General features: G+C 43.1%; 9 protein-coding genes across 17 annotated transcripts; 4 read left to right on the forward strand and 5 right to left on the reverse strand.

Annotated features, from left to right (window-relative positions):
- Positions 1-20,572: 20,572 nt before the first annotated feature.
- LOC134491036 (queuine tRNA-ribosyltransferase catalytic subunit 1-like) lies at positions 20,573-31,502 on the reverse strand. Its single transcript, XM_063294511.1, has 6 exons — positions 30,604-31,502; positions 30,160-30,298; positions 29,985-30,060; positions 29,648-29,757; positions 28,777-28,861; positions 20,573-20,732 (listed from the first exon to the last, which is right to left on the reverse strand). The coding sequence occupies exons 2-6, from the start codon at positions 30,294-30,296 to the stop codon at positions 20,580-20,582; spliced, it is 561 nt and encodes a 186-aa protein (XP_063150581.1). The 5' UTR covers positions 30,297-30,298; positions 30,604-31,502; the 3' UTR covers positions 20,573-20,579.
- Positions 31,503-45,113: 13,611 nt separating this feature from the next.
- LOC134492479 (beta-1,3-galactosyltransferase 2-like) lies at positions 45,114-46,239 on the reverse strand. Its single transcript, XM_063296650.1, has one exon. It carries the CDS (start codon positions 46,185-46,187, stop codon positions 45,114-45,116), a length of 1,074 nt encoding a protein of 357 aa, XP_063152720.1. The 5' UTR covers positions 46,188-46,239.
- Positions 46,240-66,364: 20,125 nt separating this feature from the next.
- QTRT1 (queuine tRNA-ribosyltransferase catalytic subunit 1) lies at positions 66,365-87,806 on the reverse strand. The gene is made up of 11 exons (XM_063294512.1): positions 87,554-87,806; positions 85,784-85,852; positions 83,345-83,483; positions 81,907-81,985; positions 70,088-70,203; positions 69,644-69,782; positions 69,469-69,544; positions 69,132-69,241; positions 68,254-68,338; positions 66,699-66,866; positions 66,365-66,637 (listed from the first exon to the last, which is right to left on the reverse strand). The coding sequence occupies exons 1-10, from the start codon at positions 87,773-87,775 to the stop codon at positions 66,714-66,716; spliced, it is 1,188 nt and encodes a 395-aa protein (XP_063150582.1). The 5' UTR covers positions 87,776-87,806; the 3' UTR covers positions 66,365-66,637; positions 66,699-66,713.
- A 7,711-nt stretch (positions 87,807-95,517) lies between these two features.
- Positions 95,518-178,162, forward strand: DNM2 (dynamin 2). 4 transcript variants are annotated; one of them, XM_063294515.1, is made up of 20 exons: positions 95,518-95,796; positions 120,614-120,687; positions 120,939-121,088; positions 123,520-123,723; positions 124,845-124,943; positions 128,841-129,001; positions 130,145-130,287; positions 131,736-131,871; positions 134,547-134,614; positions 138,099-138,237; positions 139,381-139,467; positions 141,051-141,121; positions 148,049-148,100; positions 156,144-156,257; positions 166,126-166,235; positions 166,985-167,096; positions 169,468-169,632; positions 172,647-172,882; positions 173,093-173,347; positions 174,507-178,162. In XM_063294515.1, the coding sequence occupies exons 1-20, from the start codon at positions 95,636-95,638 to the stop codon at positions 174,571-174,573; spliced, it is 2,604 nt and encodes an 867-aa protein (XP_063150585.1). In that variant the 5' UTR covers positions 95,518-95,635; the 3' UTR covers positions 174,574-178,162. The 4 variants fall into 4 exon arrangements, with proteins under 4 accessions (XP_063150585.1, XP_063150586.1, XP_063150584.1 ...); XM_063294516.1 differs by lacking the exon at positions 138,099-138,237 and adding an exon at positions 135,718-135,856 and having other exon boundaries at positions 95,519-95,796; XM_063294514.1 differs by having other exon boundaries at positions 95,519-95,796; positions 174,504-178,162.
- A 9,300-nt stretch (positions 178,163-187,462) lies between these two features.
- Positions 187,463-193,615, reverse strand: TMED1 (transmembrane p24 trafficking protein 1). The gene is made up of 4 exons (XM_063294517.1): positions 193,366-193,615; positions 192,898-192,995; positions 189,285-189,468; positions 187,463-188,529 (listed from the first exon to the last, which is right to left on the reverse strand). Exons 1-4 carry the CDS (start codon positions 193,573-193,575, stop codon positions 188,311-188,313), a joined length of 711 nt encoding a protein of 236 aa, XP_063150587.1. The 5' UTR covers positions 193,576-193,615; the 3' UTR covers positions 187,463-188,310.
- Positions 193,616-204,849: 11,234 nt separating this feature from the next.
- On the forward strand, positions 204,850-213,018 carry C2H19orf38 (chromosome 2 C19orf38 homolog). The gene is made up of 8 exons (XM_063293033.1): positions 204,850-204,870; positions 205,441-205,621; positions 207,325-207,375; positions 207,961-208,053; positions 209,327-209,351; positions 209,763-209,806; positions 210,825-210,862; positions 212,674-213,018. Exons 1-8 carry the CDS (start codon positions 204,850-204,852, stop codon positions 212,797-212,799), a joined length of 579 nt encoding a protein of 192 aa, XP_063149103.1. The 3' UTR covers positions 212,800-213,018.
- An 11,320-nt stretch (positions 213,019-224,338) lies between these two features.
- CARM1 (coactivator associated arginine methyltransferase 1) lies at positions 224,339-263,738 on the forward strand. 3 transcript variants are annotated; one of them, XM_063294518.1, is made up of 16 exons: positions 224,339-224,557; positions 237,753-237,878; positions 239,452-239,558; positions 239,973-240,077; positions 241,146-241,256; positions 243,843-244,020; positions 246,807-246,897; positions 247,314-247,395; positions 248,521-248,606; positions 249,829-249,918; positions 250,379-250,516; positions 251,187-251,276; positions 254,845-254,957; positions 258,656-258,733; positions 261,557-261,628; positions 262,311-263,738. In XM_063294518.1, exons 1-16 carry the CDS (start codon positions 224,407-224,409, stop codon positions 262,445-262,447), a joined length of 1,755 nt encoding a protein of 584 aa, XP_063150588.1. In that variant the 5' UTR covers positions 224,339-224,406; the 3' UTR covers positions 262,448-263,738. The 3 variants fall into 3 exon arrangements, with proteins under 3 accessions (XP_063150588.1, XP_063150589.1, XP_063150590.1); XM_063294519.1 differs by having other exon boundaries at positions 261,560-261,628; XM_063294520.1 differs by lacking the exon at positions 261,557-261,628.
- Positions 263,739-264,118: 380 nt separating this feature from the next.
- Positions 264,119-277,101, reverse strand: YIPF2 (Yip1 domain family member 2). 4 transcript variants are annotated; one of them, XM_063294525.1, is made up of 10 exons: positions 276,968-277,101; positions 276,694-276,741; positions 275,007-275,152; positions 269,956-270,036; positions 267,608-267,695; positions 266,802-266,918; positions 265,889-266,055; positions 265,550-265,732; positions 264,827-264,945; positions 264,119-264,648 (listed from the first exon to the last, which is right to left on the reverse strand). In XM_063294525.1, coding segments are annotated over exons 2-10 (933 nt in total). In that variant the 5' UTR covers positions 276,725-276,741; positions 276,968-277,101; the 3' UTR covers positions 264,119-264,647. The 4 variants fall into 4 exon arrangements, with proteins under 4 accessions (XP_063150595.1, XP_063150592.1, XP_063150594.1 ...); XM_063294522.1 differs by having other exon boundaries at positions 264,827-264,960; XM_063294524.1 differs by having other exon boundaries at positions 264,119-264,945.
- Positions 277,102-277,662: 561 nt separating this feature from the next.
- TIMM29 (translocase of inner mitochondrial membrane 29) lies at positions 277,663-278,725 on the forward strand. Its single transcript, XM_063296651.1, has 2 exons — positions 277,663-277,824; positions 277,942-278,725. Exons 1-2 carry the CDS (start codon positions 277,746-277,748, stop codon positions 278,568-278,570), a joined length of 708 nt encoding a protein of 235 aa, XP_063152721.1. The 5' UTR covers positions 277,663-277,745; the 3' UTR covers positions 278,571-278,725.
- The last annotated feature ends 9,633 nt before the right edge of the window (positions 278,726-288,358 follow it).

Here is a 288,358-nt window from a genome sequence, read left to right on the forward strand (position 1 = left end):
GTATGCGACTTCGGCGAACGGGAGCAGTTCGGCCCAGTCGTCTTGATGGTAGTTGGTGTATGAGCGTATGAATTGTTCTAGGGTGGCATTGAGGACCTCTGTGGCTCCGTCCGTCTGGGGGTGCCAGGCAGTGGATAGGGCCTGTTGGGTCCCCGTCAGCTTTAGGAAGGCCCACCAGAATTTAGAAGTGAATTGTGTGCCCCTGTCGGTCACCACACGTGCGGGACATCCGTGTAACCTGTACACGTGGATGAGGAAGAGTTTGGCTAGTTGTTGTGCGGACGGGACCGATGTGCAGGGGATGAAGTGGGCTTGTTTCGAAAAATAGTCTTTCACCACCCAAATGGCCGTTTTCTTCTGGCTGGGTGGGAGGTCCACTATAAAATCCATGGAGATTTCCTCCCATGGGCGGGAGGGTTCTGCCACCTGTTGTAGAAGCCCCGCGGGTTTGCCTGGTGCCCGTTTGGCTCTGGCGCACGTTGGGCAGGACACTACATAAGCTTTCACGTCCCGTCTTAGCGCGGGCCACCAGAATTGACGCCTTGTTAGGTGCAGGGTCTTAAGGAACCCAAAGTGTCCCGCTTGCTTGGTGTCGTGGGATCTATGTAAGATCGCTTGGCGTTGCGAGTCCGGGACATATATTCTGCCTTCCCCCCATGCCAGGTCCTGTGCCATCGTTACCTTGTCGGGGTTTGCCAGGAACCAGGGGTCGGTTTTGAGGGCGGCGGCGAGGTCCGTGCGTATCCCCCCTGGTAGTTGCGGTTGGCGTCGTCTGGTCACAGGTTGTCCCGCCGTTGGTTGCGCCGTAGAGTCGAGCTGCCTCCGAGCGCCGCTCCGGGTGGTCACGGCCATCCCCAGTTGAGAAGCGGATAGGACCGTCCCAGTGGTGTCTGGGGCGGGCTCTTCGTCTTGGGGCAGTCGGGAAAGGGCGTCAGCCAGGAAGTTCTTTTTACCCGGCATGAACTTCAGCTGGAAGTTGAAGCGGCTGAAGAATTGGGCCCATCGGACCTGTTTTGGGCTGAGGCGTCTGGGCGTTCGGAGGGCCTCGAGGTTCCGGTGGTCGGTCCAGACCTCGAATGGTTGGGCGGCTCCTTCGAGTAGGTGTCGCCATGTTTCCAGCGCCGATTTTACCGCGAAGGCTTCCTTCTCCCAGACGTGCCATCGCCTTTCTGTCTCGGAGAATTTCCTCGACAGGTAGGCGCATGGTTTCAGGAGTCCTGTGGGGTCCTTTTGGAGTAGGATGGCCCCCAGGGAGAAGTCTGAGATGTCGGCTTGGACCACGAACGGCCGTTCTGGGTCCGGGTGCGCTAGGGTTGGCTCTGTGGTGAACAGCGCTTTCAGCTTATTGAATGCGGTCTGGCACGCGGGAGTCCAATTCAATACTGTGCCCGGGTTCTTGGCGCGTCAGGTGTCCCCCACCCCTTTGGTTTTGAGGAGGTCCGTTAGGGGGAGGGCTATCTCTGCGAACCCCCGGGCGAATGATCTGTAAAAATTCGCGAAGCCGAGGAAGCTCTGGAGTTGGCATCTGTTGCGGGGGCGTTCCCAGTTCAGCACCACCTCGACTTTTGCGGGGTCCATTTCTATGCCGTCTCCGGAGATTCGGTACCCCAGGTAGTCTAGGCGCGCTTTATGGAATTCGCACTTTGCGGGTTTGGCATAGAGCTGCGCCCTTCTGAGCTTATCGAGGACTTGTCTGACTAGGGTCACATGTTCCTCGTGCGTTTTAGTGTAGATAACGACGTCGTCTATGTAGACGAGGACTCCTTTGAACAGGTGTTCATGCAGGACCTCATTGATGAGCTGCATAAACACCCCCGGGGCCCCCGCAAGTCCGAACGGCAGCACTTTGTACTGGAAGGCGCCTAGGGGGCAGTTGAACGCAGTCTTCCATTCGTCCCCCTCCCTGATTCGGATGCGGTAGTACGCCTCGCGAAGGTCCAGCTTGGAGAAGACCTTGCCCGTGGACAGGTGGGCGAGCATATCTTTCACCAGGGGTAAGGGGTATTTGTTGGACAGGGAAGCCGTGTTTAGGCCCCGGTAGTCGGTGCAGAGCCGTAGGGTGCTGTCTTTCTTCTCCCGGAATAAGACGGGGGCTCCGACCGGTGAGCATGCTGGCTCTATGAATCCCCTCTCTAGGTTTTTATCGATGAACTCCCGGAGGGTTGCCATCTCCTTCGGGGTCATCGAGTAGATCTTTGGTCTAGGTAAGGGGACGTCGGGCAGCAGGTCAATCCGGCAGTCCGTCTTGCAGTGGGGGGGTAGTTGGTCAGCTTCCGCCTCTCCGAAGACCTCGGAGAAGTCGGCGTATTGTTCCGGTAGGTCTGCTGTGGTAGCTGCGTTGTCCTGTGTAGTCGCCTCTGCTCGTCCCACAGTGGGGTTGGTTCTGCCCGCCGGAACTGGCGCCCGGTACTCGCCGTCGCCAAATGTGAAGGTGCGGGTCTCCCAGTCGATGCGCGGGTTGTTTGTCGCGAGCCATGGCATTCCCAAGACTGCAATGGGTCGTCCGATGTGGGTGACAACGAACGATGTGCGTTCGGTGTGAGTGCCCATTTGCAGGGTGACCGGCTCGGTCTGCATCGTGGCTGGTTTCCCTCCCGCTGTTGAGCCGTCCAGCTGGTGGAATGCCAGCGGCGTGGGGAGGGGGGAGCAGCGGAGGTCGAGTTTGGCGACTAAGTCGGGGTGGATGAGGTTTTTCGAGCACCCCGAGTCCACTAGTGCCACGGCCGTGGTGGCTCCGTTGCCGGCAGAGAGTTTGATTGCCGCCATTATAACGGAGCTTTCGCCGTTCCGTCGAGGTGGTCCGCGCTGCTGTCCCACCGCCTGCCTCGCGACGCGTTTCAGGGCAGGCGGGGAGCGTTTCCCGCCGGCTGGTCTGGGTCTACGGCGTCCTCTTCCCCCCAGTAGGCGTCCCAGCCTTCCTCTGGTGTCGCTGTGGCTCCGGTCATTCGGCGGTGAGGGGGCGGTGGCGGTTTAGGTGGTTTAATGCTAGTTTTCGGGGCGGGTTTAAGCACACTGGCCGGTGGTCGGTTGGCGAAGCAGTCTGCCGTCTTGTGCCCCAGTTTTCCACACCTCCCGCAGGGCCCGCGATTAAATTTCTTCCTAGGGTATGTGGGACCGGCCGTCCCCACGTGTGGTGCGGGTACCTTTTGCCAGGTGTTGGTCGTGTCTTCCGTAGTTGTCATGAGGAAGGTGCGGTGCGCGTGTTCTGCTTTCCCCGCGAGGTGGATCCACCCGTGTAGAGTCTCTGGGTCGTCGCGGTAGAGGGCCCATTGAAGTACGTCGTGGTTGAGCCCCCTTTTGAACATTTCCAGCAGGGTGGTCTCGGACCAGTCGTTGACCTTCCTCGCGAGGGCTTTGAACTCGAGGGCGTAGTCCGGGACAGTGCGTGCGCCCTGTTTAAGTCTTTGGAGTGCGCTTTTCGCCCTCACTTTGGCTAGTGGGTCCTCAAAGTAGCTCCTCATCTCGTTGATGAAGGCGGGGAAGTTGGCAAGGGCGGGGGAGCTGGACCCGTACAGTTGGACGTACCAGTCCGCCACCCGGTCTTGTAGTTTGATCGCCACGGCTGCGATCTTGTCCGCTTCGGAGTCATAGGAGTGTCCGTGCCTCCCCATGAACTCCCTGGCGTTCGTGATGAAGAACGACAGTTTCGCGGGGTTCCCATCAAAGAAAATGGGGAAGTCCTTTGGGGCCCGGGCGTTTTGTGAGCCCCTTCCTCTCACTTCCCGGCCTGCGGCGGCGTCCGCCTGGGCCGTTTGTTGACCGTCATCTGGCCCGTGGGAGTTCGGTGCCTCGCTCGGGGTGTGGACCTGTGCGGGGACGTCGTTGGGCGGCGCGGGGGACATCAACGACTGAAGCATGGTCCGGAGTTCCTTCAGTTGGGTCTCCATGGCCGCGAGTCTAGCTTGTGCGTCCTCGTCCACGATCCGCGCCGCCGCTGGGGCCGGTTCCATCGGTGTGTCGGCGGGGGTGGGTTGCCGGTGGGGTTCAGGCCCTCCCGACCGTTGGTCCGCTTCCTCCGCCGTCGGCTGGGTTGCTTCTTCGTCCTCCCCCGTGCTTACCGCCGTTGGGCTGCCGCTCCACGCCCGTGGCTGGGGTGCGATGTGGGGCGCGGGGTTCTCCGCTGGTTTCGGGAGGTATGTTGCTCCCTCCCGTGGCCGGGTTGCCTCCGTCGCCATCTCCCCTTGGGGTTGGAGCTGAGGCTCGGGTTGGGCCGGGTGGGCGTCCATGGCTCCGGGAGTCCGCGGTGCCTCTGGCCTCAATCGGTCCTCCTCTGCTTCTTGCCGTGCGGCTCGCCCCCCTTGTCCGCGTCGCGCCGGCCTCATCGTTCCTGGTCTTCTCGCCGTCTACTCCTCCCGCGGATCGTTGTCGTCCGGTGGGGCTCGGCGAGGCTGAGTTTATGACTCTCAGCTTTATGTCATGCGCTGCCTACCTCCGAGTAACACACAGACACTGATTCCGTTGAAGCAGGCTCTGGTTTATTCGTAGTGTAGATACAGTGGTAGAAAAAAGCTGAGAGTGACAGGAGTGCGCCGGTGCGGGGTTTAAATACCCCGCGCCGGTCAGCGCCCCCTCACTCGCGGTTATGTCACCCCCCTTTGTCCAACATGCTGTCTTGCCGGTAGGTGAGGGGTTGCGAGGCCCCGCTGGCGCTCCGGGATTGCCCATCATCGGTTTCCCTATTCCTCCGGTGATTGCTGTCAGCTGGGCGATCTCCGTTGCGCTAGCGCTAACAGCTTGGGTGTGCCTCGCGATCCGCTTAGCCATTGTATCTTGTTCTTTAGTCTTTGTAAGTTGATGGCTACTTATCTTGAGCCCCTTCCCCTGTTTCCTTGTTATTGTCATGTGTGCCATTGCGCTGATGTCTTCAGCTCAACGGCACTCATGACACCTCCCCTCTCCTGGAATAGCCCACCTAGCACCCCAGTTGGATCTGTCCTGGCCCAACAGCAATAGGATATGACAATTGTGTCCACCCCTTCCTTCCTCTGAGCTCCAACCCCACCTAACACAGGAGCTGGCTACCTTCCCTGTCCCTTCCCAACACACCACTGCTCCATCCTTCCCAGGCGGGGCCAGCAATCTGGTAACAAACCCACTCAAGCCAGCCCCTCTTTTATACATTTTGTTGGGTATGTACGTGGTAGCTGAACTTAATCCAAACATTATAAAACAAAAGGACTTTATTTTCCTAACTCCCTGTGTTCATTATGACCTGAGAAAAATTGCGGAAGATAAATTGTATAAATTCCAAAGTACTGAAACACCTGGGCTGAGCTACCATATTAATTTGGAATGCTGCCAAGTATATGCAGAGGCTAAACTATCTCCCAACCAATTATCCTAGTTTAATAGTGTCATTCATTTTTCACACTTACGTATTAATGTAATAAAACAAAAAAGCTGATTGTTCTGTTAAGATCACCTCCACTTTTCATTCTGGGAAAATACATAGTAGCATAACTGTTGACAGAAGTAGCCACCAGATCCTGGAAATCTGACTCAAGTTCCTGGAACACTACTGATAAGGAAGGAAGCAAGACTGTCATTCTGGTGGCTCCCTTCCAGCACTGCACTGAATGCCAGGATGCCCTCCCCTCCTCTTACATGGGTTGATAAAATCCCCTCTCTTGAGTGTGAGAAAATTGAAATAACTTGGTTGGCCTTCATTTCCCACACTAAACTGTGGCCCACCCTAGAGAGAACACAGCAAAAGTCACAGGCATAATCTTCGTCTCACTTTTGAATTGTACCAGTGGGTATAATATTAAACAATTTCAACACAATTACTTATTCAGAACAGCAAACTAGTATCTGACCTTGCCCAGTAGAATCTGAGCACATCTGAACATAAAGGCATGTGGTCTGACCAAAAATAACTTTTCCTACTCCTCATTCAAGGAAAGTATTTCCTCAAAGAAGAAAAAAATCTGAACAAGTCACTAAGACTCCTCAGTGTACTTAGTGTAATGAATAAAGGTGATTTCCTCACAAGTGTTTATTCAAGCAAGATAAAGACATGGGTGAAGCCTTTTCAGTGACAAAATGAATGAAACCACAAGTGCATCACGATTTTACAAGTTTAGCATGACCGTATGTAGGGGCAAAGTAACCTTTACTACACTGTCAAGACAGCACATGTAGAAACAAGGAAATAGACAAACAAACAAACAAAACTATCCTATAAACTTTTTTTTTTTGGTACATTCAAGTCAGTATGGACTCCTGGCAACAGCCTGAATAAGTCCCTGCATTTTCTTGGCAAGATTTCAGAAGTGGTCACAACAACAGCTATCAAGAACTTCAAAACTATCTGCTGTTGCATAAGGTGATGTGGCATCCCTCATACATAAGCACGGGAAGAGCACAAAATTTCTATAACCTACTGTGAAATTGTACTCAAGGAAACTCAGTATGAATCAACAGTGCTTTTCAAATTTGGTTAAGATGGTAGTCAAAATCACCCTTCACACATTCAACCTGAATCATAGAATTATGGAATTGTAGAGCAGAAAGAGATCACAAGGATTATCTAGTCCAACTCTTTGCAAGTGCAGCAAAATCAATTAAGCCATCTTTCAGAGGTGTCCAGCCTCTTCTTAATAACCTCCAGAGATAGAGAAGCCACAAACACTGTAAATAGACCATTCTACTGTTGTACAGATCTTGCCATAATAAGGTTTTTTATGATATTTAAGTGAAATACATGTAAATGCAACTGTTACCCATTATTTCTGGTCCTAGTTTTTGTGGCAACAGAAAATAATTCTTGACTTTTGTCCCCACGTACCCTTTTATGCTCTTGAACCCTGATACCATGTCTCTCCTCAGTCTTTTTTTCTCCAGACTGATCAGCCTGTCCTCACATGGCATGTTCTCTGTATCATCTTTGTCACCCTTCTCTGAAACTATTCTAACCTATTAATATCATTCTGGAAATGCAGTGCCCAGAATCATACACAGTACTCACCAGTGCAGAGTAGAGAAAGTAAGGACTTCACACACTTTTGCTGCAAATGTTTCTTCTAATGCAGCCCAGAACTGCTTTAGTCCTCCTAGCAGGAGTCCTATGTTCAGTTCAGTCTAGGACTATACCCCACAATGAATCAATGATAGTTCTCTGCTTAAGTACGGAGCCTCGTGTGGCGCAGAGTGGCAGGCGGCAGTATTGCAACCAGGTCGACTCAGCCTCCCATCCTTCCGAGGTCAGTATAATGAGTACCCAGCTTTCTGGAGAAGGTGACGACTGGGGAAGGCAATGGCAAACCACCCCGCTCTATAGTCTGCCAAGAAAACGTCGCGAAAGCGGCGTCCCCCCAAAGGGTCAGACATGACTTGGTGCTTGCACAGGGGACCTTTCACCTTTCACACCAAAGTACTTTTAAACCACCCAAATGTTTGCCAGCAAAGGAAGGAAGACTTATAGAATCTTTGCCCACTTTACAATCTTGGTCTCAAACTGCTACAAATGTGGTAGTAATGATGATGGGGGTCCCCAGGTATGGACAGCTTCTAAATAGGTTAATGGTGCCAATTTGAGAAAGGATGGCTTCTCAGTTGGAAGAATATCTCAAAGTTATTGTCTTACTCACTCCTGAGTAAGCAGATCTCAGAATGAGCAGGCCTCCAGTCACTTCTACTGCTTAATGAAGTCCAACTACTTCATCCTTCAGACCGTAGACTGCTTAGACAAATCTCCCCAGCTGAATGTGCTTTTTAAAGAGACAAATAGATAAACTCGAAAATGTGTTCGTTCCTGTGCTATGTGGAAATGAGTCTTAATAAAGGCATTAAACTGTTACTACTTTTGGGCTTTTATCAAATGAACTTACATAGCTGTCCATGTTTTTTAAAATTGCTAGCCTATAGAAGATCAGCATTTTGATCTAAATCAGATTCACAGGGACGAGTCCTATTTTAAGGTAGCTCTCCATTTTACTACAAAGAACAGATAGCCTATTTTATATTGATCAACATGCTGATATTGACAAACTATTCCTTCCTCATTTTGAATTGTCTGGAAGTTTACAATGGGCTTTCTTTCCTTGCAGATTGGCAAGGAAAGTCTACCTTGGCTCCAAAGAAGGAGCCTCACCTCTTTCCTCTTCTGCAAGCATGGCAGCTGGCCAGCCAATCTCTACAACCTCTTTCTTCCTCCAGCAGCTGATTTGCTTTTTTCAGTTGCTCCCTTCTTTTGCTGGAAAAGATCCATGGGGAAATGGTTGTGTGGCTGCTGATTTTTGTTTCAGTTGTGATGGGAAACCTAATTTTCAGGACGGGTCACAGTATGGGGTGGGAAGCCATGTAACAACATCTCAGTGGGGATAATAAAGGAATTGTTGTCTTTTAAGCTAAGAGTCTATTAAAAATGGAAGCTTCCCATGATTTAACACAGTATTAAGAATCCAACCTCTTTTCTAGTTTGCTGCCATGCCTTCCTAGCTCAAGAGCTAGGTAGCTTTGATGTGTTCTTTTAAAGAGCCAATAGTGGATTATAAATCTGTGGGCCAGCTGGCAATAAAATATTAACAGAATACCAAAACTTTCTAGTATTTACAAACCCTATAATGCTCTCCCGACAAGACTTAATCCCATTATAGTCAATCTTTACACTATAAAACAGGGTTTCTTGGCCAGGGTTCCGTGGAACCTCAGGGCTCCTTGAGAGGTCACTAGGGGTTCCCTGGGAGATCACAATGTATTTAAAAAATTATTTCAAATAAGGGGAACCTGTCATTAAAGAGGTAAGTTTCATTCTTTATTTCTAGTTTAAGAATACTGTTAGTGCATATATACAGGCCTACACATGAAACGAATATAAGAATTTCGTAACTTCTGGCCCATATTTGAGCCCAAATGAGCAGGGGTTCCCTGAGGCCTGAAAAATATTTCAAGGCTTCCTCCAGGGTCAGAAGGTTGAGACAGGCTGCTATAAGAGAAAGGCAACTTGAGAAAATACTGGGGTTAAACTTTTTGGAAGATGTTTATAGTGAACACTAGTCAAACGCAGGATCCAGTAACTCTTCCCCTTGATGTGCTGCTCCATTGAAAACCTTGTATTAAAAAATCTAGTGGGCTTCTAGAACACAGGCTCTATTTTAAATTAAGGTGGGTTCAAGCTTTTTGGGAAGAGACACCCAGCAGGCCTTCAGCAGGGCTAAATTCAAAGTTCAGATTAGAGTGAAAGAAAGTAAAATTATGGCAAACCAAGTTTGCAAATATTTTAAAGTTTTTTTGAAGTAAAATGTAGGTAATTTTAAAAAGCAGAACTGGTGCAAAGTTTAAATGGATTTAATCAAGTGGGTTCCTAAGCCTTGGCTGCAGAAAAATAACCTGTTTTAAAAAGGTGAAATTAAAAAGTTGCTCCTACATTAAAGATGACCTCAAAACGCTGTCTATTGCTTAGCTCTACCTCAGTCTTTCAAGCCAAGGGCTTATTTCAAATGAACTACTGTATGGAAATCAAGTCTCTCTTTTGAGCACCCTCGTTCAGAAGAGAGTTATGAAGAATTACAACTCCTGTAAATAGCAGAAACCAGTTTAACTAGAAGAGACCCCCCAAAAGAAGAGGAATTTTTTTCTCCTTTATTTTTATTTTTTGCCTCTTTGGCAAAGCATCCTGTCCATTGAAGGCTCGGTTTCATAGCCTTTTAAATAAGTTCACAAAAATATTGGTTTGCAAAACATTTTACTAGCCTGTTTTTTACTCATAAAAGGGACTATTAGACAGCCTCTATCCCACCTCTGCCCCATCCTCTTGAAAGTAAAACTTATACTATTGCAAGTATCCGGACTGCAGACTTGGTTTCCAAGCTGGGCACAGAAAGGCGAAGCAGAAAATACACGGAGTGACTGATGGAGCGATGGTCTGCTTTGCCTCTCCTCCAGCAGCCCACCACCCTACTCACCAGCATCAAATTCTTTGTTCCCTCTGGTGATCAGCTGACAGCTTCAGTACAAGACTGCTATAGAAAGTGCCATTCGCCGCTTTAGATTGGAATTGTGAACCTTATTCAGAGCCCAACCTCCTTGTTCTCTTCCTGTCTGAAGCAGCTTCTTGATTTCATCTCAACCACTTCTCTGACACACGTATCCAGCCAAGGTCTTACCTGCCTGAGATGCCATTAATCTGAATGTGACTCTCTATATAACAGCTCAGCTTTACACTTTCCTGAAAGAGGGAGTGGCTGGGACTTGCATAAGGTGATGAACCACTGCAGGTATTCTGAAACGGTAACGGCAACATTGCTGTGTTCAGTTGAATGTAATTAAAGTGTCTAAGTCCAAGTATCCAAAAGTGACCAGTCGCTTAAAGTTCAGAGAAGATGGTGAGCCTGCAACCATGCTGCATGGTTTAATGTGCAGGGAGCAAAATATGGCAGTACATGTGTTCTACCTAGCTAAGGTTTATAATTATGTGCCATGTGATCATGGCCTGTAAAACAGTTTTGAAATATACACTTGGGATACACTATACTCCTCAAAGTACTAAAAGCAGAACCCCATCCTCACAACTCACGTACTATGGCATGAATAGGCCTCAGTAACCATTTTTAAGAGACATGTTCTCATGAGGTTGCCTCTGCCTCTCTCTCCTTGGCCACTGTGAAGGTAGCTTAAATAGTCCTACTGTTAAAGTAGTGATTTCCCTCTTCTTCCAACATAAATCTTAAGGACAATCTACGCTGGCTCAGTGACAATGCTAATGACCTTATGGTCAGAGGCTGGGACCTGTCTCGCTCCTATTGATCACTAAGCCTGGTGAGGGCAGACCCATTCCCTCCAGGCACTAGGCCCTGCCTTCCCTTTGGCTTGGGCTGCACAAGAATGTGGACATTTGGCTTGAACAAAGGCATGTGCCTGCTTAAAACCTAAACAGTGCTTTGGAAAGGCATCTGTACGGGGAACTTTTATTGCTGTGCTATTTATAAGTTTCATTATCTGTTGTTTAATCCTTTGTAAAATGCCCAGAGTCTCTTGTGAATGGGTGGTCCTAGAAACTGAACAAATCATAAATAATTAGATAGGTTAGTTCAGGATAGATAGGAAGTGGGAAATTGTGTTAGGGAACTGGAAGATCTCAGACAGTGGATTGGTACCAATTTCCTTGGAGTTTGGTTTTATTTCTCTTAAGCAATGGAAAGAAACACAAATAGCAATTAAGAGTAGGTTTGCTGATGCCTACAATGGCCTTTTGCTCAGCAATATCAAGCTACCTCAACTTTCGCAGTCACGAGCAATGCACATTATGGTCACTGGATGATCAAAACATATTGGCAAAATGTCATAGCTCGACAATATGAAGTTTTGTCCATAGTTTCATTCAAATTTCTAGAACTTTAAATCTGCTGATAATACTGTAAAAGCAACTAATAACGACAGCAGCATTTTAAAGTTTTATAAAATATTTTATGTATGCATAGATGAATGTCAAAATCAAAATCAAAGTAAGACCCAACAGAGTTACATTTACTGCTAGCCTGCAGACTTCATTTCACCCACAAGTTTAACTGTGGGTAAATATCTTCTAAGATGCATTTCATAAAGAGGTAGGATCTTTTTAATGAGAAAAAATAGCAAAGCAATTCCACAAACAGTACTTACACTGTAATTATATTGCTTGCCTGAGTAAGAAAAAAATGCCCAACAGGATGATAACGACACCCTGAGTATACTATATATTGTTTACCTTATTGCGTATAGACAAAATGTGCTATTATCCTCAGTGTTGGACAATAGCAGGTAGTATGGTTTTCTTGGAACTGGTTTACTACCGCCATCTTCTGGGATTTTTTTAAAAACTTCCCAGTCTATTCTATAGTGTTGAGTTTTCCTGATGACTCACATTCAAGTACTAACCAGGCCCAACCCTGCTTAGCTATTTTGAGATTAGCTGGGCTCAGTTACCTGCTATTACCCAACACTGAGGGCCTTCCTGCATTCAGTACTGTGCAAATAGATTTATTGATAACTAAATGGCATAGAACAAGAATGGGGACATTTGGCTTGAACAAAGGCATGTGCCTGCTTAAAACCTAAACAGTGCTTTGGAAAGGGAGCTGTACGGGGAACTTTTATTGCTGTACTATGTTGGGTCTTACTTTGATTTTGATTTTGACATCCATCTATGCATACATAAAATATTTTATAAAACTTTAAAATGTTGCTATCGTTATTTTGTTGTTTATTCATTTAGTCGCTTCCGACTCTTCGTGACTTCATGGACCAGCCCACGCCAGAGCTTCCTGTCGGTCGTCAACACCCCCAGCTCCCCCAGGGACGAGTCCGTCACCTCTAGAATATCATCCATCCATCTTGCCCTTGGTCGGCCCCTCTTCCTTTTGCCCTCCACTCTCCCCAGCATCAGCATCTTCTCCAGGGTGTCCTGTCTTCTCATTATGTGGCCAAAGTATTTCAGTTTTGCCTTTAATACCATTCCCTCAAGTGAGCAGTCTGGCTTTATTTCCTGGAGGATGGACTGGTTTGATCTTCTTGCAGTCCAAGGCACTCTCAGAATTTTCCTCCAACACCACAGTTCAAAAGCATCGATCTTCCTTCGCTCAGCCTTCCTTATGGTCCAGCTCTCACAGCCATATGTTGCTATCGTTATTAGTTGCTTTTATAGTATTATCAGCAGATTTAAATTTCTAGAAATTTGAATGAAACTATGGACAAAACTTCATATTGTCAAGCTATTACATTTTGCCAATATGTTTTGATCATCCAGTGACCATAATGTACATTGCTCATGATTACTGGGCTTTCTTTAGAGAAAGGGTATGAGAGAATCCCACACCAGAGGTCTCACAGAGAGCACAGAGGAAAAAAGCACAGCTAGCTAATATTAAATAAAAATAAAATAAAATTCACACATTCACACTCTACAATAATAAATGAGGAAAAATAAAATATGTAAAAGCTGCCATTCCATCTTTTTAAAATGTCCAACTTACAGAAATGAGAGTATTAGCTCATTGATGAAAAAATATCAGTGCCAATGCCATTAGGGAGGGCATTTCCTAAGTAGAGTCCTTGACTAAGTTGTCTTCCTTGTAGCTACTCACCCAATTTAATCTGATGGGGCTCTGGAAGGAATCCTCCTTGTAGATGGATAGCCTAAGGCTAGCTATCCAAAGTGCCTGTAAGACACCCACACAGAGAGAGGAATAATCTGCCCCTTTTGCATCTGATTTCCTTCTCATCTTACTTCCTATGTTTTTCTCCTCTACAGTTCCCCTAACTCTGTTGAACTTTAATTATTTATCCTTGTTTTGCGAAATAGTTATTAAAAAATATTTTACAGCCTGTGTACTACCTAAGTGTCGTCTCCTGATATAATAGGAATTGACAAGTTTATTTATATTAGCTTAACTTACTATTTTGGGTGGATGCTATTGCTGACACATTACCTATCACTCTGAAGAAACTTCTGTCACAGGCTGCAGTGTAGCAGTGCCTATCCACAATCACCTGACTTGGCTGTAACTGTAATTCAGCCTGCTGACTGTACACAGACCCTGTATAAAGAGAAAAAGACAAAGCCTCCCTCCAGCCCTAGAACAATTTGCATACATCCACTGTGAGCTGTTTTCATCATTTGATGGAGACAAAGGCAATTGACTTCATTTCATCATGGACTCCGGTGTTGGGGTACTTTATAGGGAGGTAATCTTGGCAAGAGCTTCTCCTGTTCACATGGATTCTTTTCATTTGTAGATTTTGAGGACAAAGACAGGTAATGTGGAAAGATGAGAGCTACCACCAGTTCGCTCAAACATTGCCCTCCTGACTGATGAAACTGACTGGGGACAGCATTAGACCCACAGCTGAAGGAGGCAATCAATGCCTCCTTGAACATGGGATGTGTTCCTGCCTATTTAAAGGAGGAAGTTATGTTTTTATTGGAAAAGTCTTCCCTTGACCTGGAAGATCTTTAAATAATAAGTTAGTATCAAAAAATCAATTCTTGAGATAAGGTAAGAAGGTACTGGCACTTCTTGTGATAAGAAGGTACTGGCCTCCCAGCCTTTGACACATTTGGATAAAACTGATTATCTAGACCCATATCAGTTGGGATTCCATCAAGGAAATGGTACTGAAACTGCATTGACAGCCTTGGTGGGTAACCTATGCTGGAATCTAAAAGAAGGTACTGTAACATGACTCAGAGCTCTCCTGGAGCTCAGAGAGATTTCAGTAGTTTTTATCTACTGGATCATCTGGTAGGGTTGGGTCTTGTGGGCACTCTTTTGCAGCAATTTGACCTTTGTGTTGGGCTGTGTCCAGAAGGTGGTGCTGAGGGATTCTTACTCCAGGCTCCTCTCTTGCCCCTAAGCACAAAACCTCTGGAGAAAATCATTCAGAGCTTTGGAACAGGGTGCCATCAACAGCAACAACACATCTCTTTTGCCACATTTTAACTGTTGGTTGTACTTATACTGATTTTAATGTTATGTTTTATATCTTCATTGAAACTGTGGTATGTGCCTTAAGCATTTATATTAATAGAAAGGGGGAGTATACGTTTAGAAAAGATAATAGGATTTATTTAGAAATGGAAATATGATGTATAGTTGTGGCTTCAACAGATCCCCCAAAGTTTAGCTTTCTCTTCATTTTCCTGGCATCGGCTCTGATTTTCTAGCAATATGCTGTATAAAACAGTAGCTTTGTTTGATTGTACCCAACAGAAAAAAGACAAATACTAGATTGTCTTAGTTTAGGCTGTGAAGCTCTTTCTAACTTAGAACCAGTGCAATAGATTTTCTTACTTTGCACCATACCTCACTGAGGTCTAGCAGATTTAGAGATGAAAGTTCTGCTTATGGTAGTCTGTGCTCCACTGTGTAAGGGCTGCCTATTCTGACAGACTCGGTCTCACAAGCAGGCGCTTAAGGAAAACTGGTTTATTGAAAGAATAGTGTGCAAATACAAAGAAAGCTGAGAATGAGCAAAAGCGCGCCAAATACAAACTAAAAACCCTCGCTTCAAACCCGATCCCGCCCTTGCTCCCGCTTAGCAACCACCCCCTCCCAGGTGTTGGCAACCGTCACCCACATCGGCCTGAGAAAGTAACCTTGAACACAGGCAATAACCCAAACATACATTCCACAGTTACAGTAAGGAGATTACAGCCTGGCACGGCTGGAAATCTCCACTCAGCAAACGTGAAACACGGATCAGGAAAGTGACATGCGAAACGTTACGATGTATTCAGAACATTGGAACGATGAACATGACAGTAGGAATGTCAAGGAATCAGCTCAGTAACAAAACTGAAGGTCTATGGATCCGTGGTACTTACTATCCTTCTGTATGCCTGTGAAACATGGACTATGGATTGAAGGCATGCAAGACCATTTCCACATGACTTGTCTTCCCAGGATATTAGGCATCAGAAGGGAAGACAAAGTACCAGACACTGAAGTTTTATCTAGAGCATGTCTACCATGAGTCCACACACTGCTGATTAGAGCACAGACCCGGCAGGTTATGTCACTCGTATGCTGGATAAGCGCATACCCGAGCAGCTCCTCTTTGGGGATGCTGGAAGATGCTTGCATGGAGGGCAGAAGAAATGTTTTAAAGACAAAGGTCCCCCTGAATTTGCTTTATATAGACACAACCATTTGGGAAATGCTGGCACAAAACCGCCCTACCTGGCATGGCTTGATCCACAAGGGCTGTCAAGCTTATGAAGCAAGACGTACTGCAGACGTGCGAGCCGCATAAGACCAGAGCCACGAATGCAACAACTGCAGGGCCTACACATGTCTGTCCAGATGTCCAAGGATGTTCTGTGCTTGAATTGGCCTGATCGGTCGTCTTTGGACACACCACATCTAGTCTTAGCCTGATTTTAAAAAAATGGTGTCAAGGTCTTCATTGACTATGATGGATGAACAACAACAACAACTTTGCACCGTAACTAAGGTCTAGAAGATTTAGGGATGAGGTAAAAAATGTAAATAGCATTGAATTCCTGCCATTTCCTCCTATGAACATGATAAACTTGCCTATTTCATATTCTCTAATACCCCAAATTCAGTTGTTCAACGGCTGGCTGCTTTACCCTTCCACTCTCCATGAGATTATATCCATCTCCTGCCACAGACAAGAGGCTTCCACACAGGTTGATAATCCACTCCTTAACTTAATCAGAAAAAGCTTCAATTAAAATAATAAAAAAAGGTATTCCTGTATTTTGGACTAGGTTCATTATTTGAGCAGCAAACCAAGTGATCTACTGAAGATTAACATTCTGGAATGATTAATAGATACAGTAAGTAATATAAGGCCCATAATGTAGTAATGTGCTCCTCCACATTGCTACATTAAAGTACAATCCACCAGTTCTTGAGCAGGCAGAAAACTAGGTCAGCATACAGTTTGACCCCCTGGGTGGTCAAGCCCTGTTCTGCCTCATTAACAAGGCTGGCAAGTGGGGTTACCCTTACAGATTTAGTGTGGGACAGTTTGGTGTGGTGGTTAAGGCATCAGGCTAGAAACTGGGAGACCATGATTTCTAGTCCACAAAGCCAGCCGGGTGACCTTGGGCCAGTCACTCTCTCTCAGCCCTGGGAAGGAGACAAGGGCAAACGACTTCCAAAAAACCTTGCCAAGAAAACTGCAGTGACTAGTCCAGGCAGTCACTTGGAGTCAACACTGACTCGAAGGACACACACACACACACACACACACACAAAGAAAACCTGTTAATAGATCCCCTGGTTTCATTTCTGAACATTATCAGCCAGGAGGAAAATATCCTTCAATCACCATGGCCTCGTGCTGAGGATGGGGAGGAGGCAAGTTTTGGCAACTGGCTGGACCCATGGGATTAGCCAACTAGAAAAACCTGAGAGTCCTGACGCACAGGATGGCTCCTGATTTGAAAGGTGCTGCTTTCCCGGGGAGCCATCTCCTTCCACCCAGTAATCCATAGGGAGCAGAACTGCCTGGTCCCATCTGCTGCGTTGAAAAGCAGCTGATTAGGGCTTGCACAGAAGTTCAGCAAAGTGGGATAGAGGCCTTTCAGTCTTTCAGAAGACTGCTAACCCTGAGTTTAAAAATAACTCTGAAACGGCTGACAGCAGGGAGGGGCTATTGCCCAATACTCTCTGTCTCTTCACCTTGCAACGAAACCTCCTCACACATATTTGGCTTTGTTAATTCAAGGAAGAGAAGACCACTCAAGGAAAGGATCAGAAAGGGCATCCTTGCCAAGCAGAAGGCATAAACTGCCCAATAGACTTGCAGGCACGTGAATGCAGATTTCTTTGGATGGGCAAGAACATTCCGCAGGACAAAAGTCAAGTTCTGTAATGCCCCACCGCATAGTCACGAAACAACATAATACAGTCAGCAGGCTGAGTCCTCCATTCCTGTGACATCAGCCACAGAGGACAGCTGACTCGGTAGAAGCCAGATTTCTGGTCTCTCCTGCAGCCAAAGCCAAAATGGCCATGAGAAATCATGTCCAGGGATAGGAGTCCGGGAGATCTGCTTGTAGCAGCCCAAAGCGGCCAATAGGAACTGGGCAGATCCCACCCACGACCACTTCATCAGCTGCATAACGGATGAAGGGTCCACAGCAAGAATTTTATCAGGAGAAAAGGGAAGACACTCTTTTACAACCAGAGGAGCTAAAAGTAACTTTAAGCTGCCTCACATGTAGGCGGGGGGTGAGATGAAAGCAACGTCATAAGAACATGTATTTTAAAAATGATTCACAGGACATCTCTGTGCCATGGTTAGCAGGACATGAGGATAAGCCCTAAACCTAACTAGTTTGTGGTTTAAAGCTCCCCACCCCACCCACAGTTAGTGGAGCATAAATGCTATACAATGGCAGAATAGCAGTTAGGCATTGCATTCCATAAAAGAATGAACTTTTCTCTTACAGAAATAATTGCGGGGCTAATCCTATTGACTCCAGTCCTAACTGTCCCTATAACAGAGGGTTGTTTTCTGCATAGCAAAAGTAATGAGTTTGAATTTAATGGGCTCCAATTATCAAGATCCTTAATCAGTAATTTCAAATGGAAACTTTGTTGATGTATGGCAACCTTCTGGTTAACTGTAGTGTCTTGAGAAAATGAGCTCCTAACAGAAGACAAGTGTTCATTGAGTTGCACATCAGCCATGTCCTTCCACCACTGAAGGTTGGCTTCTGTTTAAGACACAATTACAATGTGAGCACAGACCAAAGCCGTCATCTAACTTTCAGTCTCTGCAGACTGACTGTGCCAGATGCTTCGATCTCTCTCAAAGGTTTCTGTTGGGCTTTTCCTAGCAGTCCGGACCGGAACCAGATAAACAGGCAAAGACTCAAGGAAGTTTCATAAGTGGATTTATTGCAGTACTGTAAAGCTGAAGGAGCCATTACGAAATAATTCCAGTTGTAGCAAGATAGTAAACAGAGCGTTGTGATGCAAGCCTTGTCCTTTTGCAGTGCTCTTATCAGTTTGCTGATATTGACACACATTCTGGATGCCACTGGACCTATTTATAGTGAAATCAAGGTTGAGATGCTTGTAATTCTTCCTCCTGTCTCATGACGACATGGGCTGGAAGTCAGCTTCTTTGGGGCAGGAGAGACAGTTCTGGTAATGAACTGGCCTGGTATCTGGTTGCATCATGCTTGGGTCTGGTTCATGCTTGGGTCCCTCTGAGAACTGGCTTTCAGTTTCCCTCGAAAATTCATTTTATACACACACACACACACAGTGTGTGTGTGTGTGTGTGTGTGTGTGTACGCATGCATATATGCAGGGCTCTGGCTCCATTTTCTGTAAGGGACCAAAGACATTTGGACAAGATGCTGGCTCTTACAAGCATAGTGTCCACATAGCTGCTTGTGTGTCTGGTATATGAAATAATACAATTTGTAAAAATAATAATAATACCAATTATTATTGATATTATAAGGCAATATCATATAGATCTTGGTTGGGGGAGATTTTTAGGTGTAAATACTAATATTAGATAATAGCAAAGAAGCAATATGTGTAAGCTAGTGAGTAACACAATGATAAATAATTAAACTAACACGGAGACAGAAAGAGACAGTTAACACAGGTAAAGGTTTACATGTGTAAAAGCCTTGGGCTAATGAGGTGAAAACTGGCAGGCTTACAAGTAAGAACTCTTTCAAAAGAAACAAAGGGAAGCAATTGGTCTCTAACTAATTAGCCTAACACTGACCAACAGAGGAGACATACGAACAAAGGCTCCTCCAGGGTGTGCTAAGCAAGGAGATAGAGTAAATGTAACCATATGAGATATTGTCCTATGAGGATTTCAATGTGTGAAAACCTTGGAATGTTTCAAAGGCTTCAAAATAGGCTTTTACAAGCATAAGCAAAATAAGATAGAGGGGTCCAGGGAATGAGGCGGTCGGAAGATTGTGCGTCTGAGTGCCCAGCCAATGGGTAAACAGGCCAGAAAGGAGAGGGGGGAGGCTGGACAGGGAAAGGTATAAGAAAGTGTGTATTTGTAATTTTGGGTGTGGCATCTTTCCTTTTGATCGGACTCTGCGTAGCCTGGTCAAGGTGCCCACCGCGCTTTGCAAACCGCTTCAAATAAAGTAAGTTCCTTTTCAGAAATCTCTGGTCCAGTTTTCGTGATTTTCATATCTAACATGTGTAAATCATGCTTGCAGCCTGATAGTCAGCTTGAAAACCATTTCAGTGGACTTTGCACATGCCCAGCATCTCTAAGGAAAAAAGGAGGAAGCAGGAGGCAGTGCTGCTACAGCTGAGAATTCTGCTTTGGGTGACAACAGCCATCCTCTTCAGGCTTCGATTCTTCCATGGAAATTCCTTGCTAGTCGATAACAGTGACATCTCTGTACCTCAGTGCTGCTCACCAATGCCATCCCCATATCTGTTTCCCCTCCCCACACCCATGGAAAAAGAAAACTGGAATGTTGACTGGGGACAAGGGACATACAATTAACTAGTGAATTAAAAAAAATTATACTGGAAAAACCCTAAAAGAAAAATCAGCTCAGGATGTGCTGCTGCTTATGTACTCATCTCCCTTCTTCCTTATTTCTGATTCTCTTTCTTCTCTTTCTGTATTTCCTTTTGCCAAATAAATAAAGCTTTTACAAAAGCCCCAGGTCAATGGTGCAACATTAAACTTGCAAAATTTAAACCATACGTACCGAGCTTCTGCCAGTTCTGATGCTTAATTTACACATTCCAACAGACCATTTAGCCAAGGCAAATTATTTTTAGAAAGTTTAATGAGAAGTTTAAAATATAAAGTAGGACTATAAAAGAAGTACACCAAAGAACTTCTAGACATCTCCAGTTTAAACTCTGACCACTGTGATCAAGCCAAGGTGACAGGTTATCAGACAAGGGGCTCAGCTTTTCTCCACCACTCCTTGGAAAGAAAGAGGTCCTCAAGCGTCACCACTGCCCAAGTAATCTGGAAAGCAAGGCTGGGGCAGCCGTGGAAGGGTAACCAAACCCAAGGCACGTCCAGGATCCAGAGCGTTTCTTGATGTCTCTTGTTGCTGTTGTTCAGTTGTTAAGTTGTGTCTGACTCTTCGTGAGTCTTCGTAATGTCTCTTACTCCAGATTAATTCCAACTGAGGCCAGGGCCTCCACAGCCCACTGGGGATAGTTGCTGGAGTTCCCATACAGAGTCTTCATAAAATTCCGAACAAACTGTGGAAATCTTTGCTCAGTTATGCTCTCGCGGATCAAATGCATCAGGTTCATCTGGTGGAAAAAAGAAGCAAGCAGGCACTATCAACTCTACAGAAGGAAATATATTGGGAGGGGTAAGTACAAACAATTATAGACTAAACTAGCTAACCAATGGGTTAGAGACTGTAGAGCAGGGATAAGGATCATCTGCTATATATGGGCAGCCCGTATGGCCTTTGATGCTCATCTGAGGTGCTCTAAATAAATAAAGGCATGTCCTACAACAGTATTTCTCAACCTTGGCAATTTTAAGATGTGTGAACTTCAAGTCCCAGAGTTCCCTAGCTAGTAAGGTTGAGAAACACTGTTCCAGAGGAACTGCTCAAGGAGCCACCCCAACAGCACACTTTCTCTAAGAGGAGACACCCTGGCATGGCTGGTGCCTGCTCATCTGACCTCTACTTTCCCTAATGGGGAAGGTGCACACTGAAGAACTGCTCTGCGTCAAATGAAATACAGAGTAATTGCTTCTCGCTTCATCCTGCACTATGCATTTTTTATTGTGAAATGGGAGACATGGAGCAATGGTTCCTATCACGAGACTCTTGCAGAAAAGTAAGGATGAGAGAGGTCCCCTCCTTGCTTCTTAATATCACCCAGCAACCCAGAGCAAGGGCCTGATCCAGCCCCCAGAACAGATCCAATTCTACATAACTGCTGGGGGAATATCCCACAATCCATCCTAATTATATAAACAAAACTGCCGATTTATACGGCAGAGTCATATAACATGTAAGGTTATAAGGTAGGCACCTAGTCTCAAGGATTTATACCCTACCAGCAGGCACATACAGGTTGATAGACATGATTTGTTTGGGTCAGAGTTTGTATGTTGTACGAATCTAGCTGTTGTGGTTTGTACACTGTGGCTTATGGCTTGGTGAGTTGTATAAATCCAGCCATCTATGGTTTATTCAGTAATACAGTTAAGCAAACCACAGCTTACTGTGATGTGTAAACCTAGTTACAATGTGTATAGAATAAAGTATGTAAACTGGTCACATTTTGCAGAATGTTTATACGTGTCATGAGTGCCGTTGAGCTGAAGACATCAGCACAACGGCACACATGACAATAACGAGGAAGCAGAGGAAGGGACACAAGATAAGCATAGCACGCACAACAACAGACACAGACCCTGGGCAGATGATTCAGCCATCAGGACACACAAGAGAAAGAAGGAAAGACAAAGACAAGGCGGATCACGAGGCACACCCAAGCTGTTAGCAAAAGCGCAACGGAGATCGCCCAGCTGACAGCAATCACCGGCTGAGGGAGGAAACCGATGATGGGCGATCCCGGGGCAACAGCTGGGGCCCCGCAACCCTTCACCTACCGGCACGACAGTATACAGGACAAAGGGGGGATGACGTAACCCAGGGTGAGGGGGCGCTGACCGGCGCAGGGTATTTAAACCCCGCACCGGCGCGCTCCCCTCACTCTCAGCTTTTTTCGCGACTGACACTACGTATGAATAAACCAGAACCTGCTCTCCTATGAATCAGCGTCTGTGTCTTACTCAGCGGTAGGCAGTGCTTGACATAAAGCTGAGAGTCACAAACTCAGCCTCGCCGAGCCCCACCGGACAACAACGAGCCGCGGGAGGAATAGACGGCGAGAAGACCAAGAACGATGAGGCCGACGCGTCGTGGCCAAGGCGGACGAACCGCACGGCAAGAAGCGGAGGAGGACCGATCGAGGCCAGAGGCACCGCGGAACCCAGGAGCCACGGACACCCTCCCGGCCCACCCCGAGCCTCAGCTCCAACCCCAGAGGGAGACGGAGGCGGAGGCGACCCGGCCACGGGAGGGAGCAACATACCTCCCGAGACCAGCGGAGACCCCCCCCGCCCCACATCGCACCCCAGCCACGGGCGTGGAGCATCAGCCCAACTGCGGCAAGCACGGTGGAGGACGGAGAGGCAACCCAGCCGACGCACTCCCAAACGGAGGAAGCTGACCAGCGGACGGGAATGCCTGAACCCCACCGGCGGCTCAACCCTGCAGACACACCGATAGACCCGACCCCAGCTGCGGCGCGGATTTCTGACGGGGAAACACAAGCCAGACTCGCGGCCATGGAGGCCCAGCTAAAGGACCTCAGGACCATGCTGCAATTGCTGATGTCCCCCGCGCCTCACAACGACGTTCCCGTGCAGGTACACACCCCGATCCACACCCCGAGCGGGTCGTCGCACCCCCATGGGCCAAATGCTAACCTACAAGCGTCCCAGGCGGACGAAGCCATGGGTCGGGAAGCGAGAAGAGGGGACTCACCAAACGCCCGGGCCCCAAAGGACTTCCCCATTTTCTTCGACGGGAACCCCGCGAAACTGTCGTTCTTTATCACGAACGCCAGGGAGTTCATGGGGCGGCACGGACACTCCTTTAACTCCGAAGCGGACAAGATCGCAGCCGTGGCGATCAAACTACAAGACCGGGCGGCGGACTGGTACGTCCAAATGTATGAGTCCAACTCCCCCGCCCTCTCTGACTTCCATGGCTTCATCACCGAGATGAAGCGCTACTTTGAGGACCCGCTAGCCAAAGAGAGGGCTAAAAGCGCACTCCAAAGCCTCAAACAGGGCGCACGCACTGTCCCGGACTACGCCCTCGAATTTAAAGCCCTCGCAGGGAAGATCAACGACTGGTCCGAGACCACCCTGCTAGAAATGTTCAAAAGGGGGCTCAACCGCGAAGTACTTCAATGGGCTCTCTACCGGGATGACCCGGAGACTCTGCAAGGCTGGATCCACCTCGCGGGGAGAGCAGAACACGCGCACCGCACCTTCCTAATGGCAACGACGGAAGACAAAACCAACACCTGCCCAAAGGTACCCGCGCCACACGTGGGGACGGCCGGTCCCACATATCCAAGGAAGAAATTTACTTGCGGGCCCTGCGGGAGGTGTGGAAAAATGGGGCACAAAACGGCAGATTGTTTCTCCAACCGAACCCCAGCTAGCGCTCCTAAACCCGCACTGAAACCTAGCCTCAAACCAACTAACCCGCCGCCGCCCCCCCACCGCCGAATGACCGGAGCCACAGCGACACTGGACGAAGGCTGGGACACTTACTGGGGGGGAGAGGACGCCGTAGACCCAGACCAGCCGGCGGGAAACGCTCCCCGCCTGCCTTAAAACGCGCCGCGAGGCAGGTGGTGGGACAGAGGCGCGGATCACTTTGACAGAGCGGTGAAAGCTCCATAATAATGGCGGCAATCAAGCTCTCTGTGGGCAACGGAGCCACCACGGCCGCGGCACTAGTGGACTCGGGGTGCTCGAAAAAACTAATCCAACCCGACATAGTTGCCAAACTCGACCTACGCTGCCTCCCTCTCCCCACGCCGCTGGCATTTCACCAGCTGGACGGCTCAACAGCGGGAGGGAAACCAGCCACGATGCAGACCGAGCCGGTCACCCTACAAATGGGCACTCACACCGAACGAACATCGTTCGTGGTAACCCACATAGGACGGCCCATCGTAGTCTTGGGAATACCATGGCTCGCGACAAACAACCCGCGCATCGACTGGAAGACCCGCACCTTCCGATTCGACGACGGCGAGTACCGGGCGCCAGTTCCGGCGGGCAGGACCAACCCCACTGTGGGACGAGCAGAGGCGGCAACCCAGGACAACACAGCTACCCCAGAAGACCTACCGGAGCAATACGCGGACTTCTCAGAGGTCTTTGGAGAGGCGGAAGCTGATCAACTACCCCCCCACCGCAAAACGGACTGTAGGATTGACCTGCTGCCCGATGTCCCCTTACCTAGGCCGAAGATTTACTTGATGACCCCGAAGGAGATGGCAACCCTTCGGGAGTTCATCGACAAAAACCTAGAGAGGGGATTCATAGAGCCGGCATGCTCACCGGTCGGAGCGCCCGTCTTATTCCGAGAGAAAAAAGACGGCACCCTGCAGCTCTGCACCGACTACCAGGGCCTCAACGCAGCTTCCCTATCCAATAAATACCCCTTACCCCTCGTGAAAGACATGCTCGCCCACCTGTCCATGGGCAGAGTATTCTCCAAGCTGGACCTTCACGAGGCGTACTACCGAATCCGAATCAGGGAGGGGGACGAATGGAAAACTGCGTTCAACTGCCCCCTAGGCGCCTTTCAGTACAAAGTGCTGCCATTCGGACTAGCAGGGGCCCCGGGGGTGTTCATGCAGCTCATCAATGAGGTTCTGCATGAACACCTGTTCAAAGGGGTCCTGGTCTACATAGACGACATCCTTATCTACTCCAAAACGCACGAGGAACACGTGACCCTAGTCAGACAAGTCCTCGACAAACTAAAAAGGGCGAAACTCTATGCCAAACCCTCAAAGTGCGAATTCCATAAAGCACGCCTAGACTACCTGGGGTACTGAATCTCCGGAGAAGGCATAGAGATGGACCCCGCAAAAGTCGAGGCGGTGGTGAATTGGGAACGCCCCCGTAACAGGCGCCAACTCCAGAGCTTCCTCGGCTTTGCGAATTTATACAGGTCATTCGCACGGGGGTTCGCGGAGATAGCCCTCCCCCTAACAGACCTCCTCAAAACTAAAGGGGTGGGGGACACACGACGCGCCAAGAACCCGGGCACAGTACTAAATTGGACTCCCGCGTGCCAAACCGCATTCAACAGGCTGAAAGCGCTGTTCACCACGGAGCCAATCCTTGCGCACCCGGACCCAGAACGGCCATTCGTGGTCCAAGCCGATGCCTCAGACTTCTCCCTGGGGGCCATCCTACTCCAAAAGGACCCCACAGGAGTCCTGAAACCATGCGCCTACCTGTCGAGGAAATTCTCTGAGACAGAAAGGCGTTGGCACGTCTGGGAGAAGGAAGCCTTCGCGGTAAAATCGGCGTTGGAAACATGGAGGCACCTACTGGATGGAGCCACCCAACCATTCGAGGTCTGGACAGACCACCGGAACCTCGAGGCCCTTCGAACGCCCAGACGCCTCAGCCCAAAACAGGTCAGATGGGCCCAATTCTTCAGCCGCTTCAACTTTCAGCTGAAGTTCATGCCGGGCAAAAAGAACTTCCTGGCTGACGCCCTCTCCCGACTGCCCCAAGATGAGGAGCCCGCCCCAGACATGATCGGGACGGTCCTATCCGCTTCCCAGCTGGGGATGGCTGTGACCACCCGGAGCGGCGCTCAGAGGCAGCCCAACCCCATGGTGCAACTGACGGTGGGGCAACCAGTGACCAGACGGCGCCAACCGCAACTGCCAGGGGGGATACGCGCGGACCTCACCGCCGCCCTCAAAACCGACCCTTGGCTCCTAGCAAACCCCGACAAGGTGATGATGGCACAGGACCTGGCATGGGGGGAAGGCAGAATATATGTCCCGGACTCGCAACGCCAGGCGATCTTGCGCCGATCCCACGACACCAAGCAAGCGGGACACTTCGGGTTCCTAAAGACCCTGCACCTAACACGGCGTCAATTCTGGTGGCCCACGCTAAGATGGGACGTGAAAGCCTATGTAGCGTCCTGCCCGACATGCGCCAGGGCTAAACGGGCACCAGGTAAGCCCCCGGGACTTTTACAAAAGGTGGCGGAGCCCTCCCGCCCATGGGAGGAAATCTCCATGGATTTCATAGTAGATCTCCCACCCAGCCAGAAGAAAACGGCCATTTGGGTGGTGAAAGACTACTTTTCGAAACAGGCCCACTTCATCCCCTGCTCATCGGTCCCGTCCGCCCAACAACTAGACAAACTCTTCCTTATACACGTGTACAGGTTACACGGATGTCCCGCACGCGTGGTGACCAACAGGGGCACACAATTCACTTCGAAATTCTGGTGGGCCTTCCTAAAGCTGACGGGGACCCAACAAGCCCTATCCACGGCCTGGCATCCCCAGACGGACGGAGCCACAGAGGTCCTCAATGCCACCCTAGAACAATTCATATGCTCATACACCAACTACCACCAAGACGACTGGGTCGAACTGCTCCCGTTTGCAGAAGTCGCATATAATAACGCCGTCCACACGAGCACGGGGAAAACCCGGTTCGAAGTAGTCTCGGGGCGCGACTTCGTACCCATACCGGAGCTACCGCAACCCCCGGGACCCCAAGTGGACGCTAGTGACTGGGGACGGAAGATAGCGGAATCGTGGCCAATAATCACGGCAGCGCTGAAGGAAGCACAGGCGGCCTACAAAGAGCAGGCCGACAAGCACCGGCACCAGCAACCGACGTTCCAGGCAGGGGATATGGTCTACCTATCCACCAAATTCCTGAAGTCACCGCAACCCTCGAAAAAACTGGGGCCTAAGTATATCGGGCCGCTTCGAGTAACACAGATAGTGAACCCGGTGGCAATACTCCTGGACCTGCCGCACAATCTACGGAGACTCCACCCGGTATTTCACACCAGCCTCCTGAAACCTGCAACCACCTCTCGATGGCACCCGAGCACACCACTGCCCTCCCCAGTGATGATCGACGGCCAACAACATTTTGACGTAAGAGAAATACTCGACTCTCGCCGTCAACGGGGAACATTACACTACCTAGTAAGGTGGAAACACTTCCCCCACCCAGAATGGGTGGCGGCGCAACACGTCAAGGCGCCAGACCTGACCCGGGCATTCCACCGGATGTACCCCGACAAGCCAAAGGGGCGACAAGCCAAACCGGCCCCTGAACACCCTTTTCCCCGCGGGCCCCCCCCCACCTGCCGCGCCCCCAGGGGAAAGGGCCCCCCATGCCCGCGACTTGGGTAGACCTCCCCCCCCCGGGACTCACCCTCCCCCCGCCCCGGGCCCACGAGGGAGTGACAATTGGTCACCAGTGCATGCCTGGGGGCAACGCCCAGGATGCACACATAACAATGATGACGCAATTACAAAAAGATAAGGGCCCTACCTGGAGCTGAAAAGCACCCGACCAGCCACGCCTCTTTCCTCGACGAACTGAGCCAAACAAGCAGGGTGTGGCCGGGGCATGCGCACGCCCAGGGTGTGGTCGGGGCATGCGCACTGGGAACACACCCTAGATGGACACGAGGTAGAAGGTGGAACAAAGGGAGGGGCGAAAACACTCCGGCGGGAAATTTAAAAAAAAACAAAAAAAAAAACCCAATTTTGACAGCTCTCCTGGTGAAAACCCGGAAGGCCGGGGGGGGGGCACTATTCAGACAGGGGGCAGTATGTCATGAGTGCCGTTGAGCTGAAGACATCAGCACAACGGCACACATGACAATAACGAGGAAGCAGAGGAAGGGACACAAGATAAGCATAGCACGCACAACAACAGACACAGACCCTGGGCAGATGATTCAGCCATCAGGACACAAAAGAGAAAGAAGGAAAGACAAAGACAAGGCGGATCACGAGGCACACCCAAGCTGTTAGCAAAAGCGCAACGGAGATCGCCCAGCTGACAGTAATCACCGGCTGAGGGAGGAAACCAATGATGGGCGATCCCGGGGCAACAGCTGGGGCCCCGCAACCCTTCACCTACCGGCACGACAGTATACAGGACAAAGGGGGGATGACGTAACCCAGGGTGAGGGGGCGCTGACCGGCGCGGGGTATTTAAACCCCGCAACGGCGCGCTCCCCTCACTCTCAGCTTTTTTCGCGACTGACACTACGTATGAATAAACCAGAACCTGCTCTCCTATGAATCAGCGTCTGTGTCTTACTCAGCGGTAGGCAGTGCTTGACAATACGTTCCCTTTCATTGTAAACAATGATTTGCAAAGCACAGAAAAGAATTAATAAGCAAAAGAAAGGATTAGGTAAGGAAGAAAGAAAGAAAACATAGCTAAATTAAATTTCCCAGAATTTAGTTAAGAAAATTGGGACTATGATTCTATAGGCAGAAGTCATGGAAGGTAAGAGAACAGAGACTGGAGGGAAACAGGGGAACAAGAGAAGAAAGCTTTGTGCCCACTTTGATAAAGTGATGGCAAAAGAGAGAAAAGTCAACCGCACCTCCTTTCCTATCCCTACTTCACAGCCAGCATGTTGCAAGTCCCTGCTCTGAAGCGCATTAGCTTTACTGCTACCCAGTTAGCAGAGATCTTGAGACCTCTGAAGAGACTGACCTGGTAGGCAATATTGTGGACGGTAATGTGATGCTTGGCAGCTGAATCAACAGGGTAGAGAGCATTCAAGAAAGCTCGACTATATCTGTTAAGAGACAAATAAACAAGGGAATCCTCTTGTGACCTGAGGTTTAAGGTAGGCTTTTGATACTCCAGGGCTAAAGAATAGAAGAAGCTTCCTGAAGATGTTCCCTGTGGGACATCTTGCCCCCTGAAGTGAGGTTGGCCCCCACTCTTCTGGCCTTCAGGAAGAGAGTCAAGACCCGGCTCTGCCAACTAGCTTGGGGATCCAAGAGTGGTAGGCAGCCCTGGGGGTGGTTGGTGGCTTAAAGACGCTCTCTCCACCTTTTAGTTTCCCTATTTTATCTTCTATTTTTGTACTTTTTCTATTTTTATAGTGGTTTTTATAACTTTTATTTGTAAGCCACCCAGAGTCACTTTATTATATATATATATATAGTATAGTATAGTATATAGTATATAAATTTAATAATAAAAAAGGAGAAAATGTTTTTGTTCCTTTACAACACAAAATAAAATACAGAAAATTAAACCTAGTATCAGCTGAATGAAGTTACACAAGACAATTCAAGCAACAGCAGGGACTTACTTTTCCATGCTCGCTGATCTAAATTAAACATTGTACTGCATTTTTATCCCACTCAGTATGATGTCACCACATTTTATCCTCACAAACACTGGGTGAAATTAACTGGTTTGAGAAAAAGCATGCAACTGATAAAGATTATGTACTGAGTTCTGTGACTAAATGAGGGTCTGAATTTAATTTTTCCTGGGTCTTAGTTCTAAATAAGAGCTCTTTTTTCCATTTCTATTTTTAAAAAATCCACTCCAACCCAGGCACACAGACCTCTGGCAGGTGGAGCACGTGCAGTTCTCATCGATGGGCCGGAAATCCTTGGCATATTGCTTGTTCTTCAGCTGTAGGGAGCCCCAAGGGACCAAAGCTGAACCAAAGCGCTGGAAATGGAAAGAGGTCTGCATATTTCAGGAGACACTACCAAAAACAACACTGCTTCCCTAGGGGCGGGGTATTTCAAATCCCTGCATAACCCCCCCATCCCCCACTTTTATTTTATTTTACAGTCTTTCCACGCCAGTTTATGTTTCCTTGCATCAACTGGTAAAACATTCCCCCATGTCCAACCTGCCACTCCATTTCCTCCCCAGCTGACACATGTACTTACTGCTGTCCTTGTGGGATAGACACAGTCAAACATGTCACAGCCCAGGGCTACACACACCACCAGATCAGTAGCATAACTTTGAGCAGAACAGAGACGAGAAACACGCATCAGGTGAGCAGCTGCAAAAGGTGGTTACCCCTTATCCCATGTAATAACACGGTTTGTTTATTCCTACCCGACTCCCATAAGGTAGCGAGGCTTGTTCCTCGGGAGATGTTTTGTGCTGAGGGCCACCATCCTCCAGAAGTGATCTTTGGCTTCACCACCACTCAGGCCTCCAATAGCAAAGCCTGGCACATCTCGTTTAGTCATCTCTAGCAGGGAGGGAGGGGTGGGGTGGGAAGGAAGGGAGATACGGTAGATGAAGGAAGCTAGTGCATCTAAAGCGCATTAGCTATATATTATTATATAATAATAATATAAGTTATATAAGTTTTACAAACTATTTTGGCAAACGAATGGCCAGGAGATGTTTGAAAAGCTTCAGAGGTAGCCTGTATCCTAATCAGAACCACAGACGAGATTCTTAGGTCATCCCAGTTCCCTTTTATTCTGCTCTAAAATATCTGCCAGTTTAAAACAGCTGGAATTGCCAGTTTCAAAAGAAAAGTGACCTCACCTTCCAGACATTTGGTTCGCAAGACAGGATCCAGCCCACCCTGAATAATGGCAAATAAGTTCTGCTGGTTAGGTTTGCTGTGTGCTGCAATACACCTGTCCAACCAGCGAACAGACCTGCAACACACATCCTTTTATTAAAAGACTTGAATTTGTTATTTCATTCTATTTATAGAACTTAAACCCAGTCTGATTTGCAACTGAGTGCTTTACAGCAGTGTGTTTAAATAGAGTTTACTTAACTTTCTGATCTGAATGCTGTTGCTATACCTGAAATTCCATACCCAGTAACATTTTTAAAGTACTGAGATTCCTACACCAGGAACTTATATTTATAAATAAGTTGAAAGGAAGTAGATAAAACTGGCATATTTACCCAATAATTAGAAGACTGTGCTTTAATATCATTTTTGTGGACAAATACCAGGTTGTTTTAAAACTAGGAAGCAAGTATCTTTTGATCTTAAAATCAAAACATCATTTTAATTGTAAATATTTAGCATCTCAGAAAATATTCTGTAACAGAAGGTTAGGATTGCTTTGCCATTGGAGATGCAATTCAGAAGATGGAATCCTAACTCACACTGGGCTTATCCTATTGCTGCCACAACTGAAATTCTGAAATTCATAAAGTTATCTCTATGGATTAAGAGTGATTTCTCCTTCATAAAAAGGTATGTTCCCTTGACTATATCCCAGCAAGCAGACAAATCTTTCTTATATCAAGCTGGACTCTTGGGGGCAGGGCCGCAACTGGGGTCTGTGTCACCCAGGGCAAACACGGATCCCACGCCATTCTGGCACACCCCTACTTGTGGCCCTGTTCGATGGCAAGAACGTGTTCATGTTGTGTTTCTGGCAGCAATATGGAAATGGTTCTAGGATTTTCTGGTCGTCTCCTTGCCCATCTATAATGAGAAAGTCGGCTAGTTGCTTCCACATTTGAAATTAAAGTGTCAAGAATTACGGACGCTTTGCAGATGGGGGGTAAATTGGTAAAATATGTTATTTGAAAACATATGAATTAGTCTTTTTGCAACCATAGGGAAAGGAAGACTTGAACATTCTGGCCAAATTTCCTTGAATTGTTCTATTTCATTAATTTCCAGACATTTTTCTTTTAACTCTCTCCAATTCATATCAAATCCAAGTCTAAGAACTTCCTGAAACTAAATACTTCTTTTACATTCTTCAACTGCAAAATTACTTCTATATTCAACTCCCCGCCAGCCCAGCATAAAATGATAAAGTTGCATACTTTAGCTTGCAACCACAAGTTCTGCTGGATAAATTCCTCTAAACTCCAGCCAGCATAATCAACAATTATTCTGCTGGCTGGGGGACAATGGGAATTGATGTCCAGCATCTCTGGAGGACGCCAGTTTGGATAAAGTGGGTGCAGCAACCCTTTGCAGCCATCAGTTACACCTTTTTGGTGTACTCTTATTCGGTCATGGAGGGTACCAGAGATGTGGCAATAGTGCAGCATTGGCATATTTGTCTCCCTTCTTCCTTATTTTCATGTTGGGGTTTGGGAGATTTTGTTCAGCAAGGGTCCAGCAAGTTCCAAGGCAACACTGCGTAATAGCCATCCTCTAAAATTGCATGAAATATAAATTGTTAACTTTCCCAAGATTTTAGCAATCTAAAAAGATTTAATACCAAGCAAGGTCTTTGGACAATCTTATGCAGAAATATCTAACCTCCAATGGAAACGGCTCTCCAGAGTTGACACAGAAGCTCTTTCCAGCCCTGTTATCTGGGAGATGCTGGGATTGGAGCTGCTGCATTAAATGCATGTTCTTCATGAATATCTCATGGTATATATGGCAATCCTTCTGGCCCTGTGAGCTGAATCACAGAACATGCACAATCTATTGTGCTCACAGGGACCATTAGCAGAGCCTCTTGTTTTCTATTGGCTTGAGTAACAAGATTTTAGTGACACTGAGGAAGGGCTTTAGAATGAGGAATGGAAGTCTTTATTTCCCTCCCCGTGACCTCATTTAAGATTTTGGGTTACACTGCCAATGGGAATGGAACCAAGCTATCTTGCTGGGAAAAGAGGAAACAAAGACTTTCTCCTAACTTTCAATGGCAAATTTGCATGAACCATTTATTTCTTGCTCAACAGTTGGATGAGAAAAACCTCTGGGTCATATGCAGGTCATATGAAATGCAGTCAAAGGCCATGCATGACTCATGGGCTGCCTATCTATGTTATGATAGATTAAGGATCTAAGCATGTAGGCATGACCTTTTATAATTGTCCTATAGCACAGTATAGGTCAATTCAGCCTTTCTGAACTGGGATCCCATGAGAGGTTGCTAAGGGGCTCTGTGTGGCTGAAAAAAGCACCTACAATTTTTTGAACCTTGAGCACTGCACAATTCTAGCACACATAGTGTTGGGAATTTTTATGTGTTGCAACTCAGCTGCCAATTTGCTCCTTTGTTATTGTAAATGTTGTAAAATTTGGACTATGTAGGTTAGAAGTGAATTGTATGGTGAAGTTTTTATATTTTTTGCAATTTTTATGTAGGGATTCCCTGGGACCTGAAAATTATTTCAAGGGTTCCTCCAGGGTAAAAAGGTTAAAAAGGACCGGTTAATTTATAGGTAAACTTGTGAATTTTTCATATTCCCTTTTCTGGATGGCTGGAGTGTTTTCCTTCTTGTTTGCTACTCTGAACTGCACCATCAATACCAGAGGTGGGAACTGAATTAGATTTGACAACTAAATCTCCAACCTATCTTCACAGCACCCTGAGTCAGAACCCGCAGGCAAAAAGCCCTATTCTGTCCCAGACCATCCTCATGGCAGAAAAAGGAAGGGAACAATGTTAGCCGCCTTTTACACAGAAGAAAGAAAATGCTTTTTACTGTGCAGAAGGCAGAGAGCTAGGGCCTCCCCTTGTTCTGCACAGAGACAGAGACAGAGACAAAGACAAAGACAGGGGAGTGGAGAGAGCCATTGCTCTCCCCAGCCCCCTCATTCTGCAGAGAAGGGCCTCCTCCCCAGCAACACTCACTCCAGACCCTTCTGTCTCAGAAAGGCACAGAAGAGCTGAGACAGGCTGGGTGACTGTCGGCATTCGTTGGCATGCACGCAGGGGGAGAAGCCTCCTTTGGAGGGCCTGAGGACTGGATGGGCTGGCCTCCATGATGGCATTCAATCTGCAGGATTGCCACTCCAAGTCCCTGGTACAGACTGTCACATGTACCAGAATCCAAAAGGAAAGAGCAGTGAGCACAGCAAGCTAAGGAACAGCTTATCAGTAAAAAAGAGAAGAGACACCTGGAATTACAGGTAAGCATGGCCTGGGAGAACAAAACGAAGCAGGACATAGGCTGATAGAATTTTGCCAAGACAATTCACTCTGCATAACAAACACTCTCTTCCAACAACCTAAGAGACGGCTTTATACATGGACTTCACCAGATGGACAACACCGAAATCAGATTGACTACATTCTTTGCAGCCAAAGGTGGTGGACATCTATACAGTCGGTAAAAACAAGACCTGGAGCTGACTGTAGTTCCGATCACGAACTTCTTATTACACAATTTAGGATCAGACTAAAGAGATTAGGGAAGACCCACAAATCAGCTAGATATGAGCTCACTAATATTCCTAAGGAATATGCAATGGAGGTGAAGAATAGATTTAAGGAACTGGACTTAGTAGATAGGGTCCCGGAAGAGCTATGGACAGGAGTTCACAACATTGTTCAGGAGGCGTCAACAAAATACATCCCAAAGAAAGAGAAAACCAAGAAGGCAAAACGGCTGTCTGCTGAGACACTAGAAGTAGCCCAAGAAAGAAGGAAAGCAAAAGGCAACAGTGATAGGGGGAGATATGCCCAATTAAATGCAAAATTCCAGAGGTTAGCCAGAAGAGATAAGGAATTATTTTTAAACAGACAATGCGTGGAAGTGGAAGAAGACAATAGAATAGGAAGGACAAGAGACCTCTTCCAGAAAATTAGAAACATGGGAGGTAAATTCCAGGCAAAAATGGGTATGATCAAAAACAAAGATGGCAAGGACCTAACAGAAGAAGAAGAGATCAAGAAAAGGTGGCAAGAATGTACAGAAGACCTGTATAGGAAGGATAACAATATCGGGGATAGCTTTGACGGTGTGGTCAGTGAGCTAGAGCCAGACATCCTGAAGAGTGAGGTTGAGTGGGCCTTAAGAAGCATTGCTAATAACAAGGCAGCAGGAGATGACGGCATCCCAGCGGAACTGTTCAAAATCTTGCAAGATGATGCTGTCAAGGTAATGCATGCTATATGCCAGCAAATTTGGAAAACACAAGAATGGCCATCAGACTGGAAAAAATCAACTTATATCCCCATACCAAAAAAGGGAACACTAAAGAATGTTCAAACTATCAAACAGTGGCACTCATTTCACATGCCAGTAAGGTAATGCTCAAGATTCTGCAAGGTAGACTTCAGCAATTCATGGAGCGAGAATTGCCAGATGCACAAGCTGGGTTTAGAAAAGGCAGAGGAACTAGGGACCAAATTGCCAATATCCGCTGGATCATGGAAAAAGCCAGGGAGTTTCAGAAAAACATCTATTTCTGTTTTATTGACTATTCTAAAGCCTTTGACTGTGTGGACCAGAACAAATTGTGGCAAGTTCTTAGTGGCATTGTAATGATTGCCGACCCCAAACACTCAGACTCACAAGAGGTTGCTAAATGAAATCTGATTTATTTAGGGAACCAAGACAAATACAGAGAAAGCTGAGAATGACAGAAAGCATGCCAAATACAAACTAAAAACCCTTGGCTGCAAACGTAACCCCACCCCCCTACCAGCAGAGTCATCACCCCCGAATCCCAGGTGCTCGTAACCGTCTTCCATCCAGCCTGGGAAAACAACCTTGAATACATGAGATAACCCAAATACATTCCAAGCCTGCAGCCAACAGATAAGCACTCCCCGACCAGGAACCGTCCTCCCTCCGGAGATCAAACACGTATCAGGCTAATGACATGCGAAACGTTATGATGTACCACGCACATTGAAACGGTGAACATGACATACCGCCCTCCCAAAAAAAATGTTAAGGACCCGGCTTAGAGGGGTAAGCAGAATGGAATCGGGTAACAAGGATAGGAGAAGCCACATCATGAGCGGCTACCCACTCAGGATGAGGGAAATGCTTCCAGCGAACTAAATATTGCAGTGTATTTCGAATGCGGCGAGAGTCTAGAATTTCTTTAACTTCAAAGTGTTGTTGCCCGTCAATCATGATGGGAGGCGGAGGTGGAGGTTGATCATGCCAGCGGTCAGAACGCGTAAGGGGTTTGAGCAAACTGCAATGAAAAACAGGATGTAAGCGTTTTAGGTTATGTGGCAAATCAAGTTTAAAAGTCACCGGATTGATTTGAGCAATAATGGGGAAAGGACCCACGAACTTAGGAGCCAATTTCTTAGAAGGTTGAGAGGACTTGATGAACTTAGTAGACAGATATACCATGTCCCCCACTTGAAAGGCAGGGTGAGGGGCACGCTTTTTATCAGCATACTGTTTGTAATCCGACTGTGCATCAGCTAATGCCTGCTGGATGACTGGCCAGGATTCTGCCAACTGCATTGACCACTCAGACGGCGAGGCTGACGCAACGGAAGGTTGTGGCAAGTCAGGGATGGGGACAAAATCCCTGCCATGTACAGTGTGAAAAGGGGTTTGACCTGTGCTTTGATGAACCGCGTTGTTGTAGGCCACCTCAGCAAAAGGGAGGAGGTCAACCCAGTTGTCTTGTTGATAATTCACAAAAGCTTGCAGGTATTGCTCCAACGTGGAATTGAGCGCCTCCGTGGCTCCGTCAGTCTCCGGATGCCACGCCGTGGACAAGGCTTGCTTGGTACCTAAAAGTTTTAGGAATGCCCGCCAAAATTGAGAGGTGAACTGTGTGCCTCTGTCCGAAATCAAACAAGAGGGACATCCATGTAACCTGTACATGTGTACCAGGAAGAGGCGGGCCAATTGTCATGTGGAAGGAATGGACACGCATGGAATAAAGTGGGCTTGTTTAGAGAAATAGTCCTTTACGACCCAAATCACTGTTTTGCGCTGGCTAGGAGGTAACTCCACGATAAAATCCATAGAAACCTCATCCCATGGGCAAGCCGGACTAGCCACCGGTTGCAACAGTCCTTGAGGTTTGCCCACTTTGCGTTTCGACATAGCACACACAGAACAAGAGGCCACATAGTCCTTTACATCTTTGCGCAAGGTGGGCCACCAAAACTGTCGGCGGACCAGATGCAAGGTTTTGACAAACCCAAAATGTCCCGCAACCTTGTCATCGTGTGAACGGAGCAAAACGTCTTTTCGCAAACTCTCAGGGACATAGAGACGGTCGGATTTCCAAGCGAAACCCCGGTCAAACGTAACATTGTCTCTATTGGCTAGCAACCAAGTATCAGTTCGTAGCTCTTTTAGAAACTTTTGTTGCAATTGAGAGGGAATGGACAAGGTGCCTTGCGGCGCCGAATTCCTGCTGACTGGCTGCTGCGCACGGGCTTGGCTGCGGGTCACAGCCTGCATTCCTAGTTGTGGCTGTGTCCACAGCGTGCTGACCACCTCTGGCGCTGAGCAAGAGTCTTGAGGTTGCCGGGACAATGCGTCTGCCAGAAAGTTCTTTTTCCCCGGGATAAACTTCAATTGGAAATTAAATCGATTAAAGAACTGAGCCCAGCGCACTTGTTTCGGGCTCAGCTTGCGGGGGGTGCTGAGGGCTTCCAGATTCTTATGGTCAGTCCACACCTCGAAGGGATGATTAGCCCCCTCAAGCAGGTGGCGCCAAGAGTCCAAAGCCGCTTTCACTGCAAACGCCTCCTTTTCCCACACATGCCAACGTCTTTCAGTTTCAGAGAATTTACGGGACAGGTAGGCACATGGTTTTAAGCACCCCGCCTCATCAGCTTGCATTAATAGGGCTCCAATGGAATAATCAGAGGCATCAACCTGAACCACAAACGGTTTAGAGGGGTCAGGGTGTTGTAAGATTGGTTCCTGGGTAAAGGACTCCTTTAGCTTATCGAACGCCGCCTGACAAGCCGGCGTCCACCTCAGCAGCGCGCCCGGGTTTTTTACTCTGCGAGTGTCCCCCACTCCTTTTGTCCGAAGCAACTCAGTCAGTGGCAAATCTATTTCGGCGAACCCCCTTATGAATAACCTGTAATAATTGCTGAACCCCAGGAAACTTTGAAGTTGCCTGCGGGTGCAGGGTCTTTCCCAGTCCAATATAGCCTGAATTTTAGCAGGATCCATTTCAATGCCCTTATCTGAGATCCTGTACCCCAGATAATCAATTTGTGTTTGATGGAATGCACATTTAGACAGTTTGGCATACAACTCAGCTTTCCTGAGCTTGCTAAGCACCTGCTTAACCAGATATACATGTTCTTCCAGAATTTCGGTATAAATCAGTACATCATCCAAATACATCAATACCCCTTTAAACAGATGTTCATGGAGTACCTCATTGATCAATTGCATAAACACCCCAGGGGCCCCAGCCAAACCAAAGGGTAAAACCTTATACTGAAATGCTCCCAATGGGCAATTGAATGCCGTTTTCCACTCATCCCCCTCCCAGATCCTTACACGGTAATAGGCTTCCCTTAAATCTAGTTTAAGAAGATTTTCCCTTTTGCCAGATGTGATAACATATCTTTTATCAAAGGCAGGGGATATTTATTGGATATTGATACTGCATTGAGCCCACGGAAATCGGTACAGAGTCTTAATGTCCCATCCTTCTTTGGGCGGAAGAGGACCGGTGCTCCCACTGGGGAGTTAGCTGGTTCGATGAACCCCCGTGCCAAATTTTTGTCCACAAATTCTTGTAGCAAAGTTAATTCCTTTTGAGTCATTGAATAGATCTTTGGCTTAGGTAATTGGGTGTTAGGCACCAGCTCAATGGCACAGTCAGTTTTCTGATGAGGGGGCAGTTGATCCGCTTCTTTCTCCCCAAACACATCAGCAAACGCCTGGTATTCTCCCGGCAAACCCTCTAGAGGAGGGGCCGGGTACTGCGGAGTCGCAGCTGCCGCTACCCCCACCACCTCCTCTGGGGCTTCACGTCCCTCTGGTGCTTGATAAAATCCATCCTTAAAGGTGACAGTTCGATAAACCCAGTTTATTTGAGGATTCTGCTGGACCAACCAGGGTACCCCCAGAACCACCAATGGGCCCCCCACTGGAGCCACTACAAACGACAGCCCCTCCTGATGGCTACCCATTTGTAAGGCCACTAGCCCGGTGAAATGCGTAACCGGTTTGCCACCAGCCATGGACCCATCCAATTGAGTAAAAGCGATGGGTCTTTGCAATGGAAAGGTGGGTAGCTCCAGGGCAGCTACCACACTGGGATGCATTAAACACCGTGAGCACCCTGAGTCAATCATGGCCCACACTTCTATGACCGGGATCCCAATTTTAACTTCACCGTGAGAATGCGATAGCTGCCACTCACCGACACAGGCTCGCGCCCTTCTTCCACCACCTTTAGAGCAGGTGGCTGGCGTTTCCCGCCGACTGCAACAATTCAGGTTCCCCCTCGTCCTCATAGAACGGTACGCTTTCCAGCTCACTGTCGGCCACCGCTGCTTTCATTTTCCTCGGCAGGGAAGGAGACTTCGCAGTCGACTTCCCCTGCCGGTCATCACCCTTCGCCCTCGGGCACGCCGCCGCACGGTGCCCCTCCTTACCGCATCGCAGGCACTGCCCCTTCGCATACCGCCGCTCCTTCTCCTCTTCCCAGGACCGTTGTCCGGATCTTCCCACGGAGCCCGGCAGGCGACTGGGTTTTCCGTCTCGCCCCGACTTCGCTGTTCTCCTCTGCGCAAACACCTCATGGGCATGCTCAGCCTTCCCAGCGAGCTGGATCCACTCGTACAAACTGTCAGGGTCATCTCGTCCCAATGACCAGCGCAGGACTTCGGTGTTTAGGCCATCCTTGAACAGCTCGATGACCGTTGCCTGTGACCAGTCGTCCACCTTCCCCGCTAGCGCCTTAAACTCCAGCGCATAGTCAGCCACCGATCTCGATCCCTGCTTGAGTTCTCTCAAGGCACGCTTCGCCCGCTCTTTAGCTAAGGGATCCTCGAAATGATGCTGTAGAGCCCAGAGGAATTCGTCGAATTTCTCCAGTTCGGGAGCCTCCGACTGGCACATCTGTACATACCAGTCCGCTGCCCTCCCTTTAAGCTTGGTAGCAATGGTGATGATTTTCGCTTTTTCCGATCGAAAAAGCGGCCCCCACTCCTCCATGTATGCCTTGGCATTTGTTAGGAAGAATGAGAGTTTTGTTGGGTCCCCGTCGAACTTGACAGAGAAGTCCCTCAATCCACCAGCCGACGGGCTGCGCCCCCCCACTGGGGTTTCGGTTGCTCTGACAGCTCCTGCCTGCCGCCGCTCAGGAGCGGGCGGTGACACTAATTCAACTCGGGCAGCCCGGTCCCTCTCTCTCAGGCGTGCTGCCCTTCTCCGCTCGGGGGACTGCCCCTGGGACAAAGGGGTCGAATGCCGCTGGCTTGACCCCTCCCACGCTTCTTTCAGCGAACTCAGGTCCAGGCTCATTTTCTGCAGGATAAGTTCCAGGGAATCCATTTTCGACTCCAGCACCCGGATACGGTCTGGAGTGGGGGAGTCCCCTTTCGCCGGCACCTGGACTACCATAGGAGATAGCGGGTACCTCTGCCTCCAGGATGGACCCCCCGCCACCGAGACGTCCCCCCTGCTTTCATCCCAAGTGACCAATTCCCCCGGGGTGGTCACCGTGGTCTCTGGCGCGGTTTTCATGCCCGCCACTTCGCCTTCCGACTCCGAACTCGCCTCCTCTTGAATTGCTGAGAGTTCGCCCGGAGGGGGGGGTCTGTCGGGGCGCATCACCGTAGAATCTGGCTCCCCTTCACTCGACCCCTCACTTTCCACCAGTAGTATGTCGGGATCGTTCATCGCCGGTACTCTCCCTCACAGGGTCGGGCAAGCCTGTCTTTTCCTGGAAAGGGGCCAGCGGGATTTTAAGTTTTGGATTCTCAGCTTTATGTAATGATTGCCGACCCCAAACACTCAGACTCACAAGAGGTTGCTAAATGAAATCTGATTTATTTAGGGAACCAAGACAAATACAGAGAAAGCTGAGAATGACAGAAAGCGCGCCAAATACAAACTAAAAACCCTCGGCTGCAAACGTAACCCCACCCCCCTACCAGCAGAGTCATCACCCCCAAATCCCAGGTGCTCATAACCGTCTTCCATCCAGCCTGGGAAAGCAACCTTGAATACATGAGATAACCCAAATACATTCCAAGCCTGTAGCCAACAGATAAGCACTCCCCGACCAGGAACCGTCCTCCCTCCGGAGATCAAACGCGTATCAGGCTAATGACATGCGAAACGTTACGATGTACCACGCACATTGAAACGGTGAACATGACAGGTATGGGGATACCAAGTCATCTTGTCTGCCTCCTGAAGAATCTGTATAACGACCAAGTAGCAACAGTAAGAACAGACCACGGAACAACGGACTGGTTTAAGATTGGGAAAGGAGTATGGCAGGGCTGTATACTCACCCTACCTATTCAACTTGTATGCAGAACACATCATGCGACATGCTGGGCTTGAGGAATCCAAGGCTGGAGTTAAAATCGCTGGAGGAAACATTAACAATCTCAAATATGCAGATGATACCACTTTGATGGCTGAAAGTGAAGAGGAACTGAGCAGCCTTATGATGAAGGTGAAAGAAGAAAGTGCAAAAGCTGGCTTGCAGCTAAACCTCAAAAAAACCAAGATTATGGCAACCAGCTTGATTGATAACTGGCAAATAGAGGGAGAAAATGTAGAAGCAGTGAAAGACTTTGTATTTCTGGGTGCGAAGATTACTGCAGATGCTGACTGCAGTCAGGAAATCAGAAGACGCTTAATCCTTGGGAGAAGAGCAATGACCAATCTCGATAAAATAGTTCAGAGCAGAGACATCACACTGACAACAAAGGTCCGCATAGTTAAAGCAATGGTATTCCCAGTAGTAACATATGGCTGCGAGAGCTGGACCATAAGGAAGGCTGAGCGAAGGAAGATCGATGCTTTTGAACTGTGGTGTTGGAGGAAAATTCTGAGAGTGCCTTGGACTGCAAGAAGCTCAAACCAGTCCATACTCCAGGAAATAAAGCCAGACTGCTCACTTGAGGGAATGATATTGAAGGCAAAACTGAAATACTTTGGCCACATAATGAGAAGACAGGACAGCCTGGAGAAGGTGCTGATGCTAGGGAGAGTGGAGGGCAAAAGGAAGAGGGGCCAACCAAGGGCAAGATGGATGGATGATATTCTAGAGGTGACGGACTCGTCCCTGGGGGAGCTGGGGGTGTTGACGACCGACAGGAAGTTCTGGTGTGGGCTGGTCCATGAAGTCACAAAGAGTTGGAAGCGACTAAACGAATAAAGAAAAATCATTTCTTGTCTATAAAATGCTTCTTGTGCTGAAAGCCACAAAGGTGCTTTTGGGCAAAACCTGAATTTAAATGTATTCTGTACTGTATAGCCCATCTGACATAATGGTTTTTAGAGTCTACATTCAGTTTACCTTTGTTATACCATAAATATCCATGCCATCCAAATCTCAGATCATAACCTTCTAAATCGAAAAGTCGGTTTCTTAACAACACCCACTCTTTCATCCAAACTAAACAGCAGGCAGCAAAATATAGTTTCAAATTTGGTAAGGTCAGTCCTCTTTCCTTCACATCTTGTAAGACCTTATATTTAACTCGTGGCTTTTCCCTTGCCATGCAAATTTAGACATATCCTTCTGTCATTGTTTAGATGGTACATCAATTGTCAAAACAGCATTGTTTGAAAGAAAAATAAAGTTCTAGATAAAACGTCTTAATCACAGGAATTCTACCCAATTGTAGTTTCTCCCATCTTGATGTCTGCCTGGTTAGCAAGATGACACCACCTGTAGGTTTAAATGCTACCCTTTGAAGGTGGTTTTTTCCTAATGTTCTGCCTCAAAATGCTGTGTGGGGGCAATGTAGGGTGTGTTGATGTGCACTGGGGAAGAGGCCTGAAATGACATGTTCCATGCAACAGTCTTGTGATTCCAATGGGTTCCTGGGGGACCCACCCCATTCAGTTTGGTCCCTGACACCTTCACCCACCCCCTTGGGTCCTCTTCTGGATGCACAGGAGACCGGAACTCCAACTTTCACAGGTACTTTTTTTCTACATTTTTATTGTATTATTTGAATTCATAAGTAGGTTGAAAATTGACCAGCCTTGCCTGTAAATAAAGGTATTAATTAAAAGGACTTGGCTGTTCTATTTTCGAAATCTGCCTGCAGGGAATTCCTTCTTGGTGATCTCGACTCCCATGGAAGGGCTGGTTCCTCACTTCCTCTGCTCACATTATGTTCTTAGGGTACTTTACAGCTCCTGCACCAAACCTCACAGCTAAACCCCTTTCTCACACTCCAGCAGTGTGTCTTTGCATCGTGACAAACCTGAATGACCACAAGATGGCAGCCAAGATTGCCACCAAGTTGATCCATAGTTTCAAAGATTTAAAAAATGCTACTGGTTAATAATCTCATGGGAAGAGGGGGAAAATGCATTGCATGAAGGGCTGGGTATGCCAACTGGAGGAGGCTGTTCATGTGCTAGACGACCTTGCACAGAGCAGGAAATTCAGCTGAGGGAACCACCAATCCTGCCCCTCAGAATGTTGTGCATTAAAACTATGGACTGCATGTAGCACAGCCCCACTTTGCACGCATGGCAATGGCAATGTGTAATGTCCTGTGCATCTGTGTGGGAGCAGCGAGTGTTAGGGTGGCACAATTTCATGGCAGACGTACTATGGAACACAAACACAACAAAGCAGCTGGGTGGATGTGCCTTAGATTCCCAGCAGATGTCAGGATAATCAAAAGATCTTGTTATCGCTCTTGCATGCCTCTTTGAAAGATTGGTCATCTGATGCAGAAAAACCTCATCTATACCTTCTGACTGGCCTGGAAGTTTATAATAAACTCCCACAACAGTATGACTTTTTATTGTTTCTCCTTTTGATCTTACCCAAATACTTTCTACAGGATTTTCATGTTCTGATTCCTGAATTTCTGTGCATGTGTGTGCGTGAGTGTGTGTGTGTTATTTCTTGGCAGTGCAATGCCCTCACTCTTTCCATTGGGTGTGTGACTTTTGAATAAATTGTACTCTTCCACTGCTGTGTGCCAATTATGAATATCATCCCACCAAATTTCAGTGATGCCTACCACATCATATTTGTTTTCCTGACTTAGGAAATTAGGAGTTAGGTTTTAGTACCACCTCCTAGTGTCTCTGTTGTAACGTCCCGTGCATCTCCTGCACACAGAGAGCCAGTTTGGTCTAGTGGTTAAGGCACCGGGCTAGAATCCAGGGGACTGAGAGTTCTAGTTCGCCTGAGGCCTGAAAGGCGGCTGGGTGACCTTGGGCCGGTCACTTTCTCTCAGCCCAACTCGCCTCACAGGGTGGTTGTTGTGGGGAAAATAGGAGGAGGAAGGAGTGTTAGGTATGTTCGCCACCTTGAGGTATTTAGAAAAATAATAAAGGCAGGATAAGCATTAAATAAACAAACAAAAATGTATCTCCATCCTGGCCTCCTGTGTTTGCTTTCTTGGCCCCAGGCCTTGGCTGCGTGCAGTATTTCTTTTAACATACACTGTCCTTATGAGACTGGGGGAGGTGCAAGCCAAATGCTTCCTTTCCAGTGTTTGCCAGCTCTATCCCATCTCTCCCCAGGAGCCCTTCCTGAACATGTTGTTGTTAGCTGCCGTCGAGTCGTTTACGACTCATGGCGACCCTCTGTATAACTGAATGAAGTGCTGTTCAGGCTTGCGCCATATGCCTGACTGTCTCAGTGTTTGCATCCACTGTTGCTGTATCCTGAACATCGCATAGACCATTGAACATGTAGCCAAATCTGGGATCCTGTTCTCTCTTCTTGCACTAAGGTCCTCAACTGGAAGAACTGAGGAAAAAACAACGCATGCTCCAGGTTCTTCACCCTTGTGCCCTAGGCTTTGTATTTTCCAGAGATTCATTTGAGAGCTCTTCTGTTGGTGTATAAGTGGTAGGGGAAGTTCTCCGAAGCCGATGTCCAAAGCTGGTCAAACAAGTTGCCAGGGGCAGCCTCAGGAATTCAGTGGGAAAGTGGCAGCAGGAATAAAAACAATATTGAGTAAGTGCATATTAACTGGAGAAACTTATTTTTGAGATTACAAAGATGGCAGAATAAAAGTTATACCACCTATTGACAACTCACAGAAGCTTCCCACAGAGACCTTCTCTTTTCAATTATCTGTGTATTCGACTTTGATCATATATGTTTGTCCAATGTAAACAAACAAATCTGCACATGTTGTTCTCCACATCGTTACCCCTCCAAAATGGCAGCATATTTTTTCAAGAGTTAATCTCTTTCATTTTTAATTCTTGCAAATTTTCTTTTGATCCTGGAAGTCAGGCCAAATCTGTAGCAACTCCTGTGGCCCAAAGTGATGCACGAACACTAACTTGGAGAATTTGCACTTCTCATAGCTGATTTTATCCATGTTGAATAGGCCCCAGGGACTGTCTGTCACACTGATGCCCAGTTCATACAAACAGATCCCCATGAAGACATCTTCCATGTTAATTACCCTAATGGTATGAGCAACCTGGTAGATCTTCTGGGCCAGATCTCCAGAAAATACATACCCAGGGCCCGCACAGTAGGGTGGGTAAGTGTCATTGGGGTATACCTCCCAGGGCACATACCATTTATATGCTTTACTGCGGAATGGCTTTGCGTTCCGATAGATGTACCCTGTCATGTAGGCTTTCTTCGGGGACTGGTGGGGCTGTAGCAGCTGTGACACCGTATAGTTCACATTGAGAAAGATGTCAGCGTCTGCCTTTATCACATAGGTGGCATTGGGACAGAATTTGCTTATCCACTCCATGCCCATTAGAGTTTTCAGGGTAAGGTTGTTGTACGTGTCCAGGAAGTCCTGCTGGATAATATCTTTGTGGGTGGAGCTCTCCTCTTCCAAAAGATTTTGGAGCTGGGATCCAAAGACTGGGTGGACACCGGTCAGAAAAAGGCGCAGAATGGAAACACCAGCAACCAAGCTCTCATTGCCCCACGTATGCCTGATGGCTTGTCTTTCAACAAAATCTTGAGGCTTAGTTACTACCAGCAAGACTAAAAAAGGGTTCCTTTTCTGACATTTATCTGGCTCATTGATAAGGAAATTATAATCTTTAGAGTAAACAACTTCCAAGGGATGTCGGGTGGCTGTTAAAGGTGCAAGAGATTGCAGATCCAAAGAGCTGGCTTTCTTTGTCTTCTCACGTCTATCTTCCCATTCAAATTCTGGGCTACTCTGAAATTCCTGCTGGAGATCTGCTGGAGTCTCAGGATGCCATCTTTCAGTCCTCAGAACAAATAGGAACAGAAAGGCGGAACAAAAGAAGAAGAGCACTACAATTGGGAAAGCTTGCGTCTGGGATAGGAACATGGTGACACCCTCAAAGTCCTGAGGAGGAGGAGGAGGTAGGACAATGTCTAAGAGAGAGGTTGTTGTTTACTTTGTCCTACTTTTCAGAGAGAACCTACAAAAGAGAAGAGAAAGGAATAACATTGCATTCAGTTTATAAAAAAAGACTATTTGCTTTCCCACAAATATTTAACAAGCAAGTATCCATCACTCTGTTTTATTTTCAGACTTATCTATAATTAAATATTCCCTTACGTGGTATACATGTTTTAAAATTACATTTTATTTTTAGTTTTTCCACAAATTTCTGAAATTCTTGACATGATAGATATCTTGTACTTACAAGATACTTACAAGGTATTTTTGAGAGCCAGTCTGGTCTAGTGGTTAAAGCTCTAGGTTAGATACCAGAAGACTGTGTGTTCTACTCCAGCTTGAGGCATGAAGCCACCTTTGTGACCTTGGGCCGGTCACTCTCTCTCAGCCGATGACGTTAGGCTCAGGCGACAAGTCGGTTGGTCAATTCCTGTTGTAACCAACGGATCAACATTTGGTTGATCCAAAAAGTGGACTCTGCACCTGCAGGAAAATGCTAGGAAGAAAAAAAAGTAGATATACTAAACAAATAACTTTATTATGGTCATTAAACTGTACATAAGTAGATACTTCGTACTTACATTCTTTAAGAAGGAGATAATTCTTGAGAAAAGTTGCCAAAATACTGACACCACCTCCCTAACTTCTTTGTAATGTTTTCACAGACAGAGTAGCAGAATAGATCATCCATGCTGGTTTAAACCAAGCGTAGTCATAGGACTGAATCAATGCCTCAGTTGCTGGTTTGCTAATCCAACAGCACCATTTGAAAAATTGGGGGAAAAAAAGAGTGTGTGTGTGAGGGTGTCTGGGAAGAATTGGTCCTGCTTCCTAGGCATAGACCAAAGCTAAAGTCTTTTAAATATTTGGGTCATTTACATTTAGAGTGGGATGCCACTCTCCTAAAACTTTGTAGCAAATACTGATGGCCAAGTATGACTAAATAAGGAGTTAATTTTGTAGGGATTGAACTGTGAGTTCCTGGTGATACTTTAAAACCAGCGGATTTTTACATGTTTTGGTTTTAGTAGATAAGTGATTCAGATTACTTGGTTGCTTTCAGTGAAGCATCAACTGACTGATACCACCATTAAGGCTCTTCTATCACAGTTGCTCTAGATGTTCCTCAAATCCTGCGTGCAGGCCAATCTGTGCTTTGCTGTCTCACCAAAAACACGGTAAAAATGCAAACTACAACTGGTGACCTAATCCATCCTGCCACCCTGTTTTCATATGACCCACAAAGTAAGAAAGGACAGGCAGGTAGGTAGGCAGCAGGTTGCCAGACGGGAGCCTCAGCTGAGCTTCTAGGGCAAGGGGCAGGGCTGAAGGCCAGGGGCAGGCTGCCCTAGACCTAATCAGCCTATCAGTGGTCTCCTTGCTGATGGGTAATGCTCTCCAGTGGCTGCTGTGCTCCTTGGTCTGCAAACCTTCCAGCCATGGAGGCTGAGGAGGGGCAGAATCTGCCTCTTTATAAAAAAGGTTTGCCAACACCTGGCTTAGAGAATTAAGATGGAATTTAGTATCCAGTATTATCCCCAAAACAATGGAAGAGTGGAATGGGAAAATGCTGAGATAAAAAGGCAACTTACAAAGTTGTTGGTTAGGAGATTCACAATTTAATAATTTCCCCAATTCAATATAAAAATAATGCTTTATGAAATGTTAGGCACTTCATTATATTATTTCCTCTCCTATCACAACTGAAATCCGCAGAAGAGACCAGTTGTTCATCAAATAGGAACTTTGTTAGGGCATCCTAGATGAAAACCAGCACTTTAAATTGCATTGGAAGCTAGTAGGGAGCCAGTGCTCAGCCTGCAATGCAAGTGTAATATGAGCCCACCAGCAACTGATCGCAGCACCTGTGCCACTGCATTTTGCACCAGCTGAAACTTCCAGATGGTCTTTAAAGGCAACTCCATGTAGACTGTGTTGCAGTAGTCTAAGCAGGTGGTGATAAGTGCATGAGCCACTGTAACACATCCTCACCTCCTGGTAAGGCCACAACTAGTGCACCAGCCAAAGGTGAGCAAAAGCTCCCCTGGCCACCGTTTCTACCTGCTGATCCAGCAGCAGCGACAAGTCCATGAGGATCTGGAGAATAGTGCAACCCCATCGAGAGTCACCACTGGAACCATGGAGATACCCTGATGTATAAATAGTAACTCCATCTTGCTTCAGTGTTAGCCTGTTTTCTCCCCATCTAGACCCACTCTCCAGACATTGAAACAAGACTTTGACCGCATCTTCAATGCAGCCCAGGGTTGTGATATAAAGCTGGGTATCATCAGCATACTGATGACTTCCCCCCTACATGGCTTCATGTAGATGTTAATTAGCAGGGGAGAGATAACTGAGAGGGAAATATCACCATACCAATCTCTCCTCCCTGACTATCACTTACTGCAAGAAGTGGAACCACTGCAAAACAGTGTTTCAAATCCACAACCCCTGCAGATGGTCCAGAAGGATACTATAGTCAAAGGTATCAAAGACCACTAAAAGGTCTAAAAGAACCAGGACACACACTCGTCCCCCATCCAGGTCTCAACAAAGGTCATCCACTAAAGTGGCCAGTGCTGCCTCTGTCCCATACCCATGCCTGGACCCTGATTGATAAGAGTCCAGACAGTCTCCTTCCTCAGTGGTACTCTGCAGGTGGTCCTGAACCACCAACTCAACAACCTCACTAAAAAAGGAAGACTGGTGACCAGGCAGTAATTGTCTAATACTTCTGGATCCAAGGAGGGCCTCTTAGGGAGGGTGGGTGCACTGTTGCCTCTTTAAGGACTGCCAGACTCATCCCCTCCCCCAGAACAGCATTCAGAACTTCCCAAATCCAGAGAACTATCCTCCTTCCAATTCCGCAAAGGAGCCAGAAGGGTCAAGGATCCAGCCCACAGGCGGCAAGGACATCCTAGAGAGCCTATTTCTTCATAGAAATAGAATCGAAAAAGAATCCTAGATAACACAGCAAGATCATGCCCCAGTCACCACACAAGACCCTGTCTAAGTGGAATCCAAATTTGACCTAATTTGAGCAACTTTCATGGAAAAATGTTGTGCCGTTGTCAGCCCTGTAATGTACACCAGACTAGGAAACCAATGCCATATAGGTAGTCCTTGCTTGACTGCTGGCGCAGCAACTGTTCGAAGTTACAACAGTGCTAAACAAATAACTGCAACCAATCCTCACATTTACAACCATCAGTGTCCTGCAGTCATGTGATTGCCATTCGCACGGCACAGAAGGCGGAAGTGAAATCTTGCAAGTACGAATGTGCTTTCCCCTCCTCACTTTACCTTCGTGTGAAGTAGGGAGGGCTTGTCTTAGATGTTTTCTCATGTTATTTTCTTGGCCCAGGCTCAAGCCCCTCTTATCTGACCATTGCCTTGGTAGTGGCTGTTCCTCCTGTCCTTCAAGGCCATTCCCTCTTCCCTATATAGGCTGTGACCCATAATGGAATTAGCTACCTAGCGACAAAACATCAATGCAGTAGGAGAAAATAACACTTCACCTCTCTTATCACCACAGAGTAGGCCCATACTTGAGGAATTACCTGCACTCAGATTCAGTCTTGTTATTCTCCACCTGTGCTGCAAGCATTGCTTCTGCCACTTCACCCTCCAATGGTCCTCAGAAAACCAATGACTGCCTGAGATTGGCTGACAGGGAGAGGCTGCTTGGGAGCAATTTCATCAATGGCCCAAGATGCCATCCCTTGTGAATGGTGGACCAGGTGCTTGACCAGCTCACCCACCAGATGATCAGGGAAATCCCCAAGTGCCTGCCAAAAACCATTCAGAATCATAAGGGATCTGGGCAGGACCATTCCGATGGATCCAGCCCTGCAGAAGGAGTGGGTGGTAGTCAATTGCATCTGGAGCAGAAAGTGATCTGACTGTGAGAAGGATCTCCACCAGCAAGCCAGCAACCAGATCAAGAAACCTGGGAAGGGATCCCAATCAGTGGCAGGGTGTCAAAAGTATATCTTAACTTGTCCCTACAGCCCAACCTCACCTATGAGCATTCGTACCCCACTACCTGAGGAACAGTAACCTTGGATGCTGTCCAGATAGGTTGATGCCACTGAATCGCTCCAGCACTAAGGCTGGTACATGACCAGAAACTTGGCTGGACAAATTTCTGAGGGGGTAACATCCCCAAGAGGTGACAGCCAAGTTGGAAGAGGAGATTGCCATCAGATTGGAGACCTCCCCTCTCCTGGAATAGCCCACCTAGCACCCCAGTTGGATCTGTCCTGGCCCAACAGCAATAGGATATGACAATTGTGTCCACCCCTTCCTTCCTCTGAGCTCCTTCCTGCTGACTGAAGTAGCCACCAAATCCTGGAAATCTGACTCAAGATCCTGGAACACTACTGATAAGGAAGGAAGCAAGACTGTCATTCCTTCCAAGACAGACATCCCTTCCAGCACTGCACTGAATGCCAGGATGCCCTCCCCTCCTCTTACATGGGTTGATAAAATCCCCTCTCTTGAGTGTGAGAAAATTGAAATAACTTGGTTGGCCTTCATTTCCCACACTAAACTGTGGCCCACCCTAGAGAGAACACAGCAAAAGTCACAGGCATAATCTTCGTCTCACTTTTGAATTGTACCAGTGGGTATAATATTAAACAATTTCAACACAATTACTTATTCAGAACAGCAAACTAGTATCTGACCTTGCCCAGTAGAATCTGAGCACATCTGAACATAAAGGCATGTGGTCTGGCCAAAAATAACTTTTCCTACTCCTCACTCAAGGAAAGTATTTCCTCAAAGAAGAAAAAAATCTGAACGAGTCACTAAGACTCCTTAGTGTACTTAGTATAATGAATAAAGGTGATTTCCTCACAAGTGTGTATTCAAGCAAGATAAAGACATGGGTGAAGCCTTTTCAGTGACAAAATGGATGAAACCACAAGTGCATCACGATTTTACAAGTTTAGTATGACCGTGGGAAGGGGCAAAGTAACCTTTACTACACTGTCAAGACAGCACATGTAGAAACAAGGAAATAGACAAACAAACAAACAAAACTATCCTATAAACTTTTTTTTTTGGTACATTCAAGTCAGTATGGACTCCTGGCAACAGCCTGAATAAGTCCCTGCATTTTCTTGGCAAGATTTCAGAAGTGGTCACAACAACAGCTATCAAGAACTTCAAAACTATCTGCTGTTGCATAAGGTGATATGGCATCCCTCATACATAAGCATGGGAAGAGCACATAATTTCTATAACCTACTGTGAAATTGTACTCAAGGAAACTCAGTATGAATCAACAGTGCTTTTCAAATTTGGTTAAGATGGTAGTCAAAATCACCCTTCACACATTCAACCTGAATCATAGAATTATGGAATTGTAGAGTAGAAAGAGATCACAAGGATTATCTAGTCCAACCCTTTGCAAGTGCAGCAAAATCAATTAAGCCATCTTTCAGAGGTGTCCAGCCTCTTCTTAATAACCTCCAGAGATAGAGAAGCCACAAACACTGTAAATAGACCATTCTACTGTTGTACAGATCTTGCCATAATAAGGTTTTTTATGATATTTAAGTGAAATACATGTAAATGCAACTGTTACCCATTATGGGTCACAGTATGGGGTGGGAAGCCATGTAACAACATCTCAGTGGGGATAATAAAGGAATTGTTGCCTTTTAAGCTAAGAGTCTATTAAAAATGGAAGCTTCCCATGATTTAACACAGTATTAAGAATCCAACCTCTTTTCTAGTTTGCTGCCATGCCTTCCTAGCTCAAGAGCTAGGTAGCTTTGATGTGTTCCTTTAAAGAGCCAATAGTGGATTATAAATCTGTGGGCCAGCTGGCAATAAAATATTAACAGAATACCAAAACTTTCTAGTATTTACAAACCCTATAATGCTCTCCCGACAAGACTTAATCCCATTATAGTCAATCTTTACACTATAAAACAGGGTTTCTTGGCCAGGGTTCCGTGGAACCTCAGGGCTCCTTGAGAGGTCACTAGGGGTTCCCTGGGAGATCACAATGTATTTAAAAAATTATTTCAAATAAGGGGAACCTGTCATTAAAGAGGTAAGTTTCATTCTTTATTTCTAGTTTAAGAATACTGTTAGTGCATATATACAGGCCTACACATGAAACGAATATAAGAATTTCGTAACTTCTGGCCCATATTTGAGCCCAAATGAGCAGGGGTTCCCTGAGGCCTGAAAAATATTTCAAGGCTTCCTCCAGGGTCAGAAGGTTGAGACAGGCTGCTATAAGAGAAAGGCAACTTGAGAAAATACTGGGGTTAAACTTTTTGGAAGATGTTTATAGTGAACACTAGTCAAACGCAGGATCCAGTAACTCTTCCCCTTGATGTGCTGCTCCATTGAAAACCTTGTATTAAAAAATCTAGTGGGCTTCTAGAACACAGGCTCTATTTTAAATTAAGGTGGGTTCAAGCTTTTTGGGAAGAGACACCCAGCAGGCCTTCAGCAGGGCTAAATTCAAAGTTCAGATTAGAGTGAAAGAAAGTAAAATTATGGCAAACCAAGTTTGCAAATATTTTAAAGTTTTTTGAAGTAAAATGTAGGTAATTTTAAAAAGCAGAACTGGTGCAAAGTTTAAATGGATTTAATCAAGTGGGTTCCTAAGCCTTGGCTGCAGAAAAATAACCTGTTTTAAAAAGGTGAAATTAAAAAGTTGCTCCTACATTAAAGATGACCTCAAAACGCTGTCTATTGCTTAGCTCTACCTCAGTCTTTCAAGCCAAGGGCTTATTTCAAATGAACTACTGTATGGAAATCAAGTCTCTCTTTTGAGCACCCTCGTTCAGAAGAGAGTTATGAAGAATTACAACTCCTGTAAATAGCAGAAACCAGTTTAACTAGAAGAGACCCCCCAAAAGAAGAGGAATTTTTTTCTCCTTTATTTTTATTTTTTGCCTCTTTGGCAAAGCATCCTGTCCATTGAAGGCTCGGTTTCATAGCCTTTTAAATAAGTTCACAAAAATATTGGTTTGCAAAACATTTTACTAGCCTGTTTTTTACTCATAAAAGGGACTATTAGACAGCCTCTATCCCACCTCTGCCCCATCCTCTTGAAAGTAAAACTTATACTATTGCAAGTATCCGGACTGCAGACTTGGTTTCCAAGCTGGGCACAGAAAGGCGAAGCAGAAAATACACGGAGTGACTGATGGAGCGATGGTCTGCTTTGCCTCTCCTCCAGCAGCCCACCACCCTACTCACCAGCATCAAATTCTTTGTTCCCTCTGGTGATCAGCTGACAGCTTCAGTACAAGACTGCTATAGAAAGTGCCATTCGCCGCTTTAGATTGGAATTGTGAACCTTATTCAGAGCCCAACCTCCTTGTTCTCTTCCTGTCTGAAGCAGCTTCTTGATTTCATCTCAACCACTTCTCTGACACACGTATCCAGCCAAGGTCTTACCTGCCTGAGATGCCATTAATCTGAATGTGACTCTCTATAACAGCTCAGCTTTACACTTTCCTGAAAGAGGGAGTGGCTGGGACTTGCATAAGGTGATAAACCACTGCAGGTATTCTGAAACGGTAACGGCAACATTGCTGTGTTCAGTTGAATGTAATTAAAGTGTCTAAGTCCAAGTATCCAAAAGTGACCAGTCGCTTAAAGTTCAGAGAAGATGGTGAGCCTGCAACCATGCTGCATGGTTTAATGTGCAGGGAGCAAAATATGGCAGTACATGTGTTCTACCTAGCTAAGGTTTATAATTATGTGCCATGTGATCATGGCCTGTAAAACAGTTTTGAAATATACACTTGGGATACACTATACTCCTCAAAGTACTAAAAGCAGAACCCCATCCTCACAACTCACGTACTATGGCATGAATAGGCCTCAGTAACCATTTTTAAGAGACATGTTCTCATGAGGTTGCCTCTGCCTCTCTCTCCTTGGCCACTGTGAAGGTAGCTTAAATAGTCCTACTGTTAAAGTAGTGATTTCCCTCTTCTTCCAACATAAATCTTAAGGACAATCTACGCTGGCTCAGTGACAATGCTAATGACCTTATGGTCAGAGGCTGGGACCTGTCTCACTCCTATTGATCACTAAGCCTGGTGAGGGCAGACCCATTCCCTCTTGGCACTAGGCCCTGCCTTCCCTTTGGCTTGGGCTGCACAAGAATGTGGACATTTGGCTTGAACAAAGGCATGTGCCTGCTTAAAACCTAAACAGTGCTTTGGAAAGGCATCTGTACGGGGAACTTTTATTGCTGTACTATTTTGGGTCTTACTTTTATTTTGATTTTGACATCCATCTATGCATACATAAAATATTTTATAAAACTTTAAAATGTTGCTATCGTTATTAGTTGCTTTTATAGTATTATCAGCAGATTTAAATTTCTAGAAATTTGAATGAAACTATGGACAAAACTTCATATTGTCAAGCTATTACATTTTGCCAATATGTTTTGATCATCCAGTGACCATAATGTACATTGCTCATGATTACTGGGCTTTCTTTAGAGAAAGGGTATGAGACAAAGGCAATTGACTTCATTTCATCATGGACTCCGGTGTTGGGGTACTTTATAGGGAGGTAATCTTGGCAAGAGCTTCTCCTGTTCACATGGATTCTTTTCATTTGTAGATTTTGAGGACAAAGACAGGTAATGTGGAAAGATGAGAGCTACCACCAGTTTGCTCAAACATTGCCCTCCTGACTGATGAAACTGACTGGGGACAGCATTAGACCCACAGCTGAAGGAGGCCATCAATGCCTCCTTGAACATGGGATGTGTTCCTGCCTATTTAAAGGAGGAAGTTATGTTTTTATTGGAAAAGTCTTCCCTTGACCTGGAAGATCTTTAAATAATAAGTTAGTATCAAAAAATCAATTCTTGAGATAAGGTAAGAAGGTACTGGCACTTCTTGTGATAAGAAGGTACTGGCCTCCCAGCCTTTGACACATTTGGATAAAACTGATTATCTAGACCCATATCAGTTGGGATTCTATCAAGGAAATGGTACTGAAACTGCATTGACAGCCTTGGTGGGTAACCTATGTTGTTGTTTATTCGTTTAGTCGCTTCCGACTCTTCGTGACTTCATGGACCAGCCCATGCCAGAGCTTCCTGTCGGTCGTCAACACCCCCAGCTCCCCCAGGGATGAGTCCGTCACCTCTAGAATATCATCCATCCACCTTGCCCTTGGTCGGCCCCTCTTCCTTTTGCCTTCCACTCTCCCTAGCATCAGCATCTTCTCCAGGGTGTCCTGTCTTCTCATTATGTGGCCAAAGTATTTCAGTTTTGCCTTTAATATAATTCCCTCAAGTGAGCAGTCTGGCTTAATTTCCTGGAGGATGGACTGGTTTGATCTTCTTGCAGTCCAAGGCACTCTCAGAATTTTCCTCCAACACCAGGGTAACCTATGCTGGAATCTAAAAGAAGGTACTGTAACATGACTCAGAGCTCTCCTGGAGCTCAGAGAGATTTCAGTAGTTTTTATCTACTGGATCATCTGGTAGGATTGGGTCTTGTGGACACTCTTTTGCAGCAATTTGACCTTTGTGTTGGGCTGTGTCCAGAAGGTGGTGCTGAGGGATTCTTACTCCAGGCTCCTCTCTTGCCCCTAAGCACAAAACCTCTGGAGAAAATCATTCAGAGCTTTGGAACAGGGTGCCATCAACAGCAACAACACATCTCTTTTGCCACATTTTAACTGTTGGTTGTACTTATACTGATTTTAATGTTATGTTTTATATCTTCATTGAAACTGTGGTATGTGCCTTAAGCATTTATATTAATAGAAAGGGGGAGTATACGTTTAGAAAAGATAATAGGATTTATTTAGAAATGGAAATATGATGTATAGTTGTGGCTTCAACAGATCCCCCAAAGTTTAGCTTTCTCTTCATTTTCCTGGCATCGGCTCTGATTTTCTAGCAATATGCTGTATAAAACAGTAGCTTTGTTTGATTGTACCCAACAGAAAAAAGACAAATACTAGATTGTCTTAGTTTAGGCTGTGAAGCTCTTTCTAACTTAGAACCAGTGCAATAGATTTTCTTACTTTGCACCATACCTCACTGAGGTCTAGCAGATTTAGAGATGAAAGTTCTGCTTATGGTAGTCTGTGCTCCACTGTGTAAGGGCTGCCTATTCTGACAGACTCGGTCTCACAAGCAGGCGCTTAAGGAAAACTGGTTTATTGAAAGAATAGTGTGCAAATACAAAGAAAGCTGAGAATGAGCAAAAGCACGCCAAATACAAACTAAAAACCCTCGCTTCAAACCCGATCCCGCCCTTGCTCCCGCTTAGCAACCACCCCCTCCCAGGTGTTGGCAACCGTCACCCACATCAGCCTGAGAAAGTAACCTTGAACACAGGCAATAACCCAAACATACATTCCACAGTTACAGTAAGGAGATTACAGCCTGGCACGGCTGGAAATCTCCACTCAGCAAACGTGAAACACGGATCAGGAAAGTGACATGCGAAACGTTACGATGTATTCAGAACATTGGAACAATGAACATGACATACCGCCCCCCTTAAAAAACCCTAAATTAAGGAGCAGGCTTAGTAGGATAGGCAGCATGAAAACGGGTAACTAAAACAGGGGAGTGAACATTGCGGGCAGCAACCCACTCAGGATGAGGGAAATGTTTCCAACGAACGAGGTATTGCAGAGTTGAACGCAGGCGTCGAGAGTCAAGAATCTCCTTGACTTCGAAGTGTTGCTGACCATCAATCATAATGGGTGCAGGCGGTGATGGTTGTGGGTGCCAGCGATCTGATTGATGGAAAGGTTTGAGCAAGCTGCAATGAAAAACGGGATGCAAACGTTTAAGATTATGAGGCAAGTCTAACTTAAAAGTAACAGGATTAATTTGGGCCACAATAGGAAAGGGACCCACAAACTTAGGTGCCAATTTCTTAGAGGGTTGAGGGGATTTGATAAACTTTGTTGACAGATAAACTTTATCCCCAACTTTGAAGGCTGGCTGAGGTGCACGTTTAGTGTCAGCGTGGCGTTTGTAGGCAGCTTGGGCATCTGCAAGAGCTTGTTGTATTTTGGGCCAGGAAGTAGCCAGATGTGCCACCCAATCCGAAGGGGAGGAAGGCAGAGAGGTTGGTTGAGGCAGCTCAGGAATGGGCACAAAATCTTGACTGAAGACAGTACGAAAAGGCACTTGCCCGTTGCTCTGATGTACTGCATTGTTGTAGGTGACTTCAGCAAAGGGTAGTAGATCAACCCAATTATCCTGTTGATAATTGACAAAAGCACGCAAATATTGCTCCAGTGTGGAATTAAGCGCCTCTGTAGATCCGTCAGTCTCAGGATGCGACACAGTGGACAGCGCTTGTTTAGTGCCAACCAATTTCATAAAAGCCCGCCAAAATTGCAAAGTAAACTGTGTGCCTCTGTCAGTCACCAAACAGGAGGGGCTCCCGTGGAGTCTGTACACATGTACAAGAAAGAGGCAGGCTAGCTGCTGTGCAGAGGGAATAGAAGTGCATGGGATGAAATGGGCTTGTTTTGAGAAATAGTCTTTGACAACCCAAATCACAGTTTTTCTTTGGCTTGGAGGTAAATCCACAATAAAATCCATAGAGATTTCCTCCCAGGGATGAGTGGGACTGGCCACTGGTTGCAGCAACCCTTGGGGCTTACCAACCTTCCATTTGGAGCCAGCGCACACAGGGCAGGATGCAACATAGTTCTTAACATCACGCCTTAGCGTTGGCCACCAGAATTGGCATCTAATCAAATGGAGTGTTTTCACAAACCCAAAATGCCCAGCCAGTTTGTCATCATGGGAACGGACCAAAATGTCTTTGCGCAAAGCATCAGGTATATAGAGACGATTGTGCTTCCAAGCAAAGCCTTGGTCAAAAGTAACCTTGTCTAAATTTGCTTGCAACCAAGTGTCAGATTTCAATTTGGAAAGAAACTGTTGTTGCAAGTCTGAGGGAATTGGCAAGCGTCCCGGACGGGGAGAAAGTGAAGCGTCGGTTTGCTGCGCGCGAGTCTGGCTGCGAGTCACAGCTGCCAGACTCAATTGCAGCTCCGTCCACAGCATGCCTACTATGTCAGGCACAGTGCTGGAATCTTGGGGTCGGCGGGAAAGGGCATCAGCCAGAAAGTTTTTCTTTCCCGGAATGAATTTTAACTTGAAATCAAAACGGCTGAAGAATTGAGCCCATCGGATTTGCTTTGGGTTGAGCTTACGAGGCGCACTGAGCGCTTCGAGGTTCTTGTGATCAGTCCAAACCTTGAAAGGGTGGGTAGCCCCCTCCAATAAGTGGCGCCAAGTGTCTAAAGCAGCTTTAACAGCAAAAGCCTCTTTTTCCCAAATGTGCCACCGCCTTTCTGCCTCAGAGAACTTGCGGGATAGGTAAGCACAAGGCTTTAAGCATCCTGACTCATCTGCTTGTAGCAGGAGCGCTCCAATGGAGAAATCAGAGGCATCCACTTGCACCACAAATGGTTTGCTAGGATCGGGATGCTGTAGAATAGGTTCAGCCGTGAATAGCTTTTTAAGCTTGTCAAAAGCCACCTGGCATGCGGGCATCCATTTAAGCAACGCCCCCAGATTCTTTGCCCTCCGTGTATCCCCTTGCCCTTTTGTTTTGAGTAACTCAATGAGGGGCAAAGCTATCTCCGCGAACCCCTGGATGAACTGGCGATAATAGTTTGCGAATCCAAGGAAACTTTGGAGCTGCCTACATGTGCGTGGCTGCTCCCATGCCAGAATGGCTTCAATCTTAGCTGGATCCATCTCAATACCTTTGTCTGAAATTCGGTAGCCCAAATAGTCAATTTGAGATTTATGAAAAGCACATTTGGACAATTTAGCATACAGTTCAGCCTTTCTCAGCTTGCTGAGCACTTGTCTGACCAGTTCTATATGTCCCTCCATTGTTTCAGTATAGATTAACACATCATCCAAATACACCAAGACCCCCTTGAATAAATGGTCATGCAAGACCTCATTGATTAGTTGCATAAAGACCCCAGGCACTCCCGCCAACCCAAAAGGTAATACTTTATACTGGAAAGATCCCAGAGGGCAATTGAACACAGTTTTCCATTCATCCCCCTCCCGGATGCGAATACGGAAATATGCCTCTCTCGGGTCTAACTTGGAGAATATTTTCCCCCTTGCCAGATGTGCTAACATGTCTTTGATTAACAGTAACGGATATTTATTTAATATTGGTACTGCATTCAGTCCACAGAAATCTGTACAGAGTCTCAAAGTCCCATCCTTTTTTGGTCTAAAGAGCACAGGAGCCCCTACTGGGGAGCTGGCTGGTTCAATGAAACCTCTAGCTAGATTTTTGTCAACAAACTCTCGTAGTGTTGCCAGCTCCTTTTGGGTCATAGCATAGATTTTTGGCTTAGGCAATTTCACATCAGGGATAAATTCTATGGTACAGTCAGTTTTGCGGTGCGGCGGCAGCCGATCAGCCTCCTTTTCGCCAAACACATCTGCAAAATCCTGGTATTGATCTGGTAGCCCATCTAACGTACCGGTGAGGAAATGCGGAGTTGCCGCTGCCGCCCTCCCACTGTGCTGTTGTCCGTATCATCCCCCTCAGGGGCTTTGTAGAACCCATCTGCAAATGTCACAGTTCTGCGCACCCAGTTTATATGGGGGTTTTGTTGGACAAACCAAGGCATTCCCAAAATGACGAACGGACCCCCCACAGGTGCCACCACAAAAGGCAGTTTCTCCCAATGGCTGCCCATCTGCAACGCCACCAACCCTGTGGAAAGAGTCGCCGGCGACCCTCCCGCTGTAGATCCATCCAATTGCGTGAAGATCATAGGACGTTTCAAAGAGAACGTGGGTAGCTCTAACGCAGCCACCACGTCAGGGTGCATTAAACACCTAGAACACCCCGAATCAATCATTGCCCACAATTCCACCGTTCGAGTGCGGGACCCCAATTTCACCTTCACTGTCAGTGTAGGGAAGTTTCCACTCACCGAAGCGTGATCGCGCCCTTCCTCTTCCACCTGCCCAGCGGCGCCCTTTAAAGCAGGTGGCTGGCGTTTCCTGCCGGTTGATTAAGAACAGCCTCCTCCTCATCCCCAAAGAAAGGGACTTCTTCAGGTTCGACCTCCGCCAGCGCCGCCTTCATCTTTCTTGGTAGGGAAGGAGATTTTCCAGACGACTTTCCTGGCCAGTCCTCGGTCTTTCCCTTCAGGCACGCCGCTGCTCGGTGCCCCTCCTTTCCGCACCGCAGGCATTGCCCTCTCGCATAGCGTCGCTCCTTCTCCTCTTCCCAGGTCCATTGGCTGGGTCTCCCTGGAGGAGCCAAGGTGCGGGACCCTTTACTGAATCTCCCATACTTCGTCGATCTTTGGTGGGCAAACGTCTCTAGGGCATGCTCAGCGCTGCCTGCCAGCTGAATCCAGTCACACAGGGTTTTTGGGTCCTCTCGCCCCAGGGACCACTTCAGAACCTCAGTTTCCAGTCCATCCTTGAACATCTCCACCAGCGTGGATTGGGACCAATCCTCCACTTTCCCAGCCAGTGCTTTAAATTCCAGCGCATAATCTGCCACGGATCGTGATCCTTGGTACAGTCCCTTTAATGCCCGCTTCGCTCTTTCCTGAGCTAACGGGTCTTCAAAATGTTGCCGTAACGCCCATAGAAACTCCTCGAAGTCTTCTAACTCCGGAGCGTCCGATTGGCACAGCTGTACATACCAATCGGCTGCCCTCCCCTTGAGCTTGGTGGCAATGGCGTTTATTTTGCCCCGCTCTGACCGGAACCCCTGTTCCCAATCCTCCATATAACTGTTAGCATTAGTTATGAAGAAGGACAATTTGGTAGGGTCCCCATCGAACTTTACCGTGAAGGGTGGGGGTCTCGCCGCTTCTGGTCGCTCAGCCCTTTGCACGGCCCCTAGCGAGCGCCTCTCCGCCGGAGGGGACCTCGAAACTGTCACCATCGGGCCTCTCTCCTCTCCTCGATGCCGGGCCCTGCTTCTCCCTCTGGGGGATGGTAGGGGTGACGGTGAGGTGGAATGCCTGCGGTGGGACCCTTCCCTTCCTTTTTCAGGTGGACCCCAGCCCATTGACAAATTTTTCAGCATGTATTCGACCGAGTCTAATTTTGCCTCCAACACCTTTATACGGTCAGGGGTGGGTGACCCCTCGGGCGCCTCTTTTCTGACCACCTTAGGCGACAGCGGGTACCACCGCTTCCAGGAGGCTTGAGTCGCCCCAGTGACCGAGTCCTCATCCCAAGTGAGGCAGTCACCACCCCAAGTACTGGTCGTTTCTGGTACTTTTTGACGTCCCTCCTTCTCCTTCGTGTGGGGGTTGGGTTATGCCCGACCCTCCGGAGCGTCGCTGCAGGGTACCTTCTCCGCTCTCACCACCGTGGAGTTCAGTTCCCCTTTGCTTGATGCCTCGCTCTCCATCTCCTGCAGTCTCGGTTCATTCATCGCTAGCGCTCCCCTTCACAGACGAATCTGGATAGGGGCTAGCGGAATAAGTTTTTTGGATTCTCAGCTTTATGTAAGGGCTGCCTATTCTGACAGACTCAGTCTCACAAGCAGGCGCTTAAGGAAAACTGATTTATTGAAAGAATAGTGTGCAAATACAAAGAAAGCTGAGAATGAGCAAAAGCGCGCCAAATACAAACTAAAAACCCTCGCTTCAAACCCGATCCCACCCTTGCTCCCGCTTAGCAACCACCCCCTCCCAGGTGTTGGCAACCGTCACCCACATCGGCCTGAGAAAGTAACCTTGAACACAGGCAATAACCCAAACATACATTCCACAGTTACAGTAAGGAGATTACAGCCTGGCACGGCTGGAAATCTCCACTCAGCAAACGTGAAACACGGATCAGGAAAGTGACATGCGAAACGTTACGATGTATTCAGAACATTGGAACGATGAACATGACAGTAGGAATGTCAAGGAATCAGCTCAGTAACAAAACTGAAGGTCTATGGATCCGTGGTACTTACTATCCTTCTGTTTGCCTGTGAAACATGGACTATGGATTGAAGGCATGCAAGACCATTTCCACATGACTTGTCTTCCCAGGATATTAGGCATCAGAAGGGAAGACAAAGTACCAGACAGAAGTTTTATCTAGAGCATGTCTACCATGAGTCCACACACTGCTGATTAGAGCACAGACCCGGCAGGTTATGTCACTCGTATGCTGGATAAGCGCATACCGGAGCAGCTCCTCTTTGGGGATGCTGGAAGGTGCTTGCATGGAGGGCAGAAGAAATGTTTTAAAGACAAAGGTCCCCCTGAATTTGCTTTATATAGACACAACCATTTGGGAAATGCTGGCACAAAACCGCCCTACCTGGCATGGCTTCATCCACAAGGGCTGTCAAGCTTATGAAGCAAGACGCACTGCAGAAGTGCGAGCCGCATAAGACCAGAGCCACTAATGCAACAACTGCAGGGCCTACACATGTCTGTCCAGATGTCCAAGGATGTTCTGTGCTTGAATTGGCCTGATCGGTCGTCTTTGGACACACCACGTCTAGTCTTAGCCTGATTTTTAAAAAATGGTGTCAAGGTCTTCATTGACTATGATGGATGAACAACAACAACAACTTTGCACCGTAACTAAGGTCTAGAAGATTTAGGGATGAGGTAAAAAATGTAAATAGCATTGAATTCCTGCCATTTCCTCCTATGAACATGATAAACTTGCCTATTTCATATTCTCTAATACCCCAAATTCAGTTGTTCAACGGCTGGCTGCTTTACCCTTCCACTCTCCATGAGATTATATCCATCTCCTGCCACAGACAAGAGGCTTCCACACAGGTTGATAATCCACTCCTTAACTTAATCAGAAAAAGCTTCAATTAAAATAATAAAAAAAGGTATTCCTGTATTTTGGACTAGGTTCATTATTTGAGCAGCAAACCAAGTGATCTACTGAAGATTAACATTCTGGAATGATTAATAGATACAGTAAGTAATACAAGGCCCATAATGTAGTAATGTGCTCCTCCACATTGCTACATTAAAGTACAATCCACCAGTTCTTGAGCAGGCAGAAAACTAGGTCAGCATACAGTTTGACCCCCTGGGTGGTCAAGCCCTGTTCTGCCTCATTAACAAGGCTGGCAAGTGGGGTTACCCTTACAGATTTAGTGTGGGACAGTTTGGTGTGGTGGTTAAGGCATCAGGCTAGAAACTGGGAGACCATGATTTCTAGTCCACAAAGCCAGCCGGGTGACCTTGGGCCAGTCACTCTCTCTCAGCCCTGGGAAGGAGACAAGGGCAAACGACTTCCAAAAAACCTTGCCAAGAAAACTGCAGCGACTAGTCCAGGCAGTCACTTGGAGTCAACACTGACTCGAAGGATACACACACACACACACACACGCATGCACGCACAAAGAAAACCTGTTAATAGATCCCCTGGTTTCATTTCTGAACATTATCAGCCAGGAGGAAAATATCCTTCAATCACCATGGCCTCGTGCTGAGGATGGGGAGGAGGCAAGTTTTGGCAACTGGCTGGACCCATGGGATTAGCCAACTAGAAAAACCTAAGAGTCCTGACGCACAGGATAGCTCCTGATTTGAAAGGTGCTGCTTTCCCGGGGAGCCATCTCCTTCCACCCAGTAATCCATAGGGAGCAGAACTGCCTGGTCCCATCTGCTGCGTTGAAAAGCAGCTGATTAGGGCTTGCACAGAAGTACAGCAAAGTGGGATAGAGGCCTTTCAGTCTTTCAGAAGACTGCTAACCCTGAGTTTAAAAATAACTCTGAAACGGCTGACAGCAGGGAGGGGCTATTGCCCAATACTCTCTGTCTCTTCACCTTGCAACGAAACCTCCTCACACATATTTGGCTTTGTTAATTCAAGGAAGAGAAGACCACTCAAGGAAAGGATCAGAAAGGGCATCCTTGCCAAGCAGAAGGCATAAACTGCCCAATAGACTTGCAGGCACGTGAATGCAGACTTCTTTGGTTGGGCAAGAACATTCCGCAGGACAAAAGTCAAGTTCTGTAATGCCCCACCGCATAGTCACAAAACAACATAATACAGTCAGCAGGCTGAGTCCTCCATTCCTGTGACATCAGCCACAGAGGACAGCTGACTTGGTAGAAGCCAGATTTCTGGTCTCTCCTGCAGCCAAAGCCAAAATGGCCATGAGAAATCATGTCCAGGGATAGGAGTCCAGGAGATCTGCTTGTAGCAGCCCAAAGCGGCCAATAGGAACTGGGCAGATCCCACCCACGACCACTTCATCAGCTGCATAACGGATGAAGGGTCCACAGCAAGAATTTTATCAGGAGAAAAGGGAAGACACTCTTTTACAACCAGAGGAGCTAAAAGTAACTTTAAGTTGCCTCACATGTAGGCGGGGGGTGAGATGAAAGCAACGTCATAAGAACATGTATTTTAAAAATGATTCACAGGACATCTCTGTACCATGGTTAGCAGGACATGAGGATAAGCCCTAAACCTAACTAGTTTGTGGTTTAAAGCTCCCCACCCCACCCCCAGTTAGTGGAGCATAAATGCTATAAAATGGCAGAATAGCAGTTAGGCATTGCATTCCGTAAAAGAATGAACTTTTCCCTTACAGAAATAATTGCGGGGCTAATCCTATTGACCCCAGTCCTAACTGTCCCTATTACAGAGGGTTGTTTTCTGCATAGCAAAAGTAATGAGTTTGAATTTAATGGGCTCCAATTATCAAGATCCTTAATCAGTAATTTCAAATGGAAACTTTGTTGATGTATGGCAACCTTCTGGTTAACTGTAGTGTCTTGAGAAAATGAGCTCCTAACAGAAGACAAGTGTTCATTGAGTTGCACATCAGCCATGTCCTTCCACCACTGAAGGTTGGCTTCTGTTTAAGACACAATTACAATGTGAGCACAGATCAAAGCAGTCATCTAAATTTCAGTCTCTGCAGACTGACTGTGCCAGGTGCTTCGATCTCTCTCAAAGGTTTCTGTTGGGCTTTTCCTAGCAGTCCGGACCGGAACCAGATAAACAGGCAAAGACTCAAGGAAATTTCATAAGTGGATTTATTGCAGTACTGTAAAGCTGAAGGAGCCATTACGAAATAATTCGTTGTAGCAAGATAGTAAACAGAGCGTTGTGATGCAAGCCTTGTCCTTTTGCAGTGCTCTTATCAGTTTGCTGATATTGACACACATTCTGGATGCCACTGGACCTATTTATATTGAAATCAAGGTTCAGATGCTTGTAATTCTTCCTCCTGTCTCATGACGACATGGGCTGGAAGTCAGCTTCTTTGGGGCAGGAGAGACAGTTCTGGTAATGAACTGGCCTGGTATCTGGTTGCATCATGCTTGGGTCTGGTTCATGCTTGGGTCCCTCTGAGAACTGGCTTTCAGTTTCCCTCGAAAATTCATTTTATACACACACACAGTGTGTGTGTGTGTGTGTGTGTGTGTGCGCATGCATATATGCAGGGCTCTGGCTCCATTTTCTGTAAGGGACCAAAGACATTTGGACAAGATGCTGGCTCTTACAAGCATAGTGTCCACATAGCTGCTTGTGTGTAAATCACGCTTGCAGCCTGATAGTCAGCTTGAAAACCATTTCAGTGGACTTTGCACATGCCCAGCATCTCTAAGGAAAAAAGGAGGAGGCAGGAGGCAGTGCTGCTACAGCTGAGAATTCTGCTTTAGGTGACAACAACCATCCTCTTCAGGCTTCGATTCTTCCATGGAAATTCCTTGCTAGTCGATAACAGTGACATCTCTGTACCTCAGTGCTGCTCACCAATGCCATCCCCATATCTGTTTCCCCTCCCCACACCCATGGAAAAAGAAAACTGGAATGTTGACTGGGGACAAGGGACATACAATTAACTAGTGAATTAAAAAAAATTATACTGGAAAAACCCTAAAAGAAAAATCAGCTCAGGATGTGCTGCTGCTTATGTACTCATCTCCCTTCTTCCTTATTTCTGATTCTCTTTCTTCTCTTTCTGTATTTCCTTTTGCCAAATAAATAAAGCTTTTACAAAAGCCCCAGGTCAATGGTGTAACATTAAACTTGCAAAATTTAAACCGTATGTACCGAGCTTCTGCCAGTTCTGATGCTTAATTTACACATTCCAACAGACCAAGGCAAATTATTTTTAGAAAGTTTAATGAGAAGTTTAAAATATAAAGTAGGACTATAAAAGAAGTACACCAAAGAACTTCTAGACATCTCCAGTTTAAACTCTGACCACTGTGATCAAGCCAAGGTGACAGGTTATCAGACAAGGGGCTCAGCTTTTCTCCACCACTCCTTGGAAAGAAAGAGATCCTCAAGCGTCACCACTGCCCAAGTAATCTGGAAAGCAAGGCTGGGGCAGCCGTGGAAGGGTAACCAAACCCAAGGCACGTCCAGGATCCAGAGTGTTTCTTGATGTCTCTTGTTGTTGTTGTTCAGTTGTTCAGTTGTGTCTGACTCTTCGTGAGTCTTCGTGATGTCTCTTACTCCAGATTAATTCCAACTGAGGCCAGGGCCTCCACAGCCCACTGGGGATAGTTGCTGGAGTTCCCATACAGAGTCTTCATAAAATTCCGAACAAACTGTGGAAATCTTTGCTCAGTTATGCTCTCGCGGATCAAATGCATCAGGTTCATCTGGTGGAAAAAAGAAGCAAGCAGGCACTATCAACTCTACAGAAGGAAATATATTGGGAGGGGTAAGTACAAACAATTATAGACTAACTAGCTAACCAATGGGTTAGAGACTGTAGAGCAGGGATAAGGATCATCTGCTATATATGGGCAGCCCGTATGGCCTTTGATGCTCACCTGAGGTGCTCTAAATAAATAAAGGCATGTCCTACAACAGTATTTCTCAACCTTGGCAATTTTAAGATGTGTGAACTTCAAGTCCCAGAGTTCCCTAGCTAGTAAGGTTGAGAAACACTGTTCCAGAGGAACTGCTCAAGGAGCCACCCCAACAGCACACTTTCTCTAACAGGAGACACTCTGGCATGGCTGGTGCCTGCTCATCTGACCTCTACCTTCCCTAATGGGGAAGATGCACACTGAAGAACTGCTCTGTGTCAAATGAAATACAGAGTAATTGCTTCTCGCTTCATCCTGCACTATGCATTTTTTATTGTGAAATGGGAGACATGGAGCAATGGTTCCTATCACAAGACTCTTGCAGAAAAGTAAGGATGAGAGAGGTCCCCTCCTTGCTTCTTAATATCACCCAGCAACCCAGGGCAAGGGCCTGATCCAGCCCCCAGAGCAGATCCAATTCTACATAACTGCTGGGGGAATATCCCACAATCTATCCTAATTATATAAACAAAACTGCCGATTTATACGGCAGAGTCATATAACATGTAAGGTTATAAGGTAGGCACCTAGTCTCAAGGATTTATACCCTACCAGCAGGCACATACAGGTTGATAGACATGATTTGTTTGGGTCAGAGTTTGTATGTTGTACGAATCTAGCTGTTGTGGTTTGTACACTGTGGCTTATGGCTTGGTGAGTTGTATAAATCCAGCCATCTATGGTTTATTCAGTAATACAGTTAAGCAAACCACAGCTTACTGTGATGTGTAAACCTAGTTACAATGTGTATAGAATAAAGTATGTAAACTGGTCACATTTTGCAGAATGTTTATACGTTCCCTTTCATTGTAAACAATGATTTGCAAAGCGCAGAAAAGAATTAATAAGCAAAAGAAAGGATTAGGTAAGGAAGAAAGAAAGAAAACATAGCTAAATTAAATTTCCCAGAATTTAGTTAAGAAAATTGGGACTATGATTCTATAGGCAGAAGTCATGGAAGGTAAGAGAACAGAGACTGGAGGGAAACAGGGGAACAAGAGAAGAAAGCTTTGTGCCCATTTTGATAAAGTGATGGCAAAAGAGAGAAAAGTCAACCGCACCTCCTTTCCTATCCCTACTTCACAGCCAGCATGTTGCAAGTCCCTGCTCTGAAGCGCATTAGCTTTACTGCTACCCAGTTAGCAGAGATCTTGAGACCTCTGAAGAGACTGACCTGGTAGGCAATATTGTGGACGGTAATGTGATGCTTGGCAGCTGAATCAACAGGGTAGAGAGCATTCAAGAAAGCTCGACTATATCTGTTAAGAGACAAATAAACAAGGGAATCCTCTTGTGACCTGAGGTTTAAGGTAGGCTTTTGATACTCCAGGGCTAAAGAATAGAAGAAGCTTCCTGAAGATGTTCCCTGTGGGACATCTTGCCCCCTGAAGTGAGGTTGGCCCCCACTCTTCTGGCCTTCAGGAAGAGAGTCAAGACCCGGCTCTGCCAACTAGCTTGGGGATCCAAGAGTGGTAGGCAGCCCTGGGGGTGGTTGGTGGCTTAAAGACGCTCTCTCCACCTTTTAGTTTCCCTATTTTATCTTCTATTTTTGTACTTTTTCTATTTTTATAGTGGTTTTTATAACTTTTATTTGTAAGCCACCCAGAGTCACTTTATTATATATATATATATAGTATAGTATAGTATATAGTATATAGTATATAAATTTAATAATAAAAAAGGAGAAAATGTTTTTGTTCCTTTACAACACAAAATAAAATACAGAAAATTAAACCTAGTATCAGCTGAATGAAGTTACACAAGACAATTCAAGCAACAGCAGGGACTTACTTTTCCATGCTCGCTGATCTAAATTAAACATTGTACTGCATTTTTATCCCACTCAGTATGATGTCACCACATTTTATCCTCACAAACACTGGGTGAAATTAACTGGTTTGAGAAAAAGCATGCAACTGATAAAGATTATGTACTGAGTTCTGTGACTAAATGAGGGTCTGAATTTAATTTTTCCTGGGTCTTAGTTCTAAATAAGAGCTCTTTTTTCCATTTCTATTTTTAAAAAATCCACTCCAACCCAGGCACACAGACCTCTGGCAGGTGGAGCACGTGCAGTTCTCATCGATGGGCCGGAAATCCTTGGCATATTGCTTGTTCTTCAGCTGTAGGGAGCCCCAAGGGACCAAAGCTGAACCAAAGCGCTGGAAATGGAAAGAGGTCTGCATATTTCAGGAGACACTACCAAAAACAACACTGCTTCCCTAGGGGCGGGGTATTTCAAATCCCTGCATAACCCCCCCATCCCCCACTTTTATTTTATTTTACAGTCTTTCCACGCCAGTTTATGTTTCCTTGCATCAACTGGTAAAACATTCCCCCATGTCCAACCTGCCACTCCATTTCCTCCCCAGCTGACACATGTACTTACTGCTGTCCTTGTGGGATAGACACAGTCAAACATGTCACAGCCCAGGGCTACACACACCACCAGATCAGTAGCATAACTTTGAGCAGAACAGAGACGAGAAACACGCATCAGGTGAGCAGCTGCAAAAGGTGGTTACCCCTTATCCCATGTAATAACACGGTTTGTTTATTCCTACCCGACTCCCATAAGGTAGCGAGGCTTGTTCCTCGGGAGATGTTTTGTGCTGAGGGCCACCATCCTCCAGAAGTGATCTTTGGCTTCACCACCACTCAGGCCTCCAATAGCAAAGCCTGGCACATCTCGTTTAGTCATCTCTAGCAGGGAGGGAGGGGTGGGGTGGGAAGGAAGGGAGATACGGTAGATGAAGGAAGCTAGTGCATCTAAAGCGCATTAGCTATATATTATTATATAATAATAATATAAGTTATATAAGTTTTACAAACTATTTTGGCAAACGAATGGCCAGGAGATGTTTGAAAAGCTTCAGAGGTAGCCTGTATCCTAATCAGAACCACAGACGAGATTCTTAGGTCATCCCAGTTCCCTTTTATTCTGCTCTAAAATATCTGCCAGTTTAAAACAGCTGGAATTGCCAGTTTCAAAAGAAAAGTGACCTCACCTTCCAGACATTTGGTTCGCAAGACAGGATCCAGCCCACCCTGAATAATGGCAAATAAGTTCTGCTGGTTAGGTTTGCTGTGTGCTGCAATACACCTGTCCAACCAGCGAACAGACCTGCAACACACATCCTTTTATTAAAAGACTTGAATTTGTTATTTCATTCTATTTATAGAACTTAAACCCAGTCTGATTTGCAACTGAGTGCTTTACAGCAGTGTGTTTAAATAGAGTTTACTTAACTTTCTGATCTGAATGCTGTTGCTATACCTGAAATTCCATACCCAGTAACATTTTTAAAGTACTGAGATTCCTACACCAGGAACTTATATTTATAAATAAGTTGAAAGGAAGTAGATAAAACTGGCATATTTACCCAATAATTAGAAGACTGTGCTTTAATATCATTTTTGTGGACAAATACCAGGTTGTTTTAAAACTAGGAAGCAAGTATCTTTTGATCTTAAAATCAAAACATCATTTTAATTGTAAATATTTAGCATCTCAGAAAATATTCTGTAACAGAAGGTTAGGATTGCTTTGCCATTGGAGATGCAATTCAGAAGATGGAATCCTAACTCACACTGGGCTTATCCTATTGCTGCCACAACTGAAATTCTGAAATTCATAAAGTTATCTCTATGGATTAAGAGTGATTTCTCCTTCATAAAAAGGTATGTTCCCTTGACTATATCCCAGCAAGCAGACAAATCTTTCTTATATCAAGCTGGACTCTTGGGGGCAGGGCCGCAACTGGGGTCTGTGTCACCCAGGGCAAACACGGATCCCACGCCATTCTGGCACACCCCTACTTGTGGCCCTGTTCGATGGCAAGAACGTGTTCATGTTGTGTTTCTGGCAGCAATATGGAAATGGTTCTAGGATTTTCTGGTCGTCTCCTTGCCCATCTGTAATGAGAAAGTCGGCTAGTTGCTTCCACATTTGAAATTAAAGTGTCAAGAATTACGGACGCTTTGCAGATGGGGGGTAAATTGGTAAAATATGTTATTTGAAAACATATGAATTAGTCTTTTTGCAACCATAGGGAAAGGAAGACTTGAACATTCTGGCCAAATTTCCTTGAATTGTTCTATTTCATTAATTTCCAGACATTTTTCTTTTAACTCTCTCCAATTCATATCAAATCCAAGTCTAAGAACTTCCTGAAACTAAATACTTCTTTTACATTCTTCAACTGCAAAATTACTTCTATATTCAACTCCCCGCCAGCCCAGCATAAAATGATAAAGTTGCATACTTTAGCTTGCAACCACAAGTTCTGCTGGATAAATTCCTCTAAACTCCAGCCAGCATAATCAACAATTATTCTGCTGGCTGGGGGACAATGGGAATTGATGTCCAGCATCTCTGGAGGACGCCAGTTTGGATAAAGTGGGTGCAGCAACCCTTTGCAGCCATCAGTTACACCTTTTTGGTGTACTCTTATTCGGTCATGGAGGGTACCAGAGATGTGGCAATAGTGCAGCATTGGCATATTTGTCTCCCTTCTTCCTTATTTTCATGTTGGGGTTTGGGAGATTTTGTTCAGCAAGGGTCCAGCAAGTTCCAAGGCAACACTGCGTAATAGCCATCCTCTAAAATTGCATGAAATATAAATTGTTAACTTTCCCAAGATTTTAGCAATCTAAAAAGATTTAATACCAAGCAAGGTCTTTGGACAATCTTATGCAGAAATATCTAACCTCCAATGGAAACGGCTCTCCAGAGTTGACACAGAAGCTCTTTCCAGCCCTGTTATCTGGGAGATGCTGGGATTGGAGCTGCTGCATTAAATGCATGTTCTTCATGAATATCTCATGGTATATATGGCAATCCTTCTGGCCCTGTGAGCTGAATCACAGAACATGCACAATCTATTGTGCTCACAGGGACCATTAGCAGAGCCTCTTGTTTTCTATTGGCTTGAGTAACAAGATTTTAGTGACACTGAGGAAGGGCTTTAGAATGAGGAATGGAAGTCTTTATTTCCCTCCCCGTGACCTCATTTAAGATTTTGGGTTACACTGCCAATGGGAATGGAACCAAGCTATCTTGCTGGGAAAAGAGGAAACAAAGACTTTCTCCTAACTTTCAATGGCAAATTTGCATGAACCATTTATTTCTTGCTCAACAGTTGGATGAGAAAAACCTCTGGGTCATATGCAGGTCATATGAAATGCAGTCAAAGGCCATGCATGACTCATGGGCTGCCTATCTATGTTATGATAGATTAAGGATCTAAGCATGTAGGCATGACCTTTTATAATTGTCCTATAGCACAGTATAGGTCAATTCAGCCTTTCTGAACTGGGATCCCATGAGAGGTTGCTAAGGGGCTCTGTGTGGCTGAAAAAAGCACCTACAATTTTTTGAACCTTGAGCACTGCACAATTCTAGCACACATAGTGTTGGGAATTTTTATGTGTTGCAACTCAGCTGCCAATTTGCTCCTTTGTTATTGTAAATGTTGTAAAATTTGGACTATGTAGGTTAGAAGTGAATTGTATGGTGAAGTTTTTATATTTTTTGCAATTTTTATGTAGGGATTCCCTGGGACCTGAAAATTATTTCAAGGGTTCCTCCAGGGTAAAAAGGTTAAAAAGGACCGGTTAATTTATAGGTAAACTTGTGAATTTTTCATATTCTCTTTTCTGGATGGCTGGAGTGTTTTCCTTCTTGTTTGCTACTCTGAACTGCACCATCAATACCAGAGGTGGGAACTGAATTAGATTTGACAACTAAATCTCCAACCTATCTTCACAGCACCCTGAGTCAGAACCCGCAGGCAAAAAGCCCTATTCTGTCCCAGACCATCCTCATGGCAGAAAAAGGAAGGGAACAATGTTAGCCGCCTTTTACACAGAAGAAAGAAAATGCTTTTTACTGTGCAGAAGGCAGAGAGCTAGGGCCTCCCCTTGTTCTGCACAGAGACAGAGACAGAGACAGGGGAGTGGAGAGAGCCATTGCTCTCCCCAGCCCCCTCATTCTGCAGAGAAGGGCCTCCTCCCCAGCAACACTCACTCCAGACCCTTCTGTCTCAGAAAGGCACAAAAGAGCTGAGACAGGCTGGGTGACTGTCGGCATTCGTTGGCATGCACGCAGGGGGAGAAGCCTCCTTTGGAGGGCCTGAGGACTGGATGGGCTGGCCTCCATGATGGCATTCAATCTGCAGGATTGCCACTCCAAGTCCCTGGTACAGACTGTCACATGTACCAGAATCCAAAAGGAAAGAGCAGTGAACACAGCAAGCTAAGGAACAGCTTATAATTAAAAAGAGAAGTGCAAATAGAAAAGCACAGAATATGTCATGAGTGCCGTTGAGCTAAAGTCATCAGCGCAATGGCACACATGACAATGACAAGGAAATAAGTGAAGGGGCACAAGTTAAGTAGCCATCAACCCACAACGACTAACGGCTAACAAACAATAGCTAAACGAATCACGGAGCCACCCAAGCCATCAGCGGCAATACAACGGGGATCGCCCAGCTGAAAGCAATCAGCAGAAGAATGGAAACCTGAGGATGGGCGATCCTGGAAACCCTCAACCAATGGCAGGGCAACGCATGGGACAAAGGGGGGTGACGTGACCGTGAGCGAGGGGGCGCTGACCGGCGCGGGGTATTTAAACCCCGCACCGGCGCGCTCCTGTCACTCTCAGCTTTTTTCTACCAACGTTGTACCTGCCCTGAAATAAACCAGAACCTGATTTGCAAACCAGCGTCTGAACGTTATTCAGAGGTAGGCAGCGCATGACATAAAGCTGAGAGTCATAAACTCAGCCTCGCCGAGCCCCACCGGACGACAACGAGCCGCGGGAGGAGTAGACGGCGAGAAGACCAGCAAGATGAGGCCGGAACGGCGCGGGCAAGGAGGGCGAGCCGCGCGGCAAGAGACAGAGGAAGACCGACCGAGGCCAGAGGCACCGCGGACTCCCGGAGCCATGGACGCCCACCCCACCCGACCCGAGCCTCAGCTCCAACCCCAAGGGGAGATGGCGACGGAGGCAACCCGACCGCGGGAGGGAGCAGCACGACTTCCGAAACCAGCGGAGGACCCCGCGCCCCACATCGCACCCCAGCAACGGGCGTGGAGCGACAGCCCCACGGTGCTCAACACGGAGGAGGACGACGGAGACACCCATCAGACGGAGGAGGAAGCGGACCCGCGGCGGAGGGACGATGAACCCCACCGGCAACCCACCCCCGAGGACGCGCCAACGGAACCGGCCCCAGCGGCGGCGCGGGCTGTGGACGAGGAGGCACGAGCTGAACTCGCGGCCATGCGGGCTCAGCTGACGGAACTCCGGACCATGCTCCAGGCGCTTATGCCCCCCGCGCCACCCAACGACGTCCCCGCACAAGCCCACACCCCGAGCGAAGCACCGAACCCACACGGGCCAGCGGAGAGCCAGCAGACGGCACAGGCGGCCGACACCACACCCCGGGAAGCGAGAGGCGGGGCCGCACAAAACGCCCGGGCCCCAAAGGACTTCCCCATCTTCTTCGATGGGACCCCCTCAAAACTCTCGTTTTTCGTTACCAACGCTAGGGAGTTCATGGGGAGGCACGGACACTCCTATGACTCCGAGGCCGACAAGATCGCCGCCGTGGCGATCAAACTCCAAGACAGGGCGGCGGACTGGTACGTCCAACTGTACGAGTCCAGCTCCCCCGCCCTCGCCACCTTCCCTGCTTTCATCAAAGAGATGAAAAACTACTTCGAAGACCCCCTAGCTAAAGTACGGGCGAAAAGCGCACTCCAGAGACTTAAACAGGGCACACGCACGGTCCCTGACTACGCCCTGGAGTTCAAAGCCCTCGCGGGAAAGGTCTGCGACTGGTCTGAGACCACCCTGCTGGAAATCTTCAAAAGGGGGCTCAACCGCGACGTTCTCCAATGGGCCCTCTACCGCGACGACCCAGAAACGTTACACGGGTGGATCCACCTCGCGGGGAAAGCCGAACACGCGCACCGCACCTTCCTTATGACAACCACGGAAGACACAAACTATGTCGGGAAAAAGGTACCCGCACCACACGGGGGGATGGCCGGCCCCATATACCCAAAAAAGAAGTTCAACCGGGAGCCCTGCGGGAGGTGTGGCAAATTAGGGCACAAGACGGCGGATTGCTTCGCCAACCGACCGCCGACCAGCGCGCCCAAGCCCGCCCCGAAAATTAGCCCCAAACCACCCAACCCGGGGCCGCCCCCTCACCGCCGAATGACCGTGGCCACAGCGACACCGGAAGAGGGCTGGGACGCTTACTGGGGGGAAGAGGACAATACCGACCCCGACCAGCCGGCGGGAAATGCTCCCCGCTTGCTCTGAGACGCGTGGCGAGGCAGGCGGTGGGACAGCAACGCGGACCACCTCAACGAAACGACAAAAGCTCCGTAATATTGGCAGCAATCCAACTCTCTGCCGGCAACGGAGCCACCACGGCCGCGGCACTAGTGGACTCGGGGTGCTCAAAAAACCTCATCCACCCCGACCTAGTCGCCAAACTCGACCTCCGCTGCTTCCCCCTCCCCACGCCGCTGGCATTCCACCAGCTGGACGGCTCTACAGCGGGAGGGAAACCAGCCACGCTACAAACCGAGCCGGTCACCCTGCAAATGGGCACTCACACTGAGCGCACATCGTTCGTAGTCACGCCCATCGGACGGCCCATTGCAGTCCTGGGGATGCCATGGCTCGCGAAAAACAACCCGCGGATCAACTGGGCGACCCGCACCTTCACATTCGGCGACGGCGAGTATCGAGCACCAGTACCAGCTGGCAAAAGCAACCCCACGGTAGGACGAGCGGAGGCGACCACACAAGACAACGCCGCTACCACAGCAGACCTACCAGAACAATACGCCGACTTCTCCGAGGTCTTCGGAGAGGCAGAGGCAGACCAACTACCCCCCCACCGCAAGACGGATTGCCGGATCGACCTACTGCCCGACGTCCCCCTACCTAGACCAAAGATCTATTCGATGACCCCGAAGGAGATGGCAACCCTCCGGGAGTTCATCGATAAAAACCTAGACAGGGGATTCATAGAGCCAGCATGCTCACCGGTCGGAGCCCCCGTCTTATTCCGGGAGAAGAAAGACGGGACCCTACGGCTCTGCACCGACTACCGGGGCCTAAACGCGGCTTCCCTGTCCAACAAATACCCCTTACCCCTGGTGAAGGACATGCTCGCCCACCTGTCCACGGGCAAAGTCTTTTCCAAATTGGACCTTCGCGAGGCGTACTATCGCATCCGAATCAGGGAGGGGGACGAATGGAAGACGGCGTTTAACTGCCCCCTAGGCGCCTTCCAGTACAAGGTACTGCCCTTCGGACTCGCGGGGGCCCCTGGGGTGTTCATGCAGCTCATCAATGAGGTACTGCATGAACATCTGTTTAAAGGGGTCCTGGTCTACATCGACGACGTCCTCATTTACACAAAAACACACGAGGAACACGTAACCTTAGTCAGGCAAGTCCTCGACAAGCTCAGAAGGGCGCAGCTCTATGCAAAGCCTACAAAGTGCGAGTTTCACAAAGAGCGCCTAGACTATTTGGGGTATCGAATCTCCGGGGACGGCATCGAAATGGACCCCGCAAAAGTCGAAGCGGTGCTAAACTGGGAGCGGCCCCGCAACAGACGGCAACTACAGAGCTTCCTGGGATTCGCGAATTTCTACAGGTCCTTCGCCCGGGGGTTCGCTGAGATAGCCCTCCCCTTAACGGACCTCCTCAAAACCAAAGGGGTGGGGGACACCCGACGCGCCAAGAACCCAGGCACAGTGCTGAATTGGACTCCCGCGTGCCAGACCGCATTCGACAAGCTGAAAGCGCTGTTCACGACGGAGCCAATCCTCGCGCACCCGGACCCAGAACGGCCGTTCGTGGTCCAAGCCGACGCCTCAGACTTCTCCCTGGGAGCCATCCTGCTACAAAAAGACTCCACGGGGCTCCTGAAACCATGCGCCTACCTGTCAAGGAAGTTCTCCGAGACAGAGAGGCGATGGCACGTCTGGGAGAAAGAAGCCTTCGCGGTGAAATCGGCACTAGAGACATGGCGTCACCTACTCGAGGGAGCCACCCAACCATTCGAGGTCTGGACGGACCACCGGAACCTCGAGGCCCTACGAACGCCTAGACGCCTTAGCCCAAAACAGGTCCGATGGGCCCAATTCTTCAGCCGCTTTGATTTCCAGCTGAAGTTCATGCCGGGCAAGAAGAACTTCCTGGCCGACGCCCTCTCCCGGCTGCCCCAAGACGAAGAGCCCGCCCCAGACACCATTGGGACGGTCCTATCCGCCTCGCAACTGGGGATGGCCGTGACCACCCGAAGCGGCGCACGGAGGCAGCTCGACGCTACGGCGCAGCCGACGGCGGGACAACCGGCGACGGAAAGAAGCCAACCGCAACTACCAGGGGGAATGCGCACGGACCTCGCCGCCGCCCTCAAAACCGACCCCTGGTTCCTGGCAAACCCCGACAAGGTAACGATGGCGCAAGACCTGGCATGGGGGGAAGGCAGAATCTACGTCCCGGACTCGCAACGCCAGGCGATCTTGCATAGGTCACACGACGCCAAGCAAGCGGGACACTTTGGGTTCCTCAAGACCCTACACCTAACACGGCGCCAATTCTGGTGGCCCGCGCTCAGGCGAGACGTAAAAACCTACGTGGCGTCCTGCCCAACGTGCGCTAGGGCCAAACGGGCACCAGGCAAACCCGCGGGGCTATTGCAACGGGTGGCAGAACCCTCCCGCCCATGGGAGGAAATCTCTATGGATTTCATAGTGGACCTCCCACCCAGCCAGAAGAAAACGGCCATTTGGGTGGTGAAGGACTACTTCTCAAAGCAGGCCCACTTCATCCCCTGCACGTCGGTCCCATCCTCACAACAACTAGCCAAACTCTTCCTCATCCACGTGTACAGGCTACACGGATGTCCCGCACGTGTGGTGACCGACAGGGGCACACAGTTCACCTCCAAATTCTGGCGGGCCTTCCTGAAGCTGACGGGGACCCAACAGGCCCTATCTACGGCTTGGCATCCGCAGACGGACGGAGCCACTGAGGTTCTTAATGCCACCTTAGAGCAATTTATACGATCATATACGAACTACCACCAAGACGACTGGGCTGAACTGCTCCCGTTCGCCGAAGTCGCATACAACAACGCCGTCCACACGAGCACGGGGAAAACCCCGTTCGAAGTAGTCTCGGGGCGCGACTTCGTCCCCATACCGGAGCTACCTCAACCCCCGGAACCCCAGGTGGACGCCAGCGACTGGGGACGGAAGATCGCGGAAGCATGGCCAGTAATCACGGCGGCGCTGAAGGAGGCACAGGCTGCTTACAAAGAGCAGGCCGACAAGCACCGGCGCCAACAACCGACGTTCCAGGCGGGGGATATGGCCTATCTCTCCACCAAGTTCCTAAAGTCAACCCAACCCTCGAAAAAACTGGGGCCTAAGTACATCGGGCCGTTCCGAGTCACGCAAATAGTGAACCCGGTAGCAATACGCCTGGACCTGCCACACAACCTCCGGAGACTCCACCCGGTGTTCCATACCAGCCTCCTAAAACCGGCAGCCACCTCCCGATGGCACCCAAGCACGCCACAGCCCACACCGCTAATGATCGACGGGCAACACCACTTCGAGATCAGGGACATCCTCGACTCCCGCAAGCAACGAGGAACTCTACACTATCTGGTCAGGTGGAAACACTTCCCCCACCCGGAATGGGTGGCGGCGCACAACGTTAACGCGCCTGACCTGACCAGAGCATTTCACCGGGCATACCCCGACAAACCGCAATCAAGGTCAGCAAAACCAACCCCCCCCCCGCAAGCCCCCCCCGCCTCCCGTGCCCCAAGGGAAAGGGCCCCCCCCAAGCCCGCGACTTGGGTGGACCTTCCCCCCCCCGGGACTCACTCCCCCCGCCCCGGGCCCACGGGGTGGTGACAAACGATCGCCAGCACCCTCCCCCCGCCCCCCGGCCGCGGGGGAGTGGCAAGCAAGTCAACAGGGCAACCTGGGGGCAACGCCCAGGAGACACAACAAAGGCGACGCACTCTAAATAAGAAAAGAAGGGCCCTACCTGGAGCTGAGCAGCACCCGACCAGCCACGCCTCTCGCCTCGCCGAACTGAGCCAAACAAACAGGGTGTGGTTGGAGCATGCGCAAGCCAGGTCAGAACCCGAGCATGCGCACCATGGACACACCCTGGGAAGGCACGTGGTAGAGGGAGGAGCAAAGGGAGGGGCGACAACTACTCCGGCGGGAACTTTGGAAAAAAAAAAAAAAAAATGTGGCGTTTTGACAGCTCCACGGGGAAAACCAAGAAAACCAGGGGAGAACACTATTCGAAAAGGGGGCAGTATGTCATGAGTGCCGTTGAGCTAAAGTCATCAGCGCAATGGCACACATGACAATGACAAGGAAATAAGTGAAGGGGCACAAGTTAAGTAGCCATCAACCCACAACGACTAACGGCTAACAAACAATAGCTAAACGAATCACGGAGCCACCCAAGCCATCAGCGGCAATACAACGGGGATCGCCCAGCTGAAAGCAATCAGCAGAAGAATGGAAACCTGAGGATGGGCGATCCTGGAAACCCTCAACCAATGGCAGGGCAACGCATGGGACAAAGGGGGGTGACGTGACCGTGAGCGAGGGGGCGCTGACCGGCGCGGGGTATTTAAACCCCGCACCGGCGCGCTCCTGTCACTCTCAGCTTTTTTCTACCAACGTTGTACCTGCCCTGAAATAAACCAGAACCTGATTTGCAAACCAGCGTCTGAACGTTATTCAGAGGTAGGCAGCGCATGACAGAATAAGACCCAGAAAGGTCAAACATATATTAACACAATATGCAAGTAAATAGATACTGGCTGTTACACAGTGTTACAGCACATTCAGCGGAACATATGGTTATGGGTTTTTCAAGGTGAGGCTAATTTTCATAGCTCCAGAGAAAGTAAGAGTTTTGAGAATCCAACGCTGCCACTCTTGCCTCTTTTTTCAGATCTTTTATCCTTTCCAACACAACAGAATGTCGGAAAGAAAATATCTAAAGGGACTCAGAACTATTTTGTCTGTCACCAGGATAGCTCTCCAAAACCTGAACAGACCTGGATCAAATTTGGTACCAGCAAAAGCAAGATTACACTTGAAAATGGGCCAAAACTGGATGTCTTAATAATTAAAGGGGACAAACAAATAATAAATCAGAAGAGTGACTCAGATAACTTCCTTATCCTGGATTTACAAGAAAGACTTGTTAAACTTATGAAGGACTTTCTGAGAAGAGACAAAGAGAACATTGTAAGAAGTAAACTTTTGGGACACTATTTAAAGGGGTTAAAGATCAAGATTCTTCAAAGTAAACAGAAGGAATACAACATTGGTTTATTTTATCAAGGTTAAAATATATGTGTTGTTTCTGGTAGCTCTTAATGGACTTTTTTACTAGAATCAAATGACAAGGCTTTAAAGATTTGTTTATAGATAAGATATGGGAAGTAGAGATTTTTTGTTGTATTTTTAGAGAATAATAAAGGTGATAAAGTTGTGATAAAGGAATATAAAATTGATTTGATTACTGTAAGATTAAAATATATATTATTTCTGGTAACTCTTAATGGACTTTTCCTGATTAGGACTGAATGATGTGGCTTTATAATTTGTTTTTATTTATTGTGTGTCCAGATCAAACTTTGCTCTGCCAAAATGTAGCCACCATCACAGCTTTGTCATTAGCTTGCTGTAGGTCATTGACAGAACAAGGCTCTGGCAATAATTGGCACACCATCACGTATGCCAGATCTTGGATTTCTCCACACTCACATAATATATAATATATATAATATATAATGTGATATATTATATAATGTATAATTTGTTTATAAATAAGAGATGAAATATGGGAAGATCTTTTGCTGAAATATCAGAGAAGGTGATAAGCTACTGAAATTGTTTGTACTTGTCTTGATGGAGGGGGAAGTCATTTCTTTATATATCTTTTTTATTATTTTTTCTCTACACTTTATTTTTTATATTTTCCTTAGTTTGTATTAGTTTTTTTATCTTTGTATCTGTAACCTTCAATAAAAATTATTATAAAAAAAGAAAAAGAAAATGGGCCAAATCCAGTTGGGAGCTGTGGAGAACAATTCTCCAGAAACCCCCCCCCCCAATGCCCCCCAATGAGAGAGGCCACTGGCAAGAGCTGCTGATTGCTCCACTCAAAGCTCCTCTGGACATGTGACTGAGTGTACGCAGCCTGCCCTGTACTTTCCCATGCACACGTACATACAAGCATCGATGGCAGGAGCCCAAAGAGAGAGCAAAAGCACACACAGAGATGCAACACACGCTTTTATTTCACAGAAGAAGAAACAGATGCTTCCTATGGCTACTGCCAATCAAGAGGCTTGAAAGAATTCCAGAAGCCATGCTCTGCACGCTTTCCCTAACTTGTCTGATTCCACAATAACCCGAACATTGTCTCGCAACTGATGAGGTTTTTCTCAAGTCACTTCAGAAAGAACTGTGTGCTTAAAAACAAAATGGGGGGTGGGTGTCATTTAATATGATTAAATGGAGGGGTCATTCAATATGATTAAATGACGTAAAGAGAATTTTATTGCTTAGTACTAAGCAGACTGAGTTTGAAAGCTTCCTGGTAATAAAGTTTACATAGCCAGAGAAGTATACACACTGAAGGACAAGGTGTACAAGCCACACAGAGGCCATGGACTGGGAGAGGCTGAATGGAGCTGACAACACCTTCAGAGTTGACTGACGCAGCACAAACCTTAGCATGGCGTCCTCCACGCGGGGGCCACTGAGAGTGCTGCTGACCACATCATCTAACTGCATTATAATGTCAGAGCCTGGGGGAAAAATACAAGTTAGCAGAGATGGCTGAGATCAATCAATATAGAAATGGAGGATGGAGAAGCCTAGATAGATTTTAACAATATTTAGTTAATATTCTATACTTTTTGACCTATGAGGCACTTACAGGGCCTACAGTGAGAAAGCCGTTAAACAAGTATAAGCCAATAAAATAAATAAAAACTTGATTTGAAAAAGGAAGTGCATAACTGTTCCAGCCAGCGATCACATTTTAGAAAAAAAAAACTTGTTTTGGCTCATTTCCAGAAAGAGTGGAATGAAGAGATATGTTAAAAATCCAAAGGAAGCTTTACCTTTTATTTATGAATTTATTTTATTTATTTTGGAAATTTATATATCACATGGTCCAAATGGATATGCCAGCTCACAGCAGAAAACAAATAGAACTGATAAATATCAAACAGAACAAAAATACAAGTAACACACAATAAGCTATAAACGTTATAAAATTGTCTTACACTATAACGAAGCACCACCAAATAACATCATACCAATAAGTCCAAAGTAGTTAAATCAATACCTCAAGAGAGAATTAAGAATGAAGAGTTATAAAGTACATTTTGAAAGTACATCGTCAACAAATAAAAACCTGGCAATTAAATAGGCATGACTGCAATGAGGGAAAAGCTAACAAATAAAACACCTTTAAAGATCTTTTTAAAGCATAATGAGGAAAAGGCAGAAGGGACAGAGTGGGTGAGAGGACTCTAGTCCGTTGGTGCTGCCACCCCAGATAGCCCTCGGCCCATTCCAAGGGGGCGTCTCTCTCTGACGGCACAAAGAGAAGGCTGCTCTGCGCAGAGAGCCTGCCGGGGAAGCAGTTCCTCCAAGCAGGAGGGGCCTGAGCCATTTAGGGACTGATAGGCAACAAGGAGGGAACTGGGACTGTGGCATGACAGGGACTGGAAGCCAAAGCAGCTTAGCCAAAACAGGTGTTCTGTGTCCCCAGTGGGACACTCCAGGCAGGACATTTTCAATTCATTGTAACTTCTCTACCTCTTTCAAGGACATCCTCACACAGAGCCACTGTGACAGTCTAATTGGGATGAGAGCAGCATATGGATTATCGTAACCAGATTTATCATAGTGGATAAACCATTCACTAACAGGCAAAACAAGAAACAGGGACTAAGTATGCAAATAGGGTCGAGTTGAGCGCTCATGGGCTACTGAACTCTTTTCTGCTATTCTACCTATGTTTTCAGTTCCTACTTAGGTATTTCTGATGTCATGGACAAACAACCCTGGCAGCAGGGAAATAGCACTGCTAGAAAACAGAAGGAACCATCAGCTAGCTTAGCCACTCATATTATTATGCAAAGCAGAGGAGTTACCAAGAGCATTCTGTATTTCGATGGATTTTTCTGGAGTTAGCAGAATCTCCCTGCCATCATAAGGAGAAGAGAAATGCACTCCCTCCTCAGTCACCTTGGAGAACTCGACCAGAGAGACCATCTGAAAACCACCGCTGTCCTGCAGAAAAGACACTTTGAAAAGAACCGAGGAGGAGAGAAACTGGCTGGTGTGGTGGTAAAAAGTACCCCTCCACACACATGTGAGCTGCATTCACTACCAACTCTGTAAGGTGCCCTGCATGTAAGTGAAGTGCTGAAAGTGCCCTTGTAAGGAAACATTCACAGCAAGCTGAATTTGTTTGCTTGCTTGCTTGCTTCTCAAATTTAGTCACTGCCCATCTCACCCAGAGAGCGACTGGGCGGTTGATCCTGAATGGTGACAGGGGGAGGAATCAGACAGGAACCAGTGGCCCAGTAAACCGAATTGCTTATATCCACAGACCATATCTCAGAGATAGTATAGCTGACAGTATGCTGACCTAATAGGAAGGAAATAATAATAATAATAATAATAATATCATCACCCAGATGGCTTTACCAAAAACATTCAAATATCACGCTGTAATTTGCACGGTGTCTGCCTTTTCCTTTTGTCTTGTCTTTGCAAATAGTAGGCCAAAGGTATATAAGCGGTAGTTCTGCTTTTGCTCAGGGCTGCTCAGCAAGCTGCCAAAGCTTTGCTGGGAGCCCAGTGGACACTGTAGTTGTTTGCATGCTTAATACATTTATGTTGTATCTTCAAAATTATTTGGTTGCTTTAGGTGAGCCAGGTTTTGACCACAAGACTGGGTTAACTAGTTTACATTAATGCAAAACTATAAATCAGACGGTTTAAATTTTTGACAACTGGGAAGCCACATTTAACATTGGGAGGCAGGTAGAGACTGCAGGTGGAGGGGGCAATGATAATGATGTAAATGAGCAAAGCCACAACATGCTTGGATAGGACCAACCCTTCCCAAATTTTCTGGTCACTGGGCTTTTTCTTTTTTTCCTTTTGAATTGTGTTAAGCCCAGGACCACTGCAGCAAATAGAACAAGGGTGAGGAGCCCTGCCCTGCAGCAACATTAATAATCAAGCCCCCTTCTTTACGTGTCTGCATTGTGATGCCACTGTAGGGGACTTGTGTCGTGACATTACTGCACATGCTCAGACACCAAGAAAGCACACCCTGTTCCTTGTTTGCCAGCAAAAAACAGGCTAACCAGCCCAGCCTATGGCAGGAAAGGGCATAATTTATCTTTGGCAGTACAGTCAAAGAGGGCTCTGAGGACTGAAAAAAAGGAAGTCAGAGGTTATGTGCAGAATGCCCTCACTTCTTCCATAAGGAGAGCCAGTTTGGTCTAGTGCTTAAGGTTCTAGCCTAGAATCCAGGAGTTCTAGTCCCACCTTAGGCATGAAAGCTGGCTGGGTGACCTTGGGCCAGTTACTCTCTCTCAGCCCAGCTCACCTCACAGGGCTGTTGTTGTGGGAAAAGAGGAGAAGGAAGGAGTATTAGGTATATTTCCCACCAAGAGTTATTTCTAAAAAAAATAATAAAGGTGGGATAAATATATAATTAGTAGTAGTAGTAGTAGTCATGGTTTACAAACAACCACTGCTGGATTCATACAGTGTACCAAATCAAAATCAAGCAAAATGGCTTAATCCAATGTGTTAAACCAGATTCTTCTGCATACTTCCACTTTGCCCTATGTATGCCTATAACATAAAAATGGCAGGATTCATGCATTTTGCAGACCCAAGATTTCTTTTACCAATATTTTTATATGTCACAAATGGCTGTGTTTATAACTGCACTAAACAAACTGTGGTTTATATACACTCATGGCAAAAAAAATCACATTAACAATATGCAGATCCAGGCAATATGTTAAATAGCATCTCACAGAAATCCTTTAACTTTCCAGGAGTGTTAAAACCATTACAAAGAACCAGTAACTCTAAGAAGCTCCACTGAAAGCAATGAGATTTGCCTTTTAGGAAAAACACACAGGATTGGGGTACATACCTAAGACCTTCATTTTTAAAGCAAGTGTATACAAAGTGTATTTATCTGTCAAGCCCTTAATGAATACATAAGCTTGTCATGTGATTGCTATACATGGTGAACAAAATTTTGCCAGTCCTGCTTTCCTGGGGTTTTGACTGGATGCAGAGTGTACTAAAAATCTTCTCACCGCTTGGAAAGACAATGTAACTACCTGGTTCATCAAGCATTTCCATAGTTTAACAGTACAATTCCACATGCAGGTGGATCATCTATGTGCTCCCCATCTCTCTCACACCCCAGTTTTACTTCTATACCTGCCACATAGGCCACTGTTTCCTATTTCTGTCAACAAACAAAGCTCAACTATAGCAAAAGGGTTGATTTTCTGGGTACAGGCAACCTCCTCAGTCATATTCATACTCACTGTGAGTAGGTTTCTTGGCCAGTTCATGAAGCTATGAAGTCCATTAGCTTTTTTGATAAGCTCTGGTCCCTGGAACAGCATGAAAGATCATCATGAGTGCCTATCACATTACTAGTGCCAAACATCCTTAGCATGTTGCATGAACCTACCCACTATTGCTTACAAACTATTAATTATGGTTTAGTATGTTCTCTGAACTCATACAGTTGGACTTTGTTCAATATACCACAGCTAAACTATGCTAGAGGAAAGGCTGAGCCATTTTGCAGACCTTGGCAAGATCACACTAAAGTAACTCCAAAACAGATGCATCATGCATTCAATAATTTCAAGCAAAGCAAAAAGAGTAGAGGAATAGACACAACATCTCTGGTGATTTGTGTCCCTGTAAAACTCCTGTGTATATCTCAGAGGCCAAACATACTCTCAGAAAGACAGACTGTAGTGATATGATACACTAGTTACCAATCTAAGCTAGTAACCGAGAAATCCCTGCTTCTATTTGTTTTCTTTGCTTTATGCTTATTATGAATCCTGGGTAAGCTAGTTAATTCTCAAATGTTCATAATCAGTTGCAATACAGTGCTCCATGTTATAGAGGTGCTGTACAGCACTAGATAATTATGAAGTATTTGAAACTATATAAATGTTAATTATCTCCTTTAACTGAATTACAGTCCATCCATGTATCTGTTATTAGAAACAAAACCCATAAGCAATACAGGGATACATGGCGATGGGATGTACAAACATGCAAGTTAACTTATTAGTCATAATCCAAAGCAAAATTCAAGAACAGGAATCAGATGAAGAGAAAGATATCTTGCTGGCTATATACACTGGATATTGCAGCCACCAGCAATATTTTAACTCAGATAATCTTCTAGACATAAACCCCACAGAAACCAAACCCAAGAGTGAATTAGCACCAAACAGAGGGGTTAGCATTTTTTCTAACTTTTGTTTTCTTGTAATTTACTCAATAGCCTAATATCATTGCATTTCACTAACTTCATATTACAGTGAGAGGGTGGACAGAGAATGGCTGTCTTCATATAATATTCTCATCCTATGATTAACTTCGACACAGTTGATCAAATATCCTGAGTTCTTGCAACACACTGAACCATAAACTAGCTGCAATAGGTGAATTATAAAACAAAGTAACAGCTCAAATAGAGTCAGAATTTGTGGCTTCACTGTATTGTGTAAATACAGCCATTGTAGCTAGTTTATGATTCAGTGTGTTGCAAAACCCCAGGATATTTGATCAGTAACCATCCTGTTGTGACTCAGCATTAATTTCAAACTGACGTTCAGACTAAGACCAAATTGGAACATATGCTGTATCCACAGAACATATTATGCCATGGTTTGTTTAACCATGATTTTAATAAAATATAGTAGAATGATTCCCATAAAATGTAAACCACATAAATGCTACGACATAAATCAGCAGAGCGCAAGTATAGCTTGATGGAGCATGTTGTGAAAATCCAGCCCCAGCTAACGTTAATCTCCGAAGTCAAAGACGTGGCTGGAGGCTGGCTTGGGTTGCCCTCTCCCGGGCATGTATCGCAGATGTCCTGGGGACGTTGTCATCTTACGCTGCTAAAAACTTGTACAAAGTTAACACTTTCTTGTACTAGGTCCCAATAACAAGCTGTCCAAGACAACTGCACTAAAACCGTAGTTTTCTCCCGAAGACTTGGGATGTCTCGTCTAGGACACCCCTAGAGAATTACAAGTCTATGCGGAAGCTCGACTCACGGGACGCATGCCTAGATGGTAGGTGTTGCCTAGGCACAGGCGGCATCCCAGCGCATCCAGCTGCTGGGCGGTGAGCCCTTTCATGGTTCCCTGCGTGCCGACAGGCATGAACACCGGGCAATCCACGAGGCCATGCGGCAGCCGCAGCTCACAAGCACGAGCCCTACTCTGCCCGCATTCGGCTACCACGCGCAGCGAGAGCGCAGCAGAACTTGCCGCCATGACAGCCACGGGACCTTCCGCCAGAAGTCACGTGACGCCACTGCCGGATGCGGGGGGCTGCGGCGGCAAAAGCTGAAAAGCCGCTTCTCCCGCTGTAGGAATAAAAGATGTCTCGCCCTCTTTTCGTGGCCCTTTGGCTTAGCAACGTCATTGGTCGCGTCTAAGCCACGACTATAGAACTATCAAAGAAGAGAGACAGCTTTGAGCGCTGACGACCCGTTCACCAATTAGTACCCGAAACTGCTGACGTTACAAACAAAACCAGTTTCCATGAGAAGAGCCCCGTGCGGTGCTATAGGCTATATAGCATTGGCAATTATATGGGAAATCGGTCCTATTGGTGGTTGGGCTCTGAGAAAGTTTGGGTCATAAAAGGCCCTAAAGTCACCTCCGCCAGTTTGGCGAGTAGGCCTGCTTCTCTGATCCTTTGCGTAGGTTTAGTTGTATTGTTTTTCCTCTCTGAAAACAAAGTTGTGGCTGGTACCTTTGCAGGGTTAGGGTTGCTAAAATCTTAATTTCTGCCTATCTTGTAGCTATCATTAGCCTGGTTTACAAAGAGTAAACCAAGGTTTGAGTAGTTGAGTAGTTATGTTAAATAAATTTCAGTTAGCTATGTTCATATGCTAAACCATAAACATGCTTCACAAATCATAATGGCAGTTTTCATACAACACACTCAGCCAAAAATGATTATAACAGTGTAATGCAATGTATCTGCTAAAGCCTGGGTTTGCACACTACATTCAAGCATAAGGTGCTTCCTTTGACTTAGGGTTTGGGTTAATCTGGCTACTGTGCTTTGTGAATTGCTGTTTATGGGCTAACGATAGATGCAAATCCAGACAATTGCAGTTTATTTAATAAAGCATAGTTAGACAAGTTTTGACCTCTGACTTTTTGTGATTTGTAAACTAGGTCTGAATGAAGAGGATACCAGTAGGGCAACCTTAGCTTTCTGAGACAAAATTAGCATTGTGGAGGACTTGGGGAGGAAGACAGCACTAGTGTACTACATAGTACATAGTCTCCCATATAGACTATTGCAATGTGCTCTACATGGGGCTACCCTTGAAGAGTATCTGGAAGCTTCAGCTGGTCCAGAATGTGGCCGTGTGGGCTATTTTTGGCGCCCCTAAAAGGGCGCACATAACACCTTTGCTATGTGAGCTGCATTGGGTACCAGTTTGCTTCCGGGTCCAATTCAAGGTGTTGGTTATCACCTTTAAAGCCCTACATGGCATGGGGCCAGGCTACCTGAGGGACCATCTCATCCCCGCTTCATCTACCCGCCCCACCCGATCATGCAGAGAGGGCGTGCTACGGACCCCGTCAGTAAGAGAATTCCATTTGGCGGGGTCCAGGAGGCGGGCCTTCTCTGCAGGAGCACCTGCCCTTTGGAACATCTTGCCCCTGGAGGTGAGCTTAGCCTCATTGCTCCTAGCCTTCCAGAGGAATTTGAAGACCTGGCTCTGCCACTGGGCTTGGGGCAGGGAGGAGAATAGTTATACTTGGGGTTGGCTAGTGCCTTGAAGTGCCCCTCCTACGCAATGACTGACCACAGCCATCTGGATTTTATTATATTTGGTAGCTCTGTGAAATTGTTTTATAGCGTGTTTTATATTGAAATTTTATTGTATATTTATTGTTTTATATTATAAACCGCCCAGAGTCCCTCCGGTCGGAGGAGATGGGCGGTGGCAAATTTGATAAATAAATAAATAAAATAGTACCAAACTTGTAGGGAAAGTCAATGGACTGAAGTGTGGGACCACATGGTCCAGAGGGATAACACACTTTATAATATATTCTCAGTACATCCATAGGAACTTGCCATTTTTATAAGAATGATAAAAGCATCATGACATTGCATTGCATGCTCCCCCCTTTTGGGTCATGTGTGTAATATGACAATGTACATACAAAAGGGGCATGCTTGTACAGTATTGTGATTCTGCTGACAACAGTCTGACCCCTTCTTGCCCCTGCCTTGGAGGCCACTGTTTATTATTCTATAGACAGACGAAATTAATTCTGTTCCCTTCCTCTTTAGGGCAGGAACTGTAATTATTGTAAAATAAGTTTAAATGGTTGATGGCTTTATGAAACAAAAATATCTGTTTAGAAACATGTAAAGTATTGATCTTATACCAATGCTTTGTCCTCCTGGATAAGGTAGGCAGGAGAAAATGGAAAGTGCAGAAAACCTGTACGGTGGGCATACTTTTGAACCTCTACTCCCACCGGTAACACCAAGGTTGAGATACTGGGAGAAAAGGGAACCATTTAGAGGTGCAAGAGGAGTGGTTTCTGACAGAATAATGAAACACTTTCTGAATTTTTGTATTGACCATATACAGAGATTTGCTCTTGTTCCAGTATTGGTAGACCTGCTGCTGAAATTCACCTCTTTCCCTTTCTAGCACATACTTTTTGTAGCTATGTTCACAAGCCACACTGAAGCACAATATGTAGGTGTTCTGAATGTAGTCTCCTCACGTGCTAGGAAGGCACAGCTGCTCAATCCACATCAATCTGTACCCATAAGAGAGGCGCTTTCTCATATACACAGTCAGCAGACTTGCTGCTTTTGTCAGAATGACAAAAGTACAGTAAATTTGTGGCGTAAGTGCCATCCCTTTTGGGCATGTGTGTGATGTTTCAAAACACATCGAAAAGAGATACAGCTTGCATTATGATGCTGCAACGTTACTTGCAGAGTTCTGACTCTCCCTTGCCTCCTCCACTGTTGGAGTCAGACCACCTCTGGAAGATACATATATATAAAAAAATGTCATTTAAAATCCTGAGGCACAACGGATGACAAACTATAAACCAAAGCTGCAAAAAGCACAGGGCTAACGATGTTCCCCACCAGCCTGAGATTAAAGTTGGAATTTCCAGGAAAAAGCAAAATCCATATAAAAGAAAGCAGTGGGACTTCGTTTCAAGGGGAAAAAAGGCTATTTGTATAGAAATAGGCACCAATTTTCACTAGAATTTGCATCAGACTGCGCTCATAATTTCTGCATTTAAATATTTATATCAAACATTTTCTGCAAAAAACTGGGGATCTATAGTATCTTGATAGAGAACTCTGTTTGCAGCAGGTCACCACCATCTTGTGGTCTACTGAGGACATTACAGTACATTTATATTTTTATTTTTGTTTCTAACCAAGTGATATGTATCTCCTCCAACACAGAGTATTCTGGATATTGAATGTTAAAGTGGGTGGGGAGTAGAGTGTTTCATTTTCTAATAAAGTTTGATTTTGTTACTCTCCCATGGGTGGAAAGAAAGGCAATATTCTTTTATACAACATTGCCAGGATATCACACTATTGATCACACTTTAGTATAACAGATATCACACTATTGAAATTATTTCTACTTTGTGGTTGTTGTTGTATTTTTTATCTTTCAATTGCCAGAAAAGCAGTATGAGTTTTGGGAGCCTCTTTTCTCTCACACACAGGCCTAGGTTAAGAATTTCAGGTGGGGCATACTTTTGAAGTTTGGTGATGGCTGCTTCCCCGAAGCAAAAAGTAGGGCGTCCCGAACCAGTGAATTTCTAGGAGAGAAACCATCCAAGTACCACCAAAGGATAAGACAGGTCCTGAAGAGCCAGCTCAATGGGAAGAATAAGATCCATGCCATCAACATGCACACCCTGCCGGTCATCAGATACCCTTCCGGTATAGTGAGCTGGCCAAAGGAGGACATGGAGGCATTGATCATGGCAGCAAAAGAACAGGCGCTAAGCACCAGATCCATAGAAGCAGGGGTCTACCACACTAGAGGGGACCCAAGGTGCAGGCTGTGCAGAGAGGCCTCAGAGACAGTCCAACACATAGTGGCAGGGTGTAAGATTCAGGCAGGAACAGCATATACTGAACAGCACAACCAAGTAGCTGGCATTGTGTACAGGAACATCTGTACAGTGTATGACCTAGACCCTCCCAGGTCTAGATGGGAGATGCCACAGAAGGTCATGGAAAATAACAGGGCTAAGATCCTGTGGGATTTCCAGATCCAGACGGACAGGCAGGTACTGGCCAATCAACCAGACATTGTGGTGGTAGACAAGGACCAGAAGACAGCAGTGGTGATATAAGCCAAGTGACAGCAACATCAGGAAGAAGGAGTATGAGAAGCTGGAGAAGTACCAGGGCCTGAAGGAGGAACTAGAGAGGTTGTGGAAAGTGAAGGCCGAAGTGGTCCCAGTAGTGGTAGGAGCGCTAAAGGCTGTGACTCCTAACAGATCCCAGGAACATTAAGTATTAAGTGTGTTTGCTGCCTTGAGTTATATTTATTTATTTATTTTCTATCCAGCCTTTATTATTTTTATAACTAACTCAAGGCAGCAAACATACCTAATACTCCTGCATCCTCCTATTTTCCCCACAACAACAACCCTGTGAGGTGAGTTGGGCTGAGAGAGAGTGACTGGCTCAGGGTCACCCAGCCAACTTTCATATCTAAGGTGGGATTAGAACTCATAGTCTCCTGGTTTCTAGCTCAGCACCTTAACCATTAGACCAAACTGGCTCTATATCTAAAAAAGGTATATCTAAAAAACATAGGATATAACAATAACAATAACATCATCTAGGTTAGACCCTGGCAATAGAGATCAGCACAGGGTGGGGTTAATGATAACGCACACATACTGTTTAACCAATCACCATGCCATAGCATTTAATATGTAAGGAGTAAGAGAAAATATCTAGACATGTACTTTGGCTGTACAGTTTGCTTGACCATGATTTATTGAGTAAATAGTTGGCTAGTTTCACACAATACAAATAAGCACACACTTTTTAAGTACCCATTCCATTTGCATTTAACTTACTTTTATGTTTCTCCCTGACATACAACTTTCACTTTAGTATAACAGTGTATATCTTACATACAGACATTTTAGCTTCTTTTAGCTTCTTCCAACAAACATTCATTTCCTTGCAACTGGCTACTTGCTATCCAGTACCTTCCCACCAGCATTTGTACATCTAAAGATTTCTCCATCCATTTTCACATAATTAGTAAACATTCTACCAAGTATACAAATTTATCTACTTGCAAATTTATCTACTCGCATGTATGGATTGCAACTGTTTCATCCTTTCAGACAAAACTACCTTGGTCTTTGATATATTATTCTTCAAATATGTAGTTCTCTTTGCACCATAGAGTCTAAACGCTTGCTGCAAATTTTTAAAAAACCTTTTTAATGTGACTGTGTTTGACATGCTTATTGTTTTATACTTTTTTTTTTTGCTGTTTGCTGCTCAGAGTCACTTCTTGTGAGATGGTCAGCCATATAAATTTGACAAACAAACAATCTTGCTATATTGAGATCCTGATCTTGCTATATTAACTGGCTCCTTTTGGCCTGTGAACCTGAGGAAGTGGATAGGGTGCTTTCTGCGCTGTCCTCTGCTACCTGAAGCATGGATCCATTCTCCTCCTCACTTCTGTATCTGGGTGTGTATGAGACCACATGGTTCAGAAAATTGTCAACGCCTCATTGTTGCCTGCAGCCTTGAAAAATGCTGTGGTGTACCGCCTCTGATTCTGATAGTTTTAGATAACTATTGCCCAGTTTCCAATCTTCCTTTCTTAGGAAAAGTGATGGCAGATCAGGTACTCATCATCCATGATGAAGTGGATTATCTGGACCCTTTCCAGTCAGGGTTCAGACCTGGATATGGAACAGAAATGACATTGATTGCTCAAGATATACACAGGTCAGAAATGTTGTTTTCTAAATGGCCAGATCCCACCCCTCCTACACTTCCACTGGCGTGGCTGGCAGGTCTGCAGGCCAAGGAGCGAGGCAGCCATTGGATGACCCCAGGTCACCAGCAAGGAGGCTGCTGATAGACCACCACTTTCCAGGGCACCCTACCCCTGCCCCTTACCCTGGCAGCTCAGCTGTGGCTTGGGCCAGGTGATCTGTTGCCCACCAACCCACTCATGGACTGTAGAAAAACAGGAAGCTGGACAGATTTGGCCCACAGGTCATAGTATCCTTCCTGATCACCTATAGGGGTTGGGGATTGGAGACATTCTCTCGCAATGGGTTCAACTCCTTCTTCGGTGAAGAGTTCCAATCTGTAGTGTTAAGGAAGAGATGTCAACTTGGTGACCCCGTCCTGTGAAATGCTGCAGGGGTCAATCCTCTCTCCCCTACTTTTTATTATCTACAAAAAGCCACTAGGAGACGTCACCCAGTGGTTTGGGGAATGATATCATTAACATACTAACGATACCCAGTTTTGCAGCATTACCACAGGCTGCACTAGAAATGCTGTTGATGTAATCTGGAGGTTTGTCTATCAAGACCTCTGTGAACACCAGTGTTGTCTCTTGACAAAGAAGCACTACTCCTGAAGGAGCAAGTCTGTGACTTAGGGGTCCTTCTGGACTCATGACTCCTGCTATAATAACAGGTAGAGGCTGTAGTGAGGGAAGACTTTACCCAATCTTGGCTGGTGTGCCAGTTGCAGCCTTGTCTGATGCAAGAGGACCTAACAGCAGTAACTCATACGTTCATTACTACCTGGTTGTATTACTGCAATGCTCTCTAATGAGTCTCCTTTAAGGACACTTGGAAGCTACAGCTGGTCCAGAATGCAGAGGCTCACACGCTAAGTGGTGTCTGGTGCTGGGAGCATATTGTACCTGTGCTTCCAGCCGGCCCTGGATCCTGATTGGCTTCCACATACAATTTAAAGGGCTGATTTTGAGCTAGAAAGTAATTTGTGGCTGGAGTCCTGTGTAACTTCAGGACTTTTACTCCAGCTAGAATCAGCTTGACCTATAAGGAAACCATGGGAGAAAATTCTATCTATCTAGCTTTAATTGCTTATACTGTAGTCTCCTGCTTCTAGGAAGTATCTAATGAAACTGTCACTGGTAATTCCAGTTTTCTGAATGTTTTGTCATCGTTACTGAAGGCTTGTCCTTTTATTAAGTCAGATGACACAGGATGGATTCCTGAACACTTTAATTATTTATTTTATTTATCATATTTTTATCACCGCCCATCTCCCCCACACGGGGGACTTTCTTCTTTTTCAAATGTTACCGTATAAAATAGTATCCGCTGGTACAGGCAATGGTTCACCCACACACACTGTAACTATGTTGCCAGGCTCCTAAAGACAAGCGTGTGCAGGATTGCGGCTTGAGATATTAATCAATCTACGCTTCCAATGAGGAAATGAATTGCGGGGCAAAGGACAATAATTCGTAATATAAGGAGCAATAAAACAGAACGCTTCAAACGTCATCTCAGGGAACAAATATCCTGTGAAAAATGAATTGGACTGAAGCGGTTGGCCAATTCCTTCATGTGATAGAAATATTGCCCAATAAAGAGCGAATGTGGTTTGATGGATGTGGGTGACCCCTTGTTTTGATAGTTGATTCGTTGTTTTAAGAGATGGATAGGTTGATTACCAAATAGAAAAAACATAAAGAGGCCGACGGCAGGGTTATAATATAGACCGTACTCTTAGAGCTACTATTGGCTGTTTGAGCCGAGGATCTGTCGAATGACACGGAATTCTGACCAATTAGAATGCCGACCGGAAACAGACATAATAGATAAATGCCATCCTATCAGTGTGGGAGCCTGCTAAATCTTCCTTCGCTATTGGCCTTAAGCAGGAAATGACAGCTCCCATTAGCAATAGTACTGGTGATTGACAGACGTAGGGCGGGCCGAAGTGCAAAGCGGGGTGTCGCTGAGGCCGGATGAGGAGAATCCAAAGGGGAAGTTTGCTGGTTGTTGCCTGGGGCTGTGAGAGGAAGGGTTGGCGTGTGGGGGGATTTACCCCCCCCTTAGGACGTTGCTATGGGCAACCGAGGAATGGAAGAGTTGATTCCGCTGGTGAACAAGCTACAGGATGCTTTCAGCTCTATCGGACAAAGCTGCCATCTCGACCTGCCACAGATCGCTGTGGTGGGTGGTCAGAGCGCGGGCAAGAGCTCCGTCCTCGAGAACTTCGTCGGCCGGTAAGTCAAGCTGTCGTTCGGGCGAAGGGAAGGAATCGGGAAAACGGACGGGGGAGGGGGCAAAATGCGGAGGGAGGCTTTGACCGGCCGGCTTGTAGTAGCCGGCGGAGTTTGCGGAAATGCCTTCTGAGAATGTCACGCGCGGCTCCTGCGATGCTTTTGGAAGCAGCATCCGTTAGAGCGGTGGCCTTGGCGTAACCGCCCTCTGTGAATAACTCCCTTCGCCAAAGCGTATCCCCTTCCGTGAACGTTCTGGTTACGCTAGTTGCGTTAGCTGAGCGAGAGACGCAAAGGGACCTCAGTGGCGGTGTCGGACGGGGCGATCTCTGTGGGTTGTCGGGAATGACTTTGTGAATGGCGAGGCGGGTTGATGTTTTCTCGTGGATGGGACACTCCCGTCCTTCTCTCCTAGCCCCGTGGACAGGTTTACGTGGAGGCGGCTCACCGAGCAGTACCCCCGCCTCTCTCGGGGTAAATTGTAGGGCGGTGCTCGAAGCGAGTGGAAGAGCAACCTTTTTGCTCCTTCTACCTTTATCTTGTTCAACAGATGCCGCTTCCACTTTTCCGGGAAATTTTGGCCTGGTTCACACGTTATACGTTCATCGGTAACATTGTGCAGCTCGTTGTGTGAATAAACTATGAAAATTATATTGAAGTGATTTTCATAGACGTTTTAAGTTTCTCTTTTGCAAAATATCTCCTAGTGTATTAACGTTCTTTGTGGTCCCACTTTTTTAGTAGGCTCTGCTGCCTGAGGAAACTTTCCAGTGGCTAATTTGTTTATGAATTATTTTTGTTATTACCTAAACAGAAGGTGTATTCTTAAGACCCTGTCCTAAAGTAGGTTGCATAAATGGAGAAAGAATTACCTGCTTTTCTCTTTTATGTGCAAATGGTACAACTATCTTAGAATAATAAGTTTAAAATCTTATTAACCTGGACTTGTGTAGTATTTTTCTGCCACAGGGAAGAGTTATATAGTTGTGATTGCAAGCCATTGACCCCCATGGTGGTAGAATAAAGGCCCTGTCTTATCTTGTATCTCACAATTCTATTTAAAAGATGATTATGTGCAGGGTAGAATTATTTTGTTATTTTTTTTTCTTTTGGGGAGCAGAGAAATGTATTTTATAAAATACAATTTTCTGTATTTTCTGTATGTAAAATGGTGTTTTCTGTATGACTTGCCTTGCCTCAGTCAAGACTTCTTAATGTATAAAAAGGAAGTCACCTGGTTATCTATAATAAGTAACTTCAGAGGATTACTTGAGTTAGTCTATTATAGGAAAAACAGCAGAGAGATTTATAACAGTTTAAAGATATAAATTATATAGCATTATTGGGATCAGAGTAATCTTCCTTAAATGCATATTCTTGTTTGGAAAATGGATAGGCTAGAGAAAGAATAAATACAGACATTAATATTTAAAAAGTGTAAAAGGAATTAAAATAACAAAGATCTGAAAAGGCTGAGAGGCTAAAAAAAAGTCTTATCTTTCACCAAAAGAAAGCAGTATTGATGAACTTTCCAAAAAAAAATTTTTTTTATAAATGGGGAGCCATTATTGATATGCTGTTTCTCTAATTGCTACCTTCTAACTTTAGAAGAGGGAATATTAAGAGAAAAATCAGACATTGAGGAATGGTCAGGCACGTATTAGTGAAGATATACGGAGGTCCCAAAACCAGCATTTAGAACTGGACTCAAACCAATGTATGATGTGACAAAATGAGGTTTATTTAATCAGAAATGGCCCACTTTTTTTCTAAGTTTATTTTGTGGATGAATGAAATATTTTAAAACTGGTTAAAATTATTGTAAGCATAGAGGTTTTATATTGATGCTATATGCTTGTATATAATACCTTGTACATAATATCTAGGTTATGTGGAATAGTATTCTGTCTCATTTACTGAGAGCATCTTGACCAATTAATTTTGTTATTAACTTCATTTAACATTAAACAAATTAAAACATTAAACAAATAGTAAAGCATATTATTTCTGTTTAGAGACACACCAACACAAGTCATGATGATACCTGTACAAAGTGACTTAAATTTGTTGTGACAAAGAGATCTGTGCTACCTTAAACACTTTGGGCCAGTGGTGTGGGAGAAGCCCCTGAACAATGCTGCCACATCTTCTATATGTCAAACCCTTCAGATACTTGGAGACAACTATCATTTCTCCCTGTAATCTTCACTTCTCCAGGCTAAACTTACCTAGCATCTCAATTCTATAATTTTATAATTGTTCTTCAGAAACTTTTTATTCCAGGCCACCTACTATTTTCATTCCTATTCTTTGACATTCTCCGGTTTGTCAATATTCTACACAATATGGTGCCCAGAACAGAATGCAGTATTCTAGGTTCAGTCTGACCAATATAGAATAGAGAAGAACAGTGATTTCTCCTGATCTTGACATTACACTTCGTAAAATGCCATTTATGATTGCATTTGCTTTTTTTTTTACAGTTGCATCACACTGTTGGCTCATGTTCAGCTTGTGATCCACCAAGACATCCAGATCCTTTTCAAATTACTGCTGCCCCGTACAGTCTTCCCTCCCATCCTATATTTGTGCTTTTAATTTTTCCTTTGTAAGATTTTGTATTTTTCCCTGTTGAAATTCATCTTGTAGTGTCTGCTCGCTGTTCAAGCTCCTGAATCTTTATGCTGGCCCATAAACTGTTTGCTGTTCCCCCATCTTTGTGTTTGGTCTAGTGGTTTAAGGCAACGGGCTAGAAACCAGGAGACCAAGAGTTCTAGTCCCGCCTTAGGCATGAAAGCTGGCTGGGTGACCTTGGGCCAGTCCCTCAGCCCAACCCACCTCACAGGGTGGTTGTTGTGGGGAAAGTAGGAGGAGGAAGGAGTATTAGGTATCTTTGCTGCCTTGAGTTATTTATAAAAATAATAAAGGCAATAATAAAGGTGGGATAGTAAATAAATAATAAATAAATAACTGTAGATTTGATAGCGTATTTTCTATTACCTCATTCAAGTTATTTATAAATATGTAGAAGAGCACAGGGCCCAAAGAGAGGCCCTCTGGTGTGTCACATGACACTTCCTTCCAGCTTGATGAAGAGCCACTGGGTGCAATTATTCAGCCAGCTCTGCATCCATCTAATGGTAGTGATCCAGTTTATTCTTCTCTACTGGGATTTCATGGAGATGTTTGTTTAATGCTTTGCTAAAGTCAGGATAAACCATGCCCATCACATTCCCCTGGTCATTAAACTAGTCACTCTTTCAATACTCTTGGATGTTATTTATCTGCTCTTGGAGACTTAAACTCATTCATGGTTTCTACTTATTTTGGATTGCCACTTCCTTCTTGTTTCAGCTCTGCTTAGGTCCATTTGAACATAATTTTCCTTTCAGGAAAAGACTGAAAGTAGAAGTTGAGGAACTCTGCCCTCTTCCCATCACCTTCTTCCATTTTACTATTCTTTCCAAGTGTCAGTGCCTTCCCTTTTCTTCCATTAAGCCCATCTGAAAGCTCTTTTTGCATCTATAACAGTTTCCTAAGCTGCCCTCCAGTTTTCCTTTTCACTGAAATGGTGTGTGATTGTGCTTCTAAGATCTTGGTTTTTCGGAGGTTCCCAACCTCCCTGTGCTCCGTTTCACTTGTGGATTTCTGTTCATGGGATCCCATCTATACTTCTCTAAGCTTGTTGAAAGTTTGAAATCTAGTGTGCATCTATTTCCTTTTTGGTGGTATGATGAACCTGAAGGCGACGATACCACTTCCTCGCAAGGTTTCCCAGTGCTGTTAGCACTTCACCTACTGTATTGATTAGGATCAAATGTGGAAGAACTTGGCCTTTTGTCTCTTCTTCAACCTTCTGGAAAATGAAACAGATAAGGAAGACCATGAAGGAACTTTTGGACTTTGCTGTCTTGGCTGAGTTGGTTTTGTAAAAGCTATCCTGGTAGTTGAAGTTTCCCATTATTACTGAGTCTCTGCTCCCTGAAAGTTTTGTAATGCGATCCACAAGGGCATTACTCAAATCTTCTGCCTGCTCAGTGTAGTGATTAACATATTCCCACAATATTATAATTGTTGTTTCCGCTTCCTTGTATTTTTATTCAGATGTTCTCTATTGGACTCTTGTGCTCAAATTCTTGGAACTGTACACATACATGCACTTCCTTCACATATACCACTCTTCCTCTTTTGCTTGGCCTTTTGAATATGTTATAGCCTTCAGTCCTTGCATTCCACTTATGTATTTGGTCCCATAGGTTTCAATAATGCCTGCTAAATCCTATTTGCCTTAAGAGTTTTAGTTTTTGCTGTTCCCTATACATTTTACAGAGACATTGGAAACCTTTGATCATATAACTCTGCCCATTCCTTCCTGTATGCCCGTTATTAGATCATATGTATCACTCCCAGACCTGTTCCTTAGTGTCATACTGTTTTCTAGGCTGTGTTTGCACTCCCCCTGCCCCCACACCCCATTCACTTTTAAAGCCCTCTAAATCAAGTTGGCAATGTAGCTTCCAAATGTATTCTTCCTGGCTCTTACGAGGTGCAATCAATCACTTGCTACTTATTATTAATTTGTTAGTTTTATATCTTTCCTCCAAGAGTTCAGTGCAGCTTACATAGGAATCTTCCTTCAGGTCATCCCCACAACAGCCACAACAGTAGACTGGGCTGATTGATTGGTCCAGAGACACCCAGATTATTTCTATGGCTGAGAGTGGATGAACTTGTGTCTCCCCAGTCTATGTTCAACACCTTACATGAAAGTTACTGATTTTGAACCTGTAGTTTTTGGAAAGAGATTTAAAAAACCCGCCTATTTCCATATAGTCCTAACTGGTCTTTCATTTTGAAGGTGTTCTACTGATGCTTGGTGTTATATACCCAGGTCTGGTACAGAAGCAGTTGCTACCAGGACTGGTGCATATTTCACAGAATGAATTTTCAATAGGGAGTAGATGGGCCTAACTGTTGAGGGCTTTGGAGAAAAATTATTTATACTTTGAGGTCTTACAATTGCCATACTGCCTTGATTTTTTTTAGATTTTATTGTAAGCTACAGTATTTTCATATTTTAAAAAGAACAATCCTTTAAACATACTGCGATAAGTTACATGATGTCATTCAGGATCACCATGAAAACACTGAAATATTCCAGTGTATGGAACAGATTTAGATTTTCTAAAATAAAGTGCTTCTTTATAATGGTGATTTGATTTCTTATTTCTCGAGAGCTTCGTAACAGTTCACATCCAAGTAATAAGCAAGCTAAAATGACACTTTCAGGCAGTACTGTATGTGTGATGTGTCTATACACACACACACACACACACTTTTTCCAAGTCCTCTTTTTTTGCAAGCTGCCCTAATAATTGTTTGTTGTTGGCTTGTATTTTATTTATTTCTATATAGTCCAATCATTTTAAAGAGAAATACTTTGCTAGTTTAAAAATGGAAAGTGTTATACAATTTTTTTTAAAAAGTGAGTTTTGTTATCAAATTTTAAAATAGAGTTGCTGTAATTCTCATGATTATATCCACCTTTGGTTGTGCAAAGCCCTGCGATTTTTGATTGTGCAAAGCCCTGCGATTTTTCTGAGCATGGAATTTCACATACAAATTTTATTGCAGTAACATTATACTTTCAGATGAAGGCCTAATCATTATTGATTGGGATTTGTAATGCTTCGCATGTGAAGCAGAAAACAAGCTTCAGAGGTACTATATGCACACAAAACACCCCTCCTTAAAGAAGCTGTATCTTTTTCTAGACTCACATGGTTGTTGCATTATCCCAGGAAAATATGTGGTTGCATACCTATACTTGCTCTGAGACACCTTGTTACACTCTTTTGCTGCCTCCCTACTTCTCTATCTGGCTACTGTGAGAGTCCAGGAAAAGATGCAGATTCTTTAAGAAGCACTAGTAGGTGTGGTGTATGCGCCTGGACCCCCAACAAAGCTCCATTTTTTTGTTTTCATCAGAAGCCTGCACAGCTTTAATTTTAATTATCATTTTATTATTGATTAATAGTTTGTTCTGTAAGCAAGTGATCTGCAGAAAGTAACTGACAACATGCTGAAGGATGACTGGGCCTTATTTGGTGGGCTGGCATGTGTTTCTGATTACCAAATAGTCTTGTGATGCCTCAAGATTGGCAAAACATGGCGGGACCCAGACACTGACTACAAAATGTTTAAGAATGACTACAAAAGACTGTTCTTCCATTCCTATCCCACATTAAGTTGTTGAATTTTCTGATGGATCTTCTGAGAGTTATTTTGGGTGCACCAGGTAGGTAATTAATTGCTCTATTGCTTGATCACATGAAGCTTGATTTAATGGGCTTTGAGTTCTAGTAAAAAAAACTAAAGGTCCTATTGAAGATAAGAATTACCTTAAGATAATCAGCTTCTTTCTTAAAGAGAGTGCCAATTTTTTAATGGTTGGATAAGAACACCAAGCTGTAAAGAGAAAAAGTATTTTTGTTTTCTGCCTTGGTCCTCTTTAGAATAGAAAGGCAGCAGGAGAGGCTGCTTGTGAATTGATTGATTGATTTTATTATTAAATTTATATCACCGCCCATCTCCCCCGATGGGGGACTCTGGGCGGTTTACAATAAAATAACACTAAAAACATAACCACCTAAAATTAGCATTAAAATATACATAAAAACAAATGTAAGATCCAAGTGGAGATGTAACACAATCACTAAAAGGTGCTATGGCGCCAGCCATCCCCAGGTGGAGCTCTCTCTCTCCCCCTCCCAAGCAAGGTGGCAGAACCAGGTCTTCAGTTTCTTCCAGAAGTCTGAGAGCAAGGCAACCTGTCTCAACTCGGGGGGCGGGGCGGAGAGTTCAGCCTTGAGGAAACAGGGGCTATATTTTTAAACTTCAGGACACTTTCCCGAAAGGGAGAGGAACAGCTATTCCACCTGTTGCATTCACAAGCTAGTTTCCTTAAGCCATACTTAGAGGAAAAAGAGACAGAATTGCTAATATACTGCCAACATGACAGAGCGAGCCAGTTTGGTGTACAGTACTGTTTAAGGCATCCGGCTAGAGACCGAGAGTTCTAGTCCTGCCTTAGGCTGAAAGCCAGCTGGGGGACCTCGGGCCAATCACTCTCTCTCAGCCCTGGGAAGCAGGCAGGGGCAAACCAGTTCTGGAAAACCTTGCTGAGAAAACTGCAGGGACTGGCCCAGGCAGTCGCCAGGAATCAACACTGACTCGATGGCACCAAAACAAAAAACAAACCAAGCAAAACAAGACCCCAACATGACAAGCTCCCTTTGTTTTTAAAAAAAGTGGGAGCAACTTACAGAGGTTTTCAGAATATTCTAAATTTGAAATTGCCTGGTTTGTATTTCCTCTACTGGAAGTGTTCCAGTGTGTTTCTGACCATTCTGGAAATATCCTAAGCTTGGTAAGGACTCTTTTGAGGTTGGAACACTTCTGGAATGGTTGGAACCAATGGTTTCAAGACTAAATATTTTGAATTTAAAACATTTTGCACATTTTTGGTAACTTTACACTCTCTTCTGAAATTTCTATTATCCAAGCCACTGTCTTGTTCCCAGAATTAGTACTATGAGTTCTCTGAATGGAAAGGGGAAAACCTCCTTGCATCTAGGTGTTTCAGGCAGACTTTTTATTTTTCCCCACTAAGGAAGGGATGATCATAGCTTTCATAATATTATTTCAGATTACTGCAACAACAGTTTAGTAGTGGATATTGCTAGCAGCATGGCAAAAATTATGGTTGCCCATATGGCTTCCTTCCTTTCATAGAAGACAGAAAACTAATGTGTATAATTAGTATAAGATGTACATAAGTGTACAATGTGTATGTGTAAAGTATATAAAGTGCATGTGTATAACTGATGTCATGAGTAAGGATGGCGAGCAGGGGGCTCCCTTCCAGACTGTTAAGCGCATGCGTAGCACTGAGGAATTGGTGAGCCATTCCAAGAGGCACAGATTGGGACCGCCTTAACCTGCGGGGTTTATATGGCTGGGTTTTTCCCACGCTTGTTCAGTTTGTTAGGATTACTGTTATGTACTAGCAATAAACATTAGAGAACAGTTCCTTGTCTCAGAGTGTTTCCTGGGAGTCAGGACAACTAGTGTGTATAAGTGTATAAGGTGCTTAGTAGAAGACAGGAGAATCAGTGAAGTGTCTAGGTATGCTCTAAAATGTTATTTGCAAAATTTCAGTGAGGTAGAGTTTGAAAAACAGCAATGTGAAACCTTCCTGGTGTTATGCTTATTTGCTTGAAACAGTTTAGTGAAAATAAAATGTTCTTGGGTAGCTGAACCAACCATGATTCATAGGGGTATAGTTTGGCTTTCCCGGTATTGTTGACTCTTAGGGTTGCTTAAGAAGGAGCATGTTTTATGGTTCATTTAGTTAGATGCCATTGTGTTTGGCCCCTGATAATTTTATGGACAAATGCATATTATCCTGTCCCCAGCAATAATTCATACTTCTTCCAAGGACATTCTAATAATCTTTTTAATCAAATCCACCTACTTTTTCTGTTGTTATTTTCTGCTTTTACTTCTTTTAACCTTGCAAAGCGTAATAATATTTTATAGTCCATTATCTGCTTGTATCACACGCCCAAAGTATGTGAGTTTCTGCTTACTGGTTGCGTTAAGGGAAAGGCCAGCCTTTTATTTATTTATTTATTTTTCAATTTTATATCACCGCCCATCTCTCCTGAAAAGGGGACTCTGGGTGGTTTACAATAAGATCAAAATTAAAACATATAAATTACAATATATATAGATCAATAAAAAGGTAAAAGAGATATAAAATATAAAATCCAAGTGGCGCAGATCTTATTTGTTGGGGAGAGATATATGATACTAGCCACCCCCAAGATGAACTGGTGCCCCTCCAACACCAAGCGAGGCGGCAGAACCAGGTTTTCAGGTTCTTCCGGAAGGCTGGGAGCAAAGGGGCCTGCCTCACCTCCAGGGGCAGAATGTTCCAGAGGGCGGGTGCCACTGCAGAGAAGGCCCGCCTCCTGGACCCCGCTAGGTAGAATTCCCTTACCAGTGGGGTTCATAGCACGCCCTCTCTGCATGACCGGGTGGGACGGGTCGATGTTAGGGGGATGAGGCGGTCCCTCAGGTAACCTGGTCCCATGCCATAAAGGGCTTTAAAGGTGATAACCAACACCTTGAATTGGACCCGGAAGCCAACTGGTCCATGACTTAGATTGGTTCTTGCAGTCCATGGCAGTAGATATCTGTAATTATTTTTTATTGTAAAAGAGTAGTGTCATCTTCATATTTCACATTGTTTGTGGTTCTGATTATCGTGAGATGTGGTTTTTTGTCTATACCATTGGTGGGGCTATTGCCTAGTAACAGTATCTTGGTGAGGTGATGACTGCTTAGATAGTCCCTTTATATGGAACGTTTATTGACTGAATGATTGATTGTGCCTTCAAGTCTGCTGAGATGGGCGGCCATACAAAATGAATCAATGAATGAGTGTTGATTCATGGCAACTACCTGGACAAGTCCCTGTATTTTCTTGGCAAGATTTTGGAAGTGGTTTGCCACTGCCTCCTTCCTAGGGCTGAGAGAGAGTGACTGGCCCAAGGTCACCCAGCTGGCTTTGTGCCTAAGGTGGGACTAGAACTCGCAGTCTCCTGGTTTCTAGCCTGTTGACTTAACCACTACACCAAACTGGCTCTCATGTAACCATTAACAGACTGGTAATTATGGACAAAACCTGTTAATCATGTCTGTGTGCGTGCTTTGGTGATTGTTTCACAGCTCTGAGTATTTCCTGTTTAGTCATACTTCAAGCAGGTTTGGGTATCTTGCACAATATTAAGTAAATGTTGTATTTTGGAATGACCTCTGCATACATTTGTTGTTTATTCGTTTAGTCGCTTCTGACTCTTCGTGACTTCATGGACAAGCCCACGCCAGAGCTTCCTGTCGGTCGTCAACACCCCCAGCTCCCCCAGGGACGAGTCCGTCACCTCTAGAATATCATCCATCCACCTTGCCCTTGGTCGGCCCCTCTTCCTTTTGCCCTCCACTCTCCCTAGCATCAGTGTCTTCTCCAGGGTGTCCTGTCTTCTCATTATGTGGCCAAAGGATTTCAGTTTTGCCTTTAATATCATTCCCTCAAGTGAGCAGTCTGGCTTAATTTCCTGGAGTACGGACTGGTTTGATCTTCTTGCAGTCCAAGGCACTCTCAGAATTTTCCTCCAACACCACAGTTCAAATACATAACATCCCATAATTTATCCCAGTATTTCCAGTACAAACATTCTAGCTTAGAAAAATCTCTGTTGGAGATCCCGAAGAGCTTCTGCAACGAATAGACAGTACTCTCTGTATTAAAGTATAGATAAAAATGACCAATTTGCCTAATTTGTTCTGTGCTCCACAAGTCTTTATTTGAAAATCTTACCTCAGGGTTTGCATTTTCAAACCTAACAGAACTCAGTTTGAAGCCCTTCTAATCAAATTCACTTTGCCTTAGCCAAACCAATTTTGACCAATCCTTCTGAGGTACAACTCATTTTATGCCAGCAATCTATCCAAATAATTCCAGTTTATCCCAGAAACTTATCTCCATTTCTGGCATCATTTCTAAAGTCAGCTCACATTTATTTATTTATTCCGTTTATTTATTTATTCCATTCCTTTTTCATCTGCAGGAATGATGAATGAGAGCACTATGTGAGCCCACAAATTCTTAAGCTTTCTTCCTAGATCTTCAGAACTTGTGGTGGTACAGTTGTGGTTGCTCTTAGTAGTATTATTTGTCCCCTTTAAAAGGAGTGGATAATTGTCAGTGGGCTTGAGTCTTAGTAGTTACATTGCATCCTTCCCCTCATTTCTGCTCCTGGCAGATAAACTCCTATGTCAGCACATTTTAGTTTCTGCTCCTTGTAGTTATGTCTCCTTGTAGTTATGTTACTTGTGGTGATCAGTCACCTCTTCCCAATTACATCTACCTATGCCATTAGGTCCAGCAAGAAGGGTATGCTTCTCGTCCCATTGGCCAGGGAGTGTTGTGTGGTGGGGCCCAGAAAGAGAGCCTTTTATGTCATGACTCCTGCCCTTTGGAACATCATCATCCCACCCCCACCCCCGAAATCAGATTGGCCCCAATGCTGATGGCTTTCTCTAAGGCCCTGAAAACATGGTTGTACCAATAGGTGTGGGGATCTGGGAATGTGGTTGAGCCTATGCAGTGGCTGTATTGACTGTTATTGATAGATGATAGACTATCTCAGCTATGAATTTTGTGGTATGGTTTTTATATTTTTATGTTTTTATTCTTAAATTGTTGTATTGTTTGGGTGTCTTTATAGAGGTAGTCCTCGTTTAGCAACCACAGTTAGGAATGGCGACTCCATTGCTAAGCGAAGCGGTCACTAAGTGGGAAATCACATGGCTGTGACTGTGCTTTCCTTTTACCCACTCCCCTGCCCTTTGGGATGTTCACCCCACTTTGCTGGGATAGCCAGCTCAAAACTGACAAGACTAATCAGTTTCACACCTTCCACTTTTGTTTGCATCCTAACCACTTCCCTGCCCTTTGGAATGCTCCTCTGATGCTGGGATAATTAATAAGGGAATTAATGTCTGTATTTCTGTTCATTGGAGAGAAAGGGATTACAAGAGAGTAAGCAGGCACACAATGAGGAGTGCACATAAAAAGCAATGCACTGGCACTGGCAGCTGTAAGCACACTATGTAAATAGCCTGTTGTATTCCCCATTGTATGCCCGTTTATTCTCTTCTAATCCCTTCGCCTCCAATCTCTCCACTCTGCGAGGGGGAGGGGAAACAGGTCAGACACAGTGTAGTGACTGTATTGACTATAATGGCAGTCACATGACTGAGGGATGCTGGGAAGGTGGTAAATGCAGGCATTGGTTGTAAACGTATTTTTTCAGCATCATCGTAACTTCAAACAGTCACTGAATGAGGCAGTTGGTAAATGAGGACTGCCTGTATTGTTTTTTAATTGCCTGTGAGCCACCCCTGTTTGAGATGGGCAGCTATATAAATTGAAATAAAAAAATAAATAAAATAAACTATGGTAATTCTTCTCTTTGTCATCTTGCATGAAGTAGCTGCATTCCTTCTGCTCTGCTGGGATCTGTCCTCCTATTCAGCAGTGTCTCTTCTTCCCCTGAAGGCTTAGAGTCTGTTTTTCTGCAAGGGCCTCAGCTGTTTCTGAGTTCAAGTGGCACAAAATAGATTCTACTGTCTTCTGCTGAGCTTGTTTTTTTGTTCTGAGTCCTTTTCTTATGAGGATTTCATCTTCTGTCCTTGTTGTAGCATCTCATTTGTTTAATAAGTTGTCTTCTCTTAAACTGAAATACAATTACCGAAGATTATGTGTTCTCAAGAAATATGAGAACATCTCTGCCAGGAAGAAGAAACTGCATAGTTAGCAAGATAAGTATTGAGGGCTTTCAGAGAAACTAGCCAATAATACCAGAAGAATACCAATAATTCTTCTGAATGTCTTTGTTAGAGTTCAGTGCCCCTGTCCTTTAGTTATCCCCATGAGATTTTCTCTATATTCATTTATACTGCTTTTATTGCTCAAGTACTGCTCTCTTAATTAGTTTTTATAATATTGAAGTGTATTAGCACCTAATGATCTACATAGCTTTATAAATAGCAATTGGTGAAGCTTGGCTGGTAACTAAATCATAGTATCTTTGAATGTAAGTGTTCGAAAGGAACTTGGAAATCATCTAATCCAATTCTCTACCCAGTGCAGAAATTCACTACTATAGCATCCCCAACAGATGGTCATCCAACTTGTTTAAAGTTGTTTAAATGCCACCAGTGAAGGAAAGCCACTTCCTGAAGTAGTCAAGCATTGTTGAACAGCTTTTACCATTAGGAAATTTTTCCTGATTCCCTGTCAAAACCTGTTATTTAAATCTACAGATAGTCTTCTATGGGAAGCGAGCAGGGAAGGTCGCAAATGGCAATCATATGACTGCGGAGGTGCTTTGACGGCCGGAACTTTGAGGACCAGTTATAAGTACCACTCATTCAGCACTGTCATAACTTCAAATGGTTGCTGAACAAGTGGTTGTTAAGCAAAGACTACCTGTAGATTTAAATTACAGGTTTTGACAGGGAATCCTTGCACCCTTGTGCGACAGGGAATCCTTGCACCTTTGCGTGCCCTCCCCCACCCTGCAGTAGCTACTTACCTGTGGAATGTTGTTGAGAAGTTGGTGGGAAATCAGCTACAGAGGACCCTAAAGGAAATGTATTACAATATCTGGATCATTTTCAGGGTTCAGCTGGGTTATGGGTTGGAAATGGCATTTATCACTCTAATAGATTAACTTTGGGACCTGTATAGAGCATAGAGCAAGTGGGCCCTTCTTAGTCCTTTTAGCAGCATTGATACCACTGTGATATCATTCTGGATTGCTTGCGAGGATTGGGAATTAGAGGCAACTTAGTTATTAACTCCTACCTATATGGGTGGCTCCTGTCAGTAGTTGTAGAAGTAGAGCAACAAACTTGTGTCTGGTGGTTATCAGGGATTGGATTGGGAGAAACAATCTCAGTTAAACCAAAGCAAGATGGGACTGCTGTTTGTTGATAAATGTTTTGGTTTCACTGAAACAGTTGTGGCTCTGGACAATATTGTGGAGAAAATATGAAATTTGGTGATCCTCTTGGACTCACCTGGAATAACAAATGAAAGCTCTGGCAAAAGTGACCTTTGTTGAATTTAGCTGGTGTGCCAAGTTATGGCCCTACATGGATGGAGGCATTGGCAACAATTATTCATGCTGTTATCACCATGTAGTTGGACTAAATACCCCATATCCTGTATATCTGGCTACTGCTGAAGATGACTTAGAAGCTAGTATGGAGTGCAGCAACCAACCTGCTGGCTAGTACATCTCACCATTGCAGGATAACACTTACTTTTTGGTTGCTGCACTGATTCACTGGGCTTTCAGACCCAATTCATAGTCCTGGACATTACTTATAAACCCTTGTGGTGGATTTCAGAGCTGGTGCTCCTTCTCAAGAGGGAGGGGGCACATTCCAGAGAGATAAAAGATTGCACAGTCCGGGTTCTGCTGGTGGGAAAGTAAGGAGGTTCAAGGTAACTCCACTTTAGAGCCATTGCTGAATATTTACCCATAGGTCAGTTAGAATACCTTTAGTCTGGCAAGATTCTGTTTTATGGCAAGAGCAATAAAGAACTAGAGTTGGAAATCTGGCTCAGCATGGTTTTTCGCCTGTTCCCCCGACACCTATACACCATTGTGTCAGGTTACCTTAGGGCTTGGCTTATCTGAAATGAATCTGCCTGTCCTGTTAGGTGATCAAGGAAGGCTCTGCTCAGGGTGCCACCCCCACTGTAGTAAGGGGAATGAATTATAGACCTTTTTAATTGTGTCTCCTGGAAATACGTTTGGGCCCTTCTTTCCTGGCATTTGGGAAGCTTCTGAAAACCCCTCCTCTTAAGCAGGCCTTTGATGTCACAGAGGGCTAATAGTGGGGAGGACTATGGCCATCTTTTACTTTTGATTATTTTTTTTTATCATGCATTACTTATATTTTGTATTGTTCTTTAGGATTCTTCTGCATTGGTCAGAGGCATGAGATTGGGTGGTCTAGAAACTGTATTAATAAATGTATAACAAATAAATGGAAATCAAGCTGACAAATCGGAAATTTCCTGGGTCGTCCTCCTCTCCTTTTTTGAATGTAGGGACGTTTGCTCTCCTCTAGTCTTCTGGGATTCCACCAGTTCTGCAGGAACTCTCAAAGTTTTCAGTTAGTGATTCTGTGATTACTTCTACTAATTCCTTCAGTAATCTACGATATAATTCATCTGACTTTAGAAACTAAGAGGGGGTGAAGAGTTAACAAAATGTTTACACTTGTGATGAAGGCTGGAAGTCACTTCTTTATATATTTATTTAAATTAGCTAAATGTTCTTTTACCTCTTCTTTTTCTCTTTTGAGCTAGGGCTTCATTTCTTTTCTGAGAGAAGACAGACATAAAATATGAATTAAGGCATTCTATCTTATCAACACCAGCTCATCCCTTTCTCCTTAAAACATCTATAGCCTCTTTGCCTTGCCTTTTCTGACATACCTGGAAAAGTCGTCTTTAGGTTTTTTTCTAGCATTTCTTGCAATCCTCAGCTTATTTTGTTGTGCTTTAGTTTTCAAACAAATCCCTATAGTTTCTGGCAACTGCCTTGTATCTATCTTGGTTATACAGCTCTGTATGTACCCACACTTGTCTCCCATGTTTGTGTGTGTGTATGTGTATGCATAATTTTTATTAAGGATTTTAATTACAATAGTAAAATCTAATACAAACTAAAAAAAAGAGGAATAGAAAAAAGTGAAAAATATAAAACAAGAAAAAAGAACAGAAAATAGAAAGAAAAAAGGAAGAAAAGTAAGAATATAGTGAAGGGAGAAAAAAGAAATATATAAAGAAGTGACTTCCAGCCTTCATCACAACAAGTATAAACATTTTGTTAACTCTTCACCCCCTCTTAGTTTATAACCAATGATCTCATCATCCCATATCCCATCTCTTAACTATAGACAAACCATCATTTTTTCACTCCTAGTATCAGCAGTAAGTCCATTAAGGATTACCAGAAATAACAACATAACTTATTTTAACCTTGACCAAATGAACTGGTGTTTGTTATTGGTGGCGTGTTCAGACCCATGCCCTGGTCAGCAGATCCTTGAGGGCCCCAGCCTCTGGCTGCTGCTGCTTAACGCTAGTTCAGTTAACAACAAGGCCCCGCTCATATGTGATTTAATTACGGCGGCGGGGGGCTGGCATGTATTACTGAGACCTGGCTGGGCCCAGAAGGGGGGGTAGCCCTTTCAGGAATGTACCCAGCTGGGTTTCAGGTGTGGCATCAGCTGAGACACCGGGGCAGGTGAGGAGGGGTAGCGGTTGTCGTCCAAGAGTCTCTAGTGGCCTTCAGGGGCACTGCTCCACAAGTGGCCGGTTGTGAGACCCCGTTCTTCAAGTTGGGTTCCTGGGAGCAGTTGGGAGTGTTGCTGCTGTTCCAGCCTCCATGCTGCGTGGCAACTTCCCTGCCTGAGCTGCTGGAGGCCATCTCGGGGTTGGCAGTGGGGTTCCCCAGGCTTATGGTTCTGGGGAACTTCAACCTGCCATCCCTGGGGCATGCCTCAGAGGCAGCTTGGGAGTTCATGGCCACCATGGCAGCCATGGGCCTGCCCCAGATTATTTGGGACCCGACTCGAGACAGTGGCCTCACTCCGGACTTGGTTTTCTTGTCAGAGCAGTGGCAATGTGATCTGAGGAGAGAGCTAGATCTGTCCCCATTGTCATGGTCAGATCATGCCCTGGTGGCCTTGAGATTCTCTGGTACTGCCCCACTCTGCAGGGAGGCAGGACCCATTCGACTGATCCACCCCCGGTGACAGATGGACAGATGGGTTTCAGAGGGAGCTGTGGGTTATACCTGAGAATCTATTGCATAGTCCAGCAGAGGTCCTAGTCGCAGCCTGGAATAGGGAGGCGGCCGGGGCCATGGACAAGATCGCGCCTGTGTGACCTCTCTTGCCCCATCTGACCTGGCACTCCCTGTGGTTTACGGAGGAGCTGTGGGTTTTGAAGAGGATCAAGAGACGTCTAGAGCGCTGCTGGAGGAAGACAAGGACTGAATCCAACCGAACACAAGCCAGAGCCACTATTAAGGCCTACCTTGTGGTGGTAAGAGCGGCGAAACATCAATATTTCTCCGCTTTTATTGTGTCCGCAGAATGCTGTCCGATGGCCCTGCTTAGAATTACCCGATCCCTCTTGGGTAAGGGGGATTTGGTGATCCATCTACAAGGCCGTGCGTAGGAGCTTTCTGACCATCTGCAGGATAAAATTGCTCATGCCCTGGTCATCTCCCACATAGACCATTGCAATATGCTCTACAGGGGGCTACCCTTGAAGAGTATCCCGAAGCTTCAGCTGGTCCAGAATGCGGCTGCGTGAGCAGTTATTGGTGCCCCAAGATCGGCACGTGTGGCACCACTGCTGCGCAAGCTGCACTGGGTACCAGTTTGCTTCCGGGTCCAATTCAAGGTGTTGGTTATCACCTTTAAAGCCCTATATGGCATGGGACCAGGTTACCTGATGGACCGTCTCATCCTCTTAACATCGACCTGTCCCACCTGGTCATGAAGAGAGGGCATGGTACGAACCTCGCTGGTAAGGGAATACCACCTGGCGGGGTCCAGGAGGCAGGCCTTCTCTGCAGTGGCACCCGCCCTTTGGAACATTCTGCCCCCGGAGGTGAGACAGGCCCCTTCACTCCCGGCCTTCCGGAAGAACTTGAAAACCTGGTTCTGCCACCTCGCCTGGGGTGGGAGGGGCACGAGTTCCTCTTGGGGGTGGCTAGTACCATAGATCTCTCCCCAATGAATAAGATCTTCACCTCTTGGATTTTATCTCTATTTTATATAATTGTAATTTATATGCTTTTAATTGTGATTTTATTGTAAACCACCCAGAGTCCCCGCTTTTGGGAGACATGGGCAGTAATAGAAATTTGATAAATAAATAAACAAACTTTATATTCCTTCCTTTTACTTCTGACAGTCTTAATCTTTAGTTAATAATGTTGTAGAAATTGATTTATTTTCATCTTTGTCCCTTCTCACAAAGTTCTTCAAAGCTTTTTAACAAGCCTCTTCTGTAAATCCAATATAAAATGATTTCCCAGGTCAGTCTCTTGGTTTGTCATTTGTATTTCCCTTTTGATTTTTAAAACATCAACCAGTTTCTTTTGCATGTCCAGTGTAACATCCTTTTCCATGTCATTCTCATAACCTGTCATTTTTAGATCCATTTTTGATGCAGTCTCAGTCTTGTCAAATAGAACTTCTTCCTCAACTGCCATTTCTTCCAAAACATATTTTGGACACAGTTTATCCATAGAAGCAAACATCACTATTGACATCATTGATACTAACTCTGATTCCATTTTTCAGTATTTTCAATGTTAAAGTATTCTGCATCATTTTATACATCCATTTAGTGGTTAATCAGTCTTGTGTATTTTTCTCCTTTAACTAAAATCTTTAGTTCCCTCTAGTGTCCAATTTTTAAAACTATTTATCTTTATTTTGTCTTGCAAAAGTCCAAACAAATCTATTTCTCACAGAAAGGATTCTTTATAATTAATTCCAAAATCTTATTCCAGATTTATCTGGACCCTTAATCTGTTTATAACTTTCTAGGATCAAAGTCTTATTTAGCTTTAATCAAAGTATTATTTAGCTTTTTGCTGTTTATTTCAAACTTTTTAAATTCTTAATCTTAACAATTAAAATTTTCTTTCATGAAGTATTGAAGGAACACTCACCTGGTGTTTTCAGACTTGTAGCTCCAAAGATCTTTAATAGCTTAAAAGTAGTTAACAAGCAATTTCTGAATGCGATGAGAAAAGGAAGTTGTGAACCCAGTCTCCTTTAAAAGGCACTGACCATGGTTGTGAGCAAGATGGCTATTCCTGTCGTCTCCCTGTGCTCAAAACCTACCAGGGACCACTGTTTTGCAGTCTCCTCATGAGGATCAACTGTTCGGAGCACATGTGGGCGATCTCCCATCCTCTCCTTGTCCAGAGAGAATTCAAAGAGCTGGTCTACTCACCGGCTCATCGTTTTTCGCCATGGTCTTGGCTCTGTGAAAAGCAGGGCCGTCTTCAGTCCACCATTTCTTCCAGAAGTCTCCCATGTTTTTGTTCTTGTAGGAATGGTTTGCAGTGGCATCTTTGGTATCTTGTTTTGAAGGATTTCCCATCCTTTATTAATACTTTCTCCTTCAGGATTTCATGCCATTGAATTTAACATACATTCCATCTGAGTTCTTCAAAATCTGTTCTTCTGAAATCCAAGTCTGTACAAGTCTGATTTTCTTGTCTGCTTGTCCTCTCTTAATTTCATGGACTCAGGGATAATACAATCACTTTCTCCAAGTTTCTAGTAACTTTCAATTCTTCAGCCGTTCCTCCCTTTTAGTAAGGATTAGGTTCAGGATTGTAGACCCCTTTATTCCTTTATCCATCTTCAAGCAAATGAAGTTGTCAGCAACAGAAGATAAGAATTTGTTGGACCTCTGGCTCTCGGCAGAGTTAAATTTCCAGCTGATCTCAGTCTATTGGTTACCTGAGGGACCGCCTCTTCCCCATTACATCAGCCCGTCCCACCCGATCGTGCAGAGAGGGCGTGCTGCGGATCCCATCTCTAAGACAACTTTGTTTGGCGGGGTCCAGGAAGCGGGCCTTCTCTGCAGTGGCGCCCGCCCTGTGGAACATGCTGCCCTCAGAGGTGAGATTGGCCCCATCGCTCCTGGCTTTTCGGAGGAGTCTGAGGACCTGGTTCTGCCGCCTCGCTTGGGGCAGAGAAGGGAATAGATCTACATGGGGATGGCTGCTATAGACCACTCCTCCCACACTTGGACTGTTTTAGATTCTTTTGCCACTTGGACTTTTTTATGTTTTACTCTTATTTTTATTATTCATTACTGTAATTTTATATTGTATATTTTATTCATTGCATGATTGTTGCTTTAATTGATTACTGTAAACCGTCCAGAGTCCCCCGAAGGGAGGAGATGGCCAGGGACAAATTGGATAAATAAATAAATAAATTGAAATTCTTCATTGTCAATATTATTATAGCATCAAGAAGATTACTGAAAAATACAGAATGACTAGTGTGTCAATGGGAGTTAGAATTATCAATTGAAAACCGCCCCCCCCCCCCAGTTTATATTCCAGCGGGATAGCGGAACTGAGGAGAAGGATTTGGGAGGCACTGGTGGAAAGACAGGTCTTAGAGGAAGTTTGGAGTCCTAGGCCCAGGAAACCTCCAGTTGTTAGAGTGACAAATTTATGAATATATTTTTAATTTCAGGGAAAATCCTTTAAATACAATGTAAGGGAACTGATTTACAACCTATTTTAAGTTGTTTAATAGAAGTTATTTTGAGTCCTTGTTTAAACAGTAACAACGTGATATTGGTGTTCTATATCTTTCTCACATTCTACTTAGTCATATTACCTCAGAGATATATGAAGAAACAGAGAACTGAAAGTATTTCCAGATCAAGGAAGGGTTTGGTAGTGGCACTAAAACCAACAGATCCTTTAGAGGCATCCTCAAGTTAATGGGATTATACTTTAATTTTGAAGAAAAAGGAAAAATAAGAAAATGACCCCCAGAACAGAGAGAATACACAACAAGCAAAGATTGGCAAAAGTTAGTAAGAACAATAGAAAGGGTTTCTTCACCTAAATTCAAAATACACAGAAAGGAAGGGGGAAAAATAGAGGAGAAAATCTGTATACTAGCTGCTTATTCAAGTTGGCAAAATGCTAACCAATAACAAAGAAATTGTGAAACCACAGTATTAAAGTCTGGCTTAGTTTTTCCTAAGGAGGTATGTGTTCCTCAGGCGACTTGAAGAGCTTGAAATCAATTCTGCCCCTTCATCCTGCTCTTTAAATTGTCTGAGATTGATAAAAATGTGAAGATTGAAAGAAATGGAAGAAGACTAATGATGTATCTTCAATTTATATTAAAGGATGCTACATAGAAAAAAAAACAGACTTGTTACAGGGAGGCAGATTCTGATTGATTATTAAGAAGAATCTTCTAAAAGAGCAGTTTGACAATGGAAACAATTGCCCACAAAATTGGTGGGCTCCCTTTCACTGGACATGTTCAAGTATTTATTTTTATTATCAAATTTTATCACTGCCCATCTCCCCCACCCCCATGTAACCCTCTGTAAAAATTGCTTTTATTTGGATCCCTTTACTGGCCATTGGGTTTGTCTTGATGGCCTAACCAGCCCTTTCCAATGGTATATGTGTATTCTTTTATGCTTTGGCATTGTGCAATGGAACACTGTTTCTCTTTTGCTGAATCACTGTGTTTGAATTTCTTGTCCTGTGATATATATCCCATAACCATTTGCAGAACTAGAACAAACAGAACAAACTTTATTACTCTCAATAACCAGTCCAAAGGGGAGAGAAAGAGAAATAGAGTAAAATATCCAAGTACGTACAGGGAAATGAATAAGTCAGTACATTTAAAATAGTATAAAAATTATAGATAGAAAACCTGTTGAGCTGATCTAGTTAACTAAACCTAAACAATCTGTTATCTATAGTATTTAATAAGTGGAGTTGTCATTTGGTGTCTGGTTTGCTTGTAGCAGGATCAGCTTAAAAGAATATGAGCCATTGATTCTATTTCTCCCTTTCCATATTGGCAGTCTTTCTGGGTATGGAATCTTCTTATATTTGTCCGGCAGTACTATAGAGGAGAAGGTACTAATGCATGCCGTTGAAAAGGCCCATCTGTGTTTTTAAAAAATAAGATTTTGTAAATAATTGGCTGGGGCACCATTAGAAACTTCCATCAGCAAGCAATAGAAGTATGGGACTTAGGCCAACTCCTTCTAGTGATCCATATCAGCTACCCTTTCTTAAAACATTTTCATGGCATCTTCATACCCCAGTTGGCTTAGATATTCAGATGAGAAGTCATAGGTAATAAGCTTTTGTTTGCAAACTAATTACCAGTTATCTGTATATTTACTCATTAGCAACAGTGAGATTAATCCACTAGGGTTTAAAGCAATTCTGATCCAAGTGATTATCATTCTGGACCAGGCCTGAATTTGGCAGGCCTGCTTCCAGCCTCAGGGTTACATTAGACATCATCTGTCTAATGAGAACACTTATTATGACCCTAAGGAAAGCTGATTGAATCCATTCATAGATTGTAAAATATGAAGGTAGACCCAGTTGTATTCTATACATCATTTGTGCTACTGATTTGGCCTGAAGTAGTTTAATCCAGCCTTTTTCAGCCTTTTGACCCTGGAGGAACCCTTGAAATATTTCAGAAATTACAAAATTATTGTATTTGTTTCATGCGTAGGCTTCTATATATGCATTAACAGTGTTCTTAAACTAAAAATAAAAAATGAAACTTACCTCTTTAATGTGAAGTTGCCAAAATTTGAAATAATTTTTTAAATAAATTGTGATCTCCCAAGGAACCCCTAGTGACTTCTCGCGGAACCCAAGGGCTCCACAGAACCCTGGTTGAGAAACCCTGGTTTAATCACTACCAGAGCAAATTTCCCTCCTTGTATTCTATAAAGGCTTAGAATGGCTATGGTACTCTTCTGTGTCTTTGAAGCAGCACAGACAGTTTGAGCCTTTAATTTCCTATTGGTTTGGAAAACAAGCCTAGATTAACCTGTTCAATTGCGTTGTTATTAAATATCCATTTGTTTCTTTGAGTGCTGTTGGAAAACACTAAAATTTTGTGTGTTTTCTTTATGATCAAATGCTATTATATATAATTTATTATTGAGTAGCCATTAGGCCATATCAGAGTACAGGATATAAAACATAAATAAGACTGTGTGTAAAAATAGAATAAAAGGAACAAATAGATAAGAAAAGGAATAAAAATACAAATCATATTTCTGAATTACCCCTACAGTTTACCCTAACCAGGCTCACATATGCAGATCTCAACTGACCTGTTTTATTCAAATAAAGGGCCGTATTATATGTAATTTTTGGATTCTGTCCGCACGTGAAGTATGTTGTTTTAATATAAGGATCCCAATAGGCCATTTGTCTAATGTGCGGTCCTAGATACTGATCTCTCTCTTATACAATTGTCATTCAGATAATATGTGTGTTATGACTTGTACCTCTGGAGCTCTGCAAAAAAAAATTTTTTTTTTGAATTTATGATCAAATGTTCACTTTTATAAAAGGCTGCCAAAATTTCCAGTGCTTGTCTTGTGCCAATTTGCACTTGTGAAAGTACTGGTAGTCCTTAAGTTACAACCCTTCGCGACCATTTGAAGTTACAGCAGTGCTGAATGAAGGGACTTACGACCGGTCCCCGAAGTTACAGCTGTTGCAGTGCCCCAGCAGTCACATGATCAAAATTTGGGTGCTTAGCAGCCCACCCGCACTTACAACTGCAGGGGCGCTTCAACTCCCCCCACCCACCTATCTCTCCTCCATCTATGCCCCTTTGGCCCCCTGCACTACGTGGCCCCTGCGGCCCTAGCTGGCCTTCACCATCTTCTTGCTCCCGCTGCTGACCAAGCATGCCTGGCTCTTTTTGAGGCAGATGCTGCCTACATGAGCTTTCTTCTCAAGATTGCACACTGTGGTTTCCTTGCGAGACCTGAGGAAGATGGCCTCATGTGGCCAGTGGCTGCCTTGTGAAGGGCCATGGCGGGCACACCTTGTCAGTGGGAGCAAGAAGATGGCGAAGGTCAGCTGGGGCAGCAGAGTTCAGGGCAGCAGGGGCCTCAGAGTGCAGGGTGGCAAGGGTGATTGTGGCTGGGACTGGGCTGAGGTGGCTGAGGCTTCCAGAGTTGCTTCAGGTTGCTTCCCAGGGCTCTGTGCCTTTATGCCATGCTGCTGGGGTGGCTGAGGCTTCCAGGGGCAGCTGTGGTTTTGCGCTGCAGCTCAGGGGCTTCTTGCAGCCCCAGAGCCGTGGCCTTCCAAGAAGTTGAGCTGCAGCATGGCAAGCAGCCCCAGAGCCGCACAGTTCTGGGGCTGCTTGCCACCCTGCAAGGCAGAGTACAGGGCAGTCAAAAGGGCAGAAATGGGGAGAGATAGTAAGGTGGGGGGAGTTGAAGAGGAGGCAGTCCCTTACTTCATTGAGGCTTGTGGCTAGGAGGGACCAAATCCAGAATGGATTGGGGTAGGTCCTCGGCTAATGACTAGTGGAATTTGGTTGACAACAGCAACAGGGATTGCCAGGATTGCTGTCGCTAAGCGATGTGGTCATGTGACATCACACTTTATGACCAAATCACTTAGTGATGGAAATTCCAGTCCCAATTACCGTTGGACTTCCTGTAATGCCACATCATCATGGTTCACCCATGGTTCAGAGAGCCACATAAGAACCCCATTTCTGATTGAAAATCAGAACTCATAAGAACAATAGTACCTTAATATGTAATGCATAATAACATAACTAGAGCAGCATGATTCAGAGCAGAAAAATAGGTGGAGCACTTGACTTCTGCTGTGGCATTGCATTTGTTGATTCTGTTCTGTAACTATTCTTATATCACTGTGAAATGATTGTTCATGATAGAAAAGAGAAACTGAAGAAACTAAGGTAATGCTTTATAAGTCAGAGAGTGAAAAGAGGGAAAAGTCAGGAAGTTTATTCCAATATTATATAGTGAGTGAGAGAGAGAGAGAGATGGTAAATGTATTGTGGATTCAGTTGCTGTTAAAAGCACTTGAAAAGTAATAATGTAAAATAGCAGTCTAAAGATTTGCCTGATTTTACAAGATTGGTCATAGTACCACTTAGGCATCTAAACTTCCATTCTGTTTCTATAGTTAGGGAAACAGTAGCATTGTGCATCCTTCCTTAATAAAAAAAATTAAGTACATTACAAAAGAAAAGATAACTCTTAGTAAATAAAAGCAGTTTCCCTTGTTTCCTTATTTTTTCTTTCTGTGAGGTAGTCATTACTGCCTTCACTGACCACAATTTTTATATGATCTTGAAAAATGTGCAAGCTTTGTCGTTAATGGGGTCATCAGTCTCTATGCACTAAGGTTTGGGGAATGGAATGCTTTCTGGACACTTGCAGTGTATAGCTGAAGAAGTACATTTAAAAATACTTTCTTAGTAAAATTTCCTGTTTATAGTATCTGTTTTAAGCTATCATAGTAAATATTGTCAACATATTTTGCAGGGATTTCCTGCCCCGTGGATCTGGAATTGTTACCCGGCGACCTCTCATCCTTCAGCTTATCTTTTCTAAAACAGGTGTGTGGTCCTTACATTTATGCTTAAAAAAGTAATCCAAATTCTTCTTTGAATGATGTTATATTCATGTACAGTTCCTTCTTGGATTTTGAGTACTGTAAATATTCAGTCATGCCTTAGAAATTAGTAAGAATGATGAAGTATTTAGTATGGTTAAATTATAATAATAGATTATAATTCTTGAGTGAGCACTCAAAAATTTACCATAGGTTTGTATTTGAGCTTCACAAGAGGTATCTTCTCTCTTTCAGAATATGCAGAATTTTTGCACTGCAAGTCTAAGAAGTTTACAGATTTTGATGAAGTCCGGCAGGAGATTGAATCAGAGACTGATAGGGTGACAGGAACAAACAAAGGCATTTCTCCTATTCCTATTAATCTGAGGGTATATTCACCACATGGTAAGTGGTGTGTCTTTTGCCTCTGAGTAAACTTTGTAAAAGTTGGATATTATAGTCTTCTCAGTGCCTAGGAAAGAAGAGGGAGATTTGGAAAATATTGTTCAGAGAATCTACACATTCTTCCATTATCCTGAAAACAGATAACTAACTCTCCTATTCATTGAGGGGTTCTTACCAAAAGAATGAAGAAAGCTCCACCATAACTAAGTCAAGGATAAATTAGATCCCAAATATTGAAGGTATTCCATTGTTGAGATTTCTGTAACCTAATCTCTTTATCTTTTTAATGAAAAGAGGACTTTGTGAGAATCTTGTTTTTGGATGTAATTGGCTGTCTGACAGTGATAATTGTTGACATACATATACATCCACACATATACCTGAGGGTAGGGATGTATGAAATATTTCATTATGAAATGTTTTGAGCATGGAATTTTACAAAATGCTGCATTTTTAAGTGTGCAGTTGGCCATCTCAAGCAGTTTGAAAGTGCTTTGGTGATTTATGGATTTACTGATTAAAAAGAGTTGAATATGGGAAGAAGGGAATTACTTTTTTTTATCCCACCTTTATTATTTTTACAAATAACTCAAGATGGGGAACATAATGCCAAGTCAGTCAATAACAAGGCCCCCCTCATATTTGATCTGATCATGGAGGAGGGGGCAGACCTGGCGTGTATTACCGAGACCTGGCTGGGCCCGGGGGGGTGGAGTAGCTCTCTTAGAAATGTGTCCGGCCAGGTTTCAGGTGTGGCACCAGCCAAGACACTGGGGCAGGGCAGGTGGGGTAGCAGTTGCCATCCGAGTGTCTCTAGTGGCTTTCAGGGGCCCTGCTTCACAAGTGGCTGGTTGTGAGACCCTGTTCAAGTTGAGTTCCCAAGAACAGTTGGGAGTGTTGCTGCTGTACCAGCCTCCGTGCTGCATGGCAACCTCCCTGCCTGGGCTGCTGAAGGCCATCTCGGGGTTGGCAGTGGAGTTCCCCAGGCTTATGGTTCTGGGGGACTTCAACCTGCCATCCCTGGGGCATGCCTCAGAGGCAGCTCAGGAGTTCATGGCCACCATGGCAGCCATGGGCCTGTCCCAGATAATTCGGGACCCAACTCGAGACAGTGGTCACACCCCAGACTTGGTTTTCTTGTCAGAGCAGTGGCAATGTGATCTGAGGGGAGAGATAGATCTGTCCCCATTGTCATGGTCAGACCATACCCTGGTGGCCCTGAGATTCTCTTATGCCACCCCCCTCCGCAGGGAGATAGGGCCCATTCGATTGGTCCACCCCCGGCGACTGATGGACCCAGTAGGGTTTCAGAGGGAGCTGGGGGTTATACCTGAGGATCTACTGCATAGTCCAGTGGAGGTCCTAGCCGCAGCTTGGAATAGGGAGGCAGCCGGGGCCTTGGACAGGATTGTGCCTGTGCGATCTCTCTTACCTCATTCAGCCCGACGCTCCCCGTGGTTCACAGAGGGGTTGAGGGTTCTGAAGAAGGTTAAGAGCGCTTAACCTTAATCTGGAGCGCTGCTGGAGGAGGACGAAGACCGAATCTGACCGAACACAAGCTAGAGCTGCTATTAAGGCCTGCCTTGTGGCGATAAGAGTGGCGAAACGTCAATATTTCTCCGCTTTTATTGCGTCCGCAGATTGCCCCCCGGCGGCCCTGTTTAAGATCACTCGTTCCCTTTTGGGTAAGGTGGATTCAGTTACCCACCTACAGGGCCATGCGGAGGAGTTTTCTGGGCATCTGCAGGATAAAATTGCTCAGATCCGTTCCAAGTTGGACTCTATGCATGAAGCACAGTCTGGAGGAGATGCCGGGTTTTTTTGAGCAAAAAACAGATGTCCTGAGCTGAAGGCACTTTCATGCTTGAAATACTTCCAGAATGCTCAAAGAAGCCCACTTTGGACTTGAAACATCAGGGTTATACTCAAAGATGGGATGCTTTGGGAAATTTTGCACTTGAAATATTTAGAAATGAAATGGCTGCTTAATACTACTTAAAAGCTTCCAACTCCTGAAAGTGCATTTGAATAGAAATATCCAATTAAAATGCTATTTTAGGGGGGTGGCAATGTTTATTTGCAGCAAAAATCTGTATAGTTACCTCTGGGAAAATAATGACGGGAAAAATATGTACACATTATCTCAAGATGGAATACTTTTATAAGTCTTTGGAAATAATGTCATGACCTATGAGTACATAATTAAAAGTTGAGAGTATTTTGGTAATTATAAAACTGACTTTAATTGATTTTTTTATTTTTCATTTCCCTCTCTCTTTCATTTAAATGAGCCCTCTCTTGGCTTTAATAGTTTTTTTCCCCTCTTTTAGGTAAAAGGGCTTTGGAAAAATCTCTGAAGTCCAGAGCTGATCTTAAGACAAAAGAGCCTTTCTCAAGTGAAGTTCTTATTCTTTGCTGATTTTCTTTTCAGTGCTGAATCTGACTCTGATTGATCTTCCGGGTATCACTAAAGTGCCAGTGGGTGACCAACCCCAGGATATAGAGTACCAGATTAAAGATATGATTTTGCAGTTCATTAGCAGAGAGAGCAGCTTGATTCTTGCTGTGACTCCAGCCAATATGGATTTAGCCAACTCTGATGCGCTCAAACTGGCTAAAGAAGTTGACCCACAGGGTAAATTATGTTTTTCTGTTTACCTGCTGATGTAGCGAGTGTATACATTCTTCATCACAGACTAGTGTGAGATTCCAAAATAGCACTTCGTAATGATTTTTCCAGGTAGAATGCACCAGGACGCAGTTGCTGTTCTGTAGTAGCAATAGCCTAACTCTGATAAGATCTCAATCTTTAAAAGAAATCTTGTATTACTATTATTTATTATTTATTTAACTTTATTGGTTGCCCAACTCCAGAGGACTCTGGGTGGCATACAAAGCTAGAGAAAATATAAAAACAGCTAAAAACATTAAATCAAACAGACAGCCCAGACTAAAAAAAATCTAATAGACAACAAAATCAACAAAACAAAACAGGGGCCAATGAACAAATAATAAGCATTAACCCCAGGTCTGGGACCAAAGCCAGGTTTTCAAAGCTTTCTGGAACCCTAGGAGAGAGGGCGCCATCCTTATCTCTGGGGGGTGGGGGGATGCTGTTCTAGAGGGTGGGAGCTGCATGCTTCCTAGGGTTGGTGGTGTTTAATGGAGGGGACCTGGAGTGCACCCACTCTGCTGGAACGTAGTAGGTGGGCAGAAACCATTGGAGACAAGCAGTCTCTCAGATATCCAGGCCCTCTGCCATACAGGGCTTTATAGATAATAACCAGCACCTTGAATTGCACTCAGAAGCCAACTGGCAAGCCAATGCAGCTCACATAGCAGTGGTGACACATAGGTACACCGAGAGGCACCCATTACTGGTAGGCAATGGGAGCAGAGAAGATTAGATTAAAGCACCTTTTAGCTCAAAATGCAAATAAGAACAAAATTGAGTAATTTCTACCTTTTAGAGTAGTAACTTTTTAATTCTATGCTGCCTGACAAAGTAATAAAAAGATTCCAGAAGCTCTATAAAATAGATGGAACATGAGGCTAACCATTCTGAAATGTAGGACCCAAACAAACCAGCTCAACAAAGTATGTTGTTGTAATATATTATGTATATTTCAGCTAGTTTTATACTGTTTGTTATATATAGAATATCATTATTTTGCAAGGAAACATTATCCTGAGAAACTTATTTTAGAACTTGCTAAATTGATCACCACTTGATTACGACTCTCTTTTCTTTTTCAGGTTTAAGAACAATTGGAGTGATAACCAAGCTAGACCTGATGGATGAAGGCACTGATGCCAGAGATATCTTGGAGAATAAACTGTTGCCTCTGCGGAGAGGTAGAAAAGCATTCAGAATTACAGCTGATGGATATTCCTTTCAGTGAATTCCATCTTGGGTTGCTGATTAAATTCATAGGCAAAACAAGGAATGAAGACTCTGGGCTAATTATGGGCAGAGGAAAATATAGCAGAAGATAGGGAGCAGGCTGTACTCCAAGTGCCTTAAACTGGTTCTGCATACCAGCCAATGGTCTCTTACCCAATGCCAAGTCATCAGAACCTCAAGAGGCTTGGGCTTTCAACCACTTCTACTGACTGCCAGCTCAGCTTGTAATAAAGCTCCTCTCATCCATGACTTAGTTGTAGATGAGACAGCTGACCTGGTGTGTATTACTGAGACCTGGGTGGGCACAGAGGGAGATGTTGGCCTCTTAGAAATGTGCCCATCTAGATTTCGGGTGTGAGTTGAGACCCCAAGGCAGGGGTGGTGGGGTAGCTATTATCATCCAAGATTTTGAGGCTTTCAGAGGTGCTGCCCTGCAGATTATAGAACGTAAGACCCTGTTTGTACAGTTCAGATCTAGGGATCGGTTGGGATTGTTGCTGCTGTACCAACTTCCCTGCCATGTAGCAACTTCTCTGCTGTAGCTCCGTAGCCTGATTGGCAGTAGAGTTCTCCAGGCTTGTGCTCCTGAAGCACTTCAGTCTGCCTTCCTTGGATACAAATTCTGATAGGCCTTGGGAGTTCATTGCCATCATGGCAACCACTGACCTGATCTAGGTCACTGAGGACTAAACACATAGTGGTAGTCACATGTTGGATATTGTTTTTGTATTGGGGCAATGGCAATGTGATTGTATTTTGAGGGAGTCTACCATCACTCCATTGTCATGGACTGCTTTGGGGCTGCTCCCTGCTGCAGGGAGGCTGGACCTATTCAACTGATTCACTCCAGGCATCTGAGGGACCTGTCTGGGTTTCAGAGGGAGTTTGGGGTTGTTCCTGAAATCTGGTGCATGATTTGACTGAGGCCTTGCTTGCCATCTGGAATGAGAAGATTGCTGTGGTTTTGGATCGGATTGCATCTACGTGGCCTCTCCCTGTCTGTGGAACCTGGGGCTGTCCTGGTTTACAAAGGAGACAGAGTGATGAAATGGCAGAAGAGAAGCCTCGAGTGCTTCTGAAAGACAACAGAGAGCAAATTTGACCAGACATGGGACAGAGCCTGTATTCAGGACTATGTTACAGTGATAATGGTGACAAAACATGTATATATATTTCCAGCCTTATCTTGTCTGTAGATAGCTAACCAGTGCCCTTGTTTGGGGTGATTCAGTCCCTCCTAGGTAGAGTGGAGTCTGAATTGTACCTGCAGACCGTTGTGAGAAATATTCTAGGTATCTCTTGGATTAAATTGCTCAGTTTCTAAGTTGGATGCTGTCTCTGCAGCAGATCCTATGGAGTTGATCCATGTCTCTTATCCAAGCTTTTCCAGGAGATTATGTGTGGCTGGGTCCAGGCAGTGGTGAATTCATCCTTGAGGGAGGAGGTGGTTCCACCAATACTTAGGGAGGCAGTGGTCTGTCTCCTACTCAAGAGATCGTATTGGACAATTTTTGTCCTGTCTCTAACCTTCCCTTTTTAGGGAAGGTTGTTGAGAAGATGGTTGTGCTGCAGCTTCAAAGGGTCCTGGAGGAAGTGGATTATCTGGACTACTTTCAGTTGGTTTTCAGGCCTGGATATGGGACTGAAACAGCATTGACTGGATTTGTGGATGAGCTCAGGTGGGAGTGGTGTGGAGATGGTGCATCCATCCGTGCTTTCCTTGATCTCTTGGCATCTTTCAATACTGTTGATCATAGTATCCTTCTGGACTGGCTCCAGGGATAGGAGTGGGAGGCACAGTTCTGCACTGGTTCTCTTCTTCCAGGGCCAGTTCCAGTCTGTGTTGATTTGGCGGGCAAGGGGAATCTAGCTCATGGTCCCTTCTCTGTGGAGTTCCTCGGGGATTTTCTCTTCCAACACCCTTCCCCCCACAAGCAAGCCCACCATGCTTTGGCCAAATATATTTTTACTAGTTATTGTGAGATGCATGCTATCCACCATCTAAGTAACTTAGACCGTAACTGCACACACGATATATCTGTTAGTATAATTTGCATAACCACTCCCTAATTTGTAAGGGACGCGGTGGCGCTGCGGGTTAAACCGCTGAGCTGCCGATCGGAAGGTCGGCGGTTCGAAACCGCGCGGCGGGGTGAGCTCCCGTTGCTCGTCCCAGCTCCTGCACACCAAGCAGTTCGAAAACATGCAAATGTGAGTAGATTAATTGGTACCACTTCGGCGGGAAGGTAACGGCGTTCCGTGAGTCATGACCACGGACGGGTCCTTAGGGACAACGCCGGCTCCAAGGCTTAGAAACGGAGATGAGCACCGCCCCCTAGAGTCGGACACGACTGGACTTTACGTCAAGGGAAACCTTTACCTTTACTCCCTAATTTGCAGTATTTTTCTTTCCCTTTCTGATCCTCTTTCATGGATTGGAAGGACAGATAAGATCTGAGCATCCTTCTGAGTTGTTTTTAAGTCTTTGGTGATACAGTTGTAACTATTCTTTACAGCATCATTTGTCCCTAAATTGTTATCAGGAAGGTATAATTATCAACGGACTTGACAGGTCTTGAAAGTTGTTCTGTACATTTCATGCATTTAGTTAACATACTGCAAACATTGGAACAGTCAGGCATGTATGTGGTGCAAGACCGAACAGCATTGCATTCTGTTATACATAGGGTCGCCATGAGTCGTAAACAACTCGAGGGCAACTAACAACAACAACAGTTAACATACATTTGTTTCAGTTCATGATAGTAGTGAGTCACCAACTAACATTATGGCCAAGAGTACTTTAGTTAAAAATATAGTAACAGAGCAGGGAAGTTTATTATGTTTGCCTTTTTAAAGGTGTGATAACCTTAAATAAGGAATCCTCTTCCTTTCAGGTAAAATAATGAATTATCCTACCCCTTTGTCATCTGGAAGATTTCTAAAGCTCTGAAATTTGAAAAGCTAATACAGGCAGGCAGTTTCTTCCTATGCTGGACATCTTTTGGTATTAGGAGGCATCTGGTACATAAGTTGCTTGTAGCTTTCAATCTTTTCTCCTCTGGTAATAAGCATTAGATAGTTGGAACCATATATACTGTTTAGAATAGTTATTTAGAAACTAAGAAATGGTTCAGCGGAAAGTGCTTTAATATGCGTCATATGAGTTAGTTGACATATGAATGTTGATAAATATGAAATGAACAAATACACAGGTCAGATTAGTGTTATGCATTTCAGCAAAAATTGCTGAATAGGTTCTGGATGTCAAGGTTATGATTTCCTACTATTCCCCTTGTATGGCCATTAACTTGACAACTTTATCTAGTAACAGATAATTAGTAGAGGATTTGGTGATTACTCATTTCACAGACTAAGATCTTGATAATCCTTTTAATCCAATTCAGAATCACTTTTCTGCATCTAGAATAAAAATGCAAAATAAGCACATTCTCATGTGCATTCAGGTATTGCATTTTAGTTTTCTATACATTTCTTGATTCATTTTCTTATATTAAAGACGACCATTTGAGATCAATAGTATGATGGCATGATTGATAAGCAGACTATTCTGGGTGAAGAAAACCCAGCCACACCTGTAAAAAATCCCATCCTGTCTCTAGGCTGTTTCAAGTAAAGAAAAAATAACTGCATGTTCTCAGTTTTCAGAGTGGATTTCTGAACTTCACTGTAGAAGCTATATTCCCCCTATTATTGATACACTCTTATGTTTACCTGACTTTATGAAGTTGTTGCACTGTCTCATTCCAGCCCTCTTCTCAGAATTTTTTCTGGTCCCTGTACAAACTATAAGACAGAAACTAACATGTGGAGTTGTTCCCTTGTAGGCTACATTGGAGTTGTGAACCGGAGCCAGAAGGATATTGATGGTAAGAAGGACATCAGAGCAGCATTGGCAGCTGAGCGCAAGTTCTTCCTTTCCCATCCTGCTTACAGACACATGGCTGATCGCATGGGAACTCCCCATTTGCAGAAGGTTCTGAACCAGGTATGCTGTTCCTACAGCGATCTAACTATTTTTCTTGGCTCACTCTTACCAGCTTGCTTTCAGCTGAACATCACAGAGTGTATGTCTTATACTTTCTAATAGTAGTTATTATTGGAGAAGGTGTCTCTCTTACTTTAAAGCCACATGTAAGTTTTTCCCTCTGCGTCAGTGTCCATAAATCAATTAACTATGCTTCAGTTTAGAGCTAGTTTGGACATTGCAAAGAAACAGTAGTGGAAGTAAGATACCTTGGTTTCTGGTTTGTTTAGGTCTCTGTACCAGGCATAAAACCGCCTGAAGGAGTGCTAAATACTTCTCATAAACAGATTTCTCAATGGATGCATTTCTACTGAATATGAGCAAACCTTGTTGAAGCAACAGATGTTCTGTAGGTGGTATAGCGTAAGACAGTGCCTGCTGTGGAAGGACTCTGCGCTCTCTTTTAATCCGCAATAAGAACAGTAGAGTTTTATTGGGAAGAGAAAGGAATACAAGGATTCTTGAGTACTATTAGTATCTTCTGATTATTATATTCTGTATATTTGCTCCCGGCCTTCTGGAAGAAATTGAAGACCTGGTTCTGCTACCTTGCGTGGGATGGGGAGGGTAACAGCTCCACCGGGGGGCGGTTGGTGCCATAGCACCCCCTATTGATTGGGATTCCATCTCCTCTTGGATTTTGTATTTATTATCTTATTTATGTTTTTAAAGTGTAATGTCTTTATTATTGTTTTTATTGTAAGCTGCCCAGAGTCCCCCATTGGGGGAGATGGGTGGTAATATAAATTAAATAAACAAACAAACAAACTTTTCCGAACTTTCAGAGCAGGTTGTCCATCAGATGAGCACTCTTGTTTGAGAGCAAAATAGACTGGCAAGTACCTAAGGAAATAGTGCATGCCTCAGCCTCTCTGGCTTCAAAAGGGGGATGGCTTATTTTAGTAGCATGATGAAAGATGACAGGTCTCCTGTGCGTGTCTGACCCTTTGGGGGGACATCGCTTTCGTGATGTTTTCTTGGCAGACTATATCAGGGTGGTTTGCCATTGCCTTCCCCAGTCTTTCCCAGTTTTAGTAGTAAGAAACTTTATATACAGTAGTGATATTAATGTAAAATTATTGTTGCTTCCTGTCTTCTCTTCAGCAATTGACAAACCATATCCGGGACACTCTGCCATCCCTGCGTAGCAAACTTCAGAGTCAGCTGCTGTCACTTGAAAAGGAGGTGGAAGAATATAAGAATTTTCGTCCTGATGATCCTACACGGAAAACCAAAGCCTTGCTGCAGTAGGTCAACTCTATACTAAACTCTAGTTCTCATTTGAATAGCTTCCTGCTTTCTTTGCTGTGCTTTGAGAGGTGTGTGTACCATAGTCTTGTTACCTTTTTGTTGTTGTTGTAGTTATGGAGAAACATTTATGATATGGCAAACATCAGTTAGGGTTCCTTCATTCCCTTTATAGAGCAACTTTGATTTCTTTATATTTTACAGTTCCATAAGCAAAAAAATACCCTAAAGAATTGATTTTTTTTATTATGTATCATCAAGTCATTTTCGATTCCTAGTGACCTCATAGATAGATTTTCTCCATGATGATCTATCCCTAACCTGGTCTTTCAGATGTTCCAACGATACGCTCATCACCACTGTAACTGAGTCCATTCACCTTGCTGCTAGTTGTCCTCTTCTTCTCTTTCCTTCCACCGTTCCCATTATTAGAGCCTTTTCCAGAGAGCTAGGTCTTTGCATAATATGTCCAAAGTAGGATAATCTTAGCCTGGCCCTAAAAGATCCCTACCCCAAATTTCAACAGAGAGCAGGAGAGAGAGAAGGTAGCAAGAGATAAATGTTAGTTGAACGTTTGCAGCAGATAGGGCTGGGATTAAGGGATTATACAAAAAATGTGATGCAAAAAGTGATTTTGTAGAAGAAAGAGATGGTACCAGTGTTTGAAGTAAAAACATCCCTGATAAGAGGAAAGTCTTATTAAGAAGTATGTCTACAGACTCACGTATGATACAGTTTTTCTCTATTAGGGAAGCAACCTATGGTTGCTTTGCTTAGCATTATAAGATGCCGTGGGCCAAAAAGACCAGCATTCTCGAATGCTTCTAAAACTATAAACTCTCTGAACTGAACATAGAATAGCAGCAGTTCTTGATTTTCTGGCTCTGGTCAGAGAGGAAGTAGCTGGAATTAAGACGATTCTATTTCTAGTTTAGCTTCTCCAGTAGCCTTTTGGGGTGACAAAAAGAAACTCTTTGTTAGAGCAGAATTTATAAGAAACATTCCATCTTACTGTATGGTATCTGAACTCTCCAGGGTTAAACTATACCCATTTCATTAAGGAAAAAAGGTGTGTGTGTGTGCATATATACACATACTGTATAATATATTAGTTTTCAGTAAATGTCATAGAAAGTTGGTTTTTGATAGTGCATTAAAAAATTAGAGTACTTTCCCATATTGAGATGAACCTAAGAATTACTCTTTGAGTGAGATGGGCGGTGACTAAATTTGAAATATAAATAAATAAACTTAGTCATCAGTAGGAAGTTTTGCCACTTGCTAGAGATACTTTTTTATCTTTCTGGCAAAAATTTTCATAGATGCCAACAGAAATTGATTTAATACCTAAAAGCATTCCTCTCTGAGCATTCTTAATTGCTTAGTGAGATTTCCATGACTCAGCAGGTCTTGAAAAACTGTCATGACCCCATTTATCTTTCTGCAGAATGGTCCAACAGTTTGCGGTTGATTTTGAGAAGAGAATTGAAGGGTCTGGAGACCAGGTGGATACACTAGAACTCTCAGGTGGAGCCCGAATAAATCGCATTTTTCATGAGAGGTTCCCCTTTGAGTTGGTCAAGGTAAAAGTGCTAAAAACTATACTCTTTAGAGGAGTGTGTATCTGATTTTCAAATACGTTGTTCACCAAGACTGAAGCTGTGGGTTTCATGCTGTATAGCTTTAGCTAACCTTGGTAACCAAGTCCATTTCAATGTTTGCCAGAGCTCAGATGAGTTTCTCAAAGTCAAATGTTTTAGAGTACTGCCGTATTTTCAAGCAGTAGTAAAAATTACTGCTCTGAGTTCTTTGTTCCCTGCTAAGAGAGACAGAAACATTATATCAGCTTTCCTTGGATAGGCCAACACTAGCGTTTGGTTTCCTGGCTATGTACAAGATCCGGTCAGGTAAGGAGGGATTAGTTGTGCATCATACTTCTTAAAAATAAGAGACACCACAATCTTTAGTTTTCTTCTCTCCTGGCTTTCCTGAGCACAGAAAGAAGAAATTCCAAAGAAATGCTTTGGAAACATCCTGGCAGTGAGAACGTAAACAATATGTACGTTTGTCTTTCTGTTAAAGTATGAGAATGATGAAGAGGCATTTGTTTATATTAAGAGGTACATGAGTGGAAAGTATATACTCTCAGAAATACATTGTGTGTTAGGAAATTCAGATCCATTTAGCCAGTCTGTTATATATCTTACAGAAGGTTCTTTTTATATTGCTTTAAATAAGTATTATGAAAGGGATTTCTTGGATATGTCTAATTTTGGCTGATTAGTTAAGAATTTTCAGTTTTCATGTATCTGTATTACCAGAATCTGAAGACTTCTGGCAGTTTACAACAATAAAAATATAAAAAATACAGTTACAAACCCAGCTGGCTTTCATGCCTAAGGCAAGACTAGAACTCACAGTCACCTGGTTTCTAGCCTGGTGCCTTTGTTGGCAGATTGCTTGGAAAGCCTTTGGCCCAGGAGAGATCAGAAAAGTCACACACCAGGCATTTCTGTAAAAATAATTTTATTTACAAACATATTTACAGGCTCTCAGTGAGAGCTGCTTAACTCTCTACATGCCTACACAGAAGGGAAACTGAAACTAAAACAAGTCCAGGCAAGTTCTTTCCCCCAGGTGCAAAAATTAACATTCGAAAAGGGGACAGTTGAATTCAACCTCTTCACCCAGCCAAAATGATTAGTTACCATAGTAACCTTAATCTGTAGTAGAAAACATTAACAGCCTTAACCACTAGACCAAACTGGCTGTCTTTTTACTGCATGCTTTCCTTCCTGATAAAAATTTTATCAGTCATTCACGTAGTGAAGACTTTTGGTAGGCAATTGTAAGAAATTTTGCAAACTTCAGTAGCTTTTTCTAAAAATAGCACATATATGTATACATATAGTGTTTAAAAACATAGAATTAATACAGTGGCAATGCCAGACTAAGCTGTTCATCAAGAGCAGGAGTCGGCAAACTTTTTGTATAACCTTGCATCCTCCTCTGCATCCATGGGTGTGCCTGGCAGGTCTGCAAGCCATCAGATGGCACCAGCCTGCCAGCAAGGAGGCCCCTGATAGGCATGCCACAGCCTAGGACGTTCAGCCCCGCCCCTTGCCCCAGGAGGTTGGCTGGGGCATGGCGATCTGCCGCCCACCCATCTGTCCGTTCTTACGATTCTCATGAGCTGTACAAAAACAGATGGTGGGCCAGATTTGGCTCATAGGCTGTAATTTGTTGAGTGGAAATAGCAATAGTGCCCTTGCAAATTTTGGAGAGCTACAACTGCGCTAAATTATTTAATCTATATTTTATGTGTATTGGATCTAGCTATCACATTAGACTAGCTCTTGCTGAAATACGATTATGTTGGCTGTCACTAGTGTTAGTTATTAAATAGCTCAGTACTAACATAGCTAAAAGACTACTTTCCCATTTGAATCTTTTTACCCAGGTATTTTATTCTGGGAATCTTCTGTATGAAATGTCATATCGTTGGAACTTAAGCAGAGCTTCATCAATAAAATAATTCTTTGTTTAGATTATGTCCACCTGTCAAACTACATTCAAATTTTTAGGCAATTATTTGGGCTGTTACTGTTGCTTTCCTCCCTTAACTTACTAGCTTTTTATTGTGCTTACTTTTTCACTTTATTGATTTAGATATATTATTATGCTTACTGCATCTTTGGCAGATGAATAATTCATAAATCTTATTCTAGAATACTGCGGCTCATTTTCCTAACTGGATGCTAAGCTTTCTATTTGAGGATATATTTCTCCACACACCGGAAAAAAATGCTTATATTGGCTGATAGCGTTTACTTTTCTCAGTGGAAGGAGTTTATCCTGAACTTTTAAGTAGGTTTGAAATCTGGAGACTAATTATTAGTAAACAGCAGCATTGTTGCTACAACTTTAGCATTGACCAAAGGGTAGGGCATATAGGTGCTAGAGTATACAATGAAATTCAGTGGCCCTCCTCCTCCTAGATGGAGACAGAATTTGTCCCTGGGATTGGATGAGAGGAGCGATCTGTTTCAGGATGCTCTTCTTCCACTGATGATAGTGCGTATGGGTAAGTACCCTGCTCTTGCTTACTATATCCTCAGATCTTGGATCTTGACATAGGTTCACACTATAAAGTGGCTGGCAATCATGACTTCACAAAAATGCAGATATTTTTGGAAAAGGTTTAGACATGGAAGAAAAAGAGAAGTCTTTTGGTTATATATTAGTGATTTTCTTTTAGATGGAGTTTGATGAGAAAGATTTGCGACGGGAAATCAGCTATGCGATCAAAAACATCCATGGTATAAGGCAAGTATTCAGACTGGATTGAATTTACATGGCATAAAAATATATATCATGATAGTTATCAGCGGCATCCAAGGCAGTTGACAGTTTGGGAAGCCCTTGCTACTGAGAATGCTTCCTATTCTTTTGAAATTAAAAAGAAAAATGTTGATGAGATGTTGCAGGGAAACATAATGATTATCTTACCAGCGTGACTGGAGATTCACAAACCTAAATGACAGACGCCTTCCTGTTATTGAATGAATTTCAGCCAGAGGGGAGGGTGAAAAAAGCTTAGGGTAGGTTGTAAATCTACTGAGAAATTTTTGATTTCTGCTACCCAGGAGGGCAAGGGGAATGGCCCAGCACTTATGATGGTTCCCTCCCCTCTAGCAATTCTTTATTTTGTTTACGCTGCAAATGAAGATGTAGTTGAGAGAGACTCATTTTGATTTTGAGATAACATTGGTTTGTATTTGTGAACTGCTACTCTGGAATGATTTTTTAAAAACAATAAGCCAAAGTTGGGATGTATAGGCTAGGAGACTCTCCTGTCATTTTGCAAGAAAGAGAAGTTACTATTTCCTGTTATTCCTAGCTACTTTGGGGGCAGCAGCAAGCAAAATTCTTTGCCTCCAGAACAATCATTTTTTTCCTGACCCAGCAAAGTATCTGTTGTGATCTATTTTGTGGCTAGCTGCTTTTCATACTTCCCCATTCTAATCCTCAGATAACTAGTTAGTGCAGGAATTTTTTTCTCCTAAAATCCATAATGTTGGTGTTTCTTTTGCTATATACAAAGATATTAGAAAAGCATTATGAACGAGCATACCACACAATTCAGTTTGCAAAATGTCTTTAACAAAGATGAGTATTCTTCTTTTTATCTCTCTCCATAATAGTCTTCATTTTCTGAAGTCCTTGTTCCATCCCTAAGACTCTATTATTTAACTAACATCACTAGCAAAAGGAAGGGGCTTGTTGCAGTGGAAGAACTATCTGTTATGGGAGGGAATTGTGTACTAGATTGTTGCCCATCTTTAAACCTGTTCTCCCCCCTCTCCCCTTTTGTTTTTTCTTCTCTGCTGTTTCTGTGCTCTCCTATCCTCCTCCCTGTGCTAATATAGGACGGGGCTGTTCACACCCGACTTAGCATTTGAAGCCATTGTGAAAAAGCAGGTGGTGAAGCTGAAAGAGCCTTGTTTGAAGTGTGTCGACTTGGTTATTCAGGAGTTAATCAATACAGTTAGACAGTGTACCAGTAAGGTATTGAACTAGTTAGAGGCATTGTAGCTCTTACTTGACTGGGTTGGGAAAACCGAAAACTGTACTATTCTATTTTTCCCAACTTGCCTAACACAACCTCCAGGAATTGCTGCAAATGTCTTCTAAAATCCTGATTGGCTAATGTTGAGATTGTCTTGTTTCCTATATTTCTACAAAATGCTTAAATATGGCATTATGTGGTCTAGACAACGATCTTGGTATCACATTTCAGTTAGCAGAAGTGGTTTGTGCACTAGGCCTCTCCTGTTTTCATTCTCTGCTCTCAAACAGAAGCCTTTGTGAACTGTCTGGAGGTTGTTCAAACTAGCAAACAGATTTCTTCTTGGATCCTGGCCTTCTGTTAAGTGCATGGCTTCTTGATCTGCTATTTAAACCGCTCTCCCTAAAGTTTTTTCATAGCAACGTGGCCAATAACGCTAAAGTTGTTTTGGCAAGGTGACTTCAACTACATTGACTGAAATAATCTCCATTCTAAAAGCCTCCCTCAAATAGGCATTCCATTGTTCCAGTATAATTGGCTTCTCCATTTATTTAAAACCTGATTCGTCAAGAAACTGACTTCTCTCTGATTAAAATTTTTGGAATCAAAAGCAGGGTGTCCAAACCAAGATTTCAGGATCACATTGTCTGTTCACCTTCTTGGTGATATTTTTTATAATTAGCAAAGTAGTGAAGAACACTCTGTGAAGAGCGGTTTACATTGCTTGCCTCTTGCAGTGCTATATGTGATAGATTGAATCTGTTTCTGACAGAGGAATTGAGCTTTTGTTGATACAATGTGAAGAAGCCAGCACTTGCTCTCCAAGGTCCTTCAAGTCCACTTACTCAAATGCAGCAGGATCTCCTGTTATCTTTTACAGTAGTAGTTGACCAGTTGGCATGTACTGAGATAACAAAGGACTCATTACAGAAGTCCTTCCCCAGAAGTATAGTACAGGACATTTTAATCTGAGTGCGGAAGTAACTTGCTTATTATTGCATCTGAAAAGAGATACTGGCGAGGCGACAGGGGAAGAGATTGTAAGAATGATAAATAGGACTACATATAATAGCTATTGCAAACAAGGATTTGACTACTAATTCCATCTTTTGGTAGTGGCATTTCTTTCAGGCTAAATGGCCAAGAAAGCATTGTTGGACTTTGTTGTGGGCAAACCGTGGGCACTGAAATGCAGTTGAAGTGCTGATTTCTGAAAGAGGTCTCTTCCTTACTGATACACCCATCATGTATGTAAGGGCCTATACGTTGTACTGGAATCCTTCTTAATTCAAAACATTTCTTCTGCACATAGAAAACTAACTTGTTACACAGAAATATTTTCACTGACATGCTGGAGGAATATATGTCGATACGGAAGAGCAGTAAGTCATGTGAATAGTTCTCATGGTTCTCATGTCAGTCCAGACAAACCATATCTCAATTTCAAGCTCCAGTTATGGTGCTAATTATCTGTTGCAGAAGTGGAAAGTCAATATTTCTATTAATTAGAAGTGGCAACCATCACCAATGCCCTTCTTTTTCCCCCACCCTAGATGCCCTAGATGCCTGTTAGGTAAAAAGGCTTTCAGACAGTGGCAGCCAGCCACAAGTCTAACCTTGCGTATAAGGTGTTATTACTCTGTACACAGTCCTGTGCCTGAAGGAAGTTTGAGTCTAGTCTTTTGAGACTGAAAGCTGGTGCTAGCTCAGCCCTTCAGTGAGGTAGGACTTAAAAATCTGCTTCAGACATAGTCAGAAACCTTGAGGACTTTATGCTCTTTTCCAAGAGTTTGTAGCCCATGTGCCATAAGTTGGCTGTTTATGCTCTAAACCAACAGGCTAGCTATAGGCACAAGGAGAAGCAACCATAACTCCTTCCTTGCTGCTATAATAAGACAACTTTCATGGCTTTTGAGGGTAGCAAGTAAGAGGTGGACTTACATGCTTTTAGCCAAGGCCTCCTACCGATACATGGAATACTATACATGGATGAGCCAGTTAGATTATCCATCTGCTGCAGGATTTGAATCCTGTCTTGAGTCTGCTGAGGAGCATAACTCTCGAGAGATCCTAGGAGGGAATTTCTCATTTTGACAGTCCAAGAAGGATCTTCTTGAGGAGGTGCTGCTGCTTTTTCATTTTGCACAATACTAACCTTTTCAATCTCTTTTTCCCTCTCTGTCATTTTTCCCCTATTCTTCGGAATCTCTGCTTTGTGTTCATGCTTTCTGCATGGTGCAGGACGGGGCTCTTCACACCTGATATGGCTTTTGAAGCAATAGTGAAAAAACAGATTATAAAGCTCAAAGAGCCCAGTTTGAAGTGTGTTGATCTGGTGGTCTCAGAGCTGGCCATGGTCATTAAAAAGTGTTCAGAGAAGGTAATGGGTCTATACTCTTTTTTTCCACTTCCCTATCTCCCTAACTCTTGGTAACACCTGGAAAATGGCTTCTTGCAGTATCTCGCTAAAATAAAGCCTGAATGCATTCAATTGAGAAGCAATGGACACTACAGCAGGTTCCATTCTTCTGCCTGATTAATGGCTTAACCCTCTTCAGGAAACTTGACCCACATGACTCAGCTACCCATTTGACGCTTGGGATGTAAGATTGCCTTTCCTGTGGGTTCTTGCACTTAGATTGGCTACACAATAGGGTCCTGCAGTAATGCCATATCTTGGATCTTAGCAACTGTAGTTTTATTTGATTTGAAAAGGAACTAAAGGATAAGATAAGATAAACTTTTATTGTCATTTCACTATACAACAAAGTGTACATTAAAATGAAATTTTGTTGCAATTGGCTCAAGCAATAAAATAAGAATACTGTAATTATTACAATATGTAATATACATTCTTTACCCATTCCATTCCTCTAATCTTTATCCCTAATAAATATCAGTCCTACACCCAGCGTGTGTTCCCATGGAGTGAGAAGGGATTATTAAGAGTTCAGGAGTCTAATAGCCCAGGGGACAAAACTGTTGCCTAATCTGGCTGTTCTACATCGGATGCAGCGGAACCTTTTCCCAGAGGGCAACAAGGAGAACAAGCCATGATGGGGGTGGAAGGGAGCACTTCACATGACTTTCTTCGAGGTACTCCCTCTATATTAAACATGCATATCATGAAAGATACTCTGTAATGTATTTATAAGCATGCAGGCAATATATTATGAACAATTCTTTGTAATGAAAAAGAGAACAAGGAACTCTTATTTTCCCTGTGATACTAAGAAGCCAGTCTTCTGTGTGCTCCTTTCTTCTACTAAACCCCAGAAGGATCTTGGGCTATTTCCAGAAGATCATTGGAGGAGTATAAGGGATGCATTGTGCCAAAATAGATTAATACAATTAAAATGGATCTGTCCTAAATTGGTAAAAATAAATTTCTCTTAATTGGTAAATCAATCCCTCCCCAGTGATAAAACAGGGAGGCAGCCCAGCCCTTCCTTTTTCCATGTGCATCTGTGTGAATAGTGCTTAAGGCTGCAGAGATCTGATTATCTTATCCAACTGTCCTTAGCTTGGTTCCTATCCCAGGCTGCGAGAAGAGACAGAGAGAATTGTTACTACATACATCAGAGAACGTGAAGGAAAAACTAAGGACCAGGTGAGCAATCTGCTTCCTTGCCTGCCAGAGAACCTTTTGGACTGACCGAGAGTAGAAGGATCAGAATTGAAAAAGTGGTTCTTAATTACAACAAAATGAACTCTTCCTTGGCTTGACTTCTTTAGTATTTGTACTGATCTGAAAGTGCTGGGAGGCTAGTCCAGTGTTTCTCAATCTCAGCAACTTTGATGCGTGGACTTCAACTCCCCACCATGCTGAGGAACTGAGAAACACTGGACTAGGGTAATATAGTAGGATTTATAATACTTCTGTTTGAGGGCAGTGCAAATAGTACTGAACTCTCAGGTTTTGAAGCCACAACTTTAAAAAAATGATTGGTTGGACTAGACTAGCTCTCTGCATTTTCTCCTGTGGTCCTTTTATGAGCTGCAGTGGTATAGAAAAATGCAGGCTCAGACCAGCATCTTTTTAAAGTAAAGCAACTTTTTTCAGCAAGCAGATACAATGTTTGCAGGATGTATGACTGCTTGCCCTATTGGCAAGAACCAATGCTGCTCCTTCTGCATTGCTAGAGAGGGGCCAGGGAAGAGGGGCTGCAATTGCAAGTTATAGACAATGCATGAGCAGTAGAATATGTAGTCTGAGCAAAAGCTCTGCTGGCCATGGCTGCCAGCTGCTCTTCGAAGAGGAGTCTTGAGTCTAGGAGGACCCCCAGATTGTGCACCAATTCTGTGTGGGGTAGTATAACTGCATTCAGAACCAAAAGTGGAGAAACGCTGGGTCCAGGAGGCCCTAAAACCCACAACCACTCTGGCTTGTCAGGGTTGAGCTGTATCCTGTTCTTCTTCATCCAGATCCCCACAGCTTCCAGGCAATCACTCATGCCTTAGTCACCTCATGAATGGACTATTACAATGTGCTCTCCATGAGGCTGCCCCTGAAAGCCACTTAGAAGCTACAGCTGGTCCAGAATGTAGGAGCATGGGCAGTAATAGGCGTGCCCATGTGATTTCATTGCTCCACAAGCTGCATTAGTGCCAGCTGGCTTTTAGGTGCAATTCAAGGTGCTGGTTACTACTAATAAAGCCCTCCATGGCATATGGCCTGGTTGTTTGAGGGACCATCTATCTCTGATTGCCAGATCTTACAGGATGGGCAGAAACAATGTGGGTGCACTTCATGTGCCTTCAATTAAGCGATGTTATGTATTCGGGCCTTGGAGGCATGCCTTCTGTGTTACAGTGTCTGCCCTCTGGAATAATAATCTATCAGCCATATGTCCTCCACCATGTTAACATTGTGACAGGTACTGAAAAACTGGCTATTCTTCCAGACCTTGGGGCAGGGTGATGGGTGAATCCTGTAAGATTTTTATTCCTGTAAGGTCTGCTCAGTGTGTTTTTCTGTATGCATGTAGTCTGTTTATTTTATTGTTCTGGCTTTTATTCTGTTAAGTGCCCAATATCGACTGGAGTTGGGTGTTCTTTAAATTTATGTATGTATGTAAATAAATAAATCTACATAGATGATCTTCCCTGAATACAGAATGATAGACTAGATGGGGTAGTTTTTAAAACTATGTTGCCATAACACTGAGAAATTCTTGCCACTCTTTTTTTCAGATTCTCCTGTTGATTGACATAGAGCTGTCCTATATCAATACAAACCATGAAGACTTCATTGGATTTGCCAAGTGAGTGTTTGCTATCTAATAAAGATATAGAAAAGCATGTGGGCTACATAGTGTCTCTGTTCTTTACTAAAGAGCAGAGAGCATCATCTGTCTGAATATCTATTTTTCAGCTGGACTGAGTAGAAACTAAGAATGCTTGATTTTGTGTTGTACAGAAGCTTTGTGTGTTGACATTAGGACTGAGTTTAAGTGAAATTGATCAGAAAAAGCTTTATTACCCTTTGGTTTGGGTTCTAGTCTCTTCTGACATTTGAGGGCAATTTACCCAAATGTACACTTTTTAAAAAGTCCAGTAAAAATAGGAGTTAAAGTATTACAGTTTCACCATTTTACGGAATTTATTCAGATCTTAACTTTATTTTATTATTTAAGATTGTAAGCAGCACGCAAGAGGCCTTCCTGTCCGTATGTGCTACTTCCTCTGCAAGTAGGAGCTGCGAGGCCAGTAGGAACCCCAAGTTGTGAACCAATTCAGGGTGAGGGGACAGAGTCTCATCCAGAGCCAAATCTGGAATGTCCGGAACTGGGTGGCCTGAACCTGAACCTGAACCTGTTCCTTCCCATCCAGATTCAAATAACAGCTTCCAAACACCACACGAGTGCCTCAAGGACATCCTGACCCTGTATCTATAGATGACTTCCTGCACTGGCTTCATGCAGATATTAAATAGGTGTGAAGGAAGTGTCCACAAGAAAGGGCCATGAGACTCAACCTCTTCCCTGCTTCCTCTGTCTGGAACTGCTCCCTCCCCCCAATTTTCAAACAACATTTCAAAAAATATAGGTCTGAGTATCAAAAGCAGCCAAAATGCAACTTTAACACAGCTTTGGAAACCATGGCAATGTGCAAATGCAGTCATTTAGAATGTGTTTCCATATTTTGAGATGGATGGATTGTGATGATGTGCCTGATTAGCGTTAAGAACATCCTTAGTCAAGCCCTTGAGTAATGTTGAGATGGGTGAAAAAAGAATTGTTTATCAGTTCAGCATATAAAAAAAATCATTTTTTAAAAAAAATAAATTTTTTTTTTAGATTTTTTTATCCCGCCTTTATTATTTTTATAAATAACTCAAGGTAGTGAACATATCTAGTACTCCTCCTTCCTCCTATTTTTATAATAAATAAATATTTATGTTATCCTTTTAAGAGGCAAAACAAACAACAACAACAGACACCATAACTTCAGAGGGGTGATCAGTGTAAAATGGGTGTTGGAGTAAGGTGCTGGGGAGTTGAACAGTGTAGTTATGGTGTCAGCTGCTACTGCTTCTATGATTACATTTCTGAAGTCTGCTGTGAGCTTTGGAATTACGAATTCAAGAACAATAGTTGCCATATCTGAATGCGTGTGAAAAGGAAGCACTTTCCTCTCTATGGTTAAAATACTGATGGCTTGAAAGTGCAAGGGAGATTGCAACAGCTAATATAAGAGTACAGGTAGTCCTCATTTAGCAACCACAGTTGGGACTGGCAACTTGGTCATTAAGCCAAGCAGTTCCTAAGTGAAACCACATCTGTGCTTATGGTCTTACTTCAGCTTTCTTTTGTTTTACAAACCTGCAAAGGTTGTAAATGCAAGGATTGGTCGCGAAGTTATTTTTTCATTACTGTCGTAGCTGCAAACAGTTGCTATATAAGGCAGTTGCTAAACAAGGACTACCTGTACCTTATGGCTTGAAAAAGATATATTTTCTTTTTAAGTTATTATATATAGGTTATATATTTATTTTCTATATTTTCTATCAGAACCTGATAGAAAAAATTATAATCTTGAACAAGATTATAATTCTATCAGGTTCTGATTAAAAATTATAGCTTTTTTTAAAAAAAATAATCCTTTATCAGTTCTGATTATCAGGCTTTGGGAAAAAAATAATTGAGGGTAGGCATCTATCTGTTCAGAAAGATTAAAAGGGAATGAAGTGTCTGTTATTTCTTCAACTCTCCCTAATTCATTGTTACTCAAGAAGTGTACTAGCTCTGTAGCTAGGTTAATGGGGTTTTAGCAGAATACCTTTATATTAGTTACCCTGGATGTTTAATTTGCTTATCATGTGTTTCCTGGATGGCATCACTGGAAATTACCTTTGGTCCATCATAGTTTGGGTTCTCTTTTCCCTTTGATTTGAAAAATACTTTTTAAAAGCTTGATAGTCTCCTTAGATTTTTAATATCCTTTTGACAAGTTTGTTGCTTCTTTACTGGGTTCAATGTTGTGGCTCTTTGTGCAGACAGACTGCAAAAGGAAAGTATACTATTTCACTTTTGTGGCAGTCTGGTATATTCTCTGCGCATGTACACATATGCTCCAAGCAGCTGCATCAAACCGTTGACAAGGCACAGGGCTTAATCATGCCATACCATGTTTACATAGCCTTAATCATATTTATTATCTCCATTGTTTGCTGTGGGAATTTCTTAACCTTTTCTTATAATTAAACATCTTCCCCTCGATTCAGTTGTTCCTTACATTCCATGATAATAGCAGTTAGCTATTATAGGCCCACAAAGTAAAGAGGTAAGATACTCTTGAAATAGCCTGAGCTTTGTTCAGTTGGAACATATCTATTCAGAATGTTCTAATGAACTGTTTTGAGTGAACTGTACATTGAAGTTTGGAATTATTTTTTATCTTTGTGCGCACTTCTACTTCTGTGTTCAGTCTATTATTATTTACAACTGACCCAAGGCTTGCCTGCTGGTGTAGGACTGGCGGTTTCTTACTTCTTGAACATCTGCTCTATGTAACTTTGTCAATCTTTTCCTTTTCCTCCAACTCAGGCACTGTGCCTATAATTCCTCAGCACCTTGCTTGTATTGTGTGCATATACTGTACTCCCATAGCCTCTGAACTCAAGATAGGCGGCTGTAGTGCCAGCTGCAAAAGGCTGGAGTGTTCCTGTAACTTCTTTCATATGCTGTTACGTACCTGTGGCGAGTTTAGGTTCTTTAACAAAATCTACGTTCACTTTTTTGCAAGCTTATGAAATATGTTAATATAGTGCTTTTTTTCTCTGTATTAAAATACCAAGCAGTCTTTTGGCACAGGAGTCTGAAAGTTGTTTTTGGTAAAGGCAAAAGCTGCTACTTCTTAAATCAATGACTTCCATTAAAGAAGTCCCTGAATCCTTTTGATTTGTTTTCTTTTTATACTGTGATGTGACCCCAAGGACCTTTATAAGGTGGCTTACGGTTACTGCAAATAAAATATTTGCCATTAATGTGTCAAATGACCTGAGAGCGAGTTTCCTTCTATCATGTGTGCATTCATATCTCTTCTTTCCCACTTAATACAGAATGCCTTCTTTTCTTTAATCTGACTTGGTTTTTCTTTGAATTGTCTCACTTTTGCTTCTGGATGTCTTTGAAACTCTCCAAAACTTCCCAGCTGTTACACTGAGCAGCACATGGTGGCTGGGTGCGTATCTGCTTGCGAGAGTTTTTCCCTATTGTGGCAAGAATCCAAAGCGTCTAACCCCTTGGAACACTTGCTGAAAGTGTCTTGCAACTGGAATGAAGATTGGAATTGAACAGTAGAAATTACTTCTTAAAAGTCTTCACTCCAAAAACAAGCACTCCTAATTATCTGTCAAGTATAATGTGTCTAACATTGCAAGGATCCTTTCTTTGAAGGTCTTGTTTGTGCTGCAGATAAGAAAAGATAAAAATAGCATGGATTTTTTCTGATCAGCTGGAGCAATTCCTTCCCTCGCTTACATTCGTATATTTCAGTACAAATGAGAGAACTTTTCTCCTGCCAATGCTGAGAGGGACACAAAACTAGCTTTCATTTCCCAAATTCTGGGTTATTGAACTTTCCTGTTGCCAAGCATGTAAATGTTGCCTTCAAACTACTCTAACAGAGAGGAAGCAGGACCTTTACTTTCTGAATGGCTGCTTGCCTTTCTCTCTCAATAACTTACTTACCTTTTATTTCTCATTTGTGGAAACCTCTGGTACTGTGAACAAAAAGCCAGGTTTAAATTTAAAATGCAAACTGAGCTTGTTTATGCAAGGTAAACAAAACTGTGAGACGTGTCCATGATTACTCATTGAATGCTGGGCTTAAAACTCTATGCAGCATAGAAGAGGGAAATGCTTCGACTGTCTGCAGTATTATACGGCAGGTTAATAGGACACTCAGTAATCTGAAATGAGTGAGTTACATCCACCCAAGAAGATGGTGCCCCACAGTTGCTGTTCTTAGCTGTGAAAGATGGGAATCAGAAATTAGAATTAGTGTTGTAAATTATCTTCCTAATTTGAAGTTCTGTGGAATATCAAAACTTAGTGGCTGGGTATGTATATCACTCTGATCTGTGGTTTGTTCAAGCATGGTTTGTTAAATAGAATACAATTAATTATGTCACTGAGCATAAACCACCCCCAAATGGTATTATGTTTTAACATGATGTATAAAACCCACTAGTATGTTCAAAACCACAGTGAAGTGACAGCAACTGGCATATGCAAGAATTAACAGTGATATCTATGTCTTGGGAAGAGTATGATTTCCCTTTAGGGGACAGAATACATACAAGGAGGAATACCTATATATGAAGGTATTCTTTTTCCCTTGATAGCCCATTCAGTTCAGCTTCTCTGGAAATCATACATCAATGCAATAGGCTCAGAATTGAAGATCTACATTTATTTCAGAGCAGCCAATTATGAATGCGTGGGCCTTGAACTTAGCTGCACCTATGTGGACAAAATAATTCAGCATGTTATTTGAAAACTTGATTTATTGATTTATTTGATATTTGAAAGTTTAACACATTCATGCAAATGTTCTCTTGGAGAGTTTAGTTTAGAGCAGGAATTCTCACGCTGTGTGTCAGGACTCCCCCCAAGGGACGGGGCAGGTCACAATTTTTTTAAGGGTGATCAGACATGCAGGCGAAGCAGGAGCAGTGCCAAAGCTGGCTCTGGGCTTGGCTTCCAGCTCTGTCTGTGCAAATGTGCAATGGGTATCTCAGAGTTTGAGAACTTCTGGTGATATATACAGATTAAAATGTATTTATTGAAAATAGGTGGTATATTTATGTTTTGCCCAGTCCCAGTGAAACAATTTTATTTCTGGAGTGGGGGGGGGGTGTTACACAAGTTCATTGGTCATATTAGAAAACTTGTAATATTGTACAATTTGAGGAAACCCTTGATTAAAGTTTCCTTTCATTTACAACTCACATGTCAGTACATGGCACGATAGAGAGATCAGCAAGGTTTTCCGGTGGCATGCATCAGTGCATAATGTTGCAGGCACCGAAAGAAAAATACTGTAACAACAACAACAAAGATCAGAATCTTATATGAGGATAGCAAATCTCCAAATATCTCTATATTATAAAATGCTAACCATATTTAATTTTACAAAATTAAATTTAATTGTATATTAATTAAATTTAAGGTGAAATGTAATGTGAATGAGCATTATGTTTCTGTGTCTAAGCAGAGCAGAATGTACCAGAATGTGACTTTGGAGGACAGCTCAAAAAAACAAGGGCTTCCTATGAACTGTATCCCTTATAAACTGAGGCCAGTGTTTTTAGAATTGGGAGCAGAGCCATGTTCAGAGGTCTTTATATATGTATTTATTTAATCACATTTGTATAGCCACCCATCTCACATAGTGACTGGGCAGCATACATAGTAATAGTCAAGAATGTATAAAAACCATTAAAACAACCAATTTAAATTAAAATAAAAACAAATAAAAACAAAATGGCAGGAAAGCATACAGAGGGTGCATGCCATTAACTAACAGGCTCCACTCTATCATGCGATCCCCAGGCTAGTTGACAAAGCCATGTTTTAAGGGCCTTCCGGAAGGCCAACTGTAACGGTGCGTGGGAAAGACCTTGGGAGACAGGGCCAAGAGACGCTGCCTAGGAGATGGTCAGATAAGAGGCAGCACAGCCCACAGCTGAGTAGTGGACAGGCCAAGGGGCTCAGAAGGGACCCTCCCTAATTTCTTGGGCTGTAAAGGAGATGGGGGAGGGGGAGGAGAATTGTACTTCCGGACTTGCGAGATTGTTGTCAGCCTTGCTAGGTAGATAAAGCTGTTTTGCACCAGCTGAAGCTTCCGGGTGCTCTTCAAGGGCAGCCCCACGTAGGGTACGTTAACAGTAGTCTGTCTGGGGGGTGACTAGGGCATGAGTGACCGAGCGTAGAATCTTCTTTCTTATGGTCAGAGCTAACCCTTCGCAATACAACCGGTTTAAAGTGTTAGTGCTGGCATATCTTGTTGGAATTAAGACTGAAATCAGACAAATTAAAAAACAACTGGATTACCACCACCAACAAAACTTTTTAAAATGTACATCTGCTTTTTCATCTCTGGTATGCTTAAGGCAGTACTTTTTGTAATACAGAAAATAATGATGCAAAATAATACAAAACAAAAATCAGTTTTAAAAGACACCTAAAGTCATCAGTCCAGCGTACTAGTCCTGCTGTACTCGTCATCTCCTTGTCATCCAAACAGAGGGGTTTTCTGTTTATCCACTGAAAAATAAGTGCTCCAAAAGAGATTCAGTTTGGAAGTAGGCTAAGCACCTCTCATTTCTTTCCGAAAGCCAGTTTTTCACCTGCTTTTGCAGCAAGCAGGCAGTTATGGGCGTGAGGCTTAGTTTTTTCCTTACTAATTTAGACTTGAAGTGGAATATTTCAGAACCGCTCTGGCTGGGTAGTGTTCTGGTACTGGCAGAATCTGTTGTGTGGCTTATATCAGCTTAAACATGGGTGACGTTTTTCTTCAAGCACTGGCGCTTTCTCATTTGCATGTTTGTCGACTTCCCTTGAGTTGAACAGGGACGATTGTATTGTTGGCTTAGAGCATTGCTAACATCTAAGCTGGGGGATGGGGAATGACATGGAATATACATGTTTAGTGAAAAAGTATTTTTGTGTCTTTTCTTTCAGTGCACAGCAAAGGAACACCCAAGCAAATAAGAAGAGAGCAATTCCAAATCAGGTACTGATTCATTTCTCCTCCTTTCAGCAGATTGTGACTTAGTGACTGCACACACAGTCCAGTCTGATGGCCGTGTTATGCGTAGTTGCAGAAAGCTGGACAGGCTTGTGAGCATGGCACTGTGTAATGTGGGAGGTAATGCTCTTTCCTCATGTCATCTGAAAATAGGAAATGACATGGAAGTGCATCCAAATGACAGAAAGTACTGTAACGTATGATTTAGACTGAAACTGCTTCTGCAAATTGCATTTCCAGTTCCCTTGAGAAACGATCAGAAAACAGTGCTAATTATAAAGGAAATAATTGGGGAAAATAAATAGTGCAACCATCACAGAGAATTTGTCAGTCTCGAGAGACTTCCCATTTTTGATAGCCAGGAATTAGGCACAAGACTGGCAATTTAATTTGTTGCAGGATGGTTAGTCTATATACAATATACCAACTTATGTTGATTCTTGTTTGGAAAGACTGTAATGAAACATTAACACTGTACAATTATAATTAATAGCATGTAACTTTTTTTTCTTTTACTGTTTTTTCTACTTTTCCTTTTTTCCCCCTACCATTTTTATGCTTCTGCTTCCCTTCTCCCCTTCTACTCAATTTATTTGATTTTTTTCACTGTTTTGTCCCCTCATTCTGCTTTTCCTTATTTTACCTGCACAACTAATTTTGCCAACCTCTAAAGGGTGAGATATTGGTAAGTACCTGTATAATGTGCTAGTGACTGATACTTAAAACTTGGTGATGGAGGTTTTCTTTCGTAACAAAAGTAAAACTCCCAAAATAGGCCACCTCACTGCTGCAAACAATGTGCACTTAATTGTACAGAAAAGCAAGTGTCTCCAAAGGGTGTTCCAGGAGATCCAGACATGGGAACTGTAGCCTTAAGCCTAGCTCCTAGTGCTAAATTTGTGGGGTTCTCAATCTGGCAATGGATGTGGCTTTTGATAGACTTTTTCTATATGATGCCTGAGGTCATTTAACTCAGCTGAAAATAGAGTAGGGAAGTATACTTCTGGAAAAATCCCTCTTTCTGCCTGGTTTCAGTCTTTACCTCCTTCTGTTGTATGCTGTTGGTGTGATGGAATATCCACACATATGCTGGCCACTTCATCTGTGCTTCACCAGAGAAGGCGTCAAGTCTCAGTTCCTGAATGTCCCTGACATTCACTGGAACTTAAGGTGGGAGCAAAAAGTGAAACATAGTTCAGAGTGGAAACCGAGTGTGCCAGTGAATCTTGACTGGCACTTGCAGTGTTACAAACCTCTGTCAGATGGGCATTTTCTTTTGACATTCCTAGTTGCTACTTACATTTTCCTTCTTGAAAATACCTCTGAATCCTTGTTGTAATACATCGCCTAGACTGATTCAGCTGCTCTTTGAAGTCTTAACTTCAGGCAAACAGAGGGAATGGCTTAAGGAGTTGTGCAAGTGGATGAAGAAAATAACAAGTAACTCTGTGTGGTATGGTCCTTAAGGCTTAAGCTGATGAACTCTGTTGGTAGGATCATCTGGCTGATATTTGGGAAATGCACTGCATGAGACTTTTCTGTAAAAAGAGATCTGATAGTCTCAGTCTTCTATTCACAAGGCACTTGAATATTCTTTACACTTGCTTGGCTTACCATTTGAAGAAAAAGCTATGGTCTAGGTGGGTCTTCTGGTCAGAAGTATTGTTTCTGTATCCCCTGCTTCTGGAGTAATGACATTTCAGGTGAAATTAATGCATGTGGTTTGCTTACAGTGAAGATGGGCTCACAGGCATGCAGCAAATGCTATTCAGGAATGATGTCCCCTTTAGATCTAAAATTGGCTACTCAACTTTAATTGGTTAGCTTAGATATTTCATGAAGCATTACATCTACAGTGGTGCTTAAAAGTTTGTGAACCCTTTTGAATTGTCAATATTTCTGCATAAATATGACCTAGAGTGTGTTCTTCACACAAGTCCTAAAACTAGATAAAGAGAACCCAATTAAATAAATTAGTCGAAAACATTATACGTGTTTGTTTATTCATTGAAGAAAGTGATCCAAAGCTACATACTTGCATGTGGCAAAAATATGTAAACCTTTGCTTTCAGTAACTGGTGTGTTCCTCTTGGGCAGCAATAACTGCAACTAAATGTTTCCAATAACTTTTAACTAGTCCCGCATGTCAGATTGGAGGAATTTTAGCCATTCCTCCTTACAGAAAAGCTTCAACTCAGGGATGTTAGTGGGCTTCCTTGGATGAACTGCCTGCTCCTTCCACAACATTTCTATAGAATTAAGGTTAGGACTTTGGCTTGGCCATTCCAAAACGTAACTTTTTTCTGCTTTAACTATTCTTTGGTCACATGGCTTGTATGTATTTGGGTTGCTGTCCTGCTGCATGACCCACTATCTTGAGTTTCAGTTCATGGACAGTTACCCTGACATTTTCCTGTAGAATTTGCTGGTACAATTAGGATTTATAGTTCCATCAATGATGGCAAGCCATCCTGGTCCAGAAGCAGCAAAGCAGGCCCACACCATGATACTGCCACCACCATGTTTCACAGATGGGATAAGGTTCTTACGCTGGAGTGCAGTGCTTGCCTTTCGCCAAAGAGAATGCTTTTCATTTAAGCCCCAAAATTCTCTTTCGGTCTCATCCGTCCACAGAACATTCTTCCAGTAGCCTTCTGGCTTATCCATGTGGTCTTTCACAAACGGTAGACAGGCAGCAGTGTTCTTTTTGGAGCGTAGTGGCTTTCTCCGTGCAACCCTGCCATGGACACCATTGTTGTTCAGTGTTCTCCTGATGGTGGTCTCATGAATGCTGACATTTTGCAATGCAAGAGAGGCCTTTAGTTCCTTAGACATTGCCCTGGGGTTCTTTGAGACCTCCTGGAGTATTACACACCTTGCTCTTGGTGTGATCTTGGTTGATTGACCACTCCTGGGTAGCAGTGGTGTTGAATCGCCTCCATTTGTACACAGTCTGCCTGACAGTGGACTGGCGGAGTCCAAACTCTTTGGAAATAGTTTTGTGACCTTTTCCAGCCTGGTGAGCATCAACAACTGTTTTACTGAGGTCCTCAGAAGTCTCCTTTGTTCAAGCCATGACACATTTCCACATACCTGTGTTGTGAAGATCAGATTTTGATAGTGAATACCCAGAATTCTGTTCTTTAAGTAAGGCAGGACCTCCCACACTCACACCTGATTATCATCCCATTAATTGAAACACCTGACTCTAATTCCCCCTTCAAATGAATTGATAATCCTGGAGGGTCACATACTTTTGCCACACGCAAACATGTAGGTTTGGATCATTTTCCTCAATAAATAAGTATAATGTTTTTGATTGTTTTGTTTTGAATGTCTCAATATAATGTTTTTGTCTCATTTGTTTAACTGGGTTCTCTTAATCTAGTTTTAGGACTTGTGTGAAGAACACGTTTTAGGTTGTATTTATGCAGAAATATTGACAGTTCAAAATGGTTCACAAACTTTTAAGCACCGCTGTATTTGGCACTGTGGCTGTCTTACCACATAAGAGCTTCTGTCCTGAGGTGTACACATTTCCTGCCTAATGTATTGGCTGGTGTTGCCCGCTCTCATCCCTGAGAGAAAGAGGTATATACGCACCATTATTCCTCTGCATTCCTTTCCCTTGTCTGGTGAGACCAATGTCTCTCTGTGCTTTTCCTTTAAGTGCACTCGTTCAAAGAGATTTGGCTGAGTGGGTTTGGCTTTGATTAGACAATCTGTTACTGTTCTTTCAACTAAAAAGACACTGAAGAAAGTACTGTGGATGCTGGGCTCAGAGCTGAAAATCAAACGGGCTTATTTGATGGCTCTGTAAGAAAATGGAATTGCCGGAAACTTTGAGGGAATATCCTTTTAAGACGAGGAGCAGAGCAGCTCATCTACCTAGTTCTGTCCTGCAATAGTTGCTCTGGCAGAGATACTGTTACTTCATTAGGTAATACAGTCTTGGAGCACACATATGGCATGCACGCTAATTAATCCATTTTGAATGCTTATGCATTCATTCTGCTCAGATGTGAGGTATGGGAGATCTCTTCAAAGGGCTATTTTACCCCCCCTCCTCCCAGTTTTATATTTAGACTCAGTGGACTAGAATGTAATCTAGTATAAAGTATGTGACAAGTTTGCCTTTGGCCAGTTTTCTCTGGAAGTTAGGCAGGCTGTCAGGTATTCTAATCACTGGCTTATAAACTACTTGAAGAATCTGAAAGTTCTGACACTTCCATTTTCATGATATTCTACAGATATCTGTGCAAACCACAGAACAGTAATTTTTAAATACTGTATGAGGACTTATGAGTGTGCTGCAAGAAATTGGAGGTGTGTCTGAATCCACATCAGTAGAGGAGAATATTGCCTATTATTGTATGTGTATGAAATTGCTGTGGGCCTGCCAATTAAGCAGGAAATCCAATCGAAATAATAACTCACGCCTGAAAGAGAGTGGGTTTTCTTTGAGGGTGATTAATTTCTACTCTTATGTGCACATTCCTCCTTTCATGGTGTTTAAACATGCATCCAATTTTAATTTTGCAAAAAGATTGCCATCTATCAGAACTTTAGAAAACATATAACTCCAATTCCAATGCAATTCCTACTCTTCTGTTGCTGGCTGTGAGAATGTGGATTATGCTGCAGTAAGAGGAAGGTGGAAATCTGACTGGCTGGGCTGTGTTTGATTTTATATAAAGTCTGAAGGTGGGCTTGCTTCCTGAATTTCAGAAGAAGTAGGAACCTCTGAAAAATCTTTCTATACCTCTTTCTTTAGCTTCTTCCAAGTCTGGTTGTAGTATTGATGGTGAGAAAGGATCAGGAGGCTTCTCTTGATCCTTCTGTCCATTTTTTTCTATATTTGTCTTGCTTCTTCTGTTTTCTGGATCTGTAAATATGGCTAGCTTTTATCATGATAAAGCAAATGTCCTCTTTTCCTCCCCCAGATTGACAGCAGAAATGGTTTTCTTGAGGCTGGTGGCCTTTGGCTGTTCTCACTAATTTGCTGCCCAAGGATCTGTCTGAATCTGTTTCTTCTTCCACACAAGCATTTCTCTCCTTTGCTATCTTCAGTCTGTTTTCCTGCCTCCCTTCTTTAAACTACAGTTAGACTTAAAATGTAAATGATTCCTGTTTCTGAGTCTTTTGAAATTAAAAAAAAAATAAACAGAAAAAGTGTTGTGGCTTTCTCTCCAAGGTCTTGAATTCACAGCATTTTATCATTGCTTTGTTGAGCAATTGAATTAAAGCGAGTTTGCAACAGCCCATGCCCTCCAGTGCACCACTTCTTGCGTGTGAGCGTTTGTGTGCTTGTGTAACGTTATCTGGAAGTTTATGTTGGCAGTAATCTGAGCAGCTCTGGAAAGATGAAGATCCAATACAGTCCAGGCCTAACTCCTGGTCCTTTCCCATGGTTACTCAGAATTCTTGCCTATAACATTTATAGTTGTTGTAACCTAACTCCATTCATCCATAGCCATTAGGTTTGGTATGACTGTACTCAAACATCTGAACAAATGCCTCAAAATAGATTGCTCCTTTCCAGCTCATTACTAATCTGTGTGGTTGTGCTAATTTGGTAGAAAAAAAACTGTATTTAAGCTAAGTTGTACTAAACTTTGGCATTCCTTTTTCCTTTCCTACTCTAAAATGACTGGCAACACTGAGAATGGTCAGCATAAATTTGGTCAACTTTTCTTGAACATCTGAGGCTGGGCCCAGCTTTGTCTTGCCTAATTTAGTTGAAAGGTATTGAGTTTTTTGGGGTGTGGGTTGGGTTTTGCTGCTGTTGTGCTCCTTTTCTAAGTTTTCTAACAGCAATCAGAAGGTAGAATGTTGAGAGGGATTTTTTTTTTACTACAGAGGGTCATGAAAACGGAAGTTTTTGTGTTTTGTGAAGGTTTGTGAAGGTTTAGGCTTAAATGAAGCCAACTGAAATTGTATTTTTTTCAGGATTATCAGATGTTTTCAAGATTATCGGATGTTGTAGCTGCCCTGCCAGCCAGTGTAAAAAGTTAGATTCTTTTGACCATTTTGCAGTTCAGTTACCAACTGTTTTGTCCAGTTATTTGTTTGTAAGAAATTGTATTTTGTTTAAATGTACACAAGCTAAATATGTACACGTTGTTCCTTGGGGTGGGGAGTGATTAATCCTTCATATACATAGGAGCCTTATTTAAGAAATTATGGTAAAACTGGGGCATAAAAATCCTGGAATAAGCAAGACATCTTGGATGTTGGTTGGCTCATTCTTTCTTTAGAACTGCTATGCAGCAATTTTTTAAATTTATAATGGCATACTTCAAAAAAGGACATTACATTCTTCTAGTGGAAGAATGGCTTACTTGCCATATCTTTGTGATGGATACAAAATCCTTCTGAAATAGGAGATTTTCTAAGCAGGCTGTAGGTGCCTTCAGTACAAACCTGAATGTTACTTTCAGCTTATGTGTTGTATCCAGGTTTTGAAAATTTATGTTCAAATTCCTGCTTAAACATGGTGTTCAGGAAGCAAATCATGGCCTAAGCCCATACTACAGGATAGCTGCTGTTCTTGTTCCTTGGAATAATGGATTTCTTGGATTGGTTTCCATAGTATCTTAATTAAGGACCAACAGATACAGAATATTAGTAAAAGACATATTCCTAGAACATGTTTTTCTATGTAGTTTGTATGTTGCAGTTAGATGTTATAGGGAAGACTAGAGGTAGGTCACTCACCTATTATTGTTCACTTTTTCTTCCAAGGAACCCCCAAACTCCTTCAAACGTATTAAATTAAAATAATTTCATTTTGAGGGAGGTACAGTACAAATATAACAAATTAATATGAAGACTTATTTGCTACCTGATTTAAAAAGCAAGAACTCAGAGTTTCTTTCAGGATAAAAAAACATTTTGTAATCCTTAAGTGTATTTTCAGACAAATGAGAAGAAATTCCACCAAGAAGGGGAAAAAAGCATTATATTCATATTTCTGCTCATAGTTGTTGGGAGTCAGGCAGAATAACAACAACAATAACAACAGCAATAATAATATAATTCTAAGATTATGCTAATTTTCTTTTTAATTAGTAATTGAAATTGGGTTATTACTAAAAAAGAGACCAAGAGAGTGAAAGTGCTAAAACAATAGGAGGAAGGAAAGCTTTCTTGGTTTTGAACAAATTTTAATTGAATGTCAGGTTGGCTTCTGAGACAGTAAGATTGTCCTCCAAAGTGCTGACTTGTTCTTGAGAGAGTTGTTGGTAAGGTTGGTATAGTTTTATTGGACAGAGAGTTGTTTCTTCAGCCAGGTCAAATTTGTCTTACCAGCTACTAGTGCCAAATCAGCACAAATCAAATACTGAATATTCACTGGAAGTCTTTGATGGGAACAGAGTTTGCTAAAGTTCTGGAACCGGTGGACTGTAAGCAGGGAAACCAGCTCCTGCTCACTTTTTATTCATTGCAATATAGGCATCTGTTAGTGATTTTTAGGCTGCAAACTGGATACTTACATACTCCAACTAGGTTATTCTGTGTCTTGTGGATGAGCTTATCTTTCTGGATTGCCTGTTGCAGAGCCGTGGTCATGGCATATATCAGAGTCTGCTTCACAAACCTATCACTTTCTGGTTTCCTGTCGTTGACAACAGCATTAAAATTCCTCTAGATTCAGTTTTTGGTCAATTCAAATGCTAGTGCTTGCTTCCAGTCCAGTCTTATGGCACTATTTTACTTTCTCATTTAACATTGGTTTTAATTGTAAGTTTTGCTGTCATAAACCAGGCTGCTATGGACTAGTAGTTCAGAGTCAGCTATAAAGATTGGAATCATCAGTGGACTTCCATTACTTGCCAAGGCCATGGTGCTGTAAGCTGAGGTGCTTCATAGCCTGTTCTGTTTCATGTCCAGCTGCAGCTATGCTAGAACCTTAAGTCATTGTATCAAATCTTTTCAAGCAACTCCCTTCTTCTTTTGTTCTTGAAGATGGTCTGTAATCTGTTCAGTTTCTTCCCTTCTCATCTCCCACTTCTTGATTTTCTCCAGGTCATCCGGCGAGGCTGGCTGACCATCAACAACATTAGCATCATGAAAGGGGGCTCCAAGGAATATTGGTTCATCCTAACAGCAGAGAGTTTGTCTTGGTACAAGGATGAAGAGGTATGTAATATATATTTACTGCATGTCATGGGATGATTGTTCAATTGCTATCCTATTCCAGCAGAGTTCTGTTTTATTCTGCAATTAAAGTAAAGCCAAAAGCTGCATTTGTTTTTATGTAAAACATAGCTTAAATTAGCATTTTGTACACAACTTTGCCCAAACATATAGCATGTGTTCAAAGTTTCAGGTGATAAATATTTTGGAATGGATGCTAGTGTGATACAGGGATTAGATAGTTGGACTATGAGACAAGACTTAAGTTCAGACAGAACCATGGAAGTTCACTGGATGACTGGGCCTATGATCTCTCAGCCCAGTCTAACTCATATGACTGCTGTGGAAATAGCATTGGAGGAGACAATACTATATTGAACCCATAGAGCAAACGTGGGTTATATTTATATCCAATGAATATTAATAGCAATAGCACGCTCTGTGAATTATATCTGTTTATGCCATTATGGGTTTAGTTTTGGAGGATCTCACTTTAAAGTAACTGTATCTGATTTTTTCCAACATTCCAAGCCTTGGCATGATGCTAGAATACATATGATTTGTCAGCAACTGAGCCCCTCAGTAAAACCTTTCCCAATCAAGATATTATTTAAGCCCATTTTAACCCAGAGTTCTGTTTCTCATCGCGACCAGCCAGGTGCCCCTGAGGTGCTCTTGAGCAGGAAGTGGAGACATCACCCTACCCTGTTGTTGTTCCCTGCAACTAGTACTTAGAAGCACACTGCCTCCAAACTGGAGGTAACATTGAGTCTTCAAGACTGATGGCTTAGTGGACTTGTCATCCATAACTTTAGAAAAGCTGGGAGGAGGGTATTCGGAAGACAATTTCTTATAAAAACTCATATTGCTTGGTCAAGTTCATTCAGCAGTAGGTGCCTCTTTAGTTTACCAGATTCCTTTGAGTTGTGATTTTATTCTTGTAAACTCCTTTGAGAGTTTTTGCCCTTTAAAATGGCCTAGAAATATGTTAAATATTTTAAATAAATAAGCTTCAAGATGTGTTCTATGTACCATTAAGCCCTGTTAGAAGCTTTGATGTATTTTGGACTAAGTGAGGTTCCTAAGAAATCTCTAAGAATATAATGCTCTTCACAGTTTAAGATGAAGGTTTTCAGGATATAGCTAGCTGTTTTTGTCCAGGAAGAGGCTGCTGCTAGTAGGGCTAGCTGTTTTTATTTTGTTCTGTTTTTAATAAACATTTCACTGAAGGGATATCTTCAATGAAATTCTGATGATAGTTTACATAACAATGGTAAATTAGGAAAAAAATAGAAAAAGGGTCTTGGTAAAATGCCACAATGAATAAAAGAGGCAGATCTCTAAAAAAAATCTTTAAAAATACCATAATACTTCAAAATAAATTTAATCTGAAAAAGCATGAAAGAACAAAAATATGGGGTTTTTTTAAAGTAATAAAGTAATAATTACATAAATGCTAAGCAAGAGGAGTTTTGAAATGAGTAAGTGGCAATTGACATACTGAATGACATTGCGGAAATAGCTAGAATTCTTCCTTCTCCCCCTGTACCCCTACTGCTTCTTATATATACCAGTCGGTTGTCACCCCTTTAAATAGTATTTCTAGATCTCATTTTAGAGAACATTCTCTATGGGAACTCTCAACTTTCAGATTTTATATGATCAAGGTTTTTCACTGTGACAGTACTAGCTGGAGCTTGTAATGTCTTAAAGCTCTAATTCTGAATTTTGAAGAGTTTTGCTTAATGCTTAACTTACACATCAATGCATTAAAATGCAGAAAAACTGAATTATTTATCTCTCCCCCCCTCCCCACAACAGTTGAGCTGCTATTGAGTCATTCAGGTTAAGTTAATTTTACAACAAACAAGGACTAATATAGTTCAGAGTATTTTCCTTACAGAGAAGAAAGTTATGACAACTTAAATTGTGAGTGGTCAGAACAGAATCAGAGATACATGTGTAATTCATTCCTGAGAAGATGTATGTTCTCTTATTTGAAATTGGGAATTGTGGGGTGAAGGAAAGAAGCGTAACGACATTCTTTCCATGCATGCCATACATAACAACGCCTTGCCCCTTGGCTGGTGGCTGTTCCATGATTAAAAGCGCTGAGCCACAGAAGAGAAGGCAGCATGTTGTCTGTCGGGTGGGTGGCCTCTGTCCCCTGAGAGGAGACTCCTGTTTCAGCCAAGTGGCTCCTACTGTTTTTGTCGAGTGCTCCCTGGGTACAGTTGGAGCCAGGTTCAGGTAAAGAACAATATGGGTTGAAAGGAGGGGTTGAGGGTATTTGGAACAAGACTGAGGCAATGGATTCTATGCTGTGGGTAGTATGTATGTATGTATGTATGTATGTATTTTTTATCCTGCCTTTATTATTTTTATAAGTAACTCCAGGCAGTGAACATAGTTAATACTCCTTCCTCCTCCCGTTTTATTAAATTATATTAATTTTATATTTTTTATATTTTATATAAATATATTTATGTTATATTTGTTTGATACATTTATATAAATATATTTGTTTTATATATTTATATATACAGTATATAAATTATATAATTATAATTTTATAATTATATAAATTATATATTAAACCAGTATGGCTTAATAAAGGAATGAATACTTCATTGTATGGTTGAGCTACTGCCAGAGACTAGCTACTTATAGCAGGGCTTGGCTAGTTTTTTGTGTTCAGTTCTGTTATGTGATTTGCAGGATGCTGCAAATGTCTCCCTTTTTAAAAACTTCTTGAATTCTGTGCAGTCCTGATGATTTCACCCCCAAAACTTGAGAATATCTCACAAGGATACACTTTCTCATTTGATTTTGGTGTCCTCCAAATTGCCCAAACTTCACAAAATATTGGCTATGTTCTTTAAAAATAGTGATTTAAAAATACACAATTTTAGACTGTGTAGACATCATTTAAGGTTGTTGTGGATGTCCTGAACTTGCAGAAACCATGCTACCCATCTCTGTATTAAAGCAAATTCTCCCTAGTTTGTAGATTCTAGGTACACTGAGGAAGGAAATAAATATTATTAGAATTGTTTAAATTTGGATAATTGCCACATTTCACCCAGCTATTTCTCATGCACATTTCCTGTGCACTATTGGCTGCAAACCTTTTAGAAGCCACGTGGTTTAAACCGATTTGGTTAGCAATGAGGTTATTTATAAAACAATTTCTTCTTCTTGTCGTCTTCTCTGCCTCCCAACACAAATGCCTGATTTGGTGATATAGTTTTGTTTTCTGTACTCATACAATTTTGAATGGTGTTCTTGGTGTTTATATGTGCTTTTATGGCTAGAAAATTCCTAATCACAGGCTATACATCCATTTAAAAATCTTTAATGATTACTTAATAGAAGATTAAACAGCCAATTTTTGAGCATCTGTCAGAGGCAATTGCAGCAGATGGCAGCCTCTAGCTGCCCATGGTTGATCCTAAAAAAACTGAAGTTAGACCTGGTTACTACTTGAACGAGAGATTAAGAGTAAATAGCAGACTGTAAACTAGATTGGGGAGTTGGGGGAAAAAGAAGGACAAACCATGTCCATATTGTTGCCAAAGAAAGCTACATGGACATGTCCATATTGCCACCAGGAGTTGGGTTTTATTTGGTTATTTGAAGGACCGCCTTTCCCCAGTTACATCTACCTGGCCCACCAGAGTGGGGAAGCAAGGTATGCTGCGGGTCCCATTTATGAGGGAAGTACATCTAATGCAGCCTTTCTCAACCTTTTGACCCTGGAGGAACCCCTGAAATATTTTTCAGGCCTCAGGGAACCCTTTCACATTCAGGTTCAAATATAGGCCACAACTTACAAAGTTATTATATTCTTCTCATGGGTAGGCCTGTATATATGCATTAACAATGTTCTTAAATGAAAAATAAAGAATGAAACTTACCTCTTTAACGTGAAGTTTCCCGAATTTGAAATAATTTTTTAAATAAATTGTGATCTCCCAGGGAACCCCTAGGGTTCCATGCAACCCTGGTTGAGGAACCCTGATCTAATGGGACCAGAAAAAAGGACCTTCACCGTGGTGGCTCCCTCTCTATGGAGGGAGATGAGATTGGCTCCCACCTTGATACTTTTTCAGAAGGCCCTGAAGACATGGTTCTCTTGGGGGCCTTAGGACCCCAGGTTGATATGGAGCCGATCAAGTGGCTGATTTGATTATGTTTGTAGCCACCGTGTGGGGTGGGGGTTGACGGGTTTTTGTATTGTGGATTTTCTGTAAGCCGCCCAGCGTCACCGTGTATGAATTGGGCGGCCATATAAATTCGTTGCATGAATGAATGAATGAATAAATAATGAATAAAGTAAGTCTACATACAGAAGGAGCGCAAATATGAAGGAACAAGAAAGTTGCTGAAACTAACAGAGTCATTTAAATCATGATTGTGCGGGTTAGCCATGTTAATCTGTAAATAGATCACTCCTCTACTTCCAAATAGTAATACATCTGGCAGTCTTGCCTATTACGTTTGTACCTACATTTATTTTTGTTGTTTTAGCCCCAATCCTCTTCTTCTTCCTCTGCAGGTTGAGGGAACATTAGAGATGGGCTCAGTGGTATGGCAATCACGTGCTTGTACGTTCTAAATTTTTAATTCCAGTTGCCAGCCTCTGTGCTCTGAAGCTTGAGGTAAATTTGGCAAATGTTATGCATGTTTAGCCAACATAAAACCAGCAAAATGGGGTTTAACCTTGTCCTTTTGCTTGCTGAATTGTGCTCCCCCGAGATAAAAATACTTGTCCCACGTAGGTGACTAGTTTATAATGCCCTTCTCTATACCTTCCTTGTATCCCTTCCCCTTCCCCTTTGGCAGCCCATAGCTAATGGTGTGCCCCCGTCTCACTATATATTCCCAAGCATGCTTGAGCACAATGGTTTGGTTTGTAATGGGACCATTCTTTTGAGTACAGGCTGCCTGCTTTGGGTGATAGCATGCCCTTTTGGAAGCAGGCATATGATCAGATTGGATCTTCTCATAATTTGCTTATCTGATTGGTCTATTCTTGTTTTCCTCAACCTGCTCCTCTGTTGCAGCTGTTGTGGAACTCAGGTGCCTACAGCAGCCTCCATCCCTTTTTTGTTTTTAATACCTGAAACCAATTTATCAGACCAGCTAGCTGGCATTACCTTGCTGACCTTGGCCGATGTCCGAAAAGCTAAATATGATTGGACCTGGGTAAGTACTTGGATAGGAGACTGCCAGGAACTTCCAGAGCTATAGGCTAGATTTAGAAGTTGAAAAGAATACAGTAGAAGAAAGCATTGCCAACACTTCTGTATTATTGCCAAGAAAAGTTGCATTCAGGGCCGCAACTAGGGTGGGGCAAGCAGGGCATGTGCTCCGGGTGCCACGCTGGGGGGGGGCGCCAAAATGGGTGCGGAATCCATTTTTGCCCCAGGTGACACAGACCCTGGTTGCATGGACTAGGAACTGGGCTTAACTTGAGAGAATCTTTATTTTTGTTCACTAATTTGTCCCCTTTCCCCACCCAACTGGGTGTTGAGATAACAGTTTGTTTTAGTTCTGTGACCAGCAAAGATCCTTCCTGGGAAGAGAGGGCTTAATCCAGGTGAGTGATAATTTGTATGCAAATTGGTCTGGCATTTGGCCAATGATTTATTGGGATGTTCTCTTATCAGTCCTGTGTTCCGTCCATTTCCCCCCATGTACAACCCATCACAACTAAGGTGCTTTATTCTAGCCTATATGCAACTGAAATAAGAAATACAATCAGTGGATTTGGCCCTGTGGTACCCTGAGCTTCAGTGTTCCTTTAACCTGCAGAGGAAGAGGCTGAAAACAGTGGGAAGTGTGGATGCATGGCAGCCAAGAAAGTACCTTCTAATTATGACTGTGGCAGATACGTTCAAGTTTTATTGGTGGTGCTTAACTTACCATTTTGTTGCATGGATCATTTTATAGGCATTTTTTTCTCTTAAATTGTTTTTAAAATATCCTAGTACAAATTTTGCTTCATCATTTCTGGTCCTGGATAGATCATGTAGAGTATGTAAGTTTTACATATTTCATCATATTGCCACTGAAAATCTGAAAGTTTTCATTTACATATTATAAATACAAATTGTGATTAATAAGTATTCTAGGGAAAAGGTTTCTTAAAATTTGTGTTCCACCTCTTCCAATGGATTAAGGCTCTTTTATAGACTACAGTAAATACCACTGACTTCAATCATGTACAAAGATTGGTTTTAAGCAATGACAGGAAAAAATAAGCTAATTTCGGAATGGGAGAAAGATAGGATTTGCAGGCATCTATTTTCATTTGATTAATTTCATTTGTTTAATTAATAGATCAAATGAATCTATAATTAATTTGTTCTATTTTCATTTGATTAACATTTGACTTCCTTCCTGTAACAAATACAATTAAGGTAGCTCACAAACATACTAACTCAGCCACAGTAGAGCAGAATAAAATAAGAGAAATTACTAAAAGAAACATGGCTGTAAAATGAATTACACTATCTACCAAAAGGCAAATATTGCAGAAACAAGCCAATCTTTCCAAGTAACCTACCCCATAGTCTAGGATAGGAATGGGCTTTCTGGACAACTTTCTGATGGCTGGGGGCCAAATGTAACTGGGGTCTGGGGGGTGGCACAGTACAATGATAATGCAAAATGGGGAGAAATATTTTAGACATTTGGGTATTGCTGGGATTTGGGGTTTGAGGGGTGTGGGTATATGAAACAGTCTCCATGTGTTTCTCACTCAAAACATTAAGAAGCCATACTGTTGTTGTTAGGCAGTCATGCTGTTCCCGGTCAGTGGCACATCAGCTGGAGCCTCAGAGGTTACCAAAAAAGGAGGTAGGGAGATTGCAGGTTACCAACCTCTGGTCTGCAAGCCACACTCTAAAATACTCTCTTTCTCATGCCCTCCTGCACATCTTAGATGGTAGAGTAATATATGAAGTAATAATGCCTTAGCCCTGAAAAACTGGCTGGATGACTTTGGGCCAGTAGCCCTCTCTCAGCCCAACTCACCTCACAGGGTTGTTGTTGTGGGGAAAATAGGAGGAGGGAGGAGTATTAGGTATGTTCGCCGCCTTGACTTATTTATAAAAATAATAAAGGCAGGATAAAAAATCTAAAAAAATGTATATGGAAGAAAGTGTGTATAAAACAACAGTTTTCTGTCTGAAGTTTTTAAAAACATTGAAAAGATGAATAATCGAGTACTTGTAAGAAGTGGATATTGCTATATCATTAAGTTATATTCTATGGCATAATAAATGTAGGAACAGAAGTAGAAGAACAATTGTTGCTTTTTACCTTAAAAGATAGACAGAGAAACGAGTAATTGCAAATATGACAAGTGTCTTATTATACCCCCCTCCCTTCCTGCATGTATGAGTAAAATTGAATTCATACATGCTGAAAATGTTGAAGCAGTCAGATGTTGATACTGGGCCCAGCACCCTCTATAGTGTACAGTTGAAAAGTGGTGAAGTAAGTAGAAGAAGAGTAAAGTAAAATAGAGGTCATTGACAGGCTGTTTATGTTTTATTGACAGAATCTACTTATTGAAATGCCTTTTTCCAGAAAGCTTGCCTAGGTCTATATGATTTTCCCCACTTATAGCATGGACTGTCTTATGAACACCTTACAAGGAGCACGTGGCTCTTTTTATAAGGTGATCATCCTGGCTTTCCTTTGACTAGCCAGCTTCCTTTACTGAGTAGCTGTCATGAGTACTGATGGCGAGCTGGAAGGGGCCTCTATCCAGGGGGGAAAACGCATGTGTAGTACTGAGGAATTAAGCAGACATTCAAAGAGACACAGATCAGACCCGCCTTAACTTTTGGGGTTTATCTGTCTGGGTTTTTCCCACGCTTCTTCAGTTTGTTAGGATTCTGTACCGCCCCCTAGAGTCGGATTCGACTGGACTTTACGTCAAGGGAAACCTTTACCTTTACTTAATAAACACTAGAGACCTACTCCTCGTCTCAGCGTGATTTCTGACTGTTGGGACAGTAGTACAGTCATTCACGTTTTCAGATTTGACGTTTAGTTTCCAGAAACAACTCATAGTGCAATTTATTCTCCTCTGATACATCTCCTAACTCCTAAACTTGGAAATGTGCATGCATTTCTTAAATTGTTTAGCCCGCAAGATGCCTTCCAAATTAGCTAGGCCCAGATTTCTTCTATCTTCCTGCCAAGACTGTGCAGACATCTCCCTTACTAAGGATGCTGCATAGCTAGGGGGTTCGTATTAAAGGAAATGGAAGCTTATTGAGCTAGTACAAATATTTTTCTTTTCCTTAATCCCATCTCGCAGGCAACCCTTTTCCTCAGAGCGAGGAGCCTCTTTTGGGGAGGAGGGGGCTGCTTGTCAGTAAGATAACGACAGGCTCTTTTCAGGAGCAGCAGAGCCTAGATGAAAATGAATTGCTGTCTTTATTGAATTTGCAAGTGTTCATTCCCCCAGAATTGCATCTTATGTACACATTTCTACAATACACAAGATTAAGAAGTATGTTTTTTTTAACATAAAATTAAATATTTAATACCAGATTTTACTGTGAAGTCACTCCTGTTCTTAAAGTGAAAGAAGGGCATAAATAATTACCTGCCTTCTTATTAAAGAATTAAGTTCTGGGTACCCATAAAACTTGGAATAAAATTATTTCCCCCCAAGAAAGGGGTAGAACCTTACCTGAGCAGCCAGCACCTCTGAAATGATGCTTATCTAAACCCAATCTAACCAATGTGCAGACTACTGTACACCTTTGTAGTTTCCTGAACAGGTAGTCTGAACACTGGGCAGGTGGGCCCAGACTCCAAAAAGTTTCCTTTCCATTTTGTTCTCCTTTCTTAGGGTTGTAGGTAGAGGAGTTCTGTGGAAAAAAATCCACTTTTTTTCCTTTGACGTGGCAAAGTCGGCAGCTGAATCCAGTCTGGAAAATAGTTGGGGCCTTTCAGGAAATCATGGTGGGGAGGCGGGTATATGGTTTGTTGGCTCCATACAAAAGAATACGTCACTTTTTGGACTCTGTGTGATCATGCAATGTAGAAGGGAGGGAGGCAGCATCTGGAGCTATAAATGCTTCCAGATGTGGGGTTTTTGCAGGGGCTGTTCGCTGTGATTCATAGGATGATGGGAGCTCTCACTTGCTAGGCTGCATCTTATTAAAGAAAACTGTTCTTCCATTCCCAAGTCCATTGTTTCTACATTCCACCCACCAATTTTTTAAGTTGTTACAGACATCCATTGGCAAAACCTTTACCTTTTTCTTCCCGGTTTCCAAGTCAGGGGTACAAAAAGCCTGACAGTTTTTTACAGCCCATAGAACTCCTCCAAAGTTGCCAAGTCTATCCAAAAAATTACTCTTTTGTGTGTTTTGGGAGGGTTGGGATTTGTTTATGCAATGGGCCTTGTAAAGGGCATGAGGGATCCATTTCATCATCAAAATACCTAATCATTTACGTCTGAGGACCTTGGTTTCAAAAACTGTGCATAAAATTATTAAAATCTGAATGACTTTCACCAGATATTATAGGGGGAAAAAACTAAGTTAGGAAATTTAAAATGCTTGGCATTTCAATGCAGCATATTTGCAAAAGTAAACTCTCTTTCAGATTATGTAGTCTATGAAAAGGAAAGCCCTGGGTGATATTTTGATCTCAGTTTAAGAGACTCGATGTAGGCATGGCTAGAACTCTGGTTTTGCCAATCTAGAACTGGGATTAGTTTACCATTAAACAACTTCTTTCTTTTCTTTTTCTTCATTTTAGCAAAGATCCTTCCTATTGGAATATTGCATAACAAAAAATCACATGTAACTTTGTGGATATTTTCCATCTCTTACAGGAGAAAGAGAAGAAATATATGCTGCCTCTGGACAACCTAAAAATAAGAGATGTGGAGAAAGGCTTCATGTCCAACAAGCATGTCTTTGCCATTTTTAACACAGAACAAAGGTAAAAGTAAACCTCCTGTTCATTCCAGATCTTTATAAGAAGCTGTTTGAATTCCATGGCTCAATTCACATGGATGACCTTGCCAGAAAACCAAAATGACAGAGACTTGCAGATTGGCGTTTGCGGCTGTCTGACTTTCTCTGTGTGAGATCCTCACTTAAACAATGGCAACTGGGACTGCCAGAATTGCTGTCACTAAGTGATGCAGTCACATGATGTTGTGCTTTATGATGCATCACTTAGCAATGGAAATTCCGGTCCCGATTGCCGTTGTAACCCAAGACTACCTGTACTCAACTCTCATTTCCACTTAAAAAAGTGGATGAAGTGCACACTTTATACTCAGCTATTTTTGCTTCTCTCAACCACAACAGATATTACCCATTATCTTTCTATCAGTATTAGCATATCTTAAAATTTCTCCATATGTTTTTCCATTTTCCCCATCAACCTTCAGTGCATTCATTTTCAGATCCTTATTCTTCGTGGCATATGTAACATTCACTTAAATCATTTGGGTTCTGAACCAGTCACAGAGGTCATCTGCATAGAAATGTACACAAACGATCTTATTGTTTAATTAGCATTAGACAATCTCATTCCCCCACCAGCATGTCATTACAGTCAAATCAAAACTTACTGGCTATATTTAGAAAATTCAGATCTGTATGGTATTTCTGCATGATGTGGACGTTTTCCCTCATTTAATTAGATGTGTAATTCTTTGTTCTCCTGTATTCCTACTCTAGAAATGTATACAAAGATCTGCGTCAGATTGAACTTGCCTGCGATTCTCAGGAAGACGTGGACAGCTGGAAGGCCTCCTTCCTTCGTGCTGGTGTTTATCCTGAGAAAGACCAGGTAAATACTGCTTAGATTTTCAGCTGAAAGGGAGGGAGGGAATTGCTAAAGGATTTCCTATCAGTTGTTGCCACTGTCTGGAAGCCTCTCATGCCTTAAAGGTGGGCAACCTTTTTCATGCTGGGGGACACAATGCAACAACTGATAGAAGATTGCAGGGAGCCCTTTGGGTGTGGTGCTATCACTGAAGATGTTGAGGTCTGACATTTTCAGCCAACTTGTTGTGTTTTTGAAAATTGTGAAGGTGTTTGAAGATAAGGAACAGATAGGTTTTGCCTCACAGAAGCCTATTTCTCTTGTTTTTATTCTGTCATTTTTGTGCCAAAAATTCAACCTTGAAAATCTGAAAATGTCAGATTTCAACAACATTCTCTTAAGTGGTTTAAGTGCTGCCAGGAGGAGTCAGGTACAGGTAGTCCTCACTTAATGATCCTAATTGGGACTGGAATTTCCATTGCTAAGTGAAGCAGTTGGTAGGCAAAATACCACATGACTGCACTGCTTAGCAAAGGCAGTTCCAGTAGTCCTGGTTGTGGTTGCTAGGTGAGGGCCACACTGTTGTTAGGCAAGGACCTCACACTTCTCCTGCCCTGCTGCGTTCGCCTACTTCAACTTCCCCTACCCACCTATCTCCCCCTCATCTCTACTTTTTGCCGCCTTGCACTCCACTGTCCCACACTCCACTGACCCTGGCTGACCTTCACCATCTTCTTCCTCCCGCAGCTGACAATGTGTGCTGGGCCGAGGTAGCTGCTGGCCATTCACGAGGCCTCATGTGGCCTTGCGAAGGGCCAGCAGCTGCCTTGCCCAGGCACAACTTGTCAGCAGGAGGAGGAAGACAGTGAAGGTCAGCTGGGGGTGGAAGGGGTGACAGAGTGCAGGGCAGCCCAAAAGGGGGAGAGATAAGCAGGTGGGGGAATTGAAGTACATGCTGTGGTCATAAATGCGGGTGGGCTGCCAAGCACCTGAATTTTGATCACATGACTGCAGGGACACTGCAACAGCTATAACTTTGAGGACCGGTTGTAACTACCATTCTTCAGCACTGTCATAACTTCAAACAGTTGCTGAATGAATGGTTATCAAGCGAGGACTACCTGCATGTATATTTATGTGGATTATCCACTTTCTTTTTAATTTCAAGTGGAAACAAGCTAATTCTTCAGGGCTAATGTGGTAATTGTTCAGTATACAAATCAGTAGGTTTGCTTGCTGGGCATTATAGTCTGAATAATGCAGATCATGTTCCAACATTTTTATAGTATTTCATTAAGACTTTTTTTTGGAAGAAGTGAGGAAGTTGGAAGAAATTCTCCATCACGATCTACTGAAATTAAGTGACAGTGTAGATGCAAAATTATAGGTAGTCCTCATTTAGCAACTGCCTCATCAAGTGACCATTCACAAATACAGTGGTAATAAACAGTAGTAAAAAAAATAATTTTCTGACCAATCAAATTTAATGCGCCTGAAAACAGTGCACGCTGGAGTGAGAGTAATGCTGGCATAGCTGTACAAGAGAACTTTATCTAAATGAGGTAGCAGCAACCAGCAATCTTTGCAGTCTCTCTCTCTCTGTCACATGGTTCGCTTAGCGATCGTGTCGCTTAGCAGCCATTTCACCAGAACCAGATGCGGTTGCTAAACAAGGACTACCTGTAGTCTTGATATGAATAAAGAAGAATTCAAGAGCCGGAAATAATGACAAAGCAGATATTCCTTTGAGACAATCCAGAAATCCAGTCTTTATCATCACAAAGAAGTGAGTGAAATGTGAAGCATGCCCAGCTGAGATAAAAGAAAACTTATTTTGCATAAAAGTAGAGTTTCTTAGTCAAATGTGCAGGAGAGTTCTAAGAGTCAAGGAGATGATCAGCCTAAGTTTTGATTCATCCAATGTCATTTACGTATATAAGAATTGTGTAGTTTTTCTAAACCTATCTGGTCCACTGTCACCTTCTAATAATTTTTAGACATATGTTTTATTTTATTAAGTATTCTACCCATCTAGGTGATGGTGAATGCTATATATAGCTTTGACAGGATAGGGTTACCTTGTAGAAAATGAATTTACAGAAGCAGAATATATTTTAAGAGGAATAATAAGATGCAAATGCAGTTCAATGTATGATATTTAATTCAACAAGAAGATAGAGAATGGGATTTGTACATTACCAGTCTTGTGCATTGACATTATAACCTGCCAGCTTAGTTAACCTTTTTGTAAGTTGTGCAGCAGATCTGAGTTATTATGAAATGAACTGTGGTTTTGATTGCTGGAGGCATTAAAAAGATGATGTAAAATGCTTTTAGACATTTAATTCTGTCCCTGAACAGGCTATGTGACAGTGTCCATTTTTCCTACATGCAGGTAGAAAATGAAGAGGGGGTTCAGGAAAATACCTTTTCCATGGATCCTCAACTGGAACGCCAAGTAGAAACTATCCGCAATCTTGTTGATTCGTATGTTGGGATCATCAACAAATCCATCCGAGATCTTATGCCAAAGACAATAATGCACTTAATGATAAATAATGTAAGTATGGGTTGATAATTTATTTTGCCTGGGTAGCAGAGGGATAAAGCTGGAAGTTGTTCTTAGGCCCAACAGATCATCTCTCACTCTCAAAATGGCAGTTGTAAATTACTTTTTAAATAATAAAAATTTCTGTTCTCATGAGATCCTAATGTTCTGGCAAGAGATTTCAGAAAGAATAAGAGATTTTGTAATGATTTGCCTTAGAATTTATACTTGAAGAGGTTGTTGGACCAAAGATAAAGGAATGGCAAAATGCTTTGCATTGAATAATGCTTTGGCCTTGGGTCAACATGAATTTTAAATATTGTATTAATTTAACTGCAATCAATCAATTTTAGTTCAGTCATAGCCCAGCATAGAGCTAATAACATAACAATTTCTCTAAAATAGAAATAAAAATAAAAAATCGTATTGATAGAATTAAGTAAGGTAAAGATAAAATTATTAACTTAAAATTACATAGTACAGGAATTAAAACGTGAGAGAATCCTATAAAATTACAATTAATTTTACAATGAATAATCTAAAGGCTATATAAATAACTGGGATAGATAACTATAAAAGGACATGAGTAATACTAGAATTTATAAAATACAAGAGAATGTAAAGCTGTGCTAGCTCTGATGAGAACTGGGCTACATTGTCTGAAATCCCTGCCACCTGGTCAGCTAGCAAGAGACTAAGCCTCTGGCCTGCCCGAGTATTGTGTTATACATGGGGAAATATATGTATCTCGTAGAGTTCTATAACAAAGGCAGCACAGCAACACACAACCCATAGTTTCAATTTCCCCCCTCACCACAAGGACAGAGCTGCAGCTTTTTTAGTATGTTATAGAACTTTCCCTCCAAGAGGGTGGAGGGGAGGACATTACGGTGAGCGAGAGCGAAAGCTCTTCCGGTGTTTTGGAGGACAGTATTGTAGAGGTAATGTGCAGGAGCAACACTTTTTTGTGGGTTCACTGAATTAATATATGGTGGAGCCTGGCTAAGATCATTTGCAGGGCCATGTCTCTGGCACGTTGCTTGAAATATGCTTTTGCCTGACCAAATCCCACTGGAATCAATACATCCGGGGAGAATCCACAATGGCTTAGGGTGGGACCAAGTAATTTTTGCCAGGAAGTCTGGAATTTGTCTTGAAGAGTCAAAAAAGCCAGACAACCTGGACTGAAAATTAATTAGAGCCAGTAGCCAACATGTGTTATGTGGGCATGAATTTTAATTGGAACCATTCCAGCTTCAGCCCAAAGGGTTGAGTTAGGAACACAAGGAACCAAAAACAGGTTCCTTAGGAAGCTTGATTGTACAGCTTCTAATGGTTCTAGGTTTTTATATGCACATATTTGGAACCCGTAGGACAGCTGTGATTTTACTTTGGCCTCAGATGCTTTGAGTCCACCAGGAATATAATTACCTCCTATCATGCATGTGGAAGAGCAGGCTACTTAGCAAAATTTCAGGCACTTGGCTGCCTTCTTCCCTCCCATTTGAGCCTTCTCCCCAACGTCAGCATGGCAGAGCTGCCAATAAAGCTTCAACCTTGACACAGGTGTGGAAGAATGGAGGAGATGCATGCTTTGGAGTTCTGCAGCCACCAGCAAACAGAGTACAGCAGCCAAATGAAAGAAGGCATTTTTCCTTCAGAAGGAGTGGACAGTCCAAAAGAGAGGAAAAGAAATATAGCACAGCAGGACAAAGCACAATGTAAACAAGGTTCAAGAGCTCTACATGCTGGCCATTAACAGAAAAAGAAGAAGAAATCTCAGAGAAAGGGGACTTAAGACAGAACAGGCTTAGGAAAGAAACATTGATGCATACTAGTAATAGTATAGAGTATAGAATATAGAATATAGGTAGAGCCTCGTGTGGTGCAGAGTGGCAGGCGGCAGCATTGCAACCAAAACTCTCCCCACGACTCGGGTTCGATCCCAGTGGTACCTGGATTCTTGGGTAGCCGGCTCAGGTCGACTCAGCCTTCCATCCTTCCAAGGTCAGTAAAATGAGTACCCAGCTTGCTGGGGAAGGTGACGACTGGGGAAGGCAATGGCAAACCACCCCGCTATAGTCTGCCAAGGAAACGTGAAAGCGGCGTCCCCCCAAAGGGTCAGACATGACTTGGTGCTTGCACAGAGGACCTTTCACTCTCTCAACAGAGTAATAGGTAATAGTAATTGGATAGTAATAGTATATAGTATAAACATTGTCATAGTATATTGTAATAGTAATTATCACAATAATAGTATAGAGATAGCAATAGAATAGAATATAGGAAGCGCTCGCATATCACTTTTATGTGTTTGTTTTTACAAAATAAAACATTTCCCCAACCTTTATATGAAAGTGAAAGGTGAAAGGCCCCCTGTGCAAGCACCGAGTCATGTCTGATAGGGAGATATAAAGAAACTACCTGTCTAGGGTCCAGTGTTTTTGTGTCTCTTGAGTCTGGGTCAATCTAATTGGGTACAGTTTAAAAAAGCACTCATGACAGTGTGAAAAAATCTTAGCATGGCAGCTACACTTAACTTGATTTTCCAACAAAAATTGTTCAGCATTGTCAAGTACACTGCTCAGAGGCCCAAAATATAAGTGTTTTTTAAAAAAAAATATGACCCTCTGCCATTAAAAGGCTATCTGTCCTTGTTTTAAGCCTTAATGTGGTTTGTTTCATTTAGACTTAATGTATCATGTGAATTCAACCACTGTGGTTTTTAAACCTTGTTTATCAGTGTGTTATACTGTATGAACTCAGACAACCATACGATCTATGGGAACTTAATGCAGTAGATGTGTGAGGCCAGGCTAGTCTTCTTCGCAAGCACAGAGTGCAGCATCCCATGTGGCTGTGGGGGAAGTGCCCTTCCCTGTCACTACTTCCAATGAACAGATGGCCAGAGTTAAGATCTAAACCAGCCTCTTGATGTTACTCCACTCTTGATGTATCCAACCCAGCCTATTGTATCTGAAAAGGATTACAATTTCTATGTGCCCAATATTACCTATCCCTCACAGACCAAGGATTTCATCCACTCGGAGCTGCTGGCCTACCTGTACTCCTCTGCAGACCAAAACAGCTTGATGGAGGAATCAGCAGACCAGGCACAGCGCAGGGATGACATGTTGCGAATGTACCATGCCCTGAAGGAAGCGTTGAACATAATTGGAGACATCACTACCAGTACAGTTTCCACACCAGTTCCTCCTCCTGTGGATGACACATGGCTGCAGTCAGGGAGCAGTGGGCATAGGTGAGTTAGTATAGTAGTTAGTTGGTTCTGTTATGCTGTTAGGGTGGGGGATGAAAATATGGGACCTTGTACTGCTTGTATTGCTTTTGAAATAAACTCTTTACATGTTGTTGCTGGGTGCTTTGCCTGAAAACGATTATTTGGAGTTCTGTTATCTTAAATTATGCTAACTGGATCTGTTTTGATGGGTCCTTTTAATTTGCTTTACAGCCCAACATCTCAGCGCAGGCCTCCTTCTACTGTGTTGCCTCCAGGGAGACCTCCAGCTGTGAGGGGCCCCATGCCTGGCCCTCCCTTGATTCCAGTGCCAGTAGCAGGCTCGTCCTCTTTTGTGGCACCACCCATTCCTTCACGCCCTGGACCGCAAAGTGCATTTATTGCTAATAATGACCCTTTCTCGGCCCCACCTCAAATTCCCTCACGACCGGCACGTATTCCACCTGGTATCCCTCCAGGCGTACCCAGGTAAGGGCCAGTTTAGATTTTCCTCAGCTCGTTTTTCCTTTGACTTGGAGGGGTATGGCGTAAGTCTGGAGCTTATAGAATAGCCACGGTCTTTGTCCCTGCATAAACTTATCAATGTTGAATAGATATAGAAGATATCTGTGTTTAGATACTCTCTAGAAAACTAGGAAATAGTTTTATTCAGCATCTTGGTATGGTGTAGCTTTTCTATAACGGCTGAAAGATCTGTGGGAAGAATCAGGTGTAAACTTTAAAAGCCTCCTTCCTTTCACATCCAAAGAGGTCATTTTTGCCTTGCCTTTTTCCTCAAAAGTTGAAATGATGGGGAAGGAGGAAGAGACAGGGTCTATTTAATCTTAGGCTGTCCAGAGGATAAACAATAGTTCTGTAACATTTGCTTGCTGTCTAGCTGAATCCAAAGGCATACCGGGGGGGCAGGGGGTGCGTTGCTGCGCATGGCATAGGAGTGTTAGAATTTTTTATCTTTCCTTATCAGGTTCATTTCTGAGCTGGGACCAAAGACACAGGCAGTTGCATGAAATTAAGTTCTTTATTCTTCACCCAAGAGCAAAAGCAATGACAGCGAGCTGTTAGGTGGGCAGCCGCGCAGGACCCCCTTCTTACAGCACGTTACATACATTCCACTCCACTCCTTCTTTAGAATACCACCCCTTACTCAGTTACCCATACTTCACCTTAACCTCATTCCATATTAGGAACTTCCTTCCTTCTCTCTATCATCATTCCATATAAGGGGCTTCCTTCCATCCTTGCTAGGGTGCCTTGACCGTTATTAAACAATGCCTTTCCTCTAGAGAAGCTATCCTTGGAATGTACACCTTATCTTGTTTCTATGGGCATAGCTATCTATCAAGGCCTGCTAGAAAGGAAGAGTAAGAAAGTCAACAAAATTCTTCTAGGAAATACAACACAGCTTCAGGGCCATAGTACAAGTGCAAAGGTCTCTAATATATGAACACTACATACAAAATATATGAAAATGAAATATATTCACATTTAAGTTCTATATTTGTAAAATCTTCTATCAGGAGTTCAGAAGCAGGCAAGTAGAATGAGCAGGTAGGTTGGGGCACTTATGCCTTGGCAATGTCTGTCCAATTTCCACCTTCTTTTTCTCTGTTTGTTTTCTCTGCAGCAGAAGACCGCCTGCAGCACCGAACCGGCCCACCATTATCAGACCAACTGAGCCCTCCTTGTTAGATTAACCATGATCACTACCCAGAGGGGAAGGCAATATTGCTTGTTAACTATCTTGTGGAGAGAACTCATGCTTAATCTTTTGTGTAAAAGAGCTCTTTGTAACTGGTCAGTTATAGCCAAGGCCCATTTCCCCTGTTTCTCCTCCTCCCTTCCCTTCCCATGATAACACAACCACAGCAACAGATGTCAAGGAATAGGTGCTGCTGGTTGATTACTTGTAAATAGCTCTGAGAGGCCAAGCATTCCTGTAGTATTTCTCTCTCTATCCCTGGGTCTTGGCTAGGGAAGGATTTGGTGACCAGAGTCTTCCCTTCTGGGAAGAGGGGGATTGATTTCGTTGCGATTTTTCATGGTGGCCATACCAGGCCCATTCCACATGGGAACATGGAGGATTCTGTTTTGTGGAATTGTTTTGCACTTTGTTGGAAATACAGAAACAACCCCTACTTGAGTGATTGTGATGAGAGTGCCTGTGAATGTGTAAAAGTGGAGAGTTCGTATTTCCACTAACACTTGTTAGAATCTCCTTCTGCCATTAATGTTGATTGGATATGTCTATCTTCCCCTCCACCCTTTAATTTCTTTGTGTTATAATATATATGAAATCTCCTTCTTAGGCTGCTTTACCTTTCCACCATGACATATTAGTACAACATTGATCAATTTATTTCTATATAGATCTGAAAAATAATGGAACTGCAAATAAAAAATGGCTAATAAATTCAATTTATGAAACTGGAGCAAGATTTTACCAAACAGAATAATTGGAAAGAGGAAGGCACCAAGTTGTTTTTGAGCCTCAGGTATAGTGCTGACTTCTATGCCATGCTACCCTTTGCACAACCAGTGATTATGCTTCAATGGAAGCGGCGATCTTAGGTTGCCAGCTACAGCCTGGGATGAGCTTGATGTAATACCAGGGAAGACCAATGGCCAGTTGCAGGGGATGTCTTAGTCATGTTAGGACTGTCACTTTACTATAAGATTGGCCAGGATGATTGCTCAGCCTCCTATGGAGAAGTGGTAAGGGAGAGGCAGGATTTCAAAAACTTAGCAAGATTGTGATCTTTTGCAGAGATTACTACTGTGGAAAGACTTTCCTTTCCTACCTGCCTCATGCAGGAGATTTGTTTATCCTTCAGTTCAGCTGGACTGTGTTTGCTTCTAGGGTGAGGCAGATTCTTTATGGCAAACACTGTCGCAAAATATATTTCATGGCACCAGTGATTAAAGTTCCCTCTGTCCCACAGGAACTCATGTAGGAGTCTGTGGTCTCTGAAAAGCATTTTTTTTCATGTTGGCTACTCCATCTTTAGAATCATTATTATTCCAAGAGTTTATGGAGCAAGACTGGAGCTTCGTCAACAGACTAGTAAAGCACTCTGCCCTTCCTGGGCTGTGGTTGTATATATTTCTTCATAAAACAGACTGTATTGATATTTGTATGATTCTAGATTTTTTAAAAGAAGACCATCAGTTGCCCCCACCCCACTCTCACTTATACAAGTGTGTCAGGGATACCTTTGCCCTTCCTAAGTTAAGACATATGGAACAGCAATACAAAAACACATACCATCTGCCTTAATGCTTCCTTCCAATGACCTCTCCCTTTTTATCTGACCTGGAACAGAAGTTGCTTGCCTCATGTCCTAGAGTATATGACTTTTCCAGAGACAGTGCTAACTTTGTGCCTTTATTATTGCTTAAATTCTATGCCATCTGCCTGAATAACCAGCACTGCCTTTCTGTAACTGTCCCTCTATTGCCAAAGTCATTACCAAGGGCTTTGAACCTCTTGTGCAGTACACTTCTCCAGAAACTGGTGCTTGCCTGGTAGCATGGACTTCTACCTTAATTCATTTGTTCTGATTTGTTGTCTCTTGACTCTTTGTTACCATGTGTGAAGGGGTTATTATATCTTCTCTCCATCTTTAGAAGAAAAAAATTCCCAGCAGTTTGAGATAAGTGCCTCCATTATGTATTCAATTAATAAACTAAAATAAAGGGAAATTCTGCTGGTGGAAGGTCTCTACCAATTTGTGGTGTTGACTTTTTATACATTTTTTATTCTATTAGTTATCAGCATATCTTTACTTAAGGACTATTGGGCTTGGAGTGAATAGAAAAATGTAAGTTCACGTTTCTTTTAACTAACTTCTGTCCAAATAGCAATAGGCTGAGTAATATCTGATTTCTTGAGCCTGCTTTGTTATGATTTCTGACCTGGAGGCAAGTAGTATCTTACCTAGTAAAAGCAACTGAATTTACAAAGTACAGACTTAATGACACTAATGCAGCTAACACCTTTATCCTACCTTTTGTATGGATGTTTACAAGTACTCTTCCCCTTACTCGTCATCTCACAATTAAAGGATAGTGATTAAACAAGTATTTAAAAAGTGGCTTTTGTAGGATCTAGTGGGACGTTTGGAGCAGGTTCACCTTGTATTGCAGAACTTGACCAGCCTTTATAGCAGGAAGACCATTAATACAGAGAGAGGCCTCTCTCAAAGGAAATCCCCATATAGTGTGGCAGACATAGAAGACCCTCCAGTAAGTAGTGAGGAATTAATTCAGTTGCTCATATTGAAGGGTACATATAATATCTCTTAAGTTACCCACATTTATAGTTATAGTTTCATGTATTTTATGCAAATAATAATCATGAAAAATAGTAAATTTCAGACACATATTTTCTAATATATTTTTGTAACATTCAATTTATTATGTTAAATTTATCTCTTACAAATACATAGAATGGACTGAGCAAACAGGGAAAAAAAAGTTTTCCAATCCAAAGTTATATCCCAAACTAGCACATTTTGCCCAATGTGTCACTGTTATTTCTTCATGCATTATTTTGCTGAAGTATTGCAGCTCTTACATACTTTCCAATAGATTATGTCTATGTATAGTCTCATTGTCCCAATCTATTGTATGCCACATCCAATGACATGTTGTTATACATGTTTTAGATTTCATTTTTATGGCAGTTTACATTTTTGCTTTTAAAAATGTAGTTGATCTTTTTTTAATTGCCTATAATGTGTAGTACATTCAGGTTGTGGAATAAAACATTGGGTTCCATCCATGGCTAATTGGTTTAATAGATAGGTCTCTTAAAGGGTGACATTGGTTAGATCCACAAATTAGTTACGATTAATGATTTCTCCTTCCCCAAATACTTAACATCGTTGCAGTCTTTCCAAAATATAGATGAAATTGGGTCTGTCAGTTACATCTCTAACCATTTGTATTATAATTGGAATGGAGTGTTTACATGATTACTTAAATTGATGTAAAAGATTCTTAAATGGTTGTTCCCAGTTATTTGGACAAGAGATTTTAAAAAGTTTATTTTTAATACTTCTAAAAAAGGCTACCTTGTATGTTTTACTCTTATTTTATTTGAGAGTTAAAAGGAAGCATTCTAAAATGAAATCTGCATTATTTAAAAATTAAACTGTGGTCCACAAAAATTGTTGTATCCTCCTATAATTGTATGCATGTTCAATTGAGATGACACCCTCAGAAGGATTTTAAAATCCATTTTCCTTCATTTTCCTCTTTCAAAAATTAAACCCACTAATACAATATTTTGTAGTGCTTCTCTTTGAAATGTACAGACTGAAATGCAGTTTAAACTTTTTTAAAAAATATTTTCATCCATATGGTTTTTAGATGTCTTTAACCTCATATTAGTCAACATATCAGATACTAATCAGTTGTCTCCTATATGATCCTATGATTAAAGAGTAAGAATAGGAGTAAATGGACAGTTTTACATTGGAGGGATGAATTACAGAATGGTTTATTGGAACAGTTGCTTCTTTTTTATAAATTACCTGAGTTAGGAATATACAATTAGATTTCAAAATTTACATTAAATGAAAGCTCCCCCTCTTCCGGACTGGATGAATAGCCCATAAAAAGGCAAGTAATACATTATTGATTCCAAAAATCCCAACTTCTTGTACATCGTAATGGGGTCTGTGCTGAAAATGACTAATCAGGAAAGTGACCTTGGGGAGCCCTGGTGAATAACTAAATGTTAGTGCAGTAACTATGAAAAAGGAACGGGGCGGGGGGAGAGACTTCTGTGTTTGGGATCATTATGAACATAAAATGGTTGGCAGTCCTTCAGGTTCAAAGACATGCTGTTGTGCAGTTCATCTGTGGACATTGAGGTGGCTCTGCAGTCCCAGTCTGGAAGCGCAGAGTCTCACACAATGGGGGCACTGGAAGTCCATTGTAGTAGTAATGGTGGGTGTTATTCTGTGATGCCACTCACAGTTTTCTATCAGTTTTTGGTGGTGCCTGTCTTCAAAGCTAGTGGAGGCTTCATAGCACAGGGCTCGCCAGCGGGTTCTGTCAGTAGCCCCAGCTTCTAGTTACCTTGGCTGGATGTCACAGTGGCATTGGGTTTCTTTCACAGTGTCTTTATAGCACTTGCGTGGTCAACCTCGAGGTCTCTTTCTAGACTCCAGTACGCTATAGAGCAATCGGCAAGGCTTACGGTGGTCATCCATTCAGATGACGTGTCCCACCTACCACATCTGGGCTCTGATAATCAGGGACTCAATGCTCGCAACCCTGCATGATCCAAGACCTCCAGAATGGAGACACGGTCTTGCCAGCGAATGCCAAGGATGGAGCAGAGAGCGCATACGAAATTTCTCCAGTTGTTTGATGTGCCTTCAGTACAGAGTCCAGAACTCACATCCATTTAGGAGAGAAGGGATAACCACAGCTCTGTAGACTTTCAGCTTTGTGGAGGTAATGGATATTGTGTTGATTGAGCACTCTAGTATGCAGCGGCCGCAGTGCCTAGCTGGCCTGCTGATCCTGGAGTCAGTTTCTTTGTCCAAAGACCCATTGTTCAAGATGATGCTTCCCAAGTATTTGAAGCTATTTACATTTGTCAGCTGGGTGTCATTGACAGTGCTTTTTGGTTCTACGGGGTTGGTGTTTGGCACGGGCTGGTAAAGTACTTCAGGCTTGTTCAGCCTTATAGTCAGGCTGAAGAGCATAGCAGCGTCTAAGAATTTGTTCAGCATCAACTGTAGATCACTGTTTTTGTGCACTAAGATGTCCTAGTCATCCACTGCAGCAGGAGAGGTCTCCAGCCATAACGGTTCTCTGTGCCACTGGATTAAGGTCTCTTATGCTGAGAGTGTGGGACTGCCCCTGTGCCACAGCTGTTCCACTTAAAACTCTATCACTCACAGATTTCTGTTGTGTAATTCATCTTCATCTACAACTCATCTGCAAATCGTCTCAGTCCAAACCTAACTCGTTGAGCCCTGAGGCAATGGGGGAGTGGCGAAGCAACAGGTCGAGATGACTACCGGTAGTTGTAATCACAAACCTGCACGTGGGCGGCCTTGGACCAGTGGTGGTTCGTCTTACTACACAAGGAAGCAGAGATGTCTGGCAGCTTCCAGGACAACTGGGCAGCCCTTCTAGGATAGCACTGCCCACCCTCGCATGAGGGAGGGGGTTAGAAAAGGTACCCTAAACAGTGCCTGCCCCACAACGTCTGTCTGGCAGATCCTTGGTGGTCAAGCATCAAGAAAAATTAATCAAAACCCATTTTCGGACCCTGGAATGTCTGTACCTTGCTCTTCAGCCTGAACAAGGCGGCAAGGCCTGAAAAACAAACAGCACTCATAGCAGCTGAACTTGGCCATTCTAGCATTGACATTGCTGCACTCAGTGAGACCAGGCTGGCAGATGAGGGTTCATTACAGAAAGCAGCGAGTGGATACACGTTCTTTTGGAAAGGGAAACAGACCGACAACAGGACTCACAGTGTAGGTTTTGCAATCAAACCTCTCTGCTGAAGACACCTCTACTCTACCCATTGGAATTAATGAACACATTATGAAGTTCTGCTTTCCTTTCAGCAAGTCCCAGTATATCACCATTGTCAGCGCCTACCCACCAACTCTCACGAGGCCAGATGAAGATAAGGACGGTTTCTACAAGAACCTGGACCAGATTATTTGAACCACCTCTGCCAGCAACAAATTCGTCATTCTGGGCAATTTCAACGCTAGGATGGGGACAGACAGTGACAACTTGGATGGTGTCCTTGGGAGACATGGGGTGGGAAAACTAAATAGCCACAGCCTGCTGCTTCTGAGCAAATGCGCCCAGCACAACTTGTGCGTCACTAACATGATGTTCAGACTTGCAAACAAGTACAAAACTACCTGGATGCATCCCAGGCCTAAACACTGGCACCTACTTGATGATGTCATAGAGCATCAGTGCAACCTTAAAGACGTCACCATCACCCACGCCATGTGAGGTGCTGAGTGCTGGACAGATCACAGGCTAGTCCAGTCAGTCCTCAACCTGCACATAGCCCCTTTACATCATAAGCAACCAAGGACTGTCAGAAAGTTATTCAACATCAGCCGACTGCAAGACCCAGGCCAAGTCCAACGTTTTCAAGATGTACTTAATGAAAACCTCTCTGGCAATTTACTTGTACAAACCTGTTCTGAAAATGGGATGCAGTTTAAAGATGTCATCACACAGACTGCAACAACTGTACTTGGACTGAAACTCCTGGTGCATCAAGACTGATTTGATGAAAACCACAAGACCATTGCAGCAGCCTTTCAGGCCAAGAACAAGGCCTACACAGACTAGCAGAACAATCCATCATCTGTCTCAAAAAAAAAAAAAGTTTAAGCATCTGCAGTCCAAAGTACAGACAGAACTGCTAGAAATGCAGGACGAGTGGTAGCAGAAGAAGGCTGAGCTGGTGGAGCACTATACAGACATGCATGCCACCAGAGTTCGTCTGCACCATAAAATCAGTTTATGGTCCTTCTAAATCAGGATGCTCCCCCTTGCTGTCATCTGATGGGTCAAGCCTGATCAAAGACCAGGAAGGACTGAAAAACCTCTGGGCTGCACTTTTCCAACCTACTCAATAGGCCATCCACAGTTGATCATGATGTTTTATAGCAGATTCCTCAGCTGCCAGTCCTGGATGCCCTAGACCTGCCTCCATTGCAAGCAAGATCTTTGCCCACATTCTCCTGAACAGACTTGTCACTGTCTCGGAAAGGAACCTCCCAGAGGTGCAGTATGGCTTTCAGTCAGAATGGAGTACAGCAAACATGGTATTTGCCATGAGGCAAGTCCAGGAGAAGTGCATCAAGCAGAACAAGCCTCTTTACTCTGTCTTCATTGACCGGACAAAGGCATTTGACACTGTAAACAGGGAGGCTCTCTGGATCATCCTCACATATAACGGATGCCCAAGGAAATTTGTGAAGTTGATTCAGCTTCTCCACGATGGAATGACAGGGCAGGTTCTTTACAACAGTGATATATCAGCTGCATTTGCCATTTCCAATGGGGTAAAACAGGGTTGTGTGCTAGCCCCAGTCCTGTTCAGTCTGTTCTTTGCTTGCATGTTGTCACACGTTGTAAAGGGTCTGAAGGAGGGAATGTTCATCATATACTGACTGGATGGCACTCTCTTTGACCTTTGCCACTTGAATGCATGGAGGAAGTGGCACTCCATGCCTTAGCACTCCACAACGCTTGCTGGGCCTGCCTTCTTGACCGTTGAACCGTTGATCAGTCTCCTCCGCTCAATCTGCCAGGGCCAGACTTAACATGCTGGGATAGACAAATCCCCAATCTCACCGAGAGCTGAAGACCCGTTGGCTACCCTTACCAGGCTTGGCCCATCTGTTGAGATGGTTTACTGGGGCGTGGCCGCTGTCATGTTGGAGCTACTGGGAGCCACAGTAACAGCTGAGTGCCAGGTGGGGACCAAAAGTGAATGGGTAGCCCTAAAAAGGGCACAGCAGGCCCCACCACCAGAGGTGCTACCCCTCCCTGGACACCCCATACACCCCAAAATGAAAATAAAACAAATGAAAATAAAATAAAACTGCTAATAGAACCGTGCCATCTATATAAATCTTTAATGAAATCCCACTTGGAAAATTGTGTGCAGTATGATCACTAGATCTCAAAAACAAAATATTGGTAGAACTGGAAAAGGGCAATCAAAACGTTTAGTGGAATAGAGCTCCCTTATGAGGAAAGACAAAACATTTGGAGCTTTCTAGTTTAGAGTGAGATTGATAAGGGAAGCTTATAGAAGGTGATATTATAGAAAATGATGCATCGTGTGGAAATGTGGCCAGAAGAAAATGTATCTCTCTCAATCTTAAAACCCAAGATCATCCATTAAGACTAACGGAAGGATTTTATATACCACTTAGTTCAATTATATCTATCATATCCATTCTGCAATTTACTCAGTTTACCCTTTTTAAGCCATTACCATATCTAATAATTACCTATTTTGTTTCTGATTTATCAAGCATAGTTTATTCTCAACGTTTCATTCCCCCCTTTCAACCTACTATTTTTATTTTTAAAAAAACAGGCTATAGTCCACTAAACTTTAAAAATATTAAATATTATTTAAAAATAATATAGTGGCTTAGATTCTAGGCCTTTGCTCACAAGAGAGGGAAGTGATTCTTGCTGACTGACTTCTGTCTGCCGTTTCTTCTCATACAATGGCCCTTTGACCTAGAAGTTGGTTTTGGAGAGGCTGCCCCTTGTGTGAATATAAATGTTTTTAGGAAGATTAGAATTCATACTAGCTAGAAGACTTCATGACCAGCCTTGATTTCCTTTAGTAGAACTCAGATTGTAGTGCATAGAAAAGGCAAGTTTAAACTCACCCACTCTAAGTGATCCTATTCTGTATTTTTTAGCTTGACCTATTAAGATCCCTTGTAGCAGATAATGATTATTTTGAATTCTCAGAGCCTTATATAAGTCACTTGATTTCCTCTATGAATATTATAGAAAACAGGAATAGATCAAATTCCAGTTTCTTTTAAATATGCATATTGTTGCTATTGACCAGGTTCAGAATCATCCAGGAACTGAGAATTCAACAAGACTGAGTTCTCATTTTCTGTACATTTGTATGGAGATTACCAGTACACACACACACAAACAGATAAATGGGGTAAGTTGTATGGTGCTCTATATTATAGAATCATGTAGAACTTTGACCACAGAGATTAAGCATTAAACATACTGATGAACTAGATACAGAGATTGATCTGTATGCCTCTAACTATCTACTATCCGAAAGTATAGTATAGAAAGTGCAGCAAGTATAGCTCAGTTTAATTTCCCGAAAACCATAATGATACACAACTGGCTATCAATACCTGTGCTAAATGAGGGGAAGAGAAGAACCAAAATAAAGATTGGCTCTTAGCAATGATCTTTGCAATTTTACTATTAGGCTCCTCGTATTGTTTATCTTGGGATATATACCTCATACGATATATGCTAACGTACCTGGCCATTTGGGTTCCAAAGGTCACCATGGTGACTGTATAATAAAATCAAGAATGGAGTATATCACTGATAAAATAATATGCCTGTGTGTAAGACAAACGTCAAAAACTAAAAAATCAATACTAAAAATACAGAAATGGGTCTAATTCAGGTTACTGCCTCTCACTGATCATCCTTTGCCCCAAAAGAACATACATAGATGTACTCCATAGGTTTTTGCCTAAGCTGATCCACAGCATATATGAGCTCCCTGCCAGTTCTTCAGTTAGTTTGACTTTATTAAGCACTGCAAGTTTAGTTTTCCTATAGCATAGGGAAGAGTATTATTTTTCAAGGAAAGATTTTGTCAATGTATATTACAAAATAGTGGATGCTATTAAGAAATTAAACCAGTACTATACACTTTATGATGTTCATTCATATGTTCTAGTCTTCCTGATCTTCCAGCACATAGTCTGTTTTGCATTATTGGATAGGAACTCATGAAGCTAAATATATGCCAATTAGCCCATAGGTACTTGGCCATAGTAGTGTGGCAGATAGACATATGCAGTAAGAGCTTTGCAAAGTAGGTTGACACAAGTGAAACATCTCTCCATGAAATGTTAAAAAAACCGTGTCCTCCCTTTCAAGGCTATTCCTGGTCGTCTCTGTATGCATGTGCCAGCATAGCCATTTCACTTCGTTGGTCGTCCCAGTCAAATGTGGTTTGTGCATGCAGAGACAACTGGGGAAAGCCTGCAAAGTAGTCCAGCCTTCCAGAAAACTTGGCTCCTTTAATGTTTCATGCAAGGGCTCTGTGCACCAAAACACTTTGAAAAGCACCTTTTCTGCTCTACACAGGCGTAGTGCGTGATTTTAGTTTGCATGACAATAATGGCAGAAAGTGAAGTGGAACTAAAGAGCCTCTGGATGAGGGTGAAAGAGGAGAGTGCAAAAGCTGGCTTGAAACTCAACATTAAAAAAAAACTAAGATCATGGCATTTGGTTCCATCACTTCCTGGCAAATAGAAGGGGAAGAAATGGAAGCAGTGACAGATTTTATTTTCTTGGGCTCCAAGATCACCACAGACGGTGACTGCAGCCATGAAATTAAAAGGTGCCTGCTCCTTGGGAGGAAGGCTATGGCAAACCTAGACAGCGTATTAAAAAGCAGAGTCATCACCTTGCTGACAAAGGTCCGTATAATCAAAGCTATGGTTTTCCCAGTAGTAATGTATGGCTGTGAGAGTTGGACCATAAGGATGGCTGAGTGCCAAAGAATTGATCCTTTCAAGCTGTTGTGCTGAAGAAGATGCTTGAGAGTCCCTTGGACTGCAAAGATGTCAAATCAGTCAATCCTACAAGAAATCAACCCTGACTGTTCATTGGAAGGACAGATACTGAAGCTGAAGCTCAAATACTTCGGCCACCTAATGCGAAGTGAGGACTCACTGGAAAAGACCCTGATGCTGGGAAAGACTGAAGGCAGGAGGAGGAGGGAAGGGCAGAGGATGAGATGGTTAGAGAGCATCACCGATGCAACGAACATGAATTTGAGTAAACTCCGGGAGACAGTGGAGAACAGGAAGGCCTGGCGTGCTGTGGTCCATGGGGTCACAAAGGGTCGGACATGACTAACGACTGAATAACAACGAACAACAAACAGAGGCTTCCTCAGGTGGAACTAAAAGATATTTGAGGAGTTTTGAAGTCTTTCTTGTTGACATAAACATGGCACCTTCAGATCCTGAAAAGTATTTCCTCTGAAGTTTTGAGGAAATGAAAGCATGAGATCTTTGCTTGATTTTGCAATAACTTTTGATAATTGGACACTTAATTGTAATTTATATTAGAATTATAAACCCTTTCTAGATCTACCATTTGCAGAGTGAAGTCGGGGTTTTTTTTTTTTTTTGTAATTTCAAGAGTTAGCACTTGCAAAATATTATGGCCCAAACCTACCTATATGGGCTGGGATCTTAGTCCCATGTAAATTAACTTCCACCCCAACAAACTTACCATGTTCATCAGCCAATACAAGTTCTGGTTTTAGTTGGGGATTAATATACAAAACAACTCCATTTCATTTCTTTGTTCCTGCTGAAATAAATACTTCACCCAATTTTTTATAAATCAAGTATTTTATGTCCTTTTTTCTAGTATCTGTCTCTTGTAGGCAAATTATATCTCATTTTAATTTTTTCAAATATGATTTTTTTCTCTTTTAAGGAGCATTTGCTCCACTTATATTCCACATTAAGCATTTGTAATCTATAATCAAGCCAAAAATTTAGAAAAATCTATACCTATAGAGCCTAGTTCAGTATCATCCCTTTCAATTTCCTGTTGCACCTGTTGGAGTTTTTGCGTGGTCTCCTTTGACACCTCCATCTGAACCTCCTCCAATTCTTCTTTGAATTTTTCTAGAAATTCTCTTGCCTTCTGGGCAGAATTCAGTCAAAACCTCTGCTGTTTAAAAGTAAAAATCACACCTTCCAGTTTGTCCCATTGAAATGGGATATTTTTCTTCTTTAACCTTTCAGTCAAAAAAGAATACTCTTTTCCCTTACATAAATTTCTGATAGGAATTTAAGGACAATTATTTATTTTCAATCCCGCCTTTATTTTTTTTATAAATCTGTATTATAAATCTTGAGTCTTGTATTAAAATGCTGCTGCAAAACTTGATCTTGTCTTCTTCCTGACAAGGTGATCTTGAAATACGATAGGACATTATTATTCCCATAACAATTCAAGATCAGTGAGTGATTCAGGAGACTGCAAGATCCAACATCAAAGACCATTTATTGAACCTCAAGATGCTGACCTACAGATGTTTGGCTCTGTTTGGAAAGGGCAGTGTTAGCCACCAGATATGTCTGATCTTTCTGTAAGAAAGAGGAAAAAAACGTAACAAAGCCTTGAATGTTTGTTTAAACATTTTTCATACTATCAAGAATCAGCCGGATACTGTAGTCTGAGAAGCAGCTACTAACACTTGGCAGTATCCCATCCTGAAGACTTCCATGGATCTCCAGCTCAAGCTACGCCACTGCAATTTTCAAGTACAGTTTAGCATTCTGTGGACTGAAAGGGGAAAATAAAATACAAGTGAAGATTTGGGGCCAGGCATCCACTGCTATTGAACATTCACCACTTAAAGGGGCAGCAACGGAGCCAAGGTCCAAACTACAGGGTATCTGCCAATGATAAACTATGTAAGGTGAGGATGGAGGCAAAGGAAGCTGCTGAAGGGATGCTAAATCTTCCCTCCTCGCAGCTCTTTTCCAGGTGCTCTTCTCCAAGCCCTGCTCAATTCTGCAATGGGAATCAAATTGGTGTAAAGAGGATCTTGGGCAATGGTCTGCTGGAAAAGCACCATGACAGTTTAACATTGTACCACCACACACTTTAAACATGTGTAAATACATGAATCCATTGTTATTATCTGTAGCTGAAGACCAATTCAGTACATTTGAAACACCTTATATGCTGAGGCCCAGTAAAGTATTCCAAGTTGCTAAAATCTTAACCAGAAGACACGAGTAATAAATGCAACCAGACTGCTTTAATTAGTCCTGGACGCTGGAACAGGGCTCTGCAGCACCTCCAACAGTGAAACATACTTTAAAAAACTGCTTGTGGAAAAGCAATCTTTCTCCCAGTCTCGCAATTGGCTTTTGATGGTAATTAAAATCCTGAAATAGGCTATACCATTTACAAATGGGTACAAATATTGGCTCTTTCCAAGGTAACAAATCGTTTGCACACTGCACAGTCTCTTTAGTAGTGACAGATGCTCCATATGCAGCCATGCTTGGAGAAAACAGAGCCCATCCGTGGAGTGCAAAGATAACCAAAGCTAGCGTTGGTTCTATTTGTGCCCTGTAGTAGTTTAAAACTTCTTAGGGCAAGGACATTTATCAGAGACAGTAAAGAATAGGTCATTTTGCAGTTGAAGTGAAAATAGCTAATTTTGGCCACGCTTCCTATTAAGGCACACAAAAATATCCAAGATTAAGGCCATGAGCAAGCCCTGCTGCACGCTGTCTTTGGGGAGGCACTTTCCTTCCCTGTAAACAAAAGACCCATTGAAAGATATGTGACACTAAGGTTGCCTTCTGTTTGTTAGCTGTCCGGTGCTTAACTCTTCCATTTCTACTTCTTGTAGTCCTTTAAGAACAAGCTATGCTCTCCTTGATACCACCACACAACATGTGGATATGAAATTGCTACACCTTCACCCCTCCTTTAACTTGTTTGCATGTTTTAACTCCTCTTGTCGGGAGATGACGAAAGAAATGGCAGCTGATTTACATGGTACTTGAGCTTCAGCAACATGGTACCCCCCCCCACCAAAACAGGCAGAAGCGTGGAGAAGTCCATTTTTCCTCCTGCTACGTCCAAACTCTCCTCTTGTCCTCAAAGAGGCTTTTCAACATATACACCTGGAGAAATGACACCACCAGTAGCACGCTAAGGTTGACGGCTGACCAAAAATTGACCCGACTGAGACTGCTTTCCTGTAAGTTGCGGTCTCGGGCTTCAAAGGCTCGCAGAAGGGCCTGCACATGAATGCTTCTTTCCAGGCGGCTCTTCATGGTTTCAAAAGATTCCTGCAATAGAGAAAGCAAGATCTACTCAGGCTTATCAGCTTTCTTAAAGGGAAAGAAGTCAGTTACACTGAGGGATGAGGAAGCAGCAAATCATCAAAGGCCTTAGGAGTGACTAGGTGTGATGACTGATAAATTAAAACTGATAAATTAAAAATAAATGAATCCCCAGAACCAGATGAAACCTACCTAAGAGTTTTAAAATAAAAATAACAATCCTCAGTGTTTCACAAAATAGCCATTCTTTAATATTGGAATCTCTTCCTGCAGACTAGAAAATACCAAAGTGATCTCAATTTTAAAAAAAATCAAATCTGGGGGGTGGTGGAAGAAACTACAGATGAGTTAGTTTAACATCTTTTAAGGGCGGGGATGGCTGAAAGTATTATTAAAGAAAAAACAACATACAAATTAAAATGGACTGTCCTAAAAAGGAACAACACAAGTTTCCAAGGTAAATTTTGTTTCCATAGCTCCTAGACTTCTTTTTTTTTTGATGATGTCAACATGTAGACAAGGGTGATACAATAGATATTGAGTATCTGAATTTCCAAAAATGTCTTTGAGAAAGATGTAAATATTGCACATTAAAAATGCTTGTTGGCGCCCCTATAACTTGATCTAATGGTTTCACCTTGCGCATGTTTCAGAGCATGTTTCTCTTCCCTATCTACTGTCTATGTTAAAAACTTCAATCTGCCAAACTCTGTGTGTGACATCACCCAGCAATACTCATTTCCTTGACCCTCTTTGCTCACCTTAATGACTCCTATCTTAATGTCCAGCATCTCTTCTGGTTCTGCCACTTCTCCCCAGTGGTTCAAGTCCTCATCTTCCTGGGGGCTATCGAAGATGAGCTCAAAGAACACCAACTTCTCTGAAATGGTGCTAAAGGAGTTGTCAAAGCACAGCTTGTAATCACCCCCCTCTGTAGGCTCAATGCTGCAGGTATACAAAAGGAAAGAAATCAAAGAACTGCTGGACTAGCCCAAATTAATTTATTTAAAAAAATTAAAAGATGAAAAAAAAGCTCTGCTCTCATTCCAGCTTCTTGTAAAGATCTGCAAACATAGGCAAGTTGTGGGCTTCTAATATCGCTTTCATTGCTTCTTTTAATACAGAAGTAGAAAAACTAAGCCCTGCTCCAAATCATGTTGAATTCCACCAGCCAATATGGCAAAGGTGCAAGATAACTGACATCCGGAAGACCATATATTTCCCAGATTTGTTTTAAAATTACATTTATTCCACATTAATTTTGTTGATGCCAGTGTCTCATTCTTCTCTATGTCACATCCAATTCTGGACAATGCGTTTTAGGAAAGGCATTGATAAAATGGAACAAAATGTCCTAAGTACAGCAATCAAAATGATTAGCGCTTGGAAGGAAAATCTTAGGAGAAACGGTTGATGTTTATTTATCTTATTTATTTTTATCCCGCCTTTATTCTTTTGATAAATAAGGTGGTGAAGATACCTAATACTCCTTCCTCCTCCTGTTTTCCCCACCACCACCACCACCACCACCCTGTGAGGTGAGTTGGGCTGAGAGAGAGGGACTGGCCCAAGATCACCCAGCCGGCTTTCAGGCCTAAGGCGGAACTAGAACTCACAGCCTCCTGGTTTCTAGCCCAGCACCTTAACCACTAGACCAAACTGGATATGTTTACCCCTGGAGGAGAGAAGACTGCTGACAAACATGGCAACTGTCTTCAAATATTTGAAGGACTGTCATGTAGGAGACAGGGAAAATTATTCAGCGTTGTTCTAGAAAACAGGACAAGGAACAATGGATTTAAATTATGATGCAGATTTCAGTAAAACTTAAGGATAAATTTCCTAACAGACTGCCTCAGGAAGCAGTGGCCTCTCAGAGGCTTGGATGGCTCTCTGTCAGGAATGCTGTAATGGTGAATTTCTGCACTGGGCAGAAGGTTTGATTGGATGGTCTCTAAGGTCTCCTCCAACCCCTGGATTTTATAAACATGATTACAATTACTATCCTCATTCCACACTTTAGTGCAGATCCTTTTGCCCTTTTAATGGAAATCTTTCACATTATCCTTTAGGTCTGTGAGAATGTGTTGCTTTATGTGAACAGAAAGGTACTGTTCACATAGAGCAACATATTCTCACAAACCTAATAGAAAAAGTTCTCAAGATTTTTGGCACTGCAACCCAATAATAAAAATGCTACAAATACTAATAAAAGAATATGTAAAGAATAACAAATGGTTATGCAATGGGGATAATAGAGGAAAAAAGAGGGAAATAATTTTTCTGTAGAATGCATAAATATTATTCATGCAAACTTAAGCAGGATCAGGTCATCTCAACTACTTTGGCCATTCCGCCTCCCAAATGATCCCCATGCATCGCCCAGTTAAAAGCTTGCTTGGAAACTCATCAGGATTAGCTACATATTTCTTTTTAACCCGACTCTTAATATTCCCTGGTCCTGCTAGTCTTTTATGTATCCTCCTCCTCCTCCTGGAAATTTGTTGGAATAAGCAGTGGAGAAATTACTGCAACAAAGAAAAAGCCAGCAAACCCAGAACCTCTTAGTTCAGAAACACTTTGCTCTCAGATTCACCTTATTGCTACTCCAATCAGAATGTGCCCTTCCAAGCAATTCAGGTGGAGTATGGGCATTCATGCATGTGAAACAACCCTGGAGCATGGGGCATGAATGCACACAGCCTCATCCTTGGCCTGAAGTGGGTTCAAGCTTTCCTATGAACCTTTTCTGAGTGACACTGCCAAGGCCAATTTTAGCCCAGTTTGGTTGAGGAGGAGCAAGGAGGCATAAGCCACAGCTGCTGGAGAAACCCAGCACCATCTCTGTAGGCATAGGAGAGAGGACAGCCCCCCAGCCAAGAGATTGAAGGAAGACAAAGGGTATTGGTACAGACAGGTAAACTGCCTCAAATACTGGAAGGACTATGCATCCATTATGATTTGTAGCTCTTGATAGATCTATTCTTTATAAATTTAAATTCCTTTGAAAGGCATCCATCATTACAATTATCTTCTGCTAGAAAGTTCCACAGTTTTATACAGCTTCCGTGTCACATATTTCCTGCTGCCTGTCCCGAATTGTCTATCATTTGTTGGATGAATCAAGGGTCTAGTATTATAAAAGAAAGAGATGGCATGCATGTTACACCCCTGTACTATGTTCCTGTTCTCCAAGTTAACCCCCCCCCCCATTTTGTAGCCTTTCCTCACAGGAGTTATTCCAGCTCTCTTGATCATCATGGTTGAACATTTCTACATATTTTCCAGTTCTATAATATCCTAATTAAAGTGAAGTGCCCAGAACTTAATATTCCAGCCCTCCCTGACACCATCAGATCAGCTGGGACTGCAACTCCCAGAATTCCCCAGGCATCATATCCCAGCAAATGTTCATCAAGCTATTAATTACAATCCCAAAATGCCTTTTATGGTTACATATCTCCAGTTCAGAGCCCACTGACCCTTCTATCCAAAGTTCTACTTTATTTCCTTACTTACAAGGGATTCTCTTGTTCTCTGTTCTCCCTTGTAATATAAACATGTAAATAGATGCTACAAGCAAGCTTGTCCACTTCACTGTTCACTACTAATTTCAGGTCAATATAAAAGAACCATCTCCACCACCAATCTTCCTGGGACCCCTCTGCTAACATAATTAAGAGAGTTGTCAATTTTACTCTTTGCTTCCTATGTGTTAACTACTTACCCAACGCAACTGCTAACTTTTATCAGGCATCTATGCTGAAGAACTATAGCAAAAGTCTTCTGAAAGTATATCCACTGCTGCCATCCCTCATTTAAAGCCCAGTGCCTGGTATGGCCATGTTGGGTCGAGATGATGGGAGTTGTCATCTAAAACCACGTTGGGGAAAGTTTAAACCTTATTCATGCACATAGTTTACCAGTATTTTTTGCCAGAATTAATTCTACCAATTAATTCTACCAATGGTATGTAAGAGATCCACTCTTATCCTTATCTTAACTTCCAACTGTTTGAAAGTAGGTGTCCAGTAACACCTGATGCCAGTTTTCTAAAGTTAAGCGGGTAAACACACAGGATGAAAAGCTAACAACTCATTTAAGAGTAGAATGCAAATGTGATAATTTTGTTTTTAAAAAGACATCCTTGTGTAAATATATTACCATTAAAAACATGATGTAAAGAAAAATAAATCAACATTGTGCCAAGAAGCAAAAAAAAATTAGAAAAAATTCTCTAATGGAGATCATGCTTATCTATATAGATACGCACAGGAATAGAGAGACATCTGGATTTCTTTTCGGTGTCCTCAGGGACAACTCTTCTCTCTCCTTACAGATCCTGGGACAAGAGAACAAAGCAACCTTACTCACCCGTGTAGCCCATCTGATCTCCGATACTCATCCACTAGCAAGGCGCCTGAAGGACTCACTAAGGAGAAGTCAACATCGAGGCCAGCGCCGCCAATAACCTGAAAGACACAACAAAGTATACGGGTTGGAGGAAACCTGGTCCAAAAACTCTCAGTTAAGTGCAAGGGAAGTAAGAAACGGGAATAAACTTTGGTAGGAGTATGAAAGGCGCTGGGGCGAAGGGCCAACCTGACTTGCTTTGCGGGACTGTTGTGAAAAGGATAAATTTCCTTTGCTCCACGAAGGAAGGGCGAGATATCAAAGGTACAAAAAAGAACAAGCAGCGACTGGCTTAGCCACAGCCCAGCCAAGTTCGCGGGCTACCCAACGCTTCCCAAGAGAAAAAACAAGCGCCCCGAGCACCGCCTCGCATTTCCCTCCGAGAAACTGGCTCGGCCTGCCCTCGCCTTGGTGGGATCGGGACCCCACCTGGTACTCGATCTCCATAGAGCCATTGGCGGGCGCGACCTGATAGAAGCACTCCCTCCGCCCGGCGGGCAGCAGGAAGGTGAACTCGGCATCGTGCGGAGGCGGCGGCGGCGGCTGGGCCGTCGCGCGGGGGATCCTGCGCGGCGCCTCCCAAAGCAGCAGCAGCAGCAGCAGGCACAGCCGAAGCCCTGGGGCGGAAGGCACCGCCATCCTGCTGCAAGTCCCCGCTTCACCCGGAAGAAGAAAGACGTCGGGCGAGGGCCGGGAAAAGGAAGCCGTCCCCGCTCCCTGGGCGCGGAAGTGGGGCCGGCGCGCGACCCGGCGGCAGGAGCGCCACGCTTTTCCCGGGGGGTGGAGGAAGCCGCGCCTGTTTTGTCCCGTGGAGCCTTTGGCTCTAAGGCAGCCTTTCGCAGCCTGGCTGCCCTCCAGCGGGGTTGGGTGACTCCTGCTATTCCCAGCTGAGGGATTGGAGGCGCCTCGCTTCGGGAAGCTTGACCGAAAGCATAATGTTAGCCCAATGCTCCTGTGTTGCGCAAAAAGCTGTGCTAAATGCAGTCGTCAGACATGCAAGATGGACAGGAAACTGACTAGAGGGGGTTAGCACTATACTTTACTGAGACTGGCTATAGTAACAGAATTTGTCAAGTCTGGCGGCGTTTTCCCTCCCTTTCCTCTTACACCCCAGGGAGTTGGAGGGGGAGCCAGTCCTCAACTCTTTCTAATACCTTCCCCACCACCACCACCTTTAACCCATGCTTCTTCTGCATCTGTTGTCTGACGGCTTCTGGTTGCCTTCTCCAAGGTCATATCCATGGCTTTCTGCAATAGCCTTGGTTAGTGTGGTAAAATACAGTGCAGTAGTAAACAGGAGGAGCCAGTTTGATATGGTAGTTAAGGCATCAGGCTAGAAACTGGGAGACCATGAGTTCTAGTCCACAAAGTCAGCTGGGTGACCTTGGGCCAGTCACTCTCTCTCAGCCCTGGGAAGGAGACAAGGGCAAACCACTTCCGAAAAACCTTGCCAAGAAGACTGCAGGGACTAGTCAAGGCAGTTGCCAGGAGTCAACACTGACTGGAAGGCACAAAAAATGGAAATAGGCCCTACCACATTAACTGACAGGCACATCCCACATTTGCTTGGCTCCTCTCAGACTTGAGTATCTACATTTGCACAAGGGACAGTACCATGCCCTGGGTCATGTACAAAGCTATTCATCCCCCAACCCACCTCTTTCCATTCTGTTCTAGAGAGAAAAACCTTGGGAAAAGCTACAGAGAGATTTTTGAGAAAGAGGGCAAGTTATAACAGAGGATGGAACAACCCCTCCCCCTCTCTCCCAAAAATAGCTGACTGGATTCCTTCAGGATCTAGAGGGGAGTCTTGGGAGAATTGGTACAGAAGAGTTCATGGGTTGGCTAATCTTAGAAGAATATGAAAGATAAAATTGTACTAATTTTTAATTGCTTTGGTTCTGTGTGTGTTTAAGGTTAATTTCTTATCTCTGATCACTAGTGCTTCAGCAAAGGATCGTTACCTTGTTGTGGTGCTGGAGCTTGAGCACCTCAATGATGCCATGAGCTAAACCGTGAAGGGCCACCCAAGACGGGAAGGTCATGACAGAGAGGGCAGACTAAATGCGATCCCTGGGGAAGGTAATGGCAACCCACCCCAGTATTCTTGCCGTGAAAACTAAATGGATCAGTACAACCAGAGATATGTCGGTATACCATCGGAAGATGAGACCCCCAGGTTGGAAGATGGTCAAAATGCTACTGGGGAGGAACAGAGGATGAGCTCAACTAGCCCCAGACGTGATGACGCAGCTAGCTCAAAGCCGAAAGGACGGCTAGGGGCCGACGGTGCTGGTGGTGAACGGCGAATCCGATGTTCTAAGGATCAACACACCATTGGAACCTGGAATGTAAGATCTATGAGCCAGGGCAAATTGGATGTGGTTATTGGTGAGATGTCAAGATTAAAGATAGACATTTTGGGCGTCAGTGAACTGAAATGGACTGGAATGGGCCACTTCACATCAAATGACCACCAGATCTACTACTGTGGACAAGAGGACCACAGAAGAAATGGAGTAGCCTTCATAATTAATAGTAAAGTAGCTAAAGCAGTGCTTGGATACAACCCAAAAAACGACAGAATGATCTCAGTTCGAATTCAGGGCAAGCCATCTAACATCACAGTGATCCAAATATACGTCCCAACCACAAATGCTGAAGAAGCTGAAGTAGAGCAGTTCTATGAGGATCTGCAGCACCTACTGGACAACACGCCTAAAAGAGATGTTATTTTCATCACAGGAGACTGGAATGCTAAGGTGGGCAGTCAAATGACACTTCGAATTACAGGTAAGTATGGCCTGGGAGAACAAAATGAAGCAGGACATAGGCTGATAGAATTTTGCCAAGACAATTCACTCTGCATAACAAACACTCTCTTCCAACAACCTAAGAGACGGCTTTATACATGGACTTCACCAGATGGACAACACCGAAATCAGATTGATTACATCCTTTGCAGTCAAAGGTGGCGGACATCTGTACAGTCGGTAAAAACAAGGCCTGGAGCTGACTGTAGTTCAGATCACGAACTTCTTGCACAATTTAGGATCAGACTAAAGAGATTAGGGAAGACCCACAGATCAGCTAGATATGAGCTCACTAATATTCCTAAGGAATATGCAGTGGAGGTGAAGAATAGATTTCAGGGACTGGACTTAGTAGATAGGGTCCCGGAAGAACTCTGGACAGAAGTTGGCAGCATTGTTCAGGAGGCGGCAACAAAATACATCCCAAAGAAAGAGAAAACCAAGAAGGCAAAATGGCTGTCTGTTGAGACACTAGAAGTAGCCCAAGAAAGAAGGAAAGCAAAAGGCAACAGTGATAGGGGGAGATATGCCCAATTAAATGCAAAATTCCAGAGGTTAGCCAGAAGAGAGAAGGAATTATTTTTAAACAAGCAATGCGCGGAAGTGGAAGAAGACAATAGAATAGGAAGGACAAGAGATCTCTTCCAGAAAATTAGAAACATTGGAGGTAAATTCCAGGCCAAAATGGGTATGATCAAAAACAAAGATGGCAAGGACCTAACAGAAGAAGAAGAGATCAAGAAAAGGTGGCAAGAATATACAGAAGACCTGTATAGGAAGGATAACAATATCGGGGATAGCTTTGACGGTGTAGTCAGTGAGCTAGAGCCAGACATCCTGAAGAGTGAGGTTGAGTGGGCCTTAAGAAGCATTGCTAATAACAAGGCAACAGGAGACGATGGCATCCCAGCTGAACTGTTCAAAATCTTGCGAGATGATGCTGTCAAGGTAATGCATGCTATATGCCAGCAAATTTGGAAAACACAAGAATGGCCATCAGATTGGAAAAAATCAACTTATATCCCCATACCAAAAAAGGGAAACACTAAAGAATGTTCAAACTATCGAACAGTGGCACTCATTTCACATGCCAGTAAGGTAATGCTCAAGATCCTGCAAGGTAGACTTCAGCAGTTCATGGAGCGAGAATTGCCAGATGTACAAGCTGGCTTTAGAAAAGGCAGAGGAACTAGAGACCAAATTGCCAATATCCGCTGGATAATGGAAAAAGCCAGGGAGTTTCAGAAAAACATCTATTTCTGTTTTATTGACTATTCTAAAGCCTTTGACTGTGTGGACCATAACAAATTGTGGCAAGTTCTTAGCGGTATGGGGATACCAAGTCATCTTGTCTGCCTCCTGAAGAATCTGTATAACGACCAAGTAGCAACAGTAAGAACAGACCACGGAACAACGGACTGGTTTAAGATTGGGAAAGGAGTACGGCAGGGCTGTATACTCTCACCCTACCTATTCAACTTGTATGCAGAACACATCATGTGACAAGCTGGGCTTGAGGAATCCAAGGCTGGAGTTAAAATCTCTGGAAGAAACATTAACAATCTCAGATATGCAGATGATACCACTTTGATGGCTGAAAGCGAAGAGGAACTGAGGAGCCTTATGATGAAGGTGAAAGAAGAAAGTGCAAAAGCTGGCTTGCAGCTAAACCTCAAAAAAACCAAGATTATGGCAACCAGCTTGATTGATAACTGGCAAATAGAGGGAGAAAATGTAGAAGCAGTGAAAGACTTTGTATTTCTAGGTGCAAAGATTACTGCAGATGCTGACTGCAGTCAGGAAATCAGAAGACGCTTAATCCTTGGAAGAAGAGCAATGACAAATCTCGATAAAATAGTTAAGAGCAGAGACATCACACTGACAACAAAGGCCCGCATAGTTAAAGCAATGGTGTTCCCTGTAGTAACATATGGCTGCGAGAGCTGGACCATAAGGAAGGCTGAGCGAAGGAAGATCGATGCTTTTGAACTGTGGTGTTGGAGGAAAATTCTGAGAGTGCCTTGGACTGCAAGAAGATCCAACCAGTCCATCCTCCAGGAAATAAAGCCAGACTGCTCACTTGAGGAAATGATATTAAAGGCAAAACTGAAATACTTTGGCCACATAATGAGAAGACAGGACACCCTGGAGAAGATGCTGATGCTAGGGAGAGTGGAGGGCAAAAGGAAGAGGGGCCGACCAAGGGCAAGATGGATGGATGACATTCTGGAGGTGACGGACTCGTCCCTGGGGGTGCTGGGGGTGTTGACGACCGACAGGAAGCTCTGGCATGGGCTGGTCCATGAAGTCACGAAGAGTCGGAAGTGACTAAACGAATAAACAACAACAACGATCACTAGTGTCTCTATATATGCACAGTCTGTTTGATGTAAATTGGCATCTCCATCAGTGTTGAGAGCTGGGTTGGTGTAGTGGTTAATGCATCAAGCTAAAAACCAGGAGACGGAGAGTTCTAGTCCTACCTTAGGCACAAAACCAGCTGGGTGATCTTGGGCCATTCTCAGCCCTGGGAAGGAGGCCAGAGCAAACCACTTCTGAAATCTTGCTAAGAAAACTGCAGGGACTGGTCCAGGGAGTTGCCAAGAGTCAGTGCTGACTCGAAGGCATTTTTTGTTTTTTTCCATCAGGGTTGCTTCTATTATATTTGCAGATCTTACAACTTACAAATGTATTTTTCTGTGGGACACTCCTCCATAGTGCTATTCATAGTTTTAGTAGCACTGTATTTCTATTTCCTCCCATTTATAGTTTTTTCCATGTAACTACCAAAAGTCATAAAGGGAATTTTATGTCTCCTTTTTTCTTAATGATTAAAAAAAAAGCTTGAGATTTTGGTCCAACTCCTCAGAGGAGAGGGTTGTTTTCATTAGTCTCATGTTAGTCACAGCTACAAGGGCTAGGAAGTGACACTACAGAATTTGTTTTTTATCTTTTTTTCTTCTATTTGTCAGAAGACAAAGAGGCTGTGGGATCCCTATCTATCTTACATGCTGGAATTAGAAAGAAATTGTTTCATACTGTGTATCTCCATATGTACTTAAAAAATTAAGACTGGAATTTTAGAATTTAAAATACTCCATTAAGTGGTGAAAATGAAATATTTCTAGCTTACGGAATTTATTGTAATTTAATTTGCTTTAAAAGAAAGGACGTTTTCCAGTAAATTAGCCACTGCTATACTTAACACAGAGAGGTTCTTTTTATGTTAAATGAAAAAAGCACAGAGAGGAAGATAGACATGATGCGTGAAGTAAAGTTCAAAATGGCAGAGTATTTCAGGTTCTTTTTTCTTCTTCAGTAAAAGACTGCCAGTGAACAGCATGTAACGATTGCCTAAACCCAAATACTCAGTCTCACAAGCTCGGGCTTAAAGATAACTGATTTATTAAAGGAATAGTATGCAAATACAGAGAAAGCTGAGAATGAGCAAAAGCGCGCCAAATACAAACTAAATACCCTCGCTTCAAACCCAATCCCGCCCCTCGCCCCACCATAGCAACCACCCCCTCCCAGGTGTTGGCAACCGTCACACATCGGCCTGGGAAAGTAACCTTGAAGACATGTCATAACCCAAACATACATTCCTGCAGAACAGCAAGGAGATTACCGCCTGGCACGGCTGAAATTCCCCTCCCCGCAAATGACAGACACGGAACAGGAGAGTGACATGTGAAACGTTACGATGTATTCCAGACATTAGAATGAGAACATGACATATTGCCCCCCCAAAAGAAATTAAACTAAGCAGCAAGTTCATGCGGCCAGGCAGAATAAAGACGGGCGAAGTGATTTTACAGTGTGGGACACGCATCAGCACCTATACATAGGAAGACACGCATCAAAGAATCCACATGTGAAATGCTCCCATTCATCTCTACACAAGATCTAAGCATTGGCATGAAAATATTAGCGATGCAGATATTAGCATTGAACATTGCGATCATGACAAAACGCAAGGAACAGGTTACAGTGGTTAAACAGCATATAAATGCAAAAGGCTAAACAGCATGAGAATGCTAAAGCAAACCACAGAGCCCCGCCCCTCCACTCAGTCTGGAGGGACATGCTTCCAGCAAACAAAGCCCTGAAACCCACCCCTATCTCGCCCGAAATCCAGGATTTCTCGCTGATCGCCAGCCTCGCTCGGTGGGTCCACCTCCTCCGCCCTCAGTGCGATGAATGCGTCGCCTTCTTCCTCGGGCCCCAAGGCGGGCTGTCTCATCTCGGCCTCTCTGCTGCATCCCGCCCGGCCGCCGCCGCTCTCCACGCAGCCCAGGCCCCTCGAGGCCGCACCCTTCTTGGCGCTGACGCAGGCAGGAACGATGGCTCTCTCCCGCCGCGCTTGCATCCCGTGGAGCAGTGCCATCTCCAGCCACAGGAAGTTCCTCATCCAGTCCCGCTGCGCCTCTGAGCGCTCGCACCGCAGCTCGGCTTCGGTCAGCAGGAACACCCACCACTCCAACGAAAATGCCGATGTGCCGCCCTCCTTCGCCGGAACCATGCAGCCACGCCGCGTCCCAGCCAGGGCCATTAAGGATGCCAGCCACTCCGGGGACCACACCGGGGCGCCGCTCTCCACCTCCAAACCCATCCCCGACTCCGGAACATCGCTACCGGCCACCGCGCTGAGGTCGCTCCCCCGCGACTCTGCCCGTTGCGGCCTGACCCGCCGATCAGCGAATTCCACCTCCAGAAACGTGGGGTATTGGGGTCTCCAGGTGGCATGAGCTAGCCCCGACCGAGCCTCCGCCACGCCGTCCCCGCTGGAGCGCTGTTGGGCCCCGATTCCTCCATCCATTGTTAAAGTCATCGCTAGCTCTCCCCTTCACCAAAGGCTTGGATGGGGGCTAGCGGAAAATTTCATTATGATTCTCAGCTTTATGTAACGATTGCCTAAACCCAAATACTCAGTCTCACAAGCTCGGGCTTAAAGATAACTGATTTATTAAAGGAATAGTATGCAAATACAGAGAAAGCTGAGAATGAGCAAAAGCGCGCCAAATACAAACTAAATACCCTCGCTTCAAACCCAATCCCGCCCCTCGCCCCACCATAGCAACCACCCCCTCCCAGGTGTTGGCAACCGTCACACATCGGCCTGGGAAAGTAACCTTGAAGACATGTCATAACCCAAACATACATTCCTGCAGAACAGCAAGGAGATTACCGCCTGGCACGGCTGAAATTCCCCTCCCCGCAAATGACAGACACGGAACAGGAGAGTGACATGTGAAACGTTACGATGTATTCCAGACATTAGAATGAGAACATGACACAGCAGCAGTGAAGGTGAGAAGTAGGAAGATAGGTAGTGCTCCGTGCGCTGAAGACATTTCCCCCCCACATTTACAAGAGGAAAATGATTGAAATGCTGTTAGCTGGGCAAAAGTCTCTCTTAGGCAATTAACATTGAAACAAAGGGTTGGACAGAAAATTTATTTAGACCATCAAACAGTAAGTCAAGCCAAGTAATCACTGTACAGTAGGCACAAGAAAAAAACTCAAATATTGTTAAATTTAAATCTAAAAAGAGACTTGCCTACCCAACAGCATTTTAATCCTCATTGCTGAGTCCGCTGGCATATGTCATCTCATGTGTTCAATAACCATTTCATGGCCATAAATACTTCTGCCTGCCTCCACTCCCTTGGGCATCTCTTCCCAGAAAAATTAATCTTTAGAAAGTTTGCCTCACTATCACGATAGGGTCTCACCTACTTGGACAGTCTACATCTAGCAACTTTCTGCCATCAAGCCAACTCATGTAGATTCAGTCAAAACTCAGGGACACGTTTTAATCTGCATAGCATTGCCCTCTGGCTGCATGTGCTCTTCATGCTGCTTTTCCTGTAAAGGAAGCTCATTTCCTTCTGAAAACTAGCATATCTTTAAAGGGGTATCTGAAACTATACCTGACAGCATGTCCAATTTTTTGCTTGTTGGTTTGTTTTAAGAGTATAAAAATTGAAGAATTTTGAATTGAAATGTGTCCTAGGGTGAGATACTTATAATTAGAGTATAAACACTCAGACTTTAACTTTTTTTAGAACTCTGTTTTGAAAGACATGTATGGAGAATTAAAGAATTTCAAGTCTTGGAATTCGTTCAGACTGCCCAAACTGAATGGGGCTCATGGTCTTTACACACAGTAATCCATTCAGGTTATCTCCTCCATGGTTTGGTGCGACCACAGATTTGAGAGGGAATCCATAAAGCAGGAAGTAGAAGTGCCTTGTCACACAAGAGACAAAGTGCAATTTCCTCAAATGGCAAAACTCCTCATTAGGCAAGCATGTTCTCTTTTTTGTTATTTCAATCTTGCAAAACTTCGTCTTAGGTTAATGGTGTTTCCCATGTCTGTCTGCAAAAGATACAGGATGATCCATAATGTGGAGCTGAACATTCTGTTTCTTCTAACTGGTATGTTTTCCCTTTTCTTCTACCTTCTATCCAATTCTGAATGCTATCATAAAGAAAAGGAAAGTGGAGGGCGTATAATTAGCATGGTTATCGTAGGAAAGCTCTTACTGTTTTACCAAGATTTGAACTCTTAGAGGAGACAGTGTGAATGGAAGGTTCAAGGGAGGGGTTTCCAGGAAGAACCATTGTGATGGAGGGGATGGGGGGTAGCGGCTAACAATGAGATGTATGTTGAAATCCTAATGTTAGAATCCAAAGCTCCCTGTCCTCAGGTGATGAGTTTACTTTGAACTTAGGTTCAAGCAAGGATGGTTATCGAGATGGTTGGCACTGATTTCTTCATAACAGAAAGTTGACTTGTTTATGACATTTTGAGATAGGCTAATATTAAGCCTAATACATATCTCATTTCTAGAAGCCCCTGTTTAAAATATGCAAATGATGTCTACTTTAAATTTATCCTGGGCAACAATTCAAAATCTATAAAACCTATCTTATGAAACCAAATAAATTATTCATAATTTAATACTTTATGATTAATTTATTTGGTTTCCCAAGGTAGGTTTTATAGATTTTGAATTGTTGCCCAGGATAAATTTAAAGTAGATATCATTTGCAGTTTGACATATAGACCAGCCTTCTGTGACATAGTAATGCTGAGAAATAAATTGAAATCAATTGAAACAGAAATATGTACCTACTGTAATTATGGAATCAGAAAACCTCAGGAAAAAAAGCTGCCATTACTTGGAACAGTGCCCCAAGGCTGCCAATTTTTTGTTTTACTATCAGCATGTTAAGTATTCCCCCTAAAGATACGGTTGAGGCAGAATAATGGAATTGTACAATCGTTTTACATAAGGCAAATGGCTTTTTATTTTCCTTGAAATTTGGAAAATTTCTTTGGCCAGATCTAAACCGGCCAAAGAAAAAGGTGTATCATTTCAGGGGGGAAGGGATTACCTCAGACCTCTTGGCTTCAATATAAGTAAAAGTGGAACCATAGAAGAAGTGTAATAGAAGCATGAGATCTGACCAAATGAACAGAATTTTCTATCCCAAGAAAATGAGAGAAAGAAAACATATTTTTAGTAAAGATTGTGGGAGGGGGAAGGTTAAAGAACACTAAGCATTTTTTAGAAGATTACATGTATTATCGCAAGCCATTTTTACATAGAAGATTCAGAGAGCATTATAAGATGAAACTGAAACAGTTTTGTAAAATAAACACTGATGAAATAAAATGTATTTTGAAAAAGGACAAGAGAAGCTAAAACCTAACAGCAGCAACTAGAAAAAGGTGTTTGTGGCACTTCTACCACATGGCTAGGACCATCTGAATATCCATTCTGGCTCTGTCTGATATTGCAATACCATTGAAATGATTTATTTCTGGCTCTGCAATGGTGCCTTTATAGACATTGTTGAGAAGGGATCGCCCCATTACCAACCACTGCGGAAACCTGAACCATAAACGCAGCTGTTAGGGAAAAAATGCTGACATCACCTTCAGCTTTAACACATTAACAATAAACACAGTTTTTAGGGGAAAAAAAGTGCTGACATCAACTTCACAGCTTGTAACAGGCTTTTTAAGAAGAGGAATGGTAGTTTAGTAGCCAGGAAGCTTTTATGTTTTCTGTTTGGTATTGTTTGGTAGACAATCAGAGAAATGCACACAACAATTATTACTGATTATTTAAATTTAATTGTTAACTATACTTAATTGAGTTTATTTGGCAGGTGTTTAATAACCTTCCTCTTCTAACACATTAAAAAAAAAATTATGGGTTGGCAATGAATTTTGGAGGTTTCTAGGACCACCCCCAAGGGGACGCGGTGGCGCTGCGGGTTAAACCGCTGAGCTGTCAATCGGAAGGTCGGCGGTTCGAAACCGCGCGGCGGGGTGAGCTCCCGTTGCTAGTCCCAGCTCCTGCACACCAAGCAGTTCGAAAACATGCAAATGTGAGTAGATTAATTGGTACCGCTTCGGCGGGAAGGTAATGGCGTTCCGTGAGTCATGCTGGCCACATGACCCGGAAGTGTCTATGACAACGCCGGCTCCAAGGCTTAGAAACGGAGATGAGCACCGCCCCCTAGAGTCGGACACGACTGGACTTTACGTCAAGGGAAACCTTTACCTTTACCTTAGGACCACCCCCAAGATTTTGTGGGGCTGTACTTTGCCAAAAACAAATGGCTTCCTAACTACCACACTTGTTTCTTTAAAAACACAATTCTGATTTATTTTATTTTTTATTTATTATTCACATTTCTATCACCGCCCATCTCCCCCTAAAAGGGGGACTCTGGGCAGTTTACAATAAAATTCACCTTAAAACCTCAACATCATAAAATCACCAAGTCAACACCTACAATACTAAAATACTAAATAAATATAAATATTGAATCCAAGTGGGAGATTTCCATTCGGTAGGGAGAACTCTACATTACCAGCCACACCCAAGAAGAGCTATTGCCCTTCCCATCCCAGGCGAGGCGGCAGAACCAGGTCTTCAAACCCTTCCGGAAGGTCGGGAGTGAAGGGGCCTGCCTCACCTTGGGGGGTAGAATGTTCCACAGGGCAGGCGCCACTGTAGAGAAGGCCCACCTCCTGGACTCCACCAGGTAGAATTCCCTTACCAGCAGGGTTCACAGCATGCCCTCTCTGCATGTCCAGGTAGGATGGGTCAATGTTAAGGGGATGAGACGGTCCCTCAGGTAGCCTGGTCCCATGCCATGTAGGGCTTTAAAGGTGATAACCAACATCTTGAATTGGACCCAGAAGCAAACTGGAACCCAATGCAGCTCACTCAGTAAAGGTGTTACATGTGCTGATCTTGGAGTACTCATCACTGTTCGCGCAGCCGCATTTTGGACCAACTGAAGCTTCCAGATACTCTTCAAGGGTAGCCCCATGTAGAGTGCATTGCAGTAGTCTATATGGGATTTGCTGAAAATACTGACAAGGCTGATTAACACCTTTTCATAAACTGAGACCTTGCCAAAATAGCAAGAGTTGATGCCCGTAAATATGTTGTTTTCCAAGGTTTTAATGCAATGTTTATGAACCTTAGTCCTTCACATCTTGTTTTGTGCTGTTTTAGGCTGTGTGGCAGCTTTCAGCCGATTTCCCTCTCCACTTATTCTCCTGGATGTTCTTTCTGATGATGTGACTGAAGGAGATTCTTTCAAGATAGCATGTTTTGCACCCAGGAAATATGTGGATGCTTGGTTTTTTTTGTTCAAGGAGAACGAATCGAAGGCACTGAAGAGTTTGCCTGCTGCAGAGGCTCAGCATGCTGTTACCTTCCTTCTGGAGAATGTCAAGACTAGTGATGGGGGCAGGTATAGATGCCAGTACGGGTTCTACAATGGGAGCCAGTTGCAGGAGTCTGAATTTAGCCACATCCTGGAGATTACAGTGAAGGGTAAGCATTTCTCAAACTAGATGAGCAAACATTTGAGAGGCAGGATGGGCAAGAGTTGTACTTGCTCTGTTTGGAAATCTTTACTCCCATTTTTAATGTACAGTGAAACTTTGATATAACAAACCCTCAGTTAACAGGCATTGGATGGAACACCACAAATTTGCATTCACACTGAACTCCTGAAATAATGGACAAGTCTGTTGTTTCTGAAGTTTGTCCAGAAAACAGAGGGGTTTTTATTATTATATATGTGAGTGTACATCTTTACATAATTATTCAACTGATATTTTATTTCATTTGTGTCAATTTGTATATTTGCATAAAAACGTCAATTATGTAATTACACCAATGGTGTAAATTACATTAATTACATCAGTTTGGATTTAACAAACATTTGGATTTAATGGACACCCTTTTACCCCAAATGATCTGTTAAATTGAAGTTTTACTGTAAATTATTGATGGCAAGAATAGTTAATGTTTTCTCACCTGGGAGCTGCATTTCCTTTTTTTTTTGTCCTGCTTGAAGGCCACAATGCTTCTGTTCTGAGGCTGACTTTTTCAGACCTTTGGGGGGATTGGGAAAATGTAAGGGGCAACATGGATATACCCCCAAACACAAAACAGGAAAATGATCTGATTTCAAGAATAGCTGCCCCATAAGCCTTCTCAGCCCAAAAACCCAAATGGAAAAAAGATGCTGGGGATCTTGCATAGTCTGTGGGCCATGAATTGCCTGGAAGCATGGAATCATGAAGGATTTCCTCATAGCTACCGCACATAAGCTTCATTTCCCTGATAACGGTTTATTTTTCATTTTTAGGAATAGGAAATGATTTAAAGATTCCCTCATGCTTTAAGATGAGCTGGGAAATTTGTAGGCCACATGTAAACCAAGTGCCCCATTTGCAGCCCACAAAGTGCCTTAAAACCCCCAGCCAAACGGGGCTGATCTACAAGGGTTGTTGTTGTTTATTCATTCAGTCGCTTCTGACTCTTTGTGACTTCATGGACCAGCCCACGCCAGAACTTCCTGTCGGTCGTCAACACCCCCAGCTCCCCCAGGGACGAGTCCGTCACCTCTAGAATATCATCCATCCACCTTGCCCTTGGTCGGCCCCTCTTCCTTTTGCCCTCCACTCTCCCTAGCATCAGCATCTTCTCCAGGGTGTCCTGTCTTCTCATTGTGTGGCCAAAGTATTTCAGTTTTGCCTTTAATATCATTCCCGCAAGTGAGCAGTCTGGCTTTATTTCCTGGAGGATGGACTGGTTGGATCTTCTTGCAGTCCAAGGCACTCTCAGAATTTTCCTCCAACACCACAGTTCAAAAGCATTGATCTTCCTTCTCTCAGCCTTCCTTATGGTCCAGCTCTCGCAGCCATATGTTACTAATCATATTACCATATGATCTACAAGGGTAAGGGCCCCAATTTCTTCCCTTAAACTTTTCACAAATATAAAACGTGGTCCAAATACAAAAAAAAGTGCAAACCCACATTTTCTTTTACATGGGTATATCCTTTTCCAAGGGTGGGGGGAGGTATCTAGTCATCTCTTCTTGCATTTCAGCATTGCCTGCCTGCCTGCCTGCCTGCCTGCCTGCCTTCCTTCCTTCCTTCCTTCCTTCCTTCCTTCCTTCCTTCCTTCCTTCCTTCCTTCCTTCCTTCCTTCCTTCCTTCCTTCCTTCCTTCCTTCTTTTTTGAATTTATTCATCACCTCCTCCCCATCTGATCCTCCAAAATATAACTCCAAAGGTAAATGCTGCAGCAGAGGCTTTCCCTGTCAAGAGTAGCTTTCCCTACCACAGGGCTTCCAGGCATGTTCCCTCTGCAACCTTCATTCCTACCCAGCAGGAACAACAGAGGTGTCCAGCTTGGTAAGAGTACCCTCTCTGAAAAGTGACCAACAAGGGTTTGAGAAGCAGATTTGAGGGCAAGCCATGCTGGGCTCCCTGCTTGTAGCTTGGCAGAAGCTATCCAGACCTTGGACATTTCCCCCCCGCTTTCCTGTGGTTTAAAGGACATCTATCCTTGTTTTTTCAGCTCTGGAAGTAGGCAGCTGTTGGTTATTAATACAACCAATGTTTCTGACCCAGGAAACTCCAGCTCCCAATGTAATTCCCACAAGCAGGACCACTGTGGGGAAGATGGAGCTTATTAAAATGCATAGGGGCAAATTTCTGCATCTGGGGCAGAATGGGGGTTGGGAGATGCGGAGGGTGACTGGGAAAAGAAAGAGAACTGTCTGCTTTCACCTATAGGAAAGGAAAGATAAGGATAAGGAGGCCCTCCTGACTTACTACCTTCTTTAACTATATCTGACCTTTCCTCCATTTCCAGGTGCAGTCTGGATTCTCCCCACTGCCCTTTGTGTCTCTGGAGTGCTGCTTTTGGTTCTGATCCTGTTTGCAGTTGTGGGAACAATTAGATACCGTAGGTGGAATGCAGGGACTGGGTGGCTGTTTCAGAATGAACTCTGACTAAAACAGATGCTGCCTAAGATGGAGACTTCTGGGACATTCTTCTTTCATGTTTAACCTTTTGACATATACTTGGAGAACAATTCAGCCAAAGCAGCTGTTCTCTGTGACTGCACACCCTACAGGCTTTGTCATCCAATGCACAGCAAAGCTATGCACTTGGACAAAAGGCTATCATGTTTGGCAAACTTTTCGGCTGTTGTGTTCAGAAAAAAAAAAGAGCCATATGTATTAACATATAGCCAGTTGTTACTAGTTTCTGCTGTGTGTGAGCATGGATGCGTATAGGGGATGTTTTTGTTCTAAAATTATAAAGTGAAGACATATTTTTCTCTCTTAATTTTTATCTTAATGGCATCAATGTATGCAATGTAAGAAAAAGAAAAGAATGAATGTTCCCCCTCTGTGGCTGCCAACTTTAAAAAACTGAATATTAATCTTCTTTTTGCCTTCCAGCCTTTCAGCAGGAATGGCCATCCATTTTTTTAAATGGAGACTTTGGGTAACCATACTGTCAGTCCATTGCAGAGAAGTGTTTTCTGTATTACTTTCCCATGCCTTGATTTTTTTTTTACTGTTCATAATAAAAAGCAATTACAGTGGCAGCCCATCCAGTGTGGACTGGCAGGAAGATAATTGTATGTTCTAGAATTAATTATTTCCTGTTTATTACTAATTATTCAGATAGTTTCATCTGTGAGAAAAGAGGAAGTTTTAATTATTCAATTCTCTTTTTACAGCCAGATAAATAATTATTTATGTGTAATTTACTTTAATTAGTATGATTTGATTGTACTACAAATATGATTTAAAATAAAGGAACAGATTAATAAAATACAGCACAGAAATAGGCTGCAAACTTATCTAGAGGGCAAATACCGATGTATTTGATATGTACAAGGGCCAAGCCAGGAATTCTGAAGGGGATAAAAGATTGAAAGACAAATTTGTGTGTGCCTGGGGGAGCTGAGGCAAGGGGGCGTGGATAGAGATGTGGTAGAGGTAGATGGTCTCCTCATGAATGGGGCAGCATTCTGGAGTCATCGTGGAAGCAAAGGAATATCAGGAGTAGGCACAAAAGAAAGCTTTAAATAGACACATTCAGAGCACATTGCTCTTTGATCTACCATTAAGACTGCACTCCTCAGATGGATGTGCCAAACTTTTACCTCGTAGTATTTATAATGCTGCTTCCTGATACATCCCCATTTTCCTTTTTCTACTAGTTAAAAGAAGAAGAAAGAAGAAAAGGTGAGAGAAGCTTACCCTCAATTATGGAGCTCAAAAGTTGTGGTGGGGTCAAGTGGCCAGACCTCTGCTTGGCTAGAGCAATGATGAGTCCTCCCTTGCGGGATGCTTCCCATGAAGTACTGGCTTTGAAGAACATGTTCCCCAGCAAATTGGTACAAATTAGTGAAGGGCTGCCAGGGGGGATTGCTGCCTGCTCCCAATAGCTGTGGCCCACCCATTTCTATTTAGTTTTTACAGACCATGAGTCTTACTTTGGTGCTTGACACAGGCAGGTTTTCTTCTTCCCCTGTACCGAACGTCCCCCTTCCACTGCCCCATTCAAAGTCCCCCAGCAGCTTCCTTCAGAGCCAGTGAGGCATTGTGGGATGGCCAAATATGCTCATTGGTTGATACTGCACTTTGTTTGCTTAGGGAGCTGGAGTCCTGCTGGGCAGAAACAAGCTATCCCACCACAGGTACCGTAAAATGAAGCTGTGCTTCCTATCAAAGCTCGGCGGGAGGGGAGGTGGGCTATCAGCAGAGAAGGCCAGAAGTCACAAATCTTGGCTTGGAATGAGTCCCAGTTGGAGTTCAGAGGTGCCCCTTCCTTAGTTCCCAAATAGGGTTCTGTGACTTTGATCTTGACTGACATGTAAAGGAAGTGAGCCCTCTCAAGGAGCATAACGACACAAGATTTTGCAAATCTTGGCTTATTTTAACTGTCAGTGTAATATTTAGGTTAGAAATATTTGCGAAGAAACACATATGAGATGAACAAGACTCAGCAGAAGCAGGCTGTTCAGGTATTGGAAAGAAAGAACTAGGTATGAAGCTGGTGGCTTAATTTAAATTTAAAGAGAGCCTGCACTCTGTGTCCTGTTCCCCACAACAGAAAGGGAACATGAGCAACATCTCTGTCTGGTCATATCCCATGACCCAGCTAATTACGTGAGGGTGATAGTGGCTGCTAATGGACTGGCAGCCTCAGAGGAAAGTTTGTGAAGGAAAAGAAACCCCCAGCAATGAGGCAGTTTCTCAGCAGAATATTCAAGAAACTGATTGTAAGAGAAAACAGCAAACTTGATAGCCTAGTTTTGGATAAAAGTCTCTGGAATCACTATCCCAGACTGGAGAGCAGAAGGTCTCTGGCACTGCTCAAAAGTAACCCTCTTCCCTGCCTAAACCCTTCTCTCATTCCACTGTGCCTTCTGTCTTTTGTTAGCTGTCTTCCCACAGCCATAAGAAGATGCAGATTGTGTTTAGAGAGAACCAAATATGTTCATTTTTATTGAGATTATGAAAAAGCATAATTTGTAAAATTATGCAAAAATCAGTAAAAGAAATTAAGCTGATGTCATAATGAGCAATAATCCTACTGCCATGTGTCATAAGATGTAATAACTTCCTTGAAAATATATCTGTTGAGGTTAAGATGTTTGTATGATTGAATTCTTGAATTCCCAGTAACGTTATTCACGTTGCTTCTTCTCACAGAGACATCCTTTGACAACTCTATGTTCACCGTTTCAGAGGTAAGCTATCAAATGAAGATTTGGTGGGTGGGACACTTTTCACTTTCAGCAGTGGAAGTGGAAGGGCTGTTTTGAACAAGTAGCTCCATACCTTGCTTAAGATGTATGTATGTAACCTCACCAGTGCAAGTGAGATTTAGTTGTACCTGTCCTCATGCTTTTATCCACCGCTCACCCTTTTTTGGACTCTTTTACTTTCTCATCTTTTGATCTTTTTATCCCACAAGAAATCAAACCAGGAAATCAAACCAGCAGTAGAAAACCCAGGTGCTTCAATCTCCTCAGCCACGGGCCCAAGACTTGTATCCAGAATCGCCCTGGAAAAGCCAGATTTCTCCACATTCAGAGCTTCAGAATGAAATCCCAATACTTTTGTACCAGTGCCAGCGACATCATTCCTCTCCTCTTCCAGTATAAATGGAAACAAAATTGGGTGTTTCTCTCCAGAGGCTCTTTGTCATGAAATCTGTACATACTGCTTCTCATCAGTCACACCCTCTGTTTCAGACTGTTGGGTTTCCTAAGTTGGAAGGAATAGGACAATTGAGGATGCTTATAGCTCCAGGTTTCTACAGCTCTGGAAGTAAATGCTGATGAGACTGGGAGAAGGGAAAATGTAAACAGAAAACACATTGTTGAGTTTTCATTCACTAAATGCTGTTGCTTTCCACAGTTGCATGTCTAAGGATATATCATGAGAGCCAGTATGATGTAGTGGTTAAAAACAAGGAATGGGAAGACCCAGATTTTAGTCCTCCCTTATGAACAGAAGTCAGATGGGTGATTTAGGACCAGTTACTCTCTCTCAGTCCTAGAAAACATCTATCATCAACCCACACTGGATCAGTGTGGTATATTACGGTCTATAACCTTCAGTGAAGAGATCTTCATCCTGTAATGGATTGAAAATACACACACATGGTCATTTTTCCTGAAAACGTATCAGATAGTCTTAGTATAAAAGTATAAAAGGAATTAGATATCCTTCTACACCAGATGTTTTGCTCAATTTTTCGAAGCAGAGGGAAGGAGAGGCACCTGCAGCTAGTCACATTGATGCCAAAATGTGGGTTAAAATGTCAGGATGAAAATTCTGCTGACAAATACAAAAGGAGTGGAGTTTGAATTGGAATATTGAGATGCATGTTTCATTGTTTGTCCCCTGTGGACAGACATGGTGGGAAGTTCAGAATTTCTTGGATCAAAAGCAATAAAGGTCTGTGACACCTTAAAGACTAACATATTTATTAAGGATGAGCTTTAAAGCCCACCTCATCAGATGCATGCCTATCCTCATTAATAGGTAGAAGGAAAAATGGTAAACAGGGAAAACCACATGTCTAACTGGAACAAATTAAAAATATTAAATGCATAAAACTGCTGGTTTAAAATGTATCATCAGACTTAATTCAATCAGACTCAATTCTAGTTTGTGGGGTGTTTTTTTTTATCAAAAATTGAATTCATTGCTAATGTGACTGAATAATTCCTACAATTTCCTGTAAATAATTGGCTTGTATCGAAAATGCAATTGTTAACTTTTACGTTTCAGAGACATTTGCCTCCAAGTGTTACTGTTAATTCCTGTATTGGGGTGTATGTGAATCCAGTCTGAAGAAGTGATGCAAGTCTTACTTTGTTTTAAACTTAGTTTGTTGAATGAGCCACAGTAGATGGGTTCATACAGTATGCTAAATCAAAATCCAATAAAGCATGTTATTGCTTGGCATGGTGTGTGGACTCAGCTAACGAGACCACAGCCCTGGACCAACCCAAAGCCTGCCCCATTCTTGGCTTCTTGTTTTCAGCAGGTGGCCTTAAAGCGATCATCTAAGAGGAAACTGGAATCTGCAGTCATTTCCATCTATGCATCTGATTGGAGAGACAACCTGACTTACTGGGCAAGCTTCTGTGGTCCAGATAGGTTCTTTGCTTGAACATTTAAAAGCTAATCTATTTGCTGTCTTGCACTGACAGCAGAAGAAGCAATGTTTTATTGTCAGTAATACTGTAACCCAGTTCAACAGTCTTTGCCCACCCCCATATTCCTCTGCTGTTTTTGAACGATTTCTTAATTTGTGGCAAAGATGTTTAAATGTTCCTGCTCTTCTTCCATGTCCTCCGAAGACTAAAAATACAACTCATTCTTTTGCATACGTTCTGTGAATTGCAGCTATGTTTCCCTCCACTATCTCTAGGCTCTCAGTGTCCCTGACAATTATGGGATATATCCCTCCTTCCAGCTTTCATGCCCCATTGAGACAGGTGGTGTCAACTGGGGCTATGACAACACTCTGGGAATTCCAGTTCTTGAAACATTTCACCATAATGTGTGTGACAAGACATGGGGGCAGGAAATGACAAAATCTGCATTACGGTACAAACCACATGACTTACGTGTGTTCAACATTAGGATGGAAGGCCAGGGGTTATGTTGTAATGTCAGCTTCTAGCTGTAATCCAAACTCTGGCTGTCACCTTTAAAGCCCTATGTGGCTCCAGATCTGAAGGACTGCCTTCTCCTGTACTCCTTTGCTCATCCAATCAGATCCAATAAGGTCAGCTTCCTCAGGTCCTGTCCCTCCAGGGTGGTCACCTGATGGGACCCTGGAGGTCACTGCTCTCGGAAGCAGTCCCCACTCTTTGGAACTCCCACAGGGGCAAATTCCATCTACCTCATTCCTCCTAGACTTCAGGAAAGTCCTACCTGTTCCATCTTGCAGAGGAGGACATGGATATGGGGGAGTCCTTGGGCATTTTATATGTGTATATTGTTCACTGTATATATTGTTCAGGGCCAGTAGAAATGGGCAGCATGCAAGCAGTGTAAATAAGCAAACAAACTGCAAGAAACCACCACTTCTCTGGAGGTTTGAGAATTCTAACTGAAAGGAATGTAAGGAGTGGAGAGATATGTCTGGCTCTGTGTTTTTTTATCACATGCACAACTCTTTCAATCAATTGCCTCCCCCGGGACAGGAGGGCATCCTAGCAGAAAACTCCCGTCAGTCCATTAAGGGTGTAGTAGATCTGATTTGTTGAATGGCACCATTCAGAGGCAGGGAGACAAACAATTCTCTTGCGATTGGGATTTTATTATAAACAAAAGTTCCATTTCTCTTTTCTTACTCTCTATTCACTATCTTACCCCTATGTCTCCTGGTTATGCTAGCACCTCAGCTGCCTTTCCAGTGAATGCATGCTCCTGGCCCTCCAGTTTGCCTCCGCTGTCTTGGGAAAGGTTTGGCTGATGTTGTCTCTTGTTATGAAAGCAGCTGCTCACGTCCTCCTCTTCTCGTCCTTGGAGATTTGGTACTTCCCCAGATGCTGCCAAGGCGGCCATCTCAACCCCACTTTTCACCATCATTCTGGGCCCTTTGGCTTTCTCAGTGCCTTCTGCTTTTTTCTGGTCCTCCTTTTTCTTCTCTTCTTCTACCTTCCATCTTCTCTCCACTGTTTTGCTCTAACTTTCTTCCTTGCTGTTTTTTTCATGCCACCAAGCCACCCTCTTCAGCTGGATTCTTTTTCAAAGGGTTGGTGCTCTGTATATGGTAAGGACAGGCCTTTAAAAACAATTGCAGGGGAAAACAGGAAGAAGGGGCATGGATGTTTGAATTGCATCACAAAGCAAACCCAGAAAGCACTCTCTGCTGTAATAGTATATGGTATTAAGATTATCACCAACCAGAAAAAATTGCACAACATATTTACCTTGACACTAAATTTAATCGTAGACCTCAGTGTAGCTTATGTGTAATCCTACCTTCACCCTATTACCCATGCAAATATTTATCCTAACCCAAACTCTTGCAGTCACTCCCAAGGTACCCTAAGTTTAATCCTCACAATCACCACTAGAGGCTGCTCTTGTATTGCATTGTGGGGAATATTGAGCACTCTTGTTATTCCTAGTAAAATAACCAATAAAACAACTAGGTATTCTTGGGAGCTAACTGCTGCCTCTATGCACATCTTACCAGAATTTTTAAACTGTTTCGTTTTTGAAGCTTATCAATTTTCACCTAAACTGAATTTGCTTTGGCAGGATATTCAAATAGCTTTCTGTTTATAGATTGCATCACAACCAGTAACTCAGAATTACCTCAGAGATAGCAATATTTGGAGTTAAAATTACTCTTTCTTAAGCAGCACAAGCAGCAGAAAGTAAATCAGCTGGAGATATCTCAGTACTGTGCTTTCAGTAGCGTTGGTAATTACCCCAGATAAATCTGCTTCACGTTTGCCTCACTTAATTTTTTTTTCTGAAAGTATCAGAGACTATGTAGGAGGGAGTTAAAGAAAGTTACTTTTTATGTTGAAGAATTATTCCTCCTGCAAACTTCAAAACTTAATCCAAAATGGTGTACATAAGATTTCACTTGCCAATTAATTAATTAATCAGGCAGGCCAATAGGTTCAATATAAAAAGATTCCAAGACAGAGTTGTTTTGGACTTCTGGCTAAGACATATTAGCTGCAGCTCATGGAATTTCCCGCTAACTAGAATAACTGTCTAGCAGAATGAGTAGATGCCATTCTGAGTTCTGGAGGGAAGATACTCATAAAGTGGAAGACCCTGCAGAGTAGTACCACTTCTGGGTAGGAAGGTAGTCACCACCACTCTAGAGAACCGCCACATGGAAAGCTGTCAGTTCTTGTAACTCAACATCTCCTGGATGAGTGAACTGGACAAGCTGATTCTACCTAGAGGAGGCCGCTACCTGGGATCCAAGCCATTTGGGATTTCAACAACTAAAACCAACACTTTGGATTGTATCTGGAAGCTGACTGGGAGCTGATGCAATGTCTGCAATATAGGTGTCACATGGCTGCAACAGCTCTCATCTGCCTAATATGCAGGCAGCTGCATTCTGCATCAACTGCAGTTTCTGAGCATCTTCAAAGGTGATCCCATCTACAGTGCATTGCAGTAATCAGCTAGTTTGGTCTACTGGTTAAGGTGCTGGGCTAGAAACCAGGAGACTGAGAGTTCTAGTCCCACCTTAGGGATGAAAGCTGGCTTGGGCCAGTCACTCTCACTCAGCCCAACTCACCTGACAGGGTTGCTGTTGTGGAGAAAATAGGAGCAGGAAGGAGTATTAGGCATGTTCGCTGCCTTGAGTTATTTATAAAAATAATAAAGGCAGGATAAAAATTAAATAAATAAATCTATCTTGGTGATGATGGAGGCATGAATTATTCTTACTGAGTTGTCCTGCACATCAGCAAAAACTAGATGAAGGTGCCCCTTGCCATGGCCTCCACCTGCCCTTCCAGAAGCTGCCATGAATCCAGGGAGATGCCCAAATCACAAACCTGCCATTTCATTTCAGGGGGAGTGCCAACTCATCCAGAGTACCCAGAAGAGCCAGATGGTCTCTGGTCAAGCAGCAGCTCTGCCTCAGCTTGTTTTGCCCCATCTGGGCCAGCTCTGCCTCAGCTTGTTTGCCCCCATCCAGAACTGGAAGCACTGTGTCAAGGCTTTCAGTTTCTCTGACACTCTGACTCTGAAAGTGCAGCCATGCAGAATCTCTTATTAGCAGAAGTGGGGAATCTGTAGTACACTCACTGGCAACAGAACCAGCTAAACACAGCTGGCAAAACCCAACTCTCTTGGCTAATTCAAATTGTCCCACTGTTCAGCAAAGCACTACTCCAGTTTATTGAACATGTCTGGCATCGTTCAAAGGAGCAATAAGCCAGGTGTTTAAGAAGCCCTGACAAATACTTCAGAATGCTTCAGTAGAGCAATAGTGCATGCTTCTGCAGAAGCCAGATGTCTGATCTCTCCTGCAGCTAAACCAGAATGAACCATGGACAACAGTGCCCAATGTCATGTGCGCCGTTTCAATGTATTTGATGCATCGTAACGTTTCGCATGTCATTAATTGGATGCGTGTTTCATTTGTCTAGGGAGGATGGGAACGATTATATTTTGGCTATGCTTTGGAATGTATTTGTGTTATCTACTGCGCTCAAGGTTACTTTCCCAGGCTAGCAACTCTGACGATTGCTGGCACCTGTGCCGGGCGGGGCTGTTACGAGGGAGGCGGGATACGTTTGAAGCAAGGGTTTAAGTTTGTATTTGGCGCGCTTTTGCTCATTCTCAGCTTTCTCTGTATTTGTCTTTAGTACTCTAATAAATCAGATTTCATTTAGCATCCTCTTGTGAGTCTGAGTATTTGGGGCTAGGGCAATCATTACATAAAGCTGAGAATCTCAGTTCCTAACTCCGCTGGCCCCTGTCCAGGAAAGACAAGCGTCTAACCTGTGAGGGAGAGAGCCCGCGATGACCGAACCCGACATCGTGATGATGGAGGAAGGGGAACCGGACTCGACCGTGAGGCCGTCCGGCCGACCGTCCCAAGGTGGGGAGCTGTCCGCCATCAGAGAGGAGGCGAGCTCCGGGTCGGAGAGCGAAGCCGGGGGGCTGAAAACGGCCCCGGAGACCACCGTGAATTCTCCGGGCGAGCTGCTCACCTGGGATGAGACCCGAGGAGATGCCACAGCAGCGGGGGGCCCATCCTGGAGGCAGAGATACCCCTTATCCCCCAACGTGGTGCAGGTGCAACCAACGGAGGGCTCACCCACTCCGGATCGGATCCGAGTGCTGGAGTCGAAAATGGATTCGTTGGAGGCTATCCTGAAACAGCTGAGCTTGGATGTAACCTCGATGCGAGAGGTCCGGGAAGAATCAAGCCAGAGGCATTCAACCCCTTCTTCCCAGGGGCTGACCCCGGAACGGCGACGGGTGGTGCGGAGGCGCGAAGGGGACCAGTCGGTCCAGATGGAAATCGCAGCATCGCCCGGGCGATCGCCCCGGGGCCCCGTGCCGCCCCGAGTCAGGGAAGCACCAGCCGCAGCAGCCCCGGTGGTGGGGCGCAGCCCGGCGGGAGGCGGCATGCGAGACTTCCCTGTCAAGTTTGATGGGGACCCGACCAAACTCTCGTTCTTCCTGACGAATGCGAAAGCCTATATGGAGGAATGGGGGGCGGTTTTCCAATCGGAGAAGGCAAGAATCATCACCATTGCCACCAAACTGAAGGGGAGGGCGGCAGACTGGTATGTCCAGATGTGCCAGTCGGAAGCGCCTGAACTGGAAAATCTCGAGGAGTTCCTCTGGGCGTTGAAGCAACACTTCGAGGACCCCTTAGCAAAGGAGAGAGCAAAGCGAGCCCTGAAGGAACTCAAGCAGGGGTCCCGATCAGTGGCCGATTATGCTTTGGAGTTTAAAGCACTAGCTGGGAAGGTGGATGACTGGTCCCAAGCAACCATTATCGAGCTCTTCAAAGATGGCTTGAATACAGAGGTGCTGCGCTGGTCCCTGGGGAGGGACGACCCATACACGCTGTATGAGTGGATCCTGCTGGCAGGAAGGGCTGAACATGCCCAAGAGATCTTTGCCCAGCGGAAGACCGCCAAGTCGGGGCGGGAGGTGAAGCCCAGCCGCCCATCGACCACCGGGGGGAAACCGGGACAACGACCCTGGGACGAGGAGCGGGAGAAGCGGTATGCAAAAGGCTTGTGTCTGAGATGTGGTAAGGAGGGGCATCGAGTGGCAGCATGCCCGAAGGCAAAGGTAGAGGAACGGCCCGGAAAACCGCCGGCGAAGTCCCCTGCGTTGCCGAGGAAACAGAAAGCTGCGGTGGCTGAGACCGAGGGAGACGATGTGATGTTCTACGAAATTGAAGGGGAGACCGAAATCCCGCAGCCGGCGGGAAACGCCAGCCACCTGCTCTAAAGGGCGCCGCTGGGCAGGTGGTAGAGGACGGGCGCGAGCCTCCATCGGTGAGTGGCACTTACCGCATACTCATGGTGAAATTGAAATTGGGTTCCCAAGTCAAGACGGTGGAAGTATGGGCCATGATTGATTCGGGGTGTTCCCGGTGTCTGATGCACCCCGACGTGGTGGCAGCTTTGGAGCTCCCCACTTTCCCTCTACAAAGACCCATCGCATTTACTCAATTGGATGGGTCCATGGCAGGGGGCAAACCGGTCACCCATTTTACAGGGCGGGTAGCCTTGCAACTGGGCAGTCACCAGGAAGGGTTGTCTTTTGTCGTGGCTCCCGTAGGGGGGCCATTGGTGGTGTTAGGGGTACCATGGTTGGTGCAGCAAAACCCCCAAATAAACTGGGTTTACCGGACCATCACATTTAGGGATGGGTTTTATCAAGCGGCAGAGGGGAAGGGTGCCCCAGAGGAGATGGTGGGGGTTGCGGCAGCTGCGACTCCGCCTTACCCGGCCTCTCCTCTGGAAGGCTTGCCGGCCGAGTACAGGATGTTTGCTGATGTATTCGGTGAAAAGGAAGCTGACCAGTTGCCCCCCCATCGAAAGACGGACTGTGCCATAGAACTGCTGCCCAACACTCAATTGCCTAAACCAAAAATTTATTCCATGACGCAAAAGGAACTGACTCTGTTGAGGGAATTTGTGGACAAAAATTTGGCGCGCGGATTCATTGAGCCGGCGAATTCACCCGTGGGGGCGCCGGTTCTTTTTCGCCCAAAAAAGGATGGGACATTGAGACTTTGTACGGATTTCCGCGGATTAAATGCCGTCTCAATTTCCAACAAATATCCCTTGCCATTGATAAAGGACATGTTGTCACATCTGGCCAAAGGCAAGATCTTCTCTAAACTGGATTTAAGAGAAGCCTACTATCGTGTACGAATCAAGGAGGGTGATGAGTGGAAAACTGCATTCAATTGCCCGTTGGGAGCCTTCCAGTATAAGGTGTTGCCGTTTGGGTTGGCTGGGGCCCCTGGGGTATTTATGCAATTAATCAATGAAGTTTTGCATGAACATCTGTTTAAAGGTGTACTGGTGTATTTGGATGATGTGTTGATTTATACGGAAACCATGAAAGAGCATGTAGCTCTGGTAAAGAAAGTCTTGTGTAAACTCAGATCTGCTGAATTGTATGCAAAGCTATCGAAATGTGCCTTTCATCAGACCCAAATTGACTACTTGGGGTATAGGATTTCTGATAAAGGTATAGAAATGGACCCTGCCAAGGTGCAGGCTGTCATGGACTGGGAGAGTCCCCGTACCCGCAGGCAACTTCAAAGTTTCCTGGGGTTCAGCAACTACTACAGATTATTCATAAGGGGGTTCGCTGAGATTGCCTTGCCCCTAACGGACCTGCTTCGAACAAAAGGGGTGGGAGATACTAGGAGAGTCAAGAATCCCGGAGCGCTGTTGAGGTGGACGCCTGCTTGTCAAACGGCGTTTGAGCGGCTGAAAGCAGCTTTCGTCAAAGAGCCCATTTTACAACACCCTGATCCCTCAAAGCCTTTTGTTGTACAGGCAGATGCCTCCGATTATTCTATTGGCGCATTGTTGATGCAAAAAGACGAGGCAGGATGCCTCAAGCCCTGTGCCTATCTATCCCGCAAGTTCTCTGAGACTGAGAGGCGTTGGCATGTTTGGGAAAAGGAGGCATTTGCAGTAAAAGCTGCATTAGAAGCTTGGCGGCATCTGTTGGAAGGGGCAAATCATCCCTTTGAGGTATGGACTGATCATAAAAACTTGGAGGCACTTAGTACCCCTCGAAAACTGAGCCCTAAACAGGTTCGTTGGGCTCAATTTTTCAATCGATTCAATTTTCAGTTCAAATTTATTCCAGGGAAAAAGAACTTCTTGGCTGATGCCTTGTCAAGGCAACCTCAAGACTCTGGGGCGGCGCCAGATGTGGTAAGCACCCTATGGTCGGCGCCCCAATTGGGCATGCAGGCTGTGACGCGAAGCCAAACGCGCGCGCAGCAACCGCCCACCACAAGCGCTGCTCAGCCAAGCACTTTGTCAATTCCCTCCCAGTTGCAACAAAAGTTTTTAAAAGAACTAAAAACGGATACTTGGTTGCTTGCAAATAAAGACAATGTTACTTTTGACAGAGGCTTCGCTTGGAAATCCGACCGCCTCTACGTTCCTGAAAACCTCAGAAAAGATGTGTTAACACGTTCACACGATGACAAACTCGCAGGCCACTTCGGGTTTGTAAAAACCTTGCACCTCGTTCGGAGGCAATTCTGGTGGCCCACATTACGTAAAGATGTCAAAGACTACATTGCTTCCTGCACTGTCTGTGCAATGTCCAAGCGCAAGGTGGGCAAGCCCCAAGGGCTGCTGCAGCCGGTAGCAGCCCCCTCTTCCCCTTGGGAAGAAATCTCCATGGATTTTATTGTAGAGCTACCACCCAGCCAACGCAAAACGGTCATTTGGGTGGTCAAGGATTATTTCTCCAAACAAGCTCACTTTATCCCTTGCGTGTCCATTCCGTCAGCGCGTCAATTGGCCCGCCTATTCCTTGTACACGTGTACAGGCTACACGGATGTCCCTCCCGCTTGATTTCGGACAGAGGTACACAATTTACCTCGCAGTTTTGGCGGGCGTTTCTCAAGCTGTTAGGCACGAAGCAAGCCCTGTCCACGGCTTGGCATCCTCAGACGGATGGGGCCACTGAGGCGGTTAACTCTACTCTAGAGCAGTACCTTCGCGCTTTTGTGAATTATCAGCAGGACAATTGGGTAGACCTCCTCCCATTTGCTGAAGTGGCTTACAACAATGCAGTGCATCAAAGCACTGGGCAAACCCCGTTTCGGGTGGCTCAGGGTAAAGACTTTGTACCTATCACTGATCTCCCACAACCTCCTGCAGGTGCAGTCACTACAGATGATTGGTCAACACAACTGGCTGACTCTTGGCCAATGATTCAAAAGGCATTGGCTGATGCACAGGCAGATTATAAACTGTATGCTGATCGGAAGCGAGCCCCACAACCTGCGTTCCATGTTGGGGACTCGGTATACCTTTCTACCAAGTTTATCAAGTCTGCACAACCTTCAAAGAAACTGGCGCCTAAATTTGTGGGTCCTTTCCCAATTGTCGCTCAAATTAACCCTGTGACTTTTAAACTTGACTTGCCTCATAACCTTAAACGCTTACACCCTGTTTTTCATTGCAGCTTACTCAAACCGACTATTCCTTCTGATCGCTGGCATCGGCAACCTCCACCTCCCACCCCCATCATGATTGATGGTCAGCAACACTTTGAAGTTAAAGAAATTTTGGACTCTAGACGCCTTCGCAATACTTTGCAATATTTAGTTCGTTGGAAGCATTTCCCTCATCCTGAGTGGGTCGCTGCACCGGATGTGGCTTCCCCGGTTCTGGTGGCCCGTTTTCACTCCGCTTATCCCTCGAAACCAGGTCCCTAGGGGTATTTTAGGAGGGCGGTATGTCATGTGCGCCGTTTCAATGTATTTGATGCATCGTAACATTTCGCATGTCATTAATTGGATGCGTGTTTCATTTGTCTAGGGAGGATGGGAACGATTATATTTTGGCTATGCTTTGGAATGTATTTGTGTTATCTACTGCGCTCAAGGTTACTTTCCCAGGCTAGCAACTCTGACGATTGCTGGCACCTGTGCCGGGCGGGGCTGTTACGAGGGAGGCGGGATACGTTTGAAGCAAGGGTTTAAGTTTGTATTTGGCGCGCTTTTGCTCATTCTCAGCTTTCTCTGTATTTGTCTTTAGTACTCTAATAAATCAGATTTCATTTAGCATCCTCTTGTGAGTCTGAGTATTTGGGGCTAGGGCAATCATTACACCCAACAACTGAAGGAGAGGGTGTAATGAACGCCTATTCTAAAACACTATCAGACTCATGAGCAGGAATGCAAAGATATCTGATTTATTAAAGAATAGTATGCAGGATCACAGAGAAAGCTGAGAATGATAAAAGCGCGCCAAATGCAAACTAAAAACCCTCGGTGCAAACAAGATCCCTCCCCCCGTAGAATCTTCCCAGGCTCACAATCCCAGGTGCTCCTAATGGCTTCTGATGGTCTGTGGGAAAAGGCCTTGAACAGAGCACATAACCCAAACACATTCCACTGTAATGAACACAGATACAGACCTTGGTACAAGGTTTCACAGCAGCTCTCTCCCAAACAGAAACGCGCGTCAGCGCCATGGCATGTGAAACGTTACGATGTATACTGTACATTGAAACAGTGAACATGACAGAGGGGAAGAAACATGCTTGCATCAGCCTCAGGTGCCCAGCCATTGACCCTGTAATCAATTACTATATATTGCTGATGAAGCATCATAGACCATGTTCACAGAAAAAATTGTGTTGAAGAAGAGGGGGGAAATACTTGAAAACTGGAACATCTAATGATGTCTTTAAGCTACTTACTTGACTGGGGATGAGAGGAAGGCAATGTCACAAGGACTTGTTTTTTAAAAACAGCATATTCGTACCATGATTAGGACACAAGGATAAGCCCAGTAATTCCAAGAACCTTTTCACAAGTATGCTTATGAAGCAGGTATCCTCTATTGGGCACTCCTGTGTTTTGTGTTCCTTAATTCATAGCTTTGCATTTGCCTCTGTTATTTTAAGGCTATAACTATAATCATCAAGATTATTCTGAATGTTGTATGCATCTTTTGTATTAACTATTGTACATATTTCTGTGTTATTTTTGAATTTCATAAGCATTCCCTATGCCTCTGCATCCAAAGAAACACATTAGGGAATACAGGCATTTCATTCACCACCTCCTCCAGCATGTTGAGAAACCATCGATAAGACCCTTTAAGTACAGTTTTGTATTGTCGTTTTTCAAAACAACAATAGAGATCCACCAGAAAAATCACGTGGATGGAAGGAAAGCAGCTTTGCTCCATCTGTTGTTGCTAACGGGGCTCAAAGGGTTGCATGGCCCCTGCAGAAGCTTCAGAGTTCTATCCTGCATGCTAATCAGTGCAGAGATATTCAGGGCCTCTAAGACTACAAGCCACCCAGTCACAGAACGACTGTTTGAACACTCTCCCCGTATGCATTTTCTAGCTATATGGCATCAGGTTTTAACCCACCATGGTAAGAGAGGGCTCTGAGGGTTGCAGGTTACTTTATCCCTGCAATAAAGCATTGTTAATAAAGTTCTGATTTAGTGTGATTGTGTCCGCCTGCAAAACTGTCTCTTTCTTTCCATGGATATAATTAGCTGATGTGCTAACAATGAATACAGTAAGTAAATACTTTTTCTTTGGTTGACCCTCTGCTCTTCCAACCCTAGAGTCTATCATGACTGGAGTGCAAAGCTCCAGGCATTTGTGGGGTGGCAGCAAAGAGATAAGGGGAAAGAACTCTTGCCTGCCATCTAGTGGCCGCCGGGATTTTGCAGCCCAGGTTCTTATTCCAACTTAACTGGAAACTGACAGTGAATACTGGTCCTCCTTCCTCCTGCTCCCATCTCCTGAACCCCTGAGGCTGCCATCCTTTCGCTGGGCAGCAGCTCGCCTTCCCACGCCCAGGGGCCGTCGGCCGCCCCGCTCTGCAGCGGCCGCCCCTTCCTTCGCTCCGCCGGCCGGTCGAGGGCGCCATGCGCTCCCGGCCCCGTCCAGACTGGCGGCGCTCGGAAGGCGCGGCTTCCGGCCGCTCCTTCTCTGACGCCTTCCTCCCAGCCGCCTTCGGGCTTTGCCTACGGCCGCCGCCGCCGCCGCGGAGCGGGCCTGGGATGCCAAGATGGCGGCGGCGGTGGTGTCGGTCTTCCCGGGTGTGCGGCTCCTGACCATCGGCGATGCCAACGGCGAAATCCAGCGGCACCAAGAGCAGCAGGCGCTGCGTCTCGAGGCCCGCACCGGGCCTGACGCCGCTTGCCTCGCTCTGTATAGCCGTGAGTGGTGAAATGGGGCTGGGCGGGCGGGCCGGCTCGCTGACAAGCGGGCCGGTGGGGGCCTAGCCGCGTGACAAGGGAGGGCCGGATGAATGAATGAATGAATGGACGGACGGACGCCTGGTCAGCGGATGCGGAGGGGCAGCCAGGTTACTTCTCTGAGCTGCTTTCTTGCCATCGCTTCTTGGGGTTGCGAGGGAGGGCGGTCGCCGCCGCCAGTGTTTAGGCCAAGGGTTTCTGAACATGTGGAAAGAGTAGTTCACAGTTCAGGAAGGAGACCAAGTTCCACCCATGAGCACTTCAGGGAAAACTGGTGAGAGTCGCGACCTCCTCCGGAGTTTTTTGACATTTCGGTGCTAAGGAAGGACAGCTTTCCTGGGAGGGCAGCCCTAGCCCATTTATTTTCGTTTGCAGGCAAATAAAGGATAATGCCTCTTGGCTTTTTATGTTTTAGCCAAGTAAATGCTCCATGACTGTTGCCCCAAACTCGTAATAATTTTGCACCAGTCTGATGAGAAATCCCACGATTTAAAACACGGAATTGCTAACACTGCAGCGCAAAGATTAATCTGACATATTTTAAACTAAGCTGTCAAAAATTGATCTCCATCCCATGTAGTCCCAAAAGTCACATTAATAATTAAAGACTAGAAGGCCATACTGTCAAAGATGTATGTATCGTGATACCAGAACAGGGAAAAGCAAATTAGAATGAAGTGGATTTGTAAGTCATTAAAAAAAAACAGATTAGGCTTTAAATGGGATTGAGACTGGAAAAGTGCACTGTTTACACTGGCAAATTGAGAGAAAATCTTCCAAATTTATTTATAGGTTGAGTGGTCAATTGGATAATTGTCTGAATGCTTTTTTTGAATATCAGTACTCTAAAAGCAGTTTGTAGAAAACAGGAGGAGCACATGTAAAGAGACTTATTTGTTCTGGGCACAAAACACCTTTTTAAGAACACAGTCTTACTAACAATAACTCCTGGAACTGTTATGTAAATACTTTCACAACTGTAATAACCATTCTGAACTACTCTTTAGTATTTTTATTCCTGTAATCCTTGTGACAATTTGGCCAGTATTACTATTACATGTTGGTGGGAGGAGGATGTAAGTCTAAACTGACTCATGTGTTTATCTCTTCAGTGGGATCCAAATTGGATCTGTAGTTTGTACTTGTCCACCTGGTGTCCTGTTGGTAGATTCAACAATTATTCTAACAGTCTGATCCTGTATATGTTTAGTAGATTTTGATCAATTTTAAAAGGGATTTTATTGCACCTTGGGCTGACATAATTAAGGGAGCATCAGGTGGCTACATTGAGTGTGCATCCCATAGGTGGTTGCCTTCAATATTGGTGTCTGTTAGAAACAGGTGCTTTGCAATGAATGAACATAGTTGCTGTTCAGTATGAGCCAATAACTAGTTTTACAGAGAGTACTGTGTATACTTGTATTTGTGGTTTTTGCTTGATGAAGGTTGTTGTTTAGAGAGTTCATAGTGTTACAGGCTATACTAGATGTGAAATATGAATACTGCAGTGTATGTGGTCTTCTGCACTGTGACTTAATCACTATAATTCAGTCACTATAATACCATAACTTGAACATGTTAGGTGGATTCAAAATACTTTGTATACTGATTTCTGTATTGCTTGACAATCTTTTTGATATTATGCCATGAGAGGTGGAGACTTCCATACAAAGCATTTTAGTGGCAAGGTATTTGAATGACAGAAACTCAACTTTTTTGGTACTACAATAACTCTGTTTTGAAATCTACTCTCTCTTGGATGCCAGCAATTATTTTCAAACTTTCTCACATGAATACAGAAAGTATATCTAACTATAATGGTGTCTGGGATAGCAAGGAGGTCACTTTTCAATCTGGGTGACTTGGTCTAAGGAGTGAATGTGGGTATGATGGGGAAACCTTTACATACATATTGGCTATTCAGAACTGGTGTGAGACAGCAGCCATGTCTATTCACTAACTGCCTTCAGCTTTTGGAGCTAATGAGAAAACAGTTGAAGCCATAAAGTAAGTGGCAATCTTACAACAGATAAAGAACAAAATTACTAAACTAGCATGTAAAGCAGGTTGAATAAGCATGCCTGTGCTAGGGAAATTTGTGGATGCCAGATTGCAGACGAACTGACTGTATCTTTCAAAAAGTCCTGGGTTTTTTATATGTTAGTTAGACTTTGAAATCTTCCTTCACGAGACTGTCCAAAGGGAATGTCTTTTCTTGTAGGGTAGAGTCCCTGAACATGTTCAGTTTTACTTACTTCTTTAGTAGACTACTCAGACCATTAGAAAGAAGAAGTATACTGTAATTCCTCTGAGGAAATCCAGTAGAACGAACTAAAGTTGAGAATTTATAGAAGTTCTTTTTTTTATAGAGTGGCTGCTAGATAGGTTAAATTTGAGCAGAACAGGTAAGTTCTGCTTCCCTCGGGATCATTCCAAACCTCTTCCTGTATGATGCCATTTTGAAGGCAGATAAAGTTTTGTCTGGAACCTGATGTCTGAAGCATGACAGTCTCATGCTAAACCACTTTGGTTCCATTGAATCACCTCTGGAGTGGCATAGTCTACGAGAAAGTTTGGCATGGTCCATTGGAAACAGAACCATTCTACATTCCATTCCCAGTTAGCCATCCATAGAGCAGAAGATTATAAGTTCAGCTATTAAGTGTTACTGTAACTGAAATCAGGGGAAGAGAAACTCTGATCCTCCAGTTGTTGCTCAGCTACAACTCTCAGCCATATTAGGCAGCTTAGATAGCAATGAGTTGTAAGTCAACAATTCTTGGAGAGTTACAGATTTTTTTAATCCCTGACCTAATTGTAATAATTATTCTGCAGAACCCTTATGCATGAAATATTTGAAAATTGCCAGAGTCAGTCTTTCCCAGTGCTAGGTGAAGTATAATTTTTAGTTTTCCTTCTAACCTTGTTTTTGTTGTCCACATTGCCAACTTGAACTTTACTATCATTATCAACAGAACATTAATCATTGTAGAAATAGGGCTACTTTTTGGTTGGGTCAGTCTAAAATGGAAGAAACTTTAATTACAAAAGATGTTTTCCCTTGTAAGTCCTGCTGCCTAGTTTACAGGTTTTCTACTTTTGTTTTTTTTTACATCTAGAGAGAGTGGAGTACAAAACCCAAGCATTTTTGAAAATATTTTTATTATATATGCTAAAACAGGAAAAAAGGAAGAAGGTCCCCTCAACACAAAAGTATGCATTTCCCATTCATTAAATAAAACTAGTTGTTCATTTATATTAGTATCTTGCTATGTAAATAAATCATTAATATTTGTCAATTTACTATAGGAAAAATGGGAAATTAAATGTTGAAATTAGTGTATGAAGTCTAAATCTCTAAGTAGTCCTACAATTGGTTCTTTTGGCAGTAAATGCATATTTGAATGTAGAAAAATGTGCATAATTCAGAAGAGCACGGACATCTATAACAGCCCCAAAATCTTCCAAAACAAAATTATTCTGTGAAACAACTTTTCTCCAAAATAGAGGTGCTATAACCAAACCACTTCTTATGAACCAGTGTTGCATTTCAGCACTTTCAATTGCCAACAGTTAGCTGAACCATCAGTTTCTTCCTGGAAAGATAAGTGTCCAAGGGTTTCTAATAATGTTAGATAATTAATTAACAACAGTAACAATTGTTGTTAATCAGCTGTTAATTTTAAATCTATAGAAGTGTGATATTTAGGTACCAGAAATTTATTCTTTTGTTGTTTAGTACCAGATATTCCAATTCATTATTCCATGCCTTCCTGTATTTTTGAACTTTTTGGGTATCCTAACAACCATTTATAAATTGTTACTCTAGGTTTGTTATTTTGTTTATTAGTAGGGCTGTGGAAAGCAGCAAAGCGCAGTCTCCTCTCTAAGAGCCTCCCTGCATTTTCTGACATTGTGGGCTAGGATTGTTGCCAAAGCAGCTCCTCAAATTTATCACTGAATCCTATTAACTGAGCTAAATACACGCGCAAACTGCATCCAAATATTCCAGGGAAAGCATTATCATGCAATGTTTGTGTTTGGAATCTCTATAATGTTAATTTAGCTTGATCAGAAGGCTCAGAGTAGCCTCCATAGTAGTTAATATAGGAGGACCAGTTACATACTTTCCTGGAGTCTTCTATTCTGCACAGTCCCAGTGAAGCCAGTGCAGTTGTTGGAGTCTAACACCCTCCAACTGATTAAATGTGTCAAATATGCTGATTTCAAGATGGCCCCCAAGGCCCAATTTCAAATCACAAAACTTGCTTTTTGTTAACCAAGATTGAAGATATGTCTTTTTAAAATCTGAACAATTAAAACCTCTGAGAATTCAGGCTTCCTGAGTGAAGAATGAGGGGAAGAATTTCTCCAGATAAACTTCTGAAATAGTCCATTAGATTTCTGAAAATATGTTTTAGGAATATACAGAGGAATATCATATATAACATAAACTTCCCATGGAAATCATTTTTATATTATTAATTTTATCTCAGATACTGAATTTGAGCCCATATATTTTAGTCTTTTGGTATTTTTATGAATAGTCTGTAACCTATCTTTAAATATTCTCAGTCCAAAATAAGTTATTGCCTATGAGTCCCCTTGAAATGATTTAGAGAGAACTGAATTTAACACCCTAGTAACATCTAAGGACATCAAATTAGATCCAATTAGTATTATATTAAGAAAAAGATCCAAAACCACCAATTAATTTTGTTAATTTTGTTATGGAAGATTCAGATTTATTCGTGAATACTACCTGGAAACAGGATTACAATAAAACCTTGATTTAAAGACTAATTTGGGGGGTGTCCATTATTTCTGAATGTCTGTTGTATTCCCAAAGTATGTCATTCACATCAACTTAAGTCATTTGGAAGAGCCAGTGTTGTTTAGTGGTTAAGGCAGCAAGCTAGAAACTGGGAGACTGGGAGTTCCAGTCCTGCCTTAGGCACAAAGCCAGCTGGGTGACCTTGGGCTAGTCACTTTCTCCCAGCCCTAGGAAGGAGGCAATGGCAAACCACTTCTGAAAAACCTGCCAAGAAAACTGCAGGGACTTGTCCAGGCAGTCTCCAAGAATTGGACACGATTGAATAGATAAAAAAAAAAGTCATTTGGAACTGAGACAGTTTGCATCTTTTGCAAAATAATGTCATTATGCACATGACATAAATTGCTGTGGATGTTGTAAAATTAAAATAAAATTAATGTGAATGTAACTACCTTGTCCAGACTACATTGAATGCAGGTCATTATTTTGGGGGGATGTCTGAACAGAATTTTGTCTGTGGCATCTGAAGTTTGTTACATGGGGGTCTGCTAAAAACTAGGAGACTGTGAGTTCTAGTCCTGCCTTAGGCATGAAAGCCGGCTGGGTGACCTTGGGCCAGTCACTCTATCTCAGTCCAACTCACCTCAACGGGTTGCTGTTGTGGGGAAAAGAGGAGGAGGGAGGAGGATTAGGTATGTTTGCCACTTTGAGTTATTTATAAAATTAATAAAAGCGGGACAGAGAATAAATAAATAAATAAATATTTCTTCTCTGCATGCATCAAAGTTTGAATCGCAGAAGTTCCAGATGCAAATCAGACAATAAAGAGGAGGAGGAATAACTTTCTCCCATTAAAAAGGGTTTAGACAAAGTCCCATCATTTCTCATTGTTTCTCATTGTTTCTCTGGAGAAGAATACAGAATTGTAATTAATTTTATTTCACAAGGAAAAGAAAAATTTGAAAATATAAAAATAGTATTGTCTATACTTGTTATTAAAAGCTGACTTTGTGTGCAGTGAAATCATTGCAAGAGGATTTGATTTAATAATACTTGAAGCTAAGGAAGTTGTTTATTCTAGATACCTCTAAGTTGAATTGTGATTAATTTTTGTAATAATTGCAGTTTGCTGGATGGAAACTTTTCAAACATGTCTGTTTCTATAATTGCATTTAGATCTTATCTGTTCTGGGAGAAAAGAATGTGCAAGGTAATGAAATAAATGCAGTTTCTTAGTTCTCAGCTCAGGTGTGCTGAAACAGTGGCCATCTTTGCAAAAATAATGGACTATATTTTCAGACTTATTGTTCATGAGCTGGCATGCTGGTGCCTCTATTGTACTGCTTCTTTTAGGAGTAGTATCAGTCATCTGGAACTTGCTAGAAGAGCTTAGTATACAGTCCAGGGGATGGTTACTATTTTATGGTTCCCCTAATAAACTAGAGTCTGAAACCAGAACTTGAAACTGATTTTGGATTCCTGGCTTGATTGGGAGTGACAAGCTTTTTACAGTTATAAAAAATGAAATCTTCTAGTCTTTATTTCGGTCAAAGACCAGCATAAAACAAGAATCAGGCAAAGACAGAAAGCACCAGACCAATGTGACTTCTTAAATGTAAGTTGAGTATAATATGAAAAAACATTATTAACATTAAAACTTTAAGGGTGTTAAAGTAATGTTATATACTTTGGGTAAATTTTTATTTACCTAACCTGGCGTATGGGGAAAAAAAGACTTAGAACCCATAGCATGGAGAGTGAACGTCCACTTCAGCTCCACTTACACTGAGGAAAGAGAAAAGACTATGTATCAGATAAAGACTTTTATCCACGACACAGAGATGAGGAGCCTGTAGCCTTTCAGATACTGTTGAGTTTAACTTCTTTCAGCTACAATGAGCATTAAGGGCTACCTTCCCCCCCCCCCCCCCCCGTTTCTATGCCATACCAATTAGCTGGAATAATCATCTTCCTTAATTACCATGAGTAAAATATCTTTAATTTTTTATCTTAGGAATCCTTGACTAATTGAGTCTACATATATAATGTGCTGATGTCTCCTGTTAAAAGGTAAATCTCTAAGTAGAAGTCTTGACATTTGTAAATGAAATTTGTCTTATATAAGTTTAAAATACCTGATAAATTGATCAGAAATTGTCATACCTCTAAATATCTCAAGTGCTATTGCAGTCGGATTGTAATAAGGTGCAAAGTAAGTTTTCTCATTTCTAAATTATGGGAAGGCAAGTTAATGCTCTCTAAATATTTGAGGCTTTGACAGCAGCAGGACCAACAATATGGGATGGAAGGCACTGCAGCCCAAAACATACGGTGGAGAACATCAGTTCTATACTACTATCAACTTCCAATAATAATTTTTTGCAAAAATATGTCTGTGATTGAAGGGTTTAACAGATTTTGCGACTTATAACCCTGGGTAATTCAAACATACAATGACTATTTTAAAGACGTGTGTATGCCTATTGCAAAATCATCATCAACATCATCATCAGAGCAGGGAGCGCTATCTCCTACCCTGACAAATATAAGTAGGTGTCTTGATGCAATTAAAAAGTTAGTCTGTTATGTTCAAACAATAACCTGACCAATAACCAAGAAGTTGTCAATTGATCCGTATCTGATATTATTGCTTGCTTTCATTGGCAGAGTGTTTTTTGTCATACTGCCTGGTTCTGTATTGCAAAATCAAGCCACTGAAGAGAAACTCTTCTGTATCACAGCCACCAAATACTTGTGTAAACTTAACTGCAGTTCCAAAATGGTGTGCATTTTAAACAAAAGCATTTTAAAAAGAGTAATGTGGTGGGGAAAACATCTCTTCAGCTCATAAATCCAGGTCTGATGTGACAGTTCTCTGGCAGCCTTTTTGAATCCCTTGATTTTACCAGGCATTCAACCCTTTTGTGTGGTGTGTATGGAAGCCCAAGGGCACATCTGCTATCCCCTTTATTGCTCACAAAGAACATAGAGAGGCCCAGCTTGACAGCCTAATTAATGTGCATGGGAGACATTTGCATTGAATAACTTCCAAAGGCAGTATCTTGAAAAGGCAGGGCTCTCTTTTCTAGGACCTGAATTGTGTTCTTTACATGCCACACAAATGCTTTTGGACTTTTTTCTCTCTCCTGGTCTTGAGCTAACCCTTGCTTTTCTAATCAATTGCAGTCTGAGGCATTGTTTATGTCCTGCCTTGGTTACTTATGCTTTCCAGAGACAAAGCTTCATTGTGTTAATGCTCTGTAATAAAAGGATTCCTGCTGAGTTTGTAAGCCTTGTCTCTGACCCTTCATTGAATTGGCAGTTCTCTTGGAGCAGGAAAATTGTTTGGTGGAATTCTTGATCTTCTCAATCCTGCCCTCTAGATCCTTGTGCCCTGCATAAGGTGCCTAACTGGAGATTAGGAATGTTTGAATAATAAAACTTCAACATTGCTACCTCTGTCTGGTAGCTTTCATGTAAAAGTTGCAGAATATTTTTATGTTGAATTAATTTTTGTATTTGTGTTATACAAAAGCTGAGCAGAATACTGTATTACTTGAGGGAACTGAAATCTGGAAACCATACAGTTTTTTGCTTATGTTTTGCATGCTTGTATAGTGAGAGCTATCAGGGCAATGTGGGATTGTGAGTGCTTGTAGATTGATTGTATGCATATGTGTAACTCCTGTAGCACAAGCACAATTCCAGCAAAACAAACAGATACTCCTTTTCAGTAGGTATTCTGTATTTAGCCTATGAAATACATAAAAGTATTATAGTCCCAAAATCAGAATATTTAGAGTCCTGAACAGTGGGAATCTTGTGTGGGAGAGTGGCAGAGATTGTAATTGATCTTGTCCTCATGACTCTCCTTAACTGGTAGGAGGTAGGCTTCTTCCCATATACTTCAGGGTGGAATTATGGACCTTTAGGTTGTATCAACTGAGACCCTGAATTCAGAGTGAGCAATAACAGTGGGTTGAAATCTGGCTTACATTAAGCAAAGCAGCAAAAAAATATCCTTGGTTTTACCTTTGCCCTTCTTCTCAAAATAAAAGAGAAAAGATGCAAAACTGAGTTTGTAACCTCCTTTGAAGGCCAAGACACACTAATGTTTATTTTAGAGGTTCTGAACATCATGTAGCATCATAGCCCTGAGCCTCTCCCCCAACCCTGTTTTGTAATCAACTTGCCAGGATTTTCTTGGGGTTTTGATGGAGCATGTCAGAATAAACTAATGAGGCAGGATCTAAGGAAGGTCCAAAGATCTCCTACACCTTATCCCCTGTTATGCTGTGTGTTTTTAAGTAGATTCAGGAACTACTTCCCACACCTACACACGAGGGTGTGACAGACCTGGTAGAGTCCTTATCACATTGCTTTGCTCAAGCTGGTAAAGGAAGATCAGAAGCATTATCTTAATGATTCAAAGTGCTAGCCTATGTGAGGCCATTAAATTAAGGTTTGGCTGGCAAGTATTTTTATCCTGTTATTTTAATGGCCCTCTCTTTTTTTAAAAATGTGACAGATTAATCTTTATTTCCAGTCAGTTGAAAGCCTTATAAACCTTTCCTCATTTGGTTGTGTATCTGCTTATTTTGCTGAAAAAGTGGAGTTTAATGTGTGTGGGTGCATTTAGTTATTTATTTCCTCTACAGGATTAGAAAGTATATCTTTCTCCATGCTGCCTTTTAATTGGGGAAGAAACAGTATTGTTTGAAATCAAGGGAGAATCCAAAAGTCTTGGCTCTTAGCAGTATTGGAGGAAGGAATATATAGAATCTGTCTCATTCAAATGTAGATTCTATATATAGATTCTATATAATCTGATATTCTATATATCCTTAGATATCCCTTCCTGCAACACTATTGAATGCCAGGACCTGGATAGCTCCTAAAGCTAATGCACTGTATGGAGTCACCTGAAGTGCAAAGGTCCATGAGTTCAGTTCCCAGTAGAAGGTATGAACCTTATAGAATAACATCTGGCTACCTATGTCTGACAAGCACCAAATAGGACAAAATAAATCACGTAGTGTCTTATGGTGGTTATCGTAACTAAAAACACCACAAAGGATGTATACTGTATAAAAATAGAGAAAATCATACCCTGCTCCCAAGAGGGGTGTGGTGTGAAAGTCCTGTGAAACCCCACCCATGGGGACCTGACATAATGTAACATCTGTATCTCTCTTCTGTGAGAGCTTATGGGAAGGTGGATGGTATATATCATTCTGAAAGAATATATCTACAAGGCTTCTTCTGGTATTTCTTACTGAAAGTTGGCTATATAATTTTTATTCTAAGAGTTTGTTTCTGTAAGCATTTTGTAAGGTTCCTGCCAGAGCTGGTAAAATGAATGTCAGAACACTCATAGTTATTGTCTATTAAAAATAGCTTGGTTTAAACTTATATCTGAATATATATTTAAATAAAACTATTGAATCATACATGTATTATCTAAAATTGAATCTTTTATTTAATGCTAATGTCAAGTTCAATTTTCTCTAAAAACAAGTCAAAGCAGATTGTGTCTTTTGAAGTTGTGTTTATAGTTCCATATGTATCATAAATTGATTATTATGCTAGAGTTTGTCAACTAAAGAGTTTGTTAACTAAGTATCATGAACTTTTACTTTCCAAGTCATGAAGAATTATTGTCCTGCTTAGTAACTTTTAATCCTTCATTCTGAATAGCTAGCTGTCAAGGAATATTGCTATCCTTAAACTTGGCTTTAGAACTAAATACAAATTCTTGACTTTATGATTCTTATCTAAATTATGAACTGCATAACCAGTGGCTTTAGGTTTTATTTCAGATTGATGTGAAGGCTCTGTTTAGTTTAGATAAATGTTTAGTTATATCCAATTTGTGTGCATGCCTCAAACCTGATGAATGATTTAATTAATCCATTCTGGGTTCTGCGGTATATGACCATGAGAGATCTCTTACGTTTTTCAGAAGGTTAGAAAGACCATCCTTATACCGCAACCTGTGGAGTCAGTTGTCTGAAGTTGATGGGAGGCCCAAGTCACAAGGCAGGGTTGCAAGACCCAGTGAGTAATTGGCCAAAGATAGCACATTGCCCTGCTGCAGTGCAGGATTTCCAAAACAGCAGTGGAGTAAACACTGATTAGATTGGATCCATATCTGGGCTTGCCTTGCTGCAAATTGCACTAAGCAGAAACCTTAAGTTGTCAGGCTGTAATGACTTTCAGTAACAAGGGAGCAGTTGCTGGGTTCTCATTGATCCAAATCCAAGATCCACTACTTAAGGCAGAGAATGGAGAGTTTGTAGGAAGGTCGGTTGTAGTTTGAAAGTGATACTTGTAAACTGTAATATAACCGGATGTGTCATGATGAGCTGTATCTAACTTATTGTGTAAAAACTGCTTTCCATTAAACGATAGCTGAAACCTGCAGTTGAGCTCTAGAAGCCCCATAGTACGCTGCAGATGTAGACTGTTCCTTGTGTCCAAAAAACATTGCAATTTATTCTTGGAAGATTCTGGACATGACTGACAACGTATTTCAAGGAGCTTACACAAAATTAATTTTCACATGGTTTAATGGTACCCACAAGTAAGTCAGTCCTTATGAAGGCTACCATATCTGGGCTGCAAAAATCAAGATGATTAGTAGATGGCAGCAACTGGCTGCTACCATCTAGGATTGTCTGGATTTTTGCTTACCCAGTCATGATGGATAATGGAAAGTATGTCTTCAAGGAGTACTAGAACCACAGTATCTGTTGATAAGTGTTTAGGTTCATATCCTTTCTTGTTTCTGCTTCTTTTTTTTCCTGTGACACACTTGTGGTTCTTTTACAGGATCTGGTCTACTCTGGCACAGGGATTCATTGGAAATTCCTCTGTCGATAGGTCTATAGGGCTGCCATTCCTGGCATAGTGGACAAAAATGCATTTGGCTTTGCTTATAACTGTTAATAGAAAGAAGCTCTATTTCAAAGGCCCTTTTTAAACCCAAAGGGACGCGGTGGCGCTGCGGGTTAAACCGCTGAGCTGCCGATCGGAAGGTCGGCGGTTCGAAACCGCGCGGCGGGGTGAGCTCCCGTTGCTCGTCCCAGCTCCTGCGCACCAAGCAGTTCGAAAACATGCAAATGTGAGTAGATTAATTGGTACCGCTTCGGCGGGAAGGTAACGGCGTTCCGTGAGTCATGCTGGCCACATGACCCGGAAGTGTCTATGACAACGCCGGCTCCAAGGCTTAGAAACGGAGATGAGCACCGCCCCCTAGAGTCGGATTCGACTGGACTTTACGTCAAGGGAAACCTTTACCTTTACCTTTTAAACCCAAACTTTAAGTGTGTCAGAGCCATTTTTTTTACTGAGAATAGGGCTGCATAGTTGTCCTTGTAAAACCAAAATAGAAGTCGGTAACGAACAAGACAGTAGGAGCCAAGCAGTGAGATAGAAGAAAAGATGGCATGTTGCTTTGTTTAGGTGGCTATAAATGCACAGTGATGCTGCCCCTCAGTTTCAAGCAGGCTTCAGACTGGAGAATCTTTTTCTTCACCTCCTGGTTCTGGCACATTGTGGGGAATTAAACTTTATGATACATGGTGTTTCTGATTGTGTCTTAGGCACGAACAAATAAATGGCTTGGACTTTTCTTGAGTATTGGAACTGGAAATATTTGGAAGCTAGGCACAGGATTTGTAGTGGCAATAGCATGTTTCTCAGATTGTGCTAAGCCGTGGCTTATTGAACAAGCTGTAGTGGTCTAGCTCATATTCAGCCTAAGCCATAGAAGCATAGTTTATTATAAACCACAACAGCTGGTTTGCAAAACTGTGCAGATTATATTTTGGTTCAGCATGATGTGTTGAACCTAGTTTGTGTAAACTGTTATCTTGAATACTGTAATATTGAGCCGATAGTCGATTAAGATTGGAGGAGAGGCTGAGAGAAGAAAACTATTTTATGGTGCCACCCACAGATTTTAGATGCAAGGTGAAGTAGGCAACATGAGCTGTACAGGTTGGTTTGCTCTGACCAAATAGAAGGGTGTCTGCTCACGTTTGTGGAGACTGCCAATAGGAATTTCTTGGCAGATATAGGGATTAAGAAGCTAAAGAAATTGGCAGATTCTCAGTTCTACAGAAGAGCTATAGGTAACTTTAAAATAATCTATAGGGATCTACTGATCATGATCATATACTTCCTCCACAAGCAGGCCTAACATGCCTCTGAATATCAATTGATGAGGTACAGGAGAAAGTGAAGGAGATGATCTGCTCCTGTTCTATTTGTGGACTTCGCATCTGGTAGTGTGGAAAGTAGAAATGGTCCTTTCTCCATCTTGAAAAAAGCAAAATGTCTAAGTGTTGATGAATAATTTTTTTCTCTTTCCTTTCCTAGAAGATGATGTTTGTGTGTTCAAGTGTTCTGTATCGAAGGAGACAGAATGCAGTCGAGTGGGAAAACAGTCCTTCATTATCACGCTGGGATGTAATAGTGTCCTTATACAATTTGCAACGCCAAGTGGTATGTTCTAGCAATTTTGAATTGTGGTGTTTGCAGTTTTGGGAAACTATAATATTGCATTGGCAAATACAGATACCCTGTGCCCTGCCAACATGTAGCATTTTCATGGTGGATAACATCCATCCTGTTAAAATAATTACTATCCTAGGACATCACCTATTCTGATTATTCTCCTTAAAAGATGTTTTGTGCCATGAAGTGGCAAAGGCCTGTAATGTTTAGCCCAACTCTGTCTAGATTGTAATTTTAAACCTTTGCTACTTACGCTGTGTTCAGTGGATATGCTGGGCAGTTGCAGTTGCTCCTCAGCCTTTGATTCATAGAGCTACAGGAGATGATGCAGGGTATAAAGCTAAAAATATGGAACATTTGGAAAAGTGAAGATATAAGAGAAGGGATATTTGTGGGAAGACTAAATAACCAAAATTTTGTTTATCATTCTAAAAACAACATTTTTCAGGACAGTTATCTATACTGAATTTAAGTGAAACTTAAACATGAACATAGGATTTTGCTGCATGTACTATTCTGCTCTATTTGTTACATAAAAGACATACATTCTACCTTTTTGTGTCCAAAAAATAACCCAAAATATATTCAGTATTAGAGAAGAAATTTCAAGCAGTTCTTCCATTTGTAAGCATGAACAGAAGCTAGTGTTGAAAACTTTAAATACTGAAATTGTGATTTACAGAAAGATCCACAGTTTAAAAGTGCTGCTTGATCCTCAGCTGTCACTGGATTCACAGGTGATGACTCTGGCCTGGAGCACATTGGCACCGTTGTGGCTGGGGTGCCAGCTGTGATCTTTGCGGAGTTGATTAAATGTAGTCATAGTTATCTGTGCCTTGGTTACATCCTGTACTTAACTACTGCAACATGCTGTATGTTAGCCTACCCTTGAGAAGCATCTGAGAACTGCAGTTGGGCCAAAATGTGTTCCTTAAGCAGCGCAAAGTTTAGGAACGGTATGATGCCTGTTTGGAAAGGTATCTGCTACTTGCCGGTTGCCTGCTGGACATAATTGAGATGTTGATGTTGACCTTTAAAGCCCCAAACAGCTTAAGGTCTGACTCTCTGAGGGGCCACGTCTTTTACTATGAATCTGCCTGATGGTTGAAATCAGCAGGACAGGACTTTTTAAAGATGCCCTGCTGATAGTGGCTTGTTTTTCTCATCTCTTGTGTGGCTCCAGACTATGGATGCTCTCCCTAGAGAGGAAAATTTAGTGCAGTGGAGGACACATCTCTTCTGCATTAGCTGACTCTTAATTTATTGATCTGACTGATATATTTAAACTTAGCATTTTTTATTTGAAATGTTCTAACTGCCTTGAGTAAATGAAAAGGCAGGGTATAAATCCAGTAAATAAACCAAGTGGTTTAGCCTTAGAAATAATTACCACATAAACTGATTAAATGTTCCTACAGAAAAGTCCTGGGCAAGTGTTCCTGAGTCAGGTACCAGCAGGTACTGGACTACATCTCCAGCCAGAATGTTTGTACCCTTTCTGGATGGGGTTGGAGCAATGTCATTTGAGTTCTGAAGAAGCAATGTTTGGCTTTACCTTTAGACTTCTGCTCATTTTATAATATCTTGAAAAACTGCCGAGGCCACAACGTGGAGCAGTCAGTGTTCAGTGAGCGCACAGAGGAATCGTCTGCTGTGCAGTACTTCCAGGTAGGTGACTTCAAACGTTGGTGCTTTTTTCTGGTGGTGGGGAGGGAGGAACCATGTCAGCTCCTTGGGTCCTCTGCCCAGGATACGTTGCTTGCACGTCCCTGAAAACAGACTGTGAAAGGGCTGGCTAATCAGGGGAGGCAGCGGACTTTTCCTGCTGGAACATCATGTTGATTCTTGACATGCTTTAACACCAGGTAAATGGCCACGCTATTCACAGTTCAGGGGCCTGAACAGGAACGTTGCAGATTCTTAGGTGCCAGGCATCTCAGAGGCATTACGGGCCCAAGATTACCAGGGCTTGGGCATTGGAAACGTCAGTGAGAATTTTCTAAAATTATGCCAGAATTGTAGCTTTCCTTTCTGTGAGCGAGCTCATTGGTTTTAGTACAGGCTTTTTGTTTCCTCTTTCAGTTTTATGGATATTTATCCCAACAGCAAAATATGATGCAGGATTATGTCCGAACAGGCACTTATCAGAGAGCAATCCTGCAAAACCACAGTGACTTCAAAGATAAGGTAAGGCTAAGATTTAATTATGCCTTATGAATCTGTCCTATATTTGTGAGACAAATGAGTGCAACCAATGTAGGTTCCTTCTGAGTATTGCATAGTTTGTAAAAGGAAAGGCTGAATTTACATATTGTAAATATGTATTTGGGTATCATATCTAGGTCACATTTCTCTTTGGGTGTAAAACATTTTATTTGGTCTATCTGAAAATTATGGAACCTTGAAGAGTTTGAAAAAGAAGGACATGGAGTGATTTAGTAACAAATGGATCGTACAATAAATGAGGGACAACCCCCCCCCCCAAGTTTCTCTCAATAAAGTATTGTGAACTGGAAAATCTTGATGGTGGCCTGCATCCAGTCCTGGATGAGGCTGTATAGCCTGAAAGGGCAGGTAGTTCGGAATTTCCCTGAATCCATTGCTGTGGACTGAATTGCTGGCGGGGCTGGTGGCCAGGGGGCAGGCATCTTCAGTTTGTTCATCAACTGCACTGTTTTCTAGAGAAGAATTTGCTTAAATTATTAATGCCCTGATTACATATATCACATGTATCTTGGATTGCTGCAGCTCTCCTTACCTGGCGTCCTGTCCAGTTAGGTAAAGGTAAAGGTTTCCCTTGACGTAAAGTCCAGTCGAGTCCGACTCTAGGGGGCGGTGCTCATCTCCGTTTCTAAGCCTTAGAGCTGGCGTTGTCATAGACACTTCCGGGTCATGTGGCCAGCATGACTCACGGAACGCCTGTCTAGTTAGTTGGACATTAATTCCCAAGAGGTCGTGCATGAGCATTCAAGCTGTATGTACATCTTCAAAGCAGTTTTTCTGCTTTGGATCCAAATAGCTGCATATCTTTAATAAATACACAATAAACAAATTTAGAACTCTGACCACTGGAACTGAAGCTTGGGCAGAGGATCCATTCTTCCAAATGTTGTAGCTGCCAGTAAGGATGGCTTAGTTTTAACTTACATGTTTAGTATTTAATAAATATTCAATAAATTGTAAGGCTGTATTTTGCAGGAAAGATTTTGCTGGTATTTAGTTTTTGTGCTTTTGTTGGTTCAATTTTTCCTCCAGATTGTATTAGATGTCGGCTGTGGTTCTGGCATCCTGTCATTTTTTGCAGCACAAGCAGGAGCAAGAAAAATTTATGCAGTGGAAGCCAGCACAATGGCTCAACATGCAGAGGTTAGTGAAGCTGCTGAGCTTATGGAAAGGCCTTTGGAGTCTCTCTTCTTGCCTCCTTACTTTGTGGGTGATGAAGTTCCTTAGCTGTTGTTCTTTATGCTGCTGTCTCAGAAAAATATGCTACTGATTTAGCTATTAAGAATTAGGCTTCAGTGCACAGATGGAATTAACAACTACTCCCCAAACCATTCTTTTCTGTATGTGAATTGTGTCTAATATTCTGACCCAAGCCGCCCCTAATGTCTAGGACAGGATTAAATCTAATGTATGAAAAGAATGCTGGGTCTCTGAAGATCACTTTGGACCCATTATTCATTCTCAGCCTAACCTCTAGTCAAGAAAGTGGGATGGCCAGAAAACGGATGGAGAAAAATGTGATCAAGCATGGCAGAGAGTTCATTATCTGTTTTTGTTTGCCCCCAAACACTTTTCTTGCTGCCTCCACTGCACCTTCACAGTGGAATCCAGTGGAACATTTTCATGTGGGAAAGGCCTGTTGCAGAGAGATGGCTGTAATATGCTATGATCAGTTTGCAAAACATCCATCCCAGTTTTGACAATATACCTGATATAATTCCAATATTGGAAGAGTCTAGGGCATTGCCTGGCTCATTTGAGTTAGATGATTTTCAGTTTTTGAGGCTTGTAAATGTTGACAAGGTATTCAATCAGCCATTTGCATGCTCCACTCTTGCCCTTCTTGTTTTGTCACATCTGATGGGGGGGAGTGCTGGCTGAATCCAGGAGGTTGTGAATACCTCCTTGAGAGAGGGAGTAATGCCTGCTTTTCAAAAAGAGGCAGTGATTATGCCTGGGGAAATTTACCAGGTTCTAGAAGATGAAGGTCACTGTAGGCCAGTTGCTGTTACTTCTTTCCTAAGAAAGGTGCTTGAGTGGGTAGGTTGCTGGTCATCTCCCAGCACACACACCCAGCACACAGAAACTACCTTGGTCACTTTGTGGGATGACCAGTCCAGACAAGAGATTGAGAATGCAACCCTACCATTTCCCTTGGGTCTTAATGGCTTTCAGTAGCATTGAGCATGGTATCTTTCTAGATAGACTGCCTTGAGTTCTTTGCAGGCGCATGCTTTAGAACAGTTTTAACCTGCCTTAGCCAGTTGCAGAGTTGGAGTCGGGTGCCCTGTCATTATCACTTTGCCCTGTGGCAATTATGCTACGAAGTTTATTTATTTATTTATCATTTTTTACCACTGCCCATCTCCCCCCCAAAGGAGGGACTCTAGGCAGCTTACAATAAAACAAAAGTTCCTTCGGGCTTTGCTTTATTCCTTATCCTTCTTTACATTGACACGAATCTGTGGGGACAATTTATCAGGGGATGTGGGCTGATACACTATTTGTGTTTCATTCTTCTGTTTATCTATTATAGATGAGACAGTCGATCATCTATACTTGCACAGAACAATGAATGGATGAAGGAAGCAGAAAAATTGTTTGGTTGGAAGCTTAGAACAAAGCAGCCCCTCTCAGAATGTTGTAAATGACTTTTTAGTGGAATGTGCTCTTGCAGAATAAAACTCGAACCATTTTAGGTGTCCTGCCATAGGGCCCACCCTCCCACAGCAGTCGCCCACCGGCCTGCTTGCCTAGAACTCCGGTCACGTGAGGTCCTCTCTTAATGACCCGCGTGGTCTCTGGGTTACAACAGCAACTGGGACTGCCAGGATTGCTGTCGCTAAGCAATGCAGTCACATGACATCTCGCTTTACAACCGCATCTCTTAGTGACAGAAATTTCAGTCCCAATTGCTATTGTAACCCAAGAACTACCTGTAGCTAGTCTGGTCAACACAGTCACATTATGCTAGTGCTTTTCCATCTGGATTAGTTGCCAGTCTGTTTCCGAGCCGAGTGCAAATTGCTGGTTATTGCCTACGTAGCCTGGCTCCAAGGTTATTCAGGGACCCTTTGAAAGAGTATCTTCCATACTTAACTGTCAGGACCCAAAAGCTTTATCTGCAGCCCTTCTCCCGATGAAGTCAGGCAGGCGATTGCAAGAAAAAGAGCTTTCCATGGAGAAGCTCCCCTGATGTGTATATTAGGGTCTTTTCAGCATATGAGGATTTTTTTAAAAAATAATTTCCTACAAGTCTCACTTCGGTATTTTAGAACTTAGTGTTTTGTTGCTGTTTTGTTGTTATAATATACAGTACAAATTGCCATTATTACTGGTTTTTTAAATGTTTTTATTGCCTTTTTTTAACTGTGTTTACAGTGTCTGATCGTGTGCTACCTGGGGAATCCCTGTTACAGTACTAATATAAAAAATAAATAAATAAAACCCCTTTTCCAATTCAACTGAGTTACCTTGTACTGTGCGTAATGCCCATGAAGAAAATTGTGTCCTTTCTGCTTGATGTGGACGGCAACGTCATCACTGTACTGCTAGCAGAAGCTAGTGAAGCTTCTGATTGGCCTGGCCTCTCATTTATATGTATTAATAGGCATTTGAGGTGAATTGCTGTGCCCCTGTACCCAAAGCATGTTTCTCTTGTCTGAAGACCAAATTCTTGTAAACAGCTGTGGGCTGATTGCTTTCTGATTTTTCCCCCTTTCTGGCCAGGTTTTAGTGAAGAGTAATAATCTTACTGATCGGATTGTGGTCATTCCTGGGAAGGTGGAGGAAGTCTCACTTCCAGAACAGGTGGACATCATTATTTCTGAGCCAATGGGCTACATGCTTTTCAATGAACGAATGCTGGAGAGTTACCTGCATGCCAAGAAGTATTTAAAACCTAGTGGTAAGTGAGTTCTACTTTCAACGACAGCGAAAAAGAGGAAGGAGGAAAAGGAGCTCTGTTCTGGCATATTAGCTCAGCATGGTGTTGAGAATTCTGATATTAGGCATTCTTCAATTAGGTAACATAGGATAGTCGCCACAAATCTATTATTGACTGTTTGGGCTGCCTCTGCAGTGGGGAAATAGGAGTCACTCCTTACCTTTTCTCTGCATTCTAGGTTTTATGGGCTCAATATCATTACTGGGACTGGTCTGGTTTCTTTTCTTGTATCTGAATGGTCTGTTTGGGCCAGAGGGGGTAAGGCTTATCACAAGTCAGGAGCTTGGATAAAATGCTGCTAGCTGGTTGCCATCTTGGCTCCTCCAAGGATAGTATTTATCAGATGAGCATTATATATGGCAGTAATGCTGGTTATACTCTGATCATTCACTCACTGCCCTCCTGCTTTATTAGTATTGACCATTTGTTTTTGGTTTTTTTATGGTGAATCACATCTGGTGTGTTATTGAACAGTGGGTTTTAGTCATGCATTTGTTCACTGGTATGGTAGTTATTTCTTCTAAGATCTATTGCTATTTGATTCTACCAAGATGACATTTAGGGAATTTGTATACCAGATTTTATAAAACCCAATTTGGAGTGACCCCCTCCCCCCACCCGAATTAAGAGATCTGTTACAAATTCATGCGCTTAGAACTACAAAACTTTTAGGTTAAGGTATCTGCCTTCAATTTTGTAGCATGAAAACTGCAAACATGCTGCAAAGCAGCCTCTGACAGTCTAAGTCCTAATATGTCTTTGATTTCACCTCTTAACACCCCTTAGAGAATTGGAAGTGATGATTAGGGTTGAGAGCAGTTACTGTGCAACGTATCTGGAGGGCACCAGATTGGGGAAAGGCTGCACAGTCCCTCATGTTGTTCTTACTTACAACTAACTTCCAGATACCCAACTTTTCCTTTCTTTTTTAAGCCCTTACCCTCTCCTTCAGTCAGCTAGGGCAACACTAAAGCTGAGATCAGTGGTATATCAGTCTTTATGGTTTTGGTGAAAGGCATGAAAAAATCCCAAAATTTTAAATCTGCTAACCATCATTTTCTGTATCTTCCCATAAACTGCCAGGCCAGTTATCTTTGTGCTTAATAAAAAGTTATTTTTTGAAGATTCTAAAGCTTTTTAGATTTCTGACAATAAAACATTCACGCAGCTTCTTGCTTGAGGAGGGGCATTTGGTTTTGATGGTGTGTAATGGTGCACTTCCACCAAACCAAATTTCCTCCACTTTATCCCAGCAGATTGAAGAGAAGCAAATAGAAGGCTTTACTAAGCCAGTGCAGCTCTTCCCTCTCTAACTAGGCTTCAGAGACTGATGGATCATGCAGAAAATTAGTTAGCCACCCTCCTCCTCCTCCTCCTCTCTCTCTTTTTTATAGTTTTTATTAAAGGTTTTCACAGAAGTAAAAGAAAACATGAAATAATATAGGGTAAAATTAAGGAAAAAGAAATAAAATGGTATAAAATGCTTCTTGTGCTGAAACCAGCAAGGGCATTTTTGGGCACAGCTTGGGTTTATATCTATTCCATATTCTTAATATGGCACTTCTAACATAATGATTTTTAAAGACTACATTAACCTTAATTTTATCGTACCATAAAAAGCCATGCCATCCAAACCTCAGATTGTGTTCCTCTAATTCTAACATTCTTTTATTTCTCAACAGCACCCACTCTTTCATCCAACCAAACAGCAGGCTGCAAAATATAATTTAAAATCAGACACCCCTCCTCTTTCTTTTGCATCTTGAGGAATTTTATATTTAACCCTTGGTTTCTTCCCTTGCCATATAAATCTGGATATATCTTTTTGCCATTGCTTAAAAGGTGCATCATTTGTCACGACACGTATTGTTTGGAATAAAAACATTCTAGGTAATACGTTCATTTTTACCACAGAAATTCTCCCCAACAGTGATAATTGTAACTTTTCCCACCTTAATATATCCTTCTTAATTTCCTTCCATACCTTAATGTACTTAGTTTGAAATAACATACAATTCATATTAGTCATGGTAATACCTAGATATTTTACTCTTTTCTCAATCTGAAAATCAGTTTTTGCAATCAGTTCTTTTTTATCTCCATCTTTTTTTTATTGTTAATTTTAAATCCAGCTACCATGCCAAATTCCTTTAACTTTTCCATTAATAACTCTATTCCTTCCATAGGGTTTTCCAGAATTAAAACCAAATCATCTGCAAATGCCCTTAGTTTATATACTTATGTTCTGGTTGTTTGAAAAAAGTCTTCACTATGAAGAATTCATTGGAGTGATAGAAATTAATAAGTCAGTCTCCTGCTTCATTTCAGTTTCCTAAGCCATAGAGCCCAACTACATTTTTCTCTTTCAAGTTTCCAACTTTGGCATTCCAGTCACAAAGCAGCACAGCTTGCTTGCATGTTCTGTCAATTTCAAATTGATAATAAAGCTCATCAACCTCCCCCTCTTCTGCATCAGTGTTTGGCAGTGGGGGGGCAGTGTTTGGCAACTCTAATAATACTTTTAATCTTTTCTTCTCTGTTTTAACTTGCTTTTATTTTGCTGTCTTGAAAATCTCTGGTACCTTATCGGTCTTGACAATTGGCCTCCTATTTTGTTTGGTTTTTGATCAGTTCATATTTGATTTAACTTCAGAGACTTTATTGAAATTGAAAAATGAAATAAAATGTTTCTATTTTAAAAAACTAAATAAAACTATAAATATCTGTTATCTTCTGCTCCATTTCAGGAAATATGTTTCCAACCATTGGTGATGTCCATCTAGCTCCATTTACAGATGAGCAGCTGTACATGGAACAGTTCACAAAAGCTAACTTTTGGTGAGTCTTTTCTCCCACGAATTCCAATTTTTGCCACTGTAGTTTATCCCACAGAACTGCTCTTGTGCCTCAGCCTTCCCCGCCTGGGTCTCCCCAGGTGTATAAGATCTGACACACATGAAGAGGAACTCTGGCATTTGAAACGCAGCCAGGTTGGGAGAGGCTTTGAACTACACCAAAGAAACAGGTTTCATTTGAACTGAGTGCTGCCCTGCTCGTCCTGCTCCAGTTAAGAGCAGGCAGGTTCTTCAGGGTGCTCTGCGGTGCCACAGCTACCTTCCAGAATGAGTTTTTTTAGATGAGGCTGATGTATGCGAGACAAGTTTTTCTTTTCAAACCTTGCATCAGTTTCCCCTTGGATTTCTTCTCTTAAGTGTTGCCTCATGTTATCCAACTGGTGGTATCTTATCTTGCAGGTATCAGCCATCTTTTCATGGAGTAGATTTGTCAGCCCTTCGGGGTGCAGCAGTAGATGAATATTTCAGACAGCCTGTTGTGGTAAGTTGCATTGTTCCTATAACTCTTCTGAGGTTTGGCAGTAGTTGAAATGGTTAACCTGTGATGGCATACTGAGCATAGACGTTGTGCCAACACGTCTTCAAGGCTATGTTGATGTGAATATTGCCCATGGTGGCTTCAGTTGTTTGATTACCGTACAGTTTCCTCATCTTGGCCCATGTTCAAGAAATAGCCCCCTTCCCACACACAGAATAACTAAATTCACTAGTATTTGTCCTTTTATCACTAAGCAAAAGTTGGCTGGGAATTCTTCAGGCAAAGCTTCACCACTTTATGATTTTTAACACATTCGCTAGAAATCTTGGAAGCTCTTTGAGAAGAACTTGGTGTGACTCATACAGAAGCTTGATACAACCCCACCCCACCTTAAAGTTTTACAAAGAAGCAGACAATGTGAGCAGGCCTTGAGGTGTAGAGAGATCTTTTTTCCTGCTAAGGGCTCCATGCCCTTTGGTTCAGTGTTTACAGACCCACCATTAGCACGTCCTGTTTCTCCTCTCGAAAAGAAGCCTATATAGAATGAGAATTCTGAATGCAAACGCTGTGGTTCCATTAGGTTAACCTGTGTGTTACAAATTAACGGATGGCTGGTTTTCCTCCATTTAAAGATTTTTGGAATTAATTGTGATCAAAACATTGGCGGGCAAGAAAGCACAGGGCAGTTTGTTCCATTGTCCACCGTCTGGCTCTGCTTCTGATTCAGTGTGCCTGAGAGCAGAGAAGAAAAGTGTAGCATAATAGGACTGGGCAGTGCTTCAGATCTGAAGCGGCTGTGTTTTTTCCCAGGATTGTGCAGCTGCCCTCCACAATACCAGCACAGTCCCAGAAAAACGTGTGCTTGGCTTAAGGAGTTGCAGACAAGTACTATGTGTGTGTACCGACAGACACCTTTTGGCCTTTGGCTGTGAAATGTTCACAACCCTGTAAAATAGTGCAGCTTTCTCCATTCTGGTGAGCTCCAGATGAGTTGGAAGAGGAATCAGCTGAAAGATTGATTTTTCCCAGACCTTTTCCAGCCCATACAGCAGTGTGTTGTCATCCTTCCTTTTAATTGGGAGCCAAGGTTTAACCAGAATTTTTCATTGATTTGTTGCTTGTTCCTAGGATACCTTTGATATTAGGATTCTAATGGCCAAATCTGTTAAATACACCGTGAACTTCTTAGATGCCAAAGAAGCAGATTTGCACAGGTAATTTTTTTCTTCAAAAAAATCAAGACTCTGATCCCACTGTGATTTGATGTATAAGTGGGAGAACTTATATTTTGTTTAGAAAAGTTATGTTCCTTTACAATAGTAAGAGTCGTGTTTGTAACTGGATGCCAAAGTATCAACCATCATAATTATTGTCAATGTTCTGTGGCACATTGGCAATCTTTTGCTAATATCCTTTGGTCCCACTCAGTGGTATAATCCTCCCCACTCCAAGTCTATACAGGTGAGCCAGAATGGGCTTAGGGTTTGGGAAACATCTTTGGGGGATGTTCATCCATTACTTTGGAGTTGGTAGAACTTTTCCCAGAAAGTTTTTCAGTGGGGACCCAGAACCAACCCAGGATAGGCCTTGCTTCTGGTTAGCCTCTTTGCTCACTTACACTGGGGGTGGATCTTGCACTGGTGAAGGAGCAAAGCTCTCGTAGTGTCTATATCAAGCATACTTTGCTTGTGGGAAGCCAAGACTCAGTTGCTCAGTATCTTGGGGAAATAAGTTTTGAGTACTGAAAAAGTCATCTTGCCTGATTGTCTGAAGAGCTGCTTTGGATCAGGTGATGGTGGGGTCACTTTTCAATGCTTGCCTGCTGATTTTTGTCAGTTCCTAGAAAGTCTAAAAAAAAAAAAGCCCATCCCCAAAGAAGACCCATATCATTTAGCTAATTCCTGCCCACGTTCCAGGTAGGTTTCTTTCTGGAACAAAGTTGGAGCTTTCTTTGGCTTGTTAAAACTGAAACCCAGCTGATACTTCTGAACTATCAGTATGTGTAAACATTTAATCTAGAATTATTGCATATAATATTTGTTTCAAGATCTTTTTATCTTGAAATGTGAATGTGCAAATTTAAATTGAAATAGGAATTTGGAATCAGTCTTTTAAAAAAGAAAGCCTATCATTTCTTTGACCAAATGACTTTTCAGAGAAAATTGTCACCCTCTTCTTCAAAATGTCAGTACTTAAGCCATTCTGAGTCTCTGAAATGTACAGTGAGGATCCTTTAGTGTTGAAAAAGGTCTGAATACAATTCTCAGCATTGCTCCAGATGGTAATGTTTGACTTGAGTTATTGTGTCTTATATAAAGGGGTTATTTTATCTTCCCAGCTATATAATGTGCACTGTATGCTGTCTGTCTATATAGAGCATTGTGACCACCAGGAGAAATTAGCTTTCTATGGCTGACTGCGACTTTTATTTTCCAGGATAGAAATTCCATTCAAATTCCACATGCTACATTCAGGACTAGTCCATGGGTTGGCTTTCTGGTTTGATGTAGCCTTCATTGGTTCCGTGTAAGTGATGACAAAAATGTCCTTTCCTCCCATCAGGTCTTAGATCTTGTACAACATTGATTTGAACATGCCAGATTACAGTAGCAACTATAAATGGCAATTATCTTTTGATTTGTGTCTTGTGGCTGAATATGTGAAAAGTAATTCTGAAAGGAAATATCCTTCTGCATTAATTTTCTTCCTTAAACAAAAATTGTTCTTAACTGGAAATGAAGTTTGCCCAATCTAACATTATTTATTTCTAGACCCGTTGAAGAGAATAGTTGATTCTAAAGTCTGTGTTATTTGACCCTGAATCTGTGCATCTAATAAGCTACATATGAACATTTAATGTATGCTGTATTGGCTTGTACAAACCAACTGTGCAATTGAATCTTTTTTTTAACTATATCTTTCAAGGGTAGACTATGCATTCATGAAGTTTCTACCCCTGGCTCTTCTGCCTCTTTCCTTCTATTAGGATGACTGTTTGGCTGTCGACTGCTCCCACTGAGCCTCTTACCCACTGGTACCAGGTTCGGTGCCTCTTTCAGTCTCCGCTTTTTGCTAAGGCTGGTGACACCCTCTCAGGGACATGCCTCCTCATTGCCAACAAAAGGTAGGATGGGAGGAATCATCTGGAGTAGATGGGGAACTGTTGTCAAAGCAGCTTAGCAAAGTTTGCTGTGAATGGGGGTCTGATGGATTCACTACTGAACTTGAGTCTGGCAAAAATCATTTGAAACATCGTTTGTGAGTTGATTGTTACTTCACAGTTCCAGAATCAGTTCCAGAGTACCGTTTGATAGAACCTGGAGTCTGACTAATAAATTTTCAAAACTATTTTTTTCAAGTAAACATTTTGCAATTAGTATTTTATTGTTAACTTGTCTTTATTATCTCTGTTACTGATTTTTTTCAATATGGTACATTCGGAGAACAGTTCTTGAAAAACAGCAAGCTATACTTTTGCATTCATGAAATAAACGAAATAAGTTAGGCCTCCATAAGATTAGCTATTTATTTATTACATTTATTGCCCTTTTCTGGATTAAATAGCATAGCAGAAGGGGGAACTGGCTGTTGTCCTTTGGCCTTTTTGGTAATACTTTAGAAGAGAAGCGGCTGAAATTGGTTCTGGTGCCTCTTATATTTCCATTTTAAATCAAGTTCACAGTTGCTTTCTCTTACCTTCCAATTCAGTTGGGGGCTCCATGAGCTTGAACTGGTCTTGCCTAATTGGATAGATAGATGTCTATTCACCAATACCTCTTACTCTTCTTTTTCAGACAGAGTTATGACATAAGTATTGTTGCTCAAGTGGATCAAACAGGCTCTAAATCCAGCAACCTCCTTGACCTGAAAAACCCCTTTTTCAGGTATCTCAGTGTGAATTCTTATATGTAGCTCTGCCTCTCTCTCTCTCTATGCGTTTGTGTGTGTGTGTGTGTGTATGTGTGAGAGTGTAGATCTGTAATCTGAGAATGCTGTGTCTGAAAGGAGAGACTAATACATTATCAAGCAGAAAGAACCAAAGTACAAATTTAGCTATATATCTAACAAGCATATTTACAGGCAGTAATTAAAAAAAACACTTTCATACTATACTTGATCTTAGCCAAACGGCCAAGAAGCAATTAAACCGTTTGGTTTTAGGTGAGAATATTAATATCATTCCAATTTTTACTAATGCTTCAAAACCCAGGAAACTGAACTCTAATATTAGAGTCTGACTCTGTTCAGTTTTATATGCTGTGAGGGATTAGTAAGCCACAGTTTACATTAGTCTTCAGGTCCACTGTGGGCCAGAGAGGGTCAAGTCCAGGCAGACACTGAAGAGATGAAGCTTTTCCAGTCTGATCAGAAAAAGATCCAGTCAGATAAAGATGCAATTGGATGGATTAGCTCAAACCTCTTTCCAATTGCACAGGATTCAAAGGTCTTGAAATGCTTAAACTGATGCTGGCAAGAACATGTAACAGAGACAAAGGGGAAATGGGAAAGTTGTGATTAGAGTTGTGGGCTGCTTTTTAATGTCAGGGCTATGGTGCCTTTAGCAAATATATGAAAAGCAAAAGGATATTGAATTGGGATTCAAAGGCACTCCCTTGTCTCTCATATTGTGTGAATACACCCACCAGTTATGTTTTGTTAACCCAGTTATTTTGTGTGTTGTGTGAACCCAGCCATAGTGTTTTGAATGTTAGTCTGGATCCCTGAGAAGCTTGAAAGGCTAAGTGAGGGGCCAGAAGATGCAACAGCAGGCGGCCAGGGGTGAAGGGGCAGTTTTGTTTTGTTTTGTTCTGCTGCTGTGAAAGGAGGACCAGATCAGGCAGTGGCTAGAATTTAGGCTGGAGTCCTCTTGCTTCAAAGAGGGAAAAACATCAAAAACACCTTTTTTTAAAGAAAAAATTAAAGGAAAATGATATCCCTCCACTGATACTGATCAGCAATGGGGAAGGAGGACCACCTAGTGGTAGCTGATTTGCATTGGGGTGATTGGCATCTTCAGTGGAAAATGAGAGGGGTAAGAAGGGTGAAGGAATCTCTATGCACCTTCTGCTGCCACTCTCTGGAGTGAAGAGAAGCAGGTCTCTCACTAGGCAGATTGCAGAGGGAGGCAGGGTTTGAGGAAACGGGATCAGGAAGGCTTGTGCAGGTAGGCTCCCTTCTCTCTTCCCTCCTCCCTCCAGCTGGGCTTGTTCTGGGAAAGGACTGTGAGCATAGAATTATGTTTCTGGCAAAGGGGGTGAAACGGAGAGCTGTGCAGAAGCTGGAATGGTCAGGTTGGCTGGCTGGCTGGCTGGTTGGTTGGTTATGAGTGAGTGAGAGAATGAATGAATGAATGAATGAATGAATGAATGAATGAATGAATGAATGAATGAATGAATGAATGAATGAATGGAATATAAGGAAAAGTTGTGAGCAGAAAAATACATTTTCTTCACCAGATGAGTTCCTTGAAGTGAAACCTTCTAAAAGTATTAAGGAATGAATTCATAAGCCACCTGGCACAAAAACATAGCCTCTTTGAGAAAATAAGGTCTCTTCTGGATAAAGTCACTTAATCCAGTCTCTTGCTTCCCACACCAGACAACTGGAATTCTGGATCATTTACTGTTGTTCACAAACATGGCCATTCCCCTCTTGAACTTTTATTTCATTACAGTATCACGTTACAAAAAAAAAAATCAACAGAACAATTTTAAATGCTTACAAAATGTTGATTGCAATTATCAGCTATCAATGACTAGTGAGTTTATATTATGATCTCTAAGTATGTACATGAAGAGCCAGTTTGGTGTAGTGGTTAAGGCTCCAGGCTAGAAACCAGGAGACAGAGAGTTCTAGTCCTGTCATAGGCACGAAGCCAGCCAGGCTACCTTAGGCCAGTCACTCTCTCTGAGCCCTAGGAGGTAGGCAATGGCAAACCACTTCTGAAAAATGTTGCCAAGAAAATGGCAGGGGGCAGTCAAAAATAACTTGAAAGAACAACTTTCTAGTTTCTGTATTTTGATTAAGAAATATGTAAACATTTTAACCTGTCACTATTACATGCATTTGCAATTTAGTAATATACTCTATTTTGGTGCACAAATTTTTACTTGGGAACAGCTACACAAAATGATTTCAGAAATTAGAGGGAACGCTGGTGTGGATTTTTACCAGGGCCTTGCCATCTGTAGAATCTGAACTAGAATATGCATCGCAGGTTCAGTTTCTACCTGCCGCTGCGCTACTGTGGAATAGTAATATTAGAATCCACTATATTTTTCCTTATTGCAAATTCCTTCATCAGTCACTCCCACATAACATTGTTTTTGGTCAAACAGTAGTAGGAGACAGCGTATTTGTTCTTAGTGATTTGTTCAGGAGCTCACAGCAAAGAATGCCTGTATAAATTCTTCAAACTAAAAAATGTAAACAGTAAAATAATAGTAAAAAAGTCAGCTGTTGCCAGCAATGGCTTACCACAAGTTATGTGCTAAGGTCTACCTGACAAGGGATATAAATGCCATATTTCAGAAAAGCTCAGTGGCACTCTGTATATTGATAGATATATTGAGATAGAAAGTTTTCCCAGTTGGTTTGTCTGCCCACAACATACTTTTAGTTTGTAGAATCTACCTTTTATTCTGAGCAACTAGATCCTGGTACAGAGGACATAAAGAGAGAGAATAAGAATTTAGACTTTAGAAATTTATTTTGAAAAGCAGAAATGAGAGAATCTTTAGTCTCTCCACACAAAAAACAACATTCCTCTCATTTTGTTGTTGCTGTTAAATAGCTATTTCAGAAACCCTTTCTAGTTTACTATAATTTTTGTAATAAATAATATAACTATTTTTGTTAATTTGGGGGTTGGCTCATTTGCTTGAGTGATCTGCACAATGCATTTTCCAGATTTCTGCCTCTTGCAGTCTTTTGTTTCCCACATTAGAAACCTCTGTCTCAACTTCAGTCTCCAGAGATTGGAGTTGGAGCTAATGCTGGCTAGAACATTGAAACTGAAGCTAAAAATGAGAAAAAGGATGGAAATAATAAAATGGCCTCTCTTACAAGGTTAACACATAACTAAGACAATAGGGCGGTATAAATCATCTTTAAAAAACTTTCAGTTTAAGAGGGGGTGGAGTTTGCATGAATGAATTGTAAGCAAGCATATGTGAGACAGAGTAATATGCTTACTTAGTTGCATGCAACATTTAGATACCCTGATCAAATGGTACATTTCATTGAATCTCTGAGTGGATGGAAGGCAGCACAGCCTCTGCATGGTAAACCTGATGTCTTTCCGCGAAGGAGTCTTTAAGGCTCTCGTACTAGATCTTTCACGTTAGAAAGGCTAATGGGCACTTTATCCAAGTCGTGGCTTAGTGCGGGAGAGGAGGTTGTACTGAATTTGTTGCTGGTGGTTGAGTGAATATGTCTGTGTCTGCCTTCCAGGTACACAGGTACAACTCCTTCACCACCACCAGGTTCACACTATACATCTCCTTCAGAGAACATGTGGAACACGGGTGGTGCCTACAACATGAACACAGGGATGGCCGTTGCTGGTACTGTATTTCTTGTTTGTCACTTCTGGGCTAAGATCCTGTTTTACATCCCATCTCCTGGTTGTTTTGGGGCTTGGACGTGAGCAGTCAGGACATCAGCTAGGATCCTGAAAGCCACAAGACCTCAACTTTGGAGGGTTTGTCTGTGCAGCATTCCACTGAAGTGAAAGGATGGCCCTAAAGAGCTCAGTTCTTCTGAAAGGATAGGCTCGGCGTTTTAGGGTTCCTTTTTTAAAAATTCTCCTTTATTATTATTATTAATTGTTCAAGATATAATTAAGACACATAATGCATAATATAACACTGACAGAATACACGTCTAAAAAAGAAACACAAAAGGCTAAAACGGTGCAGGAATAAGCAAAAAGCGTATCAGACCAGTGGCTTCTGACCTTTTCCACACAGGTATAAAGTATTTAAGAGTTAATCTCTTACTATTAATTAAACATTTAGTAACATTGTATCTCTAAAATCAAACCATTCGATCATCAAAACCTAAAATCAAGACTTCTTTCTTTTGTGTTACAAGCAAATAGTCCAAGAGTGGCTTCCAGATGGAAACGAATCTAGTTACAGGGGTTTCTCTTATCAGTGCTGTCAGTTTAGCCATTTGCTCCAATTCCATCAACTTAATCATCCAGTCCTCCATGGAGGGGATTTGTGCATCCTTCCATCTTTGAGCATAAAAGAGTCTTGCTGTTGTTATCATGTATAAGAACAGAGTTCCATGTTGCTTCTCAAACTGTTGGTCCATCAGACCCAAGAGCAACAGCTCCGGTTTCAGCTGTAAGTCCACCTTAAGCATCTTTTGAATAGTACTTCATATTTGGTTCCAGAATTTCTGAGTTTTCCCACAAGTCCACCATAAATGATAGAAAGTTCCTTCCCCCTGTGAGCATTTCCAACAGACATTTGATATCCCATTATACATTTTAGACAGGTTATCAGGAGTTAAATACCACTGGTACAGCATTTTATAAAAATTCTCTTTCAGATTATAGTTCAAAGTGAATTTCAGACCTTTGTTCCATATATTTTCCCACTGTTCTATCGTAATATTGTACCCAAAATTCTTAGCCCATTTAATCATACACTCTTTAACATATTCATCCTCTTTGCCCCTATTAAGCCTTAAAAAAAATCAAACCAACTTTGAATCATTATGGAAAAATAGATTCATACAGCCTTGAAATCAGTCCACATACTTATTCTTAATTTCTTATCCCACCTCATAATAAACCGAAACATTTATTTGTCTCCATATTATACACAGGACATTTTTTATAAATGAATCAAGGAGCCGGAGTGCCCCCCTTAGAAAGTCCGCAAAAGACTTCCCACATAACAGAGCTATCTCATTCTCGAAACAAACCCTGAGACAAACAGACCAGTCGTTATCTTGCAAGTCGTTATCTTGCAGCTCCTTCATGAGCAGCACATATTCATCAGCTAGCATTTCTTCACATTCTGGATTCTCACAATCGGGAAAAATGCCTCCTTCTTGATAAATCTCTTCCTCTCCAGAAGGTCCTCAGCCAATTGATACATTTTAAAAATAATATCCCTAACATCTTGCAAAATAGCTTGAGTAGTTTCATGGAGCATTTGCTTGAAATCCCCACGCAGCTTGGCACAAAGTCCTGAAACGGTCCACTTAAGGTCTTCCATACTCCAATAAGTAAAATCTAGCTCCCTATGAAAGACTTCCAGAAGCTATTGAATGATGTTGACAAAACAAAAAGTATGCAAACCGGCAGATACAGCGTCCAAGGAAAGTGAGCAGAAAGCTGAAAACTCAAAACATCAAATTAAATGTGTAGGAAAAAGTTACATCCTTCAAGTCAGATACAAAAATAGTAGCGGAGAGGTGCTTATTTTTCCCTCAGTCCACCTTAAATTTTACATGGGAAGTAAGCCAGGAGTTAAAGGAAGATTTTAAGAGTAATCCAGCAACATCAGCATTTAACAGCAAGAGCTTTGTTTCTTCTTGCTGTGGAGAGTTTCTCTTGAGGTACAAACCTTAAAAATATATAAATTGGGTGGTGTAGGAATGAGAAAGGTTCGACCTAGTGTCCCAAAGGGGCTGCAGCATGGTCTGGAAAATGGTGGTATCCCCCGTCTCCCCTTACTGGATTAGCGCCAACGCTGTTGACAATCCTCAGGCTACGAGGTGACGTTCCGAAGTACAAGTGGGGTGATTCTGAGTGTCTTCTATCCATGAAAGCACTCTAGGGCAACAGGAAAAGCCTGCCTGCGCCCCCCAAAAGAGTCGCTCACTGCCAGGTCTGCCGGCTGAGCTTGTGGGCAGTCTGTTCAGTCGGCCGCCTTGGGTTATCGCAGCGTTTTAGGGTTCCTTTGCAGGAAGAGCAATGGTGCTTGGGATTCGGCAGCCGCTTTTCCCTCTGGGTGGGCAGGTGCAAGCTTGACACAAGTATGTTCCATTGGCATCATCGCCGTTCCTGGAAGAGCCTTGCAGTGTTAATCTATTATATTACGGTAGTGGTTACGTAGTACATCACATTTGGATCCTCCATTGAGGATAATGCCCAGAGCAGGTGAAAAACTGGTTGCTCTTACCAAACGTACATGTGAAGTTGCTTTTCCTCATGGGATCGGCATCGCCTTTCCTCCTCCGGTTTCCAATTAACATTGGCTGCTACTCCTGTTCTCCTGACTGGGAACTTGAGTCTAAAGAGTCCTTGTCCACTAATGCTGTCAGCCATGTTTTCTGTTATCTGTGTTTGTGTTACCGTTTGCCTGTCATGCTTCTCCATACTGGAATCTGATTCAGCGTAGTCACTTCTTTTATTGGAACTGCCCTTTCTAGAATACCACTAAGGTGGTTCCCATGCCTTCCCCACCCAGCAGAAATTCTTGAGTACACTGCAGCTATTTGTGGCTTGAGCAAACCAAACTGTAGTATGAAGTGTTTCCAAAGCAAGCTCCACATTTTCCACCATTCTGGTAGATGTCACAAGAGAAACTGGTTAGAGTTATAGGTCTGCCAACTGCTTAGATGCCCCTTCCCTGCTTTCCAGGTGTGTTGGATTTCAGCTTCCAGAATTCTCTAAGCATGTATGTGTAACTGTAACACCAGTGGCTAGGAAGCAGGGAGTTGAAGTCCAGTGCATCTGGAAGTTGCTAGACTGGGGAAGGCTAGTTTAACTTCCCTGGGACTTCAGTCTGTCATGAACTTTTAAAAAGCAATTTGCTTTTTTAAAAGGCAGGAAGGCACTAAGTCTTTCATTGACCCTGACAGTGCAGCAGGGTGGTGCAACCTGGATATCAGACACTCTGTGATCTATCTAATTAGATACCTTGCCAAGTCCTGGTTAAGGACATGTCCTCCTGTTATGCTTGTTCAGCTTTAATTAGAGAACATTAATATTTCCTTCCCTGCTGGGGGGAGCAGAAAAGAGAGTACTTGATAGCAGACATAAATACTCACATTTTCTTTATCTTAGAGACACCTGCATCTATATACTTAAATGGATAGGAAAACTTCCAGATGGGGCAGGAACAGATACCCCATCTGGGTGTGGCTTGTCGAGAGAGGGTAGGCCCTATGTCTATAGTGCCTTTTAAGTATCCAAGTGTTCTTTCCTACCCTAAAAGGCTGGGCAGGGTCCTTGAAGGTCTGTATCTTGGATGGCACCTTCCTTACCCCTGACTCTCTTCCATTCTACTCTGTGCTGCAGGAATGCCGACAGCTTATGACCTCAGCAGTGTGATTGCCGGTGGCACTAATGTTGGCCATAACAACCTTATTCCTCTCGGTGAGTCTGTTTGCATTGTGCAGTAGATTCTGGCTTAAAGGGAGAGTCCTAGGAAGCAGTCTCAGTGGCAGAACTGAAGGCCCCAGATCATCATCGCCACCTCAGTATTGAGCCTTCGGGGCCATACAGCTGGCTCAGCACTTGGGTAAGCCCTTTGGAAGGCTAGCATATCCTGCTTCATCTAAGTACTGTCTTCTGAATGCCCGGTAGAGTATGTTGGCCCTTGGCCACAGAGTTATCTTTCCATTTTTTGACCCTGTGTTATACCTCTGTTATATCCTCTTGTGAGAAAGACGTACTCTACTGGCTTAGACCTCAAAATGGGTTTAGTTCCAGAGTGCTGTTATTTTATAATTTTGTGCTTCAGAAAATAAGTTGTAAAATGGTTTAGTTTTAAGTAATTTGTTTCCTTATGGTGTAAACAAAAGTAACTGCAATGTATTTAATTTGCATTAGTATCACAACCCTGAGAACCTGTAGCACAATTGACAGTTTATGTAATAGATAGATAAAATTATGATGGCCAGAAGCCTGCAAATGTAATAGAGTTAATCTCATTACCCGTTTTTTAGCCCTTGTGGTCTGTGTGTGTGAATACCTGGGTATCTAGCAAGCTGACTTCCCTGAATAGAAGAATAGAATTTTTATTACAGTCACAGACCAGAATTACAGATAGAAGCACATTAAAAAATAAAAATAAATAAAAACAAAACAGGATAAAAAAACAATACAATTGGCGGTGGGTTCGTCACTGGGCAATCAACGTCTGCCTAATTTTACAAGCAGTATAAGCTGACTTCCCTGATGGGTGACGATGCCCTCTTGAAAACAGGATCTGCGGAACAAACCTGTCACACCTGGGCGCTACATGTTTAAATACTTAAAGGGATTATGTTTTCACATAAATGAACGGTGCAGACTACGCAACATCACTGTGGAGCTCAGTGGCTTAAGACAAAGTAGAAGAACTATCAGTTCCTCTAGTGGAGTGGCCTTTGTTGGAACAGACTGTTCACCTACTGGATATCAGAGGAGAATAGCCTATGGATACAAATCTAATAATACATAAATAAAAATTGTAGCCCCTGAAGGGATGAAAAGTAGTGACCCAGGACTGTTTCCTAGCAGAAAGGAAATCTCAGAACTTTCCAGGCACCCGGTGCACTCATGCTTTGCTCACATTAATCTCGAGAAGTGAAACTCCAGCACAACCTTGAGAAAAAAGGGGTTATGTAAGGGATAGGTGGACATTACACAGCCTGAATTTGTGTAGTGGAGTTGTAGTAAGAACTTCCCCTGTCTGAGTGTTAGAAGGTTTTGTTAATGAACCTTGTCAGCAAAGTGGGTTTGAATCACTTTCTTCCATTTGTATCTGTTCTGGAGATCCTTTAATAGAAATGAGAATCAGAGTCACGGCATCTGGCAGAGCGAGTGAATCAAGTGTGCTTCTTCTCTTGGTGTTTGCGATAAACTGCTTCCAACAGTGCTAGTCATTTGGTTTGTCAGATACAGCTGTGGTGGTCAGCTCCCAAGTCATCAGAGCATTAAAGATGTGCTGCCTAAGTTTGCCGTGGGCATGTAGAAAAGAACTGTAAGAAACAATGTACTGTATGGGGGACTATGCCCTTGCAAACCTGAAAGATTAGTTTCCTGCGTGAAAATACGTTTGCTCATAGGGAGGAGACTCATTCAGCAACAGCCAAGAGAGAGCTGAATTTCAAGCCATTCCTTGCAGCATGGGTAGTTAGATCAAATATTAATGCTGCGAGGAGGAGGTAAGCACCAGTTTTAGAACCCACATGAGTCAACGCATCAAGAGAACAAAAGAAATCTGCTGCTTCTCTGTTTTCAAAGCTGATGAGAAAGAGTGCGTAACTACTCCCACAAGTCCTTTTGCACATACCTCAGTTTGAAGAGGGCTGAATCTCTTCATCTGCTTGCCCATTTATGGAAAATTTGGGAAAGTGCTCCCAAATATCTCCTGGACACATTCAGGGCCGAGGTATCTTGGATGAGAAAGGCTTAGGGTTGCTGGTCACAGGGTGGAAACATGAGAAGATTTGCATGTGACTCAAAGAAACTTACTGGCACTAGGTTTGTACAAGGTAACATGAAATGGTTCTTTAAAAAAGAAAAGGAAACTTTATATATGAGCTAATTTCCCATGAGATACCGATTGTTGATCCTTACAGCCATCTTACTCATAGAGTTCCACTTATGTACTTTCTCAGGAACAAATTGTAACTCTTACTTTTAGAGTCAAAACAAGTAAAGTGCTATATTCTGGAACACCTTGGGACAGGACACTTCTGCTCCCCCCATCCCCCGAAATCAAATCTGCTTCCTCCTGCATAGCTCTATCAAGACTGTTTCCTTTGTCACGCTAAAACTTCAGTAGGTTGTAACAGTGCAAGTATGTCTAAGCAGTAGCTTCTTATGCCAAGCTGGAAGACTACTGCATCCAGGGAGGCTAGGAACAGATGAGTGTCAGTCACATTCAGCCCAACTTTAGATTTCTAAAATTTTGAATTCCAGTTGCCCCCTCCCCTTTATCCTCTGAGAAATGGCTTGTGCTTGGCCCTCAGGTAAATGCAGGAGACAGAACTACCAATCCCCAAATGCCATTCCCCTGTTTATGATGACTCTCTGAGTTGTTAATCAGATGCAGAGTAAGAGAGTAGACCTTTTGCACGTGGCCTGCTTTTGGGCTAGAGATGGGTGAGGCATCTGTAATGTGTTCTTGCAGATGGTAGAGAGATGTTAACGGTGAAGTAGCCCAGTGCAGAGATTAGGCCTGTCTGAGTATTTTTCTTTTTTCCCAAGCAGCCAACACTGGGATTGTCAATCACACCCATTCCCGGATGGGATCCATCATGAGCACAGGGATTGTCCAAGGTAAACCTGCCCTTGGGCTTTTTTGGAACTGAGGGGAAAGCGGGCCTGTGGGCTCTCTTCTCCTCCGTAGGAATTTGAACACTTCGGCTGAGAAAAGTAGCAGGCAGCATGTTGGGTTTGAGAAGGGGCAAATACTTCTACAGTACATTTTGAACCTGACATTATCCCTGAAATTGAAATTAAGCTAGATAAAATTCCATGGAGTAAATGCCAATAGCTCATTTTGGTATCAGACCAGTTTGCATCAAGGCAGGTTTGGGGACACTGTGGTTATTGACTGGTTTATTCTGGCTTGAGTTTTTAGGGCAAGAGCCTGCTGTCTTTGGTGCATAACATGGGCCAGAACTGAGCAGTCAAGCCCGTCTGCATTTTTTCAGCCCTCTTCATGCATCAAAGGCAGCAAGCTCTTCCTTACAGACTGGCCTCTGAGACGCCACAGGACTGTCTCCCCGTTTCTATTTCTCACCCCCACCCCCATGGCATTAAAACTACATCTTGCCAATTATACTACAAAATGTGAGGTTTTGATTTTAAATTGAAACTTGCCAGTTCAGAAATGGACCTGGATCAACTTTTTAGAAAATAGGTGCTAGTTGTGCTTAGACTTTTTTTTTTTTTTTTGCTGAGAACGAGAATTCCTTCTGCTATATCGAGCTGAAGCTGCTTTTCTCTCCTGCTACAGGCTCATCTAGCGGTCAGAGTGGAGGAACATCGACTGCTCATTACCCGGTCAACAGTCAATTCACTATGGGGGGGCCAGCCATTTCTATGGCGTCCCCCATGTCTATCACCACCAACACAATGCATTATGGGAGCTAAGAGACCCTCATCCCTGAACTGACAGCACCAGGAAACCAAATGAAGAAAAAGTTCCACCTCCCTGCCCACCTGCCCACTGTACCTCAACAGCCGGCAGTCAATTCTCTGGATCTCTTCTACCCTCCAATAGATTCCCCAGAGATGCTCTAATCCTTGTACAATAGAAGACAACCCCATTGGCTCTTTGATAGCGGACTTGCATACTTTTTTTATGAAATGTTGGAAACTTCAACTTGCTCAACCATGACTGAGTTCCTGTGCTTACTGTGTCTTACAACCAATCATGTCACTATTAGTAACGCTCTTCAGTCTGCCATGACTGATTGGCATTAGGCACAGGCTGTAGAGCAGAACTGCCACAGGGCTTCTAGCATGCTGTAGGCAGCCCACCAACAGCAGTAATGAGCATTTATCACTACTCCCAGTATTTTAAATGAAGGGGCTGCAGCTGGCTGTAGAACAGGTACAGGTAAGAATCCAGCAGCACATCCATGTTGATTTCTTAGGCATCCCAGTCTCTGGGCTAGTGTTTCTTGCATTATTAAGACTTAGGAGGAATGTCTCCTGCTGTGAGGGAAAGGCAAAGACCTGTCCCCCTCCTGGCTGTCAGAAAAGCTCCAGCATCTTACTGCTGTAAGTCTTGGGCCATGTGCAGAACATCTGAGGAGAGAAGACTGTTTTATGTGCCACAAGCATCTTATCAGCAGGTCTGATGATTGCCTGTTTCTTGGGAATTTTGATGTAGCATCAAAGGGTTAAAAAAAAAAAGTAAAACACGAATGTACCAAAAAAAAACCCACCACCCCACATTGCTGGCTGAAAATGGATGTTTGTGTATCAATTTCCTGTTGTTCATCTTAACCTTAATCCCAGTGTGGCAGCTGCTGACTAGCCCCTCCCCTCCCCTGGGCAGAAGTGGGTGCCAAGTGGTTTAGTATGTAGACTTGTCTGCTTCCTGAGGTAGCCACCAGGGGCTCTAGAATAGATTGGCATCTGTTATGGGGTCCCTTTGTAGTACTTTTATGTGTAATTTGTAACCATTTCTTTTTTCCTTCTGAAGAGCCTCAAGCCGGCATTACTGAAAGGACTTGACAAGGAACTATTTTATGAAGGAGAGAAGTGGTTTACTTAAGGCAATGTCCTTTGGCTCCCAATACTGGCTGAACTGGGGCGGGGGGGACCTTTCTGGAGAACCTTCATAGTGGCTGGATTGTGGGTCTATACAGCCAATTGTTGGGTCTGGCTGATCAATAATTTTGTGACTATCGAATAAAACTGGGAGGGTTTTGAAGATCTGTTTGTAAGTGGCTGGTTTCCCAATCCCAGGTTTAGATGGAACAGCTTAAAAATTTATTTGCATTTACATGCACACTGGACAATCTGGTTTGGAAGTGCAGTTGAGAGAGCTGAATTCCTGGCAAAAGTGTCCTCAAATGACTTGACTTTCTTACATTGCTAAACAGCTACCCATTTCTCTCTTCTGGTCACAGTTAAGCCCAGGAGGGACCTTCGGAAATCAGTTGCTCATTTTCCGCTCAGCTTCTTGCAGCTACTTTTGACGTGATCACACATCATGCTCACAGATAAGTCTTGGATACAGCAGAAGTACCGGCTTTCTAACAGACACTACTGCAGAGCTCTAATCTGTAGGACGTTAAGGAAAAACTAGCGTACTTTCCAAAGATGATAGTTTAATTCAAATTAGCCTTGCATACCAAACAAATCAAATGGTTAAATTAATCTTTAAGTGATCTTTTGCTGCCTTATACGAGAACCTTACCCACAAAGAAATTGTGAAAGGAATGCACCCATTTAGCTAAATTTTCCTCATTTTTTTCCTACTGACCCAGGATTTAGCTGAAAGAGATGTAACAGACAAACCCTTCTTCTGCCCTCTTGTGACAGGCCACCCTGCTGCAACAGAGCAAATGGCAGCTGCATCAACCAAAGCCGCTCTGGATGCGTAGAACTGCCAGGCTGCCCAAATGGCTTCTAATCTGAGCTGTTTTCCAAATCAAGCCAACTGCTGGTGTGCTCTGGCTGGCAGTAGTGAAACAATGAGTCTTGAAATGGTGCTGTATGACCTTGCTTGGCCCACTGGGGAGGATCCTCTTCCAGGTCAGGGTTTTCATGTCTCTTGGGTAGATTACTTCAGTAGTGTGCTTCTCTCCTCCTCGAGACTGGATATTCATGATCAGTGTCTGTAAAAGAAGAGATTCAGTAGGGTGGATATTGGGGAGAGATCCAAAGGTCAAACCTGTTCCAACACTCCTGTGATTCTGCACTTCCATTAATATGGGTGGGCATGGGGATAGTAATGTTTGGACTAAAATATCTGGTGCCCCAGCAGATTTTTCAAAGTCTAGTGCAGGCTCTTACCAGATTCCTCTTCTCACCGCTGCATTGCTGGAGGAGGTAGCCAGATGAGGGTGTATGCTTTTGCTCTGCTGAGCTGCTGTTGTATAAGCAATAGGAGTAGGAGATGTGATGTTTGGTTTCTGAAAGAAATAGAGCTTTAAAAAGACAAGATTAAATTGGTGGAAGCAGGGACCAAATAGGACTCCCCCTCCCTCTTACTCCCAACGGATAATCTGGATTTGATCATGACGACTGTCCTTATCCAATTACTTAGAAAGCTCGAAGGAGCAAAACAGAAGTTTTTTTTATTCTAGACCCTGGCTTCACAGATACTACTCAGTCTCCCTCCCTCCCCCTTCAGGATAGTCCCATGAGTAACATAATGCTCAATAATGTTCAGTGCTCTAACATCCTACATTCTGCAACCTGCTTATTGCTAGAACTACAAACCTTAAAAGCATTTTAACCTTTACCTTCTATTTAGAGGCATGCATTACAGGTATTGCATTTGTCCCAATTAAGAAGACTCTGAATTTAAAACAACCCACAGAAAAAAGGGAGATTAGGCAGAAAAAGAGTTATAAACCCCAAGGGAAACACATACAAGTCAGACCATTTTACAAAATATGAACAGTAGTCTGGCCTCAAAAAGCAAAACCCTAAACATGCTTATTTTATTCTGCAGTTCCGTAGTTGTTTCTCCTAGCAACTGAAATACATTACTGCAGTGCAGAAGATACATACCTTGCAACCAATAGCTAGGAGGATATGAAGAGAAACAATAATGGCCATTATGGCACAAGCAACTGGCTTGGTGTCTGAGCGGACAACTGGCCAGAAGGTAAGGACCAGAACTGAGCCTGACAACCCCATTGCAAGTATGATCAGGAGCCACTGTAGCCACGGTACAGGGATTAGCCACAGAACCTATGAACAAAGGTGACACTGAATCAGTATTCTGCTGAAATTCTTACAGTTGTCTTGATGAAGAATTCATCCTCCTCAAAAAGTGGCAACTCTTTGCAAGCATATATTCTGCAGAGAACGAATGTGATGAATCTGCCAAACAACCTGCCAACTCACCGCAGTAGGGATGTACACAAAGAGCGAGTAGCCGTAAATGCACACCATTTCCAGGAAGGTGTACGCATCGGTGGTGACATGGGCTCCCTTTCGCCACTGTAGATAGCCCCACAGACCCAAGGGTACCAGCCAGGCATAGCAGTAGATAACTATGCCTGCAATAGTCACTGTGCAAGAAGAAAACTATTAAATGCATGATTCACTACAGCCCTAGCAAGAACTGAAATTAAAACATCAGTCATAGCCTTCAATTGTTTCTAGAAAGAGAGAGGAGTGGGAATTCCTAGAATAAGCTAACCGTAATGTATAATCATCTTATAAAATAGCCCTCTATTTATTACTATTATATTTTCATCCTGCCCTTTTTTCATATACAACTCAAGGGGGCGAACATACCACATACGCCTTCCTCCTCCTATTTACCCCACAACAGCAACCCTGTGAGGTGAGTTGGGCTGAGAGAGACTGGCTGGCCCAAGGTCGCCCAGCTGGCTTCCATGCCTAAGGCAGACTTACGGTTTCCTGGTTTCCAGGCCAGTACCTTAACCACTACACCAAACTGGTAAGTAAACAAGACATGTGTTTGTCCCAATTCTAAGGGGAGTAAAGAAAAGCTGGGAGCAAGGATTTCTGCATTTTTAATATCGCCTCTCCATCTTGCACATTTTAGGTACAAGAGAAAAGGATATTTCTCTACTTTCTCCTCATGGCCATACCAGAGACATTCATCAGTATGCCTCAAAATACTCAGCAGGCAACATATATTCTTTTTTCTGCATATTTATCTTGCCTGTTCTTGATGTGGCCACACCACTGCCAACCATATACAGAAAAATTATTAGAATTATTAAACCAGTAGTATACTGTCCTCAGAACTCAGGTTCTAGGCAGTATTCTCATGTCAAAGTCTCACCTTTGTGGAACTGAGGGCTGTAGTGGAAGGAGGAGCTGCCTCTTTTTTCCAGGAAGTTAGATAAGTTGCCACTGATGGCCAGTGTAAACACCAGGGTGGCACAGATCCAGAAGGGTCCTGTGAGGGGCAAAAAAGCAACACCAAAGAAAAGAACAAGCATTTTCATAAGAAGACAGGCCTCCTGTTTCAGCAGAGAGCACAGAATGGAAACAGGAAAGCCCATTTTTTATAATACCTCCAACAACAACAACAACAAAAGAATTGGTTACCGAGAGGTTTTGCCACCTTCCTTAATCTCACTCTTCATACTGCATGAGGAAGATAGGGTTTGAGGAGAGAGAGGACAACAGTGCCAAAACTCCTACATTTCCATGATCAGGGACAAGGATAAGGAGAAAATAGCACTTTAGGAAAAGTTTAAAACTTGGCAGCACTTTAAGAATGAGGCAAGAATCTCAGCACAGAATTGGAGGTCATCTGGGAAACAACCATCCTGGAATGCAAAAAGTCACCATACCGCCAAGGCAGTTACTTTGCTTCAGTCTACTATATCTACTTGTGACTGCCAGAAATCCTCCATGGCCTTTCCCAGCTCCGCCCTAATGGGCTGAAAACCAAGGACTGCTACATGCCTTGTATGCATCTGACAGACTGAGTAAGTGGAAAATTAGCAAGATTTGAGGCCTTTTGCAGATGTCTTGCATCTGTGAAGGTCAAGCAAGAAGCAACCTTTGTTCTAGGTCTCTGTTTCTACGTTTGAGGTAAAGGAGAATATGCTACTGGAGTAAGAACTTCTCTGGACTCACCATATAGGTCAGGATTGTTCTGCAAGTGATGCCATACAAAGTTTTTCCCTGGTAATGGAAGCAGGGAGGCTTTTATTCTGTCCAGCACCTGATAAATAGGAAAAGACCATGCCTCAGCAATTTAACTCGTGAATGCTCTGTACCTGTTGGGTTGGCCACACTGTTGGTGCCAGTATGCTTACAAGAACTTCCCACAGCAACTACATGCTTGCTTCCTGCCTTGATATTTTTATATTAAAAATGGCAAGTTGCAAATCAAAGGGCCAGCTTTCAGCAGCATATTTATTTCATCAAATGGGCCCCACAATGCTTGCTTGGGGGTGTGTGTGGAAAGCATTGCTGCAGCCCAATACTCTAGAAGTATGTCCACCTGCCTGGAAAAAGAACAAAGGCAAGCAAGGATAGTAGGGAGGATTCTACATGGAGGGAGAGCAGCGGAAATGGCAGGCTGCATGCTGGTAAACTGGGATTTATTTAGTGGATGCATCTCCTGTAACAGCTGACTGGTGTATGGGCACACACCCTACAGCAGCCAACTTTCAAGAGCTCCCTCAAGATGTTCTCAAATGTTTTTACAGCCCCCAAAGGATGGAGTCCCTGCTAAGTTTAATAGGTATCCAGAGTTCTATCAGGTGACAAAAGAACTACTGGAGTGTGAACACACAGCGCCAGGCCTTATACCAGATACCATTGTTTTGGAATGGAAATGAGACCCATAAAAGTCTCATTCAGGGCAAATGCACAGTGGGTGGGTGACAGAAAGTATCAATTTTCCAATTAAACCTCATATTGATGCTATAGTTGCAGGGCAAGTTCACGTATACTCATTTTAAGACAATTTTGATAATCTACATTGAGTATCTCAACTGAATTTCAGCTACTGAAAATATTAAAAGGAAAACTCCTGTGTTGAATTAATGAGAGCGCAATGGCGATTCTGTTTTCACAAGCTGATCTTGAAACCAAACCAGATTCTCAGCTCAAGACAGACAGTTGAGTTGTGGGACTCTGCTTCTGACCAGGAAATCAAAAAATCAGAGTGAAAAGAATCTGATTACCAAGTCCTTGTTTTTACTTAGTACATTCCACTTGTGTATCCTGTCCCACCCAGTACCCTAACAGGCTTTAGCAGTTTCCATTATTATACCTCTTTGTTCCCAGGTAAGACAACAAAAGAGAAGGCAATAAATGAACAGGGGAAAGAGATTTTGGTACCAATTCTTTTTTCATGCCTAGGGCATTTTAGGAAACAAAAAATTTAAGGGAAAATCTAAAATGAATTAACACTGACACATGGTAAGTTCAGCTCTACTGTGTTTGTAATATAAGTATATTTTCACAACGGTCATTCTTGTATGATAGGAAAAGATGGATGTGGAACAAAACTTCAGAAGAGAAATGGCTTTTAAAATACAAGAGTTTATTTTCAACTGTTTACATGAAGAGACCTGAGATGTAAGTTCCATGGAGGCTTAAATATAAATTCCACTATAAGGACTGAGCCATGAGGGATTAGTCATGAGTAAATGAGAACATCGCTATCACAGTATTTTCTCTGAGCATACTGGTACTTTCTACGTATACTGCAATATTTTAGATTCAGAACAGGTAAGACTAACGAGACCCTTTCAATTCAGTTTGATTCAGTAATGAGAAAGTTAAGGTGTTCACTCTTGTAGGCTGCTAGTAAGAGGAAGTGGGAAGTCATGGCTGCCTCCTCTTTTGCCGAATTTAATTAATAGTTTCTAATAATTTGGGTTTCTATGAGAGTTCAGATCTCACACAAAAGGTTCTGTTTATAACAAAGTATTTTGCTTCCAATTAAAAGCCCATTTTGTGTGTAGAACATTTTTTTTTGCTCATGAACAGCTTTGGTCCATGGAACTTGTCCCTTGGAGTTAGCAAGGGAACCATATGAAACAAATCGGGGGAGGGGAGAAGAAGGTCCTGTTACTTAAACAGACTTCAGAAGCATAGGGAACAACCATTTGTTCAAGCTCCAGACATCACAGGATGGTCTAATTCCTCCTTCCCTCCACCCCGTCCCACATACTGAGCATGAGGACATAATCTTGTAGTGCTTATTCAGTATTTTATTTTTTTAGTGTCGAGCAATAAAAACCTCTGGACCAGATTTTGCTCAAAAATCACTAGGTTAAGGAATTGTTTAATTAAAAGAATATTTAAATGATTGTTATTTTTAAATTCTATTTCCTGCATTTTAGGGTTTGGGTTACTCTAAACAAAAAAAATTCAAGAGGCTTTAATCCTGGCACATATTAGAACTGTTTTCATAATTTACTTCTTGGGTTTGCCTTCAAAACCATGGACCACAAGGATTCTAGTACCTGGTATGTGTCAACATTGAAGAAGGCCTGATAATATTCAAACGTCCAGAAACTGGATTGCTTCTTCTGGAAGCTCAAGAGCTGCAAGAATGAGAATGGAAATTACTGCTTTGGTCAGGAGAGAAAAGGGATGTGTTTTATATTGGCATTAAGAATTATAAAGGTAAAGTACAGTGCTAATATACTTGCAATATGAAACAGTCAAACATAAGCAGTTATTTCGGTATGGGAATGACAGGGTCAGGTGGCAGGTCAGCACAGCTTGCACCCACTGAAGTTTCCCAAAGCATTTCAAGTACAGCTCCACTGCAGAGCTCAAGGTGTGATTTAGTGAACATAGAGGTAACTAACCAGGAACCAGCAGTGCCTTGTAATTGGCAAACATCCCGCTAGCCTCTGCCATAACCAGACAGTGCAGGGCCTAAGGATGAATCCCAGGTCATGAAACCTAATCTCTCGGTGGCTCCTCAGACTGGAGAACCATTAAGTACGGTGTTGCACAAATCAGCCCTGGGTCCTCTACTCTTCAATACTTCTTTTCACAACTTGGATGAACAGAATATTGGCCAAAAGTGCAGATCCCACAAAATTGGGTGAGGTAAATTAATACTTCGCAATACTATGAGTCTGTAAATGAATGTGCATTTTTAAAAAACTTGGTACAACACACAACCCTCATTCACTCCCTTCATTTGAGTTGTACACACAACATTCAAAAGAAATTCTTGATTTACATACATTCGTAAAATGATAAAACATCCACATTGTAAATATGTAGCTGTACCAACAGAAAAGGAATGCCTATGAACCTCCACCCTGCCTCATCCCATGAAAATGGAAGACCATAAGCAAGTTCTCCCAGCATATCTGATTTCAAGAGTTGAAACTGGTCGGAAAAGGCAGTCTTGCAGTTCCAGGCCACGTTGAATTTTAAAGGTCAAAACCAGCACTTTGAATTGCACTGGAAGCTAACAGAGAAGCCAGTGTAGGGCCCAGAGCACAGATGTAGTGTGTTCATGTTGGTGAGTACCTGCCAATAAGTGGGCTACTGCATTTTAAACCAACTGAAGCTGCCAGGTATTCTACAACGCATGTCCACACAGAAAGCCTTGCAGTAATGCAAACAAAAGATGAGGGCAAGAGTTACAGTCAGGAGATCCTCAAGCTACAGATATGGTCACAAATGAACCAGCTAAATCCCCCCCACCCCCGGGCTACAGCCTTTGCTTGTCCATCCAGTAATAGCCATGAATTCAGGAGGACTCTTAAATCATGGGTCTGCCCCTTCAGAGGCAGTGCCATCCTGTCAAGATATTGACTGCATCTCCTGTACAGCCTGAGATAGTGATCTACAGCTGGGTAATATCAGAATGATGATGATACCATACCCCTAACCAACAGATGATCTCCCATAGCAGTTTTATGTAAATGTTAAAAAGCAAAGCAGAAAGAATTAAAGCCTGTGGCACCCCAAAAGTGAGCAACAGTTGGGATCCCCCACAAACCATCCACTGAGAAAGGAGCAGAGCCACTGTAAACCAATGCCTCCAATCCCCAGACCCTGCAGGCATCTAGAAATATATAATATAGATGTAGGAAGCTGCTGAGAGGTCCAAAAAGACTAGGAAGATGCACTAACCCCATCCAGGACATGACAAAAGTCAATCCACAGTGGCAGCCAGTGCTGTCTCTTGTTTCATGCCTATATATGAATCCTGATTGAAAATGGTCCAGATAATCTGCATCTTGTAGGGTGCTCCATAGTTGTATCCCAAATATGGTATTGCTAACCATCCCCCCAACGGGGAGGTTACAGACAAGGTGAGAGCTGCCATAGAGCTTTTTAGGAAGGGCATCTTTAGGAGGGAACAAAGCACAACTTCTGCCAAAGCTACTGGCATTACATCTGCTAAGGTGAGGCACTGTCTACCCCCCAGATCTAATCTGTCAGGCTCCCTCCAAACATCCAAAAGTACAGAAGTAGCTGTGGACAGCTGACAGAGCACCCTATTCTATTAAAGTCCACAGGACAGAAGGAGTTCCATTAAAAATGGCAAGACATTGCTCCAGTCACCACAATGGAGTCTGAGCAACTTTATCAGCAAAATGCTGCGCAAACCAGTTATGACAGACAGGTGGGAAATGTACCTGTTGTCCTTTCTCTAAAAGGGAATTGGTCCAGAGCGTGGCTGCCTGCATTTGTTGGGCCTGAGACTACAAGTATTGTGGCAGAAGACTCAGTCTTATCTCAATACTGTTCTACATTTTCATTATTATCTTGGATGAAAGGATTAGAGAAGGGGGGGGCTAGCTAACAGAAGCACCTATTTGGATTACCTACTCAAAGCACCTTCATGATTCAGCATAGTTGGTTAATGTCTCCCTTTGGAACATGCTTGGGCACACTTAGAAATTATCCCGATAGAAGTCTCTTCTATCAGGATAACTGGTAAAGAGAAATTACATCATACAATTGTAAGAAAAGTTCTAATATATTCTGTAGTGGTCAGACTTCAAGTAATCTATCCAATTCTGGAAACAATATTTTTAAAAAGGTATTTATAAAATATTTATTTTAAAGATATTTACAGAAGTTTGAAGAATGCCAGGTACACCTTTCTTTTCCCCCCTCCTTTTATTTTGTGTAATTATTATGATTAATGTTGATATTGTGCCTGGGCAAAGAGAATTATTCTATGTAGATGGGAAAAAAATTCATACTCCTGGAGTAGATTCAAGAGGTATGTTCCCCATCAATTTTTGAAATGTCTTTATATTGTAAAAATGAGAAGATGGAAAAATATGATCCTATATGATCTAGATTTAACAAAACGTTAAAGGGATAAGCTAGTTCTATTACATGGATCTTTGTTTCCCTCAGTTTTTTCACCTTAATTACTTTTATATATTCATCTCTTTTTTTGACTGAATCATCACTTGTGTATTATTTTTTTCTGCTTATTATACTTCATTATATTTCACAAAATACATTCATAAAATAAACAACAATATCTACTACTATAACATTAATGTACACTGAAAGCGAGAAAAAATCAGTAAGGATGATCAGGAATGGGAAACGAAGTATGGTGAGAACAGATTGAGGGAAATGAAAAATCCATGGGGAAATGGGGAATCCATGGCTGCCCCAACCCTTTGGAATAGCCTCCCCACTGAGATAGCTCCACCCTATTGACCTTCTGAAGGGCTGTGAAGACCTGGCTTTTACCCAGGCATTGGGCTAGGAGAGAAGTGAGCCAAGCAAATGTAGAGAGGCTGGAACATCAGCGGGTAACCTGCAGGATGTGTGGAACAGCCCCCTCCCCAAAATTCCGCTGCTAAAATTCAGCCCCCAAACACTTGCATTTTGAGGGTATACATTTTTTTAACTCACACCCTTAAACACCTTAACTTCTCCCCAAAGAGCCAAAAATTGGGCTTGCCTCCATTCTCACCCTTAAAACCCTTCCAGAACCCTAAGACTCTTTCCAAATTGGTAATTACAAGCATCTTTGGGGGGTTAGAGGTTATTATATGACCTCTTGAGGTCTGATCCCACAAACACTGCCCACCTGGCTAGTTTCAGAGGCTGGGGCCTCGGTTGGGACAATAAATAAGGTCCACCGTTGTTACATTGATCCCTGTATTGTGAGTTTGTGGCTGAGTTTGTGGCTCATCCCTGTGAGTTTGTGGCTCATCCCTGTGGCTGTTTGCTAACTTCTCTATTCTTTTTAAGTTGAATGATTGTTTCTCCCCCACTCATGTGAGCATGCTAACAGAGCTAGTTCTGCTCCCCACAATTTGATACATGAATTTCAAATTAACCAATTCCTTCTTGGAGCTTTAATGTGAATTTGTCAAGAAACACTACAGCCAAAGTAGAAAGGCTCCCTTGCATACTGGTCTCAGAAATGTGTGTTGATTTATACTTAAACACAGAGAGCTTGTGAGATCACGCTTCTCAAAGACATCGTATTTTTTGCACATATTGTTCATAGTCTGGTGCTCCACTAAACTGGTTAGCAACCTATAGTCTTCTCATCAGTTTCTGAAGGCTCATCAAGGTCAGTACTGAGAAGTTAAGCTGTGAATCTTTCTTCTCCCCAAGATATTATTTGGAGTAAGGTTCACAGTTGAGTACACTTATAAATCTTAAATGCATATAAATGTTGGGTGTATTCTTTATCAACTTTGTTTTCTTTAGCTAAAGAAAAACTCACTAGCTAGTTAACTAGTTCTATTCACTAGACAGACTGATCCCAAATAATAAATCCCTCCAATCTGTGGTAGCAAAGGTGATGTGAGAAAGGTTGCACCAAAACCTCAAAGGACCCACAGACTATACACACTTTCTGTAAGGGAAGAGGCATCCCAGAGGATTAAGAATGGCCATGTGGGCATAATCAAATATTATAAGCAGCTGAATATAAATCATCAGTTATGGTGAAAAAGTAGTGCAGTGACAGAAATTAAGCTGCAAATTTTCCAGCTCCTCTTCTTCCACACTGGGGTCAAATGGTTGTCATATCAAATGTAAATCAAGTATTGAGGTCAAATTCCATAGTGGTCAGGTCAGGTAAGATATTACCTGAGTTTGTTGCTGTAACCACAATTCACAGCAATGTAGCATAGCCAGTGGTTAAAGTGTTGGGCTAGAGCCTGGAGGTCCCAGTTCAAGTCCACCCTCAGTTATGGAAGCACAACAAATGACTTTGGACAGTCATCTTTCAGCCCAACTTTACATACTGTACAGGAATGTTAGTGCACAGAAAATTAAATTCTGCAGACATCACCTTAAACTCTTGGGAGAAAATACAAATATAAATTTAACAGATATATAAAACAAATACATTTCTAAATTCCTCTGATACATGTTGCAAAAAAATATTTTCTGCAGTAAATACATACATACCTCTTCCACTCTCTGCTAATCAAAACCCTTACTTGATGTCCTATTATCTATTTTTCTCATGGTTGCACTATCTCCAATTCTATGTGAAAACATCTCCAGACTACGTTCATGCATCTTCCCCAGCTTCCCCAAAACTCACCTCAGTTTTATCATCCTCTTCATCTGGCTCATGTTCCTCATTATAGCTGGAAGACATGTTGAGAGTTGTGTGGCTTTGCCTCTCACTAATGCTAGGAGTAGCAGCATCAGCATTCTCAGCCAGCAAATCCATAGCTTCATTAAATTCTACAGAGAAAAGATCAGTCAATCACATCTGATTGGCTCAAGTCCAACTTCATTCTGGAGTTCAAGGGCCAACTGCAATAGTATTTTCTAAACTTAGGAAAGGGTCTCTGCTAGTGCTGCATTAAATTAAAAATTATTTTAAAGAATTTTAAAAGTCCTTCTGCTTCCTGCAACTTGCTAAGCATCTTTTGGGTGGAAGAAAAATGCTTTTCATCATTTGCTAATGAGAAGCAAAGAGCCGAACAAAATCCTTTTGGAACTTTGCTAGGATCTAGCAGCCACTGTGTAAAACTGCTCTCCCCCAATGCTTAAGCTGCTCCCCACAAAGAAAGTTAAAAAAAAATCTGAATACTTTGCTTTTTATATACTTTTAACTTGGAATTAGTATACAAATACAAAAGGTATCCTGATACTGGGTTTAATTAAGAACAGTGAAATTTGTTTAAAGTGGCTATAGGAATTCAGGGCTTGACCAACAGATTTTGTTTTAATTTGGACTTTGGCATGGAGCAGGGAGCGAACTTGTCAGGCTAAGTGCCCCTTTCAAATTCTATGATTCTAACCAAGTATGCAAAATAAATGGACTTCCCATAATATGGCTTTTAAGAAATGTATGACCTAAGGCAAAAAAAGAACTAGAGCTTTTGCAGAGAACTTGGGTTTTCTGGAAAAAAGCAGGATATTAGAAGACCTTTCCTCAGAGACTGTTGGAGGAATTCACTCAAAAATGTTAAGAGATGCCCAAAGAAGAAAGAAAAATCTATCCACAAAGCTTTGGGTTTCTTTCTTCTGTCTAAGTCTAAGACTTGGAAGTTACAATCCTCTCCAAACACACACACATACATGTACGGCTCAGTATCTGTCAAACCTAGTGAAGGAAAAGGGGCTGAATTTACATTTTGTAAGCTGCCCAGAGTCAGTGTGTGTGAGATGGGCAGCCGTATACATTTGCTTAATAAATAAATAAATTTACAGTGACAGGACCATTTTATCCATGTGTACCATCCACAAGAGTTATACTTACCTTTAAGTCCCACTAAGTTCAATATTGTATACATCCAGATAAATCAGAATATATTGCAGCTGAAGAATATTACATGGAAAATACCCAATCACGATACACTAACAGTTGTTCTCTAAAGTATTCCATATTCATTCAGAGAATTCTCTTCAATAGGTTTTAAGATTGCAGCTTTCCCAACAGAATTGGCTGTATTTTTAGTCCCACTGAATTCTGTAGTTATACAGAAGCTCCTTTTGCTGCTTCAGTCCTTAATGCAGTGTTTCTCAACCTTAGCAATTTTAAGATGTGTGGACTTCAACTCCCAGAATTCCCATGCTGGCCGAGGCAGGTCCTCGAAGCTAGGCAAAAAAACCCTGACTGGACGCTGTGGGATGACTGGGGGCTTCTAGGGCAGACACAGAAACCTATATGACACAACCAAGGCATTCTCACAAACACAAAACATATCAAAAGGGGAAACACTGCTTGACCGGGTGTTCAAATCCGCTTAAACACAGACTTCGGAGAAAAAACTCACCGTGAAACTTGAGCTCATCAGGGGCAGCCATGGTGCGGCCAGAGTATCCTAGAAAAGGAAGGAAACAGCTGTTCAGAAAACGTGACTATGAAAGGCAGCTTGGTGGATGGGCAGGAGAGACTCTCTCAGCCCGGCGGTCTTTTCCTCCATCCAAAGTAACGCCGAACGGCTCTCTCAAGGGCTCCCATTACTAGCCCAGCTTGCCCTGCCCTTCCCTGCCCTAATCGCTTGGGAGAAGGGGAAGGATGGGCGGAGGAAATTAGGCGCCGCTCACCGACTGTGGAAGGCACTCTGCAGATGCTCAGAAACACCGAAGGCAGCGGCCGGCCGGGAGAACTGCTGCCACACCCTGGCAACCCGTCACCGTTCGCCTGCGAAACCGCCCCGCTTGTTCCACGCGTCCAGGCTGTTGATAGGACTTCCTCAACCGTCCCTACGTGGGGGGAGGAGGGGAAAGGCCTATCAACGACGAGGACGATCCGGCGCCGCCACTCGAGCACCCGAGTCTCCTCCTCTACCGGCTGTGCTGGGAGGCCGCCGCAGTTTCGTCACGGGGCCGCTGGATCATCCTTCCCCTGCCCCAGATGTGGCCATTGGAAACGGGGAAAAGCGGGCCTCCCTAGAAGACGCCGAAGCCTTGCATGCCGCGGCCGCTTCTTTCGTGGCAGAATATATTCCGGTTTACGAACATTTACAAATAGCCGCGAACGTAAATCAGTGTCGAAGCCGCTCCCTCGCCCCTTTTCCAGCGGAGAGAGGGGCCTTCGACGACCCCGGGCAGCGAGGGTCTCCTCTTGGAGGCTGGCTCTTCCAGCCGCCCTTCCCGCCTTCCTCTCCCCCAAAAGAAAGCACCCCCAGGGGTTGCCCCGTAGGGCCTCCCGCAAAGCGTCCGGGCGCCAAGAGCGGCCTTCTCCGTCGGGAAGCGGCGCAGGGAGACGAGCGCCAGAGGCCACGCCTCGCTCTCTCTTCCTCCCGCCCCTGACTTCCTCTTGGTTACCGCAGCGGCGGTCCGGCCGCGTTTGGTGTCCGGCCGCATCTCAGGACGAGCGGGCATGACGGGCCCTCCGAGCCCCGGAGAGGCGGGGGAGAAGAAACCGAGCCTCTGGGGGCGCCTCCGCGCCAGCCGCCTAGGTGAGCCGAGGCCGCTTTGCCCCCCGCAGGCCCGGGAGGGAGGCTCTTTGGGGCGCGCCCGGGCCCCGCCCTCTTTCTCTCCCGCTCTCCATAACGTTGTCTTTTCTCCCTCCCCAGCCTCGTGGTGGAAGAGCCTCCTGCATGACTATGCTGAAGCCTGCCAAGAGGTCGCCCGAGGCATCCGGCAGCGGCCGGGGAAAGCCGGGCTCTACCTCTCGCTGCTGGCTGGAGCGGCGGGCTGCAGCCTCCGCAACCCCGGCGAAGCCTCCTTCGACTCCAGCCTCCTGGAAGCCTCGGGGACCCTCCTCCTCCTCTCGCCCTGGACGCGTAGCAGTAGCTCGGAAAAGTACATCCAGCGGTTGATGGTGCTCCGAAACCGGGGCCAGCTGCGCTTCCAGAGCCTCGTGTTTTTCTCCCTCCTCTACGAGGCGCCTTATGATGCCGGAACAGACCTCTATCAAGCGCACTGCAAGTATCTGAAACCACGGTGGACGGACTTTCCCAGCCAGGTCCTCGATATGGGCTTCTGGGGGCGCTGGTGGGTGTTGCACTCCAAAATGCAGGATTCAGACATTAACCATGAAGAGTTTCAGTACCTGCCAGAGCATCTCAGGACCATTTCTTTTAATGACTTGCACTCAGAAACCAACGAGAAACTTTTTGATGAGAAGTACAAAGCTGTGATTCTGACAGAGGAGCAAATCCAACAAGCTGACAGGGAAGATCAAGGGAAACTGCACTCTTAAAGTAATTGAGTGACTGCAATATATCAATAGAAAACAAAATAAAACAGACACTTCATTAATGTGGCTTTCTGTTTTCTTCTAGGGCTCAAATGTTCACTGTGCTATATCCTTGGTAGGCTTAGCAAGATGGGAGAATAAATGCTATCTAAAACTGAGGAGGTGCTTGATGTGTAATTCTTAGTGCTACCTTAGGTGATTGAGTAATTGACAGTTGTCTCTTTCTTGGTAGTAATGTTTGCTCTAAATTGGATGTAAAACCTTGTGCAAAAATAGATCACTCCAACACCCTTTCCTCAATTCACACACAGCCTTTACTGCTGATCTCATAATCTCTTCCCACATCACTAAAAATAGTAAGGAAGGTCCCGTGCTATTTGTTCTTTATCAGAAATGCAGCTCAGCTTCACTTTGGTTTCTGTTTGGATTCAGTTAAAAGGCAGGGCAGTATGGCTTCCAAGCTCCAATACTTTTCTGAGAAACCAGCACAGCATTAGCTTTAAATGTTTTTTTAAAAAACTGATCTTAGTTCAGTTTTAATGTAAAATTAAAGCTTGATGCAGACTGCTTCATCTTCAAAAGATACATTTCTATAAATGATTTGATTCCAAGCCTTTTCCTTTCCAAATGCATTTGCATTCTCTTGTATGTATTTGTCCAAGAGAGAAGTAACATCAAAATTCTGCATTCTTTGTAAATTTTCTATACATCAATGAATGTGTTTTCCAAAATCCCAGAGGTCTCTGGAAGGCAAAGGCTGCTGAAATTCAACTATTTTGCTCCCTAATTTCAGTGGTACAACCTTGGATGTTGGGGGCTGCACTTCTTAGCACAATATATGGATCTGTTTATATCTAAAAATGTCATGTGGTTTCTTTAACATGTTGACATGGCATTCATGGCTTGTTCGAGTGGGATGATCTGTAGATCACCCCATGTGGTTTGCTGATCTGTTTTCAGAACTGCCATAGTGCATTGATCTGCATTGTTTGGTTAATGGTTTAAGTATGATTAAAAATGTAAATGGGGAAAATAATGTTTTAGAGTGAAGAGTATGTTAGAAAATCAATTTTAAGAGGCTTGTTTGCCAAAATAAATTCAAAACACATTATTTAAAAATTAAAGAAAAAGGGACATGAAATAATAACATTCCAATTCTACATTGTAAAAGTGAAAAGTATCCTCTTAAGATTGTATCTTATTTACTGTATATGATTTTAAATTGATTTGTAGGCAAGCTGCTTGTTTTTTCTGCCAGCTGGGGACTTATATTTCTCTACCAATTAGTTTTTTTAAAATAGCTGCACCTTCCTTTAATCCTCCAGCATATAAATTACTGACATTGAACATACTATGTCAGCTAAAATATTTTAAACATTTAGACTGGGTTCATAAATCATGCTAAGCAATTAAATATTTAATCATAATTTCTTGAATAAGCCATAATTGGCTGCATAACATGCTAAATCATTATGCATAACATACTGAACTAAAACAAAATCATATTGTGGCTTAGAAAAAATTCTAAAGCTGGTCTCAGAAAGCCAATATATAAGATAATGTTTTTATGACATCAGAATTTTGAAAACAGCGGAACCCCACCAAAACCCTGCAGAGAGCTGCAAACTGTATTTAAAATGTGATATTTAAACTGATGGAAAGTAGATGCAGATTAAGGCAGAGGATTGATGACATCTTGGCTATATCTAATAATGGAATGAAAACGGGATTCATCTTATAGCCTTCACATCCTCCTGATTCTACTCCAGAAGGTAGGAGGATCCATTTTTCTACTAATTAAAGATACACATTGCTGATCGACACAATTTTCCCAAATGATTTAAGCAAAAGGACTCTCAATTATCAAGTTATTACCAAAAGTTAGAACGCCAAGATTCCAACAAAGATTTCTGGAAGTGAAGAAATATAGCAAGAGAACTAGCAGCAGTAAACCAACAAGCAAAAGTACAAGCTATAGCCTAATGTAGTCCATTAGGCTGATTATCCATCATGGTCTGTAGTAGAGGTAAGCCTGCGAAGAAGTTATGCAGTTAGTCCTCATGTAGCAACTACAATTAGGACCTGCAACTCCTGTCACTAAGTGCTGCAGTTGCTAAGAAAGACATCATGTGACTGTGACAGGCTTATGACCTCACTTCCCCTTCGGTCATTAAGCAAAACATCATGTGACCACAACTTAAGATTTTCCTTCCGCTTTCTCTATTAACTCTGCTTGTTGCAAGCCAGTTGTGACGCACACAAATGGTGATCACGCACAATGATCATGCACAAATGGTGATCATGTGACTGTGGGATGCTGCAACCATCGTAAATGCAAGATTGGTTGCAAAGCTTTTTTTTTACATTGTTGTAACTCTGCATGGTTGTTAAATGAGGCAGTCAGTAAGTGAGGACTACCTGTGTTCCATTCAAACACAGATTGATTCAGCTAGCTTTTGGCTTCTGCCCCTTTGAACATCCTTCCAGCAGTAACAAGAAACTCCACTGGTCATAACAAAATATTTTCTATGTTGATTAATGTTGTTATAATGTAATCATTTTTAGTTTAAAACACAGCTAAAATTATCAAATATTTGGATATTTTTAACACCCTGGTCTCACCTATCACTTCAGTTTCCCCACAGTTTGTAACAACTCAGCTTCATAACTATTCCCATCTTTTGACTTCCCAACTATTAAAAGTATCATTCCACAACAGTGAGTGTCAAGCACTCAAACCTGGGGTAGCTGATCCTGTACGTCAGTGGGGTAGAGGTGAGACAGAGCTACCCACCCATTCCAGTTGTCTCCTGAAGTGATCTATTTTTATTATTTATTGAGAATTTTACATATAGTAAAAGACAAATCTAAAGACAAGGAAAGGAAAGGAAAGAAGGAAAGGAAAGGAAAGGAAAGGAAAGGAAAGGAAAGATGCAAGAAGAGAAAAAAGAACGAAAAGAAACTAAAGTTATGAAATATTACTTCTGACCTGCTCTTCAACAGATTACTATCATAATGCCTCCTCCCTTCAGCCCCACACTTAATCCATATTTTTTAAAGTCTTCAAACCCATAAATTATTGTATCATTTTTTCTCCTTTCGGCAAAAAGTCCATATAAGGTTTCTAGTCTTTCAGAAAAGTCTTTGCTGTTTTTTCTCTGACCAAGCAGGTGAGCTTTGCCTTCTCAGCAAATTCTGACATTTTCACAACCCATTCTTCCACTGTGGGAATTTCATTATTCTTCCATCGTTGTGCATACAATAATCTTGCTGCAGTTACCATATATAAAATCAATTCTACTATGAGTCTTTTCTAATTCATTGTCCATAAGTCCCAATAAAAAAAGATCTGGTTTCTTCCTAATATTTATCTTTAAAATCTTTTGCATCACTGTATTAATTTGTATCCAAAATTCCTTGGCTTTTTCACAAGTCCACTATGCATGATAAAAATGTCGTCTTGTGTCTTCCACATTTCCAACACTGGTTTAAAATCCCTTTGTACATTTTTGATAATTAATTTTTTAATATGTTTCTTTTTTTTCTTTACTATATTCTTATTTTTTTTCTTTTCTATTTTTCTTTCTATTTTTAGTTTTAATTTTTATTGTTGTAATTGTAATTTTTAATAAAATTACTATGATTTTTTTTTCAAAATCCACAAAAAAAATTCACAATGGAAAAAACAAAACAGAGCCTTCCCTTCCCTGGGTGTCCTCATCAGAAAGCAACTGCAGCAACTAATCACTAGTGTCTACAAAAAGTCAACTCACATTGACCTACACTTCAACTGCCACCCAAACTACCCCAAAAGAACCATCATCTGGATAGTATTGGGCACAAAGCTAAGATCAGATATGACATGCACCAAGTGAAGAAGAGAAGAGAAGAGAGGAGAAAAGAGAAAAGAAAAAGAAAAAAGAAATAGCCTTCAAGGACAATGTAGCAGGGAATGAAAATGGCAACTGCCCCTTCCCCCACAAAATGTGACCACCATTTCACTATAGAAGGGGATATGTCTGGAAAAGATATGGGCAATTTGCCAAAAGCACAAAATTTGCCTCCTCAGGACAGTAATACAGTGCAATTATCACACAAACAAAGTAGCACCCAATTGGCTGAAGGAATTAGAACTGTCATTTTGGGGATTCCCACATGCCTGCAAGACAGTATCCATAGGAGAAACACCATGGGCACTGAGATCCAGGTTAGTAGAACTCTGGAATGAATTTAAAAAGTCAAAGTTCTGAAAAAAGGGCAATTCACTGCATGAAGACCATGCTGGGAAAACACATCAATCATGTGCAAAACCAAGATTTGAAAAGCAGCTGAAATGGAAATAGCCAAGCTAAAAACCTTTGCAGAGAAGAACTGAACTTGGAAGGAATGTTACACAGAATTCCTTTAACAATTAAAAAAAACCACTGTGTAGTTTACTGGTCACTGTTTGTACTTGCATGATGAAGACAAAATAGTTTATTGCTAAAATGTTGCATTTCTTAACATTATTTACAACTGTGTTATGCATTAAAAAACACAAATTCCTACATGGCTGAAAACGGCCAATGAAGCAGATTGAAATAATATTAAGCAAAAGTCACAATCTACTAATTCTTGTTGAACATTTTTTAATCATAGAAGAATTACAGAGGATTGAGTTTTTAAAAAGACACCTCACAGGAAAAAAGGTGGGGGCTACTTTTCTGAGTGGACTTTTGGTGCCTGGCTGACACCTTTAGTTCTCAGGAACTAAAGGTTATATCCTTATAAGGTTAAGAAGCTCCTGATTGGTTGATGTACATAGGACAGAATATATTAATGATGTACACCAGCTTCTTGCTGGTTAGTCTCTGGTCAGTCTCTCTAAGTCTTTGTTGTTAGTTAGATAGCCGGTTAATCTGCTTATTGTTTTACTTCTAAGTAATGTTTTTTATTTAATACAATCTTTTATAAAGAAATGCCTGGTCTCTCATTCTTATTTACTTCTGCTGCATTAAAACAATCTGCTAACAATTCTTGTTGGAAGTTCTAGCAAATCCAGCATGCCTCATTTGCATGTGAATTAACATGTAAATTAGGTTGTCCCACAATGCAACTCTGAGGAAGCTGTTTGTTACCACTCCCACTCCCTCTTTCTCTCTTCCTTCTTCTCCACCAGAAACAAGCACATGGGTGTGTGCTGCTCTCCTCCATTCTGGGCACCATGTGGTGGGCCTGGAATTCCCCTTTCTTCCACACAGCTCTTGGCAGCTGTAGGGCTGAGAGTTTAGGGCAAAACTAAGTATTTAGAAAGAAAAGAGGAACAAAGGAACTTTATCTTTTCTACCAAGATGGATGTTACAGAACAACAAAGAATAAAGTCAGTAAGCTTCCTTTTATTTCTTAACCTAATATGTCTAAGCATGTGATTCTTTATGCTTGGGAGGGCTGAATATGTAGGATCAATAACCTGTGTTTCTCTGGCATGCTCATTGAGACCCTAACCCTAAGATACTTTTCTTTTTCTGTGCCGGTTCAAAGCTGTGTTACAAGCTCTGCTCCATTTTTGTGGTTCTAGCAGGCCACTAAATTGGCTTCATCAGGTTATGGGCCCAGGCTTTTTCAGAAAGAGAAATTTTCTTTTTGGACTTGTTTTGTTTTTTGCATGAGCATTGTTGTTTTTGAGAGAATACTCAGTCTAGTTACTGAGGGGTTATCTTACACAAAAGAAAAAGCCTTAAGCATAAAGTGAATAAATGTTTCCTTTTGGAGTGATTTTTAAATCCTTTTGCTTAGACAAGATGGCCAGTGTACTGCCTTACAATCCAGTGATTTTTAAACTCAAACCAGGAAAGTTTTATCCCTGGAGAATTTGGGTGGAGAGGCAGGCAAAGATTCTGAATCTGTATAATGTTTTGAAGGAAGATCCTCCTAGTCCAGATTCAGAGTGTTATGCAAACTGGGTGGCCAGTGACCTGAAACTGCAAGGACTAATTATGAGTTCCTTGGATGGACCAATGTTGGTGCAGATCCAGCACAGAAAGACTGCAAAAGGAATGATGGAGGAATTGTTTAAACTCTTTGGGGAAGGAGGAGACTCCCAAGTTGTTAATTTGGCAAGAGAGTTATCCAACATAAAGCTGCAACCAGATGGAGATATTGATAAGCATATTTCCAGAGTACAGTCATTATTACACAAGCTTGCTTGTAATGATGTGATTTTGGAGAATAGAATTCAAGTTGGGTTTTTATTAGGATCTCTCCCCCAAAGCTATTCAAGCTTTGCTGCAAGTTACAGAAATTCTACCCAGCCTCTCTCAAATTTAATTCAAGAATTGAAATCTGAATATTCCAGGCAGACTTTCTATTCAAATGCAAAACAGACCCATCAAGAGGCAAGCTATTTTTCAAAGCCTCAGGACAAAGATGGTGGTCAGAAGCAGAAAAGTGCTTCAAAGACAAAGAAAGCCATCAAGTGCCATTTTTGTGGAAAGAGAGAGCACTTAAATCAAAATTGTTGGGCCAGGAAGGCAGATCAGAAAACCAACAGAGAAAAGGCTCCAGAAACAACTTTTGTTGCATTTTCAGCCATTAATAAAAGTTGCTCTTCTTTTATTATAGACAGTGGATGAAGTATGCACATGATTAATGATCCTTCTTTCTTTATTGAATTGAACCCAATTTCAAAGGAAGAAATCAGTTTGGCTGATGGAAGAACAATCCCAGTGAAGGGGAAGGGACACACCCCTCCTAAGGTGTGGAAATGGAACCACACAGAGAAATATAATGGCAACTAACATTTTGTATGTTCCAGGATTGAGAATGAACCTGATTAGCACATCTGCCCTCATGAAGAAGGGGCATACCCTTCAATTTAAGGGTGACAGATGCGAAATAATGGATCAAAAAGGTGTCTTTTTAACATGATTCCTAGATCAAGGTTTGATTTTTCTCAATTGTGAGAGGCCAGACATGGCATGCGTGGCTAGTCACTGAGGAAGGGAGGACAACAGCACCACTTTCTGGGACAGACGATTTGAATGTAGAGATTCAAATGCAGTTCTTCAGATGAAGAAAAATGGATTGGCAAGCAAGGACTGTGGTAAGACTGGTGCAAGGCACAAAGTCTGCATGCAGGGAAAGGCCACAAGGCCTGCAATTTCAAAACAAAGCACCAGGCGCTCCAAGCAGCCCCTGGAGCAGATCCACACCAAGCTATATGGGCCAATTCAGGCATCTGTAGGGGGTAACAGATGGGGGGAAGTAGCAATGACAGTTACTTACATACAAAATAGATTACCAACAAAAGCAACAGATGAAACAGAGCCAATAAGAGTCCTCTAACCAATAGCACTGCAGAAAAGGTAGGTGATAATGACTTGTTCAAAGTACCTTACCCAGGATTTCCAGATGCAGCAAGCAGGCAAGCCCAGAGAGAGGATATCAAGATGGAGATTCTGCCTGAGTCAGATGATGAGGAACCAGAAGGAACAGAAGGGGCAGAGATGCAGTATCATCCAGACCTGAGTCCTGTTCCGGACCTGAGGTGCTCATTGCAACCCAACAAGGGAGTTCCAGTCAAGTGACTGTCCTACCTCACAGGTGTGTTGCCGAAAGAGCCTGCATCATGGAAGGAAGTGCAACAGCTCCCGCCAGCTGAAGCAAGTAAGTGGAGGAAAGCAGCTCAAGAAGAGTTTAAGGCTCTGCAACATAATACTTGGACACTCACAAAGTTACCTGTTGACAAAAAGGCAGTTGGTTGCAAATGGGTCTTTAAGGCCAAACAGAATGAAAAGGGAGAAGTCCAAAGGTTTTAGTGTGTAGGCTTCATAAGGAGATCTATGGGCTGAAATAAGCAGCAAGGGCCTGAAATGTGAAATTTAACCAGATGCTAATAAAGCAAGGTTTCACTCAAGGCAAAGCTGATCCCTGCCTTTACACATGACACAAGAATGGCAGAGACGTGTTCATTCTGACATTTGTGGGTGATTTGATTCTCTGTTATGAGGATCAAAGGGACATTGATGAAATTGTATCCAATCTGAGCAAAGAAGTAGAGGTGAAATGCCATGGGAAGGCGAGCTACTACTTGGGGATACAAATTGACAGAGAGGAGGATGGAAGTTTTCTCCTTAGTCAGAGGCAAAAGATTCTAGAGTTATTGGAGAGTCTGAGGCTGGAAGATGCAAACACAGTACCAACTCCAATGGAACCAGACTTCCACAAAGTAAAGGACACTAGTGAACTGTTGCCTCAGAACAATGGCTACAAAGAGGCCATTGGGAAGCTGTTATATCTGTCAACCACAACAAGGCCAGATATTTCAACTGCAGTGGGGATCCTCTACAGAAAAACCAGCACACCCACCCAAAGGGACTGGACAGGCGTTAAGTGGGTGGCAAGATACCTGAAGGGGACTGCAGACCTGAAGCTTAAGCTGCCAGCAACTGATTCTCCTGAACTAGTGGGGTACACCGATGCAGATTGGGCAGAAGATGCAACTGATCACAAATCCACTAGTGGGAATGTGTTGTTGTTTGGGGGAGGGGCTGTGAGCTGGGCTAGTTGCAAACAGACTATATTGGCATGCTCAACTACTGAAGCGGAGTATATCTCAGCGGCTGAGACATGCCCAGAAGTACAATGTCTTAAGTATCTACTTGAGGATCTGAGGTTTAGTGTTCCTGCTCCAATAAGAGTCTTTGAGGACAACCAAAGTTTTATAAGACTCCATCAAAGAAGGTGGGAGAGTGGACCAAGCACATGGATGTTCGTTACCATGTGATTAGAGAGGCACAGGAGACAGGACTAATAAATTTGGAGTATTGTCCCTCAGAGAACATGACTGCTGACATCCTGACAAAGCCACCTGCAAGGCGTGTCTATCAAGGCCTACAAAGTGAGTTAAATCTTGTGTAGGCATGATTCATGCAGGATTTGAGAAGGGGTGTTGGAAGTTTTGGCAAATCCAGCATCTCATTAACATGTAAATTAAGTTGCCCCACAATGCAACTCTGAGGAAGCTGTTTGTTGCCACTCCCACTCCCTCTTTCTCTCTTCCTTCTTCTCCACCAGAAACAAGCACATGGGTGTGTGCTGCTCTCCTCCATTCTGGGCACCATGTGGTGGGCCTGGAATTCCCCTTTCTTCCACACAGCTCTTGGCAGCTGTAGGGCTGAGAGTTTAGGGCAAAACTAAGTATTTAGAAAGAAAAGAGGAACAAAGGAACTTTATCTTTTCCACCAAAATGGATGTTATAGAACAACAAAGAATAAAGTCAGTAAGCTTCCTTTTACTTCTTAACCTAATATGTCTAAGCATGTGATTCTTTATGCTTGGGAGGGCTGAATATGTAGGATCAATAACCTGTGTTTCTCTGGCATGCTCACTGAAGCTATCTAAGATACTTTTTCTGTGCCAGCTTCTAAGCTGTGTTATAAGCTCTGCTCCATTTTTGTGGTTCTAGCAGGCCACTAAATTGGCTTCAATTCTTAACCATGATTTATGTCTTGCCTGAATACAAGTGTGGACCATCCAATCCAGTAATGTTTACTCAGTGAATGACCAGCAAAATTTAAAAATATGCAACACCAAAGTAACATCAAATGCATGAGATAAAATGACAACATAACAAGGAGTCTCTATAATAAAGTATACCATAAGCTACTATAATGGTATGTTAATAAACTGGGCAAATATTTAGACAATAAACTGTCTAAAATATTATAATTTATGAAGTAAAAATACTTTACTTTGTAGATTGTAATAAATTACTTCAAAACAGGAGAGCCAGTTTGGTGTAGCAGTTAAGA

The sequence above is a fragment of the Candoia aspera genome, chromosome 2 (genome assembly GCF_035149785.1).
Source record: "Candoia aspera isolate rCanAsp1 chromosome 2, rCanAsp1.hap2, whole genome shotgun sequence".
In the NCBI taxonomy this organism is placed as follows: Eukaryota; Metazoa; Chordata; class Lepidosauria; order Squamata; family Boidae; genus Candoia; species Candoia aspera.

Excerpts from the sequence above, each read along its gene's own strand:
- LOC134491036 (XM_063294511.1), bottom strand. The coding sequence starts at position 30,296 with ATGACTAAACGAGATGTGCCAGGCTTTGCTATTGGAGGCCTGAGTGGT. Across the intron at positions 30,061-30,159 it reads CGCTACCTTATGGGAGTCGG|TTATGCTACTGATCTGGTGG; the intron begins GTAGGAATAAAC and ends TTCTGCTCAAAG. Across the intron at positions 28,862-29,647 it reads ACGTGCTCCACCTGCCAGAG|ATATAGTCGAGCTTTCTTGA; the intron begins GTCTGTGTGCCT and ends GTCTCTTAACAG.
- QTRT1 (XM_063294512.1), bottom strand. The coding sequence starts at position 87,775 with ATGGCGGCAAGTTCTGCTGCGCTCTCGCTGCGCGTGGTAGCCGAATGC. Across the intron at positions 81,986-83,344 it reads CGAAATACAGAATGCTCTTG|GCTCTGACATTATAATGCAG; the intron begins GTAACTCCTCTG and ends TTTTTCCCCCAG. Across the intron at positions 70,204-81,906 it reads GTGGAGGACGCCATGCTAAG|GTCTGTTCGCTGGTTGGACA; the intron begins GTTTGTGCTGCG and ends TGTGTGTTGCAG.
- DNM2 (XM_063294514.1), top strand. The coding sequence starts at position 95,636 with ATGGGCAACCGAGGAATGGAAGAGTTGATTCCGCTGGTGAACAAGCTA. Across the intron at positions 120,688-120,938 it reads GCTTATCTTTTCTAAAACAG|AATATGCAGAATTTTTGCAC; the intron begins GTGTGTGGTCCT and ends TCTCTCTTTCAG. Across the intron at positions 139,468-141,050 it reads AAGGAAAAACTAAGGACCAG|ATTCTCCTGTTGATTGACAT; the intron begins GTGAGCAATCTG and ends TCTTTTTTTCAG.
- TIMM29 (XM_063296651.1), top strand. The coding sequence starts at position 277,746 with ATGACGGGCCCTCCGAGCCCCGGAGAGGCGGGGGAGAAGAAACCGAGC. Across the intron at positions 277,825-277,941 it reads CCTCCGCGCCAGCCGCCTAG|CCTCGTGGTGGAAGAGCCTC; the intron begins GTGAGCCGAGGC and ends CTCCCTCCCCAG.
- CARM1 (XM_063294518.1), top strand. The coding sequence starts at position 224,407 with ATGGCGGCGGCGGTGGTGTCGGTCTTCCCGGGTGTGCGGCTCCTGACC. Across the intron at positions 244,021-246,806 it reads GAAGTATTTAAAACCTAGTG|GAAATATGTTTCCAACCATT; the intron begins GTAAGTGAGTTC and ends GCTCCATTTCAG. Across the intron at positions 261,629-262,310 it reads GAGCACAGGGATTGTCCAAG|GCTCATCTAGCGGTCAGAGT; the intron begins GTAAACCTGCCC and ends CTCCTGCTACAG.
- TMED1 (XM_063294517.1), bottom strand. The coding sequence starts at position 193,575 with ATGGCGGTGCCTTCCGCCCCAGGGCTTCGGCTGTGCCTGCTGCTGCTG. Across the intron at positions 192,996-193,365 it reads CTATGGAGATCGAGTACCAG|GTTATTGGCGGCGCTGGCCT; the intron begins GTGGGGTCCCGA and ends TGTGTCTTTCAG. Across the intron at positions 188,530-189,284 it reads TTAAGATAGGAGTCATTAAG|GAATCTTTTGAAACCATGAA; the intron begins GTGAGCAAAGAG and ends TCTCTATTGCAG.
- YIPF2 (XM_063294521.1), bottom strand. The coding sequence starts at position 276,724 with ATGGCTGCCCCTGATGAGCTCAAGTTTCACG. Across the intron at positions 267,696-269,955 it reads TCAATGTTGACACATACCAG|GTGCTGGACAGAATAAAAGC; the intron begins GTACTAGAATCC and ends CCTATTTATCAG. Across the intron at positions 266,919-267,607 it reads GAACAATCCTGACCTATATG|GACCCTTCTGGATCTGTGCC; the intron begins GTGAGTCCAGAG and ends TGCCCCTCACAG.
- LOC134492479 (XM_063296650.1), bottom strand. The coding sequence starts at position 46,187 with ATGTTCCTATCCCAGACGCAAGCTTTCCCAATTGTAGTGCTCTTCTTC.
- C2H19orf38 (XM_063293033.1), top strand. The coding sequence starts at position 204,850 with ATGCCCTCTCTGCATGTCCAG. Across the intron at positions 207,376-207,960 it reads TCCAAAATATAACTCCAAAG|GTGCAGTCTGGATTCTCCCC; the intron begins GTAAATGCTGCA and ends CTCCATTTCCAG. Across the intron at positions 209,352-209,762 it reads AGAAGAAGAAAGAAGAAAAG|GGAGCTGGAGTCCTGCTGGG; the intron begins GTGAGAGAAGCT and ends TTGTTTGCTTAG.